The 236,647-nt window shown below is 41.4% G+C and overlaps 2 protein-coding genes across 19 annotated transcripts; both read right to left on the reverse strand.

Annotated features, from left to right (window-relative positions):
- Positions 1-5,973: 5,973 nt before the first annotated feature.
- Positions 5,974-18,068, reverse strand: bmp8a (bone morphogenetic protein 8a). Its single transcript, XM_044052057.1, has 7 exons — positions 17,378-18,068; positions 10,530-10,722; positions 9,124-9,272; positions 8,239-8,418; positions 7,899-7,978; positions 7,173-7,283; positions 5,974-6,503 (listed from the first exon to the last, which is right to left on the reverse strand). Exons 1-7 carry the CDS (start codon positions 17,922-17,924, stop codon positions 6,354-6,356), a joined length of 1,410 nt encoding a protein of 469 aa, XP_043907992.1. The 5' UTR covers positions 17,925-18,068; the 3' UTR covers positions 5,974-6,353.
- Positions 18,069-21,701: 3,633 nt separating this feature from the next.
- On the reverse strand, positions 21,702-222,651 carry macf1a (microtubule actin crosslinking factor 1a). Of its 18 annotated transcripts, none has more exons than XM_044052296.1 (108): positions 221,867-222,651; positions 153,789-153,850; positions 148,584-148,673; positions 145,427-145,504; positions 143,934-144,026; positions 128,507-128,673; positions 127,765-127,877; positions 126,985-127,091; positions 126,742-126,861; positions 126,050-126,145; positions 125,525-125,652; positions 124,724-124,817; positions 124,215-124,369; positions 123,292-123,595; positions 122,464-122,592; positions 122,296-122,373; positions 121,435-121,596; positions 120,993-121,097; positions 120,712-120,807; positions 120,214-120,339; positions 117,998-118,150; positions 116,279-116,290; positions 114,546-114,700; positions 114,193-114,319; positions 113,911-114,094; positions 112,967-113,133; positions 112,505-112,683; positions 112,280-112,418; positions 111,994-112,187; positions 111,410-111,569; positions 111,233-111,316; positions 111,020-111,127; positions 110,793-110,891; positions 110,583-110,705; positions 110,379-110,470; positions 109,927-110,062; positions 100,065-107,567; positions 99,781-99,936; positions 99,432-99,647; positions 99,164-99,337; positions 98,438-98,725; positions 97,445-97,594; positions 97,052-97,285; positions 96,713-96,892; positions 96,455-96,628; positions 96,201-96,368; positions 95,394-95,585; positions 95,141-95,314; positions 94,766-94,889; positions 94,132-94,331; positions 93,729-94,046; positions 93,473-93,639; positions 91,207-91,363; positions 90,985-91,096; positions 90,277-90,339; positions 89,643-89,881; positions 89,269-89,398; positions 88,012-88,211; positions 87,530-87,757; positions 87,173-87,449; positions 85,780-86,378; positions 85,505-85,693; positions 85,212-85,418; positions 82,490-82,807; positions 82,125-82,307; positions 53,619-53,780; positions 53,011-53,181; positions 51,506-51,672; positions 50,699-50,858; positions 49,274-49,600; positions 48,812-48,896; positions 47,675-47,901; positions 46,682-46,888; positions 46,376-46,603; positions 46,079-46,297; positions 45,532-45,735; positions 44,414-44,422; positions 42,933-43,158; positions 41,462-41,688; positions 41,248-41,370; positions 40,728-40,829; positions 40,536-40,637; positions 40,255-40,428; positions 39,965-40,120; positions 39,468-39,665; positions 38,616-38,744; positions 38,088-38,270; positions 37,363-37,518; positions 37,064-37,270; positions 36,395-36,514; positions 36,130-36,299; positions 35,886-36,045; positions 35,284-35,478; positions 34,920-35,192; positions 34,633-34,821; positions 34,422-34,533; positions 34,172-34,323; positions 33,539-33,701; positions 33,269-33,423; positions 33,011-33,085; positions 31,402-31,419; positions 30,542-30,659; positions 29,586-29,648; positions 29,065-29,097; positions 26,585-26,802; positions 25,073-25,195; positions 24,313-24,421; positions 21,702-23,864 (listed from the first exon to the last, which is right to left on the reverse strand). In XM_044052296.1, the coding sequence occupies exons 1-108, from the start codon at positions 221,958-221,960 to the stop codon at positions 23,626-23,628; spliced, it is 24,663 nt and encodes an 8,220-aa protein (XP_043908231.1). In that variant the 5' UTR covers positions 221,961-222,651; the 3' UTR covers positions 21,702-23,625. The 18 variants fall into 18 exon arrangements, with proteins under 18 accessions (XP_043908231.1, XP_043908235.1, XP_043908226.1 ...); XM_044052300.1 differs by lacking the exon at positions 221,867-222,651 and adding an exon at positions 183,673-184,158; XM_044052291.1 differs by lacking the exon at positions 221,867-222,651 and adding an exon at positions 162,300-162,587.
- Positions 222,652-236,647: the final 13,996 nt, after the last annotated feature.

Here is a 236,647-nt window from a genome sequence, read left to right on the forward strand (position 1 = left end):
GGTTTTAATTAAATCTTATAAAACTTCCTTTACTTTCTCTCTCCTTACTTTATGTTGTGTTTCATGTTCCCTCATAAAAGACCAAATTTAATAATAATATAATAATAAAATAATAATAACAACTATGATAATAATAAAAATAATTATAATATACGAATGGAAAATATATATATGATTGCTAATAAATAAAATACAAACCAAAACACAAAAACCCAACAATCTCATGTTTATGACATTTAAAAATTAAAAAAAAAACCATTAAATTCAATGAAATTAAAATGAGAAGGATTTTTTTCTGTTCTTGCTGCAGATGGACTTCCTCCACCTCCTTTTCCTCCTCGTCCCCCTCGTCCTCCTCTTCCTCCACCTCCTCCCCCTTCTCCTCCTCCATCTCATCCTGTGATTGTGTGTGGACTCGTCGGTCATTTCCCCAGCTACTACCTCTGTCCACACTGTGACCGGCCGTGGCTTCCACCTGCTGGAGTGAACAACACCGCACTGTGTGAGAACGTCCAGCAGAGGGCAGTGCAGCACCAACCTGACCTGGGACCTGACAATGTAAGTCGTGTTGCAACTGCGGGACAAACCATTATCACAAACAATTAAAACAAATATGATTGTGTTACTGACCACGCTGCCAAATTTAAATGATTAAAACAGTCACTAAGTGTTTAAAATGACAAGATTCAATCATTGGGTTTCTTTCAGAGTTCAAAACTCAAATATTCAACTCAAATATTACTATTCTACACCTTACTATACTAAGACATTTATATGACTTTTTGGACACCTTACTATACTAAGACATTTATATGACTTTTTGACACTGTATACTAAGACATTTATATGACTTTGGACACCTTACTATACTAAGACATTTTATATGACTTTTGGACACCTTACTATACTAAGACATTTATATGACTTTTTGGACATATACTATATAACAAATTTTTATGACTTTTTGGACGCCTTACTATACTTAGACATTTTTGTTACTTTTTGGATCTTTTACTATACTGGACTATTTATATGACTTTTGACACCTTACTATACTAAGACATTTATATGACTTTTTGGACACCTTTTACTATATATAAGACATTTATATGACTTTGGACACCTTACTATACTAAGACACTTTTTGACATATATATACTACTTTTTGGACACTTACTATACTAAGACATTATATGACTTTTTGGACACTATACTAAGACATTTATATGACTTTTTACTATACTAAGATATGACCTTTGGACACCTTACTATGCTAAGACATTTATATGACTTTTGGACCTTTACTATACTTGACCTTTTGACACCTTTTTACTATACTAAGACATTTATATGACTTTTTGGACACCTTATACTAAGAACATTTTATGACTTTTGGACACCTTACTATACTAAGACATTTTTGTTACTTTTTGGACGCCTTACTATACTAAGACATTTATATGACTTTGGACTTTTTACTATACTAATAAATTTTATGACTTTTGGACCTTACTATACTTAGACATTTTTGTTACTTTTTGGACGTCTTACTATACTAAGACATTTATATGACTTTTTGGACACCTTACTATACTAAGACATTTATATGACTTTTTGGACACCTTACTATACTAAGACATTTATATGACTTTTTGGACGCCTTACTATACTAACAAATTTTTATGACCTTTTGGACGCCTTACTATACTTAGACATTTTTGTTACTTTTTGGACGCCTTACTATACTTAGACATTTTTGTTACTTTTTGGACACCTTACTATACTAAGACATTTATATGACTTTTTGGACACCTTACTATACTAAGACATTTATATGACTTTTGGACGCCTATACTATACTAACTTACATTTTTGACTTTTTATATACTTGGACATTTTTGTTACTTTTGGACCTTACTATACTTAGACATTTTTGTTACTTTTTGGACACCTTACTATACTAAGACATTTATATGACTTTTTTGGACACCTACTATACTAAGACATTTATATGACTTTTTGGGCTTCTGACTATACTTAGACATTTTTGGTAATTTTTAGGACACCTTACTATACTAAGACATTTATATGACTTTTGGACGCTTACCTTACTTAGACATTACTTTTACACCTTACTATACTAAGACATTATATGACTTTTGGACTTACTGTCTCAAGACATTTTTGTTACTTTTGGACACTTACTACTATACTTAGACATTTTTGTTACTTTTGACACTTTACTATACACATTTATGACTTTTGGACATACTATACTAAGATATTTTGTGACTTTTTGGATTACTATACTAAGACATTTTTGTGACTTTTGGACACCTTACCAAGACATTTATGTGTGACTTTTGGACACTTACTATACTAAGACATTTATGTGACATTTTGACACCCCCACTATACTAAGACATTTATATGACTTTTTGGACACCTTACTATACTAAGACATTTATATGACTTTTTGGACACCTTACTATACTAAGACATTTTTATGACTTTTAGATTTTTACTTACTAAGACATTTTGTGACTTTTTTGGAACCTTTTACTGCTTTTGGCAATTTATGTGACTTTTGGACCTACTATACTAAGACATTTCTGTGACTTTTGGACACCTTACTATACTAAGACTTTTCTGTGACTTTTGGACACCTTACTATACTAAGACATTTTTGTGACTTTTTGGACACCTTACTATACTAAGACATTCATATGACTTTTTGGATGCCTTACTATACTTAGACATTTTTGTTACTTTTGGGCCTACTATACTTAGGCATTTTGTTACTTTTGGACACCTTACTATACTAAGACATTTATGTGACTTTTTGGACACCTTACTATACTAAGACATTTATGTGACATTTTGGACACCTCACTATACTAAGACATTTATATGACTTTTTGGACACCTTACTATATATATACTAACATGTATATGACTTTTGGACACCTACTATACTAAGACATTTATATGACTTTTGGACTTACTATACTAAGACATTTTGTGACTTTTGGATACCTTACTTAAGACATTTTGTGACTTTTGGATGCCATACTAAGACATTTATGTGACTTTGGACACCTTACTATACTAAGACTTTATTTCTGTGACTTTGACACCTTACTATACTAAGACTTTTTTCACTGACTTTTTGGACACCTTACTATACTAAGACATTTTGTGACTTTTGGACACCTTACTATAGAAAGACATTTATGTGACATTTTGGACACCTTACTATACTAAGACATTTTTGTGACTTTTTGGACACCTTACTATAGAAAGACATTTATGTGACATTTTGGACACCTTACTATACTAAGACATTTTTGTGACTTTTTGGACACCTTACTATAGAAAGACATTTATGTGACATTTTGGACACCTTACTATACTAAGACATTTTTGTGACTTAGTATAGTAAAAAATGTTATCCACGGAATATACCATTTATAGTCACTTGCCTGATAAATGGTTAAATATTTAAAAGCTTGTCTTGTTGTGGTTTAATGTGACAGGACAATAAGGGGCATCACCCTCTGTCCTCCTCCACCACCACCGGAAGACACCCAGCCGCCTCTGTCCACACACAGTGAGCCCGAAACAGAGAAGATGGATTAATTCAGCTTGAGCCAGTTCATCCCAGGAAGCTGGATTAGTCATGAAAACAGCAACCGCAGGTGTTTCCTGCCCTTTATTTATTTTCAAAAAGAATGCTGTTAATTGCTGTTGTTGATGTTGTTGATGTTGTTGATCGTTGAGTGAATGTTCTGCACTGTTTCCTGTTTGTGTAAAAAAACAGAAAATGTTAAAATAATTTTTGAAATCTATCTATTTCTTTTCAAGTGACAAATTTGTCTTCCCTGAAGCATTTCTTTTTTTTTTAAGTGAAGAATACATGTTTTTTGTTCTGCCCATGGCCTAGTGGAACAGGACCTTGGCTTGTAACTAGAGGGTTGCAGGTTCAAATCCTGACAGATAAAGTGCCGGGGTACCTCTTAGCAAAGCATCCAAACCCTGTTAGTTGGAAACTCTTGAATTACATACTTACATTTACATTATACTAAATGTCTGCAGTCGTTGCTGAAAAGTAGTTCATGTTCATCTATATATATAAATGTAATAAAAAATAAACATCAGATCAAAGCTTTTCATTTGGTAAAAGCAGTTTCTAAAAGTGCTGGGTTTCAATTTAAGACTAAAAAACAAAAGGTGCTTAAATCGAAACTGTTCCCTTGATCTTTGACTTTGACTGTAAATTCATAATGAAAGTGAAAACAGATTTTAAAAATGACAGGAGTTTGGCAGTTTGTTGAGTATTTAATATAAAAAATGTCCTCTAAAATAACAAAAATAACAAGATGAGTGACAGCTTCTGGCTTTTTAAAGACTGTCTACCTCAGAAAAACACTGGAGGACAAACCTCTATGAGTTTGTGAGGCCATAAACTGATCTCTGCTCCGAGACAATATTAATGATCTGATAATAAAGGATTATTATTTTATTTCTCTCACATTCTTATCATCACAACTATTATTAATATTGTAGGTTTATAGAAAGATAATGCATCAATAAAAAGAACATTACAGTGAGCGTGGACTGTTTATTGTTGGTTCAAAAGTCAACGCCGCAGTTTGTGTCATTAAAAACAACTACAACATAAATGTTCAAATTCTTAAATGCAAAATAAAGGCCACTTATTATAGGTACAGTATGTGTGATTTAGCAACATTTATTGGTGAAGTTTCATGTTGCAGCTGAATATCTGTCACCTTATACTTCACTTCATGAAAATGTCTTAGTAAAAAATACAAATACAATAAAACAACAATCGGTGCAGTCTTAAAAACAGATTATCGTTTCTGGGTAAGGTGTCCAAAAAGTGAAAAAAAATGTCTTAGTTTAGTAAAATGTCCAAAATCAACAACAAAGTCAAACTATAGTATTTTGTCCAAAATCACTCAAAACATCATGCTATAGTTTGTTGTCCAAAATGACTGAAAAAGTCAGAGGCTGGTATGTCGTCCAAAATGTGACCAAAAAGTCATACTTCAGTATGTCTTCCAAAATGTGACCAAAAAGTCACACTTTAGTATGCCTTCCAAAATGTGACCAAAAAGTCACACTTTAGTATGCTATACTATGACATTTTTTGGTGATTTTGGACGTCATACTATACTATGACATTTTTGACCGATTTTGGACTGCATACTATACTATGATTTTTTGACCGTCGATTTTGGCACCTGAAGGAAGTAGATCAAGAACATTGGGACCCATCAGTGTTCATGGACAGTGGATGTGTTTGTCTAAGAGAAGACAGTAATGACACAACTACCTTGTGGTTCCAGATATAGGGGCAGAACCAGCAACAATTCCTGCAAACACTGTATAAATTCACTTGGTGATTAATGATGCGATAAAAGAAAAGAGAACTAAATTTAAATACATCTTCACTTGTGTACCGTTGACATGGCACTGCTTACAACTTTTAAATTCCAAACATAATTTGCCTCTTAAACTTGCTCACTATGTTAAATCCGTATCTCTAAACCAGTATCAAGATTAGTTTGAATTTTAGTTGATGGAAAGGAATAAAACCATTTGCTCTGATTCCATAGCTGCCAAAATAATGATTCCCTCTTCTTTCTGGTCTTTCATTTGTTCAAAAATAGACAAAAAGCTTGCCGTTTTTTTTTTTACCCTAAATGTGATGGATCTTCGTTGTTTGTCTACTTACAACTTTGAATTGGTTAATTTACATTAACTATGTTAAGGGTTGGTTTCACAAAGAATACAATGGGAATTTTTTTTTTGGCTTTTTATTTACTTGTTACAATATATTTTAAAACCCTTCATGTTAAAAGCATAAATAGACAAAAAACAACAATTAAAAAAAAAAGTCGAAGGGCTGACTTTTTGAGTCCCGTTGACATCTCCTCCATATTCCTACTGTTTGGTAATACAAGTCAAGATAATGTAAATTGTTTTTTTCAATTAATTGAATACTATTTAAGTCTCATTTAGATTTGTGTTGCAACCACAAAAACAGGCATCATTAATGGCACGTCCTGCCATCCAGTTTCATTTGCCATCATCTGTAAGAACTACAAAGATCCAAACCTTCCTAATTCATTAGAAAAGAATCAAGCATTAGTTCTGGAGAAGAAAATGTCCTTCAGCTACTATTATCAATGTGTATAAAGCCGACTCAACATTTTAAAAATGTTTGGTAACAAACAAATGTGTACAGTCTTGATTTTACAGTAAAAAATAATGTTGAAATGCAGATTTGGCATCTGAACAAATGTCTGTGTGCTTGTGTAGAAAATGACTCATAAACACCCACAGGTCTTAACCACCATGTTGCGATGTTTTTTGAGAATGACATTGTTGTTGTCGTCATAGAAGAGAACAGAGATGGGGCTGAGCTTGGTCGGGGCGCAGCACGCCTTAGGAACCTCGTCAGGCTTCAGGAGGTGAACCTCAGAGAGAAAAACACAAGTTACGCATTTTAGAATTTAAATCATGTAGAAATACAGTGAAACATTCAGCAAAAAGTGAGTTTGGCTAGAAACACCAAGTAGTGAAACAAATACAATTATTATGTAGGAAAAAGTTGATATTATGTGTTTGTACAGGTATTGACACATCTTCTCTGAACACATCCTAGAAACCCACACACCATAGAGAAAACCAGCGATTTTACATCATAGCACATACAAGTTGTTCATCCACCACTGCCTCCATCAGTAAATTCAAATGTTACTTTGTGACTCCAGTGTTTTAATACTTTGTTTGAAACTTACAAAGGTGTCAATTGCTTTACGAGGCAGCAGCGAACCAGCAGCACCCATGACCTTCTGAGCTAAAAACACAGATTTTTATCTATGGAATTTGGTGCAGGAGAATGAGCACCAGTCCAAAAATCATCTCTATCTAATGGTGAGTTTAAATGGGTCAACATATTCTTAAACAGGTGTAGGTTTTAGTAGCTTGCTAAAAATCTGTTTTTCTTTACTGGTAGCCATAATATCAGTGTTAATTTCTTAAAATTCTGTACAAAGATGTTTTTATTTATCTTTTTTCAGGAAACTAAAAGAAAACACAGTGCGTGAGGTGTCAGTGTCACATGTGTCGTCATAGTTACTGACCACTTGCTGGATGAGGGCGTGGTTGGTGGCGTTCATGCAGGAGCCCAGAGGATAAAAACACTCTCCGTCACAGTAATAAGCTGAATAACCATTGGGGGCCAAAACCCAGTCCTGAACAAAACACAGAATATATAGATCACCACAAATAAACAGCTGAGGTTTCTAATCCGATGTAAAAAGAAAAATGATGGTTAAAATCTTGTGTTGCATTGTGTGTGTATTTATCAAGAGAGTTAGAAAAGTCACATTAACTTAATTTGATTCAATTCAGTAAATGTTTTCATGAAATAAAACCAGGAGATTTTAAACCAGGATAAGTATTGTTGAGAATATTGTGTTTTGGTTGGTTTTCTACTGACACTATTATTAGTAGTATTTGTGAGTAACAACAAATATTTCTTTCTTTTTTGTAGCAGGATTAAATCCCGGTTCTAATTTTCATTAAAGCTCATTTATACACAGTGTAATTTATAAAAAAATAATGTCATGAACTTTAGTTTTTACCAGTACCTTCGTAGTAACACCAAAGGTTGAACACATGAGATTGAAGTTTAAGGAGTGAAGTTATTTAATATTTGGGGGATTGAGTTCAATTTGATTCAAATGTAATAAATAAATCTAAAAAAAATATTTTAAAGTTAAAAGCTCTGACAAAGATAATTGTTAATTAACACAGAATAATAAAAATAACTTCAACAGTGACATGAGTGAAGAATGAACTCTCACCTTCCATCCCAGGTCACTGAAGCTGACGTAGAGTTCATGTTTTTTACACGGCAGAGCTCCGTTGTTTACAGGACTACGATCTGTCAACAAACAAGAGAAAAGTTTTCATCATCATGACGTGTAAATAACTGTTTAGTCAAACTTTCATTATTCATTCTGTTTACATTGAAAAACTGATCAAAAACGTAAAGTTACCATAACATCCAAGGTTTGACTCTACATATTTAGAAAATTAATTCTGTTTGCCTCCAAAATCCTTAACATGTAAAACTCAAACAAAGCAAAGTGGCAGAGAACCATGACATCCTGAATGTGTGAGCGTGTGCAGCTGGACACTCACTCTGAATGCTGGGAACTGGGAGGTCGTATTTTGGTTTCCTCCTGCGAGGATGAGGTTTTACAGCACGAGGCGGTCGACACGGGATCTGACTCTCTCTGAAGAAGATCACCATGAAGGGCTGTTTGGAGCGAGGACCTCGACGACCCACCAACCCGATCCAGCCTGCAGACAGGGAGCGGTCTGCAACACACACACAGTCTCCACTGACTTTGTTTCCAAACAGGAACACAGACAAATTCAAACGATTAAAAAGGTTTCATCACATCATGTAAAAATTCTGAAACACTGGAGGAGAAAACACAAACTTGTTTTTATATCTTTGTGAGGACACGTCATAGATAAAGCATTTTCTAGCCCCTTACCCTAACCCTCAGAAATGAGGTTCTGCCTCATTAGGACCAGGTTTTGGTCTCCATGAGGACTACTGGTCCTGACAAGGTCAGTGTTTATTACAGAACAATGCCCTAAAAGACATAACACACATAGGTTTGAGCAGCTATTCTTTTTAGGACACCTAATCCATATCATGTGGGCTTTAGCCATTGTTTTGTTTCGGTTTTAAATTCATTATCTTTAACTTCCCAAAGGATTTAAAGTTTGCTTCTAAATTGAAACTAAATCCAAAAGAGTGCATTTAAATGCATACAATTGTTAGTGTTCAAATTTAAATCATAGTGATTAAATCAATACAAGAACAAACTCATTGTCAAACGTCACCAAATATTTCAACTGAATATTAATGTAAACATTTCATTATTATACAAAAATTGTTTAATATGTAGACTAGCAACATTTTCATCATTGTGTTTTCAGTGTAACTTAGTTTCCAAAGTGTCTCATAAAAACAGTAGAGGGCGCTGTAGCGTAGCTCAGGCCTGAACTCACCCTCCTCAGTCTCCACATAGAGACGGATGCCCAGGTTGCTGCGAGGATGGAGGAGCCAGTGGTTTGAGGCCGAGGTGACGTCAAAGGCGAGCCATCCTTCCTGACCTGCAGGCACCGACTGCATGTCCAGCAGCACCAACTCTGGTTCTCTGAACACACAATTGTAGAAGTAATAATAACAACAACAACAATAATAATGCACAACATCTTCAGTCAATTACACATAAACACAAGGTGCGAGTACAGTTGTGTCTGTGCAGAAAAGCACCAGTGAGAACTTTGTGTTGTATCCGTTTGCTTTTCTAAGTGTCTACACCGAGACTGAATGTTTCTTTTGAATAATCTTGGAATGAGCTGTGGAAAAACATGAAGGTTATTGAGATTTAAATAGAAAGAAAGAACATAGTTGAGTAATTTGTTGATTATTTTCTCATTGTTTGCTGCATAAAATGTTTTGATTTAATGATTTGTTATTTGAAGCAAAGAAACCAGAAAATTAGAAAGAAAATTGTGTCGATAATCACTTAATCATTGCCATCCTACATTCCTCAAATTCTGTCTTTGTGTTGTGGTTAAATAAAAAGTAATTTTTTTTTTACATTTTTCAATTATTTTTTTTCCCCCGTCGTTGAGAATTAGTTTTTTTTCCACCGTATAATAAACTTCTCATACAATAAATGTAAAACTGCTTCCCATCATTGTCACATGAAGAAAAAATAGATGAAGCAATATTGAACTTTACTTTTCATTTTCCAACATGCACAGAAAACATCATTAAATCCAATGAATTTAACAACATGAAGTCAACATGGTGGTGGCACCAGAGGAAAAATCTAGAGAATCAGCAGAGACAGTCAAATTCATCGTCTGCAGAGTTTTCAACAAAGTTCACGGACATTTAACTGGTACAGAGATCATTCAGAGCAGGAACAATAACAAGCAAAAGCTCTGAAGCATTGAGGGGAAACATCTGAGAAACAGACTTGATGAAAAAGATATTTGTGTATATTTTTGTGAGCACTAATCATTTAAAAAAAATATAATTTAAATTTGAGGCAAAGTTTAGGTTCAGACCAAATATCTGAACATCCATAAACAGGGGAGATGAAAAAGTAATAGTGATTAATAGCAATTAATAGTTTAAGGCCTAAATTATGTGCAGATTTAACAATAAAAACAATCCTCTAAATTGAATTGTAAAATGTGTAAAATACATAAAAAAAGATGAAATAGAAATAGATAGATGATAGATACACAGATACACATACATACACACACTTTGCCTCAAGTCTAAAGCCTGAATTTGAATGAATCATCAAACATGACTAATCATTAAAATTTAAGGCAAATATCTAAAAAAAACAAAAAAAACAAACGACAAAATGAATAGTTTAGGCATGACAAACCTGTGTCTGTTCTCTCTCTTGATGACGTAGACAGAGATGTGCAGAGTTCTGTTCGCTCTCTGACCCACAGTCAGAGTTTTATAGATGCGGAACTCAGCCGCCGTCACCGTTTCTCCCTGAGGCAGTGGCGTCAGGTCGAAGCGGAACTCCTTCCAGTACGGACGAGGCTGTAGCAGGTCACGCTCCTGCTCCACTGAGGTCACAACACAGAAAATACAGAGAGACACAGACACGTCACACATTGTAGAAGCTCAGAATGAAGGTCGCTCTTGAAATTAGCACCTTCAAACCAAGGTCATAATAGGTAACGAAAAAACACTTACATTAACTGAAATAAAACTAGACAAAATAATAAAAATGACTGAAGCTTAGTTGTGCATTTATAAAACTAACTGTAGCAAAAATGTGCTTAGTTAGCCTCAAACTCCCCTTATTCTGACATAAAAACAAGAAAGTTTTACATCAACACAGACGTTAAAAGGTCTCCTCTCATTTTAAGTCATCACATCAGCTTAATCTTAATTTAATTAAGCTTCTTCTAATTCCATTATAGTCACTATTTCAGTCTCCACAAATCACATTCTCTTCATTTCCTTTTAGGCCCGCTCAATAAACATGTTGTCACTCATAACGAATATACATTTATAAATCACATATTGGTCAAAATCACTGTATCGGATACTGGACGACGAAAGTGCAAAACTAGAACACAACAAAAAAAAATCCTATTTATCGCATATTTCACTATGTACAGACAATAATTATGAATGAATAGAATAAACCTAACCCATGTATGTATGTATGTATGTATGTATGTATGTATGTATATATATCTATATATATATAGATGTATAGATATATATGTATATATCTATATATATATATATATATATACACATACATACATAAATATATATATATATATATAGATATATACATACACATACACACACAATAATATAGTGCAATGCCTATTTAAAATGTTACTGAACACTTAATTTAGCTCGACTTAACTGTTAATTATACATTAAAAAGTCACCATAAATTTAGCAGAACCAACTAAATTCTTATTAACTTAAGTTTATAAAAGTTAGTATTTTAATTAAACACAAAATACAAGAGACAATCTTTAAATTCAACACATTCACAATAAACACAAACCATTATTCACAGTGCCACAGGTACGTTCACTCTGCTCAGCCGGGCAGCGTTAGACACAAAATGGCCGTCGCGCGGGAAAATGCGACCACTTTTCACCCCGTTACGAGTAAATAAAGTGCCTCAAACAAACGCAACCTTTACAGAAACACTTTCCTTAACATAATTTTACTGACAACATAACTATTTACGGTTCATCCCATGTTTACTGACCTGTATGAAGCAGGTAAGAGAAGAACAAAGAAGACACGGCGCGTCCAGTTTCCTGCCATGATTGCCTCTAATGAAACGGAAGTCGGTACACCCTTACAGATCCCCGGAACAACAAGAGTGAAAATAAACGTTCCGCTCCTCCCGCTGCGCTCAACACGAACAATACACCTGACTCGATAAAAATGATTACAACAATAAAACATTCTAATTTCACCACATTAATGTGGTCATAATGTTTTAGTTTTTTAAAAAACAAAACAAAACTATAAACAGGTTAGAGCAGTGTTTCCCCAATCCTGGTCCACGGGGTTAACTGTCCTGCATGTTTTACATGTTTCCCTGCTCCAGCACACCTGTTTCTAATAGTCCGCTCGTCATCTCTCATGCGAATTAGGTGTGTTGGAGCAGGGACACATCTAATGTAGTTTTCACACCGAATAGTCTGCTTTGAATAACATATTCCCATCCTAGCCTGAGTCGGTGCTGCATCAAGAATTCCTAAAGGAGAAGACGAGACATACAGTATGATGAACAAGAAAACTCACTCATCTGTTGGTTGACGTAGGTGAACTTTTGTTTCCTCCACATAAGATGGACATGGAACTGCATTAAATCGGTGTTGGGTTTTTTATTTTGTTTTATGTTAAAATACAACACATATACGCCGCAACAATGTGCTCAGACATTTCTCCCGTATGTTTTGGTTGTGTTTACCCACAATGTCCTGCATTGTGGTCCGCTCCCTGCATTTGGTTCATTTGAAACAGACTAGAGTTTTCTTCTTTGACACACATCAGAGTTCGGTTGCACATTCACACCTCCACAAACAAATCAGACTTTCAGAGCAAACGAACAAGGGTTCGATGAAGAAGGACTGATGTGAATGCACCCTAAAACATGCAGGACAAGGGTATCCACAAAGGGAGAAGTGAATTCTACTGTGAATACTGCTGTTCTTGTCCCCGCCTGCTCCAGCTCTGCAGCTGTATACTTACAAATGTTCGGATCGTTTTGCTCAACAAAGACGTAGAAAACAAGTGACATTACGTTGTTTCTGTTAAAAAAAAAAAGAGTTGCAGACTGCAGCTTTAAATGCAGAAACTTTAAACGTATAACTGTGTTCAGCTGTTGTGTTCTTTTCCCCCAGTGTTGTTCACTCTGCCTTGCTCAAGGACACATCAGCAGCAAATGCTTGCACATCACGTTCCACTGCTGCTTTTAAAACCACAGCCAACAGAAAAGTGGAGGGAAACGACTGAACGTGAACACATCACGACATGAATGAACAACATGTAAATGAAGGTGAACAAAAACATACATACACACACCTGTGTAACGTAGGAGTGTGTGTGTGTGTGTGTGTGTGTGTGTCCTAGAAGAACCTCACAAGGACATGAAACGGCTCTGGTCATCAGGGTTTGGTCCACACACAAACACACACACACACACACACACACACACAGTAATTAGAGACACTTAGTGCTCTGAACCGCAGCAGCTGCTCAGCTCACTCACCACTAATTGCAGCTCAGTCTGGTATTTTTAGCGTCGCTCCTCCACACACACCAGTATTTTCATCTCCTCGGACGTTTGCTGACTTTTTTTTTTTCACTGTGTCAGTGGGGCCTTTAATTCTAACCAGCTGTGTCGTCCCATTACATATGCGTAAAAGGAACACACACCCATGTGTGTTTGATTCCACTGACATGAATGACACACACACACACTGATTAGATTAGTCTCTGAAAAGAAGCTTTTACATTCAAGACCAATTTCTGAACGCAGCCAATATATGATTTATTTTTTCCTTCATCTGATAAAATAAGAACAGTTTAATATAAAACACATGATGCACAAAATTAACTTAACTTTTAGAAATGAATTCTACAGCTCAAAAAAACTGGTGGTTTTTCAGTTTGACAGCATAAAAAAGCATTTCTAGTCCCCGCCCACCCCTGCTCTGCTGCTGTATACACACAAACCTCCCTCAGGTCTGACAGTACAGTATTGTACATTATTAACAACAAATAATATTGCACTGTTTCTGTTCATGGAGACTAAACAGAAGCAGAAGAAGAATAATAAGATATAAAAAAAAAATGACTCACTGTAACTTTAAATTCGGGGGTTGACTGATACCAGGGGGGTTTTCAGGCCTAATATCGATACAGTTATTACTAGTTAATGAGGCCGATAACAAATATTTGGAGCCGATATGCATTTAGTCAAAATGTAACTTTCAGTCAAAATTGTGAATTTTACAAACGTCAACACAAACTTTAGTTTAAATGACTTTAATCTTTATCAATACTTTTTTTTTATTTAGCTGTTGTCAGTTAAAGCAGCAGCTTAAGACTTAATGTCCCAGAGAAAGAGACGTGAGCAGAGACTCAGTGACACACTCTGTAATTACTAAATAATATCAGTGTACCTATAATCTATAAAATCTGCCAATGATGGATCACAAAAAAGTCACTGAATAATTCATCAAAATCCAGCGTATGATTACTTTAATTTTAATGTTGTCTTGATCTTTTCTCAGTAAAACCACGTCTTCACTGCAGTTTCACACTTTGTTTACGTTTGATTTGGAGGAGGAAACAGAAACGGTGTGCGGCGTGCGTGTGTGTGTGTGTGTGTGGACCGTTGACTGTGTTGACTGATAAATGTCAGGTTGGTTCGTTTTCTTCTCAGAACAGAGAAGAAGAATTTTCCACATGAAACATTTGACGTGAGATCATTAAAGAGTCTGAGCTGAAAAAAGGAGCCGGTGTTTCCCACCAAGATCATCATCATCATCTCATTCAGGAGGAAGGAAGCCATCGAGACCAGGATGATGACAGATTACGCTGTATGTACTGTACACACACACACTCTCACACACAGACTCAACAAAACCGTATCCCTAACATTAACCATAACCACAACTCAAATCTTAGTCATAAACTTAACCAGCTCCTGCAGTTCCTGAGGTTGTGCCTCATTAGGACCAGGTTTTGGTCTACGGAGGGAAATGTCCTCAAGAGGTAGCAAATACAGGAACACACACTTTAGTGTTTTTTTAGGACACTAGTATCAAAATCCATGTATTTTAAGTTTTAGTAAATTCTCAGTGAGTCTCAGAGTCTCTCAGAGTCTCAGTGAGTCTTTCAGAGTCTCAGTGAGTCTCAGAGAGTCTCTCAGAGTCTCAGAGAGTCTCTCAGATTCTCAGTGAGTCCCTTAGTGAGTCTCTCAGAGTCTCAGTGAGTCCCTTAGTGAGTCTCTCAGTCTCAGTGAGTCTCTCAGAGTCTCAGTGAGTCTCAGAGTCTCTCAGAGTCTCAGTGAGTCTTTCAGAGTCTCAGTGAGTCTCTCAGAGTCTCAGTGAGTCTCTCAGAGTCTCAGAGAGTCTCTCAGAGTCTCAGAGAGTCTCTCAGAGTCTCAGAGAGTCTCTCAGAGTCTCAGTGAGTCTCTCAGAGTCTCAGAGCGTCTCTCAGAGTCTCAGTGAGTCCCTTAGTGAGTCTCTCAGAGTCTCAGTGAGTCAGTGAGTCTCTCAGTCTCAGTGAGTCTCTCAGTCTCAGTGAGTCTCAGTGAGTCTCTCAGAGTCTCAGTGAGTCTCTCAGTGAGTCTCTCAGAGTCTCAGTGAGTCTCTCAGAGTCTCAGTGAGTCCTCAGAGTCTCAGTGAGTCTCAGTGAGTCTCAGAGTGAGTCTCTCAGTATCTCAGTGAGTCTCTCAGAGTCTCTCAGTGAGTCTCAGTGAGTCTCTCAGTATCTCAGTGAGTCTCTCAGAGTCTCTCAGTGAGTCTCTCAGTATCTCAGTGAGTCTCTCAGAGTCTAAGAGAGTCTCTCAGAGTCTAAGAGAGTCTCTCAGAGAGTCGGTGTGTTCAGGAACACTGGGACAAAATGAAAGCGTACAAATATAGTCAGGCCGCACTGACATGGCTCTTCATTCTCACTGTGGGGGGAAAATGTCTGTGGAGCAAAAAAGAAACATGAACTGCAGCAGAGACATGTCACATGTCAGTGTCCTCAAGTTCACACCGAGTCCTCCGTCCAAACCGCGCTGAGAGAGAAAAACTGCTGAGTCAACAAAACTCAGGAGGATTTTTTTTCTCTGCTCAACATTAAAAAGAAACATCAGACATTTGTGAAAACAAAACCATTGCACTGGACTTTGTTTCCATGGAAACCACACTGATGGACACTTTAAACACTGAGTCGCTTCCTATGTGTCTCATTGATCATTTAGCTATCTTAAGCCTGTGTTTGCTGCTTTACCTTGTTGACAGACAGACATTTTCTGAAGTTAGTAAACTCACTCACTCTCGTGCACCAAAGTCCATTGAGAAAATCAGCGTTTTTAGCCCAGGGAACACAGGAGCTCCTGGTCTGCTGCTCCCACATATGGTACGGTTGTGTTACTGTGGTGGATCTGATTAAAGGATCGCAAAAACAGAATTCACAAAATAACACAGTCAAACTTACTTATGGAGGCTGCAGTGGATCAACAACTCCTGTGATGCTATGATGTTAAATCACTGATTTTCTCTATGGACTTTGGTGTGGGAGAGTGAGCAGTCTATACAGCAACACAAACATTCATTTTCAGTCTGAAAAAGCACTCTTATGGTGAAATGAAGTGGAAAACATGTTCTTAAGACAGATTTAATTAGTGGGGGGTTTTGTGTTTAGTGGCTCAAGTCCTTGTTTGTCCTTGTGTCTCTGATGGCACTGGGTGTGCAAGTGGACATGATGCAAACCAAACCAACCCCCAGTTTGAACCCTTGAGATTTGCAATTTGACCTGCACCATGTCAGTATTGTTATAAGATGTCACCAGCTGTCAATCACACATTGTATTTTCCTCTAAATGGTAAAATAATTTGCATCACATGTTGTTGAAGAAGACCTGAAACTAGAGACCATTAACTGCTCAAGAAAATGTTCACTGATGTTAGTAGAGGCTCATGTTCCCATAGACCTCCATTTAACCCTTCTGTTACCAACCCTGTCGTCGCTGACAGGACCTGGCATTCGTACTTCTCATTCCCATAACTCCTAGACTGTTTGCGATATCTAGAAAATTCAAAAACTATGAAGTGACGATCTGTCCAGGATGTGAGGGGTCACATCCTGGACAGATCGCACCCCGCATCCCTCATGTGGAGAGGATTGGAAATCAGAGAACTAGAGCTTTGCGACCATATATTTGTCATTACGGTAGAACCTCAGGACTTCCACGGAACGACCATCCAATCACAGACAAGATTCACCAGCGCAGTAACTGGCAGATATTGAAAGTGAACGTTGTCTTGGAAAAAGGAGCAGAAATCCAGGCGGCCTTAAGTCAGCCAGTGGAGTCGCCCCCTAGTGGCTAACTGCCACTTCCTTCCAACCTTTTTCAGAATGCTGCATCCATTTTTATACGCAAGTATAAACTTCAAAACACCTGGACTATCCCTCCACAGAGGCACATGCAGAGGGAGGAGACGTCTGGACTTACCCAGGTTGACGAAGCTCATGACGGTGTCGGCCTCGCTGACCACCGTCCCCAGTGGTGGTGAGTGTGTGCTAAGTGTGGGCAGAGCGGCGTGGTTGACCTGAGCTAACCTCTCCACTCCTCCAAACCTGCCCATGCCAGGACCACTCACGATGATCTCGTTGCCCTCGTCCTCCCCGTCCGCCGACATGGCGTGGTACAGGTCCAGCATGAAGAGCGGAGCGGAGGAGGGAGGCCTCAGCGGCGGGTGGGGTCTGGGACGGCCTGGCAGACCCAGGATGGACAAGATCTCCTTCTGCATCTCCTTCTTCTCTCGGCCGCTGAGCCTCTTGAAGCTGGAGTGGACCACGGCCTCGGCCTGCTGGCTCCACATGGAGAGGAAGAGGAGGAGGAGCACGGGCAGGAGGAGCAGGGTCCTGGGGTGGAGGAGAGGCCGCTGGAGTCTGGTGGAGGACGAGCTCCTCTGCTGCAGGAGGAGGCTCCTGCTCGAGCGTTTCATGTTGGTGCAGAGACAAGAGAAGACCACGTTTGAAGGTTCCTCAGGTTTCATCTTCTGCTGGAAAATCAATGGTGACGAGAATTCACTCTGGACTGTGTCCTCAGAGTCTCCACAGACAAATGTAGTGTTGATTTACGTCGGATGTGTTTAGAGGAGAGATTGTGGATGTGTTTACAGCCTCAGACTGACTGTTTATGTTTCCCGCCCCTCTTTCCTCCCTCTCTAATCTTGAAGGGGGAAAAAAAAGAGCCTCCCTCTCTTTCAGCTGTGCAGCTCAATAAACAGAGATAATCAGAGAGAGGACATGATGATGATGATGACGATGATGCTGCACCAGTGGAGGACTGCTCCTCACTTTGAAGTCGTCAGACCTGCAGGATGGACAGAGAGTCTCTTAGTGACGAGCAGGTGCTGCAGAGGTTCTGGAGGAACTGAAGACGTTCACACCTGCTGTGAGTGGACGAACACGCAGACCTCAGCCTCAGAGGAGCAACCACTGCTGGACGCTCTTTAATCCATGAGTGTTCATTCATCCACTCACCCACTCTCTCTGTGACTCCAGATGTTCCTCTCAATCCAGTTTATATCTGAAGAAAAAACAACAAACGTTGACTCCAGGAAACTGTTTCCCGATCGTCGTCCTCCAGAGAAGAAACTGGTTTTTCCTTCTTCAGATCAGTGGAGTCACAGCAGACAGAGCAGTGTGTGTGTGTGTGTGTGTGTGTTTCCTCAGTGTGTTCCTGACCAGGAGGGAGTTTCCCTCCGAGCCTCGGCCTCTCCTCCTCTTTCAAGTCTTCAAACCTCTCTCTCTTCTGCTGACATCTCTTCATCACCCCTCCCAGTGGTCTCTCTCTCTCTCTCTCTTCCATACCTCCACCCATTTATCTTCTCATCTCCTCATGACTGCTTCCTTTCATGGACTAATTGAGTCTCAGGTGGGAAATTTGTCACATGGAAACGTCTCCTTTCACAATAAGACTGAGGAAAGTTTCACAAATTAAAAGCTGATTTAATTCAATTTAATGTATTAAAGACGGCTTAAATATAACTGAATATTCATATTCAACTGAAACTGTTTTAAAACCATTCACAGATATTAATCATTTATCAGATACAAGAGAGAGAGACTCTACACCGTCGAGTTTATTGTATATTTATGTAATTTATCTGTTGCTAGTTTGTGACTTTTGTCCCTCGTTGGACTTTTATATGAAAATATATATGATCAAACACGTTAAAACTGCACTAAAATGACATAAAATGACATGACAATGACAAGCTAAACTACATGACACTAAAAAGATAAATATTAAATAAAATCAGTACAATAAAATATGATAAAAGTTGCTGAAGCTACACTTGAAAGTGTAAGTCAAATAAACCTAATATGACTGAAACAATGAATGTGCACAGCTCTGTTTATATTTAAAACAACTCTGCATCGTCACTAAAACTGAATCATGAAACTGCATCCCTGGAAAATTGAATCGAACACAGACAGACATTACCTTCTCCTCAGTGGAGAAGGTAATTATACTATTTAACAAGAGTTACATAAAAATAGATAATCAATAATAATATCATTTTTCCCATAAAAATATTTTTCCAACTTCTGCCTCCATCACAAACTCAAAATACTGATTTATTCCCACTATTTTAACCCTTGAAATGCCATTTTCATCCCAATCCCACCATCTTCTTTGAAGGATAAACCTGGGATAATGCTATGATTTATTATTGTGGGGCTAAACATTAATAGATCGTCATCAGTTACGGATATCGTTACCTTAATTGTTTTCTATCTCGCCAGTTTGACTCAACGAGACTCCTCTTCAGGTATTTATCAAATACGGTAGAATTATAGATGTTAATATTTATGATACTGCAGACCACGTTTGAGAAGTGGCTCCTTCAATAAAGATTCAATCATGTTTTATATTTAGATATGATAAAATAAAGACTAAGTCATATAAATAACATGGGTTTAGTTCACTCGTGACCACAAACAACATGTACATTTGAATTGTGAGCTTTAAATTTGAAAAACTGAAAAAAATGGTTGACAGCCTTAATTGGTAAATAATTTAAAGAACGGTGGTAAGTTAAATTAAAAAAAGTTCTGTGAAACTTAACTCACACTTTCTTTTTTCAGAGTAATTCGCCATAAATCATTTGTTATAGTTTTTATTTGTTTGCTGTATAACAGTAACACGTTTTCACTGCCGACATTGATATTTCTGACTTCTACTTCTACGTTTTATGACTTGTAATGAATTCTTTTCCCTTCTTTTCCAACATTAAAATTCAGCCTCTTGAGTCCACAGTTGCAGACGTGTGTGAAGTGTCGGGTTGTTTTGCGTTACGCTGCGTAACAACATTTCCCGTTGAGACGTTCATTAGCGCGACGAGCTGACTTTGTTTCAGACCCAACACAAACACGTGTGAGTCTGAAGTCCAGAGAAGAAACGCAGGGAAGAAATGAGTCAAATCTGGTGGTTGAGGCTCAGGCCTGCCGTGGCTGCAGTGCCAGCTCCTGTTTGTCTACTCTCCTCTTCAAAGCCGCCGGGGACTTGTGGTCACTTTGAAAGGCATGAATAACACTGACCAAACCAGAGTGACCACGGCTCAGTCTGTCCTGGCTCAAAGGGCGAGTCCCAAATGCCAGGAATTAACGCTCGGACCATTTTTGTTTTCCTTTTCTCTGCACATCTGTCAGCCCTGTCTGCTGAGAGAGAGATAACAGGGAGAGGAGATCAGAGGAGCGAGAGGGACAAGATGGAGGAGAAGATGGGGAAGAGGAGGAGATGGAGGAGGAACAAATGGAGAAGAATAATTAGATGTGGTAGGAGGAGGAGGAGAAGAAGAAAGAAGAAAAGGAGGAGAGGGAGAAGATGGAGGAGGAGAAGAAGAAGGATGAGGAGAAAAAGGAGGAGAAAGAGGAGGAGACAAAGGAGGAGGGAAGCCCTGAGAATCCAGCCAGAGAGAAAAGTGGCATTCCAGAGAAACAGACGTGGTGGAACAGAGTGGGGACTGTCATCACACAGAGGAGCTGAGATGACAGATGGACGACAGGGAGGACAGACGAAGATGGATGGAGAGCGGACAGAAAATGAGAGGCGTGTGTGTGTGTGTGTACACACAGCTGCTGAGGGTGGACGCAGCAGAACCTCACCATCTCCAGTGAACCCACTGAATAAACAAGTTATTTTCAAATCTCAAGTCTCAAGCTAGGACTGAGACGAAGAAACTGACAAAGAGAGAAATAAATAAATAATGAATACAACTTTAGAACACTAACACCACCTCCTCCTTACAACCCACAGAGGAGAGGATCCAGGCGGGTGTGTCCTTATCTCCTGCAGGATAATTATGTAGAAACGTCCGGTCACTGCCTCTGAGTCTGTGATCAGATGTATGCGCACACGCGCGCGCGCGCACACCAAATTCCATAGAGAAAATCTACGTTTTTATCTCACAGGGACACAGGAGCTGCTGGTTGACTGCTGCCTCGAGTAGTAAGTTTCCAAGCACAGAAAAGACAAAGTAAGACGTGTGAACTTACTGATGGACGCAGCAGTGGATCAACAACTCCACGTAAAATCATTGATTTTCTCTATGGGATTTGGTGCAGGAGAAAAAACCTCAGTTTCTCGCCATCGAGAGTTTACATTTTCTCTGGAAAAGGGACAATGAATTTCACAAGAATTTTACAAGAATCTGTGTTTCAAACGTTGGAATACATTTGAACTAATAATTATTATCATATCTATGATTTTTCAGCCACGATTCACGACTCCATAAACACAGTGAATGAAAAGACGAGACCGCTTTACTGCAAGCATATTTTAATACAAAAACAGAACAAAAAAAGTTTAGAATTTTAGTTTTTCGTTTAACTTTTACACAATTGACTCATAGTAACAGCCCCGCCCCCCGAATGTTCTCATCATCACACAAGCACAGCATCAAAAAGTGGTGACTCTCCTCCTTCACCCTGAATCTCCTCCTCCTCTTCTTCAGAGAGACAATAAATAAATAAAAATCACCTTAAGATGTTTTCTTTCTTTCTTTCTGACTATAATTTCATTTCTTTTATAAACTTCATCTCTTACATTGAGAAAACATGGGTCAGACACTCGGGCCCCGTCATCGACGAGACATTTGAAAAAAGCCTAGAAGAGACACCGGCGGCGTGGGGTGCTCTCATTGGTCGGCTCTGCCCCAGGACGCCTGTCATTCATAGTTGTAGTTCTCTCAACATGTGAAGGGCAAACCCCTTTGGTCATGATCTGGGAATAATAGCAAACAAATAAACAAAAAAAACAACAACAAGGCGAGCGAGTGAGAGAGCGGCGTCATGTGCCAGACGCGCTAAAACAAACAAACAAAAAAAAAGAGTCTCTGTCGCCGTCGACGATGATATGACATGTAGCTGAAAAATAAATACTTTTTTGTTTTTATCCAAACTAAATAACAAAACTGGATTATAAATTAACCAGAAAACGACGAGAGGAGAAAAAAATTGACATTCGCAAAGTAAAATGTTTGCATACAGTGACTCAAGTCAATGACCTTTAGTTATTATTTATTGAACACACACACACACACACACACACACACACACACGCTTCCTGCATGTATGTTTGTCTGGGTTGCTAAGGGTAACGCAGTGTCGATGTTAAGGTGGAGCTGCAGAGAATGAGATGATCTTAGTGCATGCTGGTAGTTGAAACTCTGCGGGTTACACTGACGTGTGTGACTGTTAGTCGCCATAGCAACAGTCCTGCTGTGGTGTCGTGCGTGTGTGTGTTTAGACTGTTACGGTGGCGTGTGACAGGAAAAAAAAAAACAATGCTGCCTCCCATTTTTCGCATTTGAAAAATGCTCAAACACAAAGTTAAACACACGATGTTAAAGTCTCCAGCGTTTTCTGTCCTCGGCTGCAGTCGCCACCGTCCGTCCTCGGAGTCTGAGTTCGGCCGGTGTGTGTTTCCCGCCTCCTGAGTTCCCCACATGTGGCGTCTGCCCCTGCAGATCTGCTGAGGTGAACCCTTTTTTTTCTCTTCACCAACCAGTCCAGAGGAAGCGACATGGCAGTCATTGCATATTTTCTTTTTTAACTCATCGTTGAGGCATGTGGCCCACAAGCCAAAATAATTACCCACAATTCTTCTCTTTTTTTTTTTGTCCTGAATGTCATTTGAGCCTCTTTTTTTCCTCCTTTTCGTTGTGTTTTTATATTCCTGGTGGAGGCGGCAGCAGTGGCGGAGGCGGTGGTGGTGATGGTGGTTGTGGTGGTGGTGTTGTGTCCCACTCCCTTTCACCGCCTCACAGTGAAACTGTGCGTGTGTGTGTGTGTGTGTTATAAAGCAGTTTAACGACGTTCGGCGTCGCTTGCGTCTGATCGCGGCAGACGCGTGTAACACTAAATAAGGCAGCATCAAGTCCAGTCCGTGGATGGTTTGGTTCCTCACCGGTGTAGGGAACAGTTGACAGAGGAAGCAGGAGACTGGAAGGCAAACTGGCTTCACTTCTTCGAGAGGACGCGTCAGGTTTTTGTCCTCGCACACTTTGACCTGGTAAAGACAAAACCAGATCTTCTCTCCTTTTTACTGTTTCAGTCAAGAACACGGAAAGAGTGAGAAGGAGATTGGACTCGTCGTTCCACTTCCTTCTTTCCCTGATAAACATCAGTCAAAACTTCAGCTCTCGTCCCGCGGATGGACGGTCACACCCAAAATGGCGGTCGCTGTTATTTCTTCGCAGACCCCGGAGTCTTCGGGCTCGGAGCCTTCTTAGAGATGGTGGGGATTTTGGATGGTTTGGCACCGCCCCCTGGTCGTCTGGGCGTGTCTGAGGTGTCGGAGCAGACGGAGCGAGCGTCCTGGAGCTCAGATGCGTCCGAGGCGTCGCTGCCGCGGCGACTGCTGGCTCTGCTGCCCGCCTGGCTGCCGGCGCGACTAGTCGCACCGCTCGCTCCTCGCTTTGGTTCTGAACGGAAGAAGAACAAAAAAAAGGAGTCAAATACAGAATATATAAAATATAAATTTTATTTAAAACCAGGTCACTCTGGTTGGTTTGATCATCACTTTGGTAAAAACTGAAAAATCTAGATAAATTCAGTCATGGAAGGGAAAATTTCCAGAAAATGTCCTTGTGAGTCCCATGTAACAGATTGAGTGAGTAGGCGTGTCTTAACACAGACTCCGCCCCTCTCCTGGTATCCAGAATCTCTCCTGTCTGTAGTCTGTAAAATTCCAAGAAAAGTGGATCCAGCTCGAATGAGCAGGTCAAAGTTTTCACACGAACCCGTGCATATTGATATCTAAATAACCTTCTAGCGCCACCATGAGGTTAACATTAGGTAGATTATTCTAAATCTGTACTTGGCATGACATTTCTTTGCTTCAAAGCTAAAACTGGTTTAATTTCGCCTCACCGCTCCGTCCTGATTTACTCGTGTGCGTCGTTCCTCCGTTCTCTCCGGTCAAAGATCCTCGACTGGAGTGAAACGTCGGCCGCTTTAGTTTGGACCCCGACGCCGCCCCCTGCAGGAACACACGGGAAACATCAGCTGAGCGGAACTCCACTGTGCAGCTAATGTGTCACTACGCTAGCAACAGATAAACACAGCTCCTCACACTGACAACAATACATGAATACAACACACAAAAATAGACACAAACACACGTTATACAGTAAATATGAATAATTTACTTGACTTTTTCATTATAAATTCATCTTTTGTTCCATAAAATGCTGTCCAGGACTTCATCTTTTTAAATCTAGACTGATATAAATTGAGAGACTTGATGATATAAATGTCTCGTTTTGTCTGAAACTACTTTCTTCTTTCTGCCAATCAACTCATTGATGGATTAAATAGTTGTTTCAGCTCCAAATTAAACAAATGAAACGGTTTAAAGCTGCAAGACAGAAAAGAAATTATGATTTGCACATAAACCCAAACAAAATATATCATAAATGTAATCACAATGCCGTTTCTAAGTATTTTTTTGAAACTATTAAGTAGGGTTTGACATTAACTTCAAAACTGGCCGTTTTGAAGTTTTCACTCGACAGCAGCAAAAGTAAAAGTGAGCACATGGTGGCGTGTGAGAACCCGGGAGTGTGCGTTAGTGCATTAGCGCGGGGACAGGGGAGGTGGGTGGGGTTTATTTGTGGGGTGAGTGTGTTACCTCGTGCCCAGGAGTGATGTGGCTGTGACCGAGATCTGGGCAGCAGTGGCACTTGGTTGACGTTGGAGTTTTACTGTGTGCCAGCCAGGGTTTGGCATAGTCACGAGAGTGAGTATGGGAGGACTGAAGGAAGGGAAGGAAGGGAAGGAAGGGGAGGAAGGGAGGAAGGATAGGGTGGAGAGCATAGCAGCGTAGGAGACAAGCAGGTGAAGGGAAGGAGGAATCGATGGAGGCAGTGGTTTGATAGCGAGGGAGTATGTTTTTATCAGAGCGGATGATTTTATTTGATTTTTTTAAATTACAGTGAATTGGAGAGTGCAGGAGGAACGATGTGAAGCAGAAACAACAGGAACGAGAGGAAAAAAGACGACAAGGTGAAAGAAAAAACAAAAGGAACAAAAAATAGAAATCACAGTTAAGGATGTGGTGATTTCTGACAACAAGTAAACAAGGTGGATGACAACAAATAAACAAGATATAACACGCACACACACACACACTAACGTCATGCTTTTTAAGACAATAACAAACTGTCAAATGAAACACATCAGATGAAGAATAACAGTAATGACTACATATGATCTGACTGACACCACAGGGTTTCATCACACGACGACTTTGAACGTGAGGATCGATTTAAGCTGCTTCCTCTGAAAATAACTTTTCCTGCAGCTGCTCACGACGACGAGTAAACAAACACGAGACGGTGTCACTTACAAACAACTGTGAGTTTTATGTGTTTGAAAAGTTGCAGGTGCTGAGAGTCGGACATTTTTGTGTGCGTGTGAGAACGTTAATGTCCACAAAAGGCACAAAATAACTTTTTCCACTTCTTCTTCTTCCAGCTCCCAAATGTACACTAAAGGTTAATGTCCGAGTGAACTCAGGACCTAAATATCATATCATATAAACTGTTCATTTGATAAGTTTCAAATAATCTTTAATAATTACTTTTAGAAATATATATAAATGTATATATTCATTTAGTTTTATTAAAAGTGCTAAAACGCTTTTATAAATGGCTTAGGGCTGCAGAAATCAATTGCTCAATCAATTACTGAATTAGTCATTAAGTATTTAGATAATGAATTTGATTGATTAAATGTTTTTTTTTAGCCATTTCTAAAATGTGAATATAGTTTCCTTACTCCATATAACAAATAATGTAATAATAAAATAAAGAATTTTTTGGCAACATTTTCTCACTGATGAACATTTTTCAACATTTTATGGACCAAATACCTACTGGATTAATCGAAAAATAATCAACACATTATTCCATTATGAAAAAAGTCTGAGTTTCAGCCCTAAAACTGCTAGAAAACGTAGATATGGATGCAGAGATTCATTATTACTGAATCTATTCTATTACCAGTGAACCTGAGATGCACAGAAACATTATTACATAATGAGAGAAACAGAACATAAATAACTACATTTAACACAATTTATTCCCTTGCAGGTAAAAACATATTATCATTTATCCAGAAATCAGCTGAACTCAGCTCTTACCCTGGATGATGCAGAGGCTGTTGGTGTGGCAGGGGCGGAGGGAGCGGAGGGGAGGGAGGCACCGCTGTGGGAGGCCGAGGAGGACGATCGGGTGGGGGAGGCGTTTCTGGAGCCAGGTTTCGAGCGTCGTCCCCGGGAGCGGAACGCAGCCAGGCCTGTCGTGGCTCCTTCGGGAAGGATGAACTTCTCCCTCAGCTCCAGGTTTGTACGACCACGAGCTGATGACAGAAACGGGGACATTTAAGAGGGTTTGTCTGACGTCTCCTGACAGTTTTCCTCCAGCAGGGGGCGGCAGAGGTAGCGAGCAGCGTGAGGGAGAGTCAGGGCTTCCTTGGCTGCAAACATCACAGCACGTGCATGTTTTTTGTGCGAAGAGCGGATGTTTGGGGGGGAGTGGAGTTCTGAAATAAGTGCACCACAGTCGAGTTGTTTTTAAGTGAGTGAGTGAGTTTCTGTGCAAAAGTAGAGATAAATTAGTGAATCTGATACGCAACGAAAGTCAGAGAATCGCCACCTTGTTTTTTGTGTATGACATGTCTATAAGTTGGAGCTAACCATTTCCAGTTCTTATGCTAAGCTAAGCTAATCAGTTGCTGCCTGTACTTTCATATTTAAATTTCTGATGTGAGAACAATATTAATCTTTTATCTAATAGCAAGGCAGCTGACTGTATAAACAACGTGTCTCCACTATTGTTAAAGAAAAAAAGTAATGTTGTTGACTTTCATTGCGTATTTGCTTTAAAAAAATATCTGACAGTAGTCTCTCTTCTCTTGTTTTCTTTTTTTTTAAACATGCATTCCCATTTGAAGTCCTCTTTTGCTGTGAAGGAGCATACACAGTTCAGCGTAGCGTATACACAGTATGTGTATAAAAACACTGTCATGCCTGGTTTATGTTTATGTTTATCAGGAGAAGGAGTTTCTCCCGTGTCTTTAAAAGACACTCAGCAGCATTCTCGCACAGAAAGTAGTGCAGCAGCGCTAGCAGACAACAAAAAGGCGGGAAAAGCGAGATAGGTAGATAGATAGATTGATAGATAGACAGATAGGTAGGTAGATAGACAGATAGGTAGCTAGATAGACAGGTAGGTAGATAGACAGATAGGTAGGTAGATAGACAAATAGATAGAGGATGGAAATAAAACAAGATGGAAAACTGATTTAAAAAAAGAAGAAAAAGGGTGCTGCAGCTAGCTGTAGCAGCAGTGCAACTCCTAGCCACCGTCCTTAGCAACTAAACAGCAAGGCCAGTCAATTAAATGGGTGCACCCTGCAATTATGTCCCCTATCAACGCCTGCCAGCCAGTCAGCCAGGTGCACCCTGTAATTGTGTATCCCACCAACCAGCCATCACATTTAAAGGAGCTGCGCTGGAAGCCAGCTTTATTAGAAACCCAGGCTGGCCACGCCCAGGTCTTACACACACTCACTGACTCTTTACAGTTACACAGACGAGCATTTACTGTGTTTCTGAGAGAGGTCAATGTAGGAAAAAATTTAAAGTGATAGTTCAGGTATTTTTTGTATGAGGCACCATCTTCGCCAATGGTGGTCACTTTCACTGAAAACAGACTTTAGCTACTTAAAGAAGGCTTACTTACTAAAATCTACATCTACTAAAGTACACAATATCTTAAGGATATGTTTGTTCCTTTATATTGCCACTGAAGAGCCTTTCCTGACTGGAAACTGAACTGTCTATGTTGATTTGTTTCAGATTTGTTTCTCTCCTGCACCAAAACCCATAGAGAAAATCACTCATTTTACATGACAGCACAGAGGAGCCGTTTATCCACTGCTACCTCCATCAGTGCATTCAAATATGTTTCTTAGGATTTAATTAACTGACACAAACCCAACAAATGAGGCAGCATTGTGTCCCTGTGAGCTAAAAACGCTGATTTTCTCTATGGAATTTGGTGTGAGAATGTAGGAGGTTTACAAACACCAGTTGAAAGTTAGAAAAGGCTCTTTAACAGCAGAAAACATATTTGTATGATACCGTCAACTTAAGCAGGCATTGTTGAGTGGCTAAAATTAGTGTTTCTCATTGGCAGCCATGTTTTCAGTGTCCCAGGCTAGTTCCTGGTGCAAACAGTGAAATCAATGCTTTGCCTCATACAACCACACCAGAACTATCACTTAAATTAAAAAAAAACTGTTGCAATGTCAGATAATCTAGAAAATAGTAAGTTGAATTAAAATTACATAGAAAGACCAGGGTTTGGCCAAATCCTGCTTTTGTTGTGAGTGAGGAAAGCATGACGCAAACATGGCACACAGACAAGATGATGTCAGTGCCTATGCACACAAACCTGACCACAGTTATAAACTGTACACAGACACACACACATATATATAGACACATAGAAGACAGCTGTGATTAAAGATGGGGAGTGACAGCTGGATGAAAATGGACGAATGAAGAGCGAAAGAGGTGGAAAAATGGAGTGAGACACAGAGACGAAGTGTAGATACCTCGGCAGCAGAAATAGCCAGGAGTGACTGTCACTGAGAGACACAAGAGACAATGTGAAATAACTGCATGCTCATGGTGGGATGAAGAAAATCACACACACAAACACACACGCACGCACGCACGCACGCACACAGACACATACACTCAGGTGAGATGAGTATCACTGAGTCCTGTTTAAAAATTATGAACATGTCAGTATTTCAGAGCTTGCACGAGTTCGACAGCCAGGGAGGAGAGGGGGTCAGGAGGAGAGGGGAGGAGCAGATAGTGAGGACACATAACATTCGTCAGGTGATCATCGTCAGCGAGGCACAGCAACATGGCCAAACCAACAAAACAAAACAAAAGATACAGAGAGGAGAAGAAAAGAGAGCAAAGAGAAGAATCTCGAAGAGAGGGAGAGAGAGCGAGAGAGCGAGAGAGAGTCCAGGTGCAACATTAAAAAAGTGACCAAAACACAGCAGATGATGAAAACTCGAGCGGTTAGAAGAGAGTGAAAGAGATAGATGAGAAGTCCAACCTATACGAGATGAGATGGAGCTACTGGAGTCGGAGCGGAGAATCTTAAGTCCGGGATATTGCACTGGGGAAAGAGAAAAAGGAAGAGAAGGGGGGGAGGAAGAGGGGAGAGAACCGAGGATCATGCACCATGCAATACTACTGTTATATTTAAGAGAAAATTTGAAAAAATAAGAACAGGACAGGACGGAGACTGAGGAGAGAAGAGGCTGTGAATATACAGAGATAACACGTGATGAGTTCCTCCAGGATCGACAGGATGGGACAGATTTAGGGGAAGAGACGTGGAGAGAGAGAGAGAGAGAGAGAGAGAGAGAGAGAGAGGGGGGGGAAACACCGTCTGACTGTAGACGTCACTGGAAACAAACACTGGAGGGAAAAAGTGAGACAGTTTCCTGCTTCACCTGCTGACAAACTGCAGGTGGTTTTGTGTTTTTATTCCTGGTGTCAATGTGTGTAAACGCATAAAGAACGATTTTGCTTTCCTAAAAAGAAGTGCGATGTTTGTTTGACTTTTTTCACGTTTTCAGGATTGTTTTTGGCCTAACTGAATGAATGATTTCACAATTAAACTGATAAACCATGTTTTTCATTTCAGTGTGTTTTTAAGGTTGAGATCACTCTACACTGAAAGGTAAAAGGGAGTTTTTTGAATGTTGAACATAAGAATCTTATCTTAAAAACTGTTTTGTCACATTACCATTATGTTTTATAATTATTATTACTACTTTTACTTTATTATCATGATTATTTTGTATCATACATTTCATGAATGCCACCTAACGAGCCCCTAAGATCTTTATTTTTTTTTAAGAATTACATATTTATAATTATTTCTATTCTTCTAAATTGCAGTGATAAAATAAATGTAAATGTAGAGTATGAAACAAAAACGTGTGACAGAGGAGAAGAAAGAGGATGTGATTATGTGTGTGTGTGTGTGAAAACATCACTCACCTCGGCACGGATCATTTTTGACCAGGAATTCATCCAGAGCCATCCAGCCGCCTCCGACTCGCACCATCACCGTGCTGCGCAGAATCCTCACCAGACGAAGCTGCTGCGAGTCGCCGAACTGAGGAGGTGAAAGGAGGAGAGGAAGGAGAAGGAGGAGAGAAAAGCGACCCAGAGAAAGACGAGGAGAAAGTCTGTGAGTAAAACGACAGTTGTTTTTCCAGAATCACACCAAACCGGACGGATAATCTCCTCTACTTCATGCATTAAAAAAATAAACATGCACTGCCAGAAGTTTAAGAGTCAATCTGCTGATTGTCAGCCCAGGTCACCCAGCCGCCAAAAATATGATCATCTAAAGTCAGAGAAAATAACTTCTAGATTATAGATTCAATCTTTTTCAAGATTTTAAATTGAAAAATGATGACATTTCAACCCACGCAGCAAAGCAGAAGTCCAAAGCAACACCAGCACAGAAGGAATTTTCTGAGTCTCTCTCCAAGCAGCTTGATTTTCTCTCCAGCCTCAGTCCAAAGCGCACTATATATCACCCAACCACTAATTACCACTTCAGCCATGTCGCTGTCGCCTGCCTTACATTGTGCAATTTGTCACTTTCAACACCAAACAAATCACAGTAAGAACACGAGTCAGGACGGTGAAACCTGCTCACACGTACGCCACAAAGACACAACGGGAGTGTGCTCCTCCTCCTCCTCCTTCTGAGATTTAAACATGATTATGATAGAATTACGGTGTGTTTTTATGTGTGAGAGGAGAGAGGACGGCACTCCATTGGTGGGTGACGTGTGGAGCAGATTCCACAACGTCCATGTCATGAGCAGCGTCACTTGTCACTTTACCTGGTTCCCGAGGAAGAACTACAATAAATCCAGCAGACGCGGAGCAGAGGAACACGAGGAGAAAGAAAGACAGAGAAGAAAGAGTGAAACATCATGTACAACTGAAGTTTTCTGATGTACTAACAGCTGAGTGTGTATGTCTGTGTGTTTTTGAATATTAGTGGCGTAAGCAGACAAGATGCAGTGTGCTGTTGTAAGTGAGATGGGAGGTGACGACAGGGAGGTGTGAATTTAGAAAAGTGAAGTTAAAACACACACAGAAGACAGAAGACAGAGAGGTGCTGTACATTCAGCCTGACCAGTGACCAGTGTCCTGCACTTTGACACCGGAGCTCATTACCCAGTGGATAATGACAGAGTGGACACACACACACAGAGAGGTAGTGATGGTCAATCCAGGAGAAGCTGCTGAAAACTGTGAGGGTTAATGGCACAGATACACACTGACTGCTGGGCATAAACATCTAGTTTATATATTTTTATATCATGGTATTTCACATTTAAAAGCTCAAATATGTATCACAAGAGGATTTATGGGCAGAAATTTAAAATACTACCCATAAGTAAGTTTGTATAAGTGTAGAATTTTGATTTCCATAGCCATAAACGAGGGCCTGATATTTCATGACAATCGAATCTAATGCAGCTTTGAAAGAGTTAGAGAGGAATGTTTAAAACTGTCATTTTCTTCACTTTTTGTGTTTGATTTCTTTAGGTTTGCAGTGAGCAGCTATGTGGAAATAAGCAGGAAAACAAACAATTGAAAACAAGTGATTTTACAGATTTATTAAAGAGACACTATGTCCCATTCAATGTAGGCCTGCTTTTTTGCCTGATATTCTCATCTGAACAATGTCAAAGTCAGTGCTGCTCACACTGGTGGCCTCAGTAAGTCACCTGCCAAGATTGAAGCCTGTCGAACAAACTGTTAGACAGTTATGGGATCAACAGACCGACGTTCTTTTCACTTAAAGATAAATGTTAATTTAATTTACACTGTTTGACTGTTGTATTGACTGGTATTTACTTTTTCTGGTGTTAAAGGTCAATAAAAAATTTGAATGAAAGAGAATTTGAGCTGTAGCTCTTTGATACCCAGCAGTCACACGTACGCATGAATGTTAATGTTGTGGTGAGGACAAAGACGGGTCAGCTGACAGTCCTGGAGTTCTGTGAGGCGTTCATTCACGTGTTAAAATCCTGTTTCATGTTACTGCGACTTGTTATGATTCAGACGATTCACAGGATGACACCATGATGGGACATGAAGACATTATAAAGTGCTGTGAGGGTTAAAGTTCAGGAGTGTGTGAGCTGTTCACTGCTGTGTGATGAACACATGAACAAACACAGTTTGTGCACACTGAACAAATAAAGTCAAGTTACAGATTCACAAGTGTTAATAAATCTAGCAGAAATTAAAAATTGCAAATAAATTTGCCAACAAAAAAAAATACATTTGTAAACAGTTGACCCCAGGTCTTTTAACAATCATACATCAAACAATTATAATAATAAATGTTTATATTCTTTTGTGACAGTGTCTTTACCGTAAAAACATGTTTCTTTCTTTGTCGATTCTAAAACTGATGAACTGAATTAAACTTACCCGGTACTTGTTCTCTCCTATCTGCTCCACCTGGAACCTCTTGGCACATTTGCACTGAGCCACCTGTCGCGTCACCTGCACAACAAACAAACAACAACCTTTAGATTCACATTCTATAACCGTGACGTCAGCGTACGCTTCAGCTAACTCTGGCTGTGTCATGTCTGGTCAATACTGTCTCGGGCTCGGCGTGTTCGAGCCTTTCTTAAGAGGACAGACTCAGTTAATCGGACATGTGTTGATTTTATAACTATGCACCTCATCCTCTATCTTGTCGGCATCAGTGGTTGGTCTGTACGCGTCCTTGTTGGGGTGGAGCGCAGCGACAAATTCGTAGTAGTCGATGTAACCGTCTCCATCTCTGTCAAAGATGTCTGCCACCGCCGTCATCTCCAGCTTACTGGTGGGAAACTCTGCAACAAAGAGGAAAACAAAAGACTCCGATATGTAATCTGGACTATATTTATAAATGAATAAATAAATAAATAAATATTCCTCTGTTTTTATAAACTCTGACTCATAACTTACTTGAGGCCAAGATGCCGTCGATAAACTCCTGCCGCGTAATCTTCCCGTCTTGGTCCTTGTCGATGCGTCTGAAGAAATCCATGACACGGGACTTCTTGTGGTTCATCCAGCGCATGTACTTCTTCCTCCACACGTCAAAGTCAAAGTTGGCAAACTCTCTGAGCTGAAAGAAGAACACGTGTGTAATGTCAGAGTGATAAAATGGAAAGGTAAACACAGCTTTGATTGGCCAGGAAAGTAGCTTAAAGCTACAGTGCGTAACTTTTGGTGATTTTTTGTTGCTGTCATCGTCTTCGTTGATGTTGTTATTCTGCCTCTGTTTGGTCAGAAATTAAGTTACATTATTTGTTTGCCGTTTCCTTCATCTGAAAACGGACTGTCAAGCAAAACTATCAGGCCTGACTGATAGAGGTGGAGACAAGAAGCTTCTGAAAGACCAGGTTTTTTGAGCAGTAGAATTCACTTCTGAAATCGTCTCACTTTATGAACACCTGTGTTGTTTCAGCAATGTTAACACCATGTCACGTAGAGCATGTCATTTGTTTATCTTTGAAAGTTATGCACCACAGCTTTAAATACAAGATTTTATAAAGTTATTTTACTCAATTTATGGTATAAATATTAAGATAATACCTCCTCGAGTCTGTCCAGAGCGTCGTTGAGTTTGCGCTGGCGGTCGAGAGCGAGCAGCCACACTTGCTGCCAGCGCGCACACAGCTGGTTGAGACGTGGGTTTCCTCCTGAGAGCTGCATGGCTGCCTGCTGATGCTGCTGCTGCTGCTTTCCTGTGGAAGTCACAAGAGATTTAAGTGTAAGTGAGAGTGAGCCAAAAGTGGGAGATCATAATATTTGTGCGTGAAAAGGCAAACACAGGTGGACGTACGAGCTCCTCTCCTCTCTGACAGGCTGCTGGAAGCCTCTGCTGGTTTCCTCTTGTACGTCTTTGTCACTTTGTCCACGTCGGGCTGCTTCCTCGTCATCTCCTCCATAAACATCTGAGAACAACAAACACAGACCGCGATGAATACAACTGCTAATGGATAACACACACAAAATACTTCATTGTGGGATATAAGGGTAAAATATAAACCCACCTGGTGTTCAGTGATGAGTGTTTTAAGTTGAGGGATGTCCTGAGGAAGCGCCTCTGCGTCGCTCTGGACCAAAGTGGTCTCAGCGAACTGTAACCATGACAACAGCTCCTCCAGCAGGTTGGCGTTGTTGAGCACCTCGGTCAGAGCTGTTTCTAGCCGCTGCTCGTGCTGCTTCGCCCACGTCAGCACCTGCAGAGTGAAGGCGCTGATTTACAGGAGGTCTTTATATGCATTAACCCGTGAAACACTGTTTCACCAAAGCCTTTCTAACTCCGCCTCTCTCTTACTTCTTCAAATCGGGCTCTGATGATGGTGATCCAGTGTTTGATGGTGGTGATGGAGTCCGGGTGACACAGCGTCAGGATTCCCTCTCCCATGCCCGCAGCTTTGTTGACATCCGTCCTCTTCTCCTCCACCGTGCCCATGAAGTCGCGGTGCGTGTGCAGCAGCGCCTGCAGAGTCTCCGCCTCCTCTGGGAGGACGCCGCGGAAACGAAGCGTTTGCTCCGCCTCTGAGAGCCACTCGAGGATCACCTGCACCGACGTGCGAAACTCCTCCGCCTGATGGAGAGAGAAGGTAACGTGAGAAAAGAAGAACAAAAAAAACAAAGGACAAAGTTGTGCGTATGATCTGTGCAGCTTCTTCACTGACCTGTTTGAGAGCGTGCTGCAGGCGTGTCTGCTTGGTGACGGACAGAGCACACACGGTTTCCCAGCGGTTGGTGAGCTCCTGGAGCTGAACTTTGACCCAGGCGGTGTCATCGCGGCCGGTCTCCAACAGCTCCCGGGCCGAGCGCTTCAGAGCCTGAATGCTGCTGGTTCTCTTTCCGAGCTCTTTTTGGAAAGCCTGTGAGTTTAGATGTCAGAAATTGAACAGTGTTATGAGGGTGGTTACTCATTTTAAAGGAACAATAGGTAGATTTTAACGCCTCACAGCTAAATCTGTAATATGACTCAAGGCTTTGGCCAACCACAGGGCGGTTCAGTGAGAGGAAGTGCTCCTATTGGCTGTTCTCTGCATCTACACAAAATTCGGGTCCTTTTTACAGAGCTGCAGTACCAACAAAAACATCCAGAGTAGACTCTACTTTTCTTTGCAGTATAGGATGATTTTGTTGAGATTTAAATACAATTTTATATGTGGTAAGATCTGTGAGAACTGTGATCCCAAAACATGAGTGTTTTTGTTTTCAACCTGTGGCTGAAACCTAAAAATCAACAGAAACTCTACTCAAGTCTGTCCCGTTTACACACCTTATGTGAGTCCATGAGGTTGGACACCAGATCCAGGTCTCCATGGACAGGCTGATCTTCAGCGAGCTGAGGTTCTACACGGTACAACCAATCGACGAGAGCCTGAAGAGCCTCTGCAAACTGTCCTGATAACAGCAGAGCCTCCTCCAGCTTGTGTTGTCTGGACAGAGAAGAGAGAACAGAGATTTTACTCACCTTGTTCATATAAAAATTCTGTTAGTTATAATGAGAGTTATATTCTGACCTCTCCACACTCTTGCCACAGACGGTGTCCCACTTGTCGCGGACTTCTCCGACCAGGTGATCCAGTTTCTGAGTGTCAGCAGGAAGCTGAGCCTTGTCCCTCATGGCTTTCCCAGACCTGACGGTGGTGTCGTACATCGGCTGCTTTGAACCCAGGGCTTTCTGAAACTCCTGCGTGTGTGCAGACAAACAGGGATGAGGATGCAGACTGTAGATAAAAAAAATCATAAAAAACAAAAATAAAAAGGAAAATCTGGATACAGTACCTTGTGTTTGGTCAGCTGTATTTTGATCTTGTCCGGCTCGTTGGAAATCTCCAGCTCTGAGTCCAGTCTTTTCTCTGCTTCTTCCAGCCAGTCTGTCAGCTTCCTCCAGGCCTCGTGGAACTAAAGAAAGAGTTAAAAACATTTGATAATCTCATACATTCATAATCAAATTCAGTTATTTACTGATAAATGACGTGAACGTAATCCAAACTTGCTTAATCAGCAAGTGAGTATTAATATATGAAGTATTAGAAAACTAAATACGATCACAGCCGACTAAGGATCAATCAAAATTAAGCTGATTACACTTTGAAAAGCAATGAATGAAGGATATGAATTTATATGGAATAAGGTTTCAGTAGAATGTGCAGTAGGTCTGAAAAATGCAAAAATGCAACTTCTTCAAAAAATGCAGATGAGAATTTAGTAAGAATGACATGTTAAATGAAGATCTTTGTGCTTTGATAATTGTCGTTTCACTTTAAAAAGTGATTTAAAAACAATGAATTGTTCAGATGTTCAAACAGAAGTGTGATCTTTAATGTAACGCACAACAGTGATGAGGATAAACGGGACAGATGGAAGTCAAGAATTGTCTGTAACATATATTAAATTAAAGTAATTTAGGAAAGACAACCGTCGTTGTCAGTGTAATTTTTTGTTAAATACCTGTTTGGCTCGTTTCCGAGCTTCATCCAGGTGTCGGCCGCGGTCCAGTGACCTCTGGACCAGCTTGTCCCAGCGAGCCTGGACGCTGAGCAGCAGGTTTTTGATGAGAACCACGTCCTGCTTCAGGCTGGCAAAACGAAGCTGAGAGCCGGCTTTTTCCAGAGCCAGGACCTGCTCCCTGTGGGTGTTCACCTCATTCACAAACACCTGGACACACACACACAGAAGTCTGATTATAGGAATCTTCAAGTGTGTGAAACAGTGTTTTCTCACGACAGGAGTGTTTTTTAATAAATCACCTTGTGCTCATCGATCTGGAAGAGCACAGTGTCCAGGATGAGGCTGGGCGGCTGCGCCATGTTCAGGGTCTGCTCAGCCTGAGTCAGCCAGTTGATGGTGTCCTGCAGGGACGTCTGGAAGCCTGTTGCCAAGGAAACAGCCTCGTCCAGTTTTGCCTGTCAAACACAGATGAAATTAAAGCGGTTAGCGCCTCAGTTGTAGAACAGAAACTGATCAGATTTTGCCTCGTCCCCCACAGATGACGGAGACAGACGAGTCAACGTGCTGCCTCTGACCTGCAGTTCAAAAGCAATTGTGACCTTGAATCAAAAATAAATGTATTTTATTGGCTGTTTTTCTGCATCTACCCTGGTTTCAGGTTATTTTATGGAGCTGCAGTACCAACAAAAACATCCTATGCTGCAAAGAAACCTAAAAAACGTAGAGTCTAAATGAGACTTGGACAGTAAACATGTGTCAAGATCATAGACTGTCCATAAAATAGGTGTCACATGTTAAGAGAGTTTGCCTCGTCCCACACAGATAATGGGGACAGTTTTGACAACGTGCTGCCTCTGACCTGCAGTTCTAAAGACATCGAGAGCTTGAATCTAAAATAAATTTAAATCATTAATAATTCAAAGTTAACAAAACCTACTCTACATCATCTGACAAAGATCACATGCAGGACATGAGCAGAATATAGGAGATTAAGCGAGAGAAGAAAAGGAGCGGGGAGTCTCACCCTGCGGTCGTCCATCTTGCCGTTGAGGCTGGCCCACTTGTTCTGCAGCATGGCCAGGTTCTGCTGGGTCTGGGTGGTACCGAGTCCTGCCTCCTCTCCTCCTCGAGCCAGGAGCATGGACTCTCCCTGGTCCAGCAGGCGATGGTACTGGTCTGCTCGCTGAGTCAGCTGAGCCTGAAGCTCCTGGAGAGCAGAGAGAGAGACGACGGACGTTACTCAGCGAGACTCGGTGTAAACACTGAGGGTTTCACTTTACAACAATAGATGTTATTAAACTTTCATAGCCACCGTATGCCGCAAGTGTCTCTGTGTATAAACACATGCGTAAGCTTATACTCTGAGAACCTTTGCAAGTGAAATTTATTTGCTCTTAAATATCAGTTTATGAGGAACTGTTTCCTTTTACAGGAGGCAACAAAATATAAAATTCAAGGTGAACATGTTAAATGTTTCAACATGTTTCTCAGCGTCGGTGTGAATCCTACGTGTCGTTTGTGTGTAAACTGGTGTAACATGACTCGCTGTTACCATGTGCTGCTGGAGCTGCTCTCGGGCTGTTTCAGGGAGACCGCCTGTTGGTTTGGCGGCTGACAGTTGGCTCTCCGTCCTCCTCAGCCACTGGAGGAACTCCTCTAACTCACCATGGAAACCTTCAGCCTGCGGAGGAACAACGGGTGACATGAGTTCAGTCATTTAGAATTTAATGAAGAGCTTTAATCACATTAATTACTGCTGGTGCTGTTCATACTGCTTTCAATCCTATGTAAAAAATGACACAATTCATAAAGAGAAGAAAAAGAGGGAAAAATTATTCCTAGTATTAATCTGTGCATTATATCTATAATAACCCTCTACCACTGCAATGTTACATGTTCGTTTCCATAGAAAAAACCTTATTTTATGGTTATTATATTCTATTTCTAAATCTCGACCTCTTTTGCTGCTGTGACTGAAGTCAATTTTCTGGCCTGGGATCAATAAAGTCTAATCAAATCAAATCTAATCTCTACATGCTGTACCAGTGATATACGTTACAGACGGTGTAAAAACAGCAACATGGTCTAAAAAATAAAACAAGTCAAAACAGGTTTTTAAAACTATTTCCATGTCCACGGTGCATTTATCAAAGACGCACCATGATATCAAAAGGGGTCTCGCTGAAGATCAAGTGTTATAGTAGTAATAATTTTATTATGGTAAAACTGTGCATTAGAATAAAGACAGGAAACTTGATTGTTTTGTGTCCCTTCTTTAAATAATTTCTTTAAACTAGTTTGTTGCCATAATTCAAACACAATGTCAAGCTTCTTAGGTTGCCATGGTAATGCATATACACACCACTGAAACAAATAACTCTGAGTACTAGTTTGATGGGAGTACCTGGTGCAGAGCGGCCTCCAGCAGCTTCTGCCGCTCCTGCGTCTTGAGCAGGAGGTTTTCCCAGCTCTGGTTGAGCTGATCCAGCTGATCCCTCAGGTGACTGGCTTCATCGCCAGGCGACGACTCCAGCAGCTCGGCTGCGGCGTTGTTCACCGTCTCCACTGTGGCGTGATGGGACAGCACGTCGTTACGCAAAACCTACGACAGAGAGTGAAGAAGAAGGAAGCTGTGAATGACACTAATCTGACAGAGGGGAGTAGCACAGAGCTGAACAGAAGATATTTGAGTTTAAATCGACAAAGAAGGCTTGTTTTATTTAATGTGTCTGTTCAAAGAGAAGAAAGAACGTCAAGGCCAAAAAAAAGTTCAGTTTAAGGGTCAAAATCTTTAAGAAGAAACTACATTTTCAAATGTACAATGTGCACTGGAGGTATGAGTCACACGAAGAAGGAAAAAAGGTTAGAAGTCTCAGATTCTTTCTCTGGATTTAGACATACGTGGTGTTTGGCCAGCTCGATCTCAATGGCCTTGGGGTCGGAGTTGACCGGCCGCTGAGTGTCCAGTGTGGTGTGTGTGTGGCTCAGCCAGGCCTGTATCTCAGACAGGGCATGTTGGAACTGACCCAGAGCCAGCAGAGCAGCCTCCAGCTTGTGCTGTGGTGGGAAAGAAAAGACACAGACGTGTGGGCTTAAATATAGGAATTGAAATACTTTCACTGAAATGAAAAGCAGCTGTCAAATATGCTCGACTCTACAGAGTTTCTTTGAGCCAGATGTGGATTCATTACCTGTCTCTGAGTGATTTTATCTCCCAGGTTCTCCCACAAGTGGCGCAGCTCAGTCAGTGGCTCCTGGATCATGTCCCTGTCCGTTTGGTCTGAGACTTTCTTCAACATCAGCTCCCCCTGGTGGCACAGCTTCTCCATGTCAATCTGCTGCTGGTAAACCTCCACCTTGTACTGCTGCTCCGGGCAAATGAAAAGATGAGAGAAGCAGAAGTAAGTTGGAGAAGAAGAACAGATAAAATAAGTAGGATATGGACAAAAAAAAGAGAAACTCGTGTCTGAACCTTGAGCTCTTCTATCTGCTGTTTCACAGTCCCCAGATCAGTTCCCACAGGCGGCATGTCACACAGCTTGATCACCGCGTTGTCCAGGTAATCAAACATAGACTGGAGGTGATACAGAGTGACACAGATAAGATAAAGCAAAGAGAAAACCTGTAATGTTTATATCGTCTTCTCCATTTCTGATGAACAAACCTGCAGTGCATCCTGGTACTGCACGGAGGCCGTCATGGCCTCCTCCAGTCTCTCCATCCTCTCCCTCCATGTCCGATTCAGACCTTCCCACGCAGCGTTCATCTGAGAGAAGAAACAAGGACAAACACATTTAGATAAGAGGCAGTTTTATCCAGTTTTTATTATTTTTTTTCACAGATCAATCACGTCATTTTAGATGTAGTTTTATGTATATGCTCAACATGGACATAAAGCTGCTATGTCCTATGTGATTTATTATTATTTTTCATTTGATTGGTTTCCTTTTTCTTTGATTTAGATTGTTGGTATCTATTTGGAAGCAAATGTGGCGATCTATGTCAATTAAAGTGAGAATTATATGAATTGTATGGGGACAATTTTAAAATCTGATTCAGCCAGATATGTAAAAATCTGGTTTAATTTGCATTTTAAAACCACTTCCAACGACTTTTACAATCAACTTGGATACCAAAAATAAACAAAAAATTAGATTTATTTTCTGGCAGTTTGAATCTTTCACCTCATCGATGGTTTTCTTGACTTCTGGTTTCTCCGTTTCTCCACAGGCGAAGATAAGGTCAGCCCCGAGGGTCCTGACAAACTCCAGCTCCTCCCTCAGGCCGTCCGTCTCTGCCTTGATGGCCTAGAGAAAGAATAGAAAGAGCTGTCATTCAGACGTTTTTATTCCTCCCTCCAAGAGTCTGAGTGTTAATTCACAGACTCAGTCTCGGTACCTCAGCAGCTTCAATCTGCTGCTTGATGAGTGAAGGGTCCACACCGGGATCCTCCAGCTCTCTCACGATGTCCTGCGAGTCTCGGAGCGTGCTCAGGAGCGCCGCCACGTCGGCCCAGAATTTCCCAGCCAGGTCGAGGACGTCGTTCAGTTTGCCCTCCCTCTCCTCGGCTCGCTGCCGGATCTCATCCCACAGAGATCGCAGGCGCAGGAGGCGGGTACGAACGGCTGGAGGACAGAAGAGAAGAGAAGAGGGCGAAGGGGTGACTTTTAAACAGACTGGTAGAGAAAAGTCAGTGGAAAATTCAGCATTGTCATCGAATCACAATGTTTTCTTTGTTTCAGTTTGCCATCTAGTGTCCAGTCGTGGTTAGTGAACATCTTTATCCATCTACTCCCACTTTCCCTGCACACACAGAGTCCATTCATGTCCATGTGGACGCCTGGACATTGTCAAAGTCTTTGCAGAGCACTTTGACAAAAAGAAAAACATGTTTTGTTTCACCATGTGGCGGCGTTGGAGTCAAATCTGAAGAACAGCAGTGCTGACTCTGTGCCAGCGAAACACTGACTGTCGATTGTTCAGTCAGTGACTGAGTTGGACAACAGCCCATGATAGCTGTCAAGTTTAATATTTACCAACCAGATTATAGAAGCGTGTTGTGGTTCTCCCTCATTTCTGACTCAAATAAATGAACTAAAACAGACACACGCTGGATGTCTGATGCAAATATTAATCATACAAAGCACATATTTCATTATTAAGCAGTTTTATTTTTTTGACCCTACGTATTTGACGGATAAAAGCATTAAAGCTGCAGTAGGCAGGAATCTATACATAAAAAAGTTGATTAAGTTGATTGGAGAAGTGTTGTTTTTTCTCTCAGACTACACGTTTTTTTTTTATGTCTGATCGATCATGTCCAGACGCTCTTCAATGAAAGAAACTGAATTATATTCTTAAAGCTGCATTGTTTTTTTTCAACTCTTTCTTTCAGTTTCTTAGTATCATGGTGTTTTTGTTCCTGTGTGAAATTATTCATTATACATCAAGACTGACAAAAACAAGGAGGAAGCGCAACAGCAACAGCACGGTGTGACTGAAAACATCCAGAAAAGTGGATTTTCCTCTCTTATTGCACCAGATCAGCTTGGCATAATATCAGCAGGGTTTTGGTAATTCCTAAGAATTCCTCAGGGGGGCGTCAGACACTTATCAGTGAAAGACATGTGTGGACTTTTGTGAAGATATCCTCTCAACACTAACACTATGCCTTCACTTGTGATTGAGAGAATAAAAGCCTCTTTCATTCCCACAGTGTGTCATTTAACCCTAAGTGCTCGCGCAGCACAGATCTGTGTCACAGGTGCACCCTTACTGAAGTGCCGTGGGTGGGGAAAAAAAAGGATATTCAACACTCTATATTGTACATATATTCTTGTACAATAAGAATATTGTGCTGTACAATTACCCTGAGCAGCGGGATCGTCGTGAGCGGCTCGTCCGATCAGCTCCTCTCCGCGGGCGCACAGGGCAGAGAAGCTGGGCAGCAGTTTGTCCAGCTCCAGCCCCTGAGCTCTGTGCTCCGCCAGCTGCTCCCTGATCTTGTCCACCTCCGCTGCCACGGGGGGAGGCTGCCTCAGACGCTGCACTGCCCCCTCCAGGGTCTCCAACAGTGGATCCATCTTGTCATGAAACTGAGGACGGAAGAGGGAAAAAGTTATGAGGAGGAGGAGGTGGAGGAGAGAGCATCTGGGATTTTTGATAACTGTGTGACATTTTGAAAGTGGGATAGTAGTGATATGTTATGTGGGTGGTCAGCCATCTGTGGCAGACTGCTTTAACTCCAGAGACGTTTAAAAATTAAAAGACTCCAGAATGAATAAAAGTACAGACAAAAGAAAATTCTAATTAAAGCCAAATAGTTCTGAGGTTCAATATCTTACTGCTTCACTCTCATAATGTCATCCAGGTTGTGTAACTCTGACAAAACTTCACATAATCTACCACACAAGAGGGAGCTACAATGACATTTCAGTCCACTTTTCAGGACTCGGGGGGACATTTTTGGACAAGAAAAAACAACATCTCACAGTGTAATTCCCAACTGGGTTAAAAATGCTTCATTACACCACAAAGTCCATGGAGCCAAAAAGGGGGAAAGATTGTTTCTCACACAAAATGGATGACTAGTTTCAAGGATCTAAATCTGAGACTAAAACAATCATGACAGAAAAAAGGGACATCCCAGGTTTAGACGAGGTTTAGTTCTTGCACAACAAGGAGTCAGATATTCTAATTCAGTTCAGTCCAACAGCTCCTCAGGTTTGGCAAACACATGATTTGGATCAATGATAAGATCAATGAAGCCACAAGCAAGACTGAAGTAATTAGAGTTAAGTGGTTATTGAGTGAGAGTTATGAAAAGCAGAAATTCCCCCTGGAACGCAAAGATGATTATAAGGAACTCAAAGCTGCAGTGCGTAACTTCCCCTTTTTGTCTTTGTAAACACAAATGCTGTGTTTTTCATCTGAAAACAGGCTGTGACAAGGAGAACTATCAGACCTGACTAAGGGAGTGTTTGTGTGTATACAGCAGCAGTGCAGGGGCGGGTGGAGACATGATGCCTAGTGCTTGCTCATTGTGTGAACTTCTGGGTTCCTCTGCCTGAAATTAATTGAATTTGTTTATTCTCCTTCTTTTTTACTTGTATATATATATATATACTCCTGTGTATATATATTCCAGTGTGGGAAATGTCACAAGATCTAAGCTTAATCAATATTGTGTGCACCACCGTTTTCAAAAGAGGAATGTAATATTAAATATTAAACTTTATTATTATTATAATTGCTTCAGTGCTGATCCACGTTTCATCATTTGACCAAAATCATGTGACGTGGCCGCAGCCTGTGAGCCAGTTTGACCTCTTTGTCAGTCCGTGATCTTACCTCTACCAGCTGGGTGATTGCAGTTAGCAGTGACCATGGAGAAAATGGTGGTTGGGTGGGTGCAACACACACAGCACATCCACAATGAACGAGGAAGTGGGATGGAGGAGAGAACGAGATGCAAGGGATGAGGGGGACGTTGAACATGAACAAGAGGGACATTGAGGTTACGTTACAGGATGAGGGAGGAGAGACAAGGATGGGGGGAGTGGGGGGAGTGAGGGAAGAGGACAACATGGAGGTGCGGGTGGACGAAGAGAAGGAGCAGCACGTGGATGGAAAAACAATAAGAATGAGTTAAATCAGAGACATGCAGTACAGTAAAATAATAATGTTACTCCAGCAACAAAAACAAATAAAAAACTAAAATAAATGTACAGAAATAAATATATGATCTCACACAACCTTCTGAGGTTCTGGCGTCAAATGAATTGCTTTTACTGCTAAACAATTTTCCTGTTTGGTATGGAAATCATTTTCAGTGGCAGTGTTGTATTATAAGCAGCCAATATTATGGAAGCCTAACTATTTAAAAATAGTTAAAATGAATTAATTTAGTTTTTTTATGATCAAGACTAATGTTGGTTATGGACATTTTTGTACTTAAGGTGCTGAGAGGGTAGCTTTTTTTTAAAAACAAAGTGAAACTACACAAAAAAATGAAATGTTGTAGGATGTGTTATTAAATGTTATTGTGAAACTATGTTTGAAAATCTTAACAAGACACGTTCTCATAAGATATTACACTTTTAAAGAGTAAAATATACAAAACTAACTTTGCTTTAATTGAACGTGTGAAAAAGTATAAAATCCTCATTATAATTTAGTGTGAAACAACCAACAGAGACGAAACCATAAGCACATAAAACTCATGCTGTTAAATTATCACACTGGGTGTCAGTGTTTTATTTGGGGAAGCAGACGCGACAAAAACAGGTTGTAATTGTAAACAGACCTGGGCCAAAACATTAATGACCAATTTTCCACTGAGATGCAAATGGTAAGAATTTAATTTCAAACATGTGTCAAAGCCTAAAATCAGTGTAAGAAAACAGTTAGACACAGGTCTGCAGTTACGATAGTGAGTTTAGAAAATGGTTAAATCGTTGTTGCCATACCTGTGCCGACTGCGACACCGCCTCATCCAGCACCGAAGCTCGACCCTTCACCTCCTCTTTGATGGCGAGGTAGCGCTTCTCTGCGTTGGTGTAGCGCTGCGTCACCGTCGCCCCCTCCTGGAGGCTGAGCTCGGCCAGCTGTGGTCCGATCTTCAGCAGCTTGTCGATGTGAGGCTTGTGCTCTGCGATGGATTCCCTGAGGAGCTGCAGAGAACGTGAGGGAACAGGAACATGGAAATCAAGTAGATATTTTTGATACATGACAGTAATTTTCCCAAGAATATCAGAGACATATAGAAAGGATTCTGAGAGCTTCAACTTCAAAACACATGCTCTAGCTGGGTTTTCTGTTTCTGTCGCTGTAGAAACATGACAGCACAAGATGGCGGCCTCGGTAAAGCAAGGCCCTTGAATAAAGTACATATAAAAGCCTTAATATAAGACTACAAATATGGGAGTAAATTCAGTCACATGATTTTTGCCTTCATTCAAAAAGACAAAACTTTGTGCGGTTCCATTCTGGATTTTTTTGGATGTCCTCTCTTACCCTCATCTGGTCTTGTTGCAGCCTGAGAGCGTCTGTGTCGATGGCCGGTGGCGGCAGCTGAGCGATGAGGGTTTCAGTCTCGCCCAAAAACGGCTCCAGTTCCTCGTAGGTTTCCCAAAACCGAGCTACCAGAACCTGGGCCTGCTCCAGAGCCGAGAAGCGCTCACTGTGGCTCTGGCTCACCGCGTCGTAGCGGTCACTCAGAGAATCGGTCTTTACCTGCAGAAGTTGGTCAATAAAATCAATCCCACTGTGTTCAAACTTAAAATCTCTGTATTCACTCGTCATGTGACTCACCATCAGCGCGTCCTTCTGGGCTTCACTGCAGGTCTCCAGGATTTCGTCTCTTGTGCCGAGGAGCTGGTCCACGGTGTCTTTGTGTCGGATGATGTCGATGTTGAAGGCTCTCTGAACCTGGAGCTGAGCCACCGTCACGTCAGGCTCCAGACTTAAAGGCCCCAGAGACGACAACTTTCGCTCCGTCTCTCCGACCCAGGCGAGCTCTGCGTCCACCGCCTCTTCATACTGAAGGAGAAGATGAGTTAGTAAACATCAAACAAGCAAATCTGATGCTAATGTTTACACAGAAAGTGGCTGTATTACCTGTTGTGACCTCTGGATGGCGGCTTGGACCAGCTGCACACGCTGCGTGATGGTTTCGTCCGCGTGGCGATAGCGTTGTTGGGAGTCGGCGACCAGGCGGTCCAGGCCTTCGCGGGCTCGCCACGGAACCAGGTCCAGCAGAGCGCTTCCCACCTCGTTGACCGTGTCCAACACCAGGCGCTTCTCTGCGGATACTTTTTTCAGCTCCTGCATTAAAAAATTTAAATAAAAAATTAAGGACTTGATTAAAAAAGCAAAAGCTGTAAAATAAGATTTAATACACTTAATCCTTCATTTACTTTATTAAAACTCATCTTTAAGAACTTTAATGTTCTTTACCAGCGTGACACAATGAAAACACATTAAATGATAAATGAAAATGTCATTGTAGAGAAGAAAAAAAGAAAGAGCAGCAGCAAATGAAATGACAATAATCCTTTCAACAGCTTTTAGAAACTGTTGTTGGGTTCAGAGAGAATCAATGTTTCTATGGTAACTCGACTGTAGGTGAGTTAATAGTGGAGCGGCTGAAAATGCTCTCACAGACCAGAGTTATCAACAGAATAGCTGCTCACAGTTTCTTTCCTCCACGAGAGGACAAATAATCTGTTAAGACGAATCGAGTTGTTACAAAGTCTGAGTAAAAGTCATGTGAAGTGAAACTAAAACAATGCAGAAGGAGACGAGCTGCACAGACGACGCGTGTGTGAGAAATGTGGTGTGTGAAGAACAGATGCCGTGGGTAGATGTCGAGTTTTTCACTCTTGTTCCAAAAACACTCACTGTCAAACAAGTGAAACGTAATAATATACAGCACACTAACAACATCATTGATGCTTTTAACTAAAACATTTTAATACAGAATAGTAGAAAAGGAGAAGAAAATGTACATACACCAACGAAAAGTTAAACTCTTTCTATTAACATTGACATTTCTGTCTATTTTTGCTCAGTGTACTTAAAGGATGAAAAATAGCTTATTAATAATCCTACCTTCTGTCGTTCCTGATAGGCCGGTGAAGCGTCGGGCTCCACGTTGTTGAGCTCCGCCTCCACGCTGTCCAGCCACTGGCTGAGGTCTTCGTGTGCGCTGGCGAAGCGCGTGGCGAGCTGCAGCGCCTGCTCCAGCGTGCGGAGCGCCTTGCTGCTGCTGGCTGTCATCTCGGCGTAGCGAGACTTGATGCCGTCCAGCTTCTCCTGGATGAGGAGAACCTCCTCGCCTGCAGACACACACACACACACACACGGGTCACACGTGTGTGAGGAGACGGAGAAAATACCTTTTCCTCGTTCTTTCAGAATATCTTGAAACACAAATATTAACATCTCCCAGTAGCCTTATTTCAACAGACCACAAAAAGTGTCCACACATGTAAACACGACAGTAAAAACCTGCTGCCTGTCAGCATGGCTAATATCAGGATATGTGAAGAGACCAGATGTTGTAGTTTGGTTCACCGCTGGTTTGAAAATGTGCGGTTTGGACGTGAAACTACAACAACAAACACAGCTTGACTGTCCCAATGTGTTCTCTCTTTTTTTACTGAACCTACTATTATTGTGGATTTAGGAGTTCTATGAACATTCAAAACAATAAAAACTAATCAATCACCAGCTGTAAATCAACAAAAGCTTTTTTTTTGTGCTTGTAGAGAAATGATTAATGTTTTGTGATGCAGGTGTCACCTTTAACATGTATCTTTCTTGTCTAAATTAAAAAATGAGAGCTAAATTTAAAGAATATTCCCAAAGCTTGTGGGGGTCACAGCGACCTTGACCTTTTGGTCACCTAAATCTTGAAAGGTTTTGCTCAAGATGTTTTCAAGAGGCACAGCGGAGGTATAAAAAATAGAGATGCACAATACAGGACTTTTATACTGTATATGTTTTTCCTTTACGTATACATTTTTTACATTGTGCAAAATGAATAAACATAACAAAAATGTAGTAAAAGAGGGCACAAACATAAAAGTCAGTCTCCTGTTTTAGTCATTAATCATATCGGGGGGATTCTGGTGTGTTTGCCGATATCTGATAAAACATTTTAAAGTATGTTGACATACACTAGATTTTCTCTGTGTCTTTGCATTGGTTTCACGTCTAAATAACAATCAGCATTTTTGATTTTACCGGTCGTCTGTTTGAGTAGAGCTTGTCCGTTCTTGATGGCCTGGTCCACTGTCTTCTTCCTGCTCACGATCTCTTCATTTAGAGCCTGAGGAGAAGAAGAATTAATACAGAAGATTCAGATTCACACACGTGACATTTTAAATGATAAAAGTGCACTATTGTGCTCCAAATCTGCTCTTTATACCCCAAACAAACATGCTGCATGGAGCAGGTAATTACTATTTTTGACACAATCTGGCTGTGTGTACATTTCTCACAAGAATGTGTTTATACTTTACATGAACTTAGAGTTTAAATAAGAAGGAAACACTCTCCAAATGAGGTTTGTCAAACACAATTTGACGTCTATAACAACAGAAAAGGCTATAAATACTATTTATACACTCTCTTGTTATTTGTGTAGACAGCAAAGTTGCTCAGAACCGCCACGTGTTGAGTCATCGTGTGTCGATGAAGTCGTACCAGGGTGTGTTTGTGTTGCTCTGCGAGCAGCTGAGGCTGGAAACTCTGGACAGAGACCTGCGAGAGTCTCTGACCCACTTCGGCCAGCCAGTTCAGCACCTCTACCTCGTCCTCTCCGAACAGCTGAGCGTTGGCGAGCGCCTGCTCCAGCAGAGCCGCCCGCCGTGAGCACCAGTCGGCGAGGTCGGAGTGGCCCGACCTCACGCCGCCCACGCGCTCGCTCAACCAATCGCGGTCGGCGGAGCAGCTGAGCGGGGTCAGCGATTGGCCGAGGGACTCGAGGTGGTCGACCTCGGCTTCTCGTGAGGAGACGTCCTCTTGGAACGCCTGGGAAGTGTGTGTGTGTGTGTGTGTGTGTGTGTGTTATAGGAAGGTAAAAGGACACGAGAAACAACAAAAAAAGGAAAAAACAGATGGATGAAAACTCAAAATATGAGCATGCAAATGACAAATCATAGATAAATAAATAAAAAAAAGGAAATCATAAACATCAATGAAAGCATGAGTAGAAGAAACCATATTTCGAAGAAAACTACAAAAAACTGAAAATTAACTAGTAAATGAAAACAAAAAAATAATAAAAGGAAGTGTTTGGGAATGTAAATCATTTATTGATTCCTCCTCAGCATTGTATCTTATTGGGGTGATATTGATCATTAATTCAATAATTAACATATTTCATATGAAGTGATCTGAGAGAGAATGACGCTGTGAATGCTTTAGTGGAATAACTGTCACTCCAGAAAAGGCAACATTTATTGATTTATTAATTATGAGTTTTAGTCTAGTCTTCAACTAGCTCCTTTTTATTCCACCCAGTGTTGTGTTTTATTTGCATTTTTAATTTATTTAAAGTTAAAACAGAGTTTTTTAACCTCTTGACTCTAGCCTTATCCTGTTTTGCTCCACCCTGTGGGTTAGGGTTAAAACAGGGTTTTTACTTTTTGACTTTACACTTTTATACAAATAAAGTTTTTATTATAATTATTTGTTAATATGTATTTTAAGTGTTGATTAGTGGAGCCTGGAGCGACGTCATGTTCTATTACATTTGTCAAGTTTGCGTTTGTGAGTTTCACAGTACTTTATGTGTAAAGTTACTTATTCATTTATTTATGTTTTGGTCTTTTTTACATGTTTTCCTTGTTGGGAAAACATATGAAAAAGAACTTGCTGATAAGTTGGAATAATCACGCATTACTGTATATTCATTTATCCTTGAAAGAAAACACAGAGCTTTATGTTTAGGTTTTACTTTATCAAACATGTTAACCACTGCAGTAAAAAAAAATCTATTTTTCTTTGACATTTTTTTCTTTTTGAAAACATAACCCGAGGTTGAAAAGACAAAACACCCCAGTGTGGAGAGGTGAAAAGGAAACCTTTGTGCGCGCACTGACTGAAACTACGGTTACAAGCGCTTACCTTGTGCTTCATGATCTGCTGTGTGATCTTGGCTGTCTGCGTGCCCATGGGCTCGGCGGAGCTCAGCCGTCTCTCAGTGGTGCTCAGCCACTCACCCAGAGGCTCCAGGGCTTCATGGAAGTGAAGAGCCAACACCTGCAGCTCCTCCAGCTGCCGCTGCCTGAGGGACGGAAAAGAAGACGAGAGGAGGGGGATTAAAGGGGAGGAGGGACACAGCGCTTTTATTGGTATTTGATTGCTTTCGCTGGGGTTTTATTGCATGAAATGAACCAGATTTCGTGTCAAACAGCTGCCGAGTCTTTCTGAAAATTGAATGTTCCGTATGATTATCTATTGAAGAATTTAATAAATTAATAAAATGAATTGCATGTGTGTTTGAGACGGACGGACAGACAGAGAGGGAGATTTTGAAAATGGTTTATAAAGGTGTAAAATACATGGAATGGGCTGAATAATATATGGAGAAAACGTGATGACGTGATCTCAATTTGATTTGGAATATCATGAGTCATGCTTCTGGTCAATATTCTCCGTCTTCATATATTTAAAAATGTCATAACTAAATAAAAATACAAAGTTGAGTACTTGAAACATAAGTTGCTTCCAATATGAATGAATTTGATTGTCTAAATTGGTAAAGAACATAACACAGAAAACAGCTAATAAGTAAAACATTACAAAACATTACAAAATAAAATCATCAGTCTTTGCTTTAAACAATCTCTTACATTGAAATAGTTTTGTCATTCCCTTCTAGCACAGTTTTCAATTAATAAGTATACAATATAATACAGATGTGAGTCTGACCTGGCGCTGGCCTTGTCCAGCAGCTCGGTCCACCTCTCAGCCAGACTCTGGAGCTGAGTCTGGATCTTGTCTCGGTCCTGAGAGTCGGCCGTGACCGCGATTCGTTCTCCTTCAGCGCGGATCATCTCCACCGTCGGCCGCCGGTCGTCCAACAATCTCTGGAGGAGCTGGAGAAACAAACAAAGACAGTTAACTGAGACAGTGAAAGCAAAAAAAAGGAGTATTTTTCATCACCACAGAGGTTTTGTTGTTAATATTTTAACAGGAAAGCAAAGTGTAGCCTCACTAATGAAAACAAAATTAAATCAACACCTCTTGAAAACAATCACGGACAAATAAAACCTTCATAAACTTAATATTTATTGCAGAGCTGCTGTATTAGACTGAATAAGTTTAGCTAACTCCACCTAAGAAAAACACTGTCTGAATAAATATGCTATAAAAAACCATTCATTATGTTCTATAATCTACTTTGACTCTTGTAACAAAACGAAATCACATTGTTTTCTTTTGAAAATCAAGTTTTCTCTACAAGGTTTTCTGCTCAAATGACTCAGGTGAACAGATACATGTTAAACTGTCTATTTAAATTAGGAGTTATTCTTAGTACATCTGATTAAATTCAGGTGTCACTTATTCAAAGGCATCATCCACATCCGAGTGTCTTCTTATTCAAAGATTTACCGACGTAAACAAACTTCCTTCCTGATTAGATCTGGACTTGTACACAGTTTACTCTCTTTTTCAGCCGCAAGGCGACAACACGGGTGTAAACACGTGTGATTGATGGCTGCTCAGGACCAGAGCGCTCTAATGTGGACAAACACAGGAAGTGCGTGTGTGTGTGCGTGTGTGTGTATCTGTCTGTTTCTATGCCAGTCTGACTGGCAGACGGTCAACTGGGGCGGTTTAGATGCCAAGCAGACAGATCATTAACTGAGTGTGTGTGTGTGCATGCACACGTTTGTCATCACAAATGTGTTTTGTTTTGTGTTTAAAGGTCACAAAGGACATGTGAATATCAACAACATATTCATCCATGCCGTCTGATAAATAGAAGACCTTTTTGTTTGCAGAAGAAATAAATAAAGTGAAAACTTTAATTTAAGCTAATGAGGACGATTGATGCAAAGTGGAAAATCTGAGCCTGAGAAACAAGAATGTGACGTGAGTGAGTGAAAAGAAAGAGAAAGACACTTTCAATGCTGTTCTGTAAGATCTTAAAATATATTATATTGTATTTCAGGGCTGCAACACATGATTATTTTCATAATCACAATTAATCGAGCACTTGTTTGGTCTGTAAAATGCCAGACAATGTTAATCAGTGTTTCTCAAACCTGGAAATAGTGATGTTGTCAAATTTGTTTTGTCCACATACCAAAATTATTCAGTTTTAATGATTTCTTTGTTAAATAGAGCCAAAAAAACAGGAAATATTCACATTTCAGAAGCTGAAAATACCCTGGTGTATTTTATCTTGCACCTCTTGTACCCTGTCGTACCTTTTGCTCTTGGATCTGGGCTTTGACGACACGGTATTCTGCTGACGGAGGCTTCTGATTGGCCACCAGCTCCTCCGTGTCGCTCAGCCAACTGAGCAGAGGCTCCAGAGCGTCCTGAAATTTCCCACAGTGCAACAGGGCCTCCTGCAGCTGAGCGATCCGCTCTGCCACCTGGAACACGGGCGGAAACAGTTTGTTGTTAATTATCTTGATTTTGTCACAATAAATGTCACAATATCCACGAATGAGCAAATAAGAAGTAGAAAATGCTGATTTCTAACATGGCAACTATAAGCAGAGATGACCTTGAATTATAATATAGGCCAATTTAAATTGGACTTTTCATTTTTGATGAGTAAAAATAATTCACTTGAACAGAGACATAATTACTGTTTATGTTAAATCGCACCTGAAGCAATTAACTGTGGCTGTTTGATTAGAGAATTTAATGAACAATTAAAGTTTTTATTCCATTCCCTCTGCAAAGAAAATTATTATACATACATATGTCGGTGTTGAACGACCAATCAGCTGGAAGTTTGAAGCTGCGAGACTACGAGTCTATAATCAGTATCATACGTGTGTGACACGCGTGTGTTGCTCAGTACCCGCTTGTTGAGTGAGTTCCACTGGAGGTTGGTCGTCTCCAGGTCGTGCTCCAGCGCCTGCGTGTCGGTGTGTTTGGCGGCGCTCTGGATCAAACCCTGACCCACGGCGTTGACGTGCTGCAGCTTGGGCTGAATGCGGTCCACCTGCTCTCGCTCCACGGCCTGCAAGGTTAAATTAAAGCAGGACAGAGAGAGGGAGGTCATTAACTGATAACGTTTGACTGACTCAGTCCATCATTAATCCACATAAAGCTCCCAGATGTAAACTCAATTGTCTTTCATCAAACTTTTCAAGCAATGCTGCAAAAGTCTGGCAGTTTTTCTTTACCACAGGGTGTGTGCAGTCAGTGTGCGTTACCCACAAAGTGGATCAAGTGTAGTTTTCAATTGCAGTGATTTTGTACATTTGGACGTTTTAGGTTGTTTTATTCCATAGTAACTGTGAAAGACTTCAGAAGAAGAAGAAATAAACCATACATTTAATCTGCATGACATGAAAAACAGAGGTGAACTGGTCCCACATCCAGACAGACAGACACAGGGATGTGAAGAGATAACAGAGAAGTGGGAGACAGGGAGGGGAGGAGATATGGGGTTATGGGGATTAGTGGGTTAGACGAGTAATGGGGGGGCTGGAAAAGGCTGAGTCGACATCAGACAGACAGACTGACAGACACAGACAGACACACACACACACACTCGTTTTCATAGCATTCATAGTGAGGACACTGATAGACATAATGCATTCTCTAGTCTCTTACCCTGACCTAAACTCAATTCTAACCCTAAAACCAGGTCTTAACCTGGGTGTCAGAATGTGAGGACCAGCCAAAATGTCCTCACTTCCTTAGGTATATAGGTTTTCTGGTCCTCACAAAGACCCCCGTGCGCACACAGCGGAGAGCTGGAGCCATCTTATGATGACAACAGAGTCAGTCATCCGACACTAAACGCGACCAGACTTCACTTCTGTGACCAAATTAAGATCAAGCAACAGTGGATTCACCTCAGTGTCAGCAAATATTGTGATTTAAACCTCAGTCCAGACTCATATTTGGGTCATTGGAGTAACAGCAGAGGCCAAAAATCCTATTTCCACTCATTCAATTTAAAAGATGCCTACAAAGTAACCTGCAACAACCTCATTCACAACCAGTAAGTCATTAATGTTATTTATTGAGCAAATCTGTGACATTAACTGGCTTCATCATGAGCAGCTGTTCTCCTCTTTCACTTCATAACAACGTGTGATCTGCATCTTGTTTTTTTGACTATTTTAGATCAAATGATGAGTTAAGGGATACATGGAGACGACTGGGAACAATCAAAGACAACAGTAAAATCACATTTTAAAAGGCCTAACTTAACAAATGACACATTTTTTCAAAGAAAAACATTTTATAATCGCTGAGCCATTTCATGCTGCTCAAGTCTGGACTGTTAAATGTTGTTTTTGTGAAGCAATAAACAAAGTTTGCTTTTTTTCACGCTGACATTGTTCTCAGTGAGAACACAAAACAAACCAAAAACCTTCAGCTAATAAATATAATAAAACAAAATAAAGTCAAAGTCATGCTACATTCCTGTGAACCGCTTTAAATCACACAATTTCCCCCAAATCCACAAAACAACTTTGTCAATTTAAGGGTTTTCCACTGATTCTCTGACCAGTGGGAAAACTGTAAACCAACACAGACGCATTCTTCTCTGATTTTTTTCTTCTCATTTTGGTCAATTCTGGGACACAATCCCATCAAACGTTGAGTCGGTGGCTGCGATTGTGGGGTCGCACTGACATGAAACCGCTTGACGAGACTCGACATTCAGAGCAGACCCACGGAGGGAGAATTAGAGCTGGTGGTTTGTTCTGCTGCGGCAGCCAAAGCCCATAAGACCACACAAAGAGAAGAAGAAGAAGTACTGTAGACTTACACACATACAGTGTATACACACATACTGATGAATGCACACCCGAGTGAATGAGAGGGTGAATGTGAGAAATTAGGGTTTGGGTTTCAGTAAAATACTCGATGCAAACCCCCCAAAAAAGAAGATTCAACAGTCTAGGGCAGGACCATTCAATTACAAACTCAGTTCTCTGTCAATCTAGCTGGGCCAGACATTTTCTGCAGCCACTAAGCAGCAGGTGAGGACATGTTTAAAAAGTGCATAAAAAATATCGTAAAAGAACTAGCGTTGAAATGATTTTGGTCATACCTGTGCACAGTATTAGCTGCAACTATTTTAAATAAGAAAATAAACGTGTTTTGTCATCTCACGTGCAACTCCATGGGCTGCCATTTGAATAGACTGGGTGTAGGGTGTCAAATATTCAAATAATAATGTTGAATTCTATCACTAACAACAAAAATGTGAACAAAAAAGAATAAAGGGCTCTTTTTTTTAAAAAAATCTTCTTTCTTTTTATTCTTCTGTGGTGACCTGGACTAAGTCACGATCGAGGACAGAGACACACATGAACGTGCATTCTCTTTTACAGAAACAACAACATTTGCGACACAATAGTGGAAAAATTGGTAATGTGTTTAATAATCTGTGGGAAGAGTGTGTGAGAAAGTGTTCAACAGGTGAGAATCTCTGCGGATTAAATATGAATGAGCCGTCTGTGTTTATGTTTGTGCTCTTTGTTGCGTCTATAGGGACCTTTTTCTGGCACTAACACTGATCTTGTCAGGAACAGCAGTCCTCATGGGGACCAAAACCTAGTCCTAATGAGGCAGAACCTCATTCTCTGAGGAACTGATTTACTTTAGAACAAAGAAATTAATTGTGGCTGTGGTTAAGGTTTGAGATAATGCTTTGTTTAGGCCGTTTAAATGAATGGACGTAAAAGCCGAGTGTGTTTCTGAGTGTGTGTGTGTGTGTGTTCTTGTCCAGTTTGGACACAGCTGTGTTGCGGTTAAGGGGCGTCAGAGCTGCTTGGAACAGGAAGTCTGTCGGCCAGAACAACAATGACTGTATCCATGACCCACTCCACCCTGTGCCTGGTGTGTGTTTGTGTGTGTGTCAGAGATGGAGAGGGAACAGCAAAGGAAAAAAAACAGTGAAAGTGAACACACACCCAGTATATAAAACTATTATAGGTTGTGTGCATTAAAATGTCACTCTCCCTCCTCTTCTCGTCTCTCCTCTCCTTCTGTCCATCACTCTCTTTGTGTTTTCCCTCTCTCTGCTCTCTCGCTCTCAGCAGCTCTGAGTGGTTGAAGCCACTAAACCACAGCTCTGGAAAATGTCCCACATACTTGTCATTCTTCACTGCAGCAGCAGCAGCAGCAGCAGCAGCCAGCAGCAGCAGCAGCAGCAGGTAACGCTGGTGCTCTAACCACCCCTCTCATTTGTCGTCCTTTGTCGACTTGTCCTCTCTACCTCCTGTCTGTCATTTCGCTGCCTCTGCTTCTCTTCCATCATCAGCGTCTCTTCCTTCTCTATCTCAGTGTGTGGACGGAACATTTAAGAAAATATGGGGATGAAAGTAGATCTGACTCAAGCTGAAGAAAGAGATGATGATGTGGACTAAATGCTGTTAAAAGACGAGACGACAGACGGTTTATCAGACATCAGTTTGGGCCCGCTCCTTCAATGAATGACTGACTGATTATTTTCTTTCGTAAAATGTCAGAAAATGTTGAAAAATGTTGATCGGTGTCCCCACAAATGTCATGTTTTGGCCACACAAACCAAAATCACTCAGCTTCAATGATTTGTTTTCAGAGAGACCAGAAAATATTGACATTCCAGAAGCTGAATATATATATATATATATATATATATATATATATATATATATATATATATATATATATATTGTCTACTTCAAGAAAGTTGCTCTATATAGAGCAAATATAGAGAATATCAAAATATGAAGGCAAATAAAAAGTTTAACAAATGAATGTGAAACAACAACAAAAGAACATTAAAGTTTCATTATCACGCCTTAGTAATAAAAACACAAATTCATCAAAACACAGAGGCTATAGAAATACAAACAGATTTTTTGTTGTGTAGAATAATTGTACTTTAAATAATTCAAATGAACAGATTGGAGAGAGTGAGTTTCTATTTAAAACTAATGGGATTTCTGTGGTGAATAAATGAGTAAAGTGTGGCCCTGTCCCACTGACTTTTTCTTCACCTCCTCCCTCACTCCTCTCTCCTCCTCTTCCTGCCTCCCCCTCCTGTGTCTCTCACCCTCTTCCTGTCTTTCAACCCTCGTCCTTCCTCCTTTCTCTTTCATTTGGAACGAGGAATGAGGAGAGGAAGGAAACTGACCGGATCTGTTTGCAAAATGAAAAACTTTATATTTTTTTTATTTTTTGTGTGTGTCAGGAAAAGGTTTGGCTCTGAACCACAGACTGAGCAGAGTCGAACAGCACAGGCGTTAAAGGGGTTAAAATAACCCGTGCCCTCATTTGAACATCGACAAAGCAAATACAAATATCATTCAAATGTGGTTTGCATTCAAAACAAAACCCTGCTCACACTTTACTCTCCTTTAACTTCAAACTATCTCTCTGAATCATTTTCATGTGAGTTCTGTTGCCGCTAATCAACTCCCTGTGAGACAAACAAAGACAGAGTAATATATGATATGTCTCTTTTTTCTTTTATTTAGACAGCTCAACCATGTGGGGAGAGATTCATCAACACGCAAAGTCATTCAAATCTAATATTTGATCTACTCCTTTTTACTTTTACCCATCTATAGTATATTCTAAAATGTGATGACTTGGTTGTACTAAAAATAATACAAACAATGTTTAACCCTTACGCGGCACAAATCTGTGCTGCAGGTGCACCCCTGATAAATTGCCGTGGGGAATAATACACAACTCCTAATATGGACATCCTGGGTGTGTGTGTTTATACTGTAGGTCACGTCTTCAGGCTTTACAAAACGTGTTTTTTTTTTGTCCTCTTATTGTGTTGTCGTGTCAGCGTTCGCGATAATTGTGCAGAAGTCAGAAAATACAGCGTTTTTTCCTAGATTTTTGTTCCAAATTTCACAAATTCAATCCAAGTTTAAACATGTTTTGCTCAGGTGTGTTTATATAGTTGGTGAAAATGAAAAAAAAAATCAGATTGCTTTTAGGTTGTGCTCAAAAGCATTTTTCTTTTGTTTCTTAAGGAGAGAAGTATATCTTTGTCTGTTTCTCTGCTGTTGTTGTTACTGGAATTATTGATTTACACTATTTTCTCTACCAGTCTCAGTTTACCTTTTTATTTAATATTATTATGTCTTAGCGTCTGAGTCTAGCTGCTTAACTCAATTAAAAATAACTGTTAAAATATTTTTTGTTGGGAGCAACTTCATTCATATGCTGTGGGCGATGTTTCCCTGCCTTTGCTGTCATGCTTTTTTTTCCCCTGTGTTCCTGAACATCTCCTCCTCCTCCTCCTCTGTCTTTCACAGGTTCATCCCGAAGGCGTTTGTTCAGAACCAGAATTATCACATCAATCAAAAACACACATGTATGAGCCATAGATGCAACCTCTCTGTTCTTCTCTCCCTCTCTCTCCATCCTTTCAATGCCTCGTCTGTTTCAAGCCCATTTGTTCCACTTACTCCGTCATGTATTTAAAAATAATTTAAGACTAAAATGTTAAAATGATTTCACAAACACACAGTTAGATTATTTCTCTGCATTCACACATCTCGCCCGAGGTCAAATTCAAGCACTTTCCAGGTTGTTTTTTATGACGATAAAAGAGGTGATATTATCCTACAAACAGGCAAAATCCTGCCATGATCAAACATACGGGCAAGGTCCTATTCATCCAAAATATAATAGGAAAACTATTCAATGAATTGGCTATTTGGTTATGAAATAATACGGCTGATGTTTCCACCATCTTGTCCCAAATTCACTTTTCAAAACTTGAAAACATAACATTAAAAATGGAAGCATTTTCAAAGACTTCAAACATCCGTACAAAAACCCTGAATTATACTTTTAGTTCTTAGATAAAGGCATCAAATCCGTGCAGCAGAAACAGTTTGAGAGAATCCTAATCCCAAATGTCGACATTTGTTGGAGTTTTCAGTTGCTTCTTGCAGATAAATTAGTCCAAATTATTCTTCATTTACACCCCAAAAAAAGTATGAACCACTAAAAATGTACAATTTATGGAAGAAGCTATTTCAGATCTGGCTGCTTCTCAATCTGTGTGTGAACAGCCACTGGTCAGTCTGTGCTGAACGTTCCTTCAAACAGCAGGCAAAGCTCGTCCATCTGTCTGTCTGTCTGTCTGTCTGTCTGTCTGTCTGTGGGACACGTACACAAACACACACACACACACACACACACACACACAGCCCCATATTAATCCAAAGACCTTCTGTTTGTGTGTGTTCCTGCCAGCGCCGCTCTCTTATCTTCCCACCGAAGCCCCATGTCGAGCTAAAAAGGTGCTCCCCGTGAAAACAATAGCCCCTTCAATTCCAGCTTCCCGTCGCCCGTCACAACTCTTTCTGCGTCTGCTTCTTTGTCTTTCCTGGATCCCGTCACTGTCTGTCCTCCCCCGTTTTTTATCACATCTCCCCCCCTTAAGTTAATTACTAATTATTCAGCAACTTAACATAAAAATTGCTTTGTTTTTGTTTCACAATAGAATAGAATGATTGAAGCGGAGTGAAAGCCACAAAGGCGACAAACAAACAGAACGAAGGAAATACAGTCACGTCAGATGTGGAGGGTTCATACGCGTTTACTGAGGTTCAATTCAAGCACTTTCAAGGTACATTTTCAAGCTTTTCCAGCACCTTACAGCCGTGTTTAAGTACATTATTACTAGGGATGAACCCATATGACACTTAGTAGTAGGAACGGATATTGGAGGAAGTCTGGAACTAAGCAACAATATTTTGATATTATGTGAGGCATGACTCAGCAGAATACTTAGGTGCATTGTGTTTTTAAAAATGGCTAGTCATTGTTACAAAGTGGTAAATGGCCACTTTATTAGGTACACCTATGCTACTACATCAGCCAATCACATGGCAGCAACTCAGTACATTCAGCCATGATTATGGGATGATGGGAATCAGTATCGGTATCGGTCCGATATTGGTCAAAATAACTGCATCAGATATCGCACAGATAACAATGTAAAATCAGATGAATCTGATTATTTGATACAATCCAAAAATCTTATATATTATATATTGCATGCTTCACTATGCACAGACTGTAAAAATGTAAATAAAAATCTGCACAAGCATTTTAGCCGAGTTCAGTTTCCTTCTTTCTGGAGATGACTCAGCACAAATGTGTTGTTCACAGCTTCATAATTCATAAATGGTCTAAAATGAGTGGATCGGGACATCATCTACTGCCATAATCAAGATGATCGGCGGAAGATCGTCAGACTGAAGAAGGAATGCGATTAAACTGACTTTGAATGGAGTAACCTGCTGATACTAGGGCTCTTTTTATTTTTATTCAATCTACTAAGTGTTTTCAAGACCTCTATCAACAAAATTTTGAGCACCTGATTGACAAAAACTATAGTAATACTATGGAGGAATATGAAATAAAGCAGACAGACAAGGACAGAGGGCAGACAAAAACAAAACAGCCAAGTCAACAGGCAACTTAAGTCTGGTGTTAGCTCCGGCACTTTCTTATCTGACATCTAAGTTTATATGCCCCGGACAACTTCACACACTGTTTGTGTAGCCATGTTGGCAGAGCCAGAGTATTTACCCCCTCACCTCCTTATCACAGCAACAAAACCAGCCAAGCATGGAGGAGTGGGGGAGGAGGAGAGAAGAAGAGACTGAGTTCAAGGGAGGGCACAGAGAAGTAAGAGGGATTTCATCATGCAGCAAAAGTGCATGTGTCATCTTTTAGAAATTTGAACAAAAACTGGAAAGTTACATTTCCAAATCAACAAACAAAAACCACTTTAAGTATTTTTCTCTATATCCACAGTTTCTACTGTGTTTCACCTGCAAAATAAGAATCTAACGAGAACAAAGTGCTCGAAAAATCAAACAAAATCCTATTTTTTTGCCCTTTTCCTTACGTAGAAGTGTTTTTTGCCATTGTCACAGACTCTGTGCACCACAACGCTCTGCAAAGCTGTAACTCTCTTCTGCTCCAATTGAGGCTGAGAAAACATGACAACTGATTACATTAAACTGAAGCCAGAGAGGCTGCGACCGCAGAGAGAACAAACAGACGTGGACTGATAACACAGAAACACATTAAATCAGTTACACACACACACACGCATAGTTTGTTACTCTACCCACACAGGGTAGAGTAAATGTGATGTGATAGAGAAGTGAGTCCAGGAAACGTCTTTCCTGATGCTAACTATAATGTAATAAAAGAAACACGAACATCAGTCTACATCATGAACAGGATCAGGTGCGTGAGAATTCTCAGGAACTGAAAATCCACCCAAGGCAGTAAAAACTCCACAGAACTCTGGCTTCACACACAAACTCATTTTCTACCTAATAACAACATTTAACATAAGAGGGAAAACTTAAGTTCTCCATAACTTATCCTCCTGATCCTCCTTTTTTTGTGTGTACATAGCTGGAACGACCACGACTTTGTAAGGAAACCTGACTTTCTGGCCTCCGTATACAGTGGGGGTGTCCTAACTTCCTAACAAGGGCCAGATTTGATCATTTGAATGTGAAGATTCCCGGGGGTCAATGGTCCCTTATTTTCCTTGTAACAATTATCATTTTTAAATGGCAATGTAACCAAATCTAAGCCAGGCAGGAGTGAACAAATGAAAACATTCTGCCTTTCTTTCACATCCGGAGTCAGATATCATCCATCATCCTCCATCTTCTACCACTTTATCCTCCACATAAGGGTGGCGGGGGGGTGTTGTGCCAATCTCAGATGACATAGGGCGACCTGGAAAGGTCAATTTAGAACAAACAACCTTTCACTCTCACACCTATGGTCAATTTAGAGTGTCCAATTTGCCTATGGACTGTTGGAGGCAAACGGAGAACCCAGAGAAAACCCATGCACACTAAAAACTCCATGCAGAACGGCTCTTGTTCCGAGCAAGAGGACCCGAACCTTCTGCAAAGGCAAGAGTGCTAACCACTACAACAACCGTGTGGCTGAGTCAGATATCATAATAACATAAGAGGTGAATGGGTGGATCTGAGCTAATGTGGATGACACATGACCGGGGACGATTGTCTGTCCCAGTCTGTCCCTGGCCATAAATAATACATTATAAAACTGAAGCTGTGGGCCGTACAAAATCTGACTGAGGGCCATGGTGGGCCCACGGGTCGGACTTTAGGTATGCCTGAGTCGACCCTGTAAACACAACAACAGCAGCAGCAGCATGCACTTCCCATAAACGTTCCCATAAATGTTTTGCACTTGAGATTAAGATTATAAGTAGATCGCAGGCACAGACTTTCAGCTCCACACAAATAAACATGTGATCACACTCAAATATGTGCATGCACATTAGCACTGAACCCCCACCCACCCAAACACACACACACACAGAGTGACCCTGAGGGTCATTTCCCACAAGCAGCCAGGCCTCTCACTCTCTCTCTCTTTCTCCCCCCCCTCTCTCTTTGTGCATCATACTGCACATCATTTAAAGCCCCACGACTGAAGCACAACTGGCTAATTATGGCGCCTACATAACTCCACCACCACTCCCACATACATTTTCCATGCTATGTCTACATCAGTTACACTAAACGCTTGGCTCCGTGGCCCAATTAGTTTTCCACACTTTTGTCTTGACTTTGCCAGATTGGCAACACATTTTCTTGTTCAGCTTTTACTCCCCACCTGACAATCTTCTTTCATTAGACTAAATAGATTCATAAACCAGAGTCTCTGCGGTTCAAATTTAATCACCTCACTGTACTTGGCACCACATGAATACCTCAATTCAAAAACTGTCTCTCACGCTCTCTGCTTCTCCTTAACAATAACTGTGTACATGAAACAATCATCAGTAAAACCCCCTTGCCAGATGCATTTTCCAAGCTCTTTCTTTTTCCGTGTCACATTATTACAACACAATTCTATAAACTGTTGACCTCAATTTACTAAAGTGTGATGTTGATCTTCTGAAACACATCAGCTCATAAAACTACTGCAAACAAACAGATTTTAAATTTTGTGCATACCTCCATCTGTGTGTAGTCGTTGCAAAAGTGTAATAAATCCTCAGAGTGGTTCTCTGTTTTAGAGCTTGGTCCTGATTCTGTGTGCCAAGTTATATGAGGCACATCATCCTGGGATCTGTACTCCTGCATCTGGTTCGCCTCTGTCTGTGTAAAAAGGCTCTGAAGCAGGCCTGGCTCAAGTGGATCACAGGCCTGGTCAATGTAATCGAGTGAAGGAAAGTCCTGAATAGAGCCCTCTGACTCCCAGTCACTATCACCGGCCATGGAGCCAAGGAAAAACTCTACCCCATCCACCCCAGACTGGGTTCCCTCAGAGTACGAGTCCAAGTCCAGCTCCTGAGTATCCTCACAGGCTGAGCCCACATCTGAGGGCCCAGGTTGGGGCCTTTCAGGTGCTGCCATGTAAACAAAGCTGTCAGATAGGAGGAAGCCCTCCTCGTCATCATCATCGTCCTCCCCCGGGGCTGTGAAGCATGGAGGTTTGGGGACAGGACTAGGGGCAATGGAGTCCTCAAGTGGAGAAGGGGGGCAGTCATTGGGGTACAGTGGAGGGGCAGAAACAGCCAGATAAACAAAACTATCTGATATCACAAAGGCCCCCGAGTCTTTACTATCCAGGCTTGCACCACAAGAGCTTGATTTAGAAGGTGACTGTGGTAAAGTGGAGTGGAGGGCTGAGCCTGAGTGTGGTGAAGGACATAAGTCTGATTTGGGGGTGCTAGCATTCCCTTCTATTGTGGTTAACAAATCTGGTTCTTTTCCAGACATGTCCAGTTCTGAGACTACATCAGTGGGGACATCAAAGTTCTGAGATTCTGATGAAAAGGAAGTCCCTTCCGTGTGACAACTTATTGTGATGGCAGGCTCACTAATCTCTGAAGGGACTGGATCTTCTTGACGTTCAAAGGAAGTATGAAAGTCAACATCCTGTGTACATTCATTGTCAGTTTCTTTTTCAGTGTGCAGAGACTCCAGGGAGTGATCCATGAGCACTCCCTCGCTGCTTTCCAAACTTGGCTCAGATTGGTCATACACGTCCCACTCTGTTTCTAACTCCTCTTCCCCGTTCAGTTCTGCTTCATTTTGTTCAGCCTCCTCCTCCTCCACTTGTTCCATCTCCTCAGCATAAGGGTTCAGAGGGCTAAAAGATGGAGAGGAGGTTCTCTCTTCACATTCCTCCTCATCACAATCTGATGAAGCCCCACTATCTGGCTCTGTTTCTGTCTGGACAGGTATCCCTTGTTCACAGTCTGCCTGAGTGACATCACAGATACAGGTTCTGTCCGGTTGGGATGTGTTCACACCACTGGAGTCTGACTCCACTTGTTGACCAAGAGCCGAGTCTGTTGGATAACTTGTCTCTTCCTCAAAATCTGTCTTATCCTCATTGCGGTCAAGGTCACACTCATCATCAATGAAACCGTGTTCCTTTTCACAGTCCTGCGCTCGCATCAAGTCAAAGTTTCTCAACTCCTTCGTGTGCTGAGATTGAAGTAAACCAGAGTTTTTTGTAATGTTCTGAAAGTCACCTGTCTGAGGCTCTATGGAGTTAAATTCATCAAGGGGAAGAGTTCCTTCATGATCTACCCATATAGTCTCTGCTTCCTCCTCCATCTCCTCTTCCTCTAAACAAGGAAGTGAGTAAGGATCAGGAGGCTCAGGGTCGACACTCATTTCCACTCCTTCCTCTCCGTCTTCTTCTAGACATTGCCTCTCAAGCTCTAGGAAGAGGTCATCTGATTCAGCCTCTGAACTCGGGCAAGGTGATGGACTGGGGGCCCCAGGGCCTCCGAACCCTGAAGGTGGAGTCAATACAGGCCAATGTGCAGAAGAGCCTGTTAAATCCCATCCCTCTGATTCCAGTATTTGCCTATCCCAGGACTGGTCAACAATCTCCCTGTTATCTAATTTAAGAACTGCCTCCCACTCCTTTTCCTCCCTCTGAGCTCTCTCCTCCTCTGCTTTATGCCTCTCTTTTTTCCATGCCTCCTCTCTCTCAATAATCTCCTTGCACTCCTCCTGATCGTCATTCTCGAGATCCTCGAGCTCTTCAAGAATTCTGCGCTCATCCTCCTCAAATTTGAGCTCAGAGGCAGTGCGGTGCATGAGCTCCCCACCTTGGGCCCAGCCAAGAAGCCCCTCTTCACCTCCCTCCTGACTAATGCAGGGGGAGAGAGGTAAACCTCCATAGACTAACTCTTCCTCCTCCTCCTTTAGGAATGGAGATGGGGGATCTAGAAGATAAAGTGATTCTTCATCTGTATTGCCATCCTCAGCTAATAAAGGAGGCAAAGGAGGGAGCATGGGGAAGTTGTGTCTCAGCCCCACCTGGGATTTTTTTCCTGTTGTCAGACCGCGGGGCCATGTACGGGCTTTGGTAGGTGGACAGAAAACTGGTTTTGGTGGGATAAGAGGGGCACTGTCGGCTTGGTCCTGGTCCAAAATAGGTGAATCCCTTTCTGAATCTGAGGTCTTTACTGACTCGGCAAGCTCCTCTGGGATTTGCCTAATTACAAGTTTAGAGGAGCTAGTCGTCCGGTTGTGCTCCTGTGCTTTTCTCCCTACCTGTCTGGATATGCTGGGGCTCTGCTCAGGTGTGTTTAATGACTGGTTATGGCTAATAATAGCGGGTAACTGTTCTTTAGAAGGAGATGGCACCATGCGAGACTGTTTATGTTGTTTCTGCAACAAAGGATGAACCTGCTTTTGTCTGCTGAGAGGATGCTGGAGAAGAGGAGGCATGGGACTAACTGTGGGTGTCAATGATGGTGAGGAGGAGACAGTGGGAGTGTGGGGAGTGGATGACAGAGGGGAAGGTGTATACGGAGGTAAGGTAGGAGTGGATGAGGAGGGGGTGGGTGGGGGTTGATGAGAAGGAATGGGCTGTAGAGGAGAAAGAGGAATCCCTGCTCCAGACGTACGCTTCTCTGCTCCTTCAGCTGAGGAAATCTCAAATCTCTCTGCAAACTCTGGAAAACTTGGGGGCATAAAGGCTTTCCAAGAGCGGCGGTTTGGATTGTCCTTCTTATCACCACCTTGATGCCGCCTCTTGGCCACTGCAGCCACGCCACCGGAGGCAGATGAGGATGGAGCAATAGGCAGACCTGAACCTACAAGACCAACAGGCGGTGACATAATCTGAAGATCACCAGTTAGTTTTAAGGCATCAAAGATCACCCTCTCATCCAGTTTCTTCACTCCTCCAGGATTATCCACATTCCTGGAGACAAAAACACCACCAATATCTGCCCCAATGGTGCCATTACTGGAGAGTGTGCTCCCCTCTCCTCTCACTTCCCCTCCAGAACCTAAAGTACTCCTGGAAGGTTGACAAAGTTTGGCCCCTTGGTCAATCTGTTCATTGATGCGCATTGTATCATATATAGATCTCTGTGGGACGTAGCAATCCTCAATGTATGCTTCATCCTCATCTCCTTTTCCAAGGCAGCGAGGATTCTGCCTCAGGCAATCAGGGCGACTCAGCGGTTTCCCCATTCTTTCTGTTTTTTCTTCTCCTGGGCCGACACAACGACCCTGTTGTGGCTGTGGTTCAAGGTGCAGGTGTGGCAGGGCACTTAGAAAGAATTACATAGACAAAAGGTCTTTGTGGAAAATGAATTCCTTCACTTTCAAATGTCCTCAGTCCAATAATCCACAAAATCACACAGTCCATTTGGCTGCATATAATAAATCCTTCAGGAATCACATTCTAAAAAAAATAAAATTATCATCCACATTATCATTCCACTGGTGTGTTCATATGTTCTTGTCTATGTCACTTCAACACTTGTGTATTTCCTTGGTCTTTCTGAGATGCCGCGCGGCATCAGTGAGGGAGCGACAGAGACAGCCCTCCTCCTCCTCGGCACCATAATAATCACCAGCTCTGTTTGTTTGAAAGGCTGTTTGGAATGAGGGAGAGGTGGATGTACAGAGCGAGGAAGGGAAAGAAACGGTTATCATTTCCCCTCCATGAAAGTTCAAAGTCTAAGGTGAGGTGAATACCACGTAGATAACATCCATTTGTCTTGCTGTCAGAAACACAGAGCACCACCACCGCTTCTCCTCCACGCTCATACACGGCAACTCTTTCCTTGACCTTTCTTCTTTGCTCCTGCCTCTTTCCTCTCTGGTGTCCTCTTTGTGGCACAACAGGAAAAGGCAGAATGGGCTATCGACAACTTCAACAGGCTTGGTGAGAGGCAGGCAGAAGTGTTAAAGTCTCCTTTTAAGGTGAGAAAACCCACTCTCTGTTATATAAAAGAAAGGCTGCGTGGGGTGCAATGAATAGGAGAGTGCAATACTCCATGGAATTATTTCACCGTCATCTTCTTTCGTCTCTTGCAGGGAAAAAAACCCAATGACAATCCAAAAAAATTGAGTTATTTGAGGCAAAAAAGAGACAAAATAAAGAAAAAATACAAAAATATAATTATGTGTACTAAGCCACTCTATGGTCCGGGTTAGTGTTCAAGCAGTCCATATATTGACTTTCACTGTTCTCTGCTTCCATCACAAAGAATCTGGGCTTTGTGCCTGCAGGACAAATCCTCATTTTCTCTAAGAAACCTTATCATCATCATAACTGTCATCAGTGGTGAAAGGCACTCCATCATCCATGCAGCAGTCCAGTATTTAAAGAAAAAGCTAAATCCAGAACAAAAGGGGGTCTGCTTTAGTGTGAAGAAATTCGTCAATGAAGAAATCTCTCAAGTCAATGTTTCAATTCTTTGCTTTTATCTCGCTTTGCTTCCCCTCTCATCCTCGGCTCCAGGGGAGAGGGAGGTGGTACAGAAGATTGAAAGCAGGCAGGATCCTGGAGGGGGTGAGGCAGGAGTAAAAGAGGGCATCTGGGGGTGGATAGAGAAGCGACGGGGAGGGGGCTGGGGGTTGAATCCTGGACCAGCCAGACGAGCAGGCAGGCGAGCAGGGCAAAGCAGGGCACGGCAGAGAGTCGTGGGACCGTATCCAGAGGGCGAAGACCCAGACAGCCCTCGCAGCTCCAGCCCCAGCTTTGCTTTGCTTTGCAGGCGGCGTCTTTGCCGGCAGACAATCCCAGGACACGCTCCCTGCCCATTCGCTCTCCCTATGCCGTCTTCCCTCTCCTGCTCCTGGCTCCGTACTGAGAAGGAAACAAAGTGCCACGCAATCCCAGTTCCTCTTCTTTCTCTCCTTTCTTTGAGTAGTGCGGGGCTACCGAGCTTTTTGCTCTCTCTTCTCTTCTCTTTCACTCCCTGTCTCTGTTCTCAGGCCCCTACACAGCTGAAATGGTTTGCAGCTGCTAAAAAAATCTCTCTCTTTTCCTCTCACTCTCGCTCTCTTGCTGCTCCCCCCTCATCTCTCCCTCTCTCACTCACATGCCCCTTCTCTCTCTCTCTCTCCCTCTGCACACACACTCACACTCTCTCTCTCTCTCTCTCTCCCTCCCTCCCTCTCTGCTCTCTCACTGTTTGTGTTTGAATTCAGCTCCGTTTGTTCTGTTTCCTGCACTGGTATTAAAACACAGGAAGTGCTCCAATCATGCTGGTTTCCTCTCTCCCGCAGAAAAGAAAAGAAGAAAAAAAAGACACGAGACAGAGAGCGAGAGAGAGAAAGGCAGGGTGCTAAGAGGGGGCGTGGAGCTTCAGAGAAAGGAGTTGTACAGGATGATGATTTTTACTCTGAACTAAAAACATCAGCTGCATTCCTAGATACAGCTGATTATCCCCAGCTGAGCAGCAAACAACATTCTGCTACTGAAGCATTTCCAAATAAATAAAGGAGGGAAATTTCAAAGAGGAATGAATTTAAATACTTCAGTTTGCTGTAATGAAAGCCAGATGGGGGTTTACTTCAGGCATGAGGCTGGATGATATTCAGAATCTGAATGACTCCCCCTCCCCTGCCACCGTTGCCAGATTTGGCATGTTCAGGACTATCGACATTTACCACATCTTTGTAAGCCCACTCTGAATTCTCCGTGAGCAAACGGCCTCCCCTGCAGAGCACAATAACACAGCCCTCCAAGAGCGAAATAATACAGAGTCAAAGAACGGGAGAGAGGTAAAGAGGGGGAGCGACTGCTCACACACAGGAGAGAAAGAAGCTTATCAGTGATGAGCTGTCTGTGTTTTCTCTGCCCAAAGCAACAGTCCAGGCTGCAGTCAGACGAGGAAGTGAGTCCAGTCTGCTGTTTTGCTGTTGTTGTTTTTTCACTCCGTTATTTCCTCCTTTGTTCAAAGTTTTCCAGACGTCCAGCAGATGAGGAGCTGGTGGCAGCAAAATAGGCTGATGGTGTTAAAGAATAAATATGGAAAAGATGTAGACACACATTAAAGTCTGTGATATTCACAGACTCCACTTGTGCATTCCCGTCTGCGCCTTCACTGAAACCCAATCCGGCTGTGTGTGTGTGTGTGTGTGTGTGTGTGTGTGTGTGTGTGTGTGTGTGTGTGTGTGTGTGTGTGTGTGAGTGAGTGAGTATGTGTGACACTAGGAGAAGGGAGAGGGGCCAAGAGGAAAAAAGGGCATTGCAACAACAAAAAAAAACAGCACCGGGGGGGCGAGGGCGGTGTTTTCCTTCAAGATGCCACACACACACACACTCTCTGAACAACCACACACTCAGTGAGAAGGGAGGATACCAGCAGACATGGCAACCCACAAGCCCAGCGCAAGGGCAGGGAACTTTGAGCCACTTTGTTTTTGTCTTATTATCCAAAGTTAGAGACTTCTCAGAGCCACTTGTGGTGTTCTTACTCCTCCTCCTCCTCCTCCTCAGTGTTCTCTCTCCTGCCCTCCTTTCTCCGCCGCTCTGTTTGTTTAAAGCAGTCTCACACTGGCACAGCTTCTGCTGATCTGGACCGAAGCACGCCTTCTCTTTTTCTCCTCCGTGCTTATTCCTTTGCCTTGAAACACATTTCCAACACTCACATGAGCGGTTCTCTCTCTCTCTCTGTCTCTCTGTCTCGTTCCCAACTGTTGCACAGTGCAGCCCCGTGGCCTGCATGTCAAATATGCTAAATACTCCTCTCTTTCTTTTGGACTGCCCACCCTCCTCTCCTCTCCCTTCACATCACCCCCCCCTCCCCGCCCCTGTGTGTCAGTTGCAGTGCAGCTGTCATTGCCGTGTCTGAGGCAAACGTCTTTATAGAAACAAAAGGGGTTTGTCACTGCTTTGCTACACACACCCACACACACTCACACACATGCATACATACATGCACAAAACTCTCACGTGACCCACGGCTAACCCCAACTTCACAGATTTAAATCCAAGCATTCGCACAAGTGGGCTGGCAACTGGGAGACATGGGAGTATAAATATATTAGATTCTTCAAGATTCAAGAGCTAAACAAGGAGGAATAAGCTGAAGAAATAAAATGCAAAAGCTGTCCAAACAAATATGATCAAATATGGCTTTTATATGGGAGATATTGCACATTTTTCAGTTGTATTGCACTTGAAATGTTACCACACACAAGCACACGTATATTCACGACAGATAAACAGCAAGGCTTCAGTTCCTTGTGTCTTTTACCATCAGTCTGTCTGTGGCTGAGACACAAGGGATGATGAGGGACGTTTAATCAGATTAAACCTAATTCATTAACTCTACTCTCTCTCATGACTCTACTCCCTTCTTCTGCCTCACAGAATATCGACAGGGGCCAGAGTGATCGCCCACACATTATCAAATTAAAGATTCCTCTGCAGGTCCTCTGCCCGTGACCCCCCACACACACACACACACTTCCATTTTGAATTTCATTCATTCCTCAGCCGTCACGGCTGCTTTAATTGTCAGTGAAGTGACGAGAAAAGGAGGACAGAGGGGAATGAAGGGAGTGAAGGGACAAGAGGATTAGGGGGTTTTATTTACCCTCGAGGGGTGTCACCCTGCAGTGCAGGACTTCACTTTTAACCCATTCCCACTGGTCACACTAAACTTTTTGACCAGTGAGGATGTGGTTTCATCGGAATAGCTTTGATAGTTTTCTGCTCCGATCAATATTGGTGGAAATGCACTGTAAGACCAAGGTAATTTTGCAAATGACTTCTCCATTTGTCTTCTTTATTTTTAGCAGTGATGCAAGTCCCTGCGTCATTTCCAAGGCATTCATCTGCCAGCTGTTAGCTTGTAAATATGTGTATGAATGTTTGCAACGGACCTAAACCTAAGCCCTCAAATTAAGAGAAGGCTAAAGTGCTGGTTGCAAGAAGAACTCTTGATTGAATGGAAGACGAGGTGGAAGCGGATACTTAGACCCTCAAGGTTTGTAAACATTTGTCCTGAGGAGTTAATGGCCCCGATCACTAGTTTCAGGTCTTTTTTCATAGAACATGATGCTATATTTGTGAAGGATCTTTTACTTTTAAAGGGAAATAAACCCTAAAGCACAGCACACATATGAGTTCACACCAGTCAGATCACAAATGTTAAAGCTTCAAAATGAGGATTCTAGAGAGTCTATAAGATTTTTTTATTTCATCAGAAAGACGGGCCTGAATAGAAATGACAAAATCGTGACCGCAGTAACATTAGTTAATAAGCTGCATCATGTTTCATAGAGTCACAATTCACTTACAGGTGAAATAAAGAAAGACAGACACCACAGGACTGACTGATGACTGTCTGTGGGAACCCTGCTCTTATTTTCTTAGCAGCTTCATAAATCCCTAACTAACTTCTGTGAAAGAGGCTTTTGTTGCACCTTGATCACTAAATGGACTGTTGTTCGCACACAATGCTGTTGTGCTGTCACCTGAGTTAAAGGTTCACGCCGCCCTTTTGTCTGTGTCTGGAGGCTTGGAACCACTTAGTGCGACTAAATGACATAAACACAAACACAGGTGGAGGGAGTGAAGCGCTGATCGCTGACTTTTTCTGGGTCATTTGTTTGCTCATGGGGGGAAACACCTGCCACCAGGAAAATAAAACTTCTCCTTTTCTTCCCTCCCTCCATACCAAGTAAATCTTTAATCCCACAGTTAAAAAAAAACAAAACAACTGTCATTTAAGTGTTTTTCAGTCTCTCTATCCCTCTGTGGTGGTAACCTGGCAGCAGCAGGAAAGATTTATCTGCCTTCGTTTTCTCTCTGTGAAAGACGCCTCGGGGGGAGTTTTATATTAACTAGCTTAGCATTTCACCTGCCTGTGTGCATGTGTGTGTGTGTGTGCTTGTGAGGACATTCTGGACACATCCCCACTTTCTGTCACACCGCTAAAGTGCTGTTTATGGGTTGAGACCAAGTGGCAACCGGTCGTGACGTCTACCATAAATCTAACTTCCTGTTTCAAAGCCTCAAGATTTGCGATTTGACCGGTGCCGTGTTGTTTTTCTGCATCTGGAAGTTCACATACATCACCTGCAAAAACACAACTACCATACTGGCTGTGAGTGAGACTCATGAGCTCATACGCCATGTTTCATCGTCTATTTTCCTTTAAATGGGAACATAATTTACAAAACTGACACCATGACCTACTGAAGATCCACGACTGTGTCCTCGCTAAGATAGCTGCACAAAAATGTGTGTGTGTGTGTTAGCTTTCATTGTTCTCAACCTTTCTCAGACAGAAAGATGAACACAAAGAGACCTGGACACGTGCGCACACACGCGCGCACACACACACACACACACACACACCTCAAACACTCATGCTCAGTAACTTCAATAAACACACCTGTCAATCACCTCTACACACCACTGACTGTCATAATGGCAGTTTCAGACTTTGCAGATTTTGGGGCTGATTTGCCGAGTGTGTGTGTGTGTGTGTGTGTGTGTGTGTGTGTGTGTGTGTGTGCGTGCGCAGGTGGGCGGAAATTGGTAAGCTGTTCAATTTAATGGTAATTTATTCTCTCTATCTCTCTATACATATATATATACACACATATATATACATACATGTACATATATATGTATGTATGTATGTATATATATATATATACACATATATGTATATATATACACATATATACATATATACATATATATACAATATGTACATATGTACACCCACACAAATTTGGTTTTATATCTTAGTGGTTTACGGTTATTCCCTTGACCCTTTCCCTACCCTTAACCATCACAACTAAGGGCCTAACCCTAACCCTTAAACCAGGTCTTAACCCAGAAAAAGTCCTCGAATGGCGCTTTTCCATTATACCTGTTCTAGCATGACTCGGTTCTGCATGGTTTGGTATCAGGCACGTTGTTTTTCTATTACTTCATAGAACTGACACAAACATGCAAAGCAGTTGTTTTCTGTGTAACTGAATCATTAGAATAAAAAGATTTGTTCACAGAATCGTTCAGTAGTTCCTGAAGTCATTGAACTGAAATACCGCTGAACTCCCTGACCAGACAGTGGCGGTCACATTTTAGTATCAGCTCAGCTCACTTGGAACCAGAGCCAGTACTAAAAAAAAACCCACCAGGTACCAGGTACTATCACTAATGGAAAAGCAAAAAAAGAGCCGAACCGTGCTAGAACTATATAATGAAAAAGTGCCATAAATTTGTGATGCACAGAAAAAATGTCTTCACAAAGACAGGTTTGGACATTGTTTTTCAGGGTTAAGACCTGGTTTAGGGGTCAGGGTTAGGCACTTAGTTGGGATGGTTAAGATTACGTTAAGGGGTTAGGGAATGCATTATGTCTACGATGTGTCCTCACTAAGATATGAAACCAACTTTGTGTGTGTGCGGTTGATGCTACAGATGGGAGTTTCACATCCATGTGTGTGTGATTAACTTTCCACATTATAACCACTTTGGAGGTCAATTCTTCGCGGCGATTTACACCATTCGGGGAGTTTCGGTGTGCAGTAAAAATAGACCACGTAGCCTCTCTCTCTTTTTCTCTCCTCTTCCCTCTGACCTCCTCTCTCACTCGCTCCCACTCACAAAACAACACCTGTGAGGCTGCCTGCTGAGAGGTCACCTCACTCACTCACTCTCACTCACTCACACCTCCACAGCAACAACACCACACACATAAATCTCCACTACCACCAGCCTCCTCCAGTGTTTCTGCTCTCAAATTACGTTACAAAATGATATTAGACGAGTATATGTAATACAGTCATAATCATAATAAATTTTAGGGGAAACTTACTTTTTATTATTCATCATAGATGGTATTAGATGGTATAGATCAGATTTCTAAGCTTTCTATGTTTTTTGTTTTGTTTTTTCTGTAATGGGATTTGTTTCCAAAAATGACTTTACAAATGAAGTTTATTTATGATAATGAAATTGTGTTTTCCTCCTCTGTTATTCAAAAAATCTAATTTCTCTTGTCAGCCAGGACAGTAACTCGAAGATAAGTAACAGTGCTAAACTTTATTATTTGTCTTTTTCAAACTATTTCATACTGACAAACTGTATATACAGTATCTTTGGGTCCACCTTATCATCATTCCTTAGTTTGACCCACTTGAGAGTGAGTGAATGATATAAATGTCCATCTTTAAAACTGTTTGTCCTAAAATTCGCGTCAGAGCCGTAATTTTGGAATCGGCTGAACTGAGAAAAGCCAGAGAGTGAGAAAGCAGGGCTGAGCCAGGACATGCCTTTCTAATTCACAACAGCTGAAGCAATACAGGACCTGAGAGTGGAGGGGCTCACACACACACACGGAAACATATTTAGATCATACACATAACAACCATTCACTTTCTTAGTCAGTCACACATTTGCATACACGGGTCAAAGATGGAGGAAAGTCTGGTTGGACGAATCAAATTAAATGATTAGAGAAATTATGTTAGCGAGATCCAATCAGGTCCTTACGGACAGAAATAAGAGTCATGCCCTCAGAGCCACATAAAAACACACACACACACAGATGGACGGGCAGACGAGGATGTGCAGTAGTCCGGGAAAAGCCAGTGTGACTGTAAGCAGCGCTGGTGTCCAGGTGACGTCGTACTGTTTGACTTGGATTAGCAGCAGAGTCATGGGAGGGTTACTGGGTTCTGACACACTGAACTCTCCTGACTGCACGCGCACGCACACACGCACACACACACACACACGGACACACGGACACACGGACACACACCACCAAAGTCTGAATTATAAACTGTAACATCAGTCCTGCTGAAACTCATTAGGAACTATTTGACCAGAAAGGACGCAGACTTTCATGTTCCAGCAGTGATTTCATTTCTTTGTCATCTGAGACATGTTGGAGGGTTTATTGATAGAAATTGAAAACATTACCTCACATGTGTGTTAGCACAGGTGTAAAAACTGGAAAATAAAGTCTTTAGATTTTGTAGCTCTACGATCACGATAATAATAACGGATTTATAGCTCAGAGACTCAGAGCAACCTCACTGTACAAACACGGTTAAATTTGTATTTGTGGTCATGGTACTAATACCGTGTAAAGGTTATTACTGACTAGTATTGCTATAACAACGGCTAAACCAACAAAGAAGAAGGAGGAGGAAGAAAGGCCACAGTCATTTCCTGATGCATGTGAGAAACACAACACAGTCTCACCATCAGATATTTTTTTTACACACTGCCCCTTTAAATCTCAAACATTTTGTCATTAAATCATGTGGCGTTAATTATTCATACACCGCCTGCAGCAGGAGCCAGTTTCTTTTAGCTCTGTTTAATGATGTGCCAACATATTAGATTGGCTATTTTACTTATTAAGTATGTGATAAAATGTTTCAGAGTTGCAGCTGAATGAAAGAATAAGTTTCCTGTGAGACGGCGAGAGCTTTGACGAGCTAATTCTTAACAATAAAAAGTCTTGTAACGCAGAGAAATGAATCGATATCCAAAATAAACACATTGAAATCTTTCAATCTTATTCATTGCATATTTTGCCAACATATTGATTCTTTTCTTATTTATCCTTTAAAAGATTTTGCATCTGTCCTATGCTTGGCTCGCCTTTTCCAATGACAAATTCAAGCACTTTTCATGTAATTTTTAATGATTTTCCAGCACATCACATTTGCAGTTGTGTTAAATTAATATGAATATATACATATTTAAAAAGGTTATTTCACAGTTTTTAAATTCCATTACAAACAACCAAATTCTTGCTTTTATAACAGTTACTGTCACACAGGCCGAGGTTTTATTTATTCCTCCATCGCATTAGCAAACTGTCGAGCTAATAAGCTATTTTTGTGAAAGAAAGTCCATATTTTTAAGAACTTTGTCTCATTTTTATTGCTGCTGTTTTTGATATGTTTATTCCTTTTGTAAAATTAGAAAAACTTTTCCATTTGTATGCATCACCATGGATTCCTTTTTCAAAGAGAGTGATGAAAGAGAAGTTTCTCATTAGTCCACCGCGTTTATTACACTAGTATTTGCAAAACACGAGTTATTGACCATATTTGTTGACACAAGGGTTATATTGTATTGCTTTTGCCACGTGGGCCGCTCTCCCCTCACAGAACACGCGCTGACGGCAAATGTTTAGTGTGATAAATGGAAAGGAAAATGAACGTAAAGAACACTGATGAGTTCTTAGACTCGTGAAATGAGCGGCAGACCTTTTTTCACTCAAGACTTTTTAAGGGGGTAAATGTGCAGTTTTACTCAGACGTCTTGGACAACGCCGCTGATTTAATATTTCCAGACATGAACAGAAACGCTGCTGTGGAACGCTCTGACTCAGCCACAGTAAAAAATAAATATATATACATATATATATATGAGCACGAAAGAGCACATGCAATAAATTTCACAGGGTTTGTTTTTTAACACATGGGGAAAATGTCATTTCTTACAAGCGTCGGAGCAGCGTAAGTAACGGTCACACTGTGGGGGTCAAACATCTCTGTGTTCTGGAGAACCGACGGCTAATTACCAACACCCACTATTCCGATGTGTGCGCGGCATTATCGGTGAAAATTAGTCCCAGGTGTCCCCGTCCCACGGCAGTGAGCTGGTGTCCCAGTTTGGCTCGAATTACTACACCCATCATTAAATAGTTGCTGACACAGTCGGGTGTTTTGGGAAGGTCGGTGAGTCACGGGATTACAGGCAGACTCTGAGGAGGAGAAGACTGCAGCGTGATGGGGTGGAGAGAGGAAGATGAAATAAGAGAGCAGAATGAGAGGAATGTTGGGAAGGAGACGTCCACACTACTGCGCTTTTATTGGAAAACGGTGTTGTCAAGATGTGTTCTAAGCACCTGCTTCCACACTGCTACACCTTAAAAACATAAATTAAGGTGGGGGGGGAAATAACTCAGTGAGATGTTTCTGTGTAATATTCATTGTGTTAATATCATGTGAATAATGAAGAACTTTTTAAGAACAAATGTGCCAAAATGCTGCTGCCTTTAAGGACAAGATGAGACAAAGTTGAACAATATCAATAGTGTCCAAAGAAAGAGGATTTCAATCCTCCTTCCGTCTCGAGCCTGCAGCGGTGAACGTCTCGCCCTGATCAGAGGACGTTAAAGTCCTGCTGGTGATTTAAGGCTGCAGTAACTCTATGGCATGAGGAAATGCCTGACAGTCTAAGACTCTGAATGTGACGACAGGATCAGATACTTTATTCGGTTCTGTAGTGGACAGGAAGTGGCCAGTGTAGTGATTTAAGAATGTGTTGGGGACAGAGACCTACAAAGTCCTACAGTCGTGATTTAGGATTTTCAAAAACGCCAAAAGACACACACGCGCCTGCTCTGCTGTCACACACACACACACACACACACTAACCAGCCCTTCACAGGAATGTCCATCTGCAGCTACACCACTGAGCATGTATGTGTGTGTGTTTCAGTCCACCCAGAGACTATGTCAGCTGCTTAGAGACATCGCAACATGCAGAGGGGATGTTGATGCCACACCCTAATATGTGTGTGTGTGAGTGTGTGCCTGTGTGGTGAGAGAGCAGACAGCTGAGATTCTGGTTGCACCCCGAAAAAGACAGGAATTAGAAGCATCCTCTGATACACACACACACACACACACACACCAAACCTAAATACAAACACAGATTCCACAGTAGCACATACATACAGACAGACAGACAGACCATGTACAAACATGTACATGATAAATACCAAGAGTCGGAATAGAAAGACAAAGACAGACAGAGAATAACTGAAGCTAATTGAGGTTTACAGCACGAGTTTTACTTCAAAATGTCCGTTCGTATCGTATCTTATTCTGCGAGGACTGAGATTACCTCCTTATCGCTGCTAAAGGTCCACAAAGCCACAGCATGATCGGCTTCACACTAAGCTGGTCAATTTAACATTTGAATTGGATTTAAAAAGTTTCTGATCAATGGAGTAAAAACACGATGAAGTAAACTTGTAAATGTTAGCTGATGATCGAGGAACATGTGTGTTAATGTTTGACATAAAAGAGAGAGAAAACGGTGATTTCTCTGCCTCTTTCTGAGTGAGATCACTTTAACAATAATCTGACCTCACCCCACTACACACACATACACACACACCGAGCCCCTCGTCTTTCTAAGCATCAGTATGACATCATCCCTCTGGATTGGAAATGGGGTCTGGTGGGGGGAGGGGATGGAGCGGAGGGGGTCGGGTCTGTTTTGGAGCCAGACAGACATGTTTAGGTTTGAAATGAGCCCAGTTGGATCAGTTACAGCGAGAGACGGTAAAAAAGAAAAGGGCGGAGACAAACGTGAGAGTGTTTTCTTAAAGAAAGAGGCCAAAGTCCTTCACACCTTTTGTTCCCATCTATATATACAGAGAGAAGATTGATATTAATATTATTAATAAAACGTTATCAATGTTGTCTTTATTACATACATGTGGACACTATGAAAGAGATTCACAAGAATACAACAATCGATAAGTGAAAACAGATGGAAAAACTGGAACCAATGATAAAACCAATCACAAGAACCCGAGTGGATCTTAGCAGGATGTTTGTCAGCTGACACTGTGTTCCATGTTCTTTCAGTGTTTATTGTGAAAACGAATAGACTTTAAGAAGAACACTCTTTGTCCAATCTGGTTTAATTTTCCTAGTGTCGTCCCTCTCTGAATCTCTTCCTCATTATCTGCTCTGTGTGTCACCCTCCGCTGCCTTAAAACTCAACACGCTCTCATTAAGAAACCTATGAGGGGCAGAGGACAGAGGGACAGACAGAGAGACAGAAGAAACTGAAGAAGAGGGAAAACAAGGGGGTTTAGTAGAACAAGAGAGAGATATATGTTCAACAAATAATCAAATTAAAAGAGATGAAGTGTCTCGTAAATAAAGAGGGCAGAAATCCTCCGCTCTGTGGGACGAGCAGAATTCCTGCTCGATTTTTCCCAAACACATGGAAGTGATTAGTGGTATCTCATCTCATGAATCGTCAATTACTGTCCACGGAGGAAGCGCACGCTTAGATGAAAGAAAAGTGTCACATAATGCCGACACCGTTTTTTTTTTTATTAAGCGGACAGGACGTGACATCATAGCGAGAAAATGTGCTCTTTAATGACGGGAGTTTTCTGTCTTCTGTGGCCATTAAACACAAAGGATGAGTCAGGAGAGAAGATTCTTTAGGTCAACGTTAATCAACTCCACACTGTCAAGTTGAATATTTAATTAAATAAGTAAATAAAAAAAAGCTATGGTTTATATCCATAAATAATCCATATGTAATAGAGAAGTTATTCACACAGATGTGGAATTTATGTTGTGTGGAATTATTCTTTACTCATTTAAAACGATATTAACAAGTCTGTGAAGTAGTCACGACATGACGCACATTTGGGTCGTGATAGTTTGCCGTCTTATTTCTATGACTCAAATTTCTCAAAGGACTTTTTAATGAACTAATTAATGTTGGATTTTCAGACCTTTGCCTACAAACAGACGTCGTCTCTTCTTCCAGTATTTATTCACCAGTCGTTACGTTTTTCTTTAATCAAACAAGACCAGCGGATGAATTCAGAACAAAAAAATGTTTACTTCTGCTTCCAAGAATCTTTGTTTTCACTGACTGATTTATATTTGTTAGACAAAAAAAAAACTGTGTTGTGAATTGTTGGCTGAAAAAAGTAAATGAATCAATAAACATCTCAAACTAACCGTGTTGTTCTGCACAACAACACAGGACTTCCTGCATTCTCCTAAAATACTTTTAATCTTTAATAAAAAAACCAGACCGACCACTGAAGCTTTCTTACATCTCGTACTTTACAATCGTTTGGCAAATGCTTGAGGTAATTCAAACAACAACATCAACAACAGTTTAGACATTTCCCAGGCTTTTACAAAAAAACCAAGCACTGCTGACCGCACCAGAGAAACAGAGATGTGTAATTTTCTCTGCTATTGAATTTAGACGATTGTCCATCACCGCAATGACAAGGCTAACAAGTTTGAATTGGTTGGAGATTGTGGTGAGGGAAGAGTGTGGTGTGGGTGTGTGTGTGTGTGTGTGTGCGTGAGGGAAATGTTAAGGAAAGAAAAGCCAAAAGCAGTGTGACTCAGCAACGTGTTGGGTATTTCAAATAGATGTGACTCAGCTAATCGCTGCTTCTTTCTCTCAATCTCTCTCTATCTCTCTCTATCTCTCCCACACACACACTGACCTCATGCTCCCATGAGGGAAGAGTAAAAGGAAAAGATGGACTGAGATCTCTTCGAAGACTCTATTAATCTATGTCTAATATTGAATGTCACTATTCATCTCTGTGTGTCTCTTCCTCACGCACACACACACACACAAACACCAACACACACCTATTTTTTTTTCTGGACACAGCATTAACAAACCATAAACTAACCACAATTTAAGGTCCTGACAAGGTCAATGTTTATGCCAGAAAATGTCCTAAAAAGGTAACAAATACAAGTACAAACACACACACACACACAGGTTTGCAGAGCTATTAGGACCAGGTTTTGGTCTCCATGAGGACTACTGGTCCTGACAGGGTCAGTGGTAACAAATATAAGAACAAACATAAACAATAAACACATTTAAACTGATGTTGCACAGAAGAATTTCAGTTATTGTGTTTAAACTGTTGTGTGATGGCAGATGGAAAAGGAGGAGACTGAAAACAAACAACTTGACCCTTTTCACCCAGAACTAACAAATAGTTTTTACTGAAACAGTGAGTGTGGATTAAAACTGTCATCACACACACACACACACACACACACACACACACTAGTGGAGAATGTACTGTCGTACAAGACAAACAACCCTGAAACCAAACCTAATGGAATCTGCTGCAAAAATCAGATTCAAACCAGATTTCCTTCTGTTCTCTCACAAACACAGTGATTCACTGTTTCTTCTGTGAGACTTCACTGACAAAACGAGAACACGTACACGTCACACCCGCGGTAAACACTTGCCAAACAAAAGATTCCCAGATTCCTACCTTGAACTCCTGCAGCTGCTGTTTGATCATCTCCACCTCGGTGCCGACGACACCCTGCGCCGTCAGCCCCTCTTCGGCTCGACCCAGCAGGCCTTGCAGCTCCGCCACCTGCCGGTAAAACTCCTGGACGCGCCCGGCGGCGTCCTCGATCTGGTCCAGCCTGGCCTGTCCTCGCTCACTCAGCTGGAAAACACAAGAGTGACAAGAAGATGACAATCAGTCTCAGAATCTGCTGCAGGTGTTTTGTCAGCTATCAATCAATGGAATTTGTAAATGTGATTAATGACACAAGAGAGACTTTTAAGTCTTTGCTGCAGAAGCTACATTTGCACAACAAGCTTCCTCATCCTCCTCTCCGCTCTCACCTTGCCAGCTTGACGGCTCAGAGCTTCGGTCTCCCTCCTGAGGGCCAGGAGGTCGGGGGAGGAGCCTTCCCGCCGCAGCATGTCGCCGCACTCGGTACCGTGAGCCTCCAGCTCCGTCCGCAGGTTGGCGAGCCGCGACAGGAAGCCCCTCAGCGCGTCGGCCTGAGAGGCCAGCGAGTCGGCGTCGCGTCCGACGGGGCTGAGCGAGTCCAGCTCGTCGTCGAGGTCGGCGAGGCGCGAGAAGACGTCGCGCACGTGCGACTGGACCTCGCCCACGCCCTGGAGACGAGACTCCAGGGAGGAGCAGCAGCCTTCGATCTGACGGAGGAGGAAGAAGAAGAAGAGAACGGAGGGTGTGAGAAGAAGAATACAAAATGAAATTGATGGATCTGAAGGACAGTCAATGTGTCTGACTGGACACATTCTTAATTGTCAACTATTTTTTAATACAAATACAAGCAAATTCTGGTTTCTTGACTACTTTTCTGTAACTGTTTATTTGGACTTCTGATCTCTTTAGAAATGGCCTTCTACTGTTTTTTAAAAACTGGATTATCTTTCCGATAATGTGATCTGTAATTTTATGCTATTTTCATCACCAACTAGGTATAAAACAGCCCAAGGGCGACCATTTTGTTTGATCTGATAAAGTACTTAGTGGCAGAAATGGATTGGCATGTTTTTTTAACTGTTGAAAAAGTAAAAATACTCGTGCATTCCTCTCATTTTTGTCAACTTGAATATCTTTGGTGTGTGGCCAAAAGTCGTTATTGTGAAGTTTGGGAAACCTGAAACCATTTTTTTAGGACAGAACAACAAATACATTTATTGAGAAAATAATCATAATTCTAAGCAACAATAAACAACACAAACAGGAATCACATGCACACTTAAAAAACTAAAAGTAAGATCCTGGGGCAGCAGCTGCTTTTTATCAAAACAGAACTATAAAATAAATATGAAAAAAATGAGGATACTTGTGTAATAGAGCACAAATGAATCACACAAAGAGACGCTTGTGTGGTGGAAAAAAAAAACATACGTGTAACCAGATCAGAAGATGATGCAACACAACAGCAAGTAGAAAAAAAGATTGTGTGAGAGTACGAGCGAGACAGAAACAGTGGAGACGTTATCAAACTCCTGCAGCGCTGACCACCGCGTTAGGTCAGTATTTCAAAATAAAACGTGGCATTGCATCGCGGTGTGGTCCCTCGCGGGGTTAACGTACAGCACGAGCTCCTGTGATCGACGTGGCCTTAAATGGAATATTGGCGTAGGTGTGTTGCAGAGACCAGATGTAATAGTATGGCGGCCGAATTCTTAGGTTTACATTTCACGCGGTGATTGAGTGTCGAATTTCCACCATGACCATATATGACAAGTGTGACTCTAATAGCCAGACTCTTCTGAGAGCTATAGTTGTTCTGTTCTCTCTCAGCTCACTGACACTCGTCTGCCAGGCAACCACACACACACACACACACATTCATGTACGGCAGTCTTAGTGAGGACACTCACAGACATAATGCATTCTCTAACCCAGGGTCTCTCAATCCTGTTGCTGGGGACCCACTGCCCTGCATGTTTTAGATGTTTCCTTGCACCTGCTTCAAATAAATGGGTTGTTATCGGGCTTCTGCAGAGGTGTCGGAGCAGGGAAACATCAAAAGATTGATTCAGAAACCCTGCTCTAACCCCTTAACCTAACCCTAATGATCATAATCTAAACCCACTTCTAACCTTGACCATAAACCAAGTATTAACCCACAAAAAGCCATTTAAAATTGTGAGGACCAGCAGAAATGTCCTCATAAAGACAGGTTTGAATCAAAACATGTCCTCACAGTTAACTATGGACGTACACACACAGATTTGTGCAGCTATTGTTGCAGCTTGTGTTATCCCTAACCTTAACCCTAAACTTAACCTAAGCACAATTCAAAACTTAGCCCTGAACTTCGGTTGTGCCTCATTAGGACCAGGTGTTGGTCTCCATGAGGACGACTGGCCCTGACAAGGTCAGTGTTTATGCCAGAAAACATCCACACACACACACACACACACACACAGTGTAAATAGTTCTCCCAGTTGTACAACATCTCTTTACCTCAGTTTGAATAAATTGTCTTAAGCTCATGTTAATTTATAACTGTCGTGATCCTCGTGTGCTGTTGTTTTTTTTTCCACAGCTGCATGATGGGAAGATGATCCCTCACCGGCTTCAAACAGTATATTATGGGTCACGTAAATTAAGCTCATTAGCAGCTTTAATGACTGACCTCAGGTCAGCAGCTTGCTCTGTGCCTTAGATCTTAACCGTTGTGAATCGACTATTGCTGTCAGCACCCACTTTCTTCACACGGCTAATTGGAAAAGAGTTTTGATAAGCGCAACTGACACATTTTTATAGACATATATGCCTTTGAATAAATGTTTAATAATAACTTAAGAGCTTCTAGCTGTGGAATTCAAATAACAAAATACAGGATAAAGTGGAACTAAACAGAGTTGTTCTCTCTGTTTCTGGTTTTGGTGAGATATTTTAGGCCTACCTTCCTACCTTCTTTTTAATCTTTCTTTTAAACTGTGAGCATGACGCTCAGTCAATTTCCCTGAACAAACCGTGATTATATTTCATAAAATACGGGCAGTGTGTCTGCTCTAATCTGATAACTTGGGAGGTGAAATGAAAAGCAAGACGTTTGACTCTGCTCCTCACCTTGCCTGTAACGTCATCAAACTCTTCCTCTGTGTCCTTGGCCTGCTGCTGAAGCCTCCCTGCGCCCTCAGTGCTGCCTCCTGGTGTCTGAGGTGCATCCTGCACCAGCCCCTGGGCCAGGTCTTGGAGATAGACCACCTGAGGTTGCAGGGACCTCAGGTTCTCCTGCTGACACCGGAGTCGCTCCAGACTCTTGGCACTGCAGCCCTGGACAGCAGATAAACACACATGATTGCTTCTGCACTTAAATGACTGATGACTTTTCACGGTTTCATAGTTTGTGGTTTCAGTACCTGAGGACCCAGAGCCTCCTGGACTTCAATCTGGTGTTTGGCAGCCTCTAGTCTTCTCTCCACAGCCTGTCTGCCTTCTTCAAACTCCTTCAGGCGGCCGGAAAGTTCCTCCAGCTGAGTGGTGCGGTTATGGAGCCTCTCTCCCAGTCCATCCACCCTGCGATTCAGCTGGGCCTTCTCATCTCGTACCTACACACATTTTAAATTTAAATGACTTGAATATAGTTTTATTCATGTCCTTGACTTGTGTCTTTTACATTAGATTCTATACATACCTCCTCCTCTCCGATGCAGCACTGCTCCAGCAGCTGATCAGCGGCGGCGTTAAAAGACTCAAGCAGAGGCTGTCGTCTCTCCAGGTCCAGTGAAAGACCTCTGGCCTTCTGCAAGGCTTCATCCAGGGCGGATGCATCCAGTGTCGGTTGGATCTCTCCATCTTTCTGCTCACAGTCTGATAACCAGGGTTTCAGCTCCGCCTTGTGCTGCTGGTAGGTTTCTGCTTTGCTCAGAGTGTTCTTCAGTTTGCTCTCACGCTCCGAGAGTCTCTGGTTTAAAGCCTCCCAGTCCTGTCGCAGGGCGGCCAGGTGAGACTGAAGGGCAGACCGTTCGTCTCCTCCCGCGGGGAGAGTGGCGAGCAGTGACGCTCCTTCGGCTTGGATCAGCTCGTACGAACCTCGCTGACTGGCAATGCCTCGCTGCAGCTCATCCGTCTGTGCCAGCAGGGAGCGAATGGCCTCTGGCTGACAGGGCAGGGAGTCGCTGGATGATTCTCTGACATCAGCCTGTTTGTCGAGCCAAGAACGCAACTCGTCAAACATCTGCTGGAACTGCTGTGTGGACGACAGGGCGGCCTGGAGCTGAGACAGGCCGTCAGCTAGAGAAGAGCAAAGAGAATTACAAACGTAAACACTGGGAAACTGTTTTAAACAAAGAAAAAAAAAGGCACAAAGATGAGCTTTAGTTGCATTTATTTCTCTGGATTTGTAAGGCCTTGTTTCCTTTTAATCAAAACAATATTCCCATTCAAGCTGGAGAGGAATTTAAGTTAAACTAAACCAAAAAAAAAATCGATAACACAGCCAGTCATCTCTGTATAGATAATCCCCACCAGCAATTACAACAAGCAAAAACAGAAATGTTTGACAGAAGCCAAAGCACTGGATTTCTCTCGCATCCATCGATACTGAGGAGCTGAGTATCAACAGATGTGCTGAGATGAGTTGAAAGAAAAAGATTGAGATATTTTCATCTTGGCGCAACAACATCACTCTCCAGTGAAAATAATGTATTAATGCAATCACTGCATGTAAACAACCCTGAACAATGCTTTCAGACACCCACTACAGTCTAGACATTTTCCTAAAATTGTCCCGTGGGCCTGTCTGTAAGAATGCAGATGTCTGCAACAGTTGCTCAGGACATTTTCTAGAACGTTTCCTGCCAGCTCGCTAGTCAAAGATCCATATATTATCCAAGTAAGTTCATTTGAGAACACAGGAGGAAAAGCCCAGGATAAGTAAGTGCCCTGCCTCCTGTGTGCTCAACCCACTTCCTGACATTCTCTAGCTGCTGTGAACACGTCTGACCTGGACAATCTCCTGCTGCATTCATCATACGTGAGCATAAATATCTGGAAAATGTCCAGAAATGAACTAAAGTTCCACAAACCTGCACGCTCCTCCAGACTCCGCAGTGGCGCGCTCACACTCTCCAGTCGTTTACTCAGCTCCTCCTTCAGGTAAGGTTCGGCTACGATGGCGCTCAGCTCCTGGCAGAGCCTCTCGGCCTCGGCTAGCTCGCTCCGCCGCCTCTCCAGCTCGGAGCGGATTTCTCCTGTTTCCTGCAGGCGACGTTTCAGCGCCTCGGGCTGAGCACTCAGTGACGCCTGAGCATCCAGCCTCTCGCTCAGAGTGGAAACACTGGAGGATAGTTCCCTCAGCAACGCCTGAGGGAGAGAGGAAGGAGGTCAGAACATTCTCCTCGTCACAGTGACAGTGTTAACTTCTAACTAGACTAGAATCTTACCTGGTAGCGTTCACTGGTTCCTTGGGCCTGGTCGATGTGGCTTGACCTCTGGCTCAGTCTGTTTGTGAGGGCTCCCCACTGCTGTGAGATGGAGCCCAGCTCAGTCTGCACCTCTGCTAGGTCCTTAGCGTCCTGAGCTGAGTCACAGGTCTGGGAGAGGATTCCCTCAGCGGACTGGGTCAGCTCATCGAACTGAGGCCGGCGGGTCTCAAACTCACGCAGCATGAACTGAAAGGAAAGAAAATGTTTCGATGAAATCCTGAAAAACTAAACATCCAATGGTAAAACTGCAGATTATAACAAGACTCCCTTTTCTGAGTGTGTCAGAGAACTATAGTACACTCTTATCTGCTGTTTCCTCCCTTTTCTTCATTTTCTTCAATTATTATTTCAGTGCATACAATTTTTAAAAGCTTTTTATCACAACTATGCTTCCTATGTCGTATTGATTATGACTCTGTCGTCAGTCTTTTTCCGCTTACCTGCACTTGTTGCTTCTGCGTGTTGAGCATGTTGGGGTCGATGCTCAGCGGTCCAAGCACGCTCATCATCAGCTCCTTCTCCCTCAGCCACGGGCCCAGTTGATTGGCCGCCGAGGCGAAGCTTCCCAGCCGGTCGGCGCACGTCTCGAGCTCCGTCTGCCTCTGAGCCGCGGTCTGATTGGCCGCCTGCCAGCGGGAGTCTGCAGGAATGAACCGTAACCATAACATACAGCAAGCGTGTTTCTATAGTAAACGTAACAGGTTGTTGTTCTGTTTATTAATTGTACAGTAAGTGTAATTTTACACTCTAAACTGATAATGAATGTATTTTCATATGAAAGTATCACATATTACCTTCTCATTTCATCCTATTATTACTGTCATATCGTCTCCTTATTACAACATTGTTTTTATCAAGCTGGAAACGGCAGTAAAAATAAGACGGCACTACCCTATAAGAAACTTATTACCATACTATTAGCATGTGGTGACTGCATTTAGTGTTGCCGCGTGTTTTATATTTGCTGACAGAGCCCGTCTGCTCGATGAGTCTCCTTCTAATTCAACCCATATTTCTTCACCAAAAAAACAGTCCAGGGTCGAACGATCAGTGATCAGATATTAACATGACATCATCAACGTGAAGGAATCAGCGTTCTTGATTTAAAACCAAAGAAACAACACACACACACACACACATAAAAAAGACTTTTTTTCTTCCTCTGTTTTTACTCCCACTTCTTCTTTCTCCTTTTATCTCTTTGACTCATGTTCTGGGCATGTGTGTGTGTGTGTGTGTGTGTGTGTGTGTGTGGCTAAGAAAAGACATGATGAAATGCAAACACCTCCATTTTGGATTTCACTTTAAATATTTCTGTCTCTGTTGGCTCATATGAAGAGCTGGTAAAAATATCAAGTGTGCAAAGGCACCAATGTCTTTTTCACCATCATTATTACTCTGAATTTCTTTTATACAGGTTACCTGTATAAAGTGTTCACACGGGGCAGCATGAACTCACTGACATCAGGCAGCAGTGGTGTTTGTTAGTATCACTTGTTGTTTTCCATCCATATTACTCTTACACAATAAGCTTTCTATGCTTTTCTGAAGTCTATGACCCTAAAGCACGGAATCTCCCAGGCCTAAAAGAAGATCATTCTCATCAGATATAGCAGTAGTTTTTTGTTGTTGTTTTTTGCCTTCAGACATTTGTGCTCATTTAAAGATGTTGTTTTTGTTTTTGGTTTCCAAGGTACCTATCTCTTGCAGCTGTTGTCTCCAGCTGTCTGCTTCAGGAGAGTCGGGGTTGTCTGCGATGAGCTTCCTCAGCGTGTTCTTCAGCTCCTCCACCTTGTCGGAATGCTCAGCCAGCTCAGAGAGCAGGGCCTGAGGAGGAAAGGAGAACATTTGAGCCATGAAATTGGTGTTTGAAATGTTTGTAATTAATGAAATAACCAGATGGACTAAAAAAAAAGTTAAATATTCAAGTAATTTCCAGAGTTACCCTGAAAAACACAAGCTACCCCAAAGCAATTAACAGACTTTTCTTTACATCATGGAGGATTTGGAGGTTAAGAAAACACACGCTTTTTTATTATCTTCACTATTCACAAGTTGGACTGAATTTTACCTTGTTCTGTTGGGCCTGGGCACGTACCACCTCAGGCTTGGAGGGGGAGGCCGTCTGTCCCTGTTTCAGGCTGTGCTCTTTGTCGCTCAGCCAGCTCTTGAGCTCGTCTGCCCCCTGCCTGGCCTTCTGCCTCAGCTCCAGCGATGCCTGCTGGCGACCGAGTCGCTCTTTCAAGTCTCCGCCCAGCATCTCGTATCGACCGTTCACATCAGACACGGCGACCTGGAGCTCCGTCAAGTCTGAGAGAACCACAAGAGAGATAAGATGTTGATTAGTGGCCGGGGCAGGCGCGGAGAAACAAGATAGTAGATTTCAGTAAGACATCTACTGTAATCAAGTGAAATAGGGTCATGAGATCTACAGCTTGTATTTGCCTACAGCTATGGAGAGCAGGTCGATTAGGGGCGGCCTGTATGAGAAGATGAATAACATCCAAATGTTCCTTCATAACGTGAACAAATTTGCAAAATAAAAGATGGTTTACATGGACAGAAACTTGACAGGAGACACAGCTGTATACAACATAAACATAAAAAGGATGTGATTGTTCCACACACTCTAAACTCGCTAAGTATTCACACAAAAACAGAGAGATGAAGAGGAAGAAACTGGAGGAGAAGGAGGAGGAGCTAACCTTTGCAGGTGTGAATGCCATTGACACTGCTGGGACCTGACGAGCCATTGATGTGAGGGCCACCTGGGAGAAAGACACACACACTTGACTGAGACTGCGGCAACTTTACAAAAAAAATTTAAAAGAGCTGAGTGGGACAAAACACAAAAGCTCTGGACAGACGTGACGGAAACAGATGACAGATATGAGAACAACATGGAGGACAACCACAGAAATTGAATTTAAATGAATTTCTAATCTTCTGATTCCTTATATTTCCCTCACACTTTGACTTCTAGTTAGATTAAAGCAATACTTTCTGGTCATGGACTTAAAGACGGCAACACAACTCTCCATAATTGTTCTTCTGAGGACCAGCGTGAAGGGTTTAGTGGCAGAACGGTAGTGGAACTACACCAGCACTCCTTAGTTTTTATGACTTTATTTAAATCCAATATCACAGCTTAGACGTATGGGAGTCTGTGATCAGGAGCGAATGGACAATAAAAACAAATTTAATGCATTCCTTTTCCTCCCTGCTCCTTGATTTGTTTTTTCTTTCTCAGGTTGTACTGTTTTATGAACCCCAGGTTGAATTTCCCTCCCACCTTCACCATCTGTAAATCTCACCTAAATCACAAAAAAAAACCCTCTCATGTGGAAAATGTGTCATTTGAACGGAGAGGGAGGTTTTGTTTTGCTTGGCCATGTTTCCGTCCTCGTTCTTACCAGTTTTGGTCTGAGGAGCAGTGATGTCGATGATGATGGACTCGAGCTCTGAGCCTGTTTTGTTCAGGTCCTGAACTCTGGATCCCTGAGACTCCCAGTCGTTCAACAATTCCTGTATAAACAAATCACAGTGTCACCCAATTTGTTTTCCTTGCTCTTTAATCAACACTGGTGGTTCTGTGTCTTTTTACGTTTAGTATGGATAATAAAGATTCTACAAACCTTGAGCTGCTGGACTCTTTTCTGCAGACTATCGGTGTTGACGTTTGCCTCTTTGGGTGGGAGCTGCTCCTGTGCTCCCTGAAGCCACCTGACGAGGGAGCCGGAGAGTCCGCGGAATTGAAGCAGCTGTTGCTCGCAGGACTGGATGGCAGCGAACCTGAATCAGGAAAACAAAGTGTCGAAGAGAAAGAGAATTCATGAAGAACCAGCGACTGAGTAAAGGAAGCAGAGATGACGAAATGACAGATATCCGACATTTCAGCTCCACAGCTGCTGTGTGCACAGTGACTGACAAATCTCTTTATAAACAAAGGGTCATCTTATATCACAAAATACACATTCCAAATAAATATAAGGATGAAGAACAGCAGTTTTATCAAGGAGGGTGAAGGAAACGGCAGTGTTTAAAGTCAGAAAGATTAATTCAACAACATTGTATAAAATGCTGTGTAAATATTTAGTGATGGGATGAAGTAGTCGTTAAACTGAGTTGTGTGTAACAGGAATGGGGTAGGAACACAGACATTTAGACTTCTATCTACTCCTTTTCCTACATGACGAGATAGGACGAGAAGGAAATGTAAATGTGTTATCAAAATGGTGAATGTTGAACACGTTGGAAATTACCTACCTACCTATCCTTACCCTTATCTACCTTACCACCTTACTTACCTAACCTTACCTTCTTATCGAACTACCATACCCTACCTACCTGCTAGGTATCCAGGTAGCTTGCTAAGTATCTAGCTACCTATTTTGCTAAGTATCTAGCTACCTACTTTGCTAAGTATCTAGCTAGCTGTAATACCAATTGTCAGAACCTATCTACCTAACCTTACCTTCCTACCTCACCTATCTAACTACCATACCCTTATCTACCTACCTACTCATTAAAAGCTGGAAACTGTGCGTGTGTAAAGGAGATTAAGGTTTTCATTCATATTAAAGCCATCAAATCCATGTTTACACTAGAACACACTATATTTACACACACACTGCACAAAGCACTCCAGTATTCAGGGTCCGCCGTGGCCCTGAGGCAACATTAACACAGCCTTGACCTCTGCCTCTTTTATACGCGATCTCTGTCTGAAGCTACGGCTGGAAAAGTGCTGACCGCCCGTAGACCAAACAGCTCGGAGAGGTTGTCTGGCATGAAGCGCTATCATTATCATCACGCTGCTATTTTCTCCTCCGCCGGGACTCGAGGCCCAGAGTTATCAGAGAGAGTGCCATTTATAGGACGGACAATGAGCCACGTCCACGTCCTGCTTAAATTAGCTCCCGGGCCTCATCATCACTTACACACACACACACATACACACACACACTGAGTGTACAGTATTTGGAAACCAGCTGCTATGAAACATCATTCAACACCAAAACATCATTTACAGTAAGTATGAAAATAACCTGCAACACCCATGTTTGAGATTACAGCTGAGTGAGTTTTTAATTCATTTCAACAGTATAATCCAATCAATCTAATCTGGTCTGACAGTATCGAAAATCCCAGTCTCCTGCTGATAACTTTGGTTTTTCACTGATATGCCGTCCAGCAGCGTCGTCATAGCAACTGTTGGTCCGTGAAGGCGTCAGATTTAGAAGGACATTTTTGGAAAATGCCAGCAGCACAGCTTGTTCTGCAGAGGCAGTGTCAGTGCGTTCAGGTCTGCGATTTCATTTCTGTGAATTTAATTGTGACTTTATTCCAAAAAGTCAGTTTCAAAACCAATGTTTTATTTTAACATCAAGTCAAACCAAATATTGATTAGGCTGAGGCTGAGACTTATAGACTCATATTAAACTTTGTATCTGCTGCCATCTTGTGTTTTTTTATGTGAACAGAAAAAGAAACTGGAATTATAATCTTGGAATTCATTTTAACAGCCTATTTCTCAATTTTAGAAACTTAAAAAATTATGTTTTATGTCAATATCACCTTCTTAAATTTAGGACTGGGCTTCAACAACTGATCCATTAGTAATCGCCAACTGCTTTAATGAACCATTCATTGGTTTGAGGTTTTTTATTTTTACATTTAAATAAACCTATCTATCAAAAGACTTAATTGAAAGACTTGTAAATGAGCCAGGACTAGGGCGCACATAATTGTCTTGTGATGTCTTGTGATGTTCAGCTTCTTAAGTGTGAATACTTTCTGGTGTCTTTGCTCCTGTGTGAAAGTCAACTGAAGTGAAATAGTGAGGATTATGAGATTTGACATTTTGTGGCCCAAACTAATTGATAAGATTAAGAAAATTACCTGTCGTTGACATTTGCCTCCAGCTGGCTGAACTCGTCAGAGACACCTCTGACGTTATCCAGGAGGCTGTGAGTGTTACTGAAGGTGTCGCCGTGGCTGAGCTCGGTGCCGAGGCTGCAGAAGGACTTCAAAGTTCCAGCTTCCTGCTCCAGCTCCGTCCTCACCTCCTGAGAAATTATGCATAAAACAGAAATTAGAATATAGCTCAGGAGGCTTTAAAAACCTTCATATGAGTTCTTCTGGCTCTTCTGCGGACCTCAATAGTTTGCCTGTAGTCATCCACGCTGCGGTCTGGCTGGCCCACCGGGCTCAGAGCCTTCAGTCGAGTCTGTGTGAAGACGTGGAGGTCGGTCCCCAGCCGCTCGTAGCTCTCCAGTCTGGGCAGCAGTGTTTTGAGCTCGGATTCTCTCTGGGCTTGACTGGTTTGAGCTGCAGCGTAGCGCTGAGTCAGTTCGTCTAACGCGCCCTGGAGGCCTGAGGCTGTGGAAGCATCAGAGCTCTGCAGGAGTTTGGAAACAGAGTCCCGCGTTGCCTCCACGCTGCCCTGCCTGGAGAGGAGCTCCTGCCGAAGTTTCTGAAGACAGAAGAGAAGGGTGAATTTTTAAAGAGCACGGTTAAAGTTAAGTAAAAATAATTTTTGTCTCTGGTTAAAGTCCGACCTGGTTTTGTGTGAGGGCGTCTTGTACAGCCTGAGCAGTGGGCTCCACCGGTCCAGGCTTTAGAACCAGTTGGTCCAGCCAGCTGAGCAGACCCTTCAGGCCCTCCTGCACACTGACAGACTGAGCCACAGCCGTCTGAAGCTGCTTGGCTCGTTCAGAGACGGAAGCAGAGAGCGATCCAAATCTCTTCTCTAAACCATCTGATTAAGACAAGACAGAAAGTGTGAGAGCAAAAAACACACACTTTTGCACTGAAATGTGCAGGAATAAGGATTTTATAACCGTTATGAACTGGCAAAAAAGAGCAGTGGTCACTATTCTGTATTTTACTCCTGTTCCTCTAACAATAGATCGACCAAATAATGGAATAAAATTGATTCAGCACAAAAAAGTAAGGTTTGCTCCAAACATTCATGGACTTTGACACATTGACGGCTCAGAGTCACAGTTCTGAGCTGGAAATGATGCAGGAATTCCCTGGACCGTTATTTCCCACTGATGCCACTGGGAGCCAAAGTCCCTTGAAAATGCCAATAAACACATTCCCCCTGCTCAAAAAAACATGTTTAAACCTGGGATTAAACATGTTTTTGGGGGGTATAAGTTTGACTGGAAGCAGAGGGAACAGGTTTACCTGCAGCACAGAGGATGTCGACAGCTTTGAGGGACGGAGATTCATCCGTGCTGACCAGATCTCTTCCTGCTCTCTTCACCTTCTCCAGCTGCACGGAGCGCTCTGCCAGTTCATCCTGCAGGAGCTGAGGAAACGAGACACTTCTTTAATTTAAACTAAAACAATTTCTTATGCAATAAAAAAAAAAATGTAAATCCAGACAAGGTTCATACTTTCCATTTGAGCAGTGCACTCTTTTTTCCAGAGTTAAATTACGTGACTGAACTGAAACTTTGTGGTGCGCAGATTATGTCACAGCTGGGAAAGGCGACTGTGCGCGACACTTTCCTTCTCGCTCACTCTTTGTTTGAGTTGTGTTATTTTTTTTCCTCTCACCTGTACTTGTCGTAGTGTGTTCTGCAGGTTCTGTGGGTCCGTGTCCCCGCTGGGCTTGGCTATGCTTTGGTTCTGTTCCTGAGTGCTGAGCCAGGAGTGGAGGGATACGACCTCGTCCTGGTGCTGCTGGTACCGCTCCAACAGGCCGGACAGACGACCACCCAGATCTGTGGACTGCACAGGCCAACAAGGACATTAAGATAAATCAAAGACATCACATAGAATACATTTGTTACAAATGATGAAAACTCACTTTTGTGTGTAGGGTTGTGTATCTGTGGTTTGCGTCCTGTAGCTTGTCGGTGACCAGCTGCTTGGTGGTGTCCAGAGCTGGATCAGAACCGCCAACCTGCTCCAGAGCTCCTTGAACAGAGTCTAGAACCTTCTGACCAGAGATGGAGACGAAACGCAGGTCCGCCTTGTGACATATCACATCCTCGGCAAGCTGGAAACACAGATTAATAATAATAATAATAATAATAATAATAATACTACGTTTAAAAGGTCAGTTGGGTGTCCAACGGAGAAATTTGAGTTTATTAAACAACCTATATCACTTATTTGTGAGTGTGAGTGAAAAGTGTGGTCGTGACCAGAAGGTCATTCCAGCAGTGGCTGAGAGAAAATTGGAAAGGAAAAGCACATAAAACACTGAAAATGTGATATCGAGGGAGATGTGAGAATGTGACGGTGGGAGTGTAAATCAGTGTGTTTCTGGGCATGTGGACAGACGGATGGAGACCAAGCGTGGAAACTCAATCTTCCGAGGATAATTAAAGAGAAAGCAAAGCATGGTTTTGCAGTTATGTGGGAGGGGGGTGTGGGGTTCTGGGCACTTCAGGCAAAACAGAACCCAACTGCACCACTGCATAACTTACGCCACCTACAGGCAACACATTACAGCAGCAAGATTTCTGCATTTAAAAGGCTATAGTTGCTTTTATTCACATTTCAGTCTGTGCTTTGTGAGGCATTTATGGATTCTATCAGATTTAAGTTTTTCAATTTAGTTAAGACAGATTAACTACATAGCATTAACAGTGTTGTGTATTTCCTGTACCTTTCTGTGCTCGTCCAGCCTGCCCTTCAGTCCCTGTGCGTCGGTTTCTCCTTCCCCCAGGGAACGGAGATCCTGTTCACTCTGTTCCAGCCAGGCACAGAGACTTCCATGTTCCTGGAGGAACTTTGTAAACTCATCCTTTAGAGCCTCTGACTTCCTCAGACGGTCCTAGAAGAGACAAACACAAACAGGTGAAGCAGTCTCACGTCGTCTTGTTAGTGACACTTTCAGGATACATTAAGGATTCAAGTTACCTGGCAGCTCTGGAGCTTGTCCTGGTGCTGGGCCTGCAGCTGGTCCAGGGCAGCTCGGAGTCGCTGCTTCTCTTCAGGAGGAACGGTCGAGTCCGGCTGGTCCAAAAGAGACCGAGTCGACTGTGTGATTTGAAGAAGCTGAGCCTGTTGAGACTGAAGCTGCTGGAGCTCCGTCTGGTCAAGAGGACAAAGGTTAGTTAGTCAGAAGCTGGTAATAATGTCACATGCTAGAGTTAAAAAAAGGTGAGAAATCCTGACCTGCAGCATCTCTGTGTGCGACATGACGGCGCCCTCTGGCTGTGAGAATGATGAATCACAAACACTTTGAGCCGTAACTGATTGAATTCCTCTCCTGTCTGGTTGGTTGACGGAGGACAACTCAGTCAGCAGCGAGTCAATCTGGCCTCGTGTTTCTTGGAGTTCCTCCTCTGCCTTTGCCTGAAGAAGAGGAGCAGAGGAAAAGAGTTGAATACAAACATGGGATCAAGCTTAAAGAAAAACAATCTCATCTAAAAAGTACATATTTATGCATTTGTATTGATAAAAACATAAAAAAATAATCTGTATGTAAATCTGTTACATCCCTCTTGTTCCTACCCTCTGTGTGTTCTGCTGGACAGTGTCGTTGATGGCTGTGTCCAGCTCAGACACTGACGTGTTTGCTGAATCTGTGAGGGCGCTGTACTGCTCTTTCATTCTCGTTAGCGCCCTCTGGAGGTCTTCTCTCTCCTGCGGGCTCAGACTCTCGCCCCGCTCTGCCAGCAAATCCTCCACCGAGCGGATGGCTTCAGCTATGCCTTCGCTCTTCGCCTGGAGGTCCTTCTGTACGTCCTGAAGAGAAAATGCCATCATTTACAAGACATGATTAAAACATACTGAAAACTGATTAAATTAATGAATAAAGATGAATTTATGCTTTTCAGGGATTTTATTGCCAAGTTTGTGTGACCTTTATATTCCTAAAGTGGGGATGAATTTAAGTTTCATTACCTTCAGTTTCTTCTGCTTCTCTTGCAGGACGTTCACGTCACCTGACTCTAATCCAGCTTTCTGACTGGCCAGCAAACTGGCGGCTCCAGCCATCCACATGGTCAGGCCTTCTAGTTTCTGAGAGCATTCAGCTTTCTGCTGTTGGACCACCTGAGAAAAATGGATGAGAGAGAGAAAGAATGGAGAGAGAGAGAGAGAGAGAGAAAGCAAAAGACCCACAAAGAACAAAAATGTGAGGAAAACTGATAAAGAATCTTCTGAAGCTGATTCAGCAGTTTTGAATCTTCTATTTTCCAAAAACCAAACGCGTGTGTGCGTAGTACACACTTTGCAAAGCTTTGAGCAGATTGTGTCCAGAGTTCACACTTAACTCACACACACACACACACACACACACACACACACACACAGAGGCAGACATTGAGACACACAGTGTATTTTACTCGACGTTCAAGCAACAACAAAGAGAAGTTAATCAAGTATCTTGTTTATTGGCAGTTTTTTTTCCCCCCTTTCTCTCGTGTTCAGCTGAGACAAGAGGGGAAAAACTTAAGCGAGGCTGCTCTGCCGTTACCGCCGCGACCTTCAGTAGCGATCTGAAAACAGCAAGGCAAAACAGGTTAAAAACACACACGTTAACAGACACATGCCCAAGAGCAAAGACGACGCGAGCGTTAAAAAGCCTGGTGTGGGAAAGCGTGAAGATGGTGATGACGAGCATATTGTGGCAAAAGCATTGGCATCAAGAGCAGCAGTGGGTCGCTATCTAAGTATGAAATGATGAGAGGATGATGGAGACAGTGTGTATTAGCACTAGAAGATCAAACTGTGGTCATGTTAGATGGTTTACATGAGTTTTTGATCAAAATATGACTTTAATTAACATGTACAAAACCTTGTGTGAGAAAGCGTGACAAATAAGAGCTGTATTGTTAACTGCATTTTACAACACAGCATTTCACTCCGACTCCTCTCAAACGTCGTTTTCCAAACCTCTTTCTCCCTCGCACTCTGCCTCTCTCTGTCCTTCTCCTCCTCTTTCACCCTCTCCCTGCGCTGCCTCTCCTCCTCCCTCGCTCTCTGGGCAGAGAGAGCATCAGCCCAGGCCTGGGCTTGGCCCGACGCTCCGTGAAAGGCCCTCTGGAGCTGCTGGAGCTGCCCCAGCAGCTGCCTGCTCTGCTCGGGCACCAGGTCCTGAGCTCGCTCCGAGATGAACACCTGGATTTCAAAGGCCACGTTGTTGACCTCGCTGGAGCGAGCCGTCAGAGAGGCCTGAAGCTCCTTTAAGAGGAAAGGAAGGTGAAAGTGACAAGCAGGAATGGTAGAATACCAGTTTTTATGGCTCAAATATCTGGTAAAATATCTCTCTGAAATCAATTCATTCTTTTAAATCTGGCTTGAAAACCTATAACCTAAATCTTTAATGCTGCTGCTGCCGTATTTGTTGTTTAAATAAACTTGCTTAAACTTGCCTTGCCTTACCACTTAATTCATTTTGTGCTGGTGCATTTTCTACCCCACTGCAATCAGCCATTTCACAAACATAATGCTTCAACCTTCTTTTTCCAATTGGAGATTTTGGCCATTACTGGACTGATACCTTCACTACCATATCAGCTCATCCCAAATCACAATTACACATTTCATTTCTTATTTTGTATGATAGCATAGTTAATTGTGCTGTAAAATAAGCCAGAATAAAGAGTCGAGACAACTTGCCTTGCACAGATTCAGCTGCTGCGTCAGCTGATCGTCATTGTCATGTTTCTCTGATTTCTCCATTTTTTCCATCCCTGCCATTCCTCCATCCATCTGAGCCTCTGTTCCTTTCAGCCAGTAGAGCAGACTCTCCACTTGTCGTCCGAGTGACTTGTGCTCGGCTGTTACTGCCTCCTGAAAGAAAGTGAGTAAGTCCGGCCTTTGAGCGCTGAAGACATGTCGTACAAAAATTTCTCCCTGTTGTTTTTATATGTGTTTTTTTTTTTACCTTGTATGAGTCTCTGTGTTCTCGCAGGCCTTTCAGAATGTCCTCAGAGAGACCTCTGGAAGCCTCATACCCTCGGGCCAAACTACGCCCGTCCTTTTCTAGGGCCAATAGGAGCTGCGGGGGAACGTCTTTATGTTGGGGCTTCAGCAAACGCTCGGCAGCCTCCACCTCTTTGGTGATCTCCGGCTCCAAGTCTCGCAGCTCAAGGTCCAGAGTCTGAGAACAAGATTTAGGAAAAGAAAAACAAAAGTTTTCTTCATACTGTTTAGTTAGACAGTAATCTGAAAATCAGCTTTATTCTTTAGAAACAGTGGCTCTGTGATGTGAATGAGCATAATTATTGTTTCACCTCCGTCTGTCTGATGATATCGTCCAGTGCGACAAGGCTGCGGCCAACAGACTGCTGCTGCTGCTGTTTGAGCCGCACCTCCATATGTCTGACCATCGACACCAAGGCTACGATTCGCTGGTCATGCTCCAAACACTCCTGACGCCTTAAAGAGGACTGTGGAAAAGACAAAACTGAAACCTTTGGCGAATTTGAAATGCATTTTTTAATATTTAATAAAACTCCACAATATATTAAAAAGTTAAGGAAAGAATCAGAACCAAAACATTCTTCTTTTTTCTTACCTTAGCAGTGAGTGATGGAATCTTTTGTTTGTTGGAGAAACGTTCCTGTCCCTCTCTGATATCTTCCTCTTCCTCTCCAAAACTCTCTGTGCCTGTATCAGACTCAGGGACTGCAGATGATTCAGACTCAGCTGAAGTGTCTTCTAAGAGAGAAGGTGCTGATTCTGAAGTCTCAGGACTTTGCTGTTCCTCAGGAACATCAGTCATTTTATCTTCAGAGGGTTGGTGACCTTTCTTCTTTTTACCTTTTGTAGCTGTTTTAACTTGTTGTGTGCCAGTAGCCATCCACTGAGGTGTGGGCTGGACTTCTGGTTTGGATGGAACAGCCTCAATAGAATCACCTTCACTTCTAGATTCTTCACTCTTGATTGATGTAACCTCTATGTAAGTGGGCTCTTCTGAGTTTTTCAAATGTGGACTTTGTTGTTTGTTCTCAGCCCGTTCAATGGCACTTGCAGAGATCGCCAGATCATTAGCCTTATCAGCAGCTGAAGGTTGGATGACATCATTGGTTGCCTGAACATCGGCAGGTTTGTCCATTCTCTGCTCCTTCAAAATATGTCTTGTGGTCATTTCTGTTGTGGCTGTATCAGACTCAGGGACTCTCTGTGATTCAGACTCAGCTGAAATGTCTTCTAAGAGTGAAGGTGCTGATTCTGAAGTCTCAGGACTCTGATTTTCCTCTTTTATGGATTTTGACTCTGGAACATTTATAATTTTATCTTCAGATGGTTGGTGACCTTTCTTCTTTTTACTTTTTGTAGCTGTTTTAACTTGTTGTGTGCCAGTAGCCATAAGCTGAGTTGTGGGCTGGATGTCTGGTTTGGTTGAAACCGTCTCAATAGATTTATCTTCATTTCTGGTTTCCGATTCTTCACTCTTGATTGATGTAACCTCTGGACTTTTTGCATGTTCCTCTATGTAACTAGGCTCTTCTGACTGATGCAAATGTGGACTTTGTTGTCTGTTCTCAGCCCGTTCAATAGTACTTTCAGAGATCTCCAGTTTTTTAGGCTGCTCAGCAGATGAAGGCTGGATGACATCACTAGTTACCTGAACAACGTCAGGTTTGTCTCCTCTCTGCCCCCTCTTCAAAATTTGACTTTCTAAATTTGGGTTTGTGGTTATTTTTGTTGTAGCTGTATGAGACTCTGGGACTCTAGGTAATTCAGACTCAGCTGAAGTGTCTTCTGAGAGTGAAGATACTGATTCTGAAGTCTCAGGACTTTGTTGCTGCTCTTTTATGGATTTTTCAGGAACATTTGTAATTTTATCTTCAGAGGGTTGGTGACCTTTCTTCTTTTTACCCTTTGTAGCTGCTTTAAGTTCTTGTGTGCCGGCAGCCATACGCTGAGTTGTGGGCTGAACGTCTGGTTTGGCTGGAACAGCCTCGATGACATAACTGGTTGCCTGACCATCGGCAGGTTTGTCCATTCTCTGCTCCTTCTTCAAAATTTGACTTTCTAAATTAGTTTTTGCCATTGTGGGTTTTGTGGTCATTTCTGTTGTGGCTGTATCAGGCTTAGCGACTCCAGGTGATTTAGACTCAGCTGAAGTGTCTTCTAAGAGTGCAGGTGCTGATTCTGAAGTCTCAGAACTCTGATGTTCCTCTTTTATGGATTTTGACTCTGGAACATTTATCATTTTATCTTCAGATGGTTGGTGACCTTTCTTCTTTTTACTTTTTGTAGCTGTATTAACTTGTTGTGTGCCAGCAGTCATACACTGAGTTGTGGGCTGGACATCCAGCTTGGATGGAACAGCCTCAATAGATTTATCTTCACTTCTGGTTTCTGATAGGGATTCTTCAGTTTTGATTGATGTAACCTCTGGACTGTTTGCAGGTTCCTCTATGGAACGAGGCTCTTCTGACTGATGTATGTTTTCAGCCCTTTCAATAGTACCTGCAGAGGTCTCCAGTTCATTATCAGCAGCTGAAGGCTGGATGACTTCACTGTCTGCCTGACCATCAGCAGGTTTGTCCATTTTCTGCTCCTTTTTCAAAATCTGACTTTCTAAATTTTGTTTTGTGGTAATTTCTGTTGTTAAGTCAGATTCATTAATTTCATTCATTCTTATTTTCTCAATTTTGGGCTCAGCTTTGTCTAACACTTTTGGAATCTTAGTCTTCTTCTTGTTCCGCTTACTTTGCTGCATTTCTTTAGGTTTGTCAGATGGTGCTGCTTCAACACCTTTTTGTTCATCTTCCTTTTCAGGACTGATCTTTTCCTTTTCTTGTGAAGGAGCATCTAATAGTTTGGTATCCGTGTCCTTCTTTATCAAAAGTTTCTCTGCAGACATTTCTTCTTTGACCCCTGACAATTTCAATCCGTCTTCCTTGACGCTTGTCACTTCCTCATTTTCTTTTAATGAACCATTCAATCTCTGGACACTTTCATCTTTGATTTTGTGATGCTCCACTCCTTCAACCTTAGGTGGCGGACTTTTTCCCTTTACATGTTTGACAGCTGTGCCTTGAATCTCCCTCTTGCCCACCTCTTTTCGCAGGACATGTAGCTCTTCAGCAGTCTGCTTGCCACTCACTCCTTTTTCAAACACCTTTTTGAAAATGCTCTCTTTAGCCTTAAGTAGCAAGGCTGCTTTCTCATCTTCTGGTAGAGAGGACTTCTGAGGCAATTCTTGCTCCTTTCTTTTCTTTACCTCCTGACTACTTTCTCGTTCTGGTTTAAGAGGGGCAGCCTCTTTAACGTCTTTCTGCTGCTCTACTTTCTCCCTCCTCTCAATTTGTTCTACATCCTTAGAAAACATGATTTCAATCACTTTCTTTTCTGGCTCAGTAATATGTTCTGTATTCTGTTCTTCCACAGTAGGTGGAATTGACTCTTGTCCCTGTCTCACCAAATCATTTTTGCTGTCAATCTTTACTTCATTTTCTTCATTGGGGGAAACCAAAGAGGTTTTCTGACCATGAATATGCAATTTGTCACATTCGTCTTGTGATACAATCTTATCTGTGACTGCATTTACAGCCTCAGGCTTTAATTCTATTTCTGCAACAGCTTCATCAGTTACAGATGGCTGTTTTATCTCTGAAGATTGTACTTCACTTTCTGCTTCTTTACCCTTTCCCTTTCCATTTCTATTCTTCTTCTTCTTCTTGCTTTTGCTTTCGGCCTGGTTTGATGAAAGGGTCAACAACTGGCCTGACTGCTCCATGTCAGTGATAGACTTGACCTCTGTCTCTCTTTCCATTACTTTACTTCTACCCTCTAAATTGTCATCCCTCTGTTTCACCACATCACTCTTTCTATACTCTTCCTCATTTAACTTTGGCAGCTCGGTGCTGTCTTTACATTCTCTACCAGCTCTCATCACAATCTCAGCTGCCACAGGAGGGTTTACAACTTCAGAAGCAGTTACTGATGTGCTCTCATCACAGGGTCTGCACTCCTTTTTCTCAACCTTTACAGGTTCTTCATCTAGCTTCAAAACAGCAGCCTCGACTCTCACCTCTTTCTGGGAATCTTTGCCAGTATCAGAGACATGTGGTTTCAAGTATTCTGCAATGAAAACACTCTTTGTTTGGTTATCATCAGTCTTACCCTCACTTATCAGCAGTTTGTCATCAGTTTCCTGTTTAGGAAGGCTCTCTATTTCATTGGTGTCTTTTTGTGGTCCTATCTCTTCGATGGCTTGCTGAATTCTTTTCTCAACATTAGCTGCAAAATTACACAATAGGTCCATGGACTGGTCTGGTTCGATAAAAGGCATCTCTCCTACAGACACTGGCCACTCTTCTCTGTCCTTTTCTTCATAAAACAGGGATTTATCTGATATTGAAGATGTTCCTGCGTTTTCATCATACTGTGTAAATACAACACCATTTGTAGAAAGTGGAGACCTTGAGGACATGTCCATGCTTATATCTGACCAGTTTGCTGGACTGTCTGTGCTTGACACTGACATAGTAATAGCAGGGCTGTATATTGATGAGGCAACAGGTGTAGAACGATCATCATATTCCTCTATTTCTGCAGAGGCCGCTCTGTCCTGAATCTCAGAAGCTACATCTCTGGATATCAGTCCGACTGCAACAGCATCACTGAGATTAGAGACTCTTTGTCTAGAAATTGGGTTGATGAGGCCTCCTTTCGAGATCTGGCTGGTGGCAATTTCCTTGATCATATCAACACCAATTAACCCTCTTTTACAGGCTTCAAGTAGGGGGAGCCTTTCTCCAGTCTTGATATCAACAATCCCTCCACTATCAGCCTGGCTTTGTAGTAGCCTCATTGCTGGAACTGGATCAACTTTCTTTGATGCAACAGCTTCAGAAAGGGTAGAAATGTCTCCTGTTTGCTCATCCTGAACACCTCTGAATGGTTTCACCTCTAAGAAACGTTTACCTGTTTCAATATCTATCTTACCCTGGTTTACAAGTGCCGAATAAGGCACAATGCGTGCAGTTTGGGGGTCCAGTGGTCCTTGTGTCACTGCTGGAGAATCCATGACCTCACTAGCTGTGTTTGCATCCAGGAGACCTTTTGAAACTGATTCTGTCAATGTCAGTTTACATCCAGATTTAGGGTCTGAAATAGCCCCAGTCGATGCCTGGAAAACAATAGCCTCTGGGTGAAATGATGGGCTGACTCTTCCTTGGTAGACCCACTCTAGTTCCTCCAAGGCAGGAGCAATAGACCGATCCACTAATCCTCTTTCAACAGCATCAGAGACAGAAAGCCTTAGTCCTGAAGCATGATGTATTATACCACCCTCTGCAACCTGCCTTGCTAATGCCCGATATGACTCATCTGATGTAATTAACCCTTTCTGAATTGCTTGCTCAAGGGGAACAGGAGACTTAGACTCTGGGTCAATAACGCCTTCCATCTGTAGCTGTAAACTGGCTTTTTTCAGAGCTGTTACTGAATCAGTGTCTTTTCCTTTGTATGCCTTCTCTAGTGCGACCAGTTCCTCTCTCTGATCCTCCTCAATCAAACCCAGGTTGGCTGCAAGAGTAACAGAGACTTTCTTATCCCTCTGTAGGTCTACAATTCCCCCAGATGCCACCTGGGCTTCTAAAAGTCGAGCAGCAGTGTTGGGGTCGATCAACCCTGCCTCAGCAGCCTCCCTTACCCCACATATCTGTCTTTTTTCCCCATCCACAATCCCTGCAAGGGTTTTATCGGACTTCAGGACACTCCACATCAGCTCTTCATCGAGTAAACCCTCCTGCATAACATCCTCAATGCTAAGGGACTCACTACTACTGGTATCTAGGAAACCCCCAAAGAGACCTGCCTGAGCCATTAGTTTAACTGCAGTATGACCAGGAAGAACACCCTGAGCTACTGCCTCATCTGGAAGCAGCTTTTCTCCTTCTTCTGTCATTAGACCTCCCTGTTTAAGCTCTTCAACTAGCCTTGCCATTTCAGCGTTTTCCTCTTCCTCCTCCGCTACCGGTTCAATAACATCAACCTCATATTCACAGTTCCCTGCGTCAGTGTCTTTAATGGGTAATGCATGTTTGATCCTTTCTGGTTCAGTGTGGGAAAGTTTCATATCTTTCCTATCATCAGACTGTGTGACATTTAGTTTTGCTTCCACTGGGATGGTTTCCTTTAATATCTTTCTTTCAATAACTTCCTCCGATTGAATTGGTTCTGTGACTCTCTTTCTATTAATGGTCATGGTTATGCTCTGTGTCTCCAGACCACTACCATCTCTGGGTTTGGAATCAGTTCCGACCAGCTCCCCTGGATCTGGAACCACTAAACTTTCAAGACTGGAGCGTTTTTTCTTCTTGCCTTTTACTTCTGCTTTTTTGATTTTTTCTGTAGCTGCAATGGCAAAATCACTCTGCAGTGATTTATTGTCATCGTCTCCATCATACCAATGTTCTTGGCCAACTGTACGATCAAGCTCCAAATCCTTATTTGGTGTGCCTACATTAGAACTTTCCTCTTCAACTTTAGTTTGTTTATCATTCATCTCTATATCGGTCAAACTCAAATCTCTTAGTACTTTCATCTCGCCCTGCTCACCTGTGGCTAATGTATGTTGAGGCTCCACAAGACTTCCAATTAAAGAGTCCTCTGCAAACAGTTCAGTAGCTTTGACCAGCTCTACTAGTTCAGGGTCAAGCAGTACCAGCCGTTTTCCGAAATGAGCGTCCACATAACTGTGGGTCATGAGGTGAAACAGTAGCTTGTGTCGTGCTTGTTCTTGGGGATCCAATCCATCTGTTGGTTTAACATCCCACAAAGTGTCTGCAAGAGATGATGAAGGGAGTGGAGATGATGGAGGTGGAGTGGAGCTGGTGGAATCCCAGCTCAAACGGTTTAGAGATGGTGTACCAGATTTATTCATGTTGAGAAGAACATCAGGGATGTGGGTATCTTTGAGAAAACTGACGACACTAGACTCAAGCACCTCTTCAGCAGCTTGGTTTAGAGGTATCACCTGGAGGGTCTCAGGGTTGTACAGTCCTCCAACGACATGACGCTGTGCCAGAATATTTCTTGCTAGCTCTCCAGAGACCACTCCTTGTTGTAGAGCTTCAGCAATAGGCAGAAGTTCTCCAGATTCAGGTAAGAGCAGTCCCATGAAAGCCCAAAGAGACTCAAGCACCAAGAGAGCCAAACGAGAGGACAGAAGGTTTCTACGAATACTTTCCTCCAAATCCAGGCGTTCGCCATTGAAAGGATCAATAATTCCCCCATTTTGCAGCTGACGTGCAAACATGGCACATGCTAGATCCTGGTCCATTAACCCATGACGAACAGCCTCATCAATTGTCAGATGATGGCCTGAGCGTGGCTCAGTAATACCTCCAGCAAAGAGCTGAGCTTCAAGAAGTCTTACAGTAACTTTCCGATCAATTAGACCTTCCTGGACTGCACGAAAGATGCCAACTTTTCTTCCAGAGCGGAGGCAGACTGTTCCTCCAGGTTGCTGTTTGACTGGGAAGAGAAGGAGATTTGAGTCATCGTCATAAACACAGCGCTGTTGGAGCTCATTTAGGTTTAATTTTTCAGCCGTGTTTGGATCGATCAGGTCTCTGTTTTGGATCATCGATTGGAGTTTTCTAAGCATTTTAGGAGTCAAAAGTCCCTTATCTTCTGCTCGCTCCAAACTTATCATCCTTCCTGCTGAGTCTTTTAGACCTCCAGTGTTCATCTGGAGTTCCAGAATGCGGAGGCCAACCTCCTCTTTGATGAGCCCAGATTCTATGGCTCTGGCTACTGGCAACACAATTTGTTGGTGGTCACCTAAACATTCAGATTTTTCCACCAAAATCAAGGCACTCTCTAGCCCAGAAAGTGACTGTCTGGTATGGGTATTAATTAGGCCTTGGGAAAGACCTTGTTCCAGTGAAAGGCAGAGAGGAGAGTCAGGCTGGACAAGCCCACCCATAATGAGCTGGGCCTCCAGTAGTACATGACAGGTGTCTTGGTCAATAAGACCACGTTGGGCTGCTTGGAACACTGAGAATGTTTCCACTGTTCCCAGGTCGATTACTCCAGCGATGGCAACTTGGTTCTACAAGAAGAAAGAAAAGAAAACTCTAAATGTCAACACTCTACTATCACTCAGGTATATTATTATATGTGTAAGGTTATCATACATACTATAATAATATAAAGAATTAGATCAGGCAGAATCAGAAAATGAAGAAAACCCACCACCAGTTTGCATAATAACATAAACATAAAAACAATGTCTTTCACATTAATGTCATTTCTAACTTTTTCTTTTACATTTTAAAAATTCAAAACAAGCAATAAGCATGCAACAAAGCAACCAGTAATAAAAAATGCACAAAAAAGCAAACACATGTAAAAGAACAGAAAAAAAGTTTTCAGAGGAAGATAATAAAATATCTCAATGAGGAAAAACAACTTGCAGGCAAGGGTAAGAGAGAAAGCGAGCACTACTTACCATACGGGCTCTTCCCATGGAACACACAATAAGGGCCAGCTTATGGCTCGGCAGAGCGAGGCGCGACAGGTGAGAAGCTGGTTGTTAGCATTCTGCATGCCATTCTTCACTCTGACTCCTAACACTACACTGACACTAAATCCTCACAGTGAACTACAAGAGAACTATTTTTATTATTTTATTATGAATTACTTTGAGAACATAGATATTGTTTTATTATTATTATAATTATTAATAGTCATAATAATCATAATAATCATGGGCATTTTATTGTGACAGTTACAGATCTAGTTCATTATTTGATTTTAATGTTTAAAATAAAACATTATCTGCTTTGTTTTTCCATCTCTGATTCTGATCCTCGGCTCACAGCGTGGATGTCCACAATTGTCCTCTGGCAGCTGTTAGTGAGTTTTTTCGAGCAAATAAAATTTGTTTAAAATGTCACACATTAATAGAATGCATTAGAACATAGACAACAAAAATGATCATTCACACACAAACACACTTGTGATCTGGACACAACATGCTCAAATGGTGACGTGAGTTGTTTTTTTTTTGCTTAGCTGGCCTCCAGTGCACTTAGAAATAACATCTATGCTTCAGTAAGAAACGTTTAAGTCACATAAACATTCCCTGTAAAACCACATAACAATTATCAGGTGCATTTCTTAAAAACCTGACACACTCACTCATGTTTTGACCAATTTAGCATAGTACACATTCAGAGAAAACTATTTTATGACAAAATGAGAGCTGACTGAGTGAATTGACTACATTGGGTTGACTACACATACTGTACATACAAATGGGGGTAAACTTAAATAAATGCTGGAATGTATCATACTGAGTTTATGCAGTGGCCTTCTTCTCAACCACCACATAAAAGAAGTAACGTGATGATATTTTCTAGCTACAGAGATGACGTCAAGTGAAAGTGTATCACATTCAAATGAACTAATTCTACGAGAAGCAGAGCTCCACAGTGCTGACCTCACTGCTAGCGTGACACGGGCAGTGCTGCTACAGTGTGGCACCATGAAGGCCATGTATTAGCCACGTTAGCAGTTCAGCAGATGAATGTGTTTCTGATGACGATGATGATGATGATGAAAATGACAACAGACTCGGGTGAGAACGATGTGAGAGCGGACCACTCCATGCTAAGCCCCCAGTTCAGACAGTGACGTTCAGTGAGTTCCTTCTTTATTTTTAATGTGGACATGTTTACTGCTTAATTCAAACTAAAAATATCACTTTGAAAATGAATTGGGCTGCAAAATGGAAATCATAAATAGGGCCGAATGATTTAGGGTAAAATATCTGTCTGAAACCTTTCAGACAGATATTGCAATTGTGACATGGTTAAAATGAAATGATTAAATAGTTAAATTATGGCATTACTGAACTTAACTCAAGCACTTAAGTACTTATTATATAATTTTAAAATATAATAGAGCATGACCACACAACACCATCAAAACATTAACTACTCTGTTGATACTAGATATTAGTAGTTTCCAACATATAATGTAAGACAGTACATTTAAAAAATAGCAGACTTAAATTGCAGCCTGTAATTAGCTTTGTAATCTGTTCCAAATTGTCATTTTGATTTAATATCGATTAATCGTTTGAGCCCTGACTCAAGTTTGAAATCATCAGAACGCATGTCTGAATGGGGGTCAGTGATGTTTGTTAAACCAAACCAAGTCAGTGGGTGAGAGATTCATTGATGGTGGTGATGTTTGTCAAAAATGCACAAATCCGTGAACACACAACATGCGGTACAACACACACACACACTCCTGCTGGCCCACACACACGCACAAAACCACGCTTAGCTTGCGAGCGTATTCAGACTCTGAACGACATTTTATATAAAGAGAAAAAAAAGCACCTTCAAGGTTATTTCAAAAACACAGTTCTTCATCTCAGCCCCTCCCACCAACCAGTCTACCTTTCTCTCCTCCTCTTTGGCCAGTTGCTGCTCCAGCTGCTGCAGCTGTTGTGTAGAAGAATCGCACATCTGGTTGTAGGTGGACGTCAGCTCCTCCAGCTGAGCCTCCACGTTAGCTCGCTCCTCTGGCGACAATCTGGAGGAAACACAACGGGACGGGATTATGGAGTTTACTGTTTATCACTGTGTGTGATACACATACAGTATATGTATGTTTTTCCACAACACTTTTCTACCTATAAACTAACATCTGGTACAAGACATTAAAACATTCTGGTTTATGTATATTCATGTGTTCCTATCAAAATATTCCCCCAATATCCCCAAAAGGGCTTAATCCTTAATTCCATCTTTGCAAATGTGGGATAACCGTCAGCCTCTAAAGTTTATTTGTTAGTCATTCCTAAACTCAGTGACAGTGTTATGAGTTCGTTTCTGTGATCAGAACTTACTTGCTGGCCTGTTTTGACATCAGGAAGACTTCTGTGCTCCGTATTGCTTCAGCCACTTCGTCCTTCTTAGCTGCGAGCTGTTCGCTGATGACCTTCACAGAACATGGATAAAATATAGGCTTAGTACAACAAAAAAGGCAATATTCAACGGACTATGTTCATAAACTCTCCAGGGTTCAAAGTAGTTTTGAATTTCTGTTGTACCTGTTGAGCAGCAAGTGAAGACTCTGGGTTTGGACCCCCGGTTCGTCCCTGGAGACCTTTGACCCAGCCCATCAGATCTGAAACCTGGCCGACCCTGGCCTGCTTCTCCTCCTCCACCTCTTTCTGCACACATCAAAATAAATGGTGTTTAACAACAAATACTTCATGTCATTTAGTTTTCATCACTTGGTCGATGGCAAATAGTCCCACCTCTTCTTCTTCTAGTCTTCTCAGTGCATCACTGATGTATTTGACATGCTGGGTCGTCAAGGTGACCAGCGCTGTGTAGCGTGTGCGCAAGTCCATAAACTGGAGCGAGAAGAAAGAGATCATTTACTACATGGAAATCACACTCAAGACAAACTCAGAAGCTACGCATCTCTTGACAGATGTTAGTTGGGATACTGTTAAATAGTTATAACTGTCATTTCTCTGACCTCCTGAGTGATGGCATCAGAGGACGAGTGCATCCTCCTCCTCTTGACAGGCGACTTGTGTGTGGACTCTACAAAGGCTCTGTACGTCATCAGCTGGAGTTCATAGTCCTGGAGAACAGACACGTCAGTTACAGTTACAACGTGTAAAAGTCTTTCAAAAACTGCTGCATATTTGAAAAGAAAAAAAACAAAACAAAAACAGCCAGATTTTACCTTCACTGATGTGCAGTACTGTTTGGAGTGAGCCTGACACTCATCTAGCTTGGTCTGGTTCTGTTCAATCTCAGCTACTAATGCCTGAAATAAAAATACATTATATTAGTATATGAGTATTTTCTCATCATCTCTTCCTGGTGATCGTCCACTCAGATCTACATCAGTGTTACTCACCGTCTGCTGGGCCAGCTGCTCGGACAGAGCTTTGCTGTCAGTCTGTCCAGACTGTGTGTTTTCTTGTCTCTCTGTCGTGTCTTCGATCCACTGGATCAAAGCCGAGTGACCGTCTCTGTAGTGATGCAGCGCCGAGCCCAGGGATTCCAGGTCGGCTCGTCTGCGGTAAGACAGGAAAAGACACTCAGGACATCTGATATGACAATTTAGCTGATTTGACCCGAATTAAACAACGAGTTCCGTCATTAGATTTCAAATATTCATAGATATCAATGGAAAATGCTGTGGAAATCAGGTCCAGTCATTTTCTGGACTTAGCCGTTCACACATGAAGATTGGCATCTGGATTGAGCATAGATATATAGATATATAGATATAGATATAGATTTTACATTTATTGATCTCAATAGTGGGAAATTATTAAACTGCACGCAGCAGAAAGAACATTCCACCAATGTGAATTATCCACAGCTTTTCCTGCTGTGTTTACATGTGGGATAACTCATCACTATCTGGAAACTTCTGAAAAAATGTCCACAGCAACTTTTAAAGACATTGGTGTTCTCTTTCCTCGTCTTTCTCACCGAGTCTCAATCTGTCTCCTCACGGCGCTCCATCGGTCCGTCATCTGATTGGCTTTGTCCTGGTAGAGCTCCAGCTCAGAGCTGCGGTCAGGGTGGAGCCTACTGAGCTGAGACCCCGCCTCTTTGGCTCGAAGTACAACAGAGTGCAGAGACTGGAAGATGTCCTCCTGCTCGGCGAGCTCGTCCTGCCACGTCTGACAGAGAAGAAGCAAAAGACTCCGATATCAGTATCAAAATGGCTTTTTTTTGTCTTTAGCTCATGGGTAGAGGTGAGTTTGTCTCTTACCTTTAATTGATCTCTGAGATTGTGAATGGCTGTGGTGTCCGCAGGGACAATGTCCTCTTCGCTCAGTCTGCTCTCGTACTTCCTGACCTGGCTCTCCACTTCATCCAGGCTGCGAATCAGGACGTCGACCGTCTTTAACCTTTTAACGAGGGAAAACAAACGGTTTATATATCCATGCACCATTTGTTCATAAGTCCCTGACTGATCGAACAGAATGCTACCGACTTTTCTAAGTAGACGGACGAGAGGTTGTGCAGTTTGTCCGTCTTTTCCACCGCCTGACTGAGTTCGGAGCGGAGGGCGGGAACGCTGGAGGAAGTCGGCTTCTCCTCGAAGAAGCTGACACAGCGGCGAGACACGTCGCCCAAACTGGAGCGCACGGCGTCCAGCTCTGACTGCAGCCTCTGGAGAGCGAAGACAGTTCAAGAAATAGAAAGGAATTGTCTGTTAATTACACATCACAACTTAACTGCTTATAATCATCCTGATGTTATCCAATAAACGTCCAGAAGCAGCGTGAGATTAGTCAATACTGTCAGTAAAATAACAATTTTAATCAAATGTTGGGGTTTTCACGCATCAAAACTATGAATCACAAGAGTGTAAGAGGTGAACTTGTTTGAAAACTCCAAAAATCAAACACTGTGTTGTTGCCTCTTGCTGCCAGCAGATGGGGCTCAGACTGACCTCCTGCTCTGCAATCTGGAGAGTGTTGTCAGCACTGTCTCCTGACAGCCTGCTGGAGGGCGGAGTCTGAATCCCTCTCATCAGTCTCTGCTCTGCGTCGTTCAGGCGGAGGGTGACGTTCTGCAGCTCTGACAGGTACGAGCGAGACACCGACTCGTCCTTCTCCACTGCAGAGGGGAAGGAAAAGAGAAGAAAACTGACTTTGTTTTCTTCTGTTTTATTTATAGAACGACTCAGTGTTTGCTGTCAGGAGACGACAAACGAGATTAATCGTGCTCTCCGGGGTGATTTGTTTAGTATGATATCACACTGAGTTTCATTTGCATGCAGTGGCAAAGTCATTCATTTAAAAGGGCTGAGTCACTGTTTTATCACAAGCTTTGGATTTAATACAGAGCCAGTGGTTTGCTTTGGTTTGAGCAGCCTAAAATAAGTCATACAGAGCCGTTTAAATCCGAGGGACACTAAGGTTTCAGTTACAATTACTTAGATTTGCAAAGTACCTGGGGACCACTTTAAAGAGGTGGAAAAAGAAAAAGCACACAAAAGAAATCAAGAAAACAACCTAAGGATGGAAAGTAATGTCATTAATTATGAATCGAGTGGTCGGAAGCATTAGTGAACGTGTGGGTTCAAAGTAGTTTCATGAACCAAGGATGAGGCATTGCTGATCTCTGTTGTGGTACAATATAACAAACAAACAAACAAACTGTTTAATATACTACATAAATGAAATATAACATGATAGGTTTGTTGGTGTTTTAAAGGAGTAACAGTCTGTCTGGGACAGACGTCTTCATACAGGCTTTTGTCAGGTTTATTTGGGGAGGCCATGGTGGAGATTGACAGTGACGTGTGCCTGCTGAGGCAGTGGTACAGCATTCAGCAGGATTCAGCATAAGAACTAGTTCTAACGAGAGAAGTGAAGCGTGTCACTGTCTCACCAGTCTCCATGTTGAGCAGCAGGTCCTGACAGTGCCGCTGGGCCTCCTGCACGTCCCTCTCCAGCTCCCGTCGCTCGGCCGGCGTGAACAGAGAGCTCTCTTTGCTGTCGGACAGGAAGTCGGCCAACTGGGACTCCAGGTGATCGAGGACCTGCTGCCGCTCCGACGGAGACTGACGTCGGACCTGAGAGGAGAGAGAGAGAGCGAGAGAGAACATTTCATCCAAACGGAACAGGACAAAAGTCACTTCTCACGCAGGCTTCAAAATGGTCACACGCTCACTGTGTCCAGGTTCCACGTGGAGACGGTCCTGATGTCTTTGAGCAGGTAGTGCCAGGAAACCACGCTCTTCATGTTCACGTGGAGCTGATGCCACAGAGACATGACCTTCTGGTACAACTGCTCCGCTCTGTGGACACAAGCAGGAGCGTGACTATGCAACGAAATATATCCTTTTTTCTATAAGAATCCAGGAAAAACTATTTAAATAATCTAAATTAGTAACAGTTACAAGCCCTAATTGACCTTTGGCAGGAATTATGACAGTAGTATAGCAGTAGACGTCTCTTGGAGACATTGATCGGGCATCTTTGCTACTAACAACATTAAGGTTAGGTTTGCAGAATCTCTTTTACCTGCCGGCTGTGTCCATAGCCTCCTGGTTTAGAGGTGGGACAGTGAAACACACTGACGGGACCATGGCCTCGTTCCCCGTGGGACTGATCACCTTCCATTTGGTCCTCTGGGAGTTGTCCTCCAGAACACACTCCTCTCCTCGGGTTATTGTGATCTGAGAGGAGGTGGTGGCACAGAGACAGAGGTTTTTGGAGGGACGGAGGGGGGAGGGGAAAAAAAAGGGAATAGAAGTTATGAAAAGATGGATGTGGGACGTGAGTGAGTGACAGTCGAACAGGCGAGGAAAACAAGTTCAAAAAAAGGATGGTAGATGAAGAAAGTAAAGGGAGGTTAAATCAGGAAGAAGAGAAGAAAAAACATGTAAAAAATAAAAGCAAACATTCATGGATTTCGTGGTGTTAGCGGAAGCTCTGACATGATCTGACGTTAGACAACCTGCTTCATATATATAAAGCAGAGAATATTCTACCACGAGGTTTTAATGGATTTACCTAATTCACAAAAAACTAAATATGACAAGGTCATTTCAAGAAACCTAGGGCACGGAAAGGTGTGAGTTTGGGATTAGAATTTGGAATTTTGAAGTTAAAAGCAAAGCTGTGAAGGTTTTAGGACTCGACTGCCTCCCACAACCCACTAGCTTCTCTCACCTCTTCCTTACACACACACAAACACACACAGATATCAAATACACCAGTAATGCAAAGCTATGCACATCAGGTAGACTGTACTGTATATGAAATGAAAGCTTAAAGCTGTGGATTGTTATTGTTTGGATTTGACTGAATGAACCTTCAGTGGTTGCTCCCTGCACTTTTCCACAAGTTAATTTGACCTTTGTTAACCTTTGCACTAAGGTCAATTTGTTAATTGACCTTAGTGAGCGATGGATTCTGCGTAAAATTGTTCACTATCATCGGCATATAAAATAACATTAAAATAACACAGATGTAACTAACTGATTTAATACGTTGTTAAATAAGAAGCTAAGGCACAGAGGATGTTATTTTTTTGTTATTTCACACATTTGTATGACTGAATGTGTGATTATTCAGACTTTTCACAAAAATAATACATACTAAGCACAAACATTAGCGTCTCAAATAGTTGAGACTTTTTCATGTTTTTTTTCTGCTAAAGTGATTTTCTTGGTCATTTCCCCTCACTCTTGTTGAATGTAAAGGACAGGGGATGTTGCAGCATATTAATTAATTCCTCAGAGATTTGATTTGATTGATTTATTGAATTCGGACATGAATTTCATCATAGCTGCTTCATAAATAATCACCACAATGTGACTGCGCTATCAGTAAAATCTCTTTCTGGTAAAATAGCTGTAAAATGATTTATATTTATTTACATTATACTAATTCTATGACATTTTTCTACATCAAAGACATTCTATTTTTAGTCCAAAAATAACAGAATGGATAGAAATAGTTGAGGAAATTCACATAATGGAATGATTAACCTTTTCTCTTGAATCTGTGGTGACCTGTTATGACCTCTATTAGATATTTATTTTATATTCTATTCTTTTTATTGTATTTTCATTTAAATATACATGAAGCTGACCTGTGACGCCTGTTGTTCTGTCTTGTTTATATTAGTTAAATAATAATAAAATAGCAAGCAGATAAGTGAGGGGCAACCACAGCACTGTGTGTGTGTGTGTGTGTGTGTGTGTGTATAAGAATCTGAGGTGAGAGAGGGAGAACATAGGCAGCTATACCTGAACGTTTGTCTTGCCAGCCCAGCCGACAGACGAGAGGAAGGGGAAGAGGATGAGGAGGGGGTTGAGAGAGGTACATGAGGGTGTGGAGAGAAGGAGAGGGAGAGAGAGAGAAAGAGAGAGTGAGAGAGGGAAAGGAGGACACACAGGAAAGTGAAGGAGAGAAAGATTATTGTTTTTGTTCACTTTTGTCCAGACTCTTTTTTAGGGTTAATATCAGCACAAACTGCTTCATTTCTACCTTTCGGATCAGTCGAGAAAACAAACCACCTCCCTTCCTTCACCTGGACACCTCAGGGCATGAAGTTAACACCCCCAACACACGCCATGTAATGGGTAGATTTTACGATTGGCGATATGTCAACATATCCGCTTTTTTAACTTTTGAGGGTAACTCAACAAGCAAGAATGACATTTTTCTAAGCCCAAAAGAGGCCGGTTGTGACATCGGACCAACAAAAGGATGACGAGGATGATTCAAAGAAAAGTAAAAGAAGACGTGGTCAACTGGCACAGACGGCAAGGTTTGTGAAGTCATTTGTAATGGAAAGGTCCTAAATTAAACAAATAAATAAATAAATAAATAAATAAAAAAAACATTAAATAATGTCTAACATCAAACTTGGTTGAATGACCTTATATGTAAGTGAAACAACACACTACAGAGGCAAAAAAACAACGGCTAATAAATTGTTTAGCGCTCAGTTGGGTGTTAACTAAATAAACCAGATCATCAGTGAGATGACTGCCTGTTTCTATTAACTAGGCCTAGTCACTAATATCATGATAGCACTTTCATTTGTATTCCAAGAACCAAGTTCATGCATTTTCTGTGTCGTTCACCTTTATTTAAGACACAAAAAAGTTACTTCAGGCCCTGCGTACAGCACATGTGCATGTGCATGTGCATGTAGAGTGCGCTTCACTGGACATATTGACCCTGAGGAGTGGAACACAGCAGCAGACTAAAAATAGAAGCACCAGCAGGTGCGTGTCCACACTGAGCTGCAGGAGAGTGAGGTGATGGTTTTCAACTTAAAGGGACCGATGAATAAATGATCAGTTGAGATCAGTCGCTGAGGACATCACAGCTGACGGTGGGAGGATGAGAGGAATACGTCGTGTACATGTGTTGGCCAGCGTTTCATGGCAGGTCACGTCAGGAGGAATGTGCAGAAAACAGTGAAAGTTTGGAGGGACTGTTTTTATTTGCTCTTTGGCACTTCGACTTCAAATTTGTGTTCCAATAAAGTGATTTCTGTTTAAAAAAGTGTTATAATCTAACAAGTAACGCAGCTAATTATACTTTTGATGCAACGTAATATTATAAAGTAATGTATTACATCATCTGAGTACAATGTACAGATGTTTTCTAAGATCCAGTCGCAGTTTTCTGCACTGCCACTGACACTTAACAGGGTTCCCAAAAGGCCAGTTTTCAGTTCTCCTAAACTTGAAGAATCTAGAGAAGAATCTAGAATCCACAGAGGTGTGAAGGATTTGGAGAGGAGGTGGTTGGTGGGGAGGGTTAAAACGATAAAGGGCAGTGAGGTCAGTGGTGGGCTGGTGTTGAATATTAACGCTACAGAGATAAAACACTTTGAGAATTGACTGTTTTTTTCCCCCCACAGATTTCCACGCTTGCTGTATCAGAAATGCAGTTTTCAGAAAACAAACATGCACAGCAACATTTTTAAAAGAGTCATACACGTGTCATACCTCTATCTGTCTGTAGTCGCAGATGGCTTTGATGGGCGTGGTGACGCCGAGGTTGCTTTCCGCGCTGCGGGGGTGGAGCTGCACCACCGTCTTGGCCCGGCCCACCAGACTTGCCACCGTGCTCCTGTACTCGATCAGCTGCTCCTTCTCCTCCTAAGGGAAGGACATCACACGCTTAGGATTTTCAAACGTCAGGCTCAGTCAAGCAAAACTATCAGACCTGACCGAGGGAGCGTTTGTGTGTCATACTGTTGAATTTTTGAGCAGTAGAAAGTTTTCATTGACACTTTTATCATGTTTTCAGTCAAACGTGTCCAACCTCCATTGGACAGCCTCCGTCTGTGTTCCTTTAACACGGCTGCAACAATAAAATATAATACCATTTTTGGTTTTCTCGCCCAATGCAGAAGAAGCTTCTGACGATTGCTTTTCATCAGCATCAAATTATAGAAAAGTATCAGTAAGTGTATCGAAAAAGTATCGGTATCAATAAAGTCCTCAATAAATTGTGCTGTCAGAGTACGGAGACAGTTGAGTTTCCATGTTGACCCTCTGAGGAGTGAAGACTCCCACACACACACATAAAACACTTTAAGTGTTTGCCCTTCACCCTGACCGTTAACATTACATTTCATCTCTGTCTCACTCGCAGCACAGAGTCATTAAGGATTTATGACAAACAGGGAGAAAGAGAGGAGAGAGGGGGAGGGAGGGAGAGGGAGCAGACGCAGATCAAGAGAGGGAGGCCATTACAGGAAGATGAAGAGGAGGAGGAGGAGGAGGCTATGAGGTTCACAGCTTCATAACACAACACACCAGAAATGAATTTCCCACTGAAGTGATATTGAGTGCAGTCAGCAGCAGCTCTGCTGCACCAGCGCTCAGTCTACTAACACATCAATCAAAAAGGGATTATATTCATTACAACTTGGTGGAAACGGACCAAGAAATTACATTTTTAGAGCAAATTCCATACAGGATGATTTATGACTTCTTTATTTTATATCTGAAACATAACCGTTGTTTACTGTAAAAATTATGACAAAACTTGGTACACGGAGTGTGCCAAAATCTATGAAATTGTAATAAATGGCGCAGAATATTTGGATTATGATGTGAATATTAGTGTTGGCAGAGGATTAGTGAACGTTCTCATAAAAGTTTTAATGTTTTCTTATCACAAAAACCTTGCAGACCTTAATATTCGCTCAATAAAAAGGTGATAAAGACGTCATTATCGTACTTAAGACGACGTGACGTGAACAAGAGAGCGTCGCCGTGATTTATGAACCTCGACTTGGTTACGATGAGAATCAAACAAAACATCATCCAGCTGCTGTTTACTGTCACTTTTCTCCTCCCAGTGAGAGACGGAGCACAGTGAGGTGGAAACTTCATTAGAAGTGGAGCTGTGAAAGTGATGAACACACACACACGCTGCTGAATCATCATCATCATCATCATCAACACTGTTACACAGCAGAATATAGACTCAGCTCAGTGATGATGTGTGAACAGAGCGTGTGTTTATAACTAGATAAAGATGATTATCACTGCGGTTCATACGGCTTCATATCGACCAAGTGATTTACTCTGAAGTGCCACTAGGGGGAGTCTGCACCTTTCTGGTCACAACCTTGTGATTTAAAAATGGTCTTTGTTCACGATTTGTTTTTATGTATTTATGTAAAACGTGACATTAGTCAAAGCCTATTTGTGAGAAATCCACTGCAGATATCGTAAACTTAAACTGACGTAGTGTTTTGTTAAGTGGATAAAATCTGTTTCTCCAGCCTAGTTTGTCTCCTCATTTTTAAGACAGTGCTATTTCATTTTTATTTATTTATTTTTTGAATTATTATTCCCCCACGGGGAATTGATCGACTTGATCGATTGCCTGGTTCGTAGCAGCAGAGGCTGCTCAAAGTTCATATAAGCCTTTATTTAAGATTTCATGACTCGACCACGTGGGGAAACGAATAAACCAGTCCTCCTTCAAAACCCAACTTTTCACAACTGTTTTTAATGTCCATTAACGCTTAATGATCTTTATGTAAGTAACTTTTAAAGGAAGAAATTCAGATTAGTGTCAGGGTTAAGTAAAGAGACGCCATAATGACGAGAGGAAAAAGCGTTGGAGCTCCATGTCAGAGGTGATCATAGCGGCACAGGGCGAACCCGGGCTGAGTCAGATATTTAAAGAGCAGATACTGTACCATGGAGTCCTGCAGCAGGTCTTCCAGTTTGCTGAGTCTGCTGTTCTTGTCACAGGTGTACTGTCTCTTGATGGTTTCCTGGAGCTGTCGCAGGTACGACTCACAGTCCCGGGCGTCGCTCATAAACTGCAACACAAACACACATACGAACACAAGTGATCGTTTATTTTTTTTAGATGCCCTTTTGATGATTTCGAGGACATAAAATACTTTAAAATAAGAGTTTATCAACTTTTTAAAACAGAAAATGTCTGAAAGTCACACATTTTGCAGTAAAGAATTATTTCATTCTAAGTTTTGATGAACTCGCTGAAATCAATATTCTTGGTTTTGTCCGTTTAAAACTGCTGTAAATCAATGACGTAAATGCACGTTCTTAAAATCGCCACACGTAACCAGGAGCGTCATTTCAACACCGGTCTAGCTCTAGGGTATGGACGCGTCGTTGTTACCATGAAAACAGTAAAAACACACAAAAGACAAAAGACTCGGCCTCACCTGGAAGTATGCCGTGTTATCTCTGAGATGTTGTTCTACACACACACACAGCTGGTCCACCCACTGCCACTGAGTCTGCAGCGCTGCACTGTACGCCTGCAAACACACACACACACACACACACACGTGTGTGTAATTAAGTATAATGTACATCTGTGCAACCAAATGTCCAACTAATGGTGGGTAAAAAAGCATTTTTTAGTTCACAATCTTAAATAACTAACTAACTAACTAACTAACTAACTAACAAACAGTGTGTCTGAGTTAAACCATGCGTTCACCTCCACAGTCTGTTTGGCGGGATGATTCTCCAGACACAGACGACTCGCCGTGTCCTGCAGCGACCGCATCACATCCCGCTTCTCGTCCAGCTCTGACCTCATTTCCTGTACACAACAACACAACACAACACACGGTTTGGTTTTCATTCGAGGATTTTTCTGGCACCGGCCTGATGATGCGAACAGTGACGTCTGTGCACATCTGTGTCACTTCTGACTTCAAAAGTGACACAAACCGTTTGTTTTTGGGGTTTTCTTGCTCCCGTTCAAACAAAGCTCATACAGTCCAGCTCATAAAACGAAATGAATCAATTCCCAATATGTATAATGTATAAATATATAGGATTTGGTTTTAATAAGAACTGGTAACAGAGGCGTTACTGACAAACAATCCATATTTCCTGGAATACCATCGATGTTCAACATCCACCCCTCTACTCACGCTGTACAATTCTCTCTTTGCGCTCATGTTGGCGTTGCTCTCGCTCCAGTCGTAGGCGATTTCCTCCTCCTCCCTCTCGTTGAGCCAGATCAGCTCCTCAGTGCAGTGCGACACGAACGCGTGCAGGCTCTCCAAGCTCCGCAGGCGCCATGACGAGTGTTCCTACGGCAACCACGGAAACACATGGCGTTGTCATACGTGCGTATTCCGCACTTACACAGAGAGACAAAAACTAAGTGAAGCAGACAAAATATTAATTTAATGTAAATGTATAAGAATTCACAGATTCTTTATCAGAGGAAATATTTTAAAACACAAAATGTTGTATAAATTCACTTCTCTTTTTAATTTTTTGTGGTACACATATTACACTTTTATTAAAGTCTTAAAAGCACAAATACTTGTTTTACTTATTTATTTCCATTGTATTGCAGTATAGAAATTAAACTACTTCTGAGCTCACTTATTTAAATGTATAATAATATACATGTCGATTTAGTTGAAATGAAAGGAGACACGAAGTGAGAAGCTTAAACATTAAAAGGGAAAAACAGAACATGACGGTTATTTTTATTATTAAATAAACTAAAAAGGTCCATTTTATAAACGGGTGTTTGTGTTTAAACTACAGGAAATTTGTGACACATGTAGCCCAACAAAATGTGGTGAGAGACCAGCGTAGAGAGGACAGAGGACAAAGAAATAAAAGGAGAGAGAGCAGATGCAGATTTGTCTGCTTTTAGCATGAGAGTCCAGTCACGCAGTAATGGGATTAACTGAGGGAGGAGTTTCACTGGGAAACACACACAAGCTCACAGTCTTCCTTCATTATATTCTAATATATCTGAAATGGAGACTGACCAGTAGTTTGCAGTATTGGTGCTCCAGCTTTGCCAGGGTTTCAGAGTAACTGCCCTTGAAATTCAGGGAAACTTTTGCCTGAAAGAGGAAACAACAGCAGCTCCATTTAAAAACACTTTTTTAAGTCATATACAGTATATACAAATGTGTGTGTGTGTGTGTGTGTACCTCGTAGCTCCGTGCTTCCTGCAGGCTGCTCATTAACTCCTCGACCGCTGTGTGTACGTCGTTGTGCTCTTGAAGGTTGTTTTCCACAGATGGAAGGTCTGCGCCCCACTCTGCTCGCTCCAACAGCTCCTACAACACAAACACACGCGACAATATTTACACACAATCTCAGCTTTCAGACATTTGAGATGTCGATATGATCATAATGGTATTCACTATGTTGCTGTTTCATACTAAGTCATCCTGTTGGACAGGTTTGATGTGTTTTCCCTTAAATATTAAAGCATTATCATCATAATAACCACTTTTCTGCTTCTGAAATGTGAGGATTTGATGTCTTTGTCTGTTTTGTATCATTGTAAACTGCATCTATGTGGATGCTGAGCTGTTAAAAAGTAATACCTTTGCAGGTAATTGAGAAACTATGAATTATTCTATTCCTCTAGTTGTTTGATCTTTATTTATATTTTGGGTGAAAAAATACTATAAGAAATTACAAATGAACCCATTTCGTTTTATTCTGTGTGAGAAATGATAAAACTACAGTGAATTAAAACAAAAAAATACATTACAAGGCTCAAGAAAGTCCAGAAATATAACTTTCAAATAATAAAAACATGTTTGTGACACAGAGTTGATTTGATACTAAATTACTTTATTGATCCAAAAACTACAGTTAACCAGGCTTTAAACTGGTAACTGGAAAATATAACTGTTTCCTACAGGGAGGTCCTCAAAATATTATGGAGCTTGAGAAAAAGTGAGGCGTGATTTATGGCCCAATAACCAGCAGATCATGTTTGTTAAGCGTTGACCTGTTAAACTGACCTGCGTCTCTTCCACCCATCCAAGCAGCTCGTAGATGAACCTCAGGCTTCCTTCGTCCTCGGATGAAGACATGGCCACCAGCTGAGAGCGAGCCATGGGTCGCCTCAGGAGCGCGGCTCCCACGGCTCCCACAGCTCCCACGGCTCCCAGCAGCATCTGCCCCAGTGAGAGGCCACCGTCGGTGGCTCGCTGCCTGGTGTGCTCCGCTGCGGTGCTGCCCAGAGTCTGAGTGAAGTGTCCTTTCCTGTAGACGCTGGAGCACTGCAGTCTGAGGGAGACCAGCTCCTCCTGAAGGCAGGACACTCTGCAGGAGACGGACGATATAGATTATATCATATATGCCCTCCATTTAACAACAATGTGATTTGTTTTCAAGGTAATGAAAAAGAAGATGCTTTTTTTTTGATAAATACTATTTCAAATAATAATATCACATGGTTACTGTTGTTTTCTTTGAGTTTTGCTCAGATATGGCATCAAACAATGCCACATTTAAAGTTAAATATAATATAAGTATAGTTAAATTAAGCTAAAACTGATGTAGCAGTACGATGATAATAAAGACTTTATTTCAAAGTTATTGCTGTACTATGTAAGGTGTGTATTTATGTGTTTATGTGTTACATAATCCTGTTGATGGACTACAGATTGGAATTAGCCTGTGGCTTTAATCTGACGTTGACCTGTGAATGTTTAATTATGTGTTCAAAAATGTAAATAAATCAAATAAATAAATTAGGCAGCAGTGATCGAAAAAGTAACATGTGAAGGATAAAAGCAGGAAAACAGGATCCTGCTTTTTAAAGCTAGTGCAGGTCATTCTGAAAAAGCTCCACCCTCTCTTCAAAGCTCCGCCCCCAAAACACAGAGAGTCATTATCTGTAGACGATCTGTGAACTCTGACACAGGAGTAGAAAACTCACCTGAACGCCAGCTGCTCCACCTGATAATACTTCTCCTCTCGCAGGACTTTGAGCTCCTGGTCGAGATCTCGGATCAGAGACTCGCAGTCCTGCAGGTAACAGGCCAGTTCTTTCTCACACTGCACCGCCTCGCCGCTCTCCACCCGAGACATGTCCTGGACACAAGGACCACGCCGTGTTAGTAGCTCATGTGTTTAGTTTGTTTTTCGCTTTTTCATAAGAAGCTGCAACACCAACAGGTGTCGGTTAAAAATACTGATTAAAATTAAAATTTAAATGTGTATTATGACACTGAAACTTGAAAATATGGAGATTTGCAAAGGTCCATCATTTGGCAGAAGTTAAAGATAAGAAAAACAACTATAATTGTTTTTTTTTTTTAAGTGTACAGGTTCTTTCAGCACCTTTTCTGACATAAACACTGTGTGTGTGTGTGTGTGTGTGTGTGTGTGTGTGTGTGTGTGTGTGTGTGTGTGTGTGTGTGTGTGTGTGTGTGTGTGTGTTCTCACAGCCTGGAGTGTGTTCTTGGCGAGGGTGAGTTTCTCCTCACAGTCCAGAGCCATGTTCTGAAACTTATTGGCCCTTTGAAGCAGCAGCTCTAACCTGGAAACAAACACACACAACACACACACATACAACAAAGGGGCATGTCACTGAAAATCACACTGGATATATATATTTGATTTAAGCAGATAAATTCTCTGTGAGATTAAAGAAAAGACTTGGCCAAGAAGGCAACAAGAAAGCTATACATACTAATAATAATAACAATGATAATAATAAAATACATTTTTCCAGGACACCCAAGGAAAATAAATAAAAGAGACATAATATGCTGTCAATATACAATAAAAAAAAAAATCACAAAGAAACATGAGCATCGCGAGTGAGTGAGCATGAATCCTGCACAAGGTGGACCTGTGTGTCTTAAATAGGGGGACCTGTGTGTCTTAATAGGGGGACCTGTGTGTCTTAATAGGGGGACCTGTGTGTCTTAATAGGGACCTTAATAGGGGACCTGTGTGTCTTAAATAGGGGACCTGTGTGTCTTAATAGGGGGGACCTGTGTGTCTTAATAGGGGACCCTAGGGGACCTGTGTGTCTTAAATAGGGGGACCTGTGTGTCTTAATAGGGGGACCTGTGTGTCTTAAATAGGTGGACCTGTGAGGACCAACTGTCAAGTGTACATATCTCTGTGAGGACATTTTGGCTGGTCCACACAACTTTAACAGGCTTTTTGAGGATTAAGACCTAGTTTTAGGGTTAGAATAAGTTTAGTAGACATAATAACATAATACTGTGAGTGTACCTCTCCACAGCCGGCCTTAGAGCCTTCTCTCTTTCCAGCATCTCCAGGATGAGTTTGCCCCACTCCTCCTCAAGATCGTTAGGATGGAGGCCCTGAGGAAGTTTGATACGACCAAACTCGATCCACACCTGGACAACGGATGAAGATAGAGAAGAGAGTTCATGTATGTGAAGTATGTAGAATGTACCTTTATCATCATTTAACATCAGTACAACACAAAAAAATACACTCACAAAACTCCATTAAAAGCCTCCATTACACCAGAGTTATAATAAAAGTGGATCATAAGTCAAACACTACGCTAACATCAGCTGAGCGAGAGAATAAAGGAGCGTCTATAATCGGCCGTCACGAGGAGCCTGAGCACAATCACACAGTCTGCTACTCTGAGAACAGCACGGCTCTGCTTCAGGAGACAAATGTAACGTTTGATTCACAAAAACACCCAAACACAATCCCGCTGGGCACACCGAGGTCGCCACATGGTAACTTCACTCGACGGTCGCCTTCTCAGGCCACTCTCACCTCCAGCAGTTTGTAGAGGTGTTCCACGTCACCTTTCTCCACCTCCTTTGCAGGGATCTCCGTCTCCTTGAAATGGACGTACTCGTTGTAAAGTGCCTGGAGGAGGAAGAGGAGGAGGAGGTCAGAGGCCTTTACACCTGAGTGGTCATTCAACACGTCCTCTCTAGTTATGCCAAGACTTCAGACGTTAAATCACAGCAGAAACCTGCTACTGGCCTTTTCCTCCTCTTCAAAAATAATAATCCACATAATCTGAATTCTTCACTCTCTCTTTTTTTTCATTTCCCTAACGTCTCCACCTGATGTCCATTTTATTAAACCGCTGTCCCTCTCCTCTCTCTGTCATCTCTAACTGAATACAAAGAGTCAGATTAGTGTCTCTCCTCTCAGAGTTTTCTCTCTCCTTCTCTTTCTGCTTAAATACTTGTATTAATTTAACTGTGTGTTTAAGATAAGATAAGATAAGATCATCACAGCAGCAAAGACAGTAAATAAATAATAAACTTGGATTTCCATGTATGTGAAAGTAAAATATAGAAAGATACGAACAATACAGCTATAAAACATTAAAATAGAATGTAGATTATAGACAGTTTCCAGAATATTGCGATATTAAGATGAATTAATGAGGACACCTGTAGTTGCTGAGGTTAAAACCACACAAGTTAAGAAATGATGGGAACTCCCCTCACCTTGAGTTCTACAGGGTTTTGTGGGAAATTCTTGTTGGCCATGACGGCCGTATGCTGGCGGCTCCACTGGAGCAAAGACGAGAACCTGGACTGATACTCTGACCAGCGCTGGTCCACCTCCTGATGATGGAGACACAGAGGAGGAGGAGATGGATGTGGAAGAGTCGTAAAAAATACACAGGCTGCATCATAAATGGTGTCAGTAAGACTTCATTTGACAGGGTGGAGCAGAGTGTAACGTACATGTGCAGTGATGCCCTCTCCTCCCTCAGGGATTTTGGGGAAAGCATCATAGATGGAAGAGACGTAGGTGATGACTGACTTCTCATCTGGAGAAGGAACATCGACGTCTGAGGAGAGAAATATGGAGTATTAAGGAAAAAAAGGAAACGCATGGCTGTCATTTTTGATGACAGAAAACCCTGGTATTTGAATTTTAAGGTTGCTTTTTTTTTTTTTTAAATAATGTATACGCCCGAAAGCAACTTAATTTAATGGAGAATATGTCAAAACGTGTAACCGTCAGATGTTATCAGGCCTGAAAAGGCTCTGAATTTAGCAAGGGACAAGCAAATGAAGGATAATCCCACAAATTAATATATAACATGACATAAGAGTGACTATTTTGTTTGTGGTGTTTTTGAGTAAAATTGAGCATAAACATGCCAATTAAAGGAGATTGCAATCATCTGTGATTTTTATAATAACAGAGCAAACAGCAGACACACACACACAGAAGTCAAGAGGTCAACATCATCTAAACAGTCACAGCTGATGGGAACATAACGTAGAGTCATGAGTGGATTTTAATGCGTGTGTGCGACTAGAAAACAAAAGCGATATAATATATCTGCAGAAGAGCAGAACATCCACTTTCACAGTATGACACTCTAAAGATGACTGAGATTTCCTTGTGATAAACAAAGCTAGAAATATTAAGACATTATTACGGTGACTAAAACCATTTAAGAGAGGAAAAGCAGACAGAGACTGGGTTCATTTTTCCACATATTAACGGCTCACCCTCAGCGTCCAGCAGTCTGGTCACTCCTAACGCCTCTGCGATCTCGAAGGCCTGCTCCAGGTTCTCACGGTTACTCTGCTGAGACAGCACCTCCATGTCGATCAGGTCGGGCCTGGAGAACACGAACACGAATTTACTTTCAACATTTCGATAATGTTCTTGCTGCTTTTTGTTTACAATTTTAACAATGATATTTAGGATTTTTGTCTTTCCTTACATAGTGACCTGGCTCAGTAAAAAGTTGACTGCTTAAAGCTGCAGTACGTAAATTGAATTAAATTAAAGTAACAGACATTTTGTGTAAATTGATTTTTGTTGTTGTTGTTGATGATGTTATTATTCTGCCTCTAAGTAGAAATGATGTCACATTATTTGTACACTGGCTGCATCCTTCATTTTATTATCAGACTTGAGTGAGGGAGTGTTTGTGTATATACAGCAGCAACACAGGGGTGGGCGGAGACAAGCCCCTTCAAGGCAAAGTGTGTGTGTAACGATGGGCTACAGATATCGATTGTTAAACTTGTCGAGGACAACTCTTTGTGTTGTGTTGACATGAAACAAATCACTTCCTGTTTGTAGCTGGGTTTGTATGTAATGTTTTCCTTTAAAATGAAACGTTCCACAGCTTTAACTCGTTGTATTCATAGTTTTTTTTTGTGGACTAATGGCAGCATCTGGGGGGAAAAAGGAACACGGCCGATCGTCTGTGACTTCAGAATATGAAGAAGCTGGTGTCACCTGTATCTGTGCAGCAGAGCGTTGAACATGCGTCCGTCGCTCCAGGACGAGGTGAAGTTGACGCAGCGGAGGCCGCTGTAGCCTTCTGTCGCCTGCTGGCTCCATAACAACAGCTTCTCTTTGGCTGTGAGGTCGCTCGACTCACCGCACACGTAGATCTCTGAGATCTGCAGGGGAAAGGAGAAACAAGAGTGGTTACTTGCCGGATTCACCATGTTGACAAAATTCACTTGTCGTTTTCCCCCTGAAGCTGCTCACTTGTCCTTCTGCTCATCAACAATGTCAGCGAGGGAGAAAAGAATTCTGCGTGTGCATATTAACGTGAACATTTCCTCTCATTTTCTCCTCTGTAATTCATTATCTCTCCTGCCTCCTAGTCTCCTACCAAACACTCGTGCTTCCCCACCCCTCCGTCCCAACCTCGAGCTGTCGCCTCGGTTATTCACGCACTTTCATCTTTTCTGCTTCACACACGGATCGACCTGCTCATCCTCCACCTCATCATCTTTCTCTTTCATTTCACAACATTTCCCCCTCCGTGTCCGTCACTGACAGTGATGTGAAGAGAGACGGCTGCACGAGCCAGCGACGGAGTTCAGTTACAAACTAAAAACACAGACACACATGAAACAACTATGTTGTTGAGAACGTAAATTAAAATATGAATTATTAAGCTGATTTGTACACAAATGCAAAGTGAGCTCAATTGTTTTTTGTTTACATATTAAATTCAGTGAGTAACTGTTGACTGTCATCAGCATATAAACGATCTTCAAAGACAAAAATGTTTACCTGCGCTTTATATAAACAGAAAATTCTTCTATTATAATTGAATAAGTCAATTATTAAGAAGCAAAAAAATTATATTCCTCTAAAAATCGCTTTTTTCCTCCCTAATGGAACAACTCTTGGACACTATTTGGACCATTTGTACATGATTTAAATAGTTTAAATAGATGTCCAGGTCCATGAAACTTAAATACTATGCTTTAATGTTGATTTTTAGAAGCAACTAATGATTATTTTCATAAACGATGAAACTGTCGATTAGTTTCTCGATTAAACAAGTACTTGTTTGGTCAGTAAAATGTAAAAACATGTTGAAACCTTGAAATAATGATGTTCAGTGTTAATGATTTATGTAAAATGGAGCAAAGAAACCAGAAAATATTCACATTTGAGAAGCTGAAAAATCAGAAAACAAACAAACCGATTAATCATGATCAAATAATAATGATTGCAGCCCTGATAGTGTGATAATGTGAATGGCTGGAAGACTAAAACATTTTCTGTGAGTCCTTCAAAAGGAATAAAACAAAAATATAGGAATAAACTAAACATGCATCAGCAAAATTATGAATTTAAACTTCAGAATATATAATTCAACAGCAAGAAACAGACAGACGCCTGGCGGTGGGAGCTGTACACATGCATGTTTACTCCCGTGGAGTCTGACGGGAAACCTCACTTCTTTATTTATGTTTTCTGCAACTGAGCAACCAACACAGCTCTGGCCACTCTCCACCCACACCCTTTTGTCTCTCAATTTGTTCTTTTCTGATGCGACTGAAAAGACGGCTGATACATGTGTGCACTGACTGTCATTGCTTGGCTGAAACCGCTGTCATCAGTATTCTTACGTCATCCTTCACTGACCAACCGTCCGGTAATTCCTCCCCTCTCTCTATGACCGTCGTTCTGTCTTTCTCTCTTTCCCTGCTTCTCAAGTCTGGCCTGTGCCAAGAGACTGCAGCAACAGCCAAAAAACACCGAGAGGCGGAGGGAAAAAAGAAGAGTGAAGAGAAGTGGAACAGTAGCAACACAGGAGGAGGAAGAGGAGGAGGAGACTTGAATGCTAACAGTCACTGCAGGGGCAGATTATAATAAACACCATAAACAACCTTCACACTTCATAATCAAACTTTCAGCTTCTTAAATGTGAATATTTTCCGGTTTCTTTAATTTTAGAAACACTTTATTTTAATTGACTTTCAATCAGTAATCAACAGATATTCAGTATCTGTCAGTGCTGCTCTGAAAAATAATATACCAACAAAGAACCAGTTTCTGTCTCTGCAGATTGTGTCAGCATCTCATTAATAAATGAATGATCGACTTGTGATTAGTCTGTCGAATGAACAGGACCATGTCACCATACTGCACAGTACGATCAATTCTTAGCCGATTGTCTGTCGACAGTACGTTCATCGCGTGTCAGGAAGATGGAAATAAAGTGAAAAACAGTGGAGAACAGTAGACATAGATAAAATGTCAACTGATACCTGAACATCTGATAATATATACATCATTTTAGTTAGTAGACGAGAGAGTGAATGTTGTTTGTTTCTACATGTGTCCCTGTGATGGACCGCCTTTGGCCCTGTCAGCTGAGACTGGAGCCACCACTTTATCCCCCCACGGAGGATAAAGTGGTAGAAGATGAGTGAGTAAATTAATTAGTTATCAATTAACACGTCTTTATATACACTAGTGGTGAACACAGACAAACTGGAGGCACGGGAGCAATGGGCACCCCCAGTCCTTTAGCGGTCCCAGGATTTTAACCGACAACCCTCCAGTTACAAGCCCAATTAATTTACTCTTGGCACGACGAGTGAGATTTGAATGCTGCTGCATTTTCCATTCGTTTTTGACAAAAAGTTCCTTTGCAGAAAAAGAACTTGTCTAATCCTGCATCAGAGCACAGTGTGTGTGTGTCAGTGCTGCATCTACACAAGAAAACAAGAAAAAACACCACATAGAACCATTTGTCCGTCCACATCAACAACTTACTTTACAGAATCGTATTATTATTCACGTGTGCAGCTAGCATGATACCACATGACCATTAAGAGTCTGGAGCATCTTTAATCCCCCACACCTCCTCTGTGGTTACAAACACATCCATCTTACAGTGCAGGTTATGAGAGTAGAGGACGTGCGTGCAGTCATTAGAGCACGTCAACCTAACGTCAGCTGCAGCGCTTAATTAGCCTGCTGGGTATTCAGCTGGTAACACCAATGCAAAAAAACCAACTGTTACATGAACTCAACTGACTCTCCTTTAGCTCCAACGTGTAGATTTAGAACTAATAACGAGACAAACTACTCGACGGCATCTAATTAATTCCACCTGAGGAAATCTTTGTATTTAACTTGGATCATTGGTGAGCTTTTACAGCAGTGGCTGCCTTCATATTAAAGGTGACATAGAATGCTTGTTTTAGTTAGTTATGGAGGTCTACTTACATATATTAACTTGTTTTCATGATTAAAAACCTCCTAATCGCTGCAAACGAGCCGATCAAAATATCTCCTCACTGACGCTCTCGTCAGCCGGTTTCAGACCAAAACCACACCCCCAGAACGTGGACTGTGTTGTGATTGGCCAGCCAACGAGAACTTTTCCACTGTCCTGTGATTGGCCAGGTACCTGGAAGTGACATAATTTGTAGGCCAGCTCTCAGATACACAGCTCCCCCTCTGGCACGGTGGATGCTCTGCATCTCAGCAGCAACAACTACAGCAGCTGACTACTTCTTCTTCTGCGGTTGAATGTACGCAACCGGATGTGCCCGGACTAGTGCCCGCACCAGGAGGCGCTACGGTGGTGAGAGGAGTGGTGAGGATTTCTGATGACGACATCAAATTACGGAAGTGCCGATCCGCTTCGCAGAGCACAGAAAAACAATACAACACTATTTTCTCAGCAGTGGCTGAACTGTTTGTTATGAAACTTTAGGGTTTCATAAACGAGGGGATGACGCAGATACACACACAAACGCAGCGTTAATTGAAGCTTCCGGTCTATGTCACCTTTAAGATGTTCAGCTCGATACACACATCAGTTTTTCCCCTTCTTGACTTGAGTACAAACTCCTCGTAAAGCACAAGTTTGTAGTCCTATGAAATGTAAATACAAGGTTCCCACACCTTGGTTGACATCAAATTCAAGGACTTTTCCAGGACCAGTTCCCTCAAATTCAAGGACTGAACTTCAAGGGCAACCTGAAAGAGCCGCTCCGTCCATGGTGTCCGCTTTTATTGATTTGCAGCACGCTCTGCATCTGGACAAGTGATCAAGTCATTTCTGTTTAATTTACTTTGGTGAGACAGAGATCTTGGAATTTTACTTTTTCCTAACCTATAGCTACAACTGGTAATTACAACTCAACGTTTAGTCTACATACGTCAAGCAATGCAGGGGCCTTGAAAGTCTTTCACAAACTTTCAAAGATTTCCTTGGAAACCCTGTATATATTGTGTGTGAGTATGTTCATGTTGCAGCAGATAAACACAGAAGGAGATTAAAATAAACACGAATAAACAAAAACACCACTGTGACGTCACAATCCGGGCACAATGATCCACAAGTATTAAGTAAATAAATAAATAAATAAATGAATGAATAAATAAACATGGCCTCTTTGAAGTGTATGAGGAGGAGGAGGAGGGAGAGCAAAGGATGGAGGGAGGAGACAATGGTGAGGGAGGAATAGAGGACGGACAGGAAAAGGAAAAGAACAGTTTAATGGTTTTATCGGCACTTGAATAAAATGTGCATCTGTAAATCCCCAGCTGAGCACTAAGGGACGGACATGTGTATGAAGAAAAGATGGATACACGGATGATGGATAGTTCACTGAATGACAGGATGAGTGGATGGATGGATGTAAGTGGTGGTTTCAGGCTGTTCAGAATGATGAATGCGCATTTCAAATTCCTCTTAATGCAGAAATCACACACAGTCACCATGACACAGGGAGACATGCGGATTGATTTTTGCTGCCCAGTAAAAACCCTCTTTAGCAGGAATCCTCTATGGAACTGCCATCTACAGTACACCCGTGTTTTTGTGTGTGTGTGTGTTTCTCATGACTCGGCACAAACTGTGCATTCAATGAGGCGCATCACACTGAACACGACCTGACATGATGTCAGAGGCAGCACTGCACACACACACACACTGACTGTAATGTCTCTTTATAACAATAACAATAATAATAATGATAATAATGTGGAGGGAAAACAAAAACATAAATAAAACCGAGGCAAACGCGCCCCTCGTCTGTTTTAATGCTGCAGAATCTGCTGCAGATTCTTTCACTTTCAAGGTGAAGGAGAGCTGGAAGTTTCCACAGAGACACTCTCTCTCTCTCTCTCTGCTGAGAACGCAGTGTTTCACACAGAAACTTAACATCTGGATCTTTTCCACCACTTAAGTCAAAAATGAAGAATCTCCCAGGACGAGAGGTTTAACTTAAGTCCAGTTTGCCTGCAGCTAACCCTGGGAACCTCCACATACATCTTCTTTTAATAAGGTATCGAAATAAGAAACTATTCCTGACAGTTCCTAATGATAAATGTACCTGTCTGATCCACCTGTCCTGCTTAAACACTGTTTCCCAGCTACCAGAGTTGGACAGAGACAGACACACAGCGACACTGGCTGTGACTAATTGAAGGGACGGAAAATGACACGTTTCAGTTTGGACTGTGAGGAAACCCTGTCATTTACAGCAATGACCCTCTCTCTCTCTCTCTCTCTCACACATGGACAAAAACACATCCTGTCTGTGTCTCACACTCTAACAGATGTCCACAGTGATCCAGCATGTGTGGTGTGAGAAAAACACAGTGAGCAATAGAAGGGAAAAGAAAGGGTGTTGGAGGAGGAGGAGGAGGGTACAAAGGATGGAGAGACCGCCTGGTCTGCCTTGATTAGCCTTCAGGGAAAGAATGGAAAAGCACAGTGCCTTGCACGGGCTGATAACACGCACGCAACCCTGGCCGTCACGTCCAAAAACACACTGAAGAGATGACAACAAAAATGCAGGCAGCGTTTTAAAACTCCACTGCAAGTGTTCAAACGTCATTCAAATTCAATTTGCAGCAACAACAACCCACAAACAGAAATATCTCACGAGTTCAGCTTGAAGTTTCAAACTCCCGGGAACAACTTCATAAACAGAAAGCTGGTCATAGTGTAATTCTATGAGCTCCATACAACCTCCATACATGCTATTTTGTTTAGCTGCAAGAAAATCCAGACTGGGGAATAGAAACGGTGTTGACGCCAAGAGCTCAGATCATTTTCTCAGTTTGTGAAAAACATCACAAATATGCACAAGGCTGCAAATCTCACATTTGCCTCGGCTTGGTAATTCTCTTTATTAACCTTTCTGCGTTGCTCCTTGAACCACATCCTATTTCAGTTTCCCCAAGTCTAATGTGACCGGAGGCTCCGTGGTGCGGGAGAGCGTGAACCTTGCCTTCACTATTAATTTCCTGTGGCAGTCGTGTTTCACCAGGAACACCAAAGGTGTGAGGAAGTTAAATGAATCACTCAAAATTCTATTTAAGCTAGACGATATATCGATTCACACATTTCAAATCATTCGATCTTTTCTCACTAATTTGTATTGTTCAATACTATTTAGAGCAGGAGTCTCAAACTCTAATGACCAAAAAAAAACAACACTAACTGTGTCTGGGAAAAACAATTATTCACTCTGGGTGAGTGTTATTAGCCATATTGTGACCATATTTTACATAATTTCAAAATAAACATAATCGTACGACTCAGAACAAAAAAAAACAAATCTATCATGTAAAATAAATCTATAGACATAAAAAGCAAACATTTAAGCCGCGGGCCGCGAGTCTGAGCCCTCTGATTCAGATCGTTTGGATGTGTTGACGATGGGACACAAACCTGTGGCAGTTTCACAGCCGCCTGTTGCTGCGCTAACAGTGGACTCTCTATCATGGAGTCCAGCCTCTCTGAAGAGCTGCTGGTCAGTCCTCCCCAGTCCGTCTGACTGGGAGTGGTGCCCGCCGTCTCCGGCGAGGTCAGCGGCAGGTCACTGGCGTAGCCCGACTCCAAGAGAGACGTCCTCTCCTGCGCTTGAGCTGGAGAGTCCAGCCTAAATCCCTTGGCGGCCATAGCCTCCTGAATCTGCAGTCGGTTCAAGGACGATGGGGTTTCACCTGCAGACATTTTGGCTCTACTCTTGTCCTCCTCAGAGAGTAGGACTTTGAGAACATTTCCCGTGACTGGAGATGGAGCCGGGGGTTCATTGCGGACCTCCACCTCGCTGTCACTCTGCCCCCTCCACACTGGAGAGCCGTAATCACTGGGGTACAATGTCCTGACTACGCAGAGTTTACCGTCCACCTCTCGAATATGAACCACGTCTTTGCATTCCTTCTTTGACGACATCTGCATCACCGCTAATGTCTCTTCATGTCCTCCCTTTGTCCCCACGTGCACCTTTTCTTCTTTCTCCGCTCTCCTGTTGTCCTTTTTCTCCTTCTTCTGTCGGAGTATCCAAGGTTTCTCGAGGACCCCTTGGACTTTCTCCTTAACACGTAGGACCCTGCCTCCACCCGGGGTAGTGCTGCCCAGGGCCGGGCCCGTGTTGACTGGGGTGGTGGTGGTGGTTTGGCTGGGGATGCTGGAGACATCTATGATTGCGCTGACTGTGTCCTCCTCCCCGGGAAGGCAGAAGACCCCTCTCCAGGCCGGGCTGGGTTTGGGGGACACTTCAAGTATTCTGTTGCCCAAAAGGCCTCCCACGCCGGCGCTTGAAGTCCCCGGTGAGAGAGTATTGCTGTGCAGATACGTTTTGGTGTCAGGCACTGTTACAAGAGTCCTAGCTCCTTTGCTAAAATCTACATCTGACGTTTCAACTGCGTCGTTTGCTTTCCCGTCTTCATCCTGTCCGTCTCTTTCATCAGGCTCGTGGCCTCTTAGATGGTCGTAATCCTCTTTTTCTTCTTCTCCTCTCCTGTTCTTCTTGCCCTTGTGCTTGCGTCTGAAACGTAGACGCTTCTTTGGTGAAAGTGGAGGGGCTCCGCCGAGTTCACCCTCCTGATGAGGCCTGACACAACCCATGGAGTTCCCCATGACTTCAATGAGGACAGAGAACAGTGTATATATATGTATATATAAAAAGATAAGCTGCAGCAAATACAGGCAGTTACTCCATCACAGAGGCCAACTCTTCCCCATCCCTTGAATGGAGTGACACTAGAGAAAATCCTCCAAAAAAGACTGATGATTGAAGGACAGCTACTTCATCAATCTGACACTAGAGAGACCTGTGAAGTCAGGACGAGCAGGTGGAGCTCTGCTTTGCAAAGACTCCATCTTAGATTCAACCTCGTGAACAGGAATCCGAGTGGAACTAGCCATCACTAACATGACAAGTGCTTCTCTTAGTCAGCTTCCTCAACCTCTGGAGACTCGTGGTCAAGGACATGAAGACACAGTTATGTCGGCAGAGACACGGGACAGAGGGAAATACATTTGGTTGGAGCCACGGGTGTAAGATTTATTACCAGGCTTGTGGCAGGTGAACTACAACCAGGAGTAAGACGATGTGTCAGGCAGGATGATGAGTGTGGGAGAAGAGGAAATTCACAGTGCAGCCCATTAGTGATTTTCGAGCTCCTTTACACACACACTCTCCATGTGTCTGTGGGTGACATGACTGTGAGGTGTATGCATTGTGTATGCACTGCAGGGATCGAGTGCAATCCTTCAAATATAATCAGCGAGTAAGTAAAAACAACCAGTGTTCCAGTGCAACAGTTCAATTGTCCAAGTTTGGTCTCAGGTGCGGGTGTAATCCAGGATCTCTATCCACCAGCTTTCTGAGCTCATGAATTAGTGATGCCTGCTCCGGCTCCTGCTGCTGTGGTAATGTTATTGCAGTACAGGAGGAAGAGGGCCGAGAGCAGTAATGGAAGTCAACAGCGATCGGTAAGAGTCCTTCCCTGCCACCGTACTCGTAGTGGGAAGGGGGGAATTATTGGCGACGCCGTCGATATCCCTCGTAGTAGCGGTGTCTCATTCTGCCGAGGCAGCACAGAGTCTAGATTGGTGGTGGGCGTGCAGTCAGCCAATGTTGCTGCAGATCGCTGCGAGACGGAGCCAATACTCTGACAGCTTGTTAAAATACTCAATCAGAACATCGGCGTCCCAGCCCAGAGCTTCTCCTCCCGCGATTTATTACTACTCACTGAGCTGTCAGACCTGTATCCGTCCCATTAAAGGACCGTTGCCGTTAAAATGCTGGAATCCAAAATCTCTCGCATTTGATTTCTCCAACTGAGACTGGCAGCAAAGTTCACAGTCTTCCCAACAACCACCTGGAGCTGACACATGTCTGGGGAATCATATTATATTATACTCCAGTTATCGACCAGAAAACCTGTAAAAAAAAAAAAAAAAGGCTGTGTATCCTAGTAAGGGTGCTGGTCTAAATCTGGAGGCAAACAAATGCAGTCAGACTCGACACTGAGCTCAGCAGATGCTTCAGCATCACATGCTTCTTTCCCTGGATACCAGGGTTAAGACTCCCATCACCTTGTTGTCAAACTCCCAGAGGACGAGACCGAACTGGGGATTGCTCCTCCAGTACTGTCCAATCATTAGCGTCCTATGTTAGTCTGCTGTCAGTCTCACAGTTAGTCAGACAGGCATCGTCCTCATCAGGTGGTGCAGTGCGACGGTGCAACAGACGAATAAATCCACAGTTTGCAAGAGGTCTAGGATCAGGTGAAAAACCAGGCAGACCCCAGGGATTTTTCTCCTCTCTGGTGCTTTTTCATTTCTTCATAGCTCCTCAAGACAACTTGATCCAATTAGGAAGAGGCATCTGGTTCAGGATCTGGCACAGGTCCGCAGTTTGCTTTGCTAACGACTCGACGAGATCCAGTTCACTCGGCAGACCTACTTCACGTACCGTGGATGTGTATGGAACAGAGCCAAAGGGACTCGGTGTCCAGCTGAAGGCGGTCCCGAACTCCAGGCAGCACAGCGGCGGAGGTTAGTACAGGAGGGTCTGAGCTCCTTGTCTTCTTAAAAAAAAAAAAAAAAGCACAAAGACACACACACAGGGAGCAGAGGCTGTCTGGGCGTCTCCGGCTTCAAAAGAAACCACGGCTCTGTCAGACAAGCTTGGCTGAATTGATCCGACTGAAGCGGTGCAGGGAGACCGAGGCGGCTCGTGTCCAGCTGAGCGCATGTGTGTGTGTTTGTGCCGGCGAGGATGGACGCTCCTCTGATCAGCTGTGCGAGCCTTTCTGCATACGTGTCCACGAGAGTGTGTGTGTCCTGTCCTCCTCCTGTGTGTTTGTGGGTTTTGCGGCCTGCTGATGAGGAGACGCCGGCAGCTCCGGTAACAACCAGCAGCCTGGATCCGTCTCTGCCTCTGCTGGTTTCGCTCATCTGCTCTATCCCTCGCTCACAGACGCCGGCAGAGAGAGAGCGAGAGAGAGAAAAGCTTTTATCTCCCAGCTGCTGCAGATTCACACTCTCCTCAGCTCGATCTCTCACTCTCACAGTCCACCCCTCCCTCCTTGGCTCTCCTCCTCCTATCCCCTTCCTTGTTACTCCCCTCTCCTTCTCCCTCTCCCTCTCTCCCTCTCTCATTCTCCTGGCTGTTAGTGAGCAGTTTTCTAGCCCACAGAACACACACATGCACACACACTTGACCCAAAAGCTTCCCTGAATGACAGGCTGAAACAGGGTTGGTGGGAAAAAAAAAGAAAAAAGGCACAAAGAGGAGAGAATTTGAATCGAAATCAGACTGTTGCGTCGCTCGGCAAACGGAATAAGAGACGCTTCAGCACTTGAGGCTGTTTATCGTCCTCGTCTTTCCCCTTCAATCTCCATCTGCCAAACACACTCGGAGGTTATGAATAGAGCCGGGGTGAAAGGAGAGAGAAGATGGAAGAGAAGATTTGAGGGGAATTAAGAGAAAAAACGCCGGAGAGGAGAGAAAAAGAAATGAAAGCAGGGGACGGATGAAGCTCAAGAACCATGAGTGAGAGAGAGAGAGAGAATGAGAAAGAGAGAGAGAGAGGGGGGAGAGAGAGAGAGAGAGAGAGAGAAGCGGAGGATATAGTCATTTTTATACATTACACGCCGAGATTGCTAACCTTTCAATTATTATTATTGAATGGACCAGGTCATTGCAGGCAATGCTGTAAATCAATATGGAGGAGTGGGTTTTTAATGGCATGGAATTTGCAAGGCATTTCAGTGTACCTGACTTTATGATGTATATGTATATATATGTACATATATATATGTATATATATTCATATATATATATAAATATATATATATATATATATATATCATATATATATATATATATATATATATATATATATATATATATATACATATATATATATATATATATATATATATACATACATATATATATATATATATATATATATATATATATAAATAATCAGATGTGAAAATCAATGTGCTATTGTCCCTGTGAAATTGTACAACGGAGAATCATTTGTTTGGAAATGACAATAGGTGAACTAATAACTTAAAGATATTATAATATCAAGTAATACATTATAAAAGTAAGAAATAATTGATCTTAGAGTCAGGCAGTGAACTTTTTAAAAGTTACAAAGCAACTCACGTCTGTTCTACTTAGTACTTCTCAGTGTTTCTAAGTTTAAAAACAGTGTCAGTGCCAAAAATAGGTACCAGTATGAGCATCAATGCATACATGAACTGTACAAACCATCATTTCTGTCTAAAGCAAACATCTGATATTCTCCATGTTTCATATTTTCATCCCGCTCACACTCTGTCGACTTTCTATAGGCGTCCAGCCACTATCACGAGTGCAACAGCATCACTCAAAATATCATGTGATCTTACACAACAGGCACAACATGACTCATGCTACTTTGCATACAACATAAAACACACAGGGCCCTAATGTATGTATGTGTACGGCAAAAAATGATTATTCTCACAGAGGCAGAAAACTAAAATGATCCCGAGCGGTGAAACGTGCACTAATCCATCGCCTCTCATTAGCTGAAAGGCTCAGGAAGCAGAAGAGCAGCAACACACACACAAACACACACTTAACACACTTAAAAAAAAGACAAAACAAGAATCAATGCGGGGGGAAAAAAATCACTAATCACGTTCCCCGTGACTTTCATCCCATCGTGGGTTCTGGTAATCACACTGATTTTCATTACAGCAGCCATTTTGTGGATAAATGTAAAGCACAGAGAGTGATATTTATGTTTGAATATGTACAGTCTCTTAAACTTAAACTAAACTAAAAGACAATGTCATCTCATTTGGAAAGTGTCATCGCTGACATTACCTTTTAAAGTCAAAGTTTCCTTTGTTAAAATAACTGAAAATAGCTGGATTATATTTTCGCTGTGACACCGTGAACCTCAGCGTTCTTTCATCACGAGGCTAATCAGGAAAATTTAAGGTGTTTTCCGATCCACTGAGATGAAAATCCTGCTGCGCTCTGTGTTTCTGTTTCAGTTCAGTCAATATTCTGAGTGAAATCACATCCTGTTCTCTGAATATAATGTGTAACCTCCAGAACCTGAAACTCCAACTCTCATTTATCCTGACGTCGACCACACGCAACATTTAGTCTGTTATTAATTCCTTGTTTTTAAGGAGTGTTAATGTCAGCTCGTGTCTACATACACATTTTAATGCTTTTTGGGGCAGGATTTGAATACATTTTTGTTCTTTTTTAACTCTATTTTGTAACCTGATGTAATATTTACAAAAAAAATACAAATTTTTTTTCTATATAAATAAAGACAAAAGCGACTCATAGATGGATAAAAAAAAGATTATCAAAGATTATTTTTAGAATGAAATGAAAATGTCCACATTTATTATTTTAATGTAGGACTACAAGACTATTATTACCACAATCCTCGTGTTTCTTTATTTATTTGATTGTGTTTTCACGATCTTGTTGCCTTGTGTGCAATATAATGACAATAAAGGCGCTTTGACTTCTACCCTTCAAACAGTTTGTTGTGCCGTTCAAGATCATAACACAGTCTGCTGCTCTACGGTTTGAACACAGCAATATTTAGTGACTAAATGAGTGGAGTAAAGCTAGTGCACGGCTCCAGTTATAAGAGCAAACGGCTTCCTTAATGATTATTAATCAGTGAAAAAAGCCTTTCAAGCTCCCAGGAAGACGCTGATAGATGTGTTGCCATGTCCTGAAGGCCTTGATTAGTACCTGTGAACATCACATGATAAGTGGCTCCACCTGCTGATTCAGCCTCGAAGCACAACAGCGACACGGTGAATAATCTGTCCACCAGCACGGAATCAGCCGGAGTTAGCGGTGACACGCGGGTAATTAACCAATCACAGGCAGACACTGAGCATCAGGAGGAGGAGGAGACAGGGACAGTGACGATGACGATGAAGTACCAACAATCTGAGATAAATGCTGACACTTAATGGCCTGGCTGAGTCATTACAAGCAGATTTAAAGTGGAAAAAATGAAGAGAAATAAGGATTCCGTTGTTCTTTGTCCGTTTTCTGTTTACTCTGTAATATTTATATCATTTTCCACTTTATTTAATGTAATGTCCTCTCTGATTTTAGGTTATTTGGTAGGACAAAAAAGGGGAGCTTGCTCTTTAAAGGTCCTTCACTGCTTTACTATTGATGATTTATGACATTCACATTGCAAGCTATGCAGTTTGAATTCCCCGTTGTAGAGAAAGTATAAAAGTATGATGTATGGACGTCGTCAGAGACACGCATACAATGGGAAGGATGACCTGAAGTCTGAGGTCGAGCAATGTCTCACAGAAAAACGCCGGTGGATTCTACGTCATGGACACGGACAACAGCACGGACTGAAGTTGTTAATTAATAGTATTATTTAAAACTATTAAATAAGATTTTTTTTGTCACTGTCTTGCAGAAAAAAAGGGTTTTATTTGATAAACGTGAAGAACATGTGACTAATTATGAACTGTTTGTTTGGAATGAAATGGCGTTTAATAGAGACTCATAGAGTAAGACGATGTTGCGGTGGAGTAAATGACTGACAACACAAATGACCCAGATGAGAAATATATCCCACACATGGGAGAGCGCCTATAATTAGCCGAGATGCACTGAGTCACAAGGACTTGTTTTATGACTCCTTCATTATCACGACACTTATTTATCGTCGCGATCGTCAGAATAATCTAAAACAAATATACTCCTGATATAACTTTAGTGACCCTTCTTGTATGCGGCACTAAAATCCTTGATGAACTTTCCGTGTATTATTTGACTAACTGTCTCTCAGTTTCTAAGGACATGTTAAGATTGGAAAGTCCACTGAGACAGAACTGTGATTATGTGAGAATTTGGGGATAAAAATAAAGCTAAATTAAATGTGTGGGTTCTGCTGCATGTGCTCGTTAAAGCATCCAGTCGCAGCCACATATGACGCTTCCAGAAAACAGCGGCTTTTCTTTGTAAACGCACAGTTAATCGTCAAGTTCAACCTCAGAAATAAAAAAAAACATGTTAACGTTCACTTTTGTTTTTGAAGAACCTTCAGTGTCAACATTTTTTGAAACAAATCACCTTGAATTATGAGGGTTTTTTTTTTCAATACATAATTGGACTTTTGAGCCAAATTGGTCTTTTTTAGAAGAAATATTCAGACGCACACAAACACAACACTAATTTAATAAGCATTTAGGAGTCTTTCTATGACTTTAAAAGTGTATTTAATCAGAAATATCTCCAACAAGCTCACACACTTCCGTTTAAATCCTGATGCGTCATTTATTTTTAAGTGTCGCGTCCATCTGAAATGCTAACGCACTGTATTTTTGGCTGTGTAATTATAGATATGTCACATGTCGCTGACACAGAACTCAGGCTGGAGTTTCTCACTGCAGCTCTAATGTAAAACTGTCATCATCTCTTGCACTTGGTGAACTCAGACTCCATCCCTCTTTCTTTCATTCTTTCTTTCTTTCCCTCCGTCCACATTTATTCTTTTCTTAAATCCAGAATCCTGGAGTCAGTTTTCGTCCTCATTTACCCCCAAATATTCTGTCCCCTTCATGTCCCTCGCTCTCGCTCTGTTCTGCTGAGTCATGCACACTGAAAACAGTTGCCGTGGTGCCATGCACTACTGTTTCCATAGCAACCACTTGGCAGTGTCACCTTGTGGGGGGGTCATGGCACAGAGCAGAGTCTAATGGCAAAAAGCAGCAACTACAAAACAGTTTCACAGCAGCCGTTCACTTCTTCTCTTTCTTCTGTTGAATGAGTGTTAAACTCAACCTGTCAGTGATAATCTCTCAAATCCCAACAACAACAAGACAACACGGACATCTGCAGTCGTTGTCATTTCAATCCATTAAAAATCCAGATTAAATCACAGCCATAATGATGTGGCTCATCAATTATTACACAAACAATTAAAGGCTTTATTACATTGTGGGGCTGAGTTTCTCCAGCACGAAATTCAAAGAAGCTGCTTCACGTCTGACTTTACATAAATAAATAATAACACACAGTACGAGCGTGAGCATGAGAGGAGGAGGAGAGGAGAGGAGGAGAGCACAGACCTGGAAGTGGAGGATGATGGTCCAGATGAGACCTAATGTGAGTTTGGGGTTCCCATCTGTGATGTCGTCGTTCCTGATGTTCACAAGTTTGACCTGGAAAAACAACATTACATTAAAAATATGAAGGAAACAAAATGATAATTACACATTTATTAGCTTTTGAAAACATTTGACTGGATGAAAACACACAAAACACAAAAGTGGTCTTCACTACTGCATCATGTTGAGGATAAAAAATATAAAACGTGTCTAAATGAAATAACAGAGGTGAGGTGAAAAAAATCCTCATTTAATCCCTCACTCAAATGACCCCTGAGTGTTCAGTAGGGGTATAATCACAGTTTGTGTAGATGTGTCACTGAATTTCAAAATAAAAGTGCCTGTGTTGATATGGAATGATGTATTAACGATCAAGAATTGACCTATGACTAAAAACACGTACATAAATAACTGCTTAACATTGATAGCGAGTGGTGGGCCACATGAAATAGATTTGGAGGGCTGCATGTGGCCCACGGGGCATGAGTTTGACACCTCTGCTTTAGAGAGAGAGAGAGAGAGAGGGTATCCAGTGTGTAAGGATTAAAAACACAAAGATCTCAGCTTGAAACACGACTGTGTCTCTGGTTTAGACAGATGAAGTGAACTGAAGGAGGAAACAGTCAGCTGTTGGTGTCTGACGTCCCCGGGGGACATTTTGTAAAAAAAAAGATGGGACTGATAGTGACAGGAAGGAGGATGTGTCCTCAGTGAGAGACAGAGCTGCCGTCGCAGATTAAACCAAGACATACAGTGTAAGTAAGACAGGAGGAGGGGACGATAAAGGTGGATTTATGATGCTGTTAAGACCTTAAATGTTGTGTGTGTGTGTGTGTGTGTGTGTGTGTGTGTGTGGTGCAGTTACACTGCATTAATCCCGGAATGACACATATTTGCAATCACTCTCTTAAACATGTGTTTCTAAATGAATGTAGTGAATTCAAAGCAGGCTCATTAAAACAAACTAACACAGGTTTTATACTGTAACAGCCACTGAAAATATATCAACATGCCAGACTAAAGGAAAATAAGATTACAATTACTATGGGATTATTACAACTACATGACAGGATATGGTCAAAATCCCTGAATCCTGAATTATGAAATCATTTTTCTCAACAAACACAAAAGAGGATAAAGGGAGAGAGAAGAGGAAATGTTACTTTTGAGATTTCAGTGCATTTATCCCATCACACAATTATAAAATAAAACAAACTCTGGAAGAAAATGTTGAAATTTGTTCATAAAAAGTAACTTTACAATTTCAATGCATGTTTTTTTCCTTAAAAAATAAAACAAATCCTGGGAGAAAATAATGAAATTTGTTCAGAATCCTTCAGAGAATACTGAGTAAATGCAGATTGCTCTAAAGCATTTATTAAGTTTCAGACGATTGCTTCATACACTTTGTTGTTGTTGTTGTGTGTGTGTGTGTGTGTGTTCAGTATATATACCTGTCTCTGTTTGAGGAAGTTCAGTGCTATTTGGACATTCTGTAGTCGATGAAATCTCATCCTCCCCTTTTCTCTGGGCTGCAACAGAAGAGAGACAAAAGACAAACAGAAACAACGACAGTGAGTAAAATTCAAACGTGTGATTATATCAGAGACTCAGACCCGGATGCAGCTGTGAGAACAAACAAAAGAATGAATCAAATAAAAACTCCAGCAGTGCAAGTGAGGTCATGAAATGTTCCTGTGGGGGGCGCTGTCTTCAACAGATGCTGTTAAAGACATGCCTGCAGTGTCTCACACCATGCTGCTGGTTTAGCGTGGAAAATGCAAACTTCACACCAAACACTGTCTTGTATTTTACCGTATGTCCACCGCGTTTCCCTGACTGTTTGGTCTATTTGCTCTTTATTAACTCACAGTATTGCTGTGTAATCTATGGTAATTGCTCTGTTTCACGTGTCTTTGTAAGCTTTACCGTGACATGGACAATCACGGAGGAAATGAGGGTAAAGTATGGACGAGTAGAAACGGACACTGAGGGTGTTTGGATCATGGATCTTTTTTTTTTTTTAAAACACTGCTGTGATATTAATGAATGTTAATGTAGTGAGAGGACACAGCAAACACACACACACACACACACACACACACACACACACACACACACACACACACACACACACACACACACACACACACACACACACACACACACACACACACACACACACACAAACCCTGCAGTAAAGAGCACACGAGTCATGTGTAAAGAGAGAAAAGAAGGATTCAGAGTGACAGACTTTGATTTGATTGTAAATCTAAAAGAAATACGTATTTGATTTATTATATGTGAAAATTGTCACAGTCCTGGGCTAAAATCCAATAAAACTCGCTCATTCAGCTAAAAAATAAGCAGAGAATACATTTTATTTTTGTTGTGCACAGCACATGCAAAGTCACAGTCGAGCACTGTTGAGTGAAAACATAACTTTGAAATGAAAACTTTCCAGAAACGAAAGAATCATTTGAACTGCCGGTGTTCAAAAATCAGCTCTGACATATTAAACCCTATCTCTTGGACGAGAAGGTAATAATTACATTAAATGACATTAAATAAAGAGTTGCGATGCTGTCACCCAACAGAAATGTTGTTCAGAACAGAAATCAGCAGCAGCAGCAGCAGCAGCAGCAGCAACACGCTCATCACATGCAGCCTCACAGCTCCACCTCCTGTGGGGCAGAGCCGGTGAAGCTGAGAGGTCAGAGGTCAGAGGGTGGTGAGAGAGTGAGTTGTGGGGGGAGGGGTTAAGGGTTGGACAGTGCAGGTGATTCAAACGTACTCCCTGAGCTCCTTCCTCCTCGTCATCCTCCCCTCTGAGCAAGATGAGAGGGGGGGCCCGCGAGGCGTATGCCCTTTTTGAAGGAGGGACGCTTTTCTGTTGCTACGGTAACAGAAAGGAGGAAAATGGGGGGAGGGGCGGGGTAGACAGATTGAAGAGAGACAGGGAACAGAAACAAGAACAACAGAAAGAAAAAAAAGAGGATAAATGGTAGAAAAACTATAATTGAGAGGTTAAAACTTCAAAAAAAACGAATGACGGGGAAATGGATGAGACGTCCTTAGATTAGATTACAGCAGATTATACGTATGCTGCCTCTTTTGTGGTGAGATCGTTTCATCAGCTACTATTTAATGGTCAAATATGTACTTTTTTATCCAATACTTGAATAATGAATCATTTTGTATCCCGATAAACCGGTATGTTACCTAATATCTGCATTTGTGCGACAAACGTCAAAATCACTGGATTATCTAAATATCATACGTTTTACTAAGCCCAGAAACCACAGTCAGTCAGTCAGTAAATAACAGTAAATAAAAAGCAGCAAAGGCATTTTAAGTCATGTTAAGCATGACTCAGCACTCATGACTCTGCTGCAGCACAGACAGAACCATTCCTATGCTGCAGAGAAACCCCAAGAAAAAGAACTTGAACTTGAACTTGTGTCAATAATGACAGCAAGTTTCCGAAATGGAGAGACTGGCTTTCGTGTCATCTGAGAGAGAGCAGATTTTTAACAATCTACGGATAAAACTAAACCATAAACTACTTTTCCAGTGACGCCGGCTGCTGCAGCTTTAACTGGCGACGATAAAACGTTTCCAATAAATGGGCAAAGCGGTGTCATGACAAAGCACCAGAAATGGCACTGAGCGGACCTCACACTGAGTTTGGTCAAGCGACACTTGACAAAGTGTCAACCCTGACAAAATGTTAACCTTTCTGTGAGTTCATGTCTGTGTCACATTATTCATCCTATGACTAACTGCATGTGAAAAGAGGAAAAACAAGAGGAAAAACAAAAAAAATGACTTTTATTTGGACAAAAAAACACCGTAGTTGTTCATGAATAATAGATTGATTTTGCATTTTAATTTTGAAATTTGAACAATTTCCGATCGATAAAGTCACCACACGACACAAGCATCAACATGCTCTGTTGATGTCAAACACATCACCAAACCTCAGTGGTTTTATCACCTGAAAGGACTGTCTTCAAGGCATTTTTGGATCAGATTGGCTGCTGTGTGTGCGTGCTGATTTGTCACCTTCCTGCATCGACATCAGTGAAATTACTGTAATAGCCACATGTTAACTTTGAAGTGCAACTTCTTAGCTTTCAGAAACCGTTGCATTTTTTCCGCTAGCACAAACTGCCGCGAAATTACCGCCATGTAAAGAGCGATGGCCCAAACGTGTCGCTGACGATAGTGCTGTAGAAGGACGCCGTGTGTCTGTCTGTGTTAGTTTACCCGTCTACATGTGTCTGCGTCACATCACGGCCACGTCCGTCTGTCTGCCCGTCTGTCTGTCAGCATTAGGACTAAAGCGGTTACATCACGATGCAGACAAACGTTAATCCACTGGGGATCGGACGTCTGTGCTGCTGTTTGTGATTTCAACTTTGACGTTAAACGACACATGTATATGTATATGAGTGTGTGATGGGAGCAGAAGAGGAGGAGTTTGAGTGTGATTACAAGTGAAACATCAACCTTACACCTGCTGTGTGTGTGTGTGTGTGTGTGTGTGTGCGCAAGGCGGCAGTGTGTGTGTGTGTGTGTGAGAGAGGTCAAATCAAATCAAATCCATACCAGCGTGACTCCAGAGAGAACCTCCAGCAAGGAGATGAGGTTGTGTCCATCCCTCAGGTCTTCGTACAAGTCTGTGATATGTTTCCTCACCTGAGGAAAGGAGATAAGGAAGAGGAAATAGAGAGTTATTTTCCCACTCTCCAGTCATTCCTCTGTGGATTTAACACTGTTGACATCTGTCAGGTCCATTGTCCCACAGCTGACAGGACTGGACTGGACTGGACTGGACTGGACTGGACAGGGTGACAGCGGTTGCCGGGTCGACAGAGACGAGGCACCAGCTGTGTTCTGTTGCCATGACGCTGCATCCACAGTATGAGTGGGGTGTGGGTGGATGCAGTCATGGTGACTCAGCCCGTTTGCAGGGAACCTGTGATTTTAGCATCAGTGCATGTTTCTGTTTGCAGACCTTTTACTTTATTTTATTATTTATTATGATTAAAGGAAACTTTCCCCATCAGCTGTTTGGACCAGTAGATTTTAGAGATGCAGTGGATGTACAGTTTTCTTTGCTTGGATGACTTTTAAAAGAAAGAAGAGGATTTCTACGACCAATGCATACAGTATGTTGCAGATATGTTTTTTTTTATTCATCTATATGGACCTGTTTGTTGTTTTTCCTCCAGTTCCTTCATTCCTCCTGATTAAATATCCAATCCAACTTGATTAATAAAGAACTTTAAAAACAACAGCTACAACAAAGTGTACATCAGAGATGAATACAATATAGAAAAATATTTCCTAAAATACCTTAAAAAAAAACAGAACTAAACAATAAAATACTGTAGAGAATATAAAAAAGTATAACACATACAAACAAATATAACAGTTCCACCAACTAATACACACAATTGCAAGTGTTAAACAACATATGAAGCCTGTCTGTAGTTATTTATAAAGTAAATATTAAATACGTGAAACAGTATATCTGCCAAAAAGTACAATTCTGGATGAAAAAGTGAATTTTTGTGCACAAAGCAGCGGTTTTTCTGAAAACTAAACCCGATATAAACCTACTTAATCTGAATACTTGCTACAAAAAGTATGAACCTCTATTTATTTTCTACTGCAAATGTATTATTTGTTTACCGTGTGGACAGTATGAAGAAAGATTATGTAAACGAGGGAAAAAGAAAGTTCAAAAGTTTATGAAAATGTGTTTCATAAACAAAAAAGAGCAGAGGAGGAAAAGACGAGTTTCCTGAGTCGTCAGCTCTTTTATTGACTCTCCGTTTTGTGAAAGGAGCACATTGTGCCTCATGAAGCAGCTGTGGACATAAACACACACACACAGACTTGTCTTTTCTTTTTTGTAAACAAAGCTGTTCACTGGTATTTGTCAGTGGAAAGAGACGGAGGCTGAAACTGCAGCTAAATGTCAAACTTTTCCAACAAAAAGGTGCAACAACGTTGTTGCCAGTGTTGTAATATTTAAGTGTTATTTATATTTCCAGCAACTTTTACTCCACTACATTTCCTCGAACTATCTTTGTTACTCGTTACTACCAAATAAAATCAGAAGAGGAGGAGTTGGTATTATGGTCTGTATTATATAGAGCTTTTCTAGTCTCGATGAGCTGCTTTACAAAACACTTTTCACCCATTCACACACTGTAACAAGTGTCCTGGCTCAAGGACAAATGTGGATGAGCAGAGCGAGGAATTGAACCCATAAGCTTCCAGTTGAAAGACAACTCGCCCTACCACTGATCCACCATGGCTCAATCCTTACTCCAGATTTGTTAAATACTTTTACTTCTTAAACTTAAGTACATTTTATATCAGAAAATGTCTTTTGATGCTTAAGTGCCGTAAATGTCTTATAGCTTAAGACTTTTACTTAAGTTATATTATAAAAAAAGTGACTGACGAAAGTCAGTTTCTGGTAAGATACTTTTAATTAAGTATTCCTTTATGGAACTTTATACCAGACTGGTTTATTGCTTCACTAAAACAAACTGTACCTGCTTTACATTACAGTGTCTCTGCTGTTTCAAACTGCACTGACTACACCCAAGAAAATGTAAGTTTTGCTGCAGTCCTGGCCTCAGGACAAGAGGCTGCACTTCCATATTTCACCACAAGAGGGCAACACAGTCACAGGAGTAAACTGATAGAAAAGTGAAGCGGTATTTCATCCTAAAACTGAACTCTTGTTTATGTTTGGTGCAGAAAGCGTCTCTCGAGGTTCAGTCCTGGAACTAAAGACTATGTTTGGCTCAAAGCTGCAGCTGCAAAACTATCATCATCCCCTCACTTGTCCTAAATCACCCTGTTTTTCTAAGTTTCACTCGTCCTCTCTCATCTGTGTCACACTCTCACTGTTCTGCTGCTGCTGCTGGTGTTACTGACATCAGCTGAGGAAACAAGTGTTAATTAGACGACGTATCCGACACTGACTGGAAAATGATGATTCACGTCTGTCTAAAAGCGTCTCGGCATGTGAGTTTGTGTTTATTCCCGGCTCTGTGGAGGCTCGTACAGAGTGACCTCATCCTGAAAATATCCTTCAGCCATTTACTATGAATCCTCACACAGTGCCGCTCTCACAGATGCACTGTGATCAATAATATTTGCGCTGTTAACAAGCCTCACTAATCATAGTGTGAATATGAAAACAAATTTTTTAAAAAACAAACACGGCTGCAACTAATGAATCTATTTCTCCATGACTTGATGGTTGATCAGCGTTTCAAGCTACAGATGATCAATGATCAAGGTTTTCATTAAACACCCTCAATTATCAGAATGATCAGAAGACGGCTGCCCTCGGCGTCAGGATCAGCCATATCAGACGTCTAGTTTCAGTCCTTGTTGAAGAGCATGGAGCAGCTGCAGGTCATTCAAATAAAAGGTGAGTTTGAAGGTGATGGTTCAGCCTGTGCCTTCAGAGTTTTTGTATGTGTTTGAATAATTACACGTGACACAGTGATCAAATCACACGTACAAATACAGACAGACTACATGCGTGTACTGATATTCTAAATACGTAAGCTGCCGTTTCGTTTTTGCTATTTATAATAAATAGAGAAACTGTATGTAGGGATTTTTTGGGGGCGTAACAGCAAATCTTTGCTCTGTTACGTAAGTGAATTGGTCACTCTAAATTGACCGTAGGTGTGAGAGTGAGATTAAATGGTTGTCGTAGCTATGTGTCCCTATGATGGACTGGCGATCTGTCCAGGGTGTGACCCCACGAGACCCTCATGTGGAGGATAAAGCGGTAGACGACGGACAGTAAAATTTTTCTTCGACAGGATTGTGCTCACTGTGTCAATGAAGTGCAGGAGTAAAAGTATGTCACTGTAAGAGCAGGTGGATCAGAGGCCACTGTTTATTTTGGCACATGTTTGCACTGTACACACCTGAGCAGTCAGATTCTGTACATACCAGACCTGACACACACACGCGTGCACATGCAGAGCAAACAGGAGAGAAGGAGCAGTGATGTCATGGTGAAGGAAGCTCCGGTCTCTTTCGTCTCCGTGTCTCTCTCTCCTGCCGTTCTCTTTGTCTCATGAGATTATTTTCTCTTCCGTCTTGCTTTCTTTTAAAACCTCGACGACCTCTTCACCTCAGCTCTGCTTTGTGTGTGTGTGTGTGTGTGTGTGTGCGCGCGTCAATAAGTTTAACTGGAAGGAGTCAAAGGTCAACAGTCAAACAGCTACTTCCACTCAATTAATTAAACAGTTTTGGGAGACATTATTGTGTTTCTGAAAGAGTAACAACAATTATTGTTCTTTTAAGGTGTGCTTTTATTTAAGACTGTTTTAAAAATACTGTATATAAAGTATATAAATAATAATAATAATAATAACAACAATAATGCATTATACTGTATTTTTAACCCTTAAGGAGTTCACAAGTTCAATTCCACATTGTAAAACTGTTTTGTCTAAACTAGTTTTTTTGACCTTTGACTTTGTGTAATAAATCATGGAATTTGTTTTGAATTTATAATTTACACGATCACTATTGTACGACATAATTATAATTGTACAACTAATGAATTATAACAGCTGTTGGTGACTTTTCTCTCATCTTTGTGTTTTTTATTTCTCTTCACAATGTTGTCACTTTCAGCTATTTTCAATACATAAAACGTATGAAAATGCTCTTCACTGTTGCCATGACAACACAAGCCTGAAGGTAAAACAAAGAAAACGCTCACATTCTACACATTTGGAGAACAATATTTCCTTGGGTACTTTTTTTTTGCTGTATAAATAATATCTAACAATTATTGACGCTCTAAAATAATGTCACTTTCTGTCAACGTATTCCACCTGTGTCGTCATGTAGAAGAGAAAACACACACAGTTTGTGACCTACATGTGACCTACATGTACAGCAGCTCGTACACGGACGCCCACAGTGACCACAGTTGCTCCACAGTTACGTGGTCACACGGGTTTCACTCGAGAGTCACGTGACAAGACGAATACCTGGCATTCTCGTCTCTGCGCACAAGTCGGCACAGCCGCAGTATGTGGTACATAAATATCTAATTGCAATTACATGAAACTGTAATTGCGATATGACTTGAAGTCAGCACGACAGAGCACTTTAAAATAATGTAAATATATTAAGATGTTCTGCAAATGAGGTTAACATGATGTATTTTGTGATGGTTCATGGGAGAAATTATAAGTAAATACTTCTTCTTGCTCTTTCTCTATTGTTGTTTGTTTGTAATATGCTGATCCTTTTTTTTTTTGGTTTTGATGTTCAAAATAAACACATTAATGAATTCATATTTCCCCTCAGACAATTCTGAACTTTTTTTTCACTGTATCTCCAAGACCTTTAAAGACCTTTAAGAAGTCGTTCTCATCCCTTTTATCTGAAATGAAAACATCTCTGTTACAGTGAGCACTTTCACTGTGTGTGTGTGTGTGTGTGTGTGTGTGTTTTGAAACTGAGGTTAAAAAAAGAAGGCTTTGTTGACTCTGACTCTCCATCATTCTGGATCACAAACCTGGACATGTATCAAACAGTAAAACCATGTCCTGGTCATCTTTAATCGTTGTTTTTAATGCATTCATTAACTAAGTGAGGTTGCAGCTCCAAGGTCTGGGTTGCATAGTAACTCGACGGAGCCCGAGCTCCACGGTTAAAAAACACTTCTTTCACGTGCTTCTTTACACGCTGCATGTGAGCAAACACTAAGCATCATAAACAAGGGTTTTTATCAGTGACACAAACCTTGATGAGATGTTTGTTGACCCATTTTGTGAAGGTTTTCTTCTGCACCCTGTCCCGCTCATCTAAAGGGAAACAAACACAGAGAAAAGAAAGAGAGGGAGGTTAATGACGTCGTCAGTGATGACGCAGTGCTTTTTCAGCTCCTTTAACGTGAATATTTTAGGGTTCCTTTGCTCCATGTAACAAAGAAACTGGATCATTTTGGTCATTTTGCGTTTTCTAGACCAAACAAGTACTTTTTTAATCTTGAAAGTAATCTAATATGAAAGTAATCGGTGTATCACTTACAGGTAGTATACAGGACATTTATACTGAATTAGAGACAGTTTGTATTGGACTGAACCCAACTCAAGACTTCCTCTGAGGTGACTTCACTCTTCTTCAGTGTAACTAGATGTTTCTTATGGTTTGCAGCAGATAAAAAAGCAGCGTGCAACCAACACTAAGGAGGTTAAAGCAAAACTTACTATGGTTTAAAAAAATGAACCGAAAACTTAAGTTTAATCGGTCGTAGACATAATGAACTCTCACAACACATTAAGGAGTTCAACGACAGATCCTTGTATCTACAAACATGACCTGTCGTTAAGTCTGTTTTCCTCGTATGACATCACCCTGAGCACACTGAGGCATGTTTGTCATTTTTCATTCGACGTCTGCCTCCATTTCCTGTTCAGTGGCAAACGTGCTGACCTTTGTGTCTCTGCGTCTCTGAAACCTGCGAGTGAGGTGTGGATTTGCAGCCTGGCACCTCCAGCGCCCTCGCTCCACTCAGCAGCACGGGCCAGAGGAGTGAGGCAGCCGGGACAGGAATAGAGCCTGATGCTGTGCCACAACTGTGTTATCTTTCCCCCCCTACACCCCACACACACACACACAGACGGAGCCTCTCTTCCTCTCCAGTCGTCCTCTGCTCGTATCAGTTTGTCGGGGAGAAAACACAGACCCCACCTCCTTTTTTCCTTTTCCCGCCATTCTGTGAAACATCCTCTTCCATGATGCCATGTTGTAGAGATACTACAACAGCTATAAAAACGGTATAAAATGAAACCTCATAATAAATGAAATACTAATAAATAGAGTCGCCTTATCTCTCGCTCCATCTTCAATCTAATCTCACTACACCAGTGTGTGAAGTTTATGTGAGGAAGAGGAGGATGATGAGAGAAGAAATCTGCCCCCTGTGAGAAGTCCATAGCTGACTTCTCAGGTGTTACTGGTGTAAAAGGTCTGAGAACCACTGATCCAGAGCTTCAAAATGATTTTAAGATTCTTCTATTCCTTTGTTTTTAAAGATCTTAATGGTCTGCACCTTTTTCATTCATCATATTTTCCTTTAATTAGCCCTCAAGAACCTATAAGATATTCAGATTAGTGGCACAAAAACCTACTGTGAGGCCGACTGTTCCCCATCTATGGAAGAGTAATAAAGAACATCATAAGGAAACATATATAACATATAACATTTTATTAATTCCACCCATAACTAAAATTGATTCTACCTAAAGAATTCTGCATAAAGATTTCTAAAAGGTGCTTCCAGTCTGCATTGCTCGGCCAGTTTCCCAATATAATGTATGTTCTTGTCTGTTAATGTTCACACATGTGCAAGTCAGGTGTGCCTATAGAATAGAGCCGAGATAAGATAAAGTTGTTTCTCAAACTAAGACGAGCACCGTGACACCCAGAGATATATATTTTTTCTCCCTCCAGATTCAGCGTCGGCCAATCAGAGCGCGGCATGCTGCAGGTGAGCACGACACTTGTTTACGTGCTGCCATGGAGAAGCCACGAGGGAGACACAGAGGGTATCACTTCCTCTTTCAAAATACTTGTTATCGCTCTCTTTCTCATACACACCCACAGTGACAGATTTCCATAGAGACTCTAAAAGCAGACACTATTTCCACAGAGGAAATTCAATGTAAGGGGTTTAACAGGTCAAATACATCACCTGGACACACTCGACACTGAAATGCAACAGAACGCACACACAGCGAGGAGTTTACACAGAGGCCGAGCCCCCGAGGCCGAGAACACATATTTCAACACTGTGTTGCAAAATAGTTTCACCACTGACTGAAACACACGCCTTTAGTGCTCCAAGAAACCTGCTGGGGAGGCCGAGCTAGTTAGCCCAGAGGAAATACTCACACTTTCACACACACACACACACACACACAAATCATGTAATCTGTGAGGGATTTATCACCATAATCCAGGATGTAATGTTTTCTGTGAGACCACAAGAGGAGACGAGGTGTGAGTGAGTGACAGCCACAGAAAGCCTCTCATTCATCTACAGAGGAGGGCATTGTTGAGACAGACACACAGACAGACACACACACACACCCCTCTCCACGCTGTCCTAACACAACAACACACACGCACACACACTGATGCGTTGCTCTTTGCCCCCCCCGACACCAACAATGATTAATGGAGAGACCACATTTAACCACTAACTGTTGTCTAAACACCCGGTGAAGCACGTGCTGGCGCGCGGCACTCACCGGACAGGGTTAGGGTTAGGGTTAGGATGGAAGTAGTAGCAGCAGCAGCCAAGAGAGTCTGCTGCTCACTTTGATTTATAACGTCACAAGTTAATGGTGTAAATCGCTAGTTTCGGCTCCTCTGCTATAAACGGTGATGTCACTTTTGTCAGTGATGTTTCCATGTAGACTAGAATAGATGCTAAAGATATGGGTGGACACACCAGTGTGATTGACAGCCACTGACATCCAATAGGAGCCGGGCTTGCAGGTGACGTCTGTCAACTTCCACTTTCAAAATCTCACATGGCACCAGGAGGTCACATCAGGAGGAGACTGGACTGTGTCCATGTCTCTGCACTAGTGAGGACATTCTTTCACACACACACACACACACACACACACACACACACACACACACACACACACACACACACACACACACACACACACTGACCTGCACAGCACATGAGCGAGTACAGGTGAGCGTTGAGGTGACACTCGTCCCTGTAGTCGGGCCACATCGTTCCAGCTCCGTCTTACGTCTCCTGCTGAGATCACAACTTCATGTGCTACTGTTGACGCTGCATAATCCAAGTCAGATAATTATAGAAGTGAAGCTGCTGCTGCTGCTGCTGCTGCCGCCGCCTCCACGTATCCAGAAGTGAGTGAATGAAAGAACGAGTGTGTGCGAGATGGTAAAAAAATGCCGGCAGGTACGTCCAGTCTGAGGAGTCTCTGTCTTCAGCCTCTGCTGTGATTCATTCGTTCCCTGTTCTCTCCTCAGTGGCTGCCATGTCTTCTCTCTGTCCTCTCTGTCCCTGTAGCTCTGTCTCCCTCTCTCTCACACACATACACACACGTGTGTGTGTCAGAGTCAGAGGCAGCTCCTCCTACTTTTTCTGTCTAAAAACAGACAGCCTCCCTCCCTCCTCCTCCTCCTCCTCCTGTGTTTGCTCCCTCACCTCCACTGTCCCCGAGTCACCAGCCAGTGGCGCTGTCTCTCCGCTCTCAGGGTTTTCCAGGCCTCGACAGCAGCAGCAGCAGACGGCGGAGGCTCTGCAGAGCTGCAGAGACTTTTGCTCCGTTTATTGTTATTTTTATCTCCTCTCTCTGCTGAATTCAAGCATCCAGTGTGTTTTTTTCCCCCACTTTCAGTCCTCTGTCTGAAAGGTAAGTTGATTTTAGTTTCAAGCAGTTTTTTTTGTCATCACAGAGCAGAAACAGAGGAAGTATTCTGATCAGTCAGATCCGGGTCATGTCCATTTATGATGATGTAATCCACTAGAGTCTTCTTCAGATGACGCAAAAGCACACACACACACACACACCCAAACACTTGCACAAATATGTGCTCAGTTCTACTTGTTTAAGTTGACAAAAACCAGGATGCAGCAGCAGCAGCTGGGACGTCTCACGTTCTCGTGTGTGTTTGTTCCTGAAGAGACAAATTTCCGCCGCCTGGACTCAGACAGACTTCAGCCTCATCGAGAAAAGCCTGGTGGACATGAGTTAATTTAATATCAACAGGAGAAAAAAAAACCCTCAGCAGAGTCCTTCATCTTATTATTGTGTCCTCTGTGTGTGTGATGGAGACGATGGGTAAAAAGTCTCAGTCCACTGAGCTGAACCGCCGTTAAAAACATAAGCTAAAAAAAACAATGAATCGCAAAAGGCTGAAGCTTAACTGGTATGTTTCCGATTGTTCTATGGTCTAAGATGTGATCATTATAATGTAATAAATGTATAACAGCGAGAATATCACGACAGCACGGTTTGGTCAAAAAACAAATAATACTGGGATCATTTTTGACACATTTTGTTTGTAACAGGATTCATAATGGTGCCCAAAATAAATCTACAAGTAGAGTATGATTACTGCAACACAGCACATTTTATCTTTAAATAAATATGGATATTGCACTTTGTTGTACTGCAATGTTGACTATTTTGCAGCTCTATCATTCAATCTATGACAAAAAGATAAGAACATTTAGAATATAGAGGAAAAAACCTATTTTTCCAAAATGTTCAACTCTGTTTGGTCCAGTTTGTGACTTTTGGTCCAGTGAAGAACAAACGGTTCATCTGCGTCTCACAGAAAAGAGTTTCTGCTCCGTCGTGTAAACAAAAAAAAAAAGCAAACTTGGTTGAGTCAAACAATCCTGGGGAGGTCATGTGACCAGAAGTCCAATCGGAGCAGCGGTTGTCAGGGCAACAGCAGCTAGAATGTTGATGCAGGTGTCGTGACGGTACAGGTTTACACACACACACACACACACACCTGACCAGGTCAGACTCAACACAAGCTCCTCCTCTTCCTCTTCTCGTTGTCAGTTTCCTCCACAGCTGGCGTCACTCTTTCGTTTTCATCTTTCCTTCTTCTTCTTCATTCCTTTCTTCTCTTTTTCCCCACAGTGAACCTCTCGTCTCTTCACTTTTCAAACGGAGCGTTGGACGACACTAAAACAGCAGACGGAGCTTACGTGCAGTCTGTAATGCCGGGCAGCAGCATGTGCTGCTAATCCCTCGCTCCCTCCTTCTTTCCCGTTATCACTGCTAATCTCCATCTCTCTCCTCCTGTCTTCTGCCCAGTCTTCCGGTGTTCTGGTTTCCTCCTGGAGTGATTCAATTACAATTAAAGGTGGATGGGATGCTTCTCTCTCCCTGTGTGTGTCCTCTTTTTTCCTCTGTTTCACTTTCCCTTTCTTTTTCAGTGTCAGGCTCCGGATCCCACGCTCTGGTGACACTCAAAGCCTGGCACCAGCCTCCGTCCCCGTTTTCATTTCATTCTTTCTTCCATTCCACTCCTCCTTCTTATCCCATGTTTCTCTCACTGCTCTGAACACATGAGGAGGAGGAAAAATCAGAAGCTCACTGGTCTTTATTCCAAGTCTTAATCTGTTCCTGAATTTTGAAATTGTATCCAGACGTCCCAGAAAGACATGATGCAGTTGACCAGGAAGCTACAGGCACCAGTTAATCAGATTAAAATCAGACTCAATCCCACACCCCATGGTTCAAATACAGCAGACGACTGCATCAGATAAATGTAGAGCGAAAGTTTCTGACTGATCAAAACACTTAACACTGATTTAGTTACTGACCCACATCTAAATATAGAGAAGTTATCAGAAATGAATTAAGTAGAGTTATAGAGTTAAAACCCACACACGCAGATAATCTGCTAACCCTTTAAATATTTCACTTTCTAATCAAGACTAAGTTACATTACATTACATTACATTACATGTCATTTAGCAGACACTTTTATCCAAAGCGACTTACAATGGAATAGAGTACAGTCAGCGAGGGGTGGAATCGAACTTGCGACCATTGCGACCATTGCGACCATGATGTTTTTCGCACTTAGGGTACCGGTCTTAACCACTGAGCCACTCCACCCCCCCCAGTTACAAAATAAGACCAGAGGTGGACAATAATGAATAACATGTACTTGTGTTACTATAACTGACACTTTATAAGTAGTTTTTTAATCATCATCATCATCTTTAAAGACTTTATATCTAGGCAAATATGAATAATTATACTTCAATATGTTTTAAATAACTTCCATGAATGGATAAAAAATACTCATTGACTAGTGTCACTCTTTAATTTACATTACCTTGAATGGTTGTATTGTTTGAAAATATACAGTATTATGGGCTGGCCCAACACTAAATTGGCACATTTTACCTCACTAAATGTTTTTAAATGTCGTCTGTCGACATGTTTTAAGTACATTTTAAATTAGCTCCATTTTTACTTCCACATCAGTAATGTGACTTTTACTGAGACAAAAGGAGACAAAAAAACTGAATGAGGATTGAACAATATCAGGTAAAACCTGTTGAGAATCAGGTTTTTAAAAAAGGTGTTTAAGTGTGAACCATCAGCATTTACATGTTTTAACCACATCATGTACACACACACACACACACACACACACTGTGTCTGGTCTACCATCGCACCTCTGTTTCCTGTCACGACAAAAAATAAGGTCAGAACCTCAGTGTCACACATTACGGCCACAAAAACACACACTCCCTCTCTCACACACGCACTTAGCAGACACGCAGACACACGCAGACACACGCAGACACACACACACACACACACACAGTGTTGGTAGTTGCTCATAGAGACAAGTCCAAACAGAGAGTAAATATGAAAGCGTGAGCGTCTGAGTAAAAACCTGGTCTGAAAATCAGTCACACTCTGACACATCTGTGAACCACTGTACAGTCGTTATGAAAGAGACACGCCCACTTTTAACAGTTTTAATCCACCTCAGGTAGATGAGGAGGAATTTTAATCTAAGGGGAAACAAATAAGTGTTTATTGAAGGGTTTAGTGAACTCTACACAACATAATTGCTGTGACTTGATACTTAAAACATTTGTTTTGGATTATATCTCAGGTTTTGACCTGATTTGGCTTCATGCCTGTGTTTTTAAAACGTCTGTCTGTGGTACATCCACTGCTCCCTCGCGACCGATCAACCTCATTGATCCGGACATTTCTCTGCCTGCCTGTTGAATCACAGTCAGTGATGCGGACACGTGTCCTGAACCCAACACCAACATCTACACCCATGATGACTAACGTGGAACAGACAGCAGCAACGGCTCCAGAACATAATAATCCCGTATATATATCAAATCATAATAAACACAGTCACAGTTATGAACTAGATATTTGTGCAAGGGTGTAAATACATAGTAACGGTCACTAAAGCTGAGTTTAACACTTCAGAAATGTGACGTTAGGTCAGTTTTTACCATGAATGATGGACAATTATGTGGCTGGACCGAGCAGCACAGCAGCTGGTTCTTTACTGTGTTAGAATGAAGTCAGAAACACACACACACAAACATGTTTTTATATCTTAGTGAGGACACATCATAGACATGATGTCTAACTCTCTTCCATGGTTGAAAGATATGGTTTCCTGTGTATATGCAGAAGAATTACGGTTCTCATTCTCTAAATTCCTTACGATCTGCAGAGTCTTTCAAAGACAACATTAAAAATGAGAACCTTTTATTTACAAATTGAAGTATTATATAATTTCATAAGTTTGTGTACGTATATTCATTTATTTTTCATATATTTGTAATACAACAGTTTCTTCTGTTGTTCTTCATTCCTCGCGGTTGTACTTTTACTTTACTTTTCTGTTTCTACAATATTCCACACTGCAGAGATTGACATGAAAGTGTTCATATAAAACAAATGACTAAATAATAATAATAACAACAATAATAATGACGATGATGATGCATTCCCTAGTCCCTTACCCTAACCTTAACCATCACGATTAAGAGCCCAACTCAAACCCTTAAAACCAGGTCTTAACCCTCGCAAAGTACACACACACACAGTGTAGCAAAGATCTTCTTCTTAGGACGCTGCAATGACTTCAATTCATTTTGGACAACCTGAAAAAAAACATTATCTCTAACTTCAACCATAACCAGTGAACCACAATTCAAATCTTATCTCTATAGTTAACCAGCTCCTCAGAAAGGACCAGGTTTTGGTCTCCAAAATGAGGACTAGTACTGGTGCTGAAGTACATGACTCAAAAGTCTGTGTAATCTAACACAGCGTCTCTCTTACAAAGAGCCAAATATGGAAGATTTATCAGTGAGTCACAGCAGAGTCGAGGTAAATGAGATGCAACAATCAAGTCCTGAAACATGAAGAAAAACCACGGGAACAGGAGAAAACTTCATGCTCTTTACAGCAGCGTCACATTCCGCTGAGACGCACATCTGCAAAGGTGGGAAATCTTTATGTTCATGGCAACTGTTGCACCAGAAGAAGCCAAATTAAATGCTAAATGCACGCAAATAGACAATAAAAATAAATGACAATAAATGCAGACAGGGGGTGGAGTCTGAACAGGAAGTAAGTGGAGCTACTGTCAGAGGAGACAGAGACACAGGAAAACGAGGAGGACAAATGTGTAGCTCATCTCGACCTCAAACACAAACATCGGAGGGATTTTTACCTTCTTCAAAATCGGGCGCGTGTCGTCGTTGGCGGCGACAGTAAAACCAAAACCCCGCTGCTGTCAGGAAGTGAAAAGTCACCACCAGGATGGGAGTGATAACTGCAGGGTCTGTCAGGATGTCCATCATTGTCCCATCAACAAAAAAAACGTTCTCAGCGTCCACCAAAGTACAAATATACAACTTTCAGATATACTAGAGCAGCATCTCGTCTCTTCTTCTAACATAGAAACACTGCAGCTCAAACTTCTGAGAGAGTCGCCCTGCCTCTCCCTGCCTCTCTCTGTCTCCCTCTCTCTCTCTCTCTCTCTCGGTCTGTAACTCTCCGTTAGCCTCGCTCGCTCTCTGACACTGCAGCAGTGAATTCCATTCCCCTGAAACAAGCGACCAGACTGAAGCCGTTGCTCAGTTCACCGTTAGAAAACTGCTGAATTCAAAGAGTGTGTGTGTGTGGTTTGTCTCTCTCTCTGAAGGAAACCACAAGGGAGATACACACACACACACACACATCTTCCTGTGTGTGTATGTGTATGTTTCTAGAACAATATAATATACTTTTTTTTTTTTTAAACTATGTATACACTAATTAACTGATAACTCACAACTCTTGTTTCCTGAAGAACAGCTGCAGTTGTCTCATAATTGTCACGACAAGGTGTTTGTTTGTTTGTCAAGTTTATTTCACTCATTTAAAAAAAATGAAACATGTAAAACTAAAATTACAACTCCAAAAATATATAATTATAATATCTGCCCCTCTTTTACTGTGCGTCAGTGCACAATACACTAAGCATAAATCTTTCTTATGCAAATAAGAGAAGAAGAAAAAACTCAACTAAACATGGAAATGTAACCAGAATGAGGCTAAATGATGTCATATTTGGTCACGATATGAATATGAATGACTTTTAAATATTGTAATTGATTGTGATTCCTTTGTTTATGGAACAAATTGATATTAGAAACAGACTAAACACTTTCTCTTTTTTCTAATTCTGTCTGTAAGTTGCTTAGAAGAATTGTATTTATATACATATATTTATATACACATATATACATTTTTATATATATGTATATGTATATAAACACACACATATATATCTATATAGATATAGATATATACACACACACACATATATATATATATAACCACAACAATACTGTTCACAAACTGTAGGGGGAGTGCAAATCCTACTCTGTGTGACTTTAAAAATGACATCTGTGTCTCTATAAATCGACTGCTGTTTCAAGGGTAGATAAATAGCAAAGATCCTGACATTATGTACATATACTGTATATACTAATATAATAATTATACATAGGTTATGCATTTGGTCTGCACACGTCGACTGCAGTTTGTGGATGTTGTGTTTGCCTCTGTTGCCATGAGTGAGCAACACATCCTGACTGAGATATTTATTCACAGCTATCTTTGAATGACGCAGGCTAACGACAATTAAAGCAACGTGAGTGAGTGTGTGTGTGTGTAACTACTTTGTTTAAGTGCATTTTACTCACTTTCTCATTCAGCTTTTGGCTTCAAAGTGACACTGATACTGTTTTAGATTGAATTCATGTCTTTATTCGACGTTAGTCTATATTGTTATTCCTTTTATTCCTCTTTTCTCTCTGTCTGCGTGTGTGTTTTTCAGTTGATGTCATACATGTATGTCTTTAAGAGCTTTCTCTGGGTTATGGTTAAGGTTAGGGATAACGTTTTGGGGTTTTTTCTTCGACGTGGTGTCCTATGAAGAATTTGTGTGTGTGTGTATGATTCAGCATTAGTCAGGCCGCAGACTGGACAGTGGGGTCTTCAAACTCTCAATGTATGTGTGTGTGTGCGTGTGTAGCCTTGGCAACCTCCAGACAAAAACAATACACAGCCACGATCAATCAGCTGACATTTCATGGCAGTCATGGGGGGAGAAATACAAATATAAAAATATATCAGCTCCATACTTCAGTCACTGACTGTCATGACTCACGGTCATCTAAACGTGTGCTTTTACACCACGATGCTCACACATACAAATGATTAAATCCATATTTAAATGTAAGCTCATCACCGGAGAAACACAATTATTAGCTGATCAATTGTTAGTCATTTCCCGATCCTCATGACGTGATAAAGATGAAGAAACAGCTGGGACTTTCTCCTACATTACCCAGAGTCCTCCCTGGCACAAAGTGAGTGACCTCTAGAGGACTTTCTGTTTCTTTAAACTAAGTGAAATATTAAAATGTTTCTGTCTTTGCGAGGACAACAAATCAAATTCTAACTCCAGGAGACAAAGAAGAATTAAACGAATATAAAATAGTAAAAAAAAAAGGGAGAAAACAATAAAAAGGGAAATGCTAAAAACCACATGTAGGACTGCAGGAAAGACCAGAGTGTGTGTTACCACCACTGTGGGGCAGAAGAGACCCACACATTATGTGTGTGTGTGTGTGTGTGTGTGTGTGTGTGTCATTCAACTACACAACTTAATAAAATCAAACTATTGATTCACTTTGTCAATTTCATCTGTTGTTTACGCAGTTTTCAACTATTCAAATACATCTGTAATATTTTTTTAAAAACCAGATAATCACTTGTGTTTCATATCATATTAGAACTAAAAATGTTTTCATTCACGCTGCACAAATTATAATGAAAAAATGATGCGATGACACAATCTTCTGATGCAAGAAAAAAACTGAAGATATTAATAATATATGACTTTTTTTTTTTAAATCACTCAATCAGTCCCGTTTCTGTCTCTCTCTCTCTGGCTGCTCACAGTCAGGGTCAAGAGGTCAGGGGAACAACGTCAACGTCAGACCACAGATGAGCTGACAACACAGGAGGCAAAACTGAAAAGAAGAAGACGAAGAAAGATGGAGGGATGAAGGAGAAGACAGAGGAGTGTGGGAAACATGGACGAGGTGGATTAACTGCAGTGTTCAACAGAAGAAAATGCACCTTTTTGTGTGTTTCTATCCACTGCTGTTCAAGCAAATGTTGGGGATGGACAGTAGGTGGCACTAAAGTCCAGGTCAACTAAAAAAAAGATAAGAAATCGCATCTCACAATAGAAAATAAACGGTAACAGTAGCTGTTGTTGTTTATATAAGGGAGATCTGTTTCTGTTTTATTCACATTTATCTTTATCTCAGTTCACAAACATCTCAGCCTCGAGCATAAAAACATATGCGTAATATTTCAAAGCCTTCTGTGTTTCCATTCAGGGTCATATTTCTTCTTTACCCCATGCATATTTGTGAAAATGTGAATAAATACAGGTTTTGACGTTTGTCGCATTGACTGTTTAGTGAATAAGTGATTTCAGACAGATATCAGAGACACAAATCTCACACAGACTCACTAAACCATTAAAACTCAATACGACAACCATAAAAGCCGTTTCCTCCGCACACTATGGCCAGTATCAGCTCACGTCTCCCAGTCAGCATCATTTCCATAGATAACTGGACGCCACCGAGGTCACCAAGGTCACCTTCGCTCCTCCTGCTGTAAACTGCAGGCAGTCACATCTGAATAAATAAATAAATATGTTCATGTGGAAGACGAGGAGTAGAAATAGCTGCTGTAATTTCATAAGCAGCAGCAGCTGCAACAAACACATGTCTCTGCAGTCAGACACATAAACTGTATCAGTGTGTGGAAATAAGACTGTAGGACAAACTGAAGACAGGCCTGGACGCTGCGGTCAGATATGAATCAGTTTCAATAATTACTGCGATAAATGTCAGGAAGTTAAAGCCGGGTAATTGTGGTTCATGGTTAACGGAAATGAATGCTTTTAAACAGCTTTATGGACAGAAAATGGCAGTTTTGTTTGCAGAATTACAGACATTCTGACTTACATTTCAACTTGTAAGTACTAGATAACTTCAACTGTCAATATCTGGCAGTTATTCAAAAGTTACTGAGTGCTGTGTGTGAATCTGTGATTGGACGCTCACAGAGCTCCATTTCTCTGCTTTCCAGGTTGCTTTTGAATTTTCAAGATCAAACGGTCACAAACGGTCACAAACGGTCTAGGAGTTCAAAGCAATGAGAAATACGCATGCCGGATCCTGTCGACGACGACAGCAATGGTAACGGAAGGGTTAATTATTGGGATGTTATGAATAAAATGTGACGTGAACGTGGCGTTGCAGCCGTGTCAGGACGACGCAGCTGCAGGAGGAGAAGGGAAAGAAGAACAGACAGTTGGTGCTGAAGAAGAGGAGGAGGGGATGAGCAGAGGGAAGAGGAGGAGGGTGAGGAAAAGGACACATCCGAGTGATGAATCCTCTGACCCTGGACTTTCACATCCTCTTTCCTGTCACAGTCTGTTTTTACACGTGCAAGCGTCTGACCTCTGTTTCAGCACAAAAACGTACAAAGAAATAAAAATAAATAAATAAAATAAAGAGATGAATTATCGATGGGTGGTTATCGCTGTCATGCGAGAAAAACAAAAGTAAATCAGTATTGTGCATAAAAACAGGACATTTTTCACATTATATCAAGACATCGTTCATGCGACGACGATATAAAACTATAAATGTCATAATATGCCACAATAATGGTTTGTTATTATTTTCCTGGCACGGCAGTGATCAGTTTTCATATCATCTATGAGTCATAATGAGATAAAACGTTGCTTCGACTCCCTGCTCTTATATGTGAGGAAAACCCCTGTTCTGAGCTGCACGTGCTGTGACCGTGACACTTCAACACTGACTGGCACACACCGATGCTGTTCCCGCACAGCTGCGTGACCTCTGACCTCTCCACTGGATAAAACACGTCCTGTCTGGCAAGTCAAACCTGATGATGTTGTGGAGCTGAATTGCTCAGTGAGTGAGGTTTACAGTAAAAATCAGAATCAGAGGATAGAAGAGACTGCAGAGGAAGTTAGAGCATCCTTGAAATGCATCCAAACATTATGAGTCAAACACAGTCTCGCTGCAGTGCCACGCTCTGCAGTTAGGGGGCGAGCTGGGTTTAGATACAGAGCGGTGGGACTCAAGTTTTTCTCCACAGCTGCAGATTTTGTCTCATCTTATTTCAGCTGGGAAAAAAAAGTCCAAAAACAGTTTGACTCCTGGCTCCACGTCCAGTAAACGGAGGTTAATTCTGTTTTTGGACTCGAGTCTCCAGCTGTCGATGAGTTATTAAAGGCTCAGTGCGCACAATTAAGGGAACAAAAGCATTTAAACTATGTGATCATTAGTGTGTAATCAAGTGAATCTAAGAGATCACTCTCTTCCAGTGTTGCACCATAATTAAAGAACAAACTGTAAAATATTTACACACTACAAGTAGAAGATTGTGGTCTTTACTCACAATTAACATGCCCATAAAACACAAACCAAACGTGCTCAGTAATCATGCACTAGTAATCAATCAAGTAATATTAATTAATTTAGTAATGAAAATAACTGTCAGTTAACTGTGCAGTCCACAAGAGACTATATCTAGAATATTTTTAACCTTTTCTTATAAAAGCTGGCAAAAATCCACATTTTAATACTTGAAAACAAAGATTTATAAGAAACATCAATCAATTATAAAAAATCAGGCAGATAAACAATAGGAAACTAGTTTTCCCTTAAATGTTGGTGCTTCACAAATATTATCAGGTTTAATATAAATATAAATGTCTGCGTCCACTGTTTTCTACAGACGACTCGGCCTCTTCGCCGCTGTTATCACTGACAGTTTAAGTAAGTTATGCTTTGACGGGGGGGGGACTGCACGGACCGCTACACCTGCTCTGAAGGGACGGACACAGACAGATGGACACACACACACACATAGACAGTGATACCATGGGATGCCATTAAGAGATTAGAGGACAGAAGAGGAGGAGGAGGATGAAACGGGAGAGGACAGACGAGTGTGACCCTCAGATAAACTTAACAAGGATGGATTAAGTGGAGTTGACTTCAGGGAGCACACAAAACACACACGAGGGGTGCTGGAGTCTTAATGTGGGGATGAAGTGATGAGATGTGGGAAGTTGACCCGTGTGGAGGCAGAGACCAGAGGTCAAGCTCAGAAGTTGAAGTTTACTTCCTTCCTCCAACTGTGTCTTTTATAGACTTTTATATTATTTAACATCATGAACACAGTAGGTGAGGTTTGCATCAGAAAAAGTTCACCTAATCTTTGACAGGTCAGTTAAAAATTGAGATATCTTATAATGGAGAGCTGCTGGCCTTGGAACAGAGGAAGCTCATTTCATACATACATTTTGAACAGGAACAAGGAAACACGCTAATTATTTAAAGCTAAAATGCTATAATAGTTCCTCCAATCATGACCCCGAAGCCCAGCGTCCGCGCCCCGACCACTGCTCGATCGACTCCCAGAGAAGCTGAGCTTCCATGGAAGTGAAGTTTTTGCTGCATTTGTCCAATCACCGTCAAGCTCACAGCAGTCTTGGAGCAAACACCACTAATGGTGACCTGGTTCATGACCTTATTATGTTTCTCCAAAAGCTAAAAGGAGTTGTTTTTTTGTTTGTTTGTTTTTAAATTAGAGGGATAAAATCACGTGGAGGAAAAAGTTAAAAATAATAGGGAACTATTATTTGAACATCAGGAGACTCATGATGCAACAGCAGAGTTTCAGCAGTGTGAACAGAGCAGCCAGGATTTCTGCAGAGCAAGATTAAATTACTTGGCCGAGAAAATGGGACACATTTTTTGGGCTAACACATACCCAAGAAAAACAAAACAACAGAGAAAAAGCCTGAGTGGGGACAGAAAAGCCACGTGACCTCTGTGACCTGTCCGTGTTACTTCCTGATTGTCACCATCAGGCTCAGCAGCGGCGTGAAAACAGTGATGATGACGTCTGGAGCTTTAATAGGCCGGTCAGTGGCCTCCTCAGGGCAAAGGTCAACGATCGTGTGTGTGTGTGTGAGTGTGTATGTGAGAGACTTCAGCATGAGTTTTTCACCTCACATCATTTGAGGACACACTTTGCAAAGCGGTCGCCCTGAAATCACTGCTCACACAACAAACACACAAAAACACTTGAGCAGGAAAGACGGAGGAGGAAGAAGAGAAGAACCACCGGGGGAAAAATGGTGAGAACGGAGGGAGGGAGGGGAAACTGCACTTTGGAAGAGAGCGATAGATTTATGACCCCGTGAGAAAAGAGAAGCTTCATCCAAACCCTTTTGGTTTCAGTGCTTTAGATAATGACAGGTTAATGAGCGGGAGAAGGAAGGAAGGACAGAGTGACGCAATGAAAGAGGAACAAAAAGAGAAAAAGACGATTAATGAGCGGCGGGAGGGAGGGAAAAAAAAGTACTTTAACCGAGATAAATTGGTGTCAAGTGACCGGAAAACACTGATTGATAAAAGTGAGAGTGAGAGTTATTTACAACGAGGGTGAACAGGAGGCAGCAGTGCACAGTAACGAGGGTGAGACGGGGACAGACACAGGACACAGTCCAAGAGGAACAAAAACATCACACAAAGAGGAGAAAGTGAAAGAGAAATAGTGACAGCAAATAAGAGAAGTAACTTTCTATAATACTGCAGTGACTAATGTTTGTTTATATTTATGTTTTAACCCAGTTAGTTTGGCTCCAGCTCCTCAATGTGGCTGCAATAAAAGGGTGAAATTCAGTTTTATTTAACAGTTTACCGGAAGTTAACTCAATATTTCAAGTCGACTCATAGCGAGTTTAGCTGACGTGCTACCAGCGGCTAGCATATTGCCAGAAAAACTAACTGAAGAACTGAGGAAGAGGAGATAAGTATTTTGAGGAAGACGACGATGAGGTCAGTGGGTGGGAAACAAAAAATAAAAAAGACAAAACGTGAGGGAGCGAACGGGGCAAAGAATGTGAAGAGTGTACACAAATACAAACGCAAAACACATAACCACGGTAACCAGGCTCTTCATTTTAACCCCAGCTGTTCTCGTTACCATGGCCACCACTCCTCCACCCCTGTACACACACCATCCCATCCGCTGTCCTTTCACTGAGGCACTTGACCCGAGAATGTGAGAAAGCAGTAATTACGAGGCTGTCAGAGGCGTCTGCGCTGTCCCCCCGTCGCCATGACGTCAACGTTTACATTCAGTCTGGCCTCGGCGTTTGATTTGGCTTCATCGCTTTTATTCGGGCTGACATCGCGACGTGTCACGTGATCTTCTGTCCCACGCAGGACTCATCAATGTTTGTTTCACATGACGGTGAAAACTAGAATAAAAGGCTGAACGATACGGATAAAATATCTAAATGACAGACATTTAGTAAAAGTTCAAGCTCAAGTAAAGTTTAATATTAATATGAAGTAAAATCAACTATACTCTTAGATTTCTATGATTTCTTTCCAACACATACTGTATTTACTACACTTTTTATTTGGCACCGAACAATGAAAAATATGACGATTAAACTGCGTTCTTTGCAATTTTTACTTTAATTTTGGTTTCGATTAGAATGCATTTTTCAGCCCCTTTGGACACATAAGAAAATAAATAGTGGAGTACTACTGAAGCGATATAAGTAGCTGAACACATAATACTGTTATTTTGACCTGAGAGAAACTAAATACCTAAGGCAAGGGCCTATATTTATGTATATTAATACATAAAGTAAGTTTAAATTTCACTAAAATCCATGAAGTTGTTTTTCTGTAACTCTACTAACTGACATGAGTGAATATTTCCTCCTAAGTCGAGGTACAATAAGAATTTGTTACAGGACATCTATAAAAAAAAAGAAGTAAGAACTACTTACAATAAAAGTCCACGGAGGTTTCTGATCTAAATGAGGTAAATTTGACCTCCGCTCTGATAAATCCTCAATGAGCAGGGAGCGTCTTTGACCCGGTCTGATGTCTTAATGGTTCTGTGGTAAAACTGTCCCGAAGATCGCTCGTTAAATGTGATAAAAAGCCTCCTCCAACAATAAAAAACTACTTCTCTCTCTTTTTATGGACGTAAGCCTCGTGTGTCTGTGTGTATTTGTTATTGTAAGTGTGTGTGCGCGCGCGTTGTTCACAGGCAGGTGTGAGTTTGCATGTAAAATTCAGTTTCATTGTCACAGGAGCTGCCAGTCCACGCTCAAGAGGAAAAAACAGACAGAGGAGTATTGTAATGTGTGTGTGTGTGTGTGTTCCTGTATGGGTATCTTTGTGAGAACCACAGGAAGTGAGGACAGTTTGACTCGTCCTCACATTCTGCCACCGTTAAAAAGGCCTTTTGACGGTTTTAAGGTTAAGGTAAGAATTGGGTTTATGTTAAGGGTTAGCCATATAGTTGTGATACTTAAGGTTAGGGTTAAGGGTCTAGGAAATGCTTAACGTCTCTTCATGTGTGTCTTCTACCACAATGGTAGCTTATTGGAAGAGCGAGTCGTCTTTCAACTAGAGGGTTGTGTGTTCGATTCCCGGACATAGACTTGCGGTGTCTTGCCTACTTAACTACCCGGACGCCTCCCTGGTGAAGTGTTCCACTGGGAGGAGGCCCCAGGGAAGACCCAGGCCTCACTGGGGAGACTGTCTCTCAGTTGGCCTGGGAACGCCTCCACCAGAGAGAGGGAAGTCTGGGCTTCTCTGCTCAAGCTGCTACCCCTGCGACCCGACCTTGAATAAGCGGTAGAAAATGGATGGATGGATGGAGGGTGGACCTGGTATTAAAGTTAGGTTTAGAATTGGGGTTGGATTTAGGTTATGGTAAACGAGAATGAGTGTGTGTGTCGATAACAAAACGGAAGAGGAGGAGTCAGTCCACCACACCCGACGTCTCTTGACTTTGCCCCCGACACAAGCCACAACAACACGCACAGTCGTCGATGGCAGCGCTAATTGCTCCAAATGGCGCAGGTTCATTTAGGAGTCAGGTTATGTTCAGACTTCAAATCTCGCTGCTCGTGGGACAGTAATCCTCTTTTAACGAGCTCACGGGGAGAGACGAGAGAGATGAAAGGAAAGGAGGCGAGGTGAGGCGAGAATGGAGCAGGAATACAGTGAGTGGAGTAAGAGGACAATGAAAACTTGACCCTGAAGAGTAAAATATATTAAAAGATAAAAGGTGAATTACACTAGTTTTTGTCTCAGAGAAGTTGATCGTATGTATTGACAACAATACAAAAGTTAAATAGCAATATACTGCACTAGGAGGGTAAAGGTCAGGTCAAAATCACACATTTTCTCTATGGACTTTGGTGCATGAGAGTTAGCGACTTTATAAAGTGACAGAATCTTCAGTTTCGAGTCAGAGAAGGATGTTTAACAGCAAGATAAAGCAGCAAACTCAGTCTTAAGAGGCCAGTTTCCTGGCACTAGACTTAGGTGTCAGTACCTAATACAATAACACTTAGAAAGATTATTACTTTAAGGCTGTTGTGTGGAGATACTTTGGTTTCACATTCAGCTCCAGTGAAGAGACACACAAGTGGGTCATAGCAAAAAATATAGGCCAACATTTTTCGCCTGCAATCGTGTACGTCGTCAGTAGCACATTCAGCATGAAACACCATCAACATTATGGCACAATTAAACCCCTGAAGTTCAATTCTGATCTTTATCCTCCACATGAGGGTTAACATGTTGTTCACATGGAAATGAGAATAATTATGTAAAAATGACTATTGAGTAATATTGAGGAGAGGAGTGTTAGTTACAACATCATGTAAACACATGGACAGACAGCTTCCATTAAAACACAGACAGCAGCTTATGCAAACTAACAGATTGAAGAACGAGAAGGCCGAGTCAGTCTAGGTCACACAGAGAGAGAGAGAGAGAGAGATAACTGACCACATGTGGTGCAGAGAGAGAGAGAAAAGAAAGAAAACAACAACCGATGAGGCTGAAGGAAGAGAAAAAGAGTTAGAGAAAGCACAAATACATACACACACATTATATCATAAACACACAACCACAAACCACACGTGTGTATGATCTGTGCTGAGAGAGATGACCCCGGGTTGACCATGAAAGCACAAACACAAACAGGATGAAGTGCAATTCCTCCCTCTGCTCTGTCCCATTTCCAGCGTCACAGACGCCCTCGGCGTCACAGCACGAGTGGACCAGTTCAAAAAGTCCCAAAATAAACTCAAGTGCAAAAGAAATGCTACTTCTGTGTTGGAACTGAACCTGAGGGCCAAAACAAACACGGCAGACTGTGTTTCAGTTGTCCTCCCGACGTTTTTCAGCTTCTCTTTCTGTCGCTGAGTAAACTGTGAGAGAAGCCTGTGATGTTTCACGCTGAGATAACGCGACGTTTATAACGTTTCCCACAGTGTTGCCCACTGTCTCAGGGAAACTGTTCCAGGTGGAGCTCCGAGGACCTGACAGGGGTCAAAGGATGACAGGAAGTAAGAGGAGAGAAGATACGACACCGCGATAGCAGCGGGAGAGAAGAACTGACACGTAGGGAAATTAAAGGAACAGTAGGCAACACACTTTTGGTGACAACAATCAATAAAATAAACATTTTTTGCTATAATTTGGTTTTCCTGACCAAAACAATCATGATTCACAATATTATTGCAATAATTGTATAAAATATGCTTTAATGTAGTTTTTTGTGTGTGTCCTTAAATGTTGTCCTTAAATGTTAACGGAGGGGGAAATTTTACACAAATGAAATATTAGATATAAATTCACCACAATAAACTTATTTGATTTTAACTAATTATATGTTTTTGTATTGTTTTGTTTCGCTACATTTTTGCTGAAATGAATATCATAATAACTCCAGTAAATCAACTCCTGGAAATGACCATGTTTTACAGATTATACTGTATGTATTCACTTCTATTTACAGGAATACTAAAAGTTCCTTTAATTAAGTGCATTAATGTCAAATCAAAAACATCACCGATCACTTAAATGGAATCAAACTTTTAAATCAAACACAACATAAGGAGAAATGGTAGCACATTTAATCCTATTATACTTTTATAACCTATTTCCAAGCTATGAATAAAAACGCTGTCCTAGGCATGCTTTCTGAAGTGAAAAATAAAGAAACAGAGCTGCAGGAGCAGGAGGGAGAAATCCTAAATCTAAAGTTCTTTTTATGGAGATCTTGTGGGAACTTCAAAACAACTGCATCACACTGACTGGACAAAAAATTCTATTTAATTTAAATCTTTAAATCTTTTCGGCCTTCAGAGCTTCAGCCGTCGTCATGGACGCGGGGTCCTCGCTCTCATTCACACCGACTAAAATAAACAGTCGTGGACTCAAGCCTCTGGTTTCCTCTCTCACACACACAAGTCATTAATCATTGACATGACAGAGTCAAAGTGGGTCTCTCTTATTAAAACCTGACTTTGTCTCTGTACAGCAGTTAGTCAAAATTTACCACCCAAATAAATGAACAACTAAATGACAGCAAGAAATCACATTGTTGTATTTTTACAATAATCACACACTCAGTCAGAGATGGACGTAAAGAGTTTGTGCTTTTGTGACACAGACAGAGAAAATGAGCGAGACAAAGACACACACACCTGCACGGATTCACACACTCAGGTCACACCGTGTGAATGCTGCATTAATGTCGAGCTGTAATTACACTCTAACAGCCATGAGTCATCACATCAGTGGCATGCGAGGCTGATAACAGCGTCAGTGTTCAGTGGGAAGACGAGCGACGGAGAACGAGCGAGGACAAAAGGCCTCTAACTGCACAGAGAGACGACTTAGTCTGTCCAAACTCAGCTGAGAACCTGAATACTTTCAATACCAATTCACGAGGTCCTGACTCAACTCGATATCGATTAATGTTCAGATTTTTCCACACAGGTGAACTCGATTATGGAGGAACGACTGCTGCAAATTGTAGGAAATCTAATCAATTATCAAATCGCAGGAGGATTTTAGCATTTTAAATATACACATCATATACTCCAGCCCGAAGAAAACATTGTTATTTCTCACAGATCTGCACAAATATCAGACAGTAATCATAATTAACATGTTATTGAAATGAAAATGAGAATAATGATGTAAAAATTACCATTCCCTCTCATATCACCATCCCAATTTAAGTCAAATATAAGTTTACTGACCGTGGTAGTCATTCATTCATTCAAACAAGAAAATAAGTTAAATACAAACTACTCAAGCTAAAACTCTGTAACACTTGAGAAAACACTTGTGTCAGAAGATGGGAGCTGTGGAGCTGTGGAGCTGAGGTGACGCCAGCAAACACTGAGCTAAAGGTCCCAGGTGTCACAGTGGAGTGAAGCTAAAGTGCTGCAGTGACATTTTGACTGAATCACTGTTGTTCTCGACCTTTACGTTCTTCTGTCACAGCTCGGCTTCCAATGAAAGTCAATGGTGATGACAAAGGCTCGCTAAATAGAGACTGGAGGTACAGACTTCTCTCACTTCTGAAAAAACATTCCATTATGACAGTAATTTCACTCTCGCCTTTGCTTTGTCACCAGGGACGAGAGAGTTGGGAAACATACATGGTTTCAATTGTTCTGACGGTGCTGTGACTTTTTGTAACTTTCACCTGATGATGGAAACACTCCGTTACAATGATTTTTATTTTTTTAAATGTTGAGGCGTTTCAAGCATTTCACACATGACCTTTTGTATCTGACTGCTTTATATTTTTTTTAGGCAGACAAGGTTCTAACATGACGGGTAAAAAAAAAAATCAAATGACCAGGAGAGAGTCTGAGTGCAACAAAACTGTGTTTTATCAAGAAGCGACAGAGCAGAGCTACTTCCTCCTTTACCCGCCATCGCCGTCTCCCTCAACATTATCTTTATTTTCCTCCCGTATCTGCGCCTCCTCTCCTCCTTTCACCTTGGCATTTAGTACTGCCTACACCACACACACACACACAAACTAGACAAAAATAATTACACAGAAGAAAACATGCTCTGTCCTGTGTAATTACAGCCATGTCAGAGTAGGGGAGAGAGAGCTGCGGTTACAGAGTCATAATAGCTACAAAGATCGTGTGTGTGTGTGTGTCTCAAATCATCTACTGTCAGAGGGTAAAAGATGTTGATTTTCTGTGGACGCAGTCACAGAAGTACATATGTAAAACAGAAAACCTTCTGACAGCCTAACGCTACCACATATCTGGACATTTCATCCTCTGGGGGGCGCCACTGCAGTCAAACACTGCGGGGCTCTAAAACGCTGTAACGTTCTAGCCAGACGAGGAGGCCGCGCCCAACACGTTTAACGCTGATAAACACGAGAGAGAGCTTATCACGTTCAACACATTTGTGACTGCTACTGGAAACATGTCTCTGTGTGTGTGGACATCAGGGTGAGCCACATGCTGCAGACATCATCAGAGACAACATACTACAGCAAATCAATGAATTAAAACAGAAATGCCCAAAAAATGTGCTTTCAAAAAACAATTTCTTATGATCAGATTTATAAGGGTATAAAAAGATAGAATTAGCATGAGAGGCTACGTCCAATCAGACATGACATTTAGCAGACATTTTCAGTCTCCTGAAAGATGAGCATATAATTCCAGCAATTTGCTATAATAATACTGTATCATTTACTATATTATTTATTAGTACATTTGTATATTTTTTTGAAGTATAATTCACTGAACAGTTTTGGCCTGATTTACCCCACAAACATTAACTTCGTCTCAATATTTGGTGTCATTAAGTAATAGTAATACTAATAGTAATTAAAAAATTAATTATTAGTATCGTTCTTTGCCGACATATTCTTAAAACAGTTAATAAAACATTAGCAAATCCTCCTCTGCCTGAATGTCGCATGGAAATAAACAGCCTGCAGACATTTATGGAACCAGATCGACAGGCCCTCTTTGACAATCAACACCATCCACATGTGACATGAAGCAATGTAAATCCTCTGCTGGCTCATTAGGTAACATTTTGTTCTTTCAGCAACAGTCACATCTTATAATTACCTGTGTGAAAAGACACTCGGTGTGAAGGTGCAACAATGTAAAGTATGAAGAGCCGGTTAGATTTGTTCAGAGGTTTCATTATTTACATTTTACAATCAGGCTGATACTACTTTGTTTTGTTATAGAAGTTGCCAAATCATTTCTGGAGTGGTTTTCTTCCACAAAAAAGTCAGAACATGATGAAAATGTTATGGATTTATGCAAAATATGATGGTGAGTTGCAGCCCGAGTGATTTCAGTTGGTGTAACACATTGAGTTTGTTAGTCTTTTTAACCAAGAGCGTCCGACATCTACGTCATAATCAATAAAAGAGAGCGAACTTTAAAGAGAGACTTGACTTTGATATGGCTTGGCCCCACATTAGTTATGTCCGACCACAAACACAGAACCTCACAAAGTCTGTCTCCAGATCAAAAGCCTCTCATCTGAACGTTTTCAAACGCTGACTCCGATTTCTTTTTTTCTTTTTTTTTTTTTTGGGATATTTTGGGAACATTAACTCCAGCTCCACAGTCTGGTTGAAACATTAGTAGTAAGTGAAGCAGTGAAGTCAAGATAATTGTTATGATCATCATGTATAAATTAGTAATGATTAAATCTCTCAAGTAGACGCTTTATTCACTCGTCTATTTTCATCTCTTATCAGACAGTGTGGTGGTGGTTCCAGGACCACGTGGCTGCTGTGAGGTGCTGTAGGCAGTAGTGTGTGTGTGTGTGTGTGTGGGAGGGTGAAAGAAACGTGTGTAATATTTCAGGATTTCTGAGGGAAATGCGAGTAAACACACATTTGTATGGGTGTTTGGTTTGTTGGGATTTCCCCTCAGGGATTTTTGGTCCTTTTTTTCTTGCCTTTACTTTAAATTCATAATTTAAATGCATCTTTTAGCTGTTTAGAGGTTTGATCTGGGGTGGGTTGATTATTTTGTGGGTTGAATTTGCTTTTTAACAGTTTGTGACTGTGTATAGAACAGCAATTTGATAATTGAAAGAAAGGTTAACCTGAAACGAACACACACAGATATTTAACCCTAACCTTGATCCAAGTCTCTTAACCAGCCAAAATATGCTCATTCTATATGGTTTATAGTTTTTTTGGCCTTCACACAGATTTAATCTCTGCTGCTGCTTGCATAAATGGCATTGCAGTACTATAAACACGCCATCACAGATTCAGAAATGTCCTGTTTAAACCTACAACCTGACACAAATGTTAAATATCTGCTCTTTTGTCTCTCCCCCACACCTCTCCTCTGTCACCCATGGTTTTCCTTTCACCCCAACCCGTCGAGGCAGACGGCCGCACAACTTTCTCACACACACACACACACACACACACACACACACACACACACACACACACACACACACACACACACACACACACACACACACACACACACACACACACACACACACACACACACACACACACACACACACACACACACACACCATTCAAAGTAACACCAGTTCCTCAGAAACAAGGTCAGTGTTTATGCACTAAAGACGTAATTAATAAAAGTATACACACACAGGCTTCACCTACCTGCTGTCCTCTACTTGAACTTCTCCAAACACACGTCAGCCATCTGTCCTCAGCCTGTCTTACAGCTGGACCCGGCGTCCAAACAAAGTGATCATTTTACATAACTCGTACACTAACCTGATGTCTCCAACATTGTCCTAACAAACATGTCCACATCACTGGAAACACACACGTACCAGCATTAAGGTCATTTTCACAGCGTGACACCACTCTGAGTACGTACGCACACACGCACACACACACACACACACACAGGCGGCAGAAAACATGTTTTTAAAACCTTTGAAGGAAAATAAGTGTTTTTGATAATCTGCACATTCATCCCTTCAATCCAAGTTAATCTAATTCCCGAACAACTCTAAACTCGTGACTGTGTGTGCGGAGGGAAAAGAGTCACAGCGGCACAAACGACGACAGCGACAACAATGCGGTTAATGTCGGGGTTTTAGAGCCCAGTCAAAAACCAATCATATGACTGGATTATTATGAGGTGAGCTGCACATGGCAGCTTATACTGCGATGACCACATGAACAGAGAGAGCCTGCAGGGAGCGGCTGCTGGGAACTCCTGAAACACAGTCCTGCTGTATGTGTGCGGTCATTATGAGCCAGGGTTTGGTCCACAAACACCTCCAAGACTCAAGACGCCCTCGTCTCTCATGTGACAGCATGTTGGGCGAGATGGCAGCAGTGAAACAGGCTCTTATAAAAGAAAATATTGTCATGTTCATGTTTAAATCGCTGATTTTAAATCAGAACATGTAGAGAGTTTTAGCCCTAATGAGCCTTAGCTTAATAAAATAAAAAATACAGACATTAGAAGAAAATGCAGCAACATTGTTGAATACTGCAATGACATGACGCCTCATTATAAATGAACAAATACTTAAATATACAGTGATTTTTTTTTCTCATTTATTTGTATTTATATTTTTTTGTGTTTTTAATGTTTTTTTTACATTAGACAGAATTGTAGAAATTATAACATAACAAATAAACTATATCTATCGCTTTGGTTACTGGTGCACTGCACGGTCATTTTGGCCTGATATCGGCCAATAATTCATCTCCAACTAAATAACCTCTGCAGTTAGGAACAGGGAAAAAACCTAAATATCGCGACCGATTAGATTTTTTTTAGATTCCACATTTATTTTGGTATATCGTACAATTCCAATATGACACGCAGCTTGACTACTGAGTGTTGGGTGACACAAAGGCAGATTATTTTCTATCTCTTCCATATTTCTGTCAAACTATGAGGAAAACGATACCTCATGGTTATGATTCACAGCTTGGTGTTGTCATAGCAACTAAAAGCGACCCCGAGGAAACGGTGAGAAAACAAACACGTCGTCAGCGGCTGACTGACACTCACAACACACTCACAACACACACACACACACACCATAACCTTACTCATCAATCATAGGCTCATAGTCAGTGAGGAGCTAAAATGAACAGAAATGACTGTGTTCAAACAATAATAACCAGTGTTTGGCAGTAACCAGCACATTTTTGACTAATTAGTTATATAAATTACAAAAGAGTTTGTTGTTCCTACACTAGGGTTGGGCAATACATCAATATTATATCTATATTGTGACTTCTCCTGCTTTTATAGGCTGTTGTATGGGTAATCATGATATTTATTATATTGAATAAATTACTTCAATATTACAAATATCATATATTCTGGAAAAAATACATGGAATCTACAAAATATCATTTAAAAAAGTCACTTAAGAGCACTAGAGGTGACCATATTTACAGAGAATTCCACTGTTTTTAACACATGCAAATATCCTTAGTTTTACATTAAAAGGCAAATCTGAAAGTGGAATACCCCGCGTGCCCCTCATGTGGAGGACAAAGCGTTAGAAGATGGATGAATGTTATTGTTCTCCTTTTGGTCTGTAACAACGTAACTTTATTTGTTTGCTACGTTCTTTACTTAAGTACTACAGCGTTTACTCCTTTGATCCTGAGTTCATGAACGCGAAAACGCGACCCTGCTAGCACTGAGGCCACTGATCTGCTCTGACACACAGATACAGGTGGAGGAGCGCACGTATGTAAACAAGCCCGACATGAATCACATCATGTGACCAAAGCGAATAGGTAAAGAGAGAGAGAGAGAGAGAGTGAGAACCACAGATAAGAATAGAAGCTGTCAGCCTCTCCGCCTTAAACAAATCATGACCCAACGCAAACCCATTCACACGCCTTCTCTGTCGGACCATCAGTCTCGCCTGGCAGGTGACGGAAGACAAACAGTGTCAGAAATAATGAAGGGCCAGGACGAGTGCACTTGCCGTTTCTGAGCCCCTCACTGAGGAGGAGGAGGAGGAGGAGGAGGAGGAGGAGTGGACACAGATGGTAGAGATACAGGATGGTCAAGTCAACAGTAGTTTAAAAAAATGGAGAAAATAAAGATAATTTCCATTCCAGAAGTTTTTCTTAACTTACAAATGAGTGCTTCCTGAATGAGATATTGTGATTTTATTTGCGATACAAAGCTTCAGTTCCTCAAACAATTAATTTGCCAATTCTTTCCTTAATGAATTCTTACATTATTTGTTTCCCGGAAAATGGGTGAAAAGTTTGAAAACTTGGAAATGAAACAGGTTTCACAGATTCACCCATCATTATTACTTGTTGCAGGAATTTGAAAACTGCATTTACACACTTCATATTCACCTCATTTACAAAACTACAGCACTAAAATGTAACTCTTACATGTTTTTAAATCAGTTTATTTAGCTTCTGCTATATCCTTATCCGATGTGAGACATTCAATTCAACTTAATCACATTTGTGATGGTGTCACCTGCTTTTAAAGTGGTTACATAGTTAAACCTCCGCTGTAATTTCAGTGGGGGGGGTTAGGGTTAAATGAGGCTGTACAGTAGGTGACTGTGCGGCAGCGTGACATCTCCTGCTGTAAGAAGGCCTCAGACTGAGCAGCTGCTGGAGGAACAGAAGGAGAGTCTATTGTGCCACAGAATGTCACCAGAACCACAAGTAGCAGCAGGTGTAGCCAAAACTACTCCACAGTATAAAAGAAGAGCAGAGGAGGATGAGGAGGGTGGAGGTTAGCATTTAAAGAAGAACGACACACAGAGAGAAAAGGTTTTGTTGTTGAGCAGACGAGAGGTTTCGCTCACGTCCTTCAAGTCAGTCAAGTGTCAAAGGGGCGGGAGCTGTGCCATGATACTGACTTGGCTGCACTGAGTGTTTGAATATGGAGTTGATTCTAATTATCTTGTCACATTACATGACATAGGAGAGGTCACCACAGTGTTGCTACTGTGTGATAAAAACAAGATAATGAAAAGATGGGATTAAAGGTTCAGTTTTATGCAAGATTTTGGCACTTTTTCAAGATACAGTTGCAGCATGGCTCTGCTCAGCACAGACACTTTTTTAGTACCTGCTCGAGCTGAGTCGAGGATTCTGTGAACAAATCTTTTTTTAATTAACCGATTCCTATGGTCGAGTACACCGAAAACAAACTTCTCTGAAAATATTAACACAGAAAGTACGTTTTCCAGACTTTCCAGACAAGTGTTGCTGGGTATTTCTTTGGCAAAAGTACCATGAATTTAACCAAACGGTCGTTTCACTTTGTTTTAAATAAATAATTCCAGAAGGATTAGACTCGGTTTATGCTACGCTCAGCTAACTGCTGTGATAACAGCTGCTGAGGCAAAAGCATCGCTGCTGCTGCTGCTGCTGCTGCTCGTCGCCTGACACTTAAACAGAACTGTCCCAATGTTGTCTTTTCCTCCTTTGTGCGAGTTTGTGAGCCGGCACCTCCTCAGATCGAGTGTCACCGATAACAAACAAAGACGGGGATGCCGTGTGGCAAAGTGATGCCACAACCTGAGCTAACATAAACAACCGTGACTTAGCCTCTACGGCTAATTAGGAAGCTGAGAGGAAACAGGTAAATGAGGAGCTCAGAGTGTGGGGTTGATGTGTTCAGGGTGACAGTGGAGGTCGGTGTTTTTGCTGATGTAAAAAGAAGCAGCGGCCGTTCAACCTTCTCCTGACCCGCATCTTATCCGTGAGGCTACGCCACACAGGAGCTGAGTGTGTAAACACAGACAGACGCATGTACTGTGCTTAATGTAAGCCATAAAGTGAAAACTGACAGTCCAGAGGTCAATGACTGAGCAACACTTTTCTCTTTTTTCACTCACTGCCGCAAAATCATTAGCAAAACATGCATTTTATGAGCAAAACGGGTGCTAATTTAAGGGGTTTGTTAATTATTAAACATCCATATTTTTTGGGGAACATTTCAGTTTTGTGGTATCAGTTATTTTTAAAAATACAAATAATTATTTGTTTTCCTAAGGTTTTTGGCATTTTGGATGTGAAATGGTAAGATATAATCGCCATTTTTAAGTCACAGTATATTATCACCATATTTAAGTCTAGGTATGATATAGATTAGGGAAAACCAGAGTCTGGGAGACTCAACTCAAGTATTAAAGCCAACTGAGAGACTTAAACCAGAATATTCTTCATCAATAACCACGACCTGTTCTTCCATTTAAAACATATTAAGCAGCACAACAAGGTCTACTTGACACAGTTCCAGCCTCCAACACAAAAACCTGAAACGATCATTTCAACACATTCCACACACCTGTGACGCACAGGTATGACATCTATTTACAGTCCGACCTGCTGATTCACAGCCATGACAACGTCAGTGAGCAACCACCACGTGCAACGTGTCACAACACATGATATCACACCTCAAAACACAGATAACAGGAGGAAATTTCCTGGTCCCATTACAGAGAATTTAAAGCCCAGGACAGCCTCACCAAAGCACAGCAAGTCCTTGAAAATGGCATTAAAATAGGTTTAATCACTGGCGAGATTTAAAAAGGGGAACAAACCTCTTTTCTCCTCCAGATCCTGGAGGAACTGTCTGTAAGAAGCCATGGCGCTCATCCCTCCCTCCCACAGAGAAGACAGAGAGAAGGAGGGAGCAGAGAAATGATGAGGTGAAGTCAAGTTAAGGTGAACTTGTCAGGAGTTTAAAAAAAAAAGAAAACAAAGAAGGAGAAGCGACAAAGGGAGGAGGAGGAAGAGTGCGAGCGGCTCGTAGGATCCACGCTGTCAAAGAGGAGCCATCCTTAATCCAGCAGATAATCCCTCATCTCTTGCTCGCGTCTTTTCAGTTGCCGTCCCCCCGCGTTTAACTCGTTGCGCGTGTGTCAGCTCCGTCTCAGACTCTGTGGCTCTGAGTGTGGCAGTCAAGTGTGTTAGCGCTGAAGCCGGATAGAGGAACTGGACTTTGACCACAGCCAAGCGGGTGATGTCACTTCCACAGCCACAAACATGTGTTTCACTTGTGTCTCAGTCAGTGACTGAGTGACTGAATGAATGTGTGAGTGACTGAGAAAGAAACTGAGGGGAAAAAAATGAAGGAGGTGTGTCTTCATTACTCGGCTGTGTGTGTGTGTGTATGTGTGTGTGTGGTATGCTGGCACTAGCTTAAGCATGAATGTCTGACTGTCAGACATTTGTCATTCAAACCTGTTCCACACTGTCTCCTGTGTGTGTGTGTGTGTGCGCGCATGTGTTCTTGTGTGGGTATCTTTGTGAGGACCAAAAGAAATTTCTTAACTAAAGGGAATGAAGACATTTTGGGAAAGTGAGGACATTTTGAGGGGTCCTCAGGTTCTGTTAAGACCTGGTTTTAGGGTTAGAATTAGCTTAGGCATTTAGTTGTGATGGTTAAGGTCAGAGTAAGGTGCTAGTGAATTAATTTATATATATATATATATAAATATAAATTATATATAATTATATTATATATTTATATATATATATGTATGTATGTATATATATACATATATTTATATATGTATGTATATATATATACATACATATATATGTATATATATGTATATACATATACATATATATATATATATATATATATATATGTATATATATACACATACACACACACACACATATATATATACACATATACACTGACCAGTATTCCTGGTCCAAATGAGGCAGAACCTAATTTCCCTAAACTGGTTAGATTAAGAGCCAAGATTTGAATTGAGGATAAGTTTTAAAATTAGAGACAGTACTTTGTTTAGGCTATTTAAATGAATGGAAGTGTCCTAAGAAGAATAGCTGTGTGTGTATGTGTGTACTCCAAAGGCACTTAGTTGTGATGGTTAAGGTTGGTGTAAGAGGCTAGTGAGTGCATGATGTCTATAATGTCCCCACAAAGATATAAAAGCAAATGTGTGCGTGACTTTCAGCTGCTGCTGCTGCTGGATCAACATACTGGAGCAGATTACGGAGCCGGGAGAAGTCGCTCCTCTCGTTCTCTGATGTGACTGAACTTCGTTGCTCTCTCTATCGTTTTAACAAACAAAGTTTCCCTATGCTGTTCATATTTGAGGTCACAGACAATTGCCTAGGGTTTGGTTCATCCACTGAACAAACGGTTACTACTGTGTGCTGAGTCATCCAGAGAGACTGCATCTGGCAAAGTGTCAGCACTAATGACTGACTATTGTGTTAATGTGGATTTAGTGTTTATACAATAGATAAATAATGTCTGTACAGAAAGAAAGACATGTTTATGCCAATGAAAACAAAAGAATATTTCTGTTAAAAAGTCACACAGGACTAAGATTATCATGATAAAGAGACTAAGCCGTTATTCCTATAAAGTCAGATAATTTAAGATTGATTTTACTTCTGAGTGAAAGTTGAGGAAGAAAGTTAATTGCAGTTTTAAACTTAGAGTATAGAGTATATCTCAAGCTCACTGTGAACAAATAATAAATAAAGAGAATAAAAATAAAGAGAACACAAACGTAAGCATCGCTGTGTCAGAGTAAATGCAGATGGAACCCAACATAAATTAATATTGCCTTAAAAAAACCATGGCATTTTAAAGTAAATATCACCTTTGAAAACATGCAGTAAGAAGCTTCAAACTCAAAGGAACTCATGTAACAACATGTGGATATGAGCTGTGCAAAGACTGATGCTGCTGAAGTGATGCAGAGCAAAATGACAGAGGTTTGAGAAAAAAGAGGCCTAGGCGTTCTCCCCGGGATCGGTAGATTAAATATGTTTTTCAAATGAAAATGAGAATAATGGTGTAAAAAAAATGACCACTCGAATCATATTACTAACGCAATTCACGTCAAAATAATGGCAAGCATATACCCCGACAAGAACAGAAGCAGTGGAAGGTATCGACAAACTGATGGACTTTGTTACTGACCGACGAGGACGCGGCCCCAGGAGCCGGAGTGAGAACACTACATGAAAACACACAGTAGAGCAGATGAAGAAGTCGGACACTTCAAAGCTCCAACGCGCTCCATTCAATAACTCTTTAAAGTGGGGAAATCCCAACAGAAAATGGTGAAAACTGTTCAGCGATCCTGAACGCTCCCCTGGGGACTTTTCTCTCTCTCACACACACACGACCCCCCCATCAACATCAAAGGCAGCCCCCCCCCCACACATACACACACTCACACAGACACTTGTCAATACACACGGACACACAAGTCGTTACACACCAGGCCAGAGGAGACTGTGCTGCTGTGTGACTGGTAACCATAGCGACAGGAGAGACTCCTGTCCTCGAGTTAGAGCAGCCCATAAGAACAGAAGCTAAATTCCAACTGTACACGTGAATCAAGTTGGTGTTTCTTTTTATAGACGTGCAAGGAAACAGAGACAACAACAGCTGGGAAGCAGATGTTTGAGGTCTGGCACCATTTGGATAAATATGCACAAGTTTCAGCGACAAACAGAGAACGTAGAAACGGATGTATTTACCTTTGTTGAAGGAAGTCGGTAAAAGAACAGGAGAAGCAGCGACATGGAAGAGAAGGGGAAAAAAAAGAAAATCTGGTTAGAATTCAGATTTTTAAAAAACAAAAAGAATTCAAAACAACTTTTCAATTAGATTTCTGAGTCTGCTATTTCATTAGCTGGATGACAACTGTCTGGCTCTACTGTAGAGGGAAAAATATTAGATTTTATGAAGTCACTTAAGCCATTTCATTTTACTTGACACCAGCAATAAGGAGCACATGATGGAACAACACATGTCCAACATTCACACAAGTTCTGCTGGAGAACATTTCAAAAAGGTTGAAGAAGAAGAAGAAGAAGAGCTGGACTTTCAATTTTCAAATTGCAGGAGGCATAAATGTGTGAAAAACGCCATTTTAGACAATAATCATCGTAAAAAAATTCCACTGTCTCATGTCTGACATAATCCATAACATGAATCACACTTTACATACCTACCTGTGTGTGATAAATCATCATGAACATAATGATTTTCTGTCCTTTCTTGAAGCATTTTTCCATATTTTTAAATAAATGTAGAACAAAATAGATAAATGAATATTGCAAACAAATAAAAACAATCACTGAATCAATTTATCATCCAATTAATCAGACTTTTACAGCTTTAACTGGAACAAAATGTCAATTTCAACCTGTTTTTGTTTGATTAAAGTTAAGTGATCGTGTGTGGATTTCCCCTTAAAACTCTGATTTACTGCAAACATTTTCCAATGATGATCACGATCATTATTATTATTATGATAATGCTCAAGGTAAATATGAAGCTGAGTGAGTGAGTGATGACCTACAGATAGGATTAATCATACATACTGTTGTTTGAACAGAAACAAATTGCCGTAAGAAGGTCAACGTCAGTTCCTCTGGCGTTTTAAAACACCTATTTTAACCTTCAGGAGCAGAAACCTTGAGGATGTTTTCATTATCAGAGGCGGCACAGGGCTTTTTCACCACGTGCATCCACAAAATAAACACACTTATCATTTCTGCCATATTTGTGACTCAGCAGCAGTCTGAGCTCTGCCTCTCTGTCTAAATCTGGATCGACTTGCCAGACGTCCACACTCCTCCATGTGTTTGAGGCGCGTATCATAGCAACACAAATCGCCTCTGCCGAGGAGGAAGTGTGTGTGTTTTGTCCTTTTTATGAAGAGAGTAATAACGCTGTCTGGTGTGAGAGAAGAGGAGGAGGAGGAGGAGATGAGTGAAGAAGAGCGTGATGCGAGAGTGAGGGAGTGAAACAACTTTGGGCCTCTGACGGTTGACGAGAGTGTACGGAGTCACAAGAGTGAAACAAAGGCACATTCATCTGAGAACAGGACTGTGTATGAACTCTGTCACGAGAGGAAAAAGACCTCCATGGGCTGTTAGTTCACAGTTTAACTGAACAACTGTCCTTGTCCCGGCACATGAACACACTAAACACAACAAGAAAATCTGTGTCTTCCTATTATCCAATAATTAAAATATTATAAGCCCTGAAATCACCTCTAACAGACAGAATGTAGCTGATACTGTACATCAAGCCCTCTACTGTCAGCCCTCTGGTCAAAGATCTACTGAAAGAACCACAATAACAAGATCATGTAAGATTACTTCATTTTTTAGTAGCATTTTTGAAACACAAAACATGGACGAACACCCATGTTTGCACAAATATAAATCAGCTTACAGGTGCAAACCAAACAAATAAAGGAACAGAGCAGACATAAAGTCCTGCCTGCTTACATTAACAGTTATCTTTCCACAGTTAATAATAAATAACGTGGATCACAACATTAAAAGACCCATGAATATCTACAAAAAACAATGATATTTTCAGAGAGGTAAACAAAACATCAACAATCCATATTTTAAGATGGTCCAACTTTCACACATGAATCCACACGTGACCCACTTCACTCACATGACCTAAGAGTTTTTCCACCATGAGACTAAATAAATGGTTCTAACATTTCACTCTAAAAGCTGTGATGTCTGTGCACACAGTAGATGTCAGTGGAATTCCACAGAAAAACCAGGACACAGAGCTCTGCTGTATATGCTCTGTGTGTTGGCAAAAAAAATGTTGGGTTGTGTTCACAACATTCACACACACACACACACACAGTGATAACCCAGACATCCAGTACAGGCCTGGACACGTCCTCTCACAGACCATCATGAGCTGCAGCCTGAGCAGCAAATATCGCACATGAACGTCCTGTTGAACAAATGAAAGCATTTGTATTCACTGCTGTGGTTTGTTTGACTTCCTTCAACAAATCTGAAACGTCAATGTTGGGGCCTCAAATATGCTGAGCTGCCCCAGAGTTCATGAATAAAGAGCAAGTTTAATGTTACTCAATACCCAGACCGACTGGTCCGTCATTGTCGTGGATCGAGAATGACGACAATAAAAGGCTGGAGGAGAGAAGGAAAGAGAGGTAGAGGGGAGAGGGAGCGAGGTTTGTCCGTGGCAAAACGCAATGACTGAACAAATAAAGGGCGGAGGAAAACAGCTCAGCTTCTCCCTTTGATAAATGAGACATTTAACCAGGGATTTGAAGGGAAATTTATCATTAAAATACCACTTTATGTTCCAGTGTGGAGCCTCTACCGCCCCTTGTGGACACCTGAGTAATTACCACAACATTGCAGCCCTGATTTGACCTAAAATGAATGAATTGCACCTATTTTTTGTGAACACCGATTTCGAGGAGCTACAATAAATGCTTCAACTGAAGCAGGAAGGGTCTGTTTGAAAATGATTAACGCCATAAAAATGACCTTTAGCACTCACTCTAAATGTTAATTTGAAATAACCAAGAGCTTTGGCGTGTTTAGATGAGAGGGGAAAAGGATGGGCATGAAAATGAATTAAGCTAGAAAGTCAGCTAGTAAAACAAATATTAATTTCCCAGAGAAATAATTAATTCTGGTCATGCTTTCTTTTACCAACATGAACACACACACACACAGAAAGGGCCTGCACTGTCAGCTATAGTCCAGCTGAAAGCTCATTTCATTAGTGACTGTAATTAATAAGCGGACATTAAGAGGCTGAAGACGAACAAGGGAGGACGAGGACAAGCAGCAGGAGACGAGGATTAGAGAGACACTAGAGACATTAGGGAGTGGAAACAGGAGGAAGAAGAGATCGTATGACCGGAAGCTCGCACGCTTCCACAGATGTTGTGGACGAGAGGATGAGATCTAATCCCAGAGGTCAGACTATTTACAAGGAAATTTCATTAGTTTTGATGGTCCTCACAAAGATATACAAATACGTATACATACACACACACAATTGTTGTGCGCAGCTTTTCATCTAAGGACACAAAGCAGGGGTCTCAAACTCTGGTCTGGGGGCCAAATGAGTGACAAATCTGGTGAGGAGGGAAACTGTGTAGGGGAAAACAAAAACTTATATCGTGATATTACAAACTTTTTCCACATAATTTCAAAATAAAAGGCGCTTGTTTTGATCAGTAACGATGTATAATTCACAATAAAACATATTTATGTTGCAAAATGAATCAATAAATATCAAAAACAAACATTTAAGTGGCCAGTTTGAGACCTCTGGGCCTGAACAGAGAGTCATCCCTTAACCTTAACTTAATTACACTTCAAATCTTAACCAGTTCCTCTTAACAGAGGTCAAGGTCTCCATGAGGACGAGTGGTCCTGACATGGTCAGTGTTTATGACAGAAAGGGTCTTAAAGATGCAACTAGAACACAGATCTTGATGACTTTCTTTGGATCCCACATTTTCCTGCGTCCATTTGTCCGATTAAACGATCTCTCATTAAGCTGATATTTGATTCTGGAATGTGGACGGATCGCACGCCCAGGACACGGGAGAGACGGAGAGAACCCACATCTGTCTCCTCAGCCATTTTCACTATTCCCGCAGCACAAATGTTGAGCATTTTTAGAACAGAGGACGGTTTCACTCAGAAGCCGTTCCAGCAGATAAAGTTACAGCCGAGAAATATTTGCCCGTATTTGGTCGGTGTCGATTCCCCCGCCCGTGGTCACGACAGCGCGGTGAAGTGGGGTAAAGATCAGTGGAGTTAGAGAGCGGTGTTAGCGGCTAATCATCACTGCAGAACTGGAAAGTCCCTCTCTGTTATTTATTTATTTACACTTATTTACAGTGCGTGTGTGTGTGTGAGACAGAAGGTGCTGCATTATTCACTTACAGTGAATGAGCAGATGTAATTTGTAACATGAAGTTACGAGTTTCATCAATGCTCTCGTCCTCACGCTGACATTTGGTCTGTCACTACAGAGTAGAGGTGTCAACACCAGGAGATGAATGCACAATGTGCTGTTGTGGTCATTTTAAAATCCTAATTCAGTCTTTTAGTGGGAATATTTTCTAGTTTCTTTCGCTCCTCTTTGACAAAAACTCGAGGACGTTGTGATTTTGAGTTCAGACATTAGTTGCAGCAGCTCGTAGTAGAAAAACAACAATTCATACACCCAGATAATTGCACACTTCATCATACAATCATACATTCCTATTTATTCAGTTTTTATTTCATTTGAACTTAAAGAACATTGCAACCACTAAATATTTGTTTTAAATGTCACAATTCAGGTTTAGCGCCTCATTAATCCATGGTAGCGCCTCTCATATTATTTTAAACGACTTTATTTTATTCATGTTATTGCTCATTTTATTGCTGACGACTACTTGTCAAAAGCATGTTGTGTTGCACTTTTAAAAGAGGTGTGTTACATCAGTTTGTTCATTAATCAAGCGTTTCATCTCGTAACAAAAGAACTTGTGAAATCACGCGGAGTTAACGTGTTTCATCAAGTTATTTTCGCTGTTATTCTGTGATTTATTCTTCTAAATTAAAAGTTAAACTTGGCATCTTCATAAATTATGATATGTCATTAAAGCATTGGCAGGAGATTATCTATAACAATCACACTCAAGGCGAATTATTTGTTTATTTATTTATTTATCTATTTATTTATTATCGTCTCCTTTCTCGACTCCTTCATTAAACATAATTGCTGAGCTGAAACGCGGAACCTGTGACAGCTGAAGTTATTTCCCTTCGCGTCGTCGACGCCCTGTAATGCTACAGCAATCAGTCATAACGTGCGAAACACGCAAATACAGACGTCGGCTGCACCCAGCAGACCCTCGCTCCCACACCCTGAAACCACACAGACAGCTGTAGTGGCGGCAGCACCGCGGGGTCAGCGCGGTCAGCATGTGCGCGCTCATTAAAAAAAGACACACATGCTGTAACATTAAACCTGCTGCTGTTCTTTTTAGGGGACATTTTTTTAAAATCACATTTCATTCTGATTCATCACTTCCTGAACTAGAGTGGGCGGACTGAAGAGTCTGAATCCTGATTCTCATTCACTGAAGTACTAGAGCGTTATCAATTTATATATAAATGCGTGAGAATGAACTGGACATTTTGGATAATTTAAAGAAATCTTTTTGTTTTGTACACGCAAAATGATGCGATTACAAAAACACGACGAATTTTGCAAACTTAATCCTAATCTATAAATACAAGGAACATCTGTCTGCTAATTCCATAACTGTTAAATAGTTTGCTCGTCTATTTGACTGGGGGATTTTGAAGTTTAAAACTAATATAATCTGGAGCGCAAGGACATGGGCTAATTGAAAGCGCTGCGCTAGATGAGCTGTGTGTCCCACAACTTCAGCCTAATAACGTTGTTTCAAATCCATTTCATCATGAAGATGATGACACACAGACACACTTCAGTATCAGTATTTTGTCTTAATCCCTCACATACAGGAAGAGGAAGCTGCCTGACGGTGTACAGACATGTTTTTTGACAAAGGTCAGAGAGGAGGAAGAGTAGGACGGGGGGGGGAACTCCAGCAGACTGGGAGTGTCACCAGGGAGACAGAGAGACGGAGAGACAGGTGGGCAACAAGACGCTGCAACAACTGGCAAACATATGGCTCACATACAGTACATACATGCCACATTCAGCCCACTCCCTCTTCATCAATCACACCCTCTCCTTCTCTTCCATCATCACGTCTTTATGTCCCCTCTATACGTTCCTTCATTCACTCCGTGTCGCCGCAGTGGGCGGGGCTTTGCTCAGTTGTTCTGTTGTTGGCTTGTTTCCAGGCATGAGGAGGAATTCAGACTCAACACACACACACACACACACACACACACACACACACACACACACACACACACACACACACACACACACACACACACACACACACACACACACACACACACACACACACACACCTGTTTAAAACGCTCCTGCTGTCGTCATCGCAGGGAAGCTTCTCATCCACAAAGCAGTCAGTGGCTAATAACTGTCTTTATCACATTAATGTGATATGAAAATCAGCATAGAAATCACAGGGATGATAGACATAGAGTAATATAATATACTATAGCTCTTATTCTATTGTCAGTAGAGGAGTTTGTCATGTTTGATGTCACTAAACAACAGACGTTCAACACAAATTCTAAAGGAAAAGGTGCCAAAAAAACTACAGACTCCACAACTGGACTGTGAAAAAAAAAGTTGTAGATGGCAAAAAATAAAAGTAAGTCATGTTTTTATTTCAGCCAATCAAAGCAGATAAAAAAAAGAGTATTTTTGATGAAGGAGTAAAAGCCGATTTTTTCTAATCCCACTGCAGACAAAAGCCAGCTGTAAATATGTGTTAGTGGGTTTTTTCCATAATCTGTGGAAAATAGTGATGATAAGTGTGATTTAAATGAACAAAATGATTATAATATAAATCAAGTTTCAGTTTGTCATTGCCATGTTGGAGATTTAAAACACGACTGAGCATTATAACATGATATAGCAACAAAATATTGACTTTTAGAATGTAATAATATTGTAATAATGTCATATTTGGTCTAAAATGCAGAACAATAAAAATGTAAGCCTTTGTTTCAAAGTGCAGTTTTGATTTAGAAAGGATTTACAGTATATTTGCATAAAAAACAGAAAAAGAGAAGTTGCTGATTTTTACTTTGCACAGTATTTTATTGTATGTTTTTTGTTATCTCTGTTCATTCTCTGTCCAGCACAGACACAGAGCGATATACACTTTCAGAGGCTCTGGTCAGTATTAATGTCGCGTGTGTCACAGACAGGAAATTGTGCTCATATACAAAAGAACCTCAGGAAGCGCGTGGAAGCTTAGGTTTCAGGCGTTCGGGCTGCAGAGGGGGGAATTTAAGTCTGCACGGACGAGAGACAAGACTACATTCCGCCCGTGTAAGTTCATCTGGAACAGTGAAACCGTCGCAGGAGGAGGAGGAGGACACTGTGAACACTGACGTGATAATTGTGTCACTGTTTTAAGCCTCGGACAAAAACAAAGACGACTTCTGGAGGAGAGTGAGCCACGTATAGGGCAACACAGCGGACGCTCACACCAAAATAGGCCTTTGTTCTAATTCGCTCTCACTCCCTGTTGCCCTTCCTGCTTCTCTATACCTCCCTCCTGTGATACAGCACTGTCTCCATTTTCTCTCACCGGTTGATTTATCAGTGTTTCCCTTCTTTCATCATCTCAATTTGGCCCCCATGTTTCCTCCACGGACCACAGAGTTTATACACATTACAGGTTAAAACCATTAAAGGTAAATCAGCTGTGGTCAGGCTGCATTCCTTCACACCACTTTCTCCCTCTGTCAGCAGCAGCAGCAGCAGCAGCAGCAGCAGCAGCAGCAGCAGCTCTGCTTCACACTCCTCCACTAACACCACCTCTATATGAATTCCAATGCTCAGGGGTTCTTACCCTGCAGATTAGAAAATCTGAGCAGGCTACAGCGACTGACTGCAGATTCATAACACACACACACACACACACAGTGATGTGAGAAAGCACAGTGAGGGAAAGGAAGAGAAATCTGGTGGATTTCATGCCGAGTTTGCAGTTTGTAGTCACCGATGAAAACTAGTTCATCTACAGTGTAAGACTCAAGGTCAGGGCTGAACACTTAATTGAAATTATATGAAAATCGCAGGAGGCACAATGTTTGTTAAAGCCAAGAAGTGTGTCAAAATATAATTTTAGAGATTTTAGAGATTAATTATCGTTATAGATTATTATTAATTACACATCTTATTCTACAGACTGAAGGAAACATCTTTGTTTCTCACAGATCTACAAAAATATCGCACAGTAATCGTTTTAAATATGTTTTCTGAATGAAAATGATGAATAACGATGTAAAAATGACAATTCCCTCTGATATGCTGAATCATATTGCCATCGCAATTAGATATTTATTCAATTAATTGAGTGTTTTCTTCTTAAATGTAAATATATCACGATTCCATTGCTCTTGACAAAATACATTTAGTTTGTGATATTTTAAAGCTATTTTGAGAAGGAAAGAAGCCATTTTTCCCCATTTTCTGAACATTTTTATGGAGCAATGAATGAATATATTAGGGAAATGAGCACCAAATGAATCAAGAATGACTTCACAATGAAACTGCCACTTATTAATCTGTTGACTATAATCCTAATAAAATCTGTCATGTTTTTCATAATTCATTCATCTGTTGGTTTCATTATTTATATTTAAATCTGAGGGAAACACGTCAGTGAATTATCAAATTTGACAGTGACTGATTTAGTCAGTGATTATTAATTGATTATGTAAACAAACTCATCCATATTCAGAGTCTGCAACAAAAAACATTTGACTTGGACTAGGACTGCAATGATGAATAGATGAAGAGATTATTAATCGATTACTAACCTGATGAATTAATACAAGATATCTGATTTTTCAGCTCCTTAAATGCCAATATGTTCTGGTTTCTTTGCTCCATATATCATTTTCTGACATTTTATGGGCAAAACTAACTGATTAATCAAGAAAATGAAGGGAGAGATGAACTGATGATTAAAATAATGGTAGGTTCCAGCCCTGAATAGAAAACTAATCTTTGCTGCAGTGACTAAAGGGATTTGGGGAGATTTTGCTTATGTACAGGCAGTATTGACTGAATGTTCTTTTCCCAGGTTCTGACAAGAGCTAAGTTTGCATTATGCAACACTAATGAACCCCGTTCTTACTTCTGAAGAAAACTCTTAAAGCCAAGAGTCATTCAGACACAGAGTGGGACTCCAGAATTTCCCACGGGGGTGAGACTTTATTTAGTGGCGGACCCTCTGTGTGCATTCAGGAGTCGACGTGTAGCGCTGTATGGAAGACCGGACTGGATTTGTGTGTTTACTGGGGATTGCACTTAAATGCATCATTGACAAGGAACCTTTGGTGTTCCTTTCTCTCACTTTTAGCTGCTTTTGAAAGAAAAACAAGGTTATATCACCCTCATAATCACACACAATCTTCCTCAAATGAAGAAAATAGAAATTTAAGGGCGTATTTCTTTTTAAAACAAAAGAAAAACAACGTTATTTCACCTCATAATCACACACAAACTTCCTCAAATGAAGAAAATAGAAATTTAAGGGCGTATTTCTTTTTAAAACAAAAGAAAAACAAGCAGAAAGTATTTGTTTCAAATTTCCTGTTTTTCTGTGGGGGCAAATACACCGGAAGAGACAAACGGTGCAGAGAGAGAGAGAGAGATTTCCCTGACCACCACTAGGGGGCTGAGTTCAGGGGAGGACGAGGGAAAAAGATAAGAGAGATAAAGGAGAGAGAGAGAGGCTGAAAGAAAGAGAGAGAGAGAGGGATACAGTAAAGGCTGGAAAAGGGAGGAGGAAGAAGAAGAACAAGAAATGTAGACCTGGCAAGAGAAGAGTGAGGAGAAGAAGGGAAAGGGAAGATTAAAGGAGGGATAAAGTGAGAAGATGACAGATACGTGATGAGAGCGGCCTTGTCTCCTCTGTGTCAGACATAAAGATTTCATTCATTTGCTTCTCGAACAAACACCACCACTCTGTGCCGCCGCTGCCGCCGCCCTCCTCCTCCTCCTCTTCTCCTCTCTGTTCCTTTCTCTTGGCCTTTGTTGCTCTCACCTCCCCTCCTCCCCTGTTCTACCTCTCTAGTCCCATTGCTTCTACGTCCCTATTGAAGCAAACAAAGTGAAATTGCGTGGTGGTGGTGATGGTGCAGTGCTGTGATCTCGCTCTGCTCAAACCCACTTGGAGGGGGTGGAGGCAGCAGAGCCAGAACCACACTGGAGCCAGACTGCGGACCAGTCCAGTGTCAGAGGGAGGAGACAACAATGCAGCCATGAACCTCTGGAGGCCACAGGAAACTGTGAAGAGCTCATACAGCAGTGACTTTTTATACAAAAATGAAATATCTGTTCAAAGCCGGGGAGGGAAAGTTCAAACCCAAACCTTAAAAACCTGTTTGAGTTCAAAAATATACAGCCTGGAAGTGCATCACACTGTCCGAAGTAAGTACCACATGGTCCAGTAGAGAGACATTAAAGCATCTGAATGTTTTTGGTTTGGTTTCATCACTGTAGACGAGAAAGTGAGAAGAAAAACTGTGGACGCAAGTGTTGGCTTAGCTGTTAGCTCCACCCGAATGAAGCAGGCAGAAGAGGCATCACAGACATGGTACGTTCCATTTACATAAGAGTCAAGAACTGAAAGTAACGTCACCGACTGGTAATGACTACCCGTTGTTAGCAATAGCAGCCGCTAACAACACTCTGCATGGTATTACAGTGTAGAAACATTTCCACAAACAAAAAAAATGGAACAGAACTTGTGAAAGACTGACAGTAAAAGTAGCAGTGTTTATACGAATGGTCGCTATCTCGCTAACTCATCCTATGTTGGGTTGTGTGCTCCGAATTTCCGAGTTGGAAATGTGAGTGGGGGAATTTCCAAATGTCAGCAAAAGGGAAAACAATTCCATGTAATATTTGTTCGAACTTGATTTTCGGAAAACGTGACAGCTCCACTGGCTCGTCTTTATGTCACAGTGACTCTTTTCTTGATTCAGACTAAAGGGAAAACGGCGCGAGCCAGAATTCTGCTCACTCATCCCCGACAAGTGGAGCGAGGATACTTCACTGTCAGCGGGAAAAACTAAAAAAGGACACAGAGATGCAGTAAAACTGCAGCAAATACATAAGAAAATATGATTTACTGCTGTTGACATTTACAATTAGTTTGTTTCAAATTTACATGCACACACAGAGATCAAAGGTGAAACGTGGAGTTATCTGATGCCTTAAGTGACATCTAAAGAGATTTTTATTGCACCCGTCTCCCCCATGGAACAACGCCATTACAGCTCAGGGGGGGGAAAAAACAGCATTATCTGAGGACTGGGCTCGAGGCAACAGAGCAGTGAGTGTCACTGTGAAACTATCTACGATTTCAATGAAGAAAACAACTTAAAAGTGTAATTTCTGGACGATTTAAGATTTATATTTCTGGTTAAATCATAATGACAATAAAACTAAATCAGGAGACGCTTCAGGACTACAAACGTATCTCGGGCTAACTATATTAGCCGTTCTTATCGATACCAGCTAATAACAAAGCTCTACACAGTATTTTTTACCCACTAACAGTGTCGCAATCAGACAGAAGTAAAGTGTTTTATTATTCATACACGTGGCAGCCATCGTGGGACGTTGGTCTAACTTTCCGAGTTGCAAATCTGTCTTTAGGGAGCGTCAGAGCCAGGTGAAACTACCAATTATTGATTTACCCATTAACGTACACATCAGGGGATGAATGAACCATCTCTCTTTGATTAAAACAATAACAACCACGTGTCACTGTGGATAAACAGTTTGTGTGCCTGAAGCTACAGTAAATGTGAGGAAAACACAGTTTACGTGTCATGTAATCAGGCTGTAAAACAGGCTGCTCACATCCGACAAGAAAGAAATGAAGCTGAGAAAAGGGACAAAGCTCCGTCTCTAAAGACAAACAAGTGTGGACAGACACTTAAGGTAACACAACTACAAACACCCGTGAGTGGCTTTTCTTCATAGTACGATCCAGGTATGTCCTCTCTACAAAAGAAAGACATGTCTGATCTGCTGCAAAACGGAGGGACGTGCCGTAACTGGACCCCGCGCTATCGCTGGATGTGCGAGTGCTGCTGCAGGCGGAAAAAGCAGCATTATGTGTGGAAACTCAGCCACTTTCAAAGTTGTGGAGTTTCTCCTGCTGCATTTGACTTGGGAGCTGTCGGGGAAATGTTGAGCTACTGAGCTAAGACTCAGTTTTTTAAGTTTTTTTTAAGTGGAAAATAATGCAGTGTGTTGAGCTAACGCCAGCAGCAAACAAGATGCATTCAAAGACCCCGGTAAATTTAATCCAGGAGTCAGAAGTCTTTATTGTATGTCATTATACAAAAAGTATAACGAAATGATATGCAGTCCCATTCAGTGCAAACAGAGCAATCGATGTCAACGATCTTACTAAAACTTTACTTAAAACTATGTACAAGGATTAAAAAAGAAGGGAGAAGTTTAAAGTCACTGCAGTAGAAAGATTTGTTTTAATAAATGCAATCATTAATAAAACATTTGTTTTGCATCTCTCTACCATACTCACACTGACCGATCGACCGTTTATAACAGAATAATCAAACACTCATGAACATCGCTACTTGCAATGCCGCCAAAACACCTCACATATCACCCCCAGTTACCATAACAACACAATGTTTCATTTATTTGTATTTCCTGCCCTGCTTAGTGACGCGTCTTTCAGGTTTTGATATCACAATCAGTCTGTGGGCAGCGTGGCACGCAACTGTGGGTGAGGAAAAAACCCCTGATCACGACAAGCGTACAAATCTGACTCTCTTACTGAAACAGAAACCCCGTGGTTAAGAAAATGTCGCACAGTTCCTTGAACTCGGGGTCTATTGATGCCACTCGACTCAGGATGGCCTGCACATGTATGGATGAATAACTGTTACCACACGCTAGCAGCCATTCACCCACACGCTGACCTGATTTCAGAGATGTGCAGACACCCATAAAAAGGGGGACAGTCTGTGCTAAACCACAGCGCTAATTCAATATTCATAACTTTATTTTAAAAAAGGAGAAGAAGAAGAAAAGCGAGAGGACAGAGGCCGAGTGCCATCTGGCTTCTGATGAAAAAACAGCTTCAGTCCTGACGATGATTAGAGAAAGATTAAACCAAACCTGAAGAAAATATGAAAATCAGGTTAGGAAACAAATTAAATTCTGCTTTTTGATGATAATATATAACGTGGTGGGTTTGGTTAAGCGTGTGTATAATCAAGAGGGCAACTGAGGAAATGTGGATACTAGCACTTTGGATTCAACATTTTTAGAAAACAGTCTCTCCTTCCATCTTCTTCATATGGACCTGTCTTTGTTCTAGTGTCCGCCTCCAGAGACAGATCTGTCTTGTAAGACAACACCTTTTCCTTTTGTCTTCTGTCTGTGAACACCATGAAAAATTAATCACTCAAGTACAACAGCAAGGCCAACTGCAGGTAAACCTGACGGCAGCAGGTGGCAGTAAAAATGAACCAAACACACCTCGTCCTCACCTTTACACACCTTTACTTAAAAATCATAAACTGCCTTACCCAAGTCAAGAAGATAACTGGCACATTTATGAAAATAATTCATTATTTGCAGCTCTAGATTTGATTTATTTAGATCGTACATGACCAAAATTGAAGAATTTTCGGCATGAAAATAGCTTAGAAAATAGTTTAATGTTATCAGATGCACAATTATAACATTCTTTTAAATTAAAACTTAAAATGTACTTTTATTGTTCTACACTTCCAGTTTTCTAATTTCTAGTTGATGTTCAGTTGAGCTGTATTTTAACTCATTTGAGAAGCACAGCGGTCCATATAAATTAAGAGAATTGTGATAGTGCATCAGTGCAGATACACCTTTCTAACAGTACAAGTTCTCCTCTTCTGCAAATAATGCCTCAACGGCTCAGGAGGAGGAAAAAAAACCCGCAGAGTCAGCAGAGTTTGTTTAGAATGACTTTGCTGATGAGTGACAGATGATACAGCCGAGCTGCGGCTGCCGTGACGACAAACCACTGCTGCAGCTACTGCATCATTATATAATGTACAGCACCGTCAACGTTCCTGGACTCAAACAACACAGAGGAAAGTGGGTCAAGCAAGGTTTTTTTTTGCTTCTCCATTCGTGATAGTACCTGGAACTCTTTTAGTACCTGCTCAGGCGAGTTTCCAAGCAAGCTGAGCCGATACTATGCTTGACGTCAGACTGATTAGCCAGAGAGTGTCGTCCCTAGAAGAGTCATGAGTGTGACAGCCGACACAAGAATCAAACAATGCCGAACTGTGGATCAGTTAAAAATACTCTGTCAAATGTGTGTTAATCTCCAACATTTAGCAAGGAAATATAACAGAGGAGTGTAGATGAGGAAAGATTCATATATACACATTTTATTCTCCTTATCCTACGTCATGTCTCCTGTCCCGTCTCGCTCCTTCGCCGTCTCTGTCGCATGAAAAGTGAACGCAGTGTATTTTACTGATGCACCAGGATGAAAAAGATTCAGATTCAGAGCAGGACTGTGAAGTGATCTGCTGGACGACATAGACCTTAAAGTCTAAATGAGAAACAGAAGCAGAGCTCCCAGGAGAGCAACTTTGGTGCAGTGGTGGAGAAAGGATAAAGACTGTGGGTGTGCAGAGCACACCGGGTTTTTCTCCACATTTCAGGCCTCAAGTGAACGGTAAAATGATTTTAATAGGACACCTCTGTTTTACAGTGAAATTAGCGCTTACATACACTGTTATTTGGGCGTGAAAAAAGCAACAATAACTGCTATTGGGAGCCGAGAATCAGAAAAACTTTTTCTGAACTTTCACTTAAACGTTTCAAACTACATGCCTAGTAATGTCATGCCAAAAAAAAACAAAAAAAAACACTGCGTCCTCAGCGCCGTCTAAAAACTGCCAAAAATAAAGGAGAAGATGAACTCAACATGTGAAGAGTATTCCAACTTTTTGGGGGAAAAGACAAATTGTTCCGTCTCTGTGGGAGCTCATCACACCATATTCCACCATGACATATGGTGGAATATTTATGACAATATGTCACAGAATTTCAAAACAAAAGTGTTTGTTCTCATATGTAACAATATATATCAATATAGCAATAAAGAATTTATAAATAACAAACATCGACCCAGCGGGTTTTATTTTTCTGACTGGTGCAAAGTGGGCTAATAATACTTATTTATAACATTGTGTATGTATGTAATAAACATGTCATAAATAAAAGTGTGTTCCATTTCTCACATTCCTGCTCCAGACACTTTGTGCTGCCAGTGCAAGAGCAGTAAAAGAAAAACAGTCTCAAACTTCCTCCCTCCATCATGTCTGTTATGTCAGGAATGTTCTCCAGCTTCTCTCATACCCTGCTCTGCTGTGTCACTGCTGCATGGCACGCACGCACACACACAAACACACACACAAACTTTGTTTTTATATCTTAGTGAGGACACATCATGGGCATAATGCATTCCCAAGCCCCTTACCCTAACCTTAACCATCATAAACAAGTGCCTAACCTTAACCTTAACCCTAACCTATACCAAATTCTAATCCTAACCGTAAAACCAGGTCTTAACCCTAAAAACACCCTTAAAGTTGTCGTGACCAGACAAAATGTCCCCACAAGGCCAAAATGTCCTCGTAAAGATAGGTCAGTACATTGTTTGGACCTCACAAAGATATAAATATAAGTAGTACACACACGTCTATAGTTGTGAGAACACTTAATAAAGAACATTCCTGAGCCCTTTAATTACAAGTAAGCACCTTAACACTTATCTTAACCTGACACTTAGCTAAAAACCAAGTATTAATCCTCAAAGTTCTTTCAAACTCATGTGAGGTTTGATAAAACTAGCCACACACATTCTTGTACAACATTCTTACTCAGGGAGGACACTTTCCCTAACCCTTAACCATTAAATACATAAATCTAACCCTTAACCTGAGCCTTAGCTAAACTTAAGAACCAGGTATTAACCCTGAAAAATCCCTTTGAAGTTGTAAGAAACAGCCAAAATGTCCTTAATTCCTTGGTTTATAAGAATGTTTAAGTACACACACACAAAGCACTCTTGTCATTCCATAAATGTGAGGAAACATTCATGAAACCTAAACCCAATTATGACCCGAAAACCAAACTCCAAGTGTGTCCAAGTATGGCCACGATGTCCTCAGACAAACAAAGACACCCTTGTCCTTCTGTAATTGTGAGGAGACACTCACTCGTGTCATTTTGCTTAACCTGACAATGACCAAAGACCTTAAACTAATTTATTACATGCATCGCTCAGAAATTGCTGGTGTACCATTTCAAAATAATATCAGGTAACAGAGAAATTACAGCAAATCTGCTCTTGTCAATAATTGGGTCGTTTTAACCATGAAATACATCCACAAAAAGGCCCTTGGAGCCATGACATCTGACCGAAAATGTTCTCACACACACGCAAAGACTTTCCACCTGTACACTGCAAAACAAACCCTGGTTATAATTGTTTACTTTTGTTCAGAGAAAGTTACTCATCAAGCTCTAAAACACACAACCCCGCCATCACACACACACAAGCCTTCAGCTGAAATGTAAAAACATGACTGTTGTCTCCTCTTCTTCAGGCCATGATGTGACCTTCACTAATGTTTTTAACTCGCTGTGCTTCAAGGACGTCAGGAACGAGACGTTTTGCACCATCTGCTCTTCAACACCACAAAAGAAGAACAGATAAACACTGACAGTAACTACACTGCTATTTTCTAATATATGTGGTACTCCTTCAGTTAATAATCACCCCGGGTGATTTTGTTATTACTTTTTTGCATCATAAATCGAGACACACGCAGCATTTTTGCCGCTCACGTCACCAAGCAGCAGTTGGTTATGACTCACTCGCCGTTTCTCATTAAAATGTAAGACAAGATCAGCAGTGACTTCAGCCAACAGTGTGACAGTTAGACGTGATTCGTGACTCAACAACAATCACATGTGGAGTGTTATCGTCGGTTATGAAGCCACCGAAAACCATACTGGGAAGAAATGTGACAGTTTAGGGCATGAAAGAGGTTGATTTACTGGCTGGTGGCTCCTTGGTATCATCATTGTCAACTATGCTGTGGTTTAAAGATTAAGGCTCATTAATGGCGTCTCGACATAACAATAAAACCGTCACTGCCCACACATTTCATCTGTACTCTCAAACCGCTGCATTACTCGCATTACTGTGGCAAACTAGACCACGGCGACACGCCTGGGGCTAATGCTAAAGCTAACAAACAGCCAACAACAACACACACATTAACACGCTTCAACACAGGTCAAAATTACTGGGTCAGATAACAGAATGTAATTAATAATAATAATTTTAACTCCAATACAACCCAAACATCCAATATATCACATACTTTACTACACACATACAGTAAAAATGCAAATCAAAAATCAGCAACCGCATTTTAGCTGAGTCATGATGTGGGCGGCTTATTTCCTTTTTATGGGAGCAGAAGATTTGTCACACAGTTGGATAATTTGTGTCTTTGAAAGAGCTTGAAAGTGGCTGTAGGTGGTAAATCAGCACAACTGTGTTATTAATGGCTTTGTAGTTTAAAAAGGTGTAAAAAAAAAAAATGACTGTAAGCAGACTGATAACAGCATCGTAGATTCTCAAGGTAGTTCTCTTTAACGCTCACCACTGCAGTCTTTATTATCTGCTCCACTGGCTCCTCTCTTCATTCTCGCAGAAAATCCATTCATTTACAAAACCTTAATTGGTGAAACTCCATCTTATCTTCGCTCATTACTCAATATCCATAACACCAGCGGTGCTCTTCGTTCCAGCAGCTTTAACGCACTCGTCCCCAAAGTCCGCACGACTTTTGGTCGCTCATCATTTCAACAGACACTAAAACTTTAGTGAGGGCAACAATTTGCGACTGTTGCACCTGCTTCTAACCATTTTCATGCAACACGTGACTGTTGGGAATTGTTTAATGTTGACGTTTCTCTTCTTGTTGTGTTTTTTTTGTGCCGTTTGTGTCCTAACGTTCTGTACGAATGAATAAAAAAAATTGCCTTTTACTGTTAACTTTCTATGTAATCTTACTGTACGAAACATTCATGTCACCCGTGGTGTTCATGTACCGTTACATTAGAACGGTTGCTCAGCAATAGATCCACTGGAGGGCAGAGCGGTGGTGCCGACGGATGTTTCTCTTGAGAAAAGGCAAAAGCAGCCAAGTTGCTGTTGTTGTTATTGATTTTTTTTCTCGTTAAGTTAAATCGACTCATTAAGTCTGGAGATGCTGCTGTTGCTGAAATCCTTTCTCCTGTGGACGTCTTGCTGTTGCTGTTGACTACAATAAAAAGTGCCCCATTTGGTCAGCTTTCAACAGGACAGCAGACTGTTGACACTGAGCCCCTGTTTTATAATCATTAATTACACATTCCCTCTTTATTATGAAATTTACTCTTAAAAAATATCATGTTACTTTCAGAAAATGTTGATGTGTGCAAAAAGTGTCTGGCCTTTTGTCCTTCCCCACCCCCTCACACCTCCAAGAGATGGTCGCCATCACCCCACCCTGCCTCCACCCTATCTATCCATCCATCCATCTATCCATCTATCCCACCCTGTCCTGGAATGTTTTTGTCTGATTAAAACGCTTTGATTAAAAAAGAAGAGTGGAGGAAGCAGGGTGAGGGGACATCAGACGACGATGGGTGGGGGAGACGGAGGAAGGGAGGGATGAGGATTATCAAAAGAGGGGTGACAGACGGGGAAATCCAGGAGACCTGCAAACATGGAGGAGGGGAGGGCAGGAGCGCTGCACCCTCCTCCCTCCTTGTCTGGATGGTGGCATGTTTTTAAAATGCCACAATTAATTTTACAATAATAATTTTTTTAAATCAGCCTTTTATAACCATAACATATGTGTATATATCATCTTTGAGCCATGATCTGATGTTGCCCCGAAAACTATGAGCCAGTCCAAAAGCTGTTAAATGCAAATGCAGTTGTTTTCTTTATTTTTTTTTTTAAAGCAATTAAATGAGAGAAAATTGCCAAACACTTTGATGTCAGATTCATTACTGAGGAATCAAACACGAGCATGCTGGCGTGGAGTCTCCAGCCTGACAGGTCACACACACACACACGGACATGTGTGTGAGCATGTGGCTGCATGAAAATGAGGCAGTCAAGGGCAGGATTAATGTCACACACACACATACAGAGAGAGAGTGCAGCAAAGTCAATAGCAATGACTGTAAATAAAGATGGCGGACAGGTGTTCACTTCCTGTGTGTGCCAACCAGACAAAGGCGCGGCCATGTTGTGCAGGTGACGTCATTCGGAGCGAGACGCAAACCTGACTTGTCAACTATGTCATCACGACCCCATTTTTACTCAAAAATCAAACTTTTTATAAAAGGAAAGTTATCAACAGGATCAAAATAATAAGAAAAATGTATGTGGTGTGCACTTGCCAAACATAATACTCAGTGTTTCAATATTAATTTGATATTGGCCGAAATAACTCATACTGATATCAGTATCATTAGATATTCAACATTGTGATTTCAATCCATCCCTACTCATACCGCAGAGATGTTTTGATTTTACGTTGGTGAATCTGCCACGTCGTCCGTCTAAATTTACAGTCGCATCATTTAAATGTAATAAAACGTCATTTTTAAAAAAGCACTTTGCTTCCTTATTTTGAAAGACTAACCTGTTCAAATAGAGCTCTGAGGTCTAAAGTGGGATTTTAACGCCTTATTGGAAAAATTCATAAACCCACTCTGTTTCTATGACCCAAAAAACATATGTTCCTGAAATTCACGAGGCTTTCATACACTTTACTTTAACATGTTCAACCAAATGTCTTGATGCAGACTGTCCATAAATGAGCCTCATTATCCCAATATTTGATGTTCAGTCCGTACGCCTTCCAGTGTCCACACAACATCACACAGACCATGAAGCAGCCCTGAGGATCTGGAGGAAATAATGCACACAGTATGTTGTACAGACTGAAAAAGGCCTTTCACAGAGGAGCTGTCATTGGAATGTATGAAGAATTGGATAAAATCACATGATGAGTTCAAAGAAACAGGGACATCACACTGAAATCTAATTCCACCAGAGGACTCGACCATTATTGTGATGAAGCTGAAATTATTCACGCTTCTCGCCCCAAAATCTTTGCCAGAAACTATTGATCGGACAGCACATCAGGCCCTGAAGCAATAAGACCTCATCTGTGACTTCCCACTGTGAGAGATTGACTCACACAGAATCAATACACTTGTGATCCGAGCCCAGTGAAGGAAACGAAGAGGAAATAAATACGGTATCCCTTAATGAGGTCAGTGTGCCTCATGTGTTCTTATGACTGATGAATAAAAGTTCTATTTATACTGAATGCAAGGACTCACCTTCTGATTAATCCAATTTCATTTCAACAGTATCGATACAGAACCTACAGAACAGCAGCTGGTCATTTCAATCCCAATGAGACACGAGTGACAACACACACACTCACTAATATTCATGGTCTCACACACACACACACACACACACACACACACACACACACACACACACACACAGAGGGTAATTTTAGAGTTTCTTAATTAGCAGGAAAGCTTGTTCTGAGCAGTAGCTGGAGGAGATTAACTCTGTCTGCTGATCCAGTAAAGACAAAGAGGGAGAAATGAGAGGTAAAAATGTGTGATAACTATAAAAAAGGAGACAAAAAACCTGCCTCCACATCCTGCTTTGGTTCTTGGAAATACAGTAGCAGCCAGGAATGAGGAAAGTAAAAATAGGGAGTGAGAGAGAAAAGGAGGGAGTTTCATCATGAGAATGGTATGAAGGGGGTTTCATCAAGGACGGATAAAAATAAGATGATGAATCTGAAATCTTAGGCCACACAGGCAGGACAACGGTGGGTCAGGACAAGGTCAGACAACAGTGTGTGTAGTACGTTATTGCACTTACAATCTGGACTGATTTGGCTAAATGTGTTAATAACAACTGTTACGACTGCAGTGCAGAACTTAAAACATAAACAGATGTCCATCACATTCAAAACCATTGTCAAATTAGTTCACACACAATGCAGATTAAGCATCGTTAGCTCCAACACAGATCCCACTGTGTGTAGCGGTGTTTAGATGTCATGTTGCCGGGCAACACTACCACCCTGCAAACAGGAAGTGGTTGTTTTATATCAACACAGACGGGGGCAACAGCAACACTTGTTCCAGTAAAGTGAGGCGAATGTAAACAGGCGGGAGTTTGACTGAACACACAAAGTGAAATCCACTGTCTCCGCCCGCCACCGCTCTGCTGCTGTATACACACAAACGCTACCTCAGTCAGGTCAGGTGTGATGTTATTGCTTGACATATAGAATAAGATTTGCGTCAATATTAACAAACGAAGTAAGCGACACTTTATGAACCGAGCAAACAAAGATAGATTATTGGATTTCAGTTGTTTGAAAATATACTTTTGTTTGCAATGATCGGAATATCGCTTGCTCCAACTCTTCCGTTGTTTTGCTCCCTGATTTTTGTTTGTGATTGTGACTCTTAGGAAGCTGCCTGCTGATTGGCTACCGAGTTTGGAGCGACAGCTCATTGGACCGGAAGTAGTCACAAGGTTGGAGTCGCTGTTTGTCTGGAACTCGTTGCCCAAGTTTTCCCCCCACCAACATCCGACAAGGTAATTATAATAATTGTAAATGTAATTATTGTAATAATTCAAATAATTCTACATATCTAACATTTGTCCCAGACAAACAGTGACTCCAAGGTCAAGGTTTATACAGTTTATTCCAAAATTAAGTAGCCAATCAGCAGGCAGCTTCCTACGGCCCGAAATTCCAGTCATTGCAAACAAAAAGAGTATTTTCAAACATATAAAATACAATATTTTATTTGCAATTCATATTTTTCTGTTCATAAAGACCAAACACAGGCAGAATAAGAACAGCAACAACAGAAAACACCAAAAGCTACACACTGCAGCTTTAAATGAAGCCAAGACAGATTAGAAATAATGAACAAAGACTCAAAACAGTGGTAAAGAAAGGGTTGTTTCCTTTTTAGGAGCCATGATTTAAGAGACCTTGTCAGAAACACATACATTTGTGGTTCTTGTCTTCACCATTTTATTGCTCACCCTGCTGTAAAAAGAAGTCCCTTATGTTCTCTGAGGAGGTGAAAGGAGGAGGAGGACATTAATGCTACTGCTGACACAAAAAAAGCCAAGAAGCTCACAGAGGGATTTGATGAGATTTTAAACAGCACTGCACGAAAAAAAGAGCGACTTAAGATACTGCAGCCTGAGTGAGAGTGTGTTTGCAGCTACGTATGGATCATTTAAGCAACAATATATTACACAGCTCAATGTACTCAGTATTACAGTATTAACGTGTGTAAAAACTGACATTACTTGCCACGATGTCAGTGTGTCACTTTACTACATAAGAACTGCAGTGTGAACCCCTGAAAGGTCAGCACCAGTGGTTCAGGCCAAACACCAGCAGGCAGTGAAGGAATGGACAAGTCCACGCTGCCCTGTTTTTCTCTCATGGTATTGGTGTAGTAAAGTGGATGAATGGGATTAAGGCTCGGCCCCTGATTGGGAGGGAGGGAGGTGGGGGGGCAGAGAGGGAGGGAGGGGTCAGTCTGTATGACATCCCGCCAGGATTGAGCAGATTACCCTCAGACTGATTTGAATGTCAAATCCTCAGAGCACGTCTCGCTCGCTCGCACGAGCACACGTACCGACGTGTGAACAACCACGCTGATAACGACGAGGTGAGTGGAATGTGGATAACAATAAAAAAATAATGAACGATAAACAAATGCAAAATAAATGTCACTTAAAAGTTAGCTGCTGTAAAAAAAAAAGAATGAAGTTGTTTTTGTCTGAAACTGGATTAAACTATTGGTCAAATAATCCAGTGGTTCCCTGCCATTTTCCTCTACTTGAAGTGGGAATATTACTATAATAATATTAATAAAGTAACATCGAAATAACAGCAAGCTGATATATATACAAATATTTGGAGGATACTGGATTTATCTACTGGTGATTGCAACTATTGATCATCTTAATTTGTGATTAATCCGTCGATCGTTTCCTTAATAACGGACAAAAAATGTCCGAAAATGGTGAAAAATGCTGATATATTTCCTAAAGTTTGAGATGACAACAACCTCAAATGACTGTTTAGTGTCATTGCAAAGAATATTCACATTTAAGAAGATGAAATCAGACTCAAACTTATTAATTGATAATCAAAAAAAGGTTGCTGGTACATTTAGAGGTTGATTACTTAATTAATGAATTAAATGTCGCTGCTGCAAATGATGATGACTGGAAGGGTAAACATGCTGCTGATTAATGCCAGTTACTTATAGAATGGAATGCTTCCTGTGTGTGTACAGTGTGTGTGTGTGTGTGCATGTGACCCAGTGTCGTACAGTGAGTGTGTGCAGTCAGCTGAGAGTCGAGGCTGAAGGAAGTGGAGCAGATTAAAAGTCACCGGCCGGAGTCAACATTCACTCACTCACTCACGCCCACTCAGCACACGCTTTCATCTCACAGGATTTAAGAGCACAAAACATGTCCCGTCACATGGGACTGACGGTTCACACAGGTATTAAGAGGCCGGAACAGGAACATGTATGTGAGAAGGAGGTGGAGCGATTATACATCTGGAGGGAGACATGAGAGCAGGGTGAAAAATGAAGGAGAGTCAGAGGGAGGAAGATCAATCTCTAAAAGACAAGACAAGCATCGAGTATCGGGGGCGGAGCTTTGACGTAAAAACAACATGGACGACTGTGAATGAACACTTTCTTTCTTCAGAGACCATGCCTGTGTGTCACATTATGGGGACAAAAATCCAGTCCCCATAATATAAATTACTATTATTTGGAGGTGAAAACATGTTGTACGGTTCGGTTGAGGTCAGGAGAGACACTTTGTTCAGGCTGTCCAAGTGAATGGAAGTCAATAAACGCAGTGTCCTCAGAAAAATAGCTGAGCAAAGCCGTGTGTGTGTGTGTGTGTGTGTGTGTGTGTGTGTGTGTGTGTGTGTGTGTGTTCCACTGCAGCACTGAAGCTCACTGCAGACTAACCAGTCCCCCTACATTTGCTCTTAGAGCAGCATCCATGATTAATTCATTAACCGTGTCTCTGCCAATCTCTTGCTTCATCATGACAGCTGGACTGCAGTTTACACTAAAATCACACACACACACACACACACACACACACACGACAGGACAGGTCGACCCCCTGAACCAACAACCCCGAGGAAGGTTTCTACTAGAGCAAAGTTTCTCGATCCTGGTCCTGGATCCGTGTTTTTAGAGGTTTCTCTGCTGCAACACAACTGATTCAAATGGTCACCTCATCAACAAGCACTGCACAAGCCTGATAACGACACATTTATTTGAATCAGGTGTGTTGGAGCAGGGAAAGCTAGTCTAAAACACAGCAGGGAAGTGGGTCCCCAGGACCAGGATTCAGGAGAAACCCCCGTATTAGAGGATGATTTAGAGTAGAGGACAGATTTCCTGACAGGGATTAATAAAGCACAAATCAGCGTGTGGACACAGATAGATTTTTGAATGTGACCGTGTGAGTTTGAGGTCAAACCAACAGTGTCCTCCTCCTCCTCCTGTTTCCGACTGGAGACTTAATATTGACTGAAGCCAAGGCAGAGATCCAGGATCCTGCATCACACACACACACACAGTGATATCATGCATGGCAACATCTACTGATATTCTTGACCTATTTTCCCTTTTCCTTGAAACTAATGCACAGCCAGAGATTCTTCCCCCTTTTTCTGCGATTACATCCAACATTCAGGAAGCGCTGAGCAGAGACGGGACAATCATCGCTCTGCTGTGTCACACTGCGAGTGCTGCGAGTGCTGTGGCACGCCAGAGAGAGAGAGAGAGGAGGGAGAAAAGTTTGAAAGAAGTGGGACAACCACACTGCCTCAACTGTTCTAGTCTGCTGTGAATACAGGCCTGTGTGCTACTGCTGCTGCTGCTGCTGCTGCTGCTGCTACTACTGCTGCTGCTGCTGCAGAGAGAAGAGAAGCTCACTGTGCACACACATACACACACAAACCAGCAAATATGCACCAACACACACATTTGTATGACGGAGCAAATATTTCACATTTGTGGGGGGTTGTGTAAGAAGCTTGGGGGCTGAAGAGAAAAGTAATGTGAACAGTAATGGGGAGGAGGAGAGGAATCACTCTGACAGATTTACTGCACATGAGAATGAAATGTTTTTGGACACTGCAGTGTTTGTCTTTGCTGCAGCTGGCGGCTTCACCCTCACTGAATTAGCCTGCCCTCCCGTCGTCCGTACTCTGTGGTGTCTTTAATTTGACATGAATTCACTGTAAACATCTCCTGATCTTGCTGGCTCTTAAAACGACCTTCACTTTCGAAAATAAGCTTTATGATTATTCATGAATCTCGTACCAGTGAAACACAGTCAAGAGACGCCGAAACAAAAATGTTCCCACACAACTGAACTGCATTCTCCGTTCTGTTTAATGAGGAACATGTTTTCTAAAAAATAAAATAAAATAAAAATTATTTACTTGTCTATCAAAGAAATACTGTGCTTGATCACATGTGGTGCTTTGTGGCAGAAATACAGAAACACGTCCTGGTTATGAATTTATTGTTTGGTTTATTAAGCACAAAACACAGCTGCTTAGGGTTAAGAAAAATTTTTTTGTTGTTTTTTCATGGTGTCAAATTTAAAGGTGCAGTGTGTAACTTTTCCTCATCATTATTTTATCTCTGTTTAGTTTTCGTGAACAAAAATAACGTTAACTTCATTTGTATGATGTTTCTTTTACATGACAAAACAGGCTCTGTCAAGCAAAACTATCAGACTTGACTGAGGGAGTGTTTGTGTGTGGATACAGCCATAGAGCTGATCGGATCATGTTAGCATTGTTATAGCAATACCAATCAATAACATGTTTTACAGTTAAACATTAAAAAAAGTACTACGTGTACCACTGTTAACTGTGATTTACAGTGTTTATATGGTGGCATATTCACTTGGTTTTTTCGAGTTTCCGAGTTGGGAATCCGAGCACAAGAACCTCAGCCTCATGACCTAAAAAAATCCAAAATTCCCACTACAAACTGAATGCACCCGTAAATCAGCACTGTGCAAACACATTTGACAACAGGTAGACTGCAACAGCGGCAGTTACACACTACACATTTACAAAGAACCATACTGAATGTCCTAATAGCTAATTGTGGACAAACTAAGACATGTGAGAACATCATAATTTCCAGGTTTGAGACGCTCCGATCAACATTTTCTGAGCTAAACTAATAAATGAGCCGAGAAATGAAAAAGACAGATTAATCAATTATGAAAATAATCCTTTGTTACGGCTCTAATATCTGGTCTCACAGTGCCGTCTCCTACATGGCCACCACTGATCCCTGCCTCCCTCCAGGATGAGGATTTCACGTCAAAACATCGTTTAACTCTACGTCACCATTGTGTTATGTGGTGATAAAACATGCTCGTTTTCGCCTAATGTTCAATTTAAACTGATTTCTTTTCCACAGAATTTTAAAGCTGATAAATGAATCTTTCTTCATCTATTACAGGTCTTTTCACGTTTCCCCCTATTTCTGACGTCCATTTCCACACATTAATAACAAGCACTTTGCCTCAGCAGGGTGGAGAGGCTGAGCAGCAGAGCCCAGAGCTCTGGGAGCGTTTGATTTCCCTGATGACACCCCCCCACCCATCCACTACTTCCCTCCCCTCCCCTGCCTTCCCTTCCCTTCCTTTCCTTTCCTTTCTCTCCACTAACAGCAGTGCAGTCTTTCTAGCTCGCTCAGCAGTTGGGTTTTCCTGCCGCAGCTCTGAGAGCGTTTGGTTTTTCCTGCCGACACAGTCAGGTGCAGCTGGAGAATGTGACTAAACAGGAAGTGACGAGGATGGGAAGAGGCAGGGAGGGAGAGAGAGAGAGAGGGCGAAAGGGGCATAAAGAGAGGGGAATTAATTAGGAGATGATGAAATGAGCCAGTGACAATGGGAGGAAAATGCTAAGGAGAAGGAGAAGGTTGGAAGTAGAGAAAAATCAATACTGAGCTTTGTGGCAAATGAAATGGCAACAAGCAAAGGTCGACCGATATGGGTTTTCTATAGCTGATGCTGATATTTACACATCAGGGCGGTCGATGGCTGATAAATGATGCTTATTTTATCAGGACTGAAACAATGCCTCGATTATTAATCAATGGCTAAATTAATCGTCTATTGAGTTAGTCCAAGTATCACTGTCTGTAGATAATAGAAATGTTGGTTTAAATCACTCTTATTTTGTATTATATTATTTGCAGACTGCTGAATAAAGAACTAAAGATATATCAATATTTTTCAACATTCTCTGACATTTTACGGAAATGTCAGAGAAATGCACAGCCCTAGATTTTACGTCCAATATATTTAGCCAATTTTATATTTTTCCCAAATCTATGTTCTATCTCTACAATCAACATTTCATACCTGCAATGCCGTGCAATTAAATGTTTTCAATACAAAGAAATACATGAAAATATGTCCTCAAAAACAGCAAAACATTAACTTTTGGATCAAGAAAAATAAATAAATAATAAATAAATTTATCAGGTTTCTGAGAACAAAAATGTGCCATTTGTGATAAATGGCGATAAATGATGATTAATGATGATTAATCTGTTTACGTCTGACAACAGGGTCAATATTATTATGAGTTTCATGACAAAATACAGGTATTTGACTGCAGCAAAGTTATGACGTTTAGATGCAAGTGAGGCTTTAACAACTGCTGACAAACGACAGGACAAAGAGTCTTGACCTGGCTACAGAGATGGACATGGAAATGGTGCAGGACGGTTAAGAGTGATAGAGAGATAAAGGAGGCAGGGAGGTTGTGTTCTTGACAGCAGAGGCAGGCGAGGGGAGCTAGAAATGAGAAACTAGGCCACATGGAAAAATCCAGCTGTAACGATCGAACTCCAGGACCTGCCGCTGGCTCGCATGATTCACTCTCTTCACCCTCGTCGTCTTTCTTCATCTCTTTACAGTTTTGTCTCTCCTTTCTCTCCGATAGTCACTTAAATTATTCCGTCTTCTCTTGTCTTTTATATCTCTCCCTCTCCTGAGACCATCACTCTATATATATATATATATATAAATATATATAATCTTCTACCCTCTTTACTCATATTTCCTGCAGCTGCAGTCAGACATCAGGAATAAGGCCATATTAGCATTGTTAGACGGTCTGATTTAGCAGCTGACGAGCACAGAAGTGTGACACAAAGACAGGAAACATGAGAGAGCGAGAGAGGCTGAGTTTAAGATGCAGCCACAGATACGGGATTCATGAGGTGGTCGGAGGAGCACAGGCGTCCTTTTGTGTCTCTTTGTGCGTCCACAGCGTGTGGAGAATCACAGTGACAGGTAGAAACACACACACACACACACACAGAGAGACGCAGATCTGGAGGGACAGGAAGGCCTGGCCGGCACCGAGCTGCCACTTCCTGAGGGACGTCAACAAACACATAAACTTGGAGCATGTTATATGAAGCTCCGTGTGTCTGTGTGTGTGTGTGAGTGTGTACTTCCTGTGTCTCTTTCTGGGTCACTGACCGCTGGATGAGTGTGCGAGTGCAGATCTTAGTCGATAGGCAAAAACAAAAGCTGGAAACGCTTCACGTGGAGTTCACATTGTGATAATGTCATCATGTCACACACTGTAATAAGCGTAAACTTCATAATGTGAGTTTGAAAACATACAAAAGTTTTTAACGATTTATATTTGACATTTTTTTTCATATTTGATTAATTTGTTTTTTATTTTCTATATTAATCGATTAAAAAACGTTTACAAACTCAGTTGGAACGATTTCTTTGTTAAGAAAAAAGGAAAGATTCATATTTAAGTGGTTTAAAAATCCATGAACTTAAATGTTACTTGATTAGTTGATTGTCAATGTAGTAAATTAGTAAATAATCGATTAAATGTTGCAGCCCTAAATTAATCAGTATTATTTTTTAGTTCTCTTTAGGATATTTTCACCTTTTTGCATTTAATGGACCAAAAAACTATTATAATTAAAAGAAATTAGATGCAGCTCTAATTTATTATAATTTATTATTTCTAATGTATTAGCTACTTTTCCCCTAGTTCAGTGGACACATAATCCTAGGGTTATGCTTATGAAAATAAGACATTTTATTTTTTTTTCCATTTGTTTCCATCTGCAGTCCATTTGTGTCTGTCAGTATCGGTAACGGTGTCTGAGCATATGATGACAGTGTGGTACATTAATATATTCAAATGAATAACAAAATAAAACATGAATTTGATTCCTGAAGGACAGAAAAACAAAGATAGTGTTTCATTTGCTTCAGTGCCACATTCCAGTCTATTGGGTCAACACACACACACACACACTGAGCAGTGGGAGGACTGAGCTGCCAGAAGTTGGCAGTGGCAGCTCTTAGAGGTGTAAAGCACTAGAGAGAACATAGTGATGACGACGTCTGCGGCCAAAGATCTGCTCAATTTTAACCCGACTGCCCACACAAACACACACACTTCACCGAGAGTTCACACACTCACACAGATTAAGTCAGTAAAGACGAGACTTCATCCAGAACAAGAATAGACATGATAGTTGGAGTAGATTTCATTTTTAGGACTAAAGGGAACATTTAGAGTTTCACACACACACACACACACATACACACGAGGACAGTTCAGACATACATTGCCTAGTGTCTATATTTATAAAAGGGCAAAGTTCTGGCTGTGAAGTTCCTGACCACTATGTCCCTCTTCATGTTTCATTGTTCTGTTTCCGTCCATGTTTCCTCCGTCATATTTTTGGCTCTGGACGGATTTTCAAAAGACCTGTCGGGGTTTAATAAATGAACTTGTGTAAACGTTATTATACTTGTCCGATAAGGATTACGAAAGCAAACCAAACAGAAGTGTGAAAGAAATGACTTCCTCTGTGCAACAATCGTGGAGCTGCGTAAAATGTTATGTCCCCAAAAAAGCATCGGGTTTTCCACTGACTAAGAGTGTGTGAGTGTGTTTTCTGAGTCAGGTCCCGGTGTTTTTCCACACGTGTCGCCGTTTCTTCACATATCCTGTCATTGTCGCGCAGAAGCAGCAAATCATTCCCAGTAAAAAAAAACTCTCCTCCTGAATGATTTAGGACGTATCGCGTGTCCCCCCCGCTCCAGTTTCAGTCAAGTGATGCCACAAGCACAATGTCGAGTTCACGTTTCTCCCGTCTTTTCTTCCTCAACAACTGCTACAAGTGAGTCACACACAGCGGAGACATTTCTACTGGTAAACAAACAGGTTAGCATTCGAGGGGTCAAGTTTAGCAAAGAGTGTGGAAAAAAAAGAAGAAGAGGAAAATGACTGAAAGACAGGTGAGAATCTGATATCATACGGCAGAAGGCACGGTATTGTCGCCAACGTTCTTCAAAGAGCAACACCTGATTAGAGAGTGACATGTTGTAGCAGGAGAGACCCCAGAGGACACAGGACTGGTCCTATAGGGTTACGCAGCCTCATTATAGCACTGACAAGAGGATGTCTGACATAACACAGAGATCCAAGAGCAAAACCTGCAGCCCAGAAAACACACGTCAGGAGGTCCAGTCTTTGATGCAGTCACCGACAGAAGATCCACAATATAGTATCTACTCCACGCATAAAGGAATAATTCACCCATTAGCATTTAGCTTTGTAATAATGGAATAGGGGTAGAAAAATTGTGCTTCCCAACCTCAGTTTCCCCTGAGTTGAGAAATATCTTCATTCCTTTCTTTGTTACCTGCCCACCAGTGACACTTGGTACTGAGAGCGTAACTGTTAGCAAAGATGGCGGACTCTGTTTACATTCTGGGAATGAGGTCCCGTCCCCCTACGAGTGGGTCTATAAAGTGCGGAATTAGCGTCGCAGTTTCAAGCCTCGGACCAAGTGTCACTGGTGGGCACGTAACAAAAATAAAAGAATGAAGATATTTCTCAACTCAGCACAATTGTTTTAAAAAATACTACCCCTATTCTAGTAATTCAAAGCTAAATGCAAATCGGTGAAGTAGAAATCTACAAAAACACTTTGCTAACCTGTTTACAAACTAACCACTGTCTAACACTACTTCCAGTTTTCTTCTCACTAAAAAAAGGCAAATCCACTCCCAGCACCAGTGGCTGTTCTGGCCTGAAGTGTTTGTTTTTTTCATCATCATGTCACCAACACATAGTTATTAGAAATGACCCTACATGCTTTTATCTCATCTCGCCTCGACTACTGCAATAGTCTTTTTTTTTTTTTTAATAAGAAGGATCGTCTGCAGACTGTCCAGAATTCGGCAGCATATTGAAGTAATTGTGGCTACTTTTAGAGCTTTAAATGGTCAGGCGGCTCCTCCATACGTTGCTGATCTGCTGCACGTTTACTCACTGAGACGTAATCTCAGGTCAGCAGATCAGAGGCTATTCTTAGTGGTTCCAATCAAAGTACAAAACTAGATGAGATCGTTCCTTCAAGGTAGCAGCACCTAGACTTTGGAATGATTTAGCACATCAAAAAAGGCAGCTGAAGACCTGGCTTTTTAAACAAGCTTTTAGTTGAATGAGGGTTTTAAATGATTGGGGTTGGTCAAAAACATCTCTGAACTGTGAAATAAGTCACAGGTTATCAAGCAATAAGTCACTGGTTTAAGCCAAATATCAGAATTTGAATGTATGTAGAAATATGGGGACAGCGGATGCTAAAAAAGGGGTAAAAAAATACATTGATATATATCCTGTGTTGGTGTAAACAGTATAAAATCTATGCCTGCACATAGTTCACCAAAACAATTAAGCCCGTCAAATAAAGGACGATGCATGGTAACATTTCTGTCCTAACAGCTACAGATCTGTTCGACTTTAATCAATATGCTTATGTCTTCTTCTGTTAATTGCCTCTCTCGCGGGGAAAGTCCACTAACTGCTTATTCATTTATTTATTTATTCATCATTGTGATCGACAAACGGCACTTTAACGGAGAGCAATCATTCGCTCGAGGCCGAGAGACGGACTGAAGCTCTGTCTGCGAGCAGGAGTAAAAAAAAAACATTTCTTTCTTTACTGCACTCCAGTGTCTGTGTGAGAGGAGACGGAGAAAGATTTAATGGAGGTTTCACGGCCTCCTGAGGAAATTTAACGCCTTCACTTTTTAGATTTATTTTGACATTAACCTGGTTATTAGTGTTAGACATTCATTTCCTTCCACTTTATCCTCCACGTGAGGTTTGCGGGGGGCTGGAGCCAATCCCAGCTGGACGGGGGGTAATAGACGGAGGGTCACACCCTGGACAAATTACAGGGCAGCATACAACGACCGTTCACTCACACCCCTACGGTCAATTAAGAATGGTCATTTAATCTAATCTGTTTTTGGAAGCCGGAGAACCTGGAGAGAACCCACATGCTCACACTGGAAGAACAATTCAAATTCCACACCTATTTGCTCAAATGGGGGTCAGAAACTGTGACCTTCTTGCTGTGAGGCAACAATGCTAGCCACTGCAAAACAATGTAACCCTGTCAGACAATAAACTACTGACTTAGTTACTGGCAGACTTGTTATTCTGACTAAAGCCGGACTTTTAAAATAAATGAAAACATGTTAGCCCGACTGAAACTGTACTGAACTGGATGTATCATAGTCAGGCTAATACACTTTGATTATTTGATTGGTAGACAAGCTACTAGTACATTTAAACCTCCAATGGGACCAGAGTTGGACTCAAGCAGGTCCCACTCCCCCCAACAGCAACAAAAACAGTGAAATTCAATATGTGTACATTTTATGGACCGACGTGGGACCAGATTTTATGCTCCGTCAGTTTAAAAATGTGTTATTTTTCACATAATGGATGGTGGGAGGACATGGAACTAGCAACTAGCCACATGCTAAAGTGCTGCAAGCTGAAAGAGGGGAGTTTTGACCTCGAGGAGTGCGGAGGTGGACACACTTCATTCAATAAAATCAATAGTGCTTGTATAATGGGACAAGTGCAACAGTCTGATTGAACGTTTTAGTCAAGCTACGTTTGTAGCTGTGCATGGAAATTGGGACCATTGAGGTTTTTTATAAATGAAAAGTACTGCAGGCTTAAACTGACATGTTCCCCCCTGTCGTTTATAATGAACAAACGGTCTGCTGCTGCACAAAGTGACTGAGATTTGGGTCAACCACTTGAGTGATGTGTTCCACGGGAGATAACGCTGAGAACGTCTGCATATTTTGGCCTGGATATAAATTCCGAACATGGCTGATACTCTTGAGAGTCATATGTTTTCACTTTTCCTTCACTGGAATCTTATTCTAGCGCCTGCACGAAAGGCGTCGCCATGGCAAAGATCCGACAAGCTGTCACTGAAATCATCTCCTGAGGGGATTCCTCTTCTGTGGTGACTAGACAGGTTGGCAAGTTGACTTTAAAAGGATTAAAAAAGGTACAGTACATGCACGTTCTCCTGTGTGTGCGTTATTGATCAGTCATTTCCTAAATACCTTGTTCACCGTAATTTAAATCGTGTAACCTGAGAGCGAGAATAACATTTTCCGTCTTTCATGTGAGCACATGTTCACACGTTTGCTGCCAACACACAAAAGATTAAACTCCCTCAAACCCTGAGGAGTTAAGTTTCATTACAATAATCAATAATTTAAAACCACCTCCTTTTCATTAGCGCCAGCATCACAGATGTGACCTGAGTCTACTAGCTGTCAGCACACACAAACACACACACAATCCACCCCCAACAGTCCATTTCAGGCATTCATTTTTAAAGCCTCGCTGTCACTGGGATTATAAAACGCCAAGACTCAATGATGGTGGTTACTCCACTGCTGCAGGGAAGGGAGGGGGGTGGGGGCAATACCAGACACACATACACACAGAAGAACCCCGACCAGCACCACTTACAATTGTATTCTCATTGTAAAGTGATTTTTTTTAAGTATACAGCGTCAACCTTTCCGGCGCCCTGCAGGGCAGCAGCTTCCATGTTTGCAGGACAAACAGCAAACACAAGACGTGAAACATGAACCATGTGGGGGAATTCATCCCATGCGGGGCCACGGGTTAAAGGAGGAGCCCACAGGGGTGTGTGTGGGGGCTTCTTCATAATACTGCTTCTTCCTGTGGTGTCTCCAAACCACACACATGATTACAAGGGAGTAAGGGCAAGTGATTTGTCCCTGCCCGGTCAAATACAGAGGGTATATTTGGCCGTGATGAAGCCCAGCTTTGTTTATCCAAATGATTGATAATGTGAAACAATCCAAAGTATGAAACTGTGGCTGCCCAAGCACCCATTGACAGATAAAGTCTGTGAGCTACATACTTGAAGCTGTTTTCAACCAGTAACTGACAATCACTGGAGCTGTGATCAAATGTATAATCCCAGAGTGACACTTGGATGTGTTTGTCTGTTTATGAGCAGCATAAATCAAAAAGTTAGGTAGATATTTTGATGACATTTCCTACATCAATGGTCCAAGGATAAAATGCTCAGAATTTGGTGGTGATCGCAACAAGAATCACATTCAGAGTGTTCTGATACTGAGGGAAACTGCAGCCTTGGCAGAGGTTGGAATTCTCAAAGTGCTTTCGCTTGTAGGGCTGGGCCAAAAAATGAATCGATAAGCATGATATTATCAACTTCATCCAATGGCTATACTGTGCTATCATTGAACTTCTAAATGGAAGATACAATAGCTTCGAATACCTGGACAAGTGCTTGTTGTTTTCTGATCATAACGGACTAAATATGCAGCTAAATGGTTTCTTCACATTTAAAAAGCAAGAAAAAACTAAATATCAATGATCTGACATTTATCAACATCGAGAGAGTTAATTACTTTTTAAAAATGATAACCTTTGGCCATATAGTCCAGCCAAATTCACTATTTTGTGATTTGTTATAGTTGTTAATGGTGTTAAAACTACCTTAATTCCAACTGGAAGGTTACAAATATCTTAAAATAAAGGGTCCTGGCTACAAAAAATAACAATATTTTCAAATAAAATATATAAATATATAACATTAAACCATTAATTTAGCCGTTTTACCTTTATATCTCTCCAGCACATCCTCATAAGCCTTGGCAAACTCCTTTTCCTGCGAATGGTTTGTCGGCAGCAGACCCGGTATGAACCCAGCCATGGTGACTCTGACGCCGGCTTGTCAGAAGAGAGGGGTCGGCCTGCAGACTACCGCAGTGACCCGGTGCGCTGCTGAGAGTCAAGCCCCCGCTCAGGCTCCAGCCCCGGCTCCAGCTCTGTGTCTCTCCGAGACGTCCAAATCAAACAGCTGCCCGGGGGAAAACTAGAGCCAAGCTTGTTAGCTCACTTCCAAAAGCCGGTGTAGATAATCCTTAGGAATGATTGTGAATAAAAAAGGGCAACAAAAAATCTCCAATTAAAGCGTTTATGTAAAAATAATGACCCGTAAAAGACTCAAAAATGACGGTTACATAAACGTTATCTCTCCATTATCGCGGTGTGTGAGTGTTTGTGTGCGGGAACACACAGTCGCAGCGCTCGGTGTCTGCGTTCGCTTCCACCCGGCGATTCCTGCTTTATGAGGCTCCTGAATGAGTGAGAGGAAAGGGGGGGAAATCCTCCACACCCCAGATGAGTGTCCGTGGAGGGAGAAGGGGGGAGTAAGGGGGGTGGCGTGCCTTGTTTCCGTCCCCAAGTCGGCGGAGCTCCAGGCGAAACCGTATCCGGACTTGGGCTTCCTATTCCCGGCTCTGTCGGCGTCCTGCCGCCCGCATGCTTCTCCAGCCGTAATGGCCGCTTAAGTGTGACGCTCTGCGGTCTGTCCCTGCTTTTCTCATATTCTCTCTCTCCCTCTCTGCTCAGGTTTCTCAGAGGTGGCTCCTGCACCATCCGCGGTCTTCCATCTCTCTCTACCGGCCACGTCAGGAAGCTCTGCCGCAGGAATTCAACGAAGCTGCCGGCGGGAGGAGAGCCAGACAGCTAGCTTAGACTAGCTTACATCGACACCGGTGGAAAATGGAACCACAGCGCCCTCACATGGTGAACAAGGCTCAGCGACAGGGAACCACTCTGGACCAGACCACAAAATTATATAATAACAATAATACAGTTATTTTTCCTCTGTACTGTGCTTTGATCTGATTCACAACGACTGTATCTTCTTTAAAAGGACTCAATTTATAATCAGTGGTTAATTTCTGGTAGAATATCGCCCTAATTCATTTCATAAAATGTAGATTTTTTTTAAAATGGCAAAAATTGTGCTATTGAACTGTCGGTTTCATTACTATAAACAGTGTGCTATATATTTAAAGTCTGATTAATTGATTGGTTGTCAGGAATAAAAATATGTGAATATATCTCTATTCTGTAAGAGTTAAATTATACATTATTCATAATTATTTTTTTAACTATTTTAGAAGAAATTTTTAGAGACAGAGTCAAAGAGGCATCGCAACTCTGCCTAAAATTAATAAAATCAGGTTTGGATTGAAGACCTTTCATTTTATGGATGTGGTATTTTTCCTGAAAGATATATAAACTCAATCATATCGTCAACAGAGATTGAATCAGAATTGCAATTTAGAAACAAGACCATATTTTTAATATAGGAATTACTTCCTTTTACAAAGTCATCAGTGGATAATCTCAGCACACGACGACCATCCTGAGGTCAAAGGCCATGAAGACGACCCAGAGTCAGGTTCAGTGCCTTACATCCATCAGATTTGGTGTTTTTCTAAATATTTCCAAGCTTAATACAGTTACAGCAACTGTTGTTACTTTGGACAAGTTCAGTTTCCAAACATGTAAGAAGCTAAAAACAAAAGAGGTGTCCATCTATGTAAAGTTTCCAGAAGGAGTTCATTTAACAACAAGCACATACTGTTTTTGTCGTATCATGGGTTCAAGGGCCGAGCAATCGTCCCTGCAACATAAACCTTTCCCCTCATTATTCATAATGTCCTTTTTGCCATGACATTCATCAACAATACAAACCAGAAAAACACACACATACACACTGTTAAAGGGAAGAAAACAAGCAGTGGTTTGTAGCACAGCTTGTGTGTGTGTATGTGGGTTGTTGCCATGTGTGAACTCCTGACACACATGATGAATCAACAAGATGGAGGTTGGTGTGACCCTGGACTCAAGGTCCCACTAACATTTCATTCCCTGTACAACAAACCAGAGCAGCTGGAAAACTATTGGGTAAAAAAGATTTGACCCTAAATTTAACAGGTGTTACCACATAATTGGTGCAATGATGAATAAAGTAGGTGATATCTATGAATATACTGTAGATCAGAGCAAATCTGTCCAAAGAAATGTATATCTCCTCCTAGTGGTGGACAAGGGAAACCCAAATTTGACTAAACTAACCCTACAAAGTTTCTTTATCCCCTTATGTTCTAAAAATGTGCTTTATTTATAGTTTTTAGTCATGATGTTGACTCATTTTTTATTATCAAATCAAATTAAATATACTTGTTCATTGTTCACATGGGGAAAACAACAACAGAATACCAAAAATGTCCAAATCTCCCAAATTCAATATGATTTTATACATTATGAGTGCTTTTTGCTCAGGTGTGTTTATAGTTGGTAAAACATTTTAAAAAGTTTCTTCAGATTGCCTATAGGTTGTGCTGAAAAGGATATAAGACACTACTGTATTTCATCTTTCATTCTTATAGCCTCTGTACATACTGTAAGTTTAACATAGTAATGGGGGAAAAAAGCAGACAAAATGCTATGTTTTCTAAGAGTTAAAGCAAATAATACATTAAAATACACACAAAATCTGACCTTAAAACTTGTAAATGTGTACAAAAGTTAAGCAAAATGTGCGTGGCTGTAAAAGTAAACAAACACTGACAGTATACTAACAGTATACTGAATCATCTCTTTGCTTTGACTCAGTCTGCCCCTCCCGATGGTTTCCCCCGTGGCCTCTGCCCTCCTCCTTGTGTGTGCACAAGTGTGAGTCGTTGTTGTTGTGCGTCCGTGCCATCACACAGAGTCCAGCAGCTGTACCACGAATGTGCCAAAAATAAGGACATAAAGTCCTTAAACACAGCGGCACAACCGACCCACGCCTCAACAGCAGGGCTCCACCAAAACACAGCGCCAGCTCCAAAACAAAACAAAACAAGAAACACCCCAAAAACATCCAATCAACCGCAAATATTTCACATCCACACATCAAACGTCTCAACATGTTTCTCTGTCACTGCCTCTGGATGTTGCTAAGAAGCAGCAGCGCACCATGTAGAAAACTCTTAAAAACATCAAAGATATTAACTCTGTGCCTGCTTTTCTGTTTGTTAAAGCTGCTCAGTGCCCAAATAACCAGAAGACACAGAGCTGGGGATGGAATGAAATGACTGTGACGTGTGAGAATGACTTGGATTAGCACGCTATTTAGTTGCGTAACTTCTGGATTTTTTTTTTTTTGCAGACTCTGACCTTTGACCTGTGGGAATCAACTGTTAAGAGTTTAAGACTCTGACAGGATTCATGTTGAACCATTTCAGCAAAGAGTGAATATCAGTATCTAGATAGTTAGTTAGATAGATAGATAGATAGATAGATAGATAGTTAGTTAGATAGATAGATAGATAGATAGATAGATAGATAGATAGATAGATAGATAGATAGATAGATAGATAGATAGACAGACAGATTGATAGATAGAGAGATGTGATTATAGATTTGTATGTCTTTACAAATTGAAGAGGAAAAACATCAGTGTTAAATGAAGTTCCGGTGATTTTTCTCTGACAAGTGACGCAAAAGTACTCGCCCACATCAACAAGAGCATACAACTTAAAGGTTTACACACACTGGTTCCCAAACACTGAGTCGAGACCCACAGAGGGTCATGGGAGGCTTTTTTTGGGTCCCCTAAACAAATTTGCAGAATTTTCCCAACCTTTTAGTTAAGACTTGACATACAATTAAGTTATAATAATTTAACCAAACATATCTCAGAAAATCAACATGATATTAGGTGTTAGACATATACCTGTGGCAAACGTACTCTCGTCATCACTGTGATTTGGGTCGCAGTCGATTTGGGGACCCAGGTAAAAAGTGGGTCCCCACAAAGAAGTTTGAGAAGCACTGCCTTAAATAACACACATCTAATATTTGAGTTTACAGAACTCGGCTGTGTCTCCAGGAGAACAATAATAGAACCGGACTCCAGCATAGAGAGGCTGAGTGAACGTGGTCTGGACTCTGTGGAGGAGAGTCATGGTGTCAGAGACTCTGTAGAAGGACAGAAGACCTTCATCGTGATCCAGGTACACACTGACACCACCTGAGACTGTGGACAAGACAGGTTTGCTCACAGTGAGTGTAAAGCCCAGGATTTGTCGTTGAATCCAAACACACATTCCTCTGAACTCACTAATCTGATGATGTTCTTGTATGTGAGTGCGACACAAATTCCACCTCCCAGTAACAACGTCCAGTCAGTCTCTCTCTACTCAGGACCTGACCCCAGTGCGTGAATCTGTCCAGGTGTCTGGAATAAGACAGATTCTCCTCCATTAATGTGACTTTTCCTGAGACAATAACAGAGGTATGTGAGCTGTGTTTGGATCCAGAGTGATTTCCTGTGAATATCTGAAGAATTCAGCTCTGGTCTTGGGCTCTGGTTTTAAATGTGTGTGGGCCCTGGTCTACTAGCGTCATTGTCAGTGAGATGTCTGTCCATGTCTCAGTCAGCCCTGCAGTTGATGTCTGACCTTTGACACAGCTTCTGTCACATCCTCAAAGTATCTCAGAGGACGGACGTTGAGGCTGGATGAATATGTGGGGGGGCTGAGTGCTAACAGTGAGCGTTAGTAGAGGAGAAACTGGTTGTGATCCTGTGTGAGTGAGAAAACTCCACTCCACTCACTTCGGTTTTCTGCTGGGAGTTTCTTTTCTCCAGGAGACAGACCAGCTCAGCGAAGATATTCCCACTGTTGTCCACCGCTTCATCAGCAGAGCAATCGAGAGCCTTCAGGGTTTTTTCAACTTTTCTACTTTATTCATGGCTAAAAGTCAACTTTTCTTTCCTCTCTTCTTTCCTCTCTCTCTCCTCCTCCCCGCCCCACCCCACCCCCGTCCTTTCTCCAAAATCTCTTTTATTATTCCCCTCTTCATTAGCCTTTAAACCGACTCGATCATTCACTCCTCTCTCTCTTTCTCTTTGACAAACTCACTCCTCTTTTCTCCGGCTCCAAATTAAAATTCGGACACTCTCCCTCTTTCTGTGTTTGTTTTTGTCCCCCTTTTATTTCCAGTGTCCAGAGTCTCTCTCTCACCCCGGCCACCATTGCTTCTCCTCTCCATTTAAAACCATAGAGACGGAGGAGACCACATCGTCATGGCAACAGGGGAACAGCCTGGGCCTTTTGCTGAGGCTTCCTTTCAGCTGCCAGTAGAGAAAGGAATGTGGAAGAAAGAACAGCAGGCAGGACGGCGGACGCCTAAGTTACATGCAGGCACATTTGTGCGGGGTCCTGATGTTCACGTGCAGATAATACTGTGTCACTCTAGTCACACACACACACACACACAATTTAGTATGTTTTTCTTTATAGACTTTAACATTTCATACTATCATTATTAAAATAATGAAGCAACCTTTACAAATATTATGTTATAATCACCTTCTGTGTGTGGAGACAGCTTCATGATCCACAAAAAATTCCATTTAAAAATGTTAAATATGTTTTTGTCAGCAAATATTTTATATAAAGAAAAAGAAGCAATAAACAATCAGTGCATTCACAACATTGATCCATAGGGACTCTCTCACTATGCAGACTTTGTCACTATTTGTCACTTTGTCACTATTGCTGTAATAACTATGGCCACTAGGGAGCTTTTATCGCTTAAATGCAACATGTTCCAGTGTATTTGCTGAAAAGACTCAATTATAAAGTAAAGAGATTCATTTTCATTTTAGTAATAAAATCAGCAACATCATCAATGGCTACTTTATTCTCACCGTTCTTATCGGTCTCTGGTGACCTGGACCATTACACTACCTACTGCTACTATCACTGCAAACTCACACCTAATAATCGCTTTAGACATAAATAAAGAAAACCTAGCTTGAACAACAACAAAGCTAAAAATAAAACATTGTCAATGCTGACAATTGTTCATGCTGGGCTGAATTTGTTGTCATTATTTGCTTTTTTTCTGTTAATTGTGGGTTTGTAGCCATAAATAAATGAAATCCCTTTAACTTGTCAATGATGAAACACAGTTTCATTGACAGTCACACTTGGCTGGTGTAGAGGCAGAATCAGAGTGCCAGAGTCCAGTCAGGACGGCGGTGTCTGTCTTTAGCCTCTCCACACTGAATTGGAAACTCATCTCCTCACAATGCTGCATGTGTTTCCCTCTCTGCACTTCAATTACTTCACCCTGATCTCACTACTGTGTTGTACAAAAGCATGATGAGTTCTCACTGTCCATGCAATGGTACGTCCATCCACCCTTTCCTTTAATAAACGTCATCCTTCAGAAACATCGTGAGTGAATTTCTTTAAATTTAGAACAAATGTGAAGGTTTTATGACTTAAGAATCATATTACCGTTTGAAGATTTCATTAGATAATTATGAATTATTTCACACAAATGACTAATATAAGATGGAATTATGATACCTTACATACAAAAAAACTTCACCGTTTCATTATAATGTTCTGTGAAAGAAATTCTGGCTGTAATTATTATTTTTTGTGATATTTCTGTAGATATAGCTATTTTCTACTGTTGCATTCATTGTGGTAAATACAAACATGTATTTATTGTGTACACTAGCAGCCTAATGTATTCATTTTCCACATTCCAGCCTCTTTCTGAATGGGAATTGAGGTCAATGTAAACACTTCCAGTCCAAATTATGTAAAGTGTAATATCAACACAATAGACTTGACTTCACGCCTGAGTGAACACGAGACAAACCTCACACTGCAAGTAACCAGAAACATGAACCTTTACTAATCAGGACAAGCCAATACGATATTAAAAGATTTTCTCATCTACAACAGTCATTCATGGAGACTGGATTATGACTCACAGACTAACAGTTGTGTTTTTGTTTTAAATAATGTCTTATGATTAATGTAGCTACCATTTCTCTTGAAAATGTCTTTTTAACCTATTCAAAATAAAGGGTGAACACTAACCAACTCATGTTTTATTGCACAAACATTGTCTAACTTTCTATTTTAAACGAGGAATTCATCAATGTCTTTTATCTTGCTTTTCATGGAGAGCGCTGACTAACTAACATTAAATAAATGTACTTCTCACCAAGTGATGAGAACTTAAAGAAAACAGTTTGATAAATATGAAGCAGGTGTTGCAGCGTGCTAGCTTAGCTAAGCCTAGCGTAAAGGATGGGAATACAGGGTAAAGTGTGGCACAAAGACACTTTTATGGCTTTATACATTTCTGCAATGTAGCTAACGTGTTAGTTTGAGGACTTTTCTGTTATCTTTGGGCAAAGCTATGCTTCTTTTTAATCACTGTATTTAGGCTAAGCTAGGCTAACAGCCTCCTAGCTGCTACATCACACATATTTAAAAACAAATTTCATCAAACTCAAAGCAACGAAGTGATTTACCAAAATGCTTTTTGAATTGAAGTTCATGTTAGTGTTGAATCAAATTAAATCCATTTAAATCTGGCAGTGTGAAATTGGATTACCAACTGGGTGAAGAGGGCCTGAGATAAATTATATTACCAGCTAAAATGACTGTAACCCAATTACAATCTTAACTTCAGGCCCCTTGTCTTGTAGGATTACATTTACATTTTTACAGTTTTTATTATTTATTTTGCATTTAAATAAATAAATAATACTTGAAATTCTACTGTTTTGAAATGTCTTGTTATGTCCATTTTCAGTATTAGTGATTTATTTGTTATATGAGGCAAAGAAACCACAAACTATTCTCATTCAAGAATTGAAATATTTGACAACTTGTTTAAAACAGTTGAATTTAGTAATCAACTCATAATCGATTAATCATTACAGATACATGATAAAAAGGGCTTTGGATCAAATTCCTTCATTTGAAGAAGTGGAGAATCACCTTTTCAGAACACTTGCCACTTCATGAAATTTTATTTTGAAAAAAGAAAAATGCTTTATAATGAATCCAGATATAGACTCTGTTCTAAAACAAGCAGCCTTTTGGAAATGTTCACAGGTGAAAAGGAAGATTTCACAGCAGAATATTGGCAGTGTTATCAGGGTGTCGTCTCCGTATAAACCCCTGGGCGCTTTGTGACGACGCCAACATCAACTCGTCCGCTGCCGTCAAAAGCAGAACGATCTCCACGACTTGCTGACTCAGCCAAAAGGTGGCTGCCAGGAAACCTCCCTGTTTTAACAGCCGCTTTTCATAATTATAGTTCATATTAATGCTTAAATGTTATTGCCAAACACACAGTTATTCTCACACATGAATACCTGGCATCCCGACTCCCACCACACGCAATATTCTCCAAAAACATACACGAGTGGGAAGAGTGGGAAAGTTTAGAAACTACAGAACAGAGCAGCACTATTTTTTTTACCCCCATTTCTCATAGTAGTTGCTGAAATTATAATTAAATAAGTTAGGCTTTTAGTTGAACTAGGGTTTTGTATGACTGTGGCATTTTAGACTTTATGTTCCTTTTACTTTATTATATTGTGAAGCACTTTGTGATCTTTATCTGTGGAAAGTGCTACATAAATAAAATGGACTTACTTACGTATATGGAAATGAAAGAAAACTAAGGAAAAGATGAACAAGAATACAAATTATCAAAAAATATCAATTATTTCTACTCAGGACATTTGCTCCAAGTAGAAATAATAATGATATGAATGTCCAAGTCTGCCGTAACATAAAACATATTTTTCCATTTTATTTCATCTGATTCTATTTTATTTAATTCATTATTTTACTTTCATGATACTTTTAAATTTGTTCATGTTGTATTTGATGTTTGTTTTTTTTTCCTTTTAACTTTCTACTTTGTGGATCTATTATTATCCCAGCGTCACATTGACACACATTCACAGTCCCACAGATACTTTCATGTCCACTCTCCTCCACAAAATTCCCCTCACTCTCTTATTTTTCTAGCACAAACACACACATTCGCTGTCTGCATCACACAATTCCACTCAATTCTCTATAGATCAGCTTCCACGTTGGAGTTACTACGTCATCACTAGTTTCACAAATCCTTGATGACACTCTGAGTACAAACACACTCACGGATTTTTCGTCTTTAACCAGCTGTGAAAGTTGCTGATGACAAAGCCAGACACCGGACACAGAAGATAAAACAATCACTGCTCTCTGCCAAAAACCAATCCATGAAATGCAGGAAATATATGGGGATATCACTTATTTCCACACACAAATTCAAACACACAAACACATGCAGGAACCGTCTCTGTCAGCATCGTCCACTCGGCTGTGACATCGCCCCTTCTCCCTGTCCTGACCTTCAGGCTGTTACTGTTACTGTCCTCCTCCACATTTTTCATTCTTTCCACACACAAATGGTAGTAACAGTGTCAGCGGCATTGAAGCAGCTCTGCCAGTTTATAACAGTTTACTTCTCGCATAAATAAAAGACTGAAGCACACGACATTAGTACAGTTTGAGACAAAAAACGGGCACTAACAACCGTCTGAGAGTCAGGAAAAATCAGGAAAAATGGAGATGCTGTAACACGGCGATGATTCATGTCGACTTAAAACAGTCAAATGTAATCATGGATATTAAAGGAAAGCCTGGATTACACTGGTGTTTTCAATTTGTCCTGAAGCAATAAGGTTATTAATGTGGCCACTCTAATAACTTGAGAGTTGTGGTTTACTGTGAGAGTTTGAGATGAATACGCTGCTGAATAAACTGTAAAACCACTCTGGAATCAGGGCACGGCTCAACGCTGAGGCGGCAGGTGTGCAATCAAAGCCTCAAACAGTGAAATAATCGACGTGAGAGAAGACGACAGTAGCAAAGAGTGACACTAAGACTTTGTGGATCTGTATAGAACTTCACCTGCTTATAGATATTACCATCTTACATAAACATGACAACATTCATACACGGAACTTGTTAAATGTTAACTTCCCACGTCACATTTAATATATTGCCGCCAAATCCGTAATCTGGATCAGATCCAGATGAAACTTAGTCTAATGATAGAGTTTCTGGTCCTGCTTATAAATACCAAATTTCATTCAAGAGTTCTGACAGAGATATGATTTTGTTTTTTTACAGTTTTTCACCCATTATAATGACGGGGATTTCTTGAATATTCAACAACTCTTTGTTACGTCATCAGTGGGTCAATTCTTACCCAAAATATAATCAACCTACCCATCACAACAAATGTACACTGATCGGTCAAAACTGTGGACAGGAAGTTGCTAAGAGAAGGACAAAGTTAATAAATAAATAAACTACAAATAAACGAACTGACAGCACTTATTTTGGTTTGATTCTATGATGTGAAAAGTGGAAGTTTTGCTGTAATGTGGATTAAAAAGCTGGTTTTAAAGCAAAGAACGAAAGAGACAAAATTGGAAAATCATCTATTAGCTGCTTCTTGGGCGTTAAACTGAGTGTACAATGTGCATTAAGTATCCCTTAATATTAATTCCAGGTATATTAATTCACATCAATGCTCAGCCACAGCATTAACACCCATACATGTTGTGAGACAGGACAAGCTTTTCATGTTTTCAGCTTCCATATTAACAGCATTAGTCGTTATTATTACCATGTCATCTCTGGACACAGAGACATCACACACAGGAAAACTTCCCACAACAACCATGGTCTTCTGCCTCGTGACACCGAGCAGCCGCAGGAATGTGCACTCACTGAAAAGACACTTTTATTCCCCAGCGTGAGACGGTTTCCCTCTCTCTCTTACCTGCAACTCGAACCACTGCTCTCTCTGCCGGGTCCAGCACAGAGTCCTGGCTCTTCCTCTTCCTCCTCTCATGTTTGGACAGGTTCCACGGTAAAGTGTCCCCCGGTGGCCCCACGAGTCCCGACGTACACGGGGACAGCGACCCCCCCGAGCGCTCGCTGCGGAAGGACGGCTCGCTGACACAGGAGCGCTCGCTGAGAGTATCATCATCTGACGACTCCATGTCACTTCAGAGCTGCAGGGAAGAGGGAGAGAGGGAGAGTCATTTAGAGCAGTGGGTGGACGAGGAGGAGGAGGAGGAGGCGAAGGAAAGAAGGTCAGAAGAAGACGAGTGAAGAAGAAGAAGAAGAAGAATTAGAAGAAGGAGCTTTAGACAAAGAGGCTGTACTCAGAGGCCATGAATGATTCAAAGCTACAACAGTAATAACTGTCAGGAGGTTAAGTGAGTCATCGTGTCTAGACAAATAAACTCAAGAGGTGGAATATCTACACTGAAAAGATGGAAGAAGAAGAAGAAGAGGAGGGGGAGGAGAGCACATGACTCCTGATATTCTGCTATAAAAACCATTGTTATTTATATAAAGTTACATCATATATATGTATACATATATACATACATAAATATATGTAAATATATATAGAGAGAGATATATACACACACATATATATAGATATATATATAGTACATGTATAATCATGACAATTTGTGTTGGTTGATTATTATTTAATGAATTGGCCTGTTTAAAATGTTCTGTTTAGGTGGTTGAGAAATAGACCAAATGAATTTATTTTGAAACACTAAAAGATTTAAGTTAAGTTAACTAATTACTGGGCCACACGGTGGTGTAGTGGATAGCACTCTCACCTTGCAGCGAGAAGACCTGGGTTCGAGCCCCGGTTGGAACTAAGGCCTTTCTGCATGGAGTTTGCATGTTCTCCCCGTGTGTGCGTGGGTTCTCTCCGGGTTCTCCGGCTTCCTCCCACAGTCCAAAAACATGCAATGTGTGGAATAGGTAAATTGGACACTCTAAATTGACCATAGGAGTGAGTGTGAGAGTGAATGGTTGTTTGTCTCTATGTGTGCGAACTGTCCAGGGTGTACCCCGCCTATCGCCCTATGTAGCTGAGATTGGCAAAGCGACCCTCTGGTGGAGGATAAAGCGGTAGATGATGACTAACTTATTACTTTAGTTTTAATACACTTAATTGATGCAGGTGTCAACAATGTTGTTATAATGTTATTTTTCCTTTCAATCCTTTCAATTCATTCAAAATAAAGTTAGCAGGTTATGATGAAGACAACTATCTTATTTTAATTCAAAATGAATTAATTCATTTAGTAATTTTTCAATAAATGTGTTTTATAAGTTGACAAGTTTTTTTTTTGGTCTCAGAAACTTGACACTGTCATTAATCAAATGACGTCACAGGATGGGGGAGTCATTTTCTGATCTGCATATATGAGCTTTACTGTGTCTGACTCACTCTCTTAAATAAGGAGGTCAAATGTGTTGGGTGTTTTACCTTAAACTTGGAGCAATCAAGTCCATAAGTTTATCATGTAAAGTTTATGGTGGCAACACAAACACAAACACAAACACACTGACGTAGAGAGAATAAATCGTGACCTCTTCATGCTCTGTGCTGACTCACTGATTACAGGGACCGTGATGTTCAGTGTGTCAGTGAGCTCTGTGCTGCCATAGAGACGTGAAAGAGAAAGAACCTCTCAAAAGTGATGGCTCTTGGCTGAGAAGGGAGAGCGAGAGAGATGAGGTTTCCCGTTTGTGTTTCTACAGAACAGCCAATGTGGCAGTGAGACAACACACAAGAGTCTCTTATTTTCTCCTTTGACTTCTCTACATCTGCTGCTCCTCCATCTTTACACTGACTGTGATTACTACAAGACAGTAAAATGAGTCAAAGTAAATATAAACATGCACACTATATAAAGATGTGTGTACTTGTCAGGACCAGTAGTCCTCATGGAGACCAAAACCAAAACTGCGAATTTCTGAGGAAACGGTTTAGTTGAATTGTTAGATTAAAGGTTAGGGTGAGACAGACTGGTTAAGGTTAAGGTAGGGGATAAGGGTTTATTTAAGCTGTCAAAATGAATGGAAGTCAATGCAGTGTCCTCGGAAGACTAGCTGTGTGTGTGTGTGTGTGTGTGTGTGTGTGTGTGTGTGTGTGTGTGTGTGTGTGTGTGTGTGGACTCTGGGGACCTGATGCTCTGATCTGTCCATCACAGTTTCAATAAATCAATACTCGTCAGCTCATCCTGAGTGAATGAATTGGCTTTTATTTGGTCTAGTGCTACAGCAGCAGCAGTGGCGGCAGCAGCACAGAGCGTCTCAGCAGATCAGCAGGTCAGTAAACGTCTGCCAGGAAGGATTTGAATTCAGCTCACAGACGTTTTAAAAGCAAACCACCACATTTTCTCTCTTTCATTCCGCACTAAACGCCACATCTCAAAGTAAATCTAATGTGTCGCAATGAGAAGGTCAGCCTCTCAGACTATCAGACTGTTAATTATCATATTAATTATGTCTTTACTTAATTCAAGCGTCCAACTGACGCACAACATTCAGCTACATTCATGTCAGCTTTCGATGATTTATAGTCGATAAAACACAAAAATGTCATTTATGTCTCTTCCACCACATGTGTTCGGGCGGACTTAGGCCATTTTGTATACAGGACACTCCATATTGCATATATATATATATATATATATATACTGTTAAATGTACATGCTAATACAGTAACAGAAAAAAATCAGGATTAAGCATGAAAAAAGAAAAAGGTCAAAAAGTGAAAGTTCTGTTTTGATGTGACAGAGATGTGTTTATACTACAAAAGTTTCAAAAGGTTTTCTCAACATATTCACACGTTTTGTTACGCCCCCCTTAAATGTAGACAAAGTGTTTCAAAATAAAAGCCCCCCCTACACTCAGTGTGACCTGAAACCCTTTTCCTCAGGAACCAGTCGCTGCAGGCTGAAGTGAACTCAGTGCTGTTCACCAGGGTGAGAATGTTTCTGTGTGAGTCCAACACAAGGACTGGGATTTCCATCTGTACTGCTGCTGCTGCTGCTGCCAAAAACCCTCCTCCTCCTCCTCCTCCTCCCACCACTGGCCCCTGGCTAGACTGCTGGCCAAGCCCCACTTCCTGACTCCCCGTCTCTATGGTAACACTGCTACTAAGAGGCAAAAAGGCGACCCCAGAATCCACCGCGGCTCTCACTGGGTAACGGTTGTGTCCTGGTGTTTTCTGTTGTAAGTCAGCGTCCCTGCTGCCTGCAGCCTGACAGTGAGTCAGTGCCACTGCAACTCAGGGCTTTATAAATAGAGGCAGGAGAGAAGTTTCAAAGCCACACTGTGTCATTACAGCACTGTGAAGGAGGAGGAGAAGAAGGAGGAGGAGGAAGAGGAGAGAAAAATAAAGGAGAGAGAAGAAAAGAGACTCTGAGCAGAAACCACCGTGTGCCTCACTAATGCCTGATACACAGATAACGTTGCTCACAGCTTCTCATCAGGTTCATTCAAAGACACTTGTATTTACAACTGTTATTCCGGTTTAATCTGTAGACAATCTCTTGATGATTTATAGTCAATAAAACACCAAAAATTCAACTTAAGTCACTTTGTATGTGTTTAATCTATACAAATATATTTTAAAAAGTAGGAAATGTCCATTAAATTGTCATATTTGTGTAAAAATCTAACATTATTCAGCATTAAAACGACACAATGCCACATTATTTATAGTTTATAAAATCAACACAAGTTCAAGCAATGATTTGCTGTTATTCTCTGTTACTGATTTAAGAAGTCGTCAGGCACAGTCTCTGTTAAGTAAATGAATAAATAAATAAGTCAA

This window comes from Solea senegalensis, linkage group LG20, assembly GCF_019176455.1.
Source record: "Solea senegalensis isolate Sse05_10M linkage group LG20, IFAPA_SoseM_1, whole genome shotgun sequence".
Lineage (NCBI taxonomy): Eukaryota > Metazoa > Chordata > Actinopteri > Pleuronectiformes > Soleidae > Solea > Solea senegalensis.

Bases quoted from the DNA above. Each gene is read 5' to 3' on its own strand.
- bmp8a (XM_044052057.1), bottom strand. From the start codon at position 17,924: ATGAAACCTGAGGAACCTTCAAACGTGGTCTTCTCTTGTCTCTGCACC. The intron at 7,284-7,898 runs GTGAGAGTTCAT...TGTTTTGTTCAG, and splicing joins TCAGTGACCTGGGATGGAAG to GACTGGGTTTTGGCCCCCAA. The intron at 6,504-7,172 runs GTCAGTAACTAT...TTTCTCTCTGAG, and splicing joins ACGCCCTCATCCAGCAAGTG to GTTCACCTCCTGAAGCCTGA.
- macf1a (XM_044052291.1), bottom strand. From the start codon at position 162,429: ATGATGGACATCCTGACAGACCCTGCAGTTATCACTCCCATCCTGGTG. The intron at 99,338-99,431 runs GTAAAAAAAAAA...ACTTTCTTTCAG, and splicing joins AACACAGAGACTCATACAAG to GAGGCAGTAACAGCCGAGCA. The intron at 40,429-40,535 runs GTTCAGACACGA...TGCCCGGAGCAG, and splicing joins AGCAGATAGAAGAGCTCAAG to CAGTACAAGGTGGAGGTTTA.